Consider the following 288358-nt stretch of genomic DNA (forward strand, 5'->3'; position numbering starts at 1 on the left):
GTATTTGAGGGAGGGGCTACGGAGAGATGAGTAGTGCTGGAGGAGGGTGGTAGTGAAGGAGTCTGAGGAGGAGGTCATGAGGGGGAGGGGCTACGGAGAGATGAGGGGCACTGGAGGAGGGTGGTAGTGAAGGAGTCTGAGGAGGAGGTCATGAGGGGGAGGGGCTACGGAGAGATGAGGGGCTTTGTTGGAGGGTGGCAGTGAGGGAGTTTGAGAAGGAGGTTAATGGGGGGCTACGGAGAGATGAGGGGCACTGTTGGAAGGTGGTTGTAAAGGTATTTATGGAGAAAGAGGTAATTGGTGTGGCACTAAAAAAGACTTTTGCATCAGCACTAAAGCCAGCCCTGTCATGGCCTTTCTGTTGTTGTTTTTTTATTTAGCAGTCGGGTCATAATGGCTACTGTGGAACATACTTTCAAGTGCGTACTAATTATATTTACTGCTACGTTCAATATTTTAAGTTTGAAGGTGATTTTACTAGTGTTTTTACCCGAGAAAATGAAAGTGGAGCCCAATGGTGCCTGATATGGGGTTGGGGCCCAAGGTCAGCTGTGAGATAAGGTGCACTGGAGAGGAGTAGTGGATAATCAAACCTGTAAGGGAGTGCGTGGCAGAGTCCGGGGTCAGGTTGAGGTAGTAATGAAGAGGGATTCTCTGTGAAGGCTTGCACAGAGGGAGCCCGAGAAGTGTCACTTGCCTGATACTCCCACCTTAGAAACCTCCTCTTCCCATTAAAGGAACATTACATGGAAAAAACACTTTTTGAAAGTGATCATATATAGAAAGAGATTTGGAAAAGAGTGCGTCTTACTGGGCCTTGTAAGACTAAGAAGTGATAAAGGCGGACTCCGAAGCAGGTCTGCCCAGACATATATGGGACAAATTGAGCCCGCAGTGGCCCACCCAAATGCACCCTTGGCCCACCCAAATAAAAATTCCTGGAGCCGGGCCTGCTGCCACACATAATACAAGGGGGGGCCAATAGGCCCCCACGCAAGCATGGCGGGGCCCGGCCCCTCCCACACCCCGTCCCTTTCGGGGCCGCTTGCCCCGCGCCCTCGCCCCGGAAGTACTGGTGTGCTTCCGGGGCGAGGGGGCGGGGTCGCGGCGGCGAAAGGGTTAAAAGCCTGGGGAGCGCGGGAAGCGGCCTCTTTGTGCCCGCGCTCCCAGGCTCGCTCCTCGCCCCACCGTGGGGCCGTGTAATTTTCTCCTTTTCTTTTTTCAGGGTCTCGGATCATCGTGAGAAGCGGCGGCGCTGGGTGAATTTTCCCTTTGTCTTTACAGATTATCGCCGTGTCGCAGGGACCCTACATCGAGGCGGCGCAAGTCTGTGGGAGCAGCTGTCGTGCGGTGGACAGAGAACATCGAGGCGGCGCAAGTCTGTGGGAGCAGCTGTCGTGTGGTGGACAGAGAAGCGAAAGCCGTGAGAGGCTGCAGCGTGTGTGCGGGGAACAAGCTTGCACGAGCAGGACGCGAAGGTGCGAATCGCGCTCAGAAGAGGCCGGTGGGACCAGAGGTATTGTGAGGGCAGCGGCGGATCATAGAGCCACCAAACGGAGCGCCAACGGGCAACGAGGTATCGTAAAGGGCAGGTGGGGGCGCTGCAGCGGCTCAGGAGCGGCCGTTCGCGTGTGAGGCTGCAGCGGTGTGCAAGCCGGTGCTTGGGACATTGGAAGCTAAGCAGGGACAGCTAGGGCAGGAACTGGATGGGAGACAAAAAACGGTTTTCAGGGAAATTGAGCACTGAGCCGAATTTTGACTGGGGGATATTATCGTGGGTTTAAACAATACGCATAATTTTGTCTGTGGTTGCATTTGGGGTCACTCACTGTGATTATATGTGGTCCTTTTGAAAGAAATTAAGCGCTGTGCCGAATTTTGCTGTGGGATATTATCAAGGGGTTTGAAAAAAACGCATAATTTGGTTTGTGGGGGCATTTGGGGTCAGTTACTGTGCTTATATGTGTAGTAAACTCGCGATTTGTATGTTTTAAACAAGGATTACTGCACGATTCATAGCGCTTTCGTTTTGGGAGATACAGTTGTGTATTACATGGGTATAATCCTGCAAGTATATGTTTAGACTTTACCACGTACCACACACACAGGGAGGATAGGCATTTGATGCAAGTATCAGTGTTCGCTATTAACTTAATCGTGCTGAGTGGGATTTAGCAGTGCATCTTTAGGCTGTGATAATTTCTATATGCTGACAGTTTAGACAAGTTCTTGCAAGTTAAGTATTGACGATCAAGCAGTTAAATATTCTGGGGGGGAAGGGCCTTCAAGGCACCAAGGGAATTTGCATTACTGCCTGTTAAGGAATTGTGTATCTATGCAAATTGGTGGGTAAGCAAAGTGGAATTTGCTAATATTGTTTTACCGGTATAAGGTCTTACCTAGTTCATTGTCACTAGTTGGAAAGGTAACTCTCTTTGTTTTTCAGGACTGCGAGACTAGATTGTGGTCTTCATACACCAGCACAGGCGCCTTCGATTGGGTCAGGTATTGCAGGTCGTGCACCGCCAACTGGGTCAGGTACAGAGCACGGTGTGCTCATAAATATGTCTCAAAGAAGGGGGCGTGGCAATCCGAATGTGGGTTTAATGTTACAAAAAATGATGCGCAGAATCTCTGCAATGGATAAGAGACTGGGGAAGTTTGATAAATTGGATAGGACTTTAGCGGAACTGGGGGCCAAAGTAGATGCCCAGGCTGGTCCATCTGGAAGACCCAAGCGGACGATAGTACCGCCCAAGCCAAGGGGCGTCTTTGTGACACCACCCAGGCGGGCAAGAAATAAGAGGGTGGGGGGGCAGCCACAGAGTATTACTCCCATTCTACCTCCTGCTGCACCAATTCCGCCACCCCAGGTACCCCCTCCTGCCCCACTCCCGCCACCCCAGGTCCCGGTGCCCGTTCCAGCCCCGGTGCCCCAGTTGCCAGTGGCAGTACCAACTGTGCCAGTAATGCCGGCGGCGGCACCGGTGCCACCCGTCGCGCTACCACAGGCTCCGGTGCCCCTAGGTGCGGCCCCTACTCCCATTCCCGCGTCGGGGCCAGTGCCAATAGACCTGGCAGCTCAGGTGGCGGCTATTCTCCCATGGTTAGGGGGGGGTGCGTTGCCGGTCAATACGGCTCTTACAACGGAGCAACAAACATTAGTGACTCAGATATTGTTGGCCAGTGGTAGGGGCGCCACGCCGCCTGCACCAGTTTCTTCCCAAACAGGTCCAGCAAATGATGGAGGCGGTGCCAAGGCCGCGGAAGCAACGTTACCCGACAACAATGGTAAGGAGATTGCACAGCCGCTGCTGGGCGAGGGAACATTGCCCTCTAGGGGAGAGTGCTTAGCACAGCATGTGTCACAAAGTGTGAAGGAAATGATATGGGCTGACAAGTATGTGAATATTTTTTCATTGCTGGTTGATAACAGGGAATGGGAATATGCTAAGTCACAGAAGGATATGTTGTTGCCCAGTGAATGGAGAGCGAAGTTGTACAAATTCAGGGTGGAAGAAAACATCATCAACTGGGTGAGGGCTTTTGCAGTGTACGGCGCGGTAATGGGCGAACGCTTTAAGGGAATGCAACCTGCCATGAACTGCTATCAGAGTAGAATAACAATGTACCATGAGAATCATGCAGGGGATGTATGGAAGGAATATGATATCGCTTTCAGAAAATCCAAGGAATTTGATAAAACTTTGTCGTGGGACAAGGTGGATTCTATCTCATGGCACAACCAATTCGAGAAGGGTCAAGGTGCAAGCACTAGCGCTACTGCGAATAAAGGTTATTCCCCCAGGCCGCAGCAGCCGTTCCAACAGCCCTTTCGATCAGCACCAGGTGGGGAGACGGCACAAAAACAGAGAACAAATGGAGGGGCGAAGGGGGTATGTTGGGATTTCAACAGGCGGACATGTCACAGGGCACCAGGTACCTGTAAGTTCAGGCACGTGTGCAACATATGTGGGCACCCTTCCCACCCAGAAACAACATGCCGCAATAAGAACAGTGGTTCAGGAAACAGGGGTAGGAAGAAACCTGAATAGTAAGATCCACCCCATAATAGCGCATTCACCCATTCAGTTGTCAGCTTTGATCCCCTGGCTGAACAGGTACCCCAATCACACTTCTGCCAGGCTACTGCAAGAGGGTTTCACACATGGTTTTAGAATTCCTGCTGGGGGGTATGTCGGGAGACCACAGTGTAGAAATCAGCTATCAGTCCTTGCCAATCCAACCCTGGTGTCAACAAAAATAGGTAAAGAAGTGCGTTTGGGTAGGGTAGCGGGACCATTTCACGTCATTCCCACGCAGAATTTTGTGTGCTCTCCTCTGGGGGTGGTGCCTAAGAAAGAACAAGGGGAATTTAGGCTCATCCACAACTTGTCCGCACCGAGGGGGACATCATTGAATGATGCTATTGATGATACAATTTGCTCTGTGAAGTATGCGTCCTTCGATCAGGCAGCGGACATGCTGAGGAGTTTGGGCGCGGGAACACTGATGGCTAAGTCAGACATTGAGTCAGCCTTTAGACTACTCCCGGTTCACCCAGAGGACCAGCACCTGCTGGGTTTCTCCTTCAAGGGGAAGTACTACATGGATAAGTGTATGCCCATGGGTTGTTCAATTTCATGTGCATATTTTGAACAGTTTAGCTCCTTTTTGGAATGGGCATTAAGACAGCGTACGGGTCACCAGTGGGTTATGCACTACCTGGATGACTTTCTTTTTCTGGGCCCGGCGGGTTCACGGGAGTGTGCGTCAGCATTGCAGGAATTTTGCGTGCTCATGCGCTCTTTCGGGGTCCCGTTGGCGCAGGGGAAGACAGTTGGACCAGTAACATGCCTCGAATTTTTAGGCATTGAACTGGATTCTGTTGAGGGTTGTTTTAGATTACCAGTAGAAAAGATCCAGAAATTCAAACAGACTCTAGGTCTGTGCTTGCAAGCGAAGAAAGTGAATTTAGGACTGTTGCAGCAGACAGTGGGGCAGTTGAATTTTGCGTTGAGAGTAATTCCTATGGCTCGCCCCTTTTCACGCTCAATTGCACAGGCCATGAGGGGTCTTCGTGAAAAACATCACCGGACACGGCTGTCTGCTGAGGTGCGCCAGGACATGCGGATATGGATTGCATTCCTGGCGGATTTCAATGGCAGAGTGCTGTGGGGTGCACCCACGGTGTCCTCGGAGGACATTGGTTTATGGACCGATGCGGCAGGCAGTGTTGGGTTTGGTGCCATCCTTGGCAAGAAATGGGTGGCACAGAAGTGGCCCGCCTGGTGGGAGGAGAGCGGGCTGACGGTGAACATTGGTTTCCTCGAGCTCTTCCCAATCTGGGTGGCACTGAAAGTCTGGCCCGAGGAGTTGGCCAACAGATCGGTAATATTCTGGTCAGACAATATGTCAGTGGTTGAATGCATCAACCAGCAAGCTGCAAGGTGTCCATTCATTTTACGCTTGATCAAAGAGATTGTGCTGTGTTGCATGACAAGGAATGTACTTTTCAGAGCAAAACATGTCCCAGGGGTGTTAAACAATGCAGCTGATGCCCTTTCTCGCTTTAAGATGCAGGTGTTCAGGGATCACTTGCCGGAGGCGGAGACAACGCCAGCTCAATTCCCGGCGATTCTTTGGCAAATTGGTGCCCCCAACTACATGACCTCGTGGCAGCCAGCCTAGCACCCAAGACCAGGACGGCATACGAAGGGGCGTTCAGGTCTTACTGTCACTTTCTGGGACAGGGCTGGGAGAGTAGTTGGACTATGGAGGCTAGCTTCAATGGGTACTTAGGCAACTTACACAGGGAAGGGCGCACGGTGGCGACAGCCAACAGGCACAAGGCCGCTATCTCCTTTTTCACACGGGCAAAAGGGGGCAGGGACCCTACGAACAGCTTCCAGGCCCAGAAGGCATTAAAAGGATGGCGGCGCATGCAGCCCCCCTCCATAGATTCTAGGAAACCCATAGGTTTTGAACGTCTATCAGCTGTTCTCCTCGCGCTACCGGACACATGTAGCTCTACGTCTGAGGTGGGCCTCTTTAAAGCTGCTTTCTCTTTAGCCTTCTATGGGGCATTCAGGGTAGGTGAACTCGTGGCGGCCAACAAAGGTGATAGGATAGGCGGCCTTCAGCTGCGGGATATCAGCATAAGGGGCGACACTATGTGGATCAGCATCAGGAAATCTAAAACTGATCAGGATGCTAGGGGCCAAAGCCTGGCGTTACATCGGGCAAGGAACAATCCCTGCTGCCCGGTGACACATGTGGAGGAACTGATAAGACAGCGGGCACAGGAGTGTGTGGGGTCACTGCTAATGCATGGGGATGGGACTCCTTTGACCAGATTTCAGTTCCAGAGGGTACTAGCCATGAGCATGGCAAAAGCTGGTTATAACCACAAAGAGTTTGGGACACACTCCTTTCGGATAGGGGCAGCCACGGAAGCAACAGCCAGGGGTTTGACCACAACTAGTGTGCAAAGAATTGGGAGATGGTCCTCAAGCGCTTATAAACGCTACGTGCGGTTGCACATGTTGTGAGAGCTGCCGCCATGTTGAGTATTGCTAATACCTGCTGTTTTTCTGGTTATTTACAGTTTCACGGGCCTGTGACGCAGGACGGAAACTACCCATGGATCATCAAGGCAACTTAACTACATCATGGAGGAACCAGGAGGACAGACAGAAGACAGTGGTCATTTGGGTAGTGGGGCATTCATATGTCAAGCGTGCTAACCAAATTTTTCTTGCAGGATCAGGCAAACAGAGGGTGGAAAGTAGGGGGTGCACGGTCTCCTTCCATGGCAGGGGGGGGCTCCGCCTCAATCAGTTCAGGGACTATATGTCGGACTTACTAGCACGACATACTACACCTCCCTCGGCGGTAATCCTTCATTTAGGGGGGAATGATCTGGCAGGTCTGGGTAGAAGGGTCCTCCTGGAAGAAATTATATCAGCAGCGGGTTGGCTAGCGAAGCGGTTACCAGGTAGTGTTGTAGTATGGTCACAACTGATACCTAGAATGCAATGGAGAGGGGGAAACTCAGTCAGCGCGTTGAATAGCTCGTTAAAGAGGGTCAACAACAAGCTGGACAAGTTATTTAGGACTCCGGTCTTACAGACCATCCCTCATGGTTGCATTTGGGGGGAGCACTTCTACCTGCGGGACGGGGTTCACTTGACAGAGGAGGGGAATGCCCTTTTTATAAGAAACATCCTGGCATGGGTGGAAGTTTTTGCAGGGAGAGTATGACCTTTCTAGAAGGGGTGTGTTCTGGGGGGGGGCCAGATAGTCGGTTAACTACCTGGCCTGTGGCGGTAAGGTCATTAATCGGTGAGCAGCATTTTAAGGTCCTTACGGGGGGGCGGACCCATTCACGAAAGGGGCCGCCCGCGGGAGGGGCCATTGGTCTCTCTCAGAACTTCAGGGGCAGGATATGATCTCCAGTAATTTAAAGGGTGCGGGGGAGGGAGTCTACGCTTTCCTCAGGCTGGTAGCCACCCCTCACAACACTATGACGTCACTAAGGTGCGCGAGTGTCTGGGCCCTCCTGTTATGGTTAAATGGAGTTCAGGGAGCGCACGTGGGTGTAACGTGCCCTGGGTTGCGCATGCGCATCTTCAACGTGAGAGCGCAGCTGTAAAAGGATCTGACACCGGTTGGCGACCTTGCCGTAGGACTTTATTAAAAAATTATTAGAATGCAGTTTAATTTTCAGGATGATTAGATTACGTTAGGAAACATGCTGTACTAGCTATTTGTTAAGGTTAGCCCATCATACCATGTCGAAACGGATGTCAATCTAATTTTCTGAAAAGTGTGCATTTTAATAATTGTCAGAAATGTTTATTTGATTAAAATTTTTGAATTGTTTTTATATTTTAATAAATACGGCCAGGGGGGGGGGCCCGTACCCCCCCTTGACTTCCAAAGACCCCCATTGTGTTGACTGGTTGAATTGGGTAATTCAGTCGGTGTTCAAGGGGGGAGGTGGCCGGCAGTCCAAGACCATGATACAAGGGGGGGCCAATAGGCCCCCACGCAAGCATGGCGGGGCCCGGCCCCTCCCACACCCCGTCCCTTTCGGGGCCGCTTGCCCCGCGCCCTCGCCCCGGAAGTACTGGTGTGCTTCCGGGGCGAGGGGGCGGGGTCGCGGCGGCGAAAGGGTTAAAAGCCTGGGGAGCGCGGGAAGCGGCCTCTTTGTGCCCGCGCTCCCAGGCTCGCTCCTCGCCCCACCGTGGGGCCGTGTAATTTTCCCCACCCTCCATCCCTAATTAGCAGACCTTGGGGCTTGGCAAATGGTAAGTATCAGGTTTGTCAATGTGCCGGAATACAGGTGTAGGGGGGCTTGATTCAGTAGGCCTGGAATTTCCCGTTTACTGGAAGGTAGAACAGTTTTTAAACATTTTGTGCAGTGCCGTGATATTTAACTAATTCTTTCCTTAGGCCCTTTTTTCCCGCTTACAGGAGTATCTGTATATGTAGATGTGTTGTGCTTTGCTGTGTATTAACAATTTTATCCTTAGGCCTTTTTTCCTTTAGAATAGCAATGTCGTATTTATTATGTGTGTCTGGCGGTAAGGTCATTAATCGGTGAGCAGCATTTTAAGGTCCTTACGGGGGGGCGGACCCATTCACGAAAGGGGCCGCCCGCGGGAGGGGCCATTGGTCTCTCTCAGAACTTCAGGGGCAGGATATGATCTCCAGTAATTTAAAGGGTGCGGGGGAGGGAGTCTACGCTTTCCTCAGGCTGGTAGCCACCCCTCACAACACTATGACGTCACTAAGGTGCGCGAGTGTCTGGGCCCTCCTGTTATGGTTAAATGGAGTTCAGGGAGCGCACGTGGGTGTAACGTGCCCTGGGTTGCGCATGCGCATCTTCAACGTGAGAGCGCAGCTGTAAAAGGATCTGACACCGGTTGGCGACCTTGCCGTAGGACTTTATTAAAAAATTATTAGAATGCAGTTTAATTTTCAGGATGATTAGATTACGTTAGGAAACACGCTGTACTAGCTATTTGTTAAGGTTAGCCCATCATACCATGTCGAAACGGATGTCAATCTAATTTTCTGAAAAGTGTGCATTTTAATAATTGTCAGAAATGTTTATTTGATTAAAATGTTTGATTTGTTTTTATATTTTAATAAATACGGCCAGGGGGGGGGGGCCCGTACCCCCCCTTGACTTCCAGAGACCCCCATTGTGTTGACTGGTTGAATTGGGTAATTCAGTCGGTGTTCAAGGGGGGAGGTGGCCGGCAGTCCAAGACCATGATAAAATGGTATTTATTACCATTGTATTCATGTGTATGCCTGCTACACTGAGCAGGCGCAGCGTTGCACCTCCGCCATAACGGAGGAGCAAGCAGCCTACTAGTCTCGTGGTTGGGGAGAGCTCGTGGTCGGGCTATGTGGAAGGTCTGTGTTTATGCTATTTCAGCTGAAGAGACGGTCCTATAAGAGCGGGAACTGCAGAGTCTGCATTCACATTAAAATAACCTTGACTTTACAGGCAAGTCTCATTCTTCAAACCAGCAGTCGAACACTGCAGTGTGTGTCATAGCAAACTACTCGAACTCTGGCGCATTGTTTTTGAGGGTATTTATTTGTAGTAACAACAATGTAATGTTTCCTTTGCAAAGACTTAAACTAGTGCAGCTACATCTTCATTTAAAAGAAGTTAAAGTGAAATCTTGAAATAAATACACGGATATACAAAAGGACAGTTTAGGTTACGTTTTTATGTCGCTGCAACATGCACAGAAAAGATGCTCCCTTCGTGAGTGTATCCACCCGCCGCATGTCTGCCGGCTGACCCAAGGCCACCTGCCTGAATGGATGCCAGCGTTCTCTGCGCGAAGACATCCCTCATCCTCGTTCCATTGTGGAGCCCGGGTGCCAGAGTGACATCTGAAAGAAGATCGCAGAAACCAAGTCCGGCAGAGCATCACACGTGACCTGCAGCCAGTTGTCGGCCTGGCACCCACAAGCAATTTCTGCTCTGTTGGAAGCCGCCGAGTACGCGCAATGTGAAAACAAATGCCACTGAAAACATCATTCACGCCTCGCTCACTCGCCGCCATATTTGTTTCCCATTAGGCAGCGGTGAGTGTGTGTGTATTGGCGGACAGGGAAAGAGCTTGTTAAAATAAAACAAACCAACTATTTGAAGGAGTAATGCAAATGAGCAATGCAAATCGTGAAAGCTCAAGCAGGAGAGCATGCGCTTAATTAATCACTACGCCACGGGGCAGTTTTTACAACAACAAAAAAAGAATGGCTGGTTGTTGACTGCAATAGCAGACAAACATTTTCACTCCTGACAAATGCGCAAATGTGATTTGCATCCAACTGTTGGTGCAAATATTGGTGTAATCCTTTGTAATCTGGAAAAGATGCAAAATTGAACTCGAACCAGTGCACTCTATGTAATATGGCACTTGCGAGGTTATTTATTGGTCATGGGAGGGAGTTGCGGTGCGCAGAATGATGCAAAGCTCTGGGTCGATTTACTTCCTATTGTTAAAATCTCACAACTACAGCGTAAACGTGGGCAGTGCTCTGTGAGCCCGGCGCGGCCCTTAGTAATTCTAGTCCCTGGTGTTTAGCAATAAACATACAAAATCCTCAAATATGTCTGTTGCTGGTAAATCTCTCATGTGACGTTGCTCAAGAAGAAATGTATGGGAGTGATCGAGCGTGCAACTCATGTTGTAGGGCTTACACTCCTGGAATAACAACGACCAGGCCTAAATAACTCTGACTACAATAAGGCAATTTCCAACTTGCTGCACAAGAGTGAAAATGGTGCAGAGAGTGTGGGAATTCATTACTAATAATCATAGAACATGCAAGTGAGTACAGGCACCTTAGGTAAAACACCACAGTAGTGGTTTAAGTAGTGCGCTACACATCTAGTGATAGTAGAGACATGATGTCTCACTTAATGGATATCAGAATACAAATGATTGTTCATTTAAAATAATGCTTCGATTTCGCATCATCAAGCACACTAAGCGAAAGGAAAAAAGCCAGGTTAACAAGTTGCATGCAGTAAAACGTGGGCAGAGTCTACTCCTGAGGACATGGTGTAATCTGTACTTCTTTGCATAGTGAAGGTTCAACTACTCAGTATTTAAGAAACATACAACTCTTTTCCCTGTAATTGTTCCCTAGAGACAAGTTAATAGAAGGCCTTTCCTCAGCAGAAGGCCTACAGTAGAACATGGAGAAATGAGGGTACATGTCCAGAAAGCCCTTCGGTTCTCAGATACCTTCCACGCTCCTCCAGTTGTCTACTCTCCAGGGACAGTCCAGGTACTGTATGACCTTACTGACGGGGCTCCTCTCCGAGGGATTTAGGGCCAGTAGCTTGCTCATCATGTCCATGGCATCTGAGGTCAGCTTCTTCCAGTGTCTTGAAAGCTCCTCACTGTTGCCTGTCTCCTGCCAGACTACAAAGTCATCGAAGAATGGATCCGAGATCATGGTCTTCTCCCAGGGGAAGTATCCAGTTATCAGACAAAAGAGGAGGACCCCAAAAGCCCAGGCGTCGAGGGTGGCATCAATGGGCAGTCCATCGGTGTTCATGGGGTTTGTGAGCTCTGGCGCGGTGTAAGGGATGACTCCAGACACAAGCTTGAGGATAGTGCCTTTGGGTCTGGTGAGGCCAAAGTCTGTCAGCTTGATACGTTGGCAGTCGCGGCCAAAGAGCAGCACATTCTCGGGTTTGACATCACGGTAGACTAGGCCGCGACTGTGAATGAACTCCAAAGCGCTGACTACCTGCTTGGCACAATGCTTGGCAGCGGATTCTGGGACCCCTTCCTAAAGGCGATAAAGTTGGGAAAGAGAAAGATTAGACAGTATGGTCAGAAGCAGCACGCATTTCTTCCTTTCTGGCAGTATTGTACACAAACGCTATCAGCATATGTACCTGAAGTACATTTGGTAGTAAATTTTTTAATACATTCATCACAAAGATTTGTTTGCTTATTTAAATGCAAACATATTCTTATTTTTTAATTCAAATAGAGCTTTCAGCAGCAGGACGCAGGCTCAGTGCAGAGTAATGGGACACATGAGAACTTTGTGGGTTATTCTTTTATTAACCCCACACACGTGACGCCACGCCTATTTATCCCCTGTCCCACGTCACTGGCTAACCCACTAAATATCATGAGCACAGGGGTGCATACTCCCTGGCACACCCCCCTGCCCAAACGTACCAAAAACAAAGGCTACACTTCCCCCAAGGGGTTTAAAGTCCTGTTAAACTAAAATAATTGTTTACATCTGTTTTGGTTTTCATTTCATTCCTTTTTTTCAGTTTATAGGACACTTTACATATGTAACCCACAGTACAATCAATGTGGAAAACAATGAACGCTACATCAAAGAACGAACGGAACAGATAACAGGATGTACTTCTAAATGTGGCTCAAGGAACTCAAAGAACACATTATTTGATTTAATTCTAGTTTAGTCCCTTAAGACTTTTTGCTACAGCACTATACAAACATAAACAACGGTCCAATCAATATGTCAGCATAACTTGGAATAATCAGTAGTAGTGAACAGGTCATTTTTACCCCTTCGCCCCTGGAGCGAGGCCTACAGTTTTACTCAGGTTCATAAAAGTGCTGCTGCTGTTTGCTTAACTCACCCTTGGCCTACATCAAGTCTGTGTGGAAGTGCATGCGTGGTGGAAACATGTGCTGAGTGCATGTGTGCTTGCAAAAAATACACTACACAAAGGGAGAAGTGTGGTGCAGTTCGCACATAAAAAATGTGTGTGTGCTTTAATACAACACATTGTGGTACAGTACAGAAAGTCTTTAGAACTGAACAGTGTGACCAGACTGAATGCGTGTGCTGCATGTGGGTATGCTTGTGATGGCATAATACACACGGATAACAGTGCTATGCAGTAAGTGTGCAGAAGTGCCTGCACTGGTACATTACATTGAGGACCTTGGGTTCCATCTTGGTAAGCCCAGGCCTGCCTGGTGAAAGCATGAGGAGTAGAGGAATCCCCCCAGATAGATTTGTGTATTGCTGCATTTCTGTAAGCTGGGTGGGACATGCATTAGAGGATGGAAGAGCCAGGCTATTTCTGTGCATTTCAAAGGTCTGAATCAGCAAACTGTGGAATATCATGGAGGCCATGGGAGTGGAGGCTGCAATAACCAATTTTATTAGAGAGTCTTATTCGGATGATTCTGCTATGGTCTGATTTGGAAGACCAGAGGAATGCACAAAACCTTTTAACATCGAAAGGGGGGTCAAAACGGGCTGCATTCTGGCCCCCTCCTATTTGCCCTTTATACAAATAACCTGTGTGAAACTCTAGTTAAAACATCAAAAGACTCCCCGCAAGCACAAACCACCCCATTCCGATTCTGCTGTATGCAGATCATGCAGTTCTTTTAGGAAGAACTCCCATCACACTTAAACATCTTATTTCTGATTATATGGCCTTCATGTCTGTTCTGGACCTCACAGTAAATAACCTTTATTTTAGCTATGAGTGGCGCCAAGAAGAAACCACCAAGTTTTTATCACAATGGGAATAAATAGAACAAGTCTCAAGCTTTAACTGCCTAGGGATGGAATTCGATTCAAAACAGTCCTGGAAGCCGATGGTACAGAATAGGGCAGATCGCTTGGGCAAGAGAGTATAGCTAAAATGTTCCACTTCTCAAAAAAAATAGGCAGTAGGCCCGGACCAGAAATGATTAAAATCTACCTGGCTGAATCGAGATCAGTTGCTACTTACAGGGCAGCGATCTGGGGGATGGCGGACATCGCTCCCTTGCAAGTAATAGAAGACAATTTCATTCGGCTGCTGCTAGCAGTTCCACCTGCCTGCAGTAACATTTTTGCCCACTAGGAAGTCGATCTGCCTTATATCAGTGATACTATCAAATTAGCCCACTCTCCCTGTGGTTGTCATTGTGGAAAAGGAACAGTGTTGATCTAAATTAAAGGATTCTGAAAGATATTTTGTCCTTAGATCACAATCAATCTATCAACCAAAACATTTGTAGAGCACACTACTCACCTGTGAGGGTCTCAAGGCGCTGAAGGGGGAGGGGGAGGTTGCTACTGTTCGAATAGCCATGTTTTGAGAAGTCTCCCGAAGGTCAGCAGGTCCTAGGTCTGTCGCAGGTGGATGGGGAGGGTGTTCCATGTCTTGGCGGCGAGGTGGGAGAAGGATCTGCCATCGGTGGTCATTCGGTGGATGCATGGAATGGTGGTGAAGGCAAGGTGAGCGGAGCGAAGCTGGTGATTGGGTGTGTAGAAGGTGAGTCATTTGTTGAGGTATGCTGGTCCGACATCGTGGAGTGCTTTGTGAGCGTGGGTGAGGAGCTTGAAGGGCATCCTGTTGTTGACGGGGAGCCAGTGTAGGTCCGTCAGGTGGGCAGTGATGTGGCTTTGGCGGGAGATATCGAGGATGAGGCATGCGGAGGCGTTCTGTTTGCATTGGAGTCTCTTCTGGAGTTTTGCAGTGGTTCCTGCGTAGAGGGCATTGCCGTAGTCCAGCCTGCTGGTGACGAGGGCCTGGGTGACCGTCCTTCTGGTTCCGGTGGGGATCCATCTGTAGATCTTGCAAAGCAAAAGGGGGGTGTTGAAGCAGGAGGAGGAGACGGCATTGACTTGCTGGGTCATTGACAGTAATGAGTCCAGGATGAACCCCAGGTTGCGTGCATGGTCGGTGGTTGTCGGCGCAGCTCCCAGCGAGGTCGGCCACCAGGAGTCGTCCCAGGCGCAGGGAGTGGAGCCGAGGATGTGGAAATCCGTCTTGTCTGAGTTCAGGCGACTGTTCTTCATCCATTCGGCGACGACCTTTATTCCTTCGTCGAAGTTGGTTTTGGTGGTGGCGGGGTCTTTGGTGAGGGAGAGGATCAGCTGAGTACCTTCGGCATATGAGATGATGTTGAGGTTGTGCGTTCGGACGATGTTAGCGAGCGGTGTCATGTAGACGTTGAAGAGGGTCGGGCTGAGGGATGATCCTTGGGGTACGCCGCAGGTGAGCCCTGGTGGCTTCGGATCGGAATGGAGAGAGGCAGATTCTATGGGTTCTGTCAGTGAGGAAGGAGGTGATCCCGTCCAGGGCTTTGTCATGGATCCCTGCGATGTGGAGGTGTGTGCATAGGGCTTGGTGGCAGATGGTGTTGAAGGTGTTGAAGGCGGCTCAGAGGTCTACGAGGGTGAGGGCCACCGTTTTGCCGTTGTCCAGCACGGTCCTGATGTCGTCAGTGGCGGCGATGAGGGCGGTTTCGGTGCTGTGGTTGCTGCGGAATCTGGATTGGGATGAGTCGAGGGTGTTGTTTTATTTGAGGAAGTGGGTCAGTTGTCTGTTGACGATCTTCCTGATGACTTTCGCCGGGAACGGGAACATGGCGATGGGCCGAAAGTTCTTGAGGTCCTTTGGATCTGCCTTGGGTTTCTTGCGTAGGGCATTGATTTCTGCATGTTTCCAGCTTTCCAGGAAGGTGGCGGTCACGAATGAGCTGTTGAAGATCTTTCGGAGGTGGGGTGCGATGATGAAGCTCGCTTTGTTGAAGATGTGGTGGGGGCAGGGGTCTGACGGTGAGCCAAACTGGATGCTGTTCATGGTTTTGATGGTGTCTTCGTTGTTGACATGGTTCCAGGAGGTCAGGATGCCGGTGTGACTGGGGGGCGGTGAGTCTAAGGTGTTGAAGCCTATCGGGGGGTCTGAGTGTTAAAGCTGTCATGGATGTCTATGATCTTGCGGTGGAAGAAGGTGGCTAGGGAGTCGCAGACGTCTTGTGACAGCGGGATATTGTTGAAGCTGGAGCTGGGGTTGGTGAGTTCGTTCATGATGTTGAAGAGCTCTATGCTGTTGTGCGCGTCGTTGTTAATGCATTCCTTGCAGAAGGTCCTTTTGGCGGTTTGAATGAGTTGATGGTGCCTGCGGCTGGCATTCTTGAGGGCTGCGTGGGTGTCCGGTGTTTGTTCGTGCCACCATTTCTTCTCGAGTCTTCGACAGGCACAATCATAAAATCCTTTGGTTATCCTACGTAAAACATACTTTCACATTACTGGGGCTATAAGAACATTTTGACACTCCAAACCTTTGTGAAGGTTTTCCTAAATTGAAGCTAAAGGAACTTTTTTGTAAGAAAACTGCATCCGACAGGTGAGATAGAGGCAGGGGAAAAAATTCTGTTTTGCTTTGTTATGGTTTAACACACCCACAGCAAGGGGCTTCATTGTATCTTTCTTCTACTGAGAACATTCAGCACTGACAATCCTAACCAGATTTCGATTGAACTATATACCTCCCAACTCTCCCCTTGTCCGTGTATTAATAAGTCACCTCAATCAACTTTGCATGTTCTGCTATTTTGCACTTTTTATGTTAAAGATAGGAAAACAATATATTATTCCTCTGCTGAAGAAATTTAGCTATCGCCCCCCAACATTGGCTTTTGCTCTTGCTATGTTACAGGAATTAGAACCCCTATTTGTTTGTCTTACTATGATCTCCTTCCTACAAGCTGGGTTAGGAAGTCGAAAGGCTGCTAATGGACATGACATTTTATCTGAATGAAGCTACACTAGAGGTAGATCATTAGGCTAATTGTTTTTCATGGCTAGCTTTTAATCTCAACTAGATTTTCACACTTAGCATATGTATATATGAGCAAAGCAATTGTTTACTGCCTTTTGTGCCTAGCTTTCCATTTCCGGCCAAATTTGTACAGCCATTTTTTCAGTATGTATTAGATAATGGTTTATCGTTAGATATGAATTTTGTTTAAACTTTGCTTTTATCCTTGTGTATGATATTTATACATGTTTTAATCTTATTGATTTAGTACATAGAGTATTGGCTAATAGTTTTACATACTTCAAAAAATTTCACCTTGTACTTTTGCCTGATTTTCTTTGTAATTGCACCTGCACTTTGTGATATGCAATACTTAATATATGTACTGTTTTATTCATGTACATTTATGCATTTAACTAAATGTAAAATAAAGATTGATTTGATTCAATGGTGGATCACAAGGAAGGGGCCTGGACACATCTCAGTATGAGAGAGATGGGACTGAAAAGAGAATCATAAATAGTAAGGCTGAAGGCCCAATATTTAACCTTTTGATACTCATATCACTGTGGCTGACATTCAGTTGTGAACTTTGATAATGCCCATAAATCTTGTTGTGGGTAAATCAGCTTCAGAGTCCTGCCTGCTGTGACAGACATCCTTCAGAAGTATGAAAAAGAGGAAAGGTGTTGATTTCAAAGAAGTAACATCCCAACATAAAACTTCAAAGATTTAGGCATTAAATTATATTTTGTGCCTGGAAAAGTAATATGAGTATGAGTCTTCCAGAGCCCAAACGTTGTCATTTGCCGAGCAGCCAGGCGGGCTGTGTGAGGCGGGGAATCTCTGCAAAACTTTTGCCTGTGACCAGAACTGGGGGCCTAAGCTTGCTAGTCTCCCTGCTGGGTGAGGGGACATCACCCAGGGAACCAAGACCACCTGCCCTGGAGCCTGGAGCACCTGCGCCGGCCTGTTCGCCAAGACCAGTTTGCCCTGTATTGGAGAGGAAAGCGTTCGTAGGAACAAACTCTAGAGGGGTGCCAAGATATGTGGACTCCCTGTGTGATGTGTGAGGAATCCACTCCTGCATCGATCAGGCTGTAGTCTATGTGCCAGATGGTTTCAGAGACCCCTTATGCCAGGAGGGGCTGCAGTGGCTAGAGCCAAGTAGCGAGGTGTGGTGAACCCGCTCCTCTAATGATAGGGCCATACTCGGTGTGCCCAATTGTTTCGGCAACCCCATATGCCAGGAGGGGCTGCTGTGGACACCAACGCCAGGTCAGCGTGACCGGACTTGTGAGTGCTGTGGCAGCGACCCCATATGCCATGAGGGGCCACCGGAGATGATGAGGCCAATGGTCCAGTTTGTTGGCTGAGACCCAGAAACTGTTGCTGTATCCAAGGCGGACCCTCCCACATTCTGTAAACTGCATCAAAGGAGGCCAGAGGATCAACAAGACAATGCTGGAACCCCGGCAGAGCAAGGAGACCACCCTTGCTGAGGAAAAAGAGCCTTACCGCAAAATTGCCCGAGCAGGAGCTCCCCAGTTTGCCAGAACCAGCCAGTACTGTGGCTCTAGGAAGAGAGCCTGTGCCTGCCGAGTGCTGCTGCGTATGATCAAGCACAGCCAGACTTTGCCGATCCAGTGCAGGACTGTACTGCACCACCGAAGCGTTCCATACCACTGGAGTGGGTAACCCAAGAACTGGGCCTATGTAGACTGCTGAGCAAACATGTCTTATATGAGGCAAACTGGCTGACAGACCAAAGGTTGGCAGTCTCTTAGTCTTGATAAAGCTTCAGCCATTTAACTAATTCAAGTAGGAACATAAACCTCAAAGCAACAGAGGTCTACGAGAAATTAACAAAATGACATGTCCCATTTCCATTTAAGTGGTTGTGGGTGAGGATTAGAACTAGGTTAGGGGAGTAATGTCTTGGTGAGCATGAGAGCCAGAGCTGAGGTCGCTTGGCACAGTTTTGTTGTTTGTCTCATTGTGAAGAATCAGGAAGCTTAAACGAGTAGCAACAAAGTGCTCTCTTAAAGACAACAGGGTGTGATGAAGGTCAGTTGATGTGTGAATGCATGAGGAGCAAAGACAAGGATTGAGGTGCCTTGGCAGAGCTGTATGGTCTGTTCTGGTATATGAAAGGAGGGTTGAGTGTAGTCTCAAGGTTAGGATTAGATGCAAAATATTTGTTTCACCGTGATTTATTTACGGATTTTATAATGCTTGGACCAGGTCTCATGGACATTGCCACAAACATTTGACAGTCTTCATTGAGATACAAACAAATAGAACTTGACAAGTGGGATTTTGGAGGAAAAAAAACATAGTTAAGGCATCACACGTGGGGTCTATTAGTCAGCAGAGTGACTTTGAGGCAAAAGTAAAACAACACCAAGAGAAACAAATGACTGGTCCTGTAGTACTATCAGAGGAAGTGAGTCATTAGGATGTACAAGGATCAGAGATGACGGTGCTGTGTAAGGCATAGCTTACTACCTTCTTAGCTATGACATTTTTTAATTCAGTCTTGAATATCTTCAGAGTAAGAATTGTCCATGTAGTGAGTTTGAGGAGGTTTCAGAATGTGGGGCTGCTACATAGATAAATAGTATTTATTTTAGAGGTTGTAAAGTGTTTTGCTTGTGGAAGTGCCAGATCTAGATCTGCCATGTCACATACTTAAGAATGTTTGAATAGACCGTGTTGTAAGTTATAATCAAGAGTTTAAATTAACATCATGCTTCCAGGTGGAGTTACTGGAGATCACTTAACACTGGGACTATAGGGAATATTTGTAAATGTATGTTTGATTAGGTCTAGATAATTTGAAGAAAATGATTACTCTTCTCAGGAGCTGATTTCGATATATAGCTTTGTATCCTCAATCTACTGGTGATAATCCACACTAAAATTGTTCAGGATGTCTTCATAATAAGGTTGGAATGCCAGGATAGAACCCTGTGCTGCTCCATACTGTGTAGGGTAGGAGGGGGTGTGATGCTTGTCTAGATGGATTTTATTTTACTGATAGAAATATAATGCAAACCATTTCATTACCAAGTCCCCAGCTCCTAGTCTCTTCTGCATAGTGTCAAGTAAACTGTGATGGCCAATGGTATTTATTGATTGTCACAGAGAGAGCCAGAAGGGCAAGACCAGACTTTACAAGTCTATGATGTTGAAGGCATCAACCACATCTAGATGGTAACAGTTTCTGTAGTGTGGCCTGATCGCAAACCCGATTGGAAATCGGCTACTAGGATATTTTCGGCTATTGCAGTGTTTCAGTTGGTTTGCCAGGAGTTTGGCCAGGAATGGAAGATGGGTGATGGGTCTAGACCTGTTTGAAGATTAAAGTACTGTCAGTGTGTTCGAAGTTCAACCATCTTTCTTTGATGTAGTGTGTTGTTTTTGGGCACCCGGGGCTTGTGAAAATCATTTTGTGCAAAGAATTTAACTGCATTATAGCAGTTATTCTTTGACACTTTGGATTTTTCAATAAGTTGCACCACATTTCTATATACTGAAATGTTTTGTGGTCTGTTTTATGCTTGATTGATTTTAGACCAGAAGAAAGCCGGCTTTGCTTGGCAAATGCTATTTTTGTTTGATGTCCTTCATTGTTGGGGGAGGAATTCTTTGCATTTCCATCAAGGCAACTGACTTATTTTCTCTGGTTATTGAACTCCTCAGAATACCCTTTTGCTGAATGATCAGTGAAAGTTTTTTCTTCTTGAGAAGGTCTATAGAGTCTTGCAGAGGCAAGGGTCTCCCCGTATTTTGCAAGCAAGAATGACACACCAATTGTTGCACTTAATGGGATAGTGTTTGAGAGGTTTACAGATGCAATCTTTTTTGGGTCGGTTTGCTTTATTGCGCAGGTCCACATTTCTTCACTTCTGGATTGACCATTTGTTTCTCATGATTTAAAGTTTATAAAGAAAAGGAAAGAATTGTGATAAGGCTAACCAATGGGTACTGGTTTAGAAAATAGAAACTTATTTTGTCTGCTTTCAAGAGTAGAAAGCAGGGATAGTTGTGCAATGTGACCATAGATTCTTTTGGAAATACTAGCTGTCACTGGAGTTTCCATTGCAGATGGATTAAAGTCAACCAAGAAGATGTTTGGTATTTTTGGACATAATAAGGCTAGGCAGAGAGAACTAGTCATTTTTACCTGGAGTTTGGTACATTAGATATGTCCACACTTAAAATGAGGAAGCAAGTCGATTAGAAAGTGTTCAGGCATTAACAAGTAGATTATGCCTGTGTGGTTTCTGGGGTGCAGGTGAAGCTATCCTTGTGAACATAGGCCACAACTCCCCTTTTTCCGCCTACTCTATACATTGCATTTCATTGAGAAGTTATCAGGTAATGTTCATTTGATAATAGGTTGTGAAGTTTCGTCGAACCAAGATTTTGTCAGAAATAGCAGGTCTAGGTAGTGATTGAAGATCAGATCACAAATCTCAGTAATATAGGCAAGGGTAAGCAGAAGTTCATCGAAGCTGCTGTTTGGTAGTCTTTCGGTGAAGTCGTTTCTGCTGGTGGTCATCAGGTTAGGCCTCAGGAGACATTTAATTTGAACTAGATTATATTTGGAACATTTATACATTTCCAGGGACCTGTTGAGCGCCTTTGTGGATTAAATGGGATATTGTGGCAGAAATGACATGCCTTGTTGAGTGAGGCTTTTTGAGATCAAACCTATTGATATTTATTGGGAGAAAAATGGTCAGTATTTACCAAAAACGTATAGTTTTTGGAGCGGTACGTTCCAACATTCATCTATGTTATGCCCTGAAAACTCACGACAGACGATAATTATTACACCTGAGAAATACAGAACATGCATGTGCCACTCATTCTTAACCTAAAAATCCCTTTCTATACCTAAACCCCACCCTGCGACCTTTATTAGACCTCTTCACCCGTAAACTCCAACGATCCCTTAACTCTAAATAAAGCCTTACCGCCCCTAAACACCACCCATTACTGACCGCAAAAACCTTTCAGACCCCTGTCTTTCCTTATCTTCACCCATTCCCTAAAACCTATAAATTATTCACCACTCACCAAAATGAGTTTTTTTACAAGGCAGATGAATCTCTTCCTGGGAAGACAGAGGACTGTAAGCAAATATAGGATATATTTAATACCAGGCACCCAGAGCTCTCCAAGGCAGAGTCAGTACAAGGCTAACAAACAGTGATAATCTAGATACCTATCTTTATTTCTACGCTGTTGTTAATTTAAATGTGTTTATTTCATCAAATTTGGAGAGAGCGAATTTAAACTAACTACAATAAAAACATCCTTTATGTTTTGATAAGACTGATGATGTTTGATCGAATATCTTAAAAATGTTGCTACAGGAAGTCGCGTATCATCAATTGGTGGAGGGAGAGAGAGTCGAGATTCTTTCAATCTCCTTTCAATAATTATAAATCAATGTGGAAAGGATCACTGGTCCTGCATAACCAAGGTCTGCAGGTGGATCGGTAGGTGTCTCCCAAATAAAAGACCCTCATACACATGTTTTTTCAGAGTCGTGTAGCGGTATATGATGTGTCCCCGCTTCTTGTAACACGTGTCCGTGCGTAATCCTTGGGTCAGTTTTTGTTTGCCCCCTCCGCCAGGAGGTTGTACCATTGGTTAAAACAGTAGTGATGGTGAATAAGTGAAATAGTGCTATGAAGGTGTTCTAAAATACCCGGACAGCCAGAGGTTCAACTTTAATATTTCTGGATTCGGGTAGAAGGTTAAGGCGTGTCGCTATGGAATTATTTAGGAATTCTAGCACACTAATCTTGTGAGGTTAAAAGTGGTTGACATGTTTCAGCCTTATCTGCCTGTTGGTCAGTCGGCTTTCCTCAGGACCATAAAGTGATTACGTGAAAAAAAAAAGAAAAAGGTAAATTTGTAACCTGATTCGTTTTGTGGTAGTAGGTCACATTGTACCTGTAGTAAGAGAAAAGGGAGATAGTGCAACCACATTTGTAGCGAATAAGTGGGAAAAGACACTTCAGAAATGTACAATGACATAGAGACACAGTTGTGAATTATGAAGCATATTATTAAAAAAAACATATAATTAAAAGCGAGTTGTGCAATACTAGACTCAGAGTCACATTCATATTAAGCGTCAACTAACTCATTCTCAAAATTCTATGCGGAATATTGTGATGTATAAATCCCAAAGTCGTATTTAGGCGTCATGAGATCATTTCTTTACAGTGCCCTGATATTAAAAGCGCTATTTACTTTAAGGCGCAATTTCATTGTTACATTACCATGACGTCAAAGGCGCTTATCAATTTTACTGTGTCATCACGATTATCTTAGACATTGGTATAACAATGTAATACCTGTTCGAGTATGGACTCTTGCTATTATTTCAAAGTACATGCATTCGTTATTAGACGGTACCAAGCACTCGTTCTACATGTATTCTAAAAATCGAACATGTGCATACTGCCGCTATAGTATCTTTAAATGCGCACTCTGGAAGCTTATTCAGAAAGAGATTCTATTCGAAAAGTAGGCACTACTAACAAAAGTCTAGAACTAAGCAAAACTCAGTACAGAGCAGGGTCTTCACATGCGCTTATGCGTAACTGGACCTTATGGAATGTACCTCTACATTATGTAAGACTTGTCTCCTCGGCAACCACGGCAGTTAGGGGGAGGCTTCACTGTTTTGGAGTGAGGAAAAAAGAGTTTAGTGAAGGGGTTTTAATACTTGCGGTTTACTCCATAACGAAAAGGACAATGCTCCTCGATACCTCTAGCCTTCAAACACCCGTCTAGCAGCTTGTGCTGTCTCTGCCCTTGGTGACCCGGAATCAATCGCCAGTGTGTAACCTGTCTTCTTTTATTGCATAGTGATGGAAACTGAAGAGTTACTCGAGTGTTTGTACTTATTAGTTGTACTAAATTGTTATACCTAATTTTCAGATGAGAATTGTAATCATTTCTAGCTTGGAAAAAGATGACAAATGGAGTTTATGAGAATGTACTCTTTAGGCGCTCATTCTGAATTTTCTCATAGTTAAAGAACGTTAGAAAATTCGTAATTCAGGCAAAATATCAATTATTTGTTAAGACATAACCACGGAACGGCATCATTCAGGCCCTCACTGTCTGTCTTAAGTCTGTGCACCCAACGTTGCTCTTTTTCAATTAAAATTTTAGCTGCATTCCTGTCCACAGTTTCAAGGGTTTCCAGGATGACCCACTGTAGGTCATTCACAGAGTGCCCAGATTCTTTGTAGTGAGTTGACATTTTTGTGGTTGTTTTTTTACAGTTCACATTGCTGCGGTGTTCGCAAAGTCTTTGTTTTGCTTTACGACAGGTCATGCCAATATATCTCATTTGACACGGGCAAGTTATCATGTAAATGACATGGCTTGTGTTGCAGTTCGTATGTCTTTTTAATTTCCAATTGAAGTTGGGGGTTTTGTAGTGTCACAAACTGTGCAGTTTCCACATGGGTAATGGCCTGTAACTGGGCTGTTATTCCACAGTCCAGGTGTGTCTTTCTTTTTCTTAGGTGGGGGTCTCGTGTGCACCAGCAAGTCCTTGAGGTTGCGGCTTCTCTTGTTGGCAAACATCGGTTTTTGCCAATTCAGATTGTGAGATGTTACTATTCTCCAGTTTCTGTTGATTATTTTCTTCACTTGGTTGGTGACTGGGCTATAAGTAGTTACACATGTGATCCTATCTTCCTTCAATTTAGCACACGTCTCTAGGAGTGCTTCTCTTGGTTGGTTGCGGGCACGTTTCTTGCATGTGTTGATCACCTTCTTTGGATATTGACGAACCAGTAGTTTGTCACATAGGTCATTCGCTTGACTTTTGTAGTCAGTAATTAAGCTGCAATTTCTCCTCAAGCGAAGGAATTGGCTGTACGGGAGATTTTCCCGTAAGGGTCTTGGATGAAAGCTTTGAAAAGATAGCAGGCTATTCTTGGCCGTCGGTTTAAAGAAAGTACGGGTGTGCAAAGTATTGTCTTTAGAAAAGATGGTAATGTCTAAAAAATCTAAAGTACTTTCATTGGCAGTGTATGTAAATTTCAAGCATTCATCTTGGGTATTAAGCCAGCGATGAAAGTCCGTCAAAGTTTCCTTATCACCCTTCCAAATTAAAAAGATATCATCTATATATCTCTTCCAAAAGAGAATATGATGAAGAAAGGGATTGTTCTCATTCTGAACGAAGGTGCGTTCAAAGGTGCTAACGTACAACCCCGCCACACTTGGGGCAAATGTACTGCCCATTGATACTCCATGGCGTTGAAGGAAGAGGGTGTCTTTGTACTTGAAGAAGTTTTCCATTAGAGCTAATCTACAGCACTCCAAAACAAAATGTTTGGGGGTTTTGTTTGGCCAGTCAATGTTAAAGAGAATTGTTTCAAGAGTGTCTAGTGTTTTTTGTTGTGGCAAACTAGTGTAGAGACTCTCTACATCTAAGCCCACTAAGAGCATTGTTCCTTCCGAGTACTCAAAGTTTTGTAACATGTTTAGGAGGTCTCTTGTATCCTTCAGATAGGTGGGTGTCTTTTGGACCAATGGTCTTAAATATTGGTCTGCAAATTCTGACAGTGGTTCCAAAATTGAATTGATTCCGGACACAATTGGTCTCCCTGGTGGTGGCATTTTGCCTTTATGCGTTTTTGGTAAGGAGTAGAAGTATGGTGTTACTGGTGTTTTTACTTCCAGATATTCTGCCTCCTTTTTGGACACCCAATTGTTGGCTTCCGCTTCTTCCACCATCATGGATATTGTTCTTTGTAAACGGGCAGTTGGGTCTCTTGTTAGAACCTCATAAAATTTTGTATCTGCAAGGAGGTCCATACATTGTTTGTCATATCCAGCTGTTGTTAATAAGACTACTCCTCCTCCTTTGTCCGCCGGTTTGATTCTGATTTCTCTATCGTTCTTGAGTTCAGTGAGAGCCAGTTGTTCCGCCTTGGTGATATTTTGAAAAGGTTTCTGTGGTTGATTATGCAATAGGTCAATTTCCTTCATAATTGCCTGTTCAAAGGTGCATATTTCAATTGGGACCTGTGAGTTGAGGGGGCAGAATGTCGATTTATTCCTCAGTGTTGTATCTCCTTCTTGTGTCAATTGTTGGTTGTCTTTAAAAAAGGCTTTTAGTTTCAGGGTACGGCAAAAGGCTGCGAGCTCGCATTTTGTTTTGAAGATGTCAGTTCTTGGAGTGGGGACATACCCAAGTCCTTTATTCAGGACGCTGAGTTGATCCTTAGTTAGGATTCTGTCAGTCAAGTTGACGACGAGGTTGTTGCGCCCGATCCCGTCTTGGCCTTCGTTACACTCCAGGTTTCGACTTGTCTTGTTTGGTCGGACCAGGTTATCCCTTTTTGTCGGGACCGGCGGTTGGACTGGCCATTCCCTAAAAAAGGACGTCCTTGTTGGTAGTTATGGCCCCCTTGTTGCATTTGATGGTTCATGGGTACTTCAAAATAAGGATTAGGCCATCCTTGGAATTGTGGGTTAAAAGGGAGGAAAGGCATATTTGGGCCTCCATTTTGAAAGTATGGTGGTCTCCAGAAGTTATTCTGTCCTCTCCTATTCCCCCTCCTATGGCGGTAGTTTCCTCTCCCACGCTTTGTGGCAGTATGCACATGTTCGATTTTTAGAATACATGTAGAACGAGTGCTTGGTACCGTCTAATAACGAATGCATGTACTTTGAAATAATAGCAAGAGTCCATACTCGAACAGGTATTACATCGTTATACCAATGTCTAAGATAATCGTGATGACACAGTAAAATTGATAAGCGCCTTTGACGTCATGGTAATGTAACAATGAAATTGCGCCTTAAAGTAAATAGCGCTTTTAATATCAGGGCACTGTAAAGAAATGATCTCATGACGCCTAAATACGACTTTGGGATTTATACATCACAATATTCCGCATAGAATTTTGAGAATGAGTTAGTTGACGCTTAATGTGAATGTGACTCTGAGTCTAGTATTGCACAACTCGCTTTTAATTATATGTTTTTTTTAATAATATGCTTCATAATTCACAACTGTGTCTCTATGTCATTGTACATTGCTGAAGTGTCTTTTCCCACTTATTCGCTACAAATGTGGTTGCACTATCTCCCTTTTCTCTTACTACAGGTACAATGTGACCTACTACCACAAAACGAATCAGGTTACAAATTTACCTTTTTATTTTTTTTATTTTTCACTTAATCACTTTATGGTCCTGAGGAAAGCCGACTGACCAACAGGCAGATAAGGCTGAAACATGTCGACCACTTTTAACCTCACAAGATTAGTGCGCTAGAATTCCTAAATAATTCCATAGCGACACGCCTTAACCTTCTACCCGAATCCAGAAATATTAAAGTTGAACCTCTGGCTGTCCGGATATTTTAGAACACCTTCATAGCACTATTTCACTTATTCACCATCACTACTGTTTTAACCAATGGTACAACCTCCTGGCGGAGGGTGCAAACAAAAACTGACCCAAGGATTACGCACGACACGTGTTACAAGAAGCGGGGACACATCATATACCGCTACACGACTCTGAAAAAACACGTGTATGAGGGGCTTTTATTTGGGAGACACCTACCGATCCACCTGCAGACCTTGGTTATGCAGGACCAGTGATCCTTTCCACATTGATTTATAGCTACAGGAAGTCGATCATACCAAAGTAGGGAGAGGGGACTTGGTCATTGGGTAAAACCAATATTGAGGCAACTCTAGCCTACATTCCACTTTTACTGACTTTCGATTATAGGGATTAATGGAAGAGCCAAGCTGTGATTCACTGAAGTACTGGCAGGACTCCAAGTTAAAGCACCAAGGTGACTAAGAAAAGGCTATTATTCTAAACAAAACCAGTTTCGCCATTTGGAGAAAATTGAGATTAGAGGCACCAAAGACCACCTCAGCGAGGAGCTAATTTCCTTGGCCGGAAGTAGAACAACCAAACACTGGAAGGCCTGATTAGCTTTTCATCCTTCTGAGTAGGATCTGAAGTCTATAATACAACACATCCGTTAACCTAGAAAAGCAAATGTGTGGAATGCTTACATGTATTACCTCAGCCACAGGTACTTTCTCAGGTCACATTTCAGTCCACCTTTCTTTGCAACTACAGACCAGTTTCGGCCTTGTTTGTTGGTTGCAACATATACCCTAACTGTAAGGGGTATTCCCAAATGTGGATCCAATGCTCTTTGGGCCATAGTACTCAAACTGCACCTCACTGATGAAAACACTCTGGGGTTGGCTGTGTTACCACAAGGAAGCAATCTTTCCTGGCCATTAAGCCTGGACAGTTCCTATTGGAGCAGGACTAAGCCTAATTTTGATATGACTTGTCTCTGCTGAGTGTGGCATGCTGGGTGAAACAAAATGGACTGGAGTGCGGCCCGGGGGATCACCAGTGACTGAGAATAACTCACATACTCCCTCGATCACTTTGTTGTTTGTTGCAGTATGTGCTCTAAACCACTGTTAATAAGCACTATATGAAAGCAACAGCTGTGGAAATGTAATCCAAAAAACACAGTTCTTCAGGAAATACATAATGAGTTATTTTCTACAGCAAAAATATCCCCTCAGATGCTATGTGAACAATGACCCTGAGAGGAGTAAGTACTCCGAGACCCTTCCATCCCCAACCCCCAGCCATTCACTTTTACAGTTCTCTGCTTCTTCACTGCTAAGTGTTCACTTTCTTACCCTTACTGACAATATTCCATAGCATCATGGTTAGGTTTGCAGAAAACCTCTCTCTGAAAATTTCCAGCTTTAGCGTTCTCCCCATTGTCCAGCTGTTGCAGTGTTTTCCTCATGTTAGCAATTTCATAGGATAATCAAAGTACTCTGGTTCCCATTTCCCTAAAGAAACAGCTCTAACTTCCTGATCCTTAAAACATGACATGTGTTTCCATCACCACTAATAGACTAAGTGGGCTATAATTTATATATTTGACATCAGGCTGAAAACTGGGCCCAATATTTTAAATTGGCCAAGCCCCAGTTCCTGTTTTGTGTTGGGATTGGTCTACTGAGCACACAAATGCCACTGAGCTGGCCTCTTGTCTGCTTGTCTATGCTTCATGAAGCTGCCAGACTAACACATTTCCTTCTAGCAGTCTCAGTGTGAAGAGGTGGGGGTAGGCAGTGGTCATAAGTGATCAGGACTGTGTCATGTACAACCTAGGACAAAGAGAGGCAGAAATCCAAGAGATTGCATTGGACCTATAACTGCATTGGCTGCGCTCCTGGCAGCAAGTGTAAGCCAATCAGTGATTGGATGCTGCCTCTTCTGCTTGTTATAGATAGCACCGGCATTACCATGTAATTCCTAAATACAGGCTATTGCTATTATCGAGTCAAGAGGTGTAGTTAATAATAAAGGACTGTGAAGATAGACGAAACTCTTTCTATTGAGAATTGCTTCTAACACCTGGTGGTCAGTCCACAACTGCTCAGCTCAAAACCTTTTCACAACCACTCAGTTAGAGCGTCCAGTCTTCAGAGTTCTGAAACAAGGATACCTCATGTGCGACTTTACTGCATATTATGCCTGCTAGTGTACTGCATCAGACCTCACCCTGGGTTTGATGATGGAGATCAGGTCGCGCTGGAGGGCTGCTTCATACAGGAAACCATAATGATCAATGGACTCAAAGGCAATACCAAACATGCTGATGATGTTGGGGTGTGTAGAGAGGTAGAGCGCCACGCAGTACTCGTACAGGAAGTTGTAGCGCTTGGTGCTGGTCTTTGAAAGAAGCTTCAGTGCCATGGGCGTACCTTGAAAATCAGAGAGACAGAGATAGTTACTTGTGCAGAAGTCTAAAAGGTATAGTTTGGCAAACAAGAAACGAAAAGTTCTTAGTACAGGTATCGTTAACATCATGTCTTGGTGTCCACCAAACAGAAGGGTACCTCTGATAAATACTGTAGGATTTACAAATGGCTAAAGCCCACCTCCAATGTATGTATGTGCATCGTGACCTACATTTTCTACTGGTAGTTGCAATGCACGTGCGTGCCATTTGAGTCACAAAGCAAAGAGGAAGTCAGAGGTGACTTCACCTCCTTGAACAAAGGCATTTTTGACTGTCAATTTATTGCCAAAAATAACTCATTTATCACTGACAGGAATTCACAAAAAGATTCATTGTAGGAGTAAGTTCATCTACTACTCCAGATTTCTCCAACACAAGTGCACAGCAATCCAAAACAGTAAAATTTGCTAAAGAGGTATTCTAAGACATAGTTTGTGGAATACCTACAAACATATATGTTTGTGGGCATTTGCATCCTGCAAATGGTTGGATATGTATTTCAACTACGGGCTGGAGTGACTCCCTTCATACGATGGAGAGGGAAAGCAATCAGCCATATATTTGGTTAGGATGTAGGGTGAGAGCTTTTTCCACAGAGAAAAATGTTTTCGGCATAGAATAAAAAATGCACATTTGCACATTGAGTCCACTGCTTCGGTGCTAAATTCTGTGCAATGTAGAATTCCATACACAGGGAAAAAGTCTCTCCAAGAGATGACATGTGGCATTATCAGTGTACACCTTTGATTCCTGCTCCTGACTTAAGTAACTTTCTAGTCATACATCTGTGAATGTTAGCGGACAGAAAAAAAACACAGATGTACACTCCGGCAAAGATGTAAATCTCTCAAAGTACATATACGAGTTTTTATTTGTGAATACGGTCATTATGTGTGTTTTGGGGTCGATAGACAAATTGCGGGAGGATTATTTGACTCTGTCTCCCATACCTATGACCTTCTATGGTATGAAATCAATCAATCAGAAGATTTGTAGAGTGCTTCTTGTCACCCGTGAGGGTATCCAGGTGCTAGCAGGGTCCAGTTGATTAGCCGAATAGCTATATCTTCAGGGACCATTGGAACTCTGGAAGAGATGGGGAGAAGGAGTGGTCACAAATTCCTCTCCATCCGCGGAGTTCATGGAGTTTTGCCACTCCGCATTATGCTTGAAACGTGGAGTATCGGCAATACACTGCCAACCGCAGAGTGGTGGAATTTTTTTTCATGCATGGCTCGCCAACATTAAGTTGGCGAACTCGAGCAGGAATTGGTGTTCTCTTGCATGATCTTCGGGTGCTAGGAGGGCACCCAGTGAGATATTCTCAAAGCGGGTGGTCACAAATGGTTGCGAGCGGTCGTGATCATTCACAGTCAGAAAGCTTCCAATTGAGTAGAAAATCTACTGGAGAAGTAGCAAAAAAGCAGCGCCATCTGGCATGCTGTATGGTACAGTTCGCAATGATTTTACGGCATGGAACAAGCTCCTCGTGCTAAAAATCAGTGCTAGCAGTGAGTTTTTATGTAACTCCACAGTATACCACAGAGTGAACATGGCAAATTCCGCCCACCCCTAATGGAGAGGTCCGTAGGTGAATGGGGATCTCATTGCATGTCTTTACTGCTAGGTAGGAGGAGAAGGAACAACCTCCATATCTGCTACGTCGGATGCAGGGGCTGAGAGTTAGAGAAAGGGACACAGAGCGGAGGTGTCTGGTGGGCTGATGGAGGTTCAGGAGGTGGTTCAAGTTGGTGGGTCCACAGTTGTGTAGGGACTTGTATGCATGAGTCAGGAGCTTGAACTGACATCTTTTCTGTACAGGTAGCCAGTGGAGTTCCCAGAGGTAGGGGCGATGTGGGTTCATCTAGGGAGATCCTGGACGAGACTGGTTGCGACGTTCTGTATGGTCTGTATTTATTGGAGGAGGTGAGCTGTGATCCCTGTGCAGAGATTGTTGCCGTAGTCCAATCGGCTAGAGATGAGGGCCTCAGTGATGGTACGTCTTGAGCTTTGGGGTAGCCATTTGAACATCTTACAAAGCATACAGAGGATAAAGAAGCAGGCGGAGGAGACGCCGTTGATCTGAGTCATCATGGTTAGCCTTTTTGTCCAGAATGATGTCTAGGTTCCCAGTATGGTGAGTGGGGGTAGGAGAAGGTCTGAATTCTGAGAGCCATCAGGATGCATCTCATGAGGAAATTTTCTTTCTGAAAATCAGTACCTCTGTCTTGTCTGTGCTTCAAGCAGTTGTCCTCCTCCAGGGATTTATCCAGTTGGCAACATCTATTTTGCAGTTATGGAAGTTTGTCTTGGTGGTGTCTTCGGAGAGGGAAAGGATGAGTTGTGTGTCATCAGTGTCACATAAAATGTTGAGTCTGTGGGTTTTGATGATGCTATATTCATATAAGTATTGAAGAGGATGGGACTGAGCAAGGATCCTTTTTGTTCTCCACAGACAACTTCCTTGGGTTAGAAGGTGAAGGGGGAAAGGCAGACTTCTTGCATTGTTCTGTTGAGGAAAACTGTGATCCATCTGAGAGCGGGTCCTTGGATACCTATATTGTGCAGCCTTGTGATAAGTGTATGGTGGGAGACCATATTGAAAGTTGTTGAGAGGTCTAATAGGATCACAGCAACAGGTCTCCTCAGCCAAGTAAGACTTGTGTTTTGTCAGTAGCTGTAATGAGGGCTGTCTCAGTTTTGTGGCTGCTGCATAATCCAGATTGGGCTGAGTTGAGTAGGAAGTTCCATTCCAGATGTGAGGAGAGATGTTGGTTGATGGATTTTTCTAATACTTTGGCTGGGAACGGGAGTAGGGAAATCGGTCTGCCTAGGTTGTTGGAGGAGATGGGGTGGGTGTTGTTGAGGGCATTGATCCATGCGTCATTTGTGACTTTGCTCTAGCTGTGGTGGGGGGCATTTGGCAGACTAGGGGCGGAGGTCCGTGAGCTGGTGATATTCAAGTGGACTGTGGACTGATCAGTCCAGGTAAGTTTCATGGTGTGGTTGCACCTGATGTGGTCACTGGAGGTGAAGATAGGATCTAGTGTGACCTGAGGTGTGCTTGGGGTATAATGCTGTTCATGCTGTTGAGGAGGATTGGTAGTGTTGGTGTCATTGTGGGCGTCAAGCTAAAAGTTGAAGTCACCAAGGAAAATGCAGTTGTTGGAGTCTATGGTGAGGGGGGTGATGAAGTCGGCAATGAGGTTGCAGAAGGTTGGACGTGCTCCTGGAGGACAGTAGGTAAGAATGCCCCGGATGGTGCTTTTGCTCTCTGTTTGGAATCTGAAGCTGAGGTGTTCCATGGATGGCATTATGTCATAATTTGTGGTAGTGCATTGTTTGAAGTCATTGTGTATGATGGCGATTCCTCCACTAGGTTTCTTGAGGATGTCACAGTGGGTGAACTTGTATCCTGTGAGTATTGTGGTGGTGATGTCGGGTGCAGAAGTGGGGTTGAGCTAGGTCTCATGGAGGAAGAGGATGATGGGTTTGAGAGTTGAGATGAGGTCCCAAATCTCTATGTTGTGATTGCACAGCGTTGAGAAGGGTGCATGCAAGTTGGTGTTTTTGTTCATGTGGTGTCTGTGATGTGTTCGGGGTGGTGCTGGTTGGTGGGAGGGTGTGTGCTGTGGCAGTTGGTGCTTGTGAAAGGTCCTACTGTGGAGTGTGATTTTGCTCAGTGGCACTGTTTGTTGCGGCATCCGGGGTTGAGCTCAGTGATGGTGTATCTGCGGTGAGCGGGAAAGCAAGGAGGCATGGCACTAGGTGTGGTCCAGGTGCGGTGGGCACAGATGTGCTTACCTTTGGTGTGCCAGAGAAACATCCACTGCAAGGGTTTGCGGCGCGGTTACCATGCGGCCTGAATTAGGTAGGTCCTGTAGTGGGTGGGACCTCTGTTGGCAGGAAGAACAGCAAGCAGGAAAACAGAGGCTGGAAAACCCGGACAGTGGCGGTGTCACTGGAACAGGCTAGAACAAGAAGGAACTAGAGGCCAAAGTCAAATGGCAGGCTAAGTGCCCATGTGCCAACTGTTGTATTTTTCATAGCCTTACATACAAAGAGTACTGGGTTGTAAGCAGTTTATAATGAGTGGAGGTCACTTGCTCATTATTAATCCACAGCATGGAGAGTCATTATGCTGAAGGTTTTTCATTACCCATTATCAGTGTTTCGTATGTGATCTCTATGCTATAAAGTATCTAGTATTAGTTTAAATGTTATCTTACTTATGTCTGCACTGTGTGACCCAGTTTTGCTCCATATTATAGGGGTTTCCCAATAGGCAGCTGACAGAAAACACTAAGGTGCATTGTCAGTATGAGGAATTCCAACTTTTTGTAGTATTCCTCATGCTTCATTTGCTCTGAAATAACTAATGATGAACTTATATTTTCTTTATGACTACTGTTTATATCAGTAAATACATATTTTGCCTGAATTTAGATAGTGGCATTCACATTTCTGGCCCAAAGCATCCTTACTTTAAATATTTCCAAGCTGAAAGTATGCCTCACATATTCTTTGTGTGGAGTAGAGGGACCCTTAGTCCACATTCCTTGAAAACCCTCATTATGAGAGGAACTGGCTTCAAGAAGCCTCAGTGCTGCTTCACTCAAAAGAGAGTGCTTGCTGGATGTGCTGCCTTGTGTAGCAGGCCCATGTCCTGAGGATAATGAGTGTTGAGGGAACTAAGAATAGCCTGAGTCCATAATCTGTTTCTAAGAGAGACTGCTAAATGGAGCTAGGGACGGATGGTAGAGCTGTGAAGAAATCAAAAATTGGATCATGATAAAGATATGAAACTTCGAGTCAATGGTGTAACATAAAATGATGGGGCCCCCTGCAGAATACACTGAGGGGACCCTGAATCCCTCAGATATCTATTCACCCAACTGGGTCCCCCTGAAAATTAAAGCCCCCCTGAAGTGTTGTGGGGCCCCTGTGCCACAGGGGCCTTTATTACAACCTCGCTTCGAGCCTTGGCAAACCTCCATGTTTAATGTTTACCCGTTATTCAAGCAGAGTCTGCCACATCAAAATTGAGTCGCAATTGCAAGAGAGGGTTAAACTACAAACTGAGACATCTGTGCAGCATTAGTTGGAACCTGAGACTTTGAGCCCCTGCACCCAGCACTGATCCTTCCTCAATCAGCCTCACTATGCTCCAGTAAAACTACTTGCTTTGAAGTCCTTCCTCATTGGGATTTCATCACATTTAAATAGCTTCAAGCTTTAGATTCAGCAACTCCCAAATCATCTTTTTAAAAAAAAGAATCCTGACAAGTAATGTATAACTTTTGAACTAGTCTGGATTGGTAAACATCCTTCACAATGCGGTCAAAACACCGCGGTGCCATTACGACACGTCTTCTACAAAGCAAGTCGCCGGAGGGCGCTCTAGACTAAGGAATAGTAGATTTACTATTCCAACACCTTCCCTACTGTACGTAGGCTGGAGTTGGAATAGTAAATCTTACTATTCCTAAGTCCAGCACCCAACAGCGCAAGTCGTGGAAAAGATGCGTTGTGATGTACCGCGATCATTTTGATCGCGTTGTAACATCATACATCCGTCTGGATTACGCGTCTCACACAATTATGCATATTTGCAAGTAATTTTGAGGTAATTATAAATATTTACACTAGAGAAAATGATGCCTATCCCTTGCTATGTTAGGGTTTGTGATAGGGTTAGGACTGAGTTCATTTGGGGAGAGGGAAATGGTTAGGGATAGGCTAGGGTCATGGACATGTATTAGGAGTCGCCAGCCTCTACGACTCCTGACGGAGTCTCCGCGAACCCTGGCTCATTGGTAATGTCAACAGGTAACAGTAAACAGGACTCGCTGGAAGAAACATGCACTTTGAATGCAAAGGTGCGTTTAAAACACTGCCTCTCTGTGGAAGGCGTGGGCCCCTCCGAATGAAGGCCCAGTGGTGAGGGGCCCATTTGAGGTGAGGCCCACTATCACATTTCCACAAACGGAGTTGCTTTCCAGATACCCTTTTCTGAGGGTTGCAAACTAAATGTCACCATAGCAGCATTTTCTTCATAATGGGTTCTCCAGATCTCACTTTTACATAGCAGTATTCTTCTTTGTCACTTAAATAAATTGTTGTACTTATTCCTGCTGCTCAGCCTAGAATGTTTGGTGTGAGAGCTTGTTAGAATGTTGTGTGTGTAAGACTGTCAATGGATGAAGGGCTGAGTGGCAGGAGGCTGCTCCTGGTGGGGTTTTATCCTCTTACTCTAATCTTACCACCTTACCTGAGTAAACCACTTACAAGGAACTACAGGACTACTCTACATTATATCCAACATTTTTGGTGACGTTTTGGGCCTATAAGTACCATTTTAAAAGGAACTGCAATTTACATGGAAAGAACATTCAAGAAAACAGAACAGAAACAGAGGACTTAAAGACACAAGGTAAAATACTCTACAATTTGAAGTTTTGTTTAATCTTTATGGCACCACAAGACCCCACCAGTGACCCCGAAATCAGTCGCCCTAAACCTTAAGAGTGCCAGATAAAACTTACACGATCAAGGTCTAAAGCCACTCTAACAGTCACACAGTGAAGTCATCATTACTGGCATTGTGAGCTGAGTTTTGACCTTTAAAGTAGTGATTGATACCAATTATGCGAAGCTGCGTGATATCTATTTTTGGAGGAAGCTATTACCCATCTGGGGAAGCCCTGGTGTCTGCTAATCTTTAGGTCAAGTCTGACAGTTTTTCCTACACCAAGCCCCTACACTTGAGTGGATGCAATCCTTTAAGGGCAATTTGGACGGGGTATTCGTGGGCAGGTGTCGAGCCCCGGCGTTAGTGCACTAGAGAAGTTGCGGTGATGCTTTTGGGCTTTTGGGCCCTGCTGCCATTTCCTTTGGCATCGTACCCTGACTTCAGCTGATTGAGCCATCTTCGACATTCACCTTTTAGAAAGGGAATGAGAGAGCACAAATCTGAAAAAAATGTATAAGTGCACCATATTTACAAGCACGTAGTTAGTTTAAACATGTTTTTGCACACGAGTGTTTTATTTCTAGAAGTGAAATATACAGAGTGTCTTATATTTAGTAATGAAACGTATAGAGTGTTTAAGTAGAGTAACAATAGTCATAACAGTGTGAGATTAATGTAGAAATGTTGGAATGAATATGAAAACCTCACGTTCTCATGTTAAAGGAATCATGTCAGAGTTGAACGGAACTTTGAAATCCAGTTACTTTGTGTAGGCCTCAGGGCAATTCACAGCAAATCTAAACGTGCTGCTAAAATAATGTGAGATGGGGTTAACGTGGTTCTTCCAAAAATGTATTATCGAATTTAGTATTGAAATATATGGTTTATAGATGTGTTGCTTTTAGAAATATGTGTTAGTTAAGAATACTGTTTAAATGCAAGTTAAATGTTTAGAGTGCAGGGACTCGTTTCATGTAAATCAAGTAGGCAGAACTGATAATGTCATCTCTTTTGATCTGCCATATGCTCGTTAGAGAAGGAGTCGAGAGGTGCCAAGTACTGAGAGCTACGTATGCTTTATAGCCTATAGATATGGTAAAGTCTGGAATTTGAGGCCCACTGCAGGACGAACTGTATGCAGGTGCGAGGGTCCTAATCAGTTAGAATGAAAGGGGCCTTGTTCAGTGGCGCTTGGCGCAGGCCTGTAGGAGTCTCCAGGAATTTCAGGAGGTACCGGCGCTCTGGAGAAGAAGTCTGGGAACCAAGGTCAACTTTAACGAGGGTCTTGAAGAGTACCATCATGGAGTTTACCGCGCAAAGATGTACCACGTGAGGGGCGTCCCAAGGGGCGTTCCTATCAGAAATGTGATTTGGTATTAGGGAAAGCGACCCGGGAGGAGAGCAGAGCAGATGATTTTGGGAGCCTAAGGAAGCAGACGGGTAGGCAGATAGGCTGATCAGGAGAGACCCATTATCAGAGAAGAGACAAAGAGAAGTGCGTGATCTTCTTAGGAAGTCACCACGGCTGACACCTAGATGGGTAAAGATCTTGTTAAGTAGGGATGTCATTTAGTCTAGTGTAGGGACAGACTAACCTGAATTTCTTTTCTGTAATGACTTTGAGGTTGCAACTTGTATCCATTTTGGCAACGCTTATGATATTCGAGCTTGTACTCATTATTCTGTTCTGTAGACTTAGACTATTCAAAGAATTCATGTTCATAGTGATACCAGTTTATCTTTTGAATCTCATCTTGAGAAGTTTGTATCTTCAGTTATCTTTGACTTTATATTAAATCTTTTAAACTTAATCCTGGTCAGTGGTCATTTAGAGTGGTGTAAGTTCTTAATAGATTGACCTATTGTTAGATTGCCTTTTACTCAATGACAGGTACCAACGATCCAGTCGACTTGGTTTGGGAGCTGGTAAGGTAACTAGTAACCAGTAATCCCGCGTTAACAGTTGGTAGCAGAGGATGGTTATCTTCTTGAGGAAGGTAATCTAGAGAGGTTAGTTTATCCCAAGGCCCCTAGACATCGAGAGACGAGCAGCGGAAGAATCGTGAGCCGAAGGTGCAGACGGTGCGAGAAAAGCAGCAGTATCGGAGGAGAGTGAGTATAACAAGGGTCATGCGTGAACAGATTGCGGTGTTTTGTGTTGTATAATGTCTTGCGGAGTTGAATGCCTGTAGTGTGAATGAGAGAAGGTTGTGAGCGCGCGCAACCTGGTGAACCGGTAAACCTGGTAAACGGGTGAACTGGCAAATCTTAAGTTCAGGCCAGAGCTTAAGTGGTTTTGGGTGTATCGAACATCCAGGGTAGTTGTCAACCATAGTACGGAGGTCACGAGGTACCATTGACCGCCGTGGAACCGAGATAGGGGGAGTGTAAGAGTGAGCGTATGAGTAACGGACGCTGGTCGAAAGTTACTGTGTGTGAGAAACCTATCAGTGAAGGCGATTGTCTGGAAGTAATCGGAAAGACACTTCGTCAAGTTAAGGTGACAACTACAGAAAAGACTGTGGGCGTACAGTCAAGAAAGGTGATCGCTTGGACGGAAGTAATCATTTTTCAGAGTATGAATGGGACGCGAGCATGACCGAGGAGACGAGCTGAGAAAGGAGGGGAACTGCTGCAAAGGGGGACGGGTGACGTCGGCTAGAGCCGCGCTGTGATTGAGCGGTTGGTGTGACGTTAGCTAGAGCCGCGCTCTGGTTGGGCGGTTAAAGTGACGTCGGAGGGAAGCCGCGTACGGATAGGCCAGTTAGTGAGAACCACGCTGAGATTGGTGGATTGTCATCAGGAAGTAAACAAACGCGGAGAAAAGAGAAATCATGAAGTGTTTTAAGTGTTTGAAAGGGATTTTTAAAAGAAAAAGAAGTGAACATTATTACGGGGAAGAGGCTCCGCCGGAGGGTACACCAGCTCATTATATGGGAACGAATGTGGGGCTGCATACCATATTATGGATTGGGGCTTGGAATAAGCTTACGGAAGGGAATGAGGAAATGCAGTTCCCGAAGTACGGGACGTTTAAGTTAGAGGTGTTACATCGGCTAAAAGCAACTATGTCCTCATTGAAACCCTCACCTAGACCTACACAGTTTGAGGCCCTTAATGCATGGATTAGGGCGGCACACGACAGGAATTTGAACAGGTGTCAACAAAGATTGACGCGATCGGTAAGAGCAGCGCGAGATTCTAAATGGGATGAGGAAGCAAAGCGGTGGAGGGTACAGGCTATTGAGGTGGAAAAAATGTATCCGATGAGGGAGGTGGCAGGAGGAGGAAACCTCATGGAGGAAGACGAGGAAAGCGAGTCGGAAGACAATCTGATAAACAGATTGTTAATGGATAGACCACCTCCGAGAGTGGGGGTGATAGAAGATAGGGGGCTCGCAAGGGAAGATGGGAATGCCATAGAGGGGTATACACCACTCCCTATATCGGAATGGACACCTATTAAAGGCGGAGAAATACCTCAAAACAACACTGTACAGAGTGTAGTGGGAAGGTTTGTGGTGCAGAAAACGCCAACCACCGAAAGGGTTGAGTCTGCTGGATTGCCAGATGCTCTCCAAGTGCCTGTTACCATAGGACCCATAGTATCGATCTATAACCCTGAGAGAGATAGAGAGGAAGAACAGAGGCGATCAGATAGAGAAAGGATTGAGATGGAAAGGAGGAATAATGTGACAAATGCATGGAAACAATTGCCAGGATCGGTAACGTGGAATACCCCATTAGACACGACTGTCGGTCCCAATGTAGGACAGGGAGGTCCGAGAGGACCAATGGATCTAAGGGGACCGCGGCCTAGGCCCTATTCAGAATTAAGAGCTGATCCGAGGGAATGGGATGGGTCCGCAGTAACCCAGAGTAACAGGACAAGAACAGAACCAGAGTGGGAAACCAGGGGTAACGGGACTGTATCTCATTGTGGGGCCAGCGAAAGTAGTCAGGGTCGGGAAGGCCAAAGTCAGGAGAACAGGGGGGTTACACGTCCTACGGATGAGAGGGAACAGCAGGAGAAAAATAGTAGGAGTGTAGAGTGTGAGGAGATGTCCCGTCTCTGGGAGAAAGGGGGAGATCAGATGGTACAGGCTTTCCAGAATAGGTTTAGGTGCCTTCATCATGTACTCGGGGAAGACGTCCAACATTGGAGGAAAGAGAACAGTGATAGGTCCCGCCATGCTTCGAGTAATCAAGAATCGCAGGGAAATAGTGAGGAAAAGGGGAGCAGTGGAATGCCTTACTATGTACCCAGAGAAAACAGGCAGAACGGGGAAGGCGGGAAAATGAGAAACAAGGAAGTATTTCACCATCCACCCCGAGAGGATGGAAAGGCATGGGATCTAGAGAGATGGGAACAGGGGAGGACTCCCGCTAACTCACCGGTGCCTAGGCGCAGGACTAGGAGCTGGGACGGGAGGGATGTGGAAGGAGCATCTGGAGCGGAGGTACTAAAGGCTGCGATAAAGGTTAAAAGGCTTGATGTCTCCAGTCTGAAATCCGATCTAGATGAGATTATAGAAGGGACGGTGCCTTTAGAAAGGATCGATTTGTACGAACAAGATGAGCTGCTGTTCATAGCGAAGGATATTACTAGAAGAGCTAGAGCGTTTCATGAGAAACTGACTAATTTGGCAGACAGGTATGCTGTAGATTTATCTAGGACGAGGGCATTGCAGAGTAACCACAGATTACAATACTCAGACCAAGACCTAGATGAGAAGAGGACTACCGGATTGAAAACACACATAAGAGAATTGGTATCAGGAATAAGAGTGTGGAGAGAACTGGACAAATGGGAAGAAAGGTGGTCAAAAAAGGGCACAGTTAGACGAAGTACAAATGTGATGACCCCTGAGGGAAGGGTAATGCAGATGGAGGCATTCCCTTTGCGAGAAATATCAAACGGAAATTATGTACATGTGCCCTGGAGTAGAGGAGACTTAGCTGCATTTACCAACTCATTTCCGAAGTTAAGGGACAATCCAGTAGAGTGGTATAAGCAGGTAGAAAGGTTTGTAAAGAACTCGAAAGTATTGTGGATTGATTTGAACACGTTGTTTGACATTGTGGTCCCATCTGATTTGTGGACCCCGTGCAAGACTAGTGTTGAATGGCCAAATACTGAACCAGTGAGGGATGCTCGAACTAATGGACCGTCTGAGATTGTCATGCAAAAGTATGAAAGGGTAATAGCTTGGTTGAAAGATAAGGTACCACCACAGGATATAGATTGGGTGAAAATAGACCGAACGAGACAAGAACCGAAAGAGACCGTTCATGAGTTTTATGAAAGGTTGTTGAAAACATTCAAGCAATACAGTGGACTCGATGTAATGGATCCCAAAGATATAGGACAGTTTGTGTCTAAGTTTGTTTTGGGGTTGAGACCTGATATTTGTTTGATGATTCAGCAACATTTAATTTGTTGGCAAAACAAACCACTAGACGAGATCCTACGTTATGCGAGATACTGTAGTGACGAAATAGATTCTAAAGCCAAGAATCTAAAGGAGAAATTGATGGTGGTGCAAATGCAGTCAGCCGGGAAGGGCGGACAGCAGAAACAGGGAATGAGGACAATGGGACGGAAGTCAAATGGTCAGAGCAAGGATAATGAAGAAGGTCAGAGACCTAGGGTAGACTTTGCCACTTTAAAGAAAACGACAAAGTGCCACCAGTGTCACCAGGTGGGACATTGGCGACGCGAGTGATCCTTTAACCCTGAAAATGGAGAGTTAGAAGTTGAAGAACAGGTTCAGGAAGTTCCAGCTCCAAAGGTATCAGTTACAGGAAGCAAGGGGGTCAAAGGGGGGACTTCGGCTCCACGAGCCCAGTTCCCACAGCCACCGAAAATATCGACAGGGGGAAGGGTCTTCAAACAAATGCCTCTCTTTATCGAGGAAGAAAAGTGTTATTACATTGATCCATTGACAGGACAACGTGTGAGCAGTGAAGGGGACTGTACCCTCGGGGCAGTCCTAGAGGTGGATCAGAGAGGGCCATTTGTTGAGGCAGAGGTGGCAGGGTGTCCTACAACGTTCTTAGTGGATACTGGAGCTACTCGATCAACTCTGAGATCAGCGGTGGTTCCAGACTTGCCGATGTCAGGGGAAACAATTCAGGTGGTAGGAGTCGCAAATAAAAGAATGACTAGTCCCTTGACAGAACCAGTGTCTGTGAAGATAGGAAACCATATGAACGAGCATCAGTTTGTGGTTTGTGACTCGAGTCCGGTATGTCTGTTAGGAAGGGATTTGTTGTGCAAATTGAATTGCACAATATACTGCACCCCGCAAGGAGTGGAGGTACAGACTACAGACGATGATGCTACTTTCAAGGTAGCCAATTCAAAATCCTGTGTAGAACTATATCCTACTCTGACAGTAGAAGATCTTCCCCAAGACTTACGAGATACAGTAGCGTCAGAGGTATGGGATTTCACAGGAGAAGAAATAGGATTGATTAAAGGGGTAGAACCGGTAAAAATACTGGTAAAACCAAATGCCGAGTTTCCAAGAACGCCTCAATACAAATTGTCCCAGGAAACGATTGCAGGAATAAAACCTGTGATCGAGTCAATGATACAACAGGGAATACTGAAAGAAATCGTGGGTAGTCCTTGTAACTCCCCGATTATGGGTTTACAGAAACCTAGTGGGAAGTTCAGGATAGTGCAGGATTTACGAAAAATTAACAACATAGTCGTTTCATGTTGTCCCGTGGTACCGAATCCATCAGTGATACTGTTTCAAATACCATGTCAAGCAGAATGGTTCACAGTGATAGACCTTTGCCAGGCTTTCTTTTCAATCCCATTGGATGAAGAGAGCAGGTATCTTTTCGCTTTTAAAATGGAAGATCGCGTTTTAACATGGTGTCGAATCCCACAAGGGTTCACAGATAGCCCATCTATCTTCAACCAGTTGTTGAAAAAGAATCTCGAAAATCTAGTACTGCCCCAGAACTCGGTTCTGGTCCAGTACTTAGATGACCTACTTGTTGCGTCAGAGACAGAGGAAGCCTGTAAAGCAGATTCAATTGCCTTACTGAACCATTTAGCTGAAAATGGACATAAGGTATCTCCGAGCAAGTTACAGTATTGTCTGACTGAAGTGCAGTATCTGGGACACCGGTTAGAAAAGGGAAAACGCAAGGTGTCCCCAGAGAGGATTGAGGCGATAATGAAGATGAATGCGCCTACAACACAGAGAGAAGTTAGAATGTTCTTAGGAATGGTGGGGTACTGCCGACAGTGGATAGTTAACTTTTCACTGAAAGCAAAGCCCTTACAGAAACTGACGCACAAGGAGGTGAGTGATCCGGTACCATGGGAAGAATGTCTGGTGGCGTTCCTGCAGCTGAGAGACGATTTATGTCGTGCTCCGGCTCTGGGAATGCCCGATTACGAGAAATCATTTTCACTCTATTGCTGTGAGAGAGAGGGATGTGCTTTGTCAGTCTTGGCACAGACCCACGGAAATGCCCGTAGACCAGTTGCATATTTTTCGGCTACATTAGATCCAGTAGCCGCAGCGTTGCCCGGATGTCTCAAATCCGTTGCTGCAACGGGTGTCAGCATTGAAAGGAGCGAGAGTATTGTGATGGGACATCCAGTAGTGGTGTATGTACCACATTCAGTTGAATTGTTAATGACCAGGACTAAGACGCAGCATCTGACCAATAGTAGGCTCACGCGCTACGAGCAAGTTATCCTTGCTGCGGAGAACGTGACTCTTAGGAGATGCTCTGTCTTGAATCCTGCTACCTTGATGCCATTACCTACTGTAATAGAAGGCGAAGGATGTGAAGACCACGATTGCCTTGATGTGACTGAACTATGCACGAAACCCAGACCAGATATTGTGGATGAGCCATTGTCTGACCCTGATGAGATTTATTTTGTTGATGGCTCATGTTTAAGAGACGATACTGGTCGGTTGAGAGCAGCTTATGCTGTTTGTACCATTACTGGAGTCGTGGAAGCCGCTTGCCTGGAAGGAGTACATTCCGCACAGGTAGCAGAAATTATTGCCCTAACTCGTGCCTGCATAGCAGGAAACGGAAAGAGAGTCACCATCTACACGGACAGCCAATATGGGTTCGGTGTGGTTCACGATTTCGGGCAGTTGTGGTCTCAGAGAGGTTACATGACCTCCTCTGGTTCGCCCATTCGAAATGGAGAATTTGTGCGATTGTTGTTCGAAGCATTACAAGGTCCAGTTGCCATTGCCATAGTAAAATGTGTAGCTCATACTAAGAATACAGATTTTGTGTCACAAGGCAACAGGTACGCTGATGAGGTCGCACGCTATTGTGCAGAACAGAATTATTCTTTCTCAAAAGTGGAAATTGATGGTGTTGAGGAAAAAACAGAATTGAGCATGATGTTAGAGACCGTGGATACCTGGGAAGATTTAAGGGTAATGCAGGAGAACGCACCAGAAACTGAGAAAAAGGCATGGGAAACAGCAGGTTGTGTGCGAAGTGAAATGGATTTTTGGGTTTCAGCAGATGGGAGGGCTGTGTTACCTGAAGAATTAGCTAATCCCATGGCGAGAGAAATACATGGTCCAGTACACCTAGGAAGAGATGCTATGATGAGAGTGTTTAGGCAAACTTGGTATTGCCCTAAATTTAGAATAGCAGCAGAATCAGTATGCAAACGATGTGTTACCTGCCAACAGCTGAACGTAGGCAAACGGACACCAGTCACACTGAGTCACATTGGGAGGTCGGGGGGGCCTTTCAATAGAATGCAACTAGACTTTATTGAAATGCCAAGAGTCAATCGCCTTAGGTATGTGTTGGTGATTGTATGCGTATTTTCCAGATGAGTTGAAGCATACCCTACACGTAGGTGCGATACACTCACAGTGGCTAAATTGTTACTCAGGGAGTTGATACCGCGCTTCGGGGTGCCTGCCTCTCTGGAATCGGACAGAGGAACAGAGGAAAGCATTTTAACAGCGAAATAGTGAAGATGTTGTGCTCCACACTAAAGATTGATCAGAAACTGCATTGTAGTTATCGACCAGAAGCTTCAGGAATTGTGGAACAAGTGAACGGCACTCTGAAGAATAGATTGGCTAAAGTAGTGGCATCCACATCTTTGAGTTGGCCAGATGCTCTTCCTTTAGTGCTCATGAGCATGCGCAGCACCCCTGACAGGAGGACAGGTCTCTCCCCACACGAGATTCTGATGGGGAGGGCCATGAGACTTCCCACAGTTCCAACTGCTGCCCTATTGAATATTACAGATGATCTGATCTTGGATTATTGTAAGGGACTGTCTGACGCCATCCATTCTGTGTCCCTTCAGGTGCATGCGGTTGAAGTTCCAGCATCAAGGAATCTGTGTCACGACCTGAACCCAGGGGATTGGGTGCTGGTCAAGAAGCACGTCCGGAAGAACTGCCTAGATGTTCGCTGGCGTGGGCCCTTTCAGGTAATCCTGATCACGAACACCGCGGTGAAGTGCGGGGGGCTGCCAAATTGGATCCATGCATCCCATACTCGAAGAGTTCCAGCACCTCTAGAAGAAACAGCTCCCATCCCTGACGAAAGTCCTGAAGTGGAAGAAGAGTCACAAGAGGGGATCGGATCGGCTGAGGGGGTGTCCGAAGAAGTTGGGAACGCATCGGATCCGGACGAAGAGCGAAGACAGAACGGCAGTGAGACTGAGGACGCAACTGAAGGAGAGAGCAGTAGTGAATACGACTCAGACACAGATCCGTATCAGAGCGATCAAGAACCAAGTGAGAGGACGAGGAATAGGAGAATAAAGTTTGGAGCTGCCACTTGGCCGGAAAGGAGGAGGAGGCTAAGCTTAAGGTCAGCTCAGGAAGAAACGCTTGCTCCTATATCCGAAGACTCAGATCCAGAAGAAGATACCCAGGATAGAGCCGAGGAAGGTCTTAGAAGATCAAGGAGGGTGCGAGTGCCTAGCAGAAGATACTCTACTCCCGATTGGACCTACCTCGTTGCAGATGTCCGGGGGACACAGAACCGGGAGGATCAGGGAAGTGGACCTGGTCAGAACTGACCCGATCATCACAGTGCAAATAAGGTTTCTACTGCCAGGAGCGGAGACCGAAAGGTTGCTGACACTCAACATCGTTCATCCTCCTCTCCTGAGCGGAATAAGAAAATTGATTTTAGAGACAGTTGAGTTTCCAGTTTGCTGTTCACGATATCCAATATTGGAGGGAACTCTTCTTCGTTTGGAAATGCTTGAGCGAGTAGTAGAAGTTCTTGGAATGCTCATTGTTGTGGATTAATACCTTATTGTAAATGTCTTCAAAGGGGCGCAGAACTGGGAAAGTGAAGAAAGTGATCTTGGTTAGAACGGACCCCTTTGTAACTGTGGATGTAGAACTGATAGTACCAGGAGTGGAAATTGAAAAAACGTTAACTCTCAATTTCGTCCGTCCACTCGTCCAGAGCGAAATAAGGAGAATAATCCTAGAAACAGTTGACTTTCCATGTTGTTGTAAGAACTGCCCAGAACTTGAAGGAATGTTTCTTCGGATGGACATTTATGAAGACGTAGTGTCACTCCTTACAACATTCATAGATTCAGATCGATAAAAGCCTTTTGAAAAGAACTCTGAAAAATTGATGCGAAGATAACCTAGCGCCGAGTGGAAGAAGAAAACTGGTAGGGTCTTCCTTTTAGAGGACGGAGAAGGGCTAGGGTTGTCTATATTTTACAGGACTTTAAACTGTTTTTGCGGAGTAAATTGTCAGCTTCCAAGAGTTCAAAAGAGAGACATTGTGTGAAAGAAAGACTTTGTTCGAAAAGAAGAAGAAGTTAATGCTGGAAGAACATCCAAAGCTACACTGTTTGAGGACATGGAGGCCGGCAACCCGAACCGCAGGGCAAAATGTATCGTTGGCACACTTTTAGGAGTAGTGATTTCTCTTATAATTTTAGTGGTTACTGTCTCATACATAGTGGGACACGAGAGGGATGCAACTGTAGACAAAGAAGTCAAGGGAGTGTCAACACAGAGAACCACTACTGTAAATTATAAGGGAAACATCAATGATAAAGACAAAGCGTTGTTAGATGCAGAAATAAAAAAGTTACACACAGACGAGTCACAGGGCAATTTCAGGTCAAATGCTTATGCCAAATTGCTTTATGAGTACATTGATGTCATGGAGGCGAAGAATTGCTATGTTTGTATGCAATTACCAGCCTCTGTGGATGAGGGTATCAGATATCATCATCTTCCATTGACATATGGAATCACTTGCAGTTTGTTGTTGAGCATATTCTATGGACGAGAAGGATTCGAGTATTATTTCTCGAACTTCGACTCGACATTGCCAGAGGTTCCAAATTACAAGCATTTAAACAAGTGGGACTATTACAAGAGTGAAGACAGATTACAGAAATGGTTTCTTCCATGGAGAACCATAGACACATCACATGCCCGAAGAAATAATCTGACTTGTCAAGTATCAGAAATTGAGAAGAAATTTATAGGGCAGGTGGATACTCGATACAGAAGGCAGAATATTCAGAAAGCTTCAGGACATTGGGAGACAGATTGGACCAAAGAGGAAAGGGAACACCAAAGGAAGGGTAGCAAGGGTCCAATTGCTCTAGACAAAGAGAAAAGGGGGAAATTATGTATTCACAGAAGTTCTTCCTATTATGAAAATTTGTTTGTAGGGGAAGTCAGTTGTGAACATGCTTTCCAATTAGAGTATTACTCAAAAGATTTTCTGAAAGAGATGCAAGCCATACCAAATGTATATTTTGTGTGTGGAAGAAATGCCTATGTGAGGTTACCAGACAATTGGTACGGTTCATGCTATTTAGCGATTGTCTTTCCCAAAATATACCATGCTGAGGATTTAGAGACAACAAAGAGAGGAAAACAATCTAGGGGGAGAAGAGACCTTGCCGCTGAAGAAGTGGTTGGAGATGTATTTGGGGTGGTATTTCCATTTTTGGGATTGATACTGAATGACATTAAGATCAGAAGATTAGCTACAGTTGTAGATAGGCTATCTGCCAGTACTGCTAGATCATTAATGCTGGTGGAAGGTGAGATGCAATCGATTAGGGCAATGGTTCTTCAGAACCGACTTGCTTTAGACGTTCTGTTAGCCAAAGAGGGAGGAGTCTGTAAGGCCTTGAAGGTCCAGGAATGTTGCACTTACATTCCGGACAATTCAAAACCTCTAGAGAAGTACATACGAAATATCACTGCAATTCACTATGAAATTGAGGATCTGGCAAAGGTGAATGTGTGGGAAAAGGTAGGTCAGGGAATGGGTAAAGTTGGAGGTTGGTTTGCCAACTTAGGAAAGGGTATCGTTTGGTACATATTGAAGCCCATCATCATAATTGTGATTTGTGTAATCACTTTGTGGGGACTGGTGCGTTTGTATCAATGGTATAGAGCAAACAGGTTGCAGAGATCTATGAGAAAACAGGAGAGAAAGTTAACAGCGATGCAGGATACTCAATATAGGAGTCTGAAGGCATTAGAGACAATGAAAAGAGGTGGTACTGCAACGACTTCACTTTGAAGGGTTCTACATTTTTGTGATGGTGTTTTGATGGTGATGACTCCTGAAAGTCATCAAAGGGGGGACTGAGAGAGCACAAATCTGAAAAAAATGTATAAGTGCACCATATTTACAAGCACGTAGTTAGTTTAAACATGTTTTTGCACACAAGTGTTTTATTTCTAGAAGTGAAATATACAGAGTGTCTTATATTTAGTAATGAAACGTATAGAGTGTTTAAGTAGAGTAACAATAGTCATAACAGTGTGAGATTAATGTAGAAATGTTGGAATGAATATGAAAACCTCACGTTCTCATGTTAAAGGAATCATGTCAGAGTTGAACGGAACTTTGAAATCCAGTTACTTTGTGTAGGCCTCAGGGCAATTCACAGCAAATCTAAACGTGCTGCTAAAATAATGTGAGATGGGGTTAACGTGGTTCTTCCAAAAATGTATTATCGAATTTAGTATTGAAATATATGGGTTATAGATGTGTTGCTTTTAGAAATATGTGTTAGTTAAGAATACTGTTTAAATGCAAGTTAAATGTTTAGAGTGCAGGGACTCGTTTCATGTAAATCAAGTAGGCAGAACTGATAATGTCATCTCTTTTGATCTGCCATATGCTCGTTAGAGAAGGAGTCGAGAGGTGCCAAGTACTGAGAGCTACGTATGCTTTATAGCCTATAGATATGGTAAAGTCTGGAATTTGAGGCCCACTGCAGGACGAACTGTATGCAGGTGCGAGGGTCCTAATCAGTTAGAATGAAAGGGGCCTTGTTCAGTGGCGCTTGGCGCAGGCCTGTAGGAGTCTCCAGGAATTTCAGGAGGTACCGGCGCTCTGGAGAAGAAGTCTGGGAACCAAGGTCAACTTTAACGAGGGTCTTGAAGAGTACCATCATGGAGTTTACCGCGCAAAGATGTACCACGTGAGGGGCGTCCCAAGGGGCGTTCCTATCAGAAATGTGATTTGGTATTAGGGAAAGCGACCCGGGAGGAGAGCAGAGCAGATGATTTTGGGAGCCTAAGGAAGCGGACGGGTAGGCAGATAGGCTGATCAGGAGAGACCCATTATCAGAGAAGAGACAAAGAGAAGTGCGTGATCTTCTTAGGAAGTCACCACGGCTGACACCTAGATGGGTAAAGATCTTGTTAAGTAGGGATGTCATTTAGTCTAGTGTAGGGACAGACTAACCTGAATTTCTTTTCTGTAATGACTTTGAGGTTGCAACTTGTATCCATTTTGGCAACGCTTATGATATTCCAGCTTGTACTCATTATTCTGTTCTGTAGACTTAGACTATTCAAAGAATTCATGTTCATAGTGATACCAGTTTATCTTTTGAATCTCATCTTGAGAAGTTTGTATCTTCAGTTATCTTTGACTTTATATTAAATCTTTTAAACTTAATCCTGGTCAGTGGTCATTTAGAGTGGTGTGAGTTCTTAATAGATTGACCTATTGTTAGATTGCCTTTTACTCAATGACAGGTACCAACGATCCAGTCGACTTGGTTTGGGAGCTGGTAAGGTAACTAGTAACCAGTAATCCCGCGTTAACAGGAACTCCGCATTACTTTATTTTGGGCGGCATTTGGTTCAGTGTGAAGGGGCTCTGGCAGATGCCTAATGGCGAGGTGTGACCTCTGAGGGACTGCTGCAGGGGGAGCAACGTGTTGTGATAGAATTGACACTCCATGTGCATTTCCGTGAGTCTGCTTGCGGCGCAATATTTAACTTACAGCAAAATACTGCCCTCCGCTGCAATGTTGCACTTTTGACAGTTTAACTGTAGTGCTTACTTTTAAACTACGCGCGAGCTAAGTAATGTGCATTTTACATACTTGCTGTGTCTCCCGCGCGAGATAATTCCAAAGCCATTCTGACGTAGTTGGAGGGTGGCCACTTCTATGCCGCTGACTGAGACTCTTCCAGCCCTGGCGTGCCGAGAGCCACCTGGTGCAGCGTGCACTGCATGCTGCGATGTTGAGATTGACGGACGGTTTAGCCAACCAAGCATTGTTTCAATATTCCAACATGAATTGGGTGCTGCGCTCGTTTGCCTTGGAATGGGATTAGAGCTTTGTTCACAGCACGGGGTGATCGACTGCCAGTGACAAGGGATCACTGAAACAATATCGATGACACAAATATAAAACTACCTAAATATCGAGTAAAAAATATAGAATACAAAAATATCGACTTCCTATCTCCAAACAGGTAAGTACAAAAATATCGAATCAAAAATATCGCTGTAAAAAATATAGATAGTCAAAATATCGATTTTTTAAAATGCTTTAAAGTAATTAAAAATTAATGAAATAATAAATATAATTAACTTAAACATACTTAAAATAACCTTAAAATTAATAAATAATTAATGTAAGTAAAAAAAAAACATACAAATTGATTTATTTATACATATATGAACGTAATATTAATAAAAAATATAAAATATTATCACCGTAGGATAGCGGAAAGGGTAAAATTTACTATTACCACTCCAGTGAGTGCAACAGTAGAGAAAGCGCTGGATAGTGTAGGGGTAAAAATTACAATTTCCACTCCAGAGAGTGCAACAGTAGGGAAAGCGTTGGTTAGCGTAGGGGTAAGAAATACTATTCCCACTCCAGAGAGTGCAACAGTAGGGAAAGGGTTGGATAGCGGCAGGGTAAAAATTAACATTCCCACTCCAAAGAGTGCAACAGTAGGGAAAGCGTTGGTTAGCGTAGGGGTAAGAATTACTATTCCCACTCCAGAGAGTGCAACAGTAGTGAAAGCGTTGGATAGCGGCAGGGTAAAAATTACTATTCCCACTCCAAAGAGTGCAACAGTAGGGAAAGCGTCGGATAGCGTAGGGGTAAAAATTACTATTCCCACTCCAGAGAGTGCAACAGTCGGGAAAGCTTTGGATAGCGGGAGGGTAAAAAGTTACTATTCCCACTCCAGTGAGTGCAACAGTAGGGAAAGCGTTGGATAGCGTATAGGTAAATATTACTATTCCCACTCCAGAGAGTGCAACAGTAGGGAAAGCGGATTGCGTAGGGGTAAAAATTACTATTCCCACTCCAGAGAGTGCAACAGTAGGGAATGCATTGGATAGCGGGAGGTAATAATTACTATTCCCACTCCAGTGGGTACAACAGTAGGGAAAGTGTTGGATAGCGTAGGGGTAAAAATTACTATTCCCACTCCAGAGAGTGCAATAGTAGGGAAAGCGTTGGATAGCGTAGGGGTAAAAATGACTATTCCCACTTCAGAGAGTGCAACAGTAGGAAAAGCGTTGGATAGCATAGGGGTCAAAATTACTATTTCCACTCCAGAGAGTGCAACAGTAGGGATAGCATTGGATAGCGGGAGGGTATAAATTACTATTCCCACTCCAGAGAGTGCAACAGTAGGGAAAACGTTGGATAGCGGAGGGGTCAAAATTACTATTCCCACTCCAGAGAGTGCAACAGTAGGGAAAGCGTTGGATAGCGGGAGGGTAAAAATTACTATTCCCACTCCAGTGAGTGCAACAGTAGGGAAACGTTGGATAGCGTAGGGGTAAAAATTACGATTCCCACTCGAGAGAGTGCAACAATAGGGAAAGCGTTGGATAGCGTAGGGGTAAAAATTACTATTCCCACTCCAGAGAGGGCAACAGTAGGAAAAGTGGTGGATAGCGTAGGGGTAAAAATTACTATTCCCACTCCAGAGAGTGCAACAGTAGGGAAAGCGTTGGATAGCATAGGGGTCAAAATTACTATTCCCACTCCTGAAAGTGCAACAGTAGGGAAGGCGTTGGATAGTGGGAGGATAAAAATTATTATTCCCACTCCAGTGAGTGCAACAGTAGGGAAAGCGTTGGATAGCGTAGGAGTAAAAATGACTATTCCCACTCCAGAGAGTGCAACAGTAGGGAAGGCTTTGGATAGCGGGAGGGTAAAAATTACTAATCCCACTCCAGTGAGTTGCAACAGTAGAGAAAGCATTGGATAGCGTAGGGGTAAAAATTACTATTCCCACTCCAGAGAGTGCAATAATAGGGAAAGCGTTGGATAGCGTAGGGGTAAAAATTACTATTCCCACTCCAGTGAGTGCAACAGTAGGGAAAGCGTTGGATAGCGTAGGGGTAGAAATGACTATTCCCACTCAAGAGAGTGCAACAGTAGGGACAGCGTTGGATAGCGTAGGGGTCAAAACTACTATTCCCACTCCAGAGAGTGCAACAGTTGGGAAAGCAATGGATAGCGGGAGGGTAAAAATTTCCTATTCCCACTCCAGAGAGTGCAACAGTAGGGAAAACATTGGCTAGCGGAGGGGTCAAAATTACTATTCCCACTCCAGAGAGTGCAACAGTAGGGAAAGCATTGGATAGCGGGAGGGTAAAATCACTATTCACACTCCAGTGAGTGCAGCAGTAGGGAAACATGGGATAGCATAGGGGTAAAAATTACTATTCCCACTCCAGAGAGGGCAACAGTAGGGAAAGCGTTGGATAGCGTAGGGGTCAAAATTACTATTCCCACTCCAGAGATTGCAATTGTAGGGAAACCGTTGGATAGCGTAGGAGTAAAAATTACTATTCCCACTCCAGAGAGTTCAACAGTAGGGAAAGCGTTGGATAGCATAGGGGGTCAAAATTACTATTCCCACTTCAGAAAGTGCAACAGTAGGGAAGGCGTTGGATAGTGGGAGGGTAAAAATTACAATTCCCACTCCAGTGAGTGCAACAGTAGGGAAAGCATTGGATAGCGTAGGGGTAAAAATTACTATTCCCACTCCAGAGAGTGCAACAGTAGGGAAGGCGTTGGATAGTGGGAGGGTAAAAATTACTATTCCCACTCCAGTGAGTGCAACAGTAGGGAAAGCGTTGGATAGCGTAGGGAAAAAAATTACTATTCCCACTCCAGAGAGTGCAACAGTAGAGAAAGTGTAAGATAGCGTAGGGGTAAAAATTACTATTCCCACTACAGTGAGTGCAACAGTAGGGAAAGTAAATACTTCATATATTAATAAAAAATAATACAAATAATACCAATTAAAAATTATTTAACAATAATTACAAATGTAATACAATATAATAATTAATCAAATAAAAATAAAAATATTTTTTTTTATTAATAATCATTACCTATTAATACAAATTAATTACCAATTTACAATTAATTAATTAGCAAATGAAAAATAATTACAAATTAATTACAAATAAATACCAATAAATAAATCTAAAAATTTAATTAATAACAATTAAATTACTTCCCACCCTATTACCCAATAAACCCACAACCCGCTACAGTAAATAAATTAATAAAATTAACATAATTATCAATTAATGAATTAATAAAAATTAATTACCAATTATAATTTATGTAATTACCAATTAAAAATGATTTGTTAAATGTCGTATACTTGTAATTAATATTTAACAATTAATTCAAGATAAATACCAATAAATAAATTAAAACATTTAATCAATTATAATTAAATTACTTCCCACCCTATTCCCCTATAAACCCACAACCCGCTACAGAAAATAAATTATTAAAATTAACATAATTATCAATTAATCAATTAATAAACATTAATTACCAATTATAATGTTATTAATTGCCAATTAAAAATTAATTGACAATTAATTCAAGATCAATACCAATAAATAAATTAAAACATTTAATCATTTATAATTAAATTACTTCCCACCCTATTCCCCTATAAACCCACAACCCGCTACAGAATTAAATTACGCAAAAATTAAATACCATAAAATTCATTACTTAAAATAAATTATTAAATAAATATACACTTTTCACACATATACTAACATAAAAAACACTAAAAAATTTGATATTATTAAAAAATCGATATATTTAACATCTATATTATATACTTCGATATTTTGACTTTCTATATTTATGTAAATCGATATTAACTTACTTACCTCAAATTCTATATTTTTGTTGTCTATATTCTGTCCATTCGATATTATGTCCATTACATTCGATATTTTTGTTGTCTATATTCTGTCCATTCGATATTCTGTCCATTCTATATTTTTAACTCGATAATAATGTAATTCTATATTTTTTACTCGATATTTTGACTATATACCAGTGACAAGAGTCTCAAGTCAGCTGGAACTTTAGGAGATCGTATTATCGTCATTTAAGACCTTGGACATTGAACTTTACTGAAGCATCAGGATGCCATTAACAAGAGCTTCAACTTACATGGGAACCCGGGACACTCCATTAGAAGGTACTGTTTGTTTAGACTTGCTCCATTTCGCTGCGTGTACCTCAGCATCATTGTGAGATTATATTACTCTGGGGCAAAGATCGAGCCCCGCTGCTTAAAATAAAGGGAAAGTACAAGGGCCAGTGAGGCCAGGACTGGGACAATGAGCAGGGAGCCCAAAATTGGGAAAATACCGCAATGAGATGATCTTATGATTTTGAACCAAGTTCTTCGGATGTTTGTTAATAAGTAAGTCTTTCAGTCGTTTGTGAAATATGACAAGACTACCAAGTCATAATTTTTTGTTTGTGTATGGGATGACACTAAGGGGGTCATTAGGATGACGGGCGGACTTAGCCCGCCCGCCATCCTATTGGAATTTGGGACCGCCCACCATAAGTGCGGGGGTCCCGTGGGGGGTATTAGGATACGCCCACCACAGTGTCGGGCACATCCTGCATTTATAACATTGTGGCGGGCGGTGCTCTCTTCACCGCCCGCCACAATGCTATAAATGCATGTATGCATTTGTATACACAAAGCGGCAGGCACCGTGCGGTGCCTACCGCATTGTATATGCAAATGCAGGGGGGTACCACAGGTACCCCCCTGTTTGCACCCCCCACCCCTCCTTCACTTTGGGGGCCCACAGGGGGCCCCCAACGTGAAGACCGCATGCCTTTCCGTGCCGGCATTGCCGCCGCGGAAAGGCATCTGTCCTGGCCCATCGTAATATGGCTGGCGGTGTCTAATAGAGGCGACCGGGGCGGAAAAGCAGCGGACGGTCTTTCCGTCCGCCCGGTCCCCCCGCCATACTAATATGGCGGGTGGGATTCAGGTGAGGATGGCGGGCGGATTGCCCCCGCCAGGCTGGCGGTGGCTACCGCCAGCCTAATAGGCCCCTACGTTTTTTTTTAGTCACTCATTGTTTTGTGGTTTGCATGAAATGACTGTAAAATGTAGTTAAATTACTTAATTCACTTGTTGGTTGTGGTACATGAGATGACTACTAGGTTCTAAGTCACTCATTGCTTTATTTGGTTGTGCACGCGATGCCTGTTAAGTGTTAAGTCACTCATTCTTCCTACTGTTCATGAGATGACTAAGAAATAGGTTTAAATCGCTCATTGCATGTATGGGACTTTTATGTTGCACATAAGATGGTTGTTAAATTTAAGCCACTCGTTACTACATTGTTTTACGTTTTTGGAATGACTGCTTTGGTATGGCACTGTGTGAAGGTTTTTTATTTTGTCAATATGACATTGTGAGCCTGTGACCTGAGCGCGTCAGCGCGTGAGTTAAGTGACGTGACTGTTGTCACATTTGTAAGTTTTGTATAATGTGCCTATAATTTGTTGATGTTTTCCTGTCACGCCGTGAGTTGGGACCCTTTTACCTCTTTCTGACCTGGCCAGTCGGTTTGTTTGGTTTTTGGGTTTTGTATGCTATGTGTTGGCATGGCGGTGTGTTGGTTATTTTGATTTGGGTGTAATGTCTCTGGGAGGTTTGTTTTTTTGTTTGAGAAAGGGAGAAGGTGGTGGTGAATGTAATTTGCTGGTTTGCGTGAGTGAATGTTATTTGCTGATGTTGCCTGATTTAATGTTAATTGCTGATATTGTGGATTTGATTTGTTCTCCGCAATTATTTTCTATTTTTTGTTTTTCTATTAAAGAAGGGAGATGTGTTGTTCTTATTCCTGCTGCTCTGCCTAGAATGTTTGGTGTGAGAGCTTGTTAGAATGTTGAGTGGGTAAGACGTCAGTTGGATGAAAGGCTGAGCGGCAGGAGGCTGCTCCTGGTGGCGTTTTATCCTCTTATTCTAATCTTACCATCTTACCTGAATAAACTACTTACAAGGAACTACAAGGACTACGCTACATTATTTACAACATAAATGTTCACAGACTCCTACCTGAGTCGCTGTAAATTTGTGGCTGACAATGGGTGACTGAGTCCCTAATTAGTCTTTTCTTTACCCAGACCTCTTGTTACATCACAGATCATGAATGTTTAGAATTCTTAATCCACATTTGCCACTCCCCAGCTTACCTAACTGTAAGGTGTGACACTTTAGCTTTCCCTCAAGCCTGGAGTTACCCCGATAACAATGTGGGACAAGAGTAGCAGCGCATATTTGACCTTTCCGAGGCCAGCTGTTACCTCTCTTACGATGGGTGACAAGAGTCACCAATCCATATTTGCCCTTCCCCAGCTCCTTGATGACCTTGTAGTGGTCAGTCACTTCCATTCGGACCAGATTCTGAGCCGTCAACTGCATCATCTCCTCTAGCATTGAGGCTACCTCCAGACCTGTGTTGAGATTCATAGCTAGAAGTGAGAAGAAAACAGCAGACAGTTTGTAAATAGCTCAACACGGATTTGTGCAATTAATATTTCATAAATGACAAAGCCTTACTTTCAGTCTTACTTAAAGCTATAAGAGTGTGCCCTATCTTAGATAACCATTGTTCAACAAACATTTTGGAGGGCTTTGTTGGGATATGCATCCTATTTATTGATACATTTTCCTGCAACAACATCATCTGATTTAAGAGTTGGGTCATGCATTATGTCTATTGGAAACTATGATTTGGTAAAAGAAAAGGGCAAAATTAAAATGAAAAGTATATAAAACTCAGAACAAAACACTTAAGCCGAGACTTCATGTGCACAGTGAGATTTGGCTGCAGGTGCTGGCCTGCAGCCATGCCCTGTGCCCAACCTTTCACAGTGACTCAGTCCCTGGGGTTTTCTGCCTTCGGGCCTGTGCACCAGTGGAAGGACTAAGGGCTTGGCCTGTGCCCAATTCACCATCATTGGACCACCCAACTGTGGATTTCTCATATTTTTTTTTTTGTGTTTTGTATATAAAGTTCTTATAGTGGAACCCATTTCAGTTTTTTTTAAACATTGATGTAGGACTTGGCCCTTTTTGGCTAAAGTCCCTAAACGTTTTGCTTTCCCCCATAACTTTTTTCTGACATAGTGTTGCCAACTTAGATGATTTGGACACTTTGCCACTGCTAGCATTCCCTGTATAAAGTGTAATGGTAATTGGTTGTCCATGATTGGTATGTTTACCTTCCTAAGTAAAGTCCCTAGTAAAGTGCACCATGTGTGCCAGGGCTGGTAATGCAACTGCTACTAGTGGGCCTGCAGCACTGATTTTGCCACCCATACAAGTAACCCTAAAAAGGGAACTCAGACCTGCCTTTGCAGGGCCTGTGCGCATTTTGTTAAACTACCATGTTCCGTCAAGTGCACTCACTTGCCAGACCTTACCCTTTTATATGCACATCAGACCCTATGGTAGAACCATGGTACCTCCCTGGGCAGGGTGCAGTGCATGTGAAAGGTAGGACATGTACTAAGGTCCATGTCCTGACCGTGAAATAATCTTCATTTTCATTTTTCACTGTTCAAACGCAATCTTGCCCTTGGGATAGAATGTGAAGGCTGTTTAATATGTTTTCCGGCCTATCTTCCCAAAGGCTTAAGATGGAAAGGTGAAGTTTAGTATGCCTGAACTCACAATGTAATAACACATATGTAGGTGGTTTTAGCATTGTGTGTTCAGAAGCCACTGTTTTAAGAAGTACAATATAGAGTGGTCCTGGTAATGTTAGGACTAACTAAACTGTTATACAATCTAACACAATTCTACAAAAATAGCAATAGTCCATAGAACTTGAGTGGCAAATGTTATTTAATCACAATGACGCATAAGGAACTTATATTATACACTTGTCAAAAATAATTCAATACGCAATGGTGGAAATTATGTTATACACTTGTCAAAAAAAATTCAATACACAATGGTGCCCAATAGGACAGGGAAAAAGGAACGGGTAAATGAATCTGGTGAGGATATGTGACTGTGAAAAAACATGGAAATTCAGTGACAGTAAGAAAAAGTGCCAATTTTGAAGAAACTCAGGCTCAATTTGTAAGCTAAAAAACACATGAGTTATACATTAATTCAGATCGCAAGACCCTATTGTTAAAACACAATTGATTCAGTCTCTGTTGTTTTTTAGGGCTGGCATGAAGCAGAGGGTATGTCAATGTTTCGACCACAAAATATGTCGTAGGTTGAATAACACCTTACACCGGGGTCTTCATCAGGACTCTGATAGAGGGAGGGCACCTAAGGCTTAAGATGTAAAACACAATAGGTACTAGGGCAGATAAAATTATTTTAGCAGCTACTTGAAAAAAACAAAATGGTCCACACATAAATACCATTCAGGGTCCTACAATAAGGCCTCCAATATGGGTTAAGGGCCAATTGGCTCCTAGGCAGAGAGTGCAACAGCAAAACCTAAAAGATACATATAACGTCTGTTTGTAAGGGGCCGTCATGAATTGTGGCTCAAACAACACCAAAGTATCTAACAATTTTAATGTAGTGACAAAAATGGCTACACTTACGTAAAACGCGAAAGAATCCTGTGTGTCTCTTCCAAAAATGCATTCAACAATGAATGTAATTTCTGCCACATAATTCACGGCTAAATAAAGTTCAGTGGATAATATCTGAAAATAAAAAGTACATACACATAGAGGAGTCACTCATCAGACATATAACACTGATGACCAGAAATCAGATGTGAGGTCTAATCCACAATATCAATACCTGATCACTGTCAGAAAACTTCAAAAGTGCGCGTAGCACCGTATTTGTGAAAAAGATAAAGAAATAATTGGCACTGTCATATGCGAAATGAGCCCAAATAGTTTACTATTTGACATTAGGATCCCTTTGGCCACTTGTGTAGACATATAGTAGTAGCTTGCTCCCATAATTTAAATTAGTGAGCTTTCATTCTTTTAAACTAGGTGTAGAATGTTTTCCCTTTTTTGATGGTGATACGCTGGTAGTAGTCTATTGTCCCTGCCTATACGGGAGTGATGACACGATGCAGGCAGCATCTAGCGTCTGTTGCCTACTACGTCACGGAATGACTCGGGAGTTCGGGCAACACTATTTAATGGCCTCCGGCTCGTTTCCCACGTTTATGCATTGTTTCTTCAGCAATCAGCGAGTAGCGGTAAGTGTTTGTATGTTCCTATTGAGCTAACAATCCACTGCAGTTACGTCCTTTCTTTCCCTGTACTGACGCGAGGCATTTTGTGTTGTTTTATCCTGACAAAGCACCGCTTGGTTAGTAAGGCGTTTCCTTCACCGAAGATCGTGAGTATATTAAGACTCTGACTATTTCTCTACAGAATAGTATTGTGAGAAACCCGGCTTATGATGGTGCTAATTATTTCTTTATCTTTTTCACATATACGGTGCTACGCGCACTTTTGAAGTTTTCTAACAGTGATCAGGTTTGTGATATTGTGGATTAGACCGCACATCTGATTTCTGGTCATCAGTGTTATATGTCTGATTAGTGACTCCTCTATGTGTATGTACTTTTTAATTTTCAGATATTATCCACTGAACTTTTATCTAGCCGTGAATTATGTGGCAGGAATTACATCAATTGTTGAATGCATTTTTTTCGCGTTTTACATAAGTGTGGCCATTTTTGTCACTACATTAAAATTGTTAGATACTTTGGTGTTGTTTGAGCCACAATTCATGACGGCCCCTTACAAATAGACGTTATATGTATCTTTTAGGTTTTGCTGTTGCACTCTCTGCCTAGGAGCCAATTGACCCTTAACCCATATTGGAGGCCTCATTGTAGGACCCTGGATGGTAATTATGTGTGGACCATTTAGTTTTTTTCAAGTAGCTGCTAAAATCATTTTAACTGCCCCAGTACCTATTATGTTTTATACCTTAACCCTCAGGTGCCCTCCCTCTGTCAGAGTCCTGATGAAGACCCCGGTGTAAGGTGTTAATCAACCTACAACATATTTTGGGCTCGAAACGTTGACATTCCCTCTGCTTCACGCCAGCCATAAAAAAACACAGAGACTGAATCAATTGTGTTTTAACAATAGGGTCTTGCGATCTGATGTAATGTATAACTCATGTGTTTTTGGGCTTACAAATTGAGCCTGAGTTTCTTCGAAATTTGCACTTTTTCTTGCTGTCACTGAATTTCCATGTTTTTTCACAATCAAATATCCTCACCAGATTCACTTACCCCTTTCCTTTTTCCCTGTCCTCTTGGGCACCATTGCGTATTGAATTATTTTTGACAAGTGTATAACATAATTTCCTTATGCAGCACTGTGATTAAATAACATTTGGCACTCAAATTCTATGGACTATTGCTATTTTTGTACAATTGTGTTAGATTGCCTAACAGTTTAGTTAGTCTTAACATTACTGGGACCACTCTATATTGTACTACATGTCACCCAGGTCCCAGTACCATTGGGTTTACCCTTTTTATGTATAACTCTTTTAGAAGTGGCTGAGTATTTATGCTCTAACATTTCTGTGTCTCTGCCTGGCTGTGGATTGACTGTCTGGATTTGGAAGCAATAGGATCTGGGGAATGCCTAGACTCCGGGGAGGAGGTGAGACAGCAACAGGCTGACATGCATCTGGAGTGTAGGGGGAGGAGAAGCCATAGAGGTGAAGGGGCCTGGGTTGACTCATCTCCTGCTGAGTGATTGAGAATCCAGACCCCCACTAATCGAAGGAAAAAAAGTTGTCACTGGCAGGGAGGCACCCAGAACTGGTTTGAACAGGGGTCAGTGCCACCTGAAACACAAAGGGGTCCATTATGATGACGGGCGAACTTAGTCCGCCCGCCATCACATCGGGACTCGGGACCGCCCGCCTTAAGGGCGGGGGTCCCGATCAGGGCATTAGGATGCGCCCGCCACACAGGCGGGCGCATCCTGTATGGGTGCAATTGCGGCGGGCGGAGCAGAAATCTCCGCCCGCTGCCATGTGTAAAGTGCACATTTTGCGTTTCAAAGTGCAACATGACAGGTACCCCCCATGTGCAACCCCCCAAGCCACGGACTCCCAGGGGGCCCGCTAAGGGCCCCTGCAGGGAGTCTCCGCATGCCCTTCCGTGGCGTCATTGCCGCCACGGAAATGCAGTGGTGAAAGCCAACTGTAATATGGCGGGCAGTGTCTAACAGACACCGCCACCATGTTACAGGTTTTACGCCCCGGCCGCTAGGCGACCGGGGCGGACAACAGGCGGGCGGTGTTTCGCACCGCCACGGTCCCCTCCGCCATCCTAATATGGCGGAGGGGAATTGTGCTGATGATGTCGGGCGGATATCCTCCGCCAGGCTGGCGGTAGCCACCGCCGCCCTGGCGGAGGAAATCCGCCCGTCATCATAATGGACCCCAAAGACTTCAAAGCCATTGAGCGGTATAACTCCTGTTCAGAGAAGCACTGATTACCGTCTAACTGCTTTACCACTGTGGGGCCTCTTTTTGATCTGCCCATGACCTCTGGCCTCGCCTCCAAAAGGGCTTAGAGACCTGCCGGTGATTAGCGCTATATAAATACAAATACAAACTACAAATAGAAAAATAACTATGAGAGCTGAAGTCCCTGAACTTTGGAGAATGGCTTGATCAAGTGTGAACAAGACTGGAGCTACTTCGTGGTCAAGCGGACCTTTGCCAAGGAAGAAACAACTGAAGAGACTGAAGAATAGGACTGATCCTCGCTGTGTGTTCTGGGGCTGGCCTGGAGCTTGCTGTTTTTTAAGTAAGGAAAGGCTAAAGGGATTTTGTTGTGTGCTGTGTCCCCCTGCCTGAAGGACTTTGCTGTGTGCTGTGTCCTGAAGTAACTTATCCCCAAGGGCCTGAGGTGAGCTGGCTCCCTGTTCGGAAACACAGGAACACAAACGTTTCCAGAAGCGTCTCAGCGGCACAGTGTGAGCGTGCCTGTTGTGGTCTGAGACCCTCGTAAGATCTGCCTTGTGATCGTGGCCGCCTGGAGTCCAAGTGAGTCTCATCTACACTGTGAGAGTGTGCCTTGTGCACTGTGGGACCTTCAGGATGATTGGCCTGTGATCGGGGGCACCTGGAATCGAGGAATGGATCAGCGACGCTGTGTGTGTGTGTTGTGTGCAGTCTGAACCCTGTTGTAAGGATTGTCCAGTGACCGTGTGCAGTTGAATCCAAGTGAGTCTCATCGACGCTGTTTGTGTTGTGCACCGGGAGACTTTTGGGAGGATTTGCCGTGTTATCGTGTGCGCTGGAGTTAAGTGAGTCTCAGCGACGCTGTGCACGTGATTTTCGTGCAGCCTGAGACCTGTGTGTGGGGTACCCAGTGGTCATGCACCCGGAGTGAAGGAAGACTCAGCAATGCTGTGTGCGTGTGCTTTGTGGCAGCTCGACATCTTCGTAAGTGAAGCGGCGAGGACTGGCAGTCCCGGAGGAGCTAAGTTGCCGGCCCGGGCCACCATTTCCATTTCACAAAGCTGCATTGGAGGATCAGCCACTGGACGGGGAGAGGAGAGTGGGTTCCCGCCCCCCAGGTAATGTGTGTCGACTCCTGGGTGGGGCACGGGCTCGGAGGGAGACGCTCTTGGCCTCTCTCTCATGTTGGCAGCACTAGCCTCTGCTTTGCCTCGTATCGCAGCCCGTATTGCCAACGGAGTGGTGGTACAGGGGCCGAAGTGTGAAGCTGCATTTTGGGATTACATTGGACTGTGTTGGGGCAACTGTGAGAGGCCGACTGCAGGTCAGAAGGAGCGGCGGAGAGACCGCCTGTGGCCCGGTGATCGGGGCCTGAGTGTATTACGTAGTATTCAATTTCTGAAGAACAGAGTACCTGACTGACGTATTACACATTGCATCATTTCTATGTAACGAAGTACCTGATTGTCGTATGACGCATTGCCTTGTTTCTTTATAACGGACTACCTGATTAGTGTAGACGCATTGCCTTATTTTTGCAGAACAACATATCTGGTGGTTGTATTACACATTGCATTATTTTACCTTGCAAAGTGCATGATTGTTGCATTACGCATTGCATTCTTTTCATTGCTGAGTGTCTGATTGCTATGTTATGCATCACAGTATTTTTACATTGCAAAGGTGCCTGAATCTAGCATTACGAACTGTATGACATGATATTAGGAGTACAGGAGAATGTTTAGAAGTGATCATTGACATCGCCAGAACTTGCAAAGGCTGGCTGGCCTAACAACCGGCCAGGAGAAATATTACAAAACCTAATATGTTGGTTTTATATCATGTGGTCTTATCGTATATCTTTTTACAGAAAGTTTTTACTCGTTTTTATAAAACTTGTTTGGAGTCTATTTGTGGTATCATCATTGGATTATTGTGAGCTTGATTGCAAATTTGCCTTGAAGATAAGTCTGGCTGCTAATGCCAAGCTACAGAGGGGGTGAGCGGGGCTATTTAAGGGCTATTTAAGAAGGTGACCTTCCATTCCCTGACGTTGGAACGCGGGTCCCTACTTGGCCTAAGGTATGTACCTCAGTCAACCAGGGATCCTGGGTCTAACATTTGGTGGTCAGCGTTGTGAGATTTGAATGTGTATTTGCAAATTCACTCACAGTGATTGGTGAACATCATGAATAGCGTAACCACGACGCAACCACATATTGTGTTCTTGATTTGTTGGTTCTAATTGGTTTTGTTTTTGAGCAACCTTTAAGCCACACATCATGTCTCAGATGAGTCAAGGAGCCAGTGAGGCTACCGAATTAGAATTCATCATTAAGGCATTGCTTACCTACAGACTTGATCAGTTGAGGCAATTCAGCAGAGTTTTGGGGTGTTCCATGAAAAATAGCGCCAAGAAGGAGGAGCTGCAGGTGGCCTTGAGGGCCTGGTGGGAAGCTAAAGGGACTCAGGAGGCGGGTGATGTTGAGGTGGATGAGGATGATTCAGGGAATGGATTTGGTCCACAGGATTTGCCCGTGGAGGAACCAGCTTCAGGGGCTGGTAGTAGCCATTCAGGGAGGAGTTTTTCACCAGAGGAGTTGGAGGAAAACCAAAGGGTCAGAGAGCATGAGTTGGAGGTGTTGAAACTTAATACTCAGGCAGAGGAGAAGAAGCTGCTCATTGAAAGTGAAAAGTGAGCAGAGGAGAGCAGGAATGCTCTCGTCTTGGAAGAGAAAAACAGTCTCTTAGCTCGTGAGTTAAGCATGAGGAAAAGGCAGAGACCAGTTTGAATGGTGGCAGCTTACAGCCAGTGCCCAGTGTGAATGAGTACAAGTGTGCACTGGATGACTGGGTTTTGGTGAGCATGGCAAATGATTTGAAGGGGGTGCTCAACCTTAGCCCTAGGAAGCCTAGGCTAAGTAATTGTTTTCCAGGATTGCGCTAACCCATGTTAGGGTGTTAGCTCTTTGATTCCCGGGAGATGGCATAAGAGCCAGACCCCTGGTCATGGGTCCAAGGGCCTGAAAGATCCCTAGAGAGAGAAGAGAGGCAAAATAGAACGGTTAAGTCCCAGAGTAGTCTGGGGCATGCGGGCTAGTGCCCTGTCTCAAAGAAGAGGGAGGGAGTGTGAGCAGCATCCCTCGGGGTTCATCACCCCACCCCAGAGACTGGAGGGTTCCTTATAGGAGCACCCAGTGGGAGGCCTGGTGCCTACTTGCCAGCTGTGTGAGGAAGAACACCTTGGGGCCCATTTTGATGTCGGGCGGATTGCCTCCGCCAGGCTGGAGGTAGCCACCGCCGGACTGGCAGAGGCAATCCGCCCGACACCTATGCCCGAAATCCCCCCTGCCGTATTAGGATGGCGGGGGGGGGCACGGCAGACGCCGCGGTCGCGGAAAGGGAATAATATGGTGGCGGTGTCCAATGGACACCGCCAGCCATATTACAATGGTGTATGTAAGGGGCCTTTCCGCGGCGGCAATGCCGCCACAAAAAGGCAGGCGGTGTGTGCTGTGGGGGCCCCCTGCGGGGCCCCCTGGTGATGGCAGAGGTGGGAGATCAGTACCCCCCCACATTTGCATATGCAAAGCGGCAGGCACCTCGCGGTGCCTGCCGTTTTGCGTATGCAAATGCGTTCAGTAATGTTTAGCATTGTGGCGGGCGGTGCAGAGTGCAGAGGTGGGACAGCAACAGGCTGACCTGCATCTGGCGTGTAAGGGGAGAAGAAGCTCCTAGAGGTGAAGAGGCCTCGGTTGCCGCTATAAAACAATTGGCTAATGTTGGACCTGGCCCTTTTTGGCAGGTTCACCCCGAAACTTTTTGCTTTTTCCTAGTCTGTTTCTGGAAGCTGGTGTTGGTGATTTTAGGCCTCTGCACACTTTTTCACTGTATAACAGTGTAAAGTGCGTGAGCTCTCTGTGTATGTGTGGTGAGTGACCTGCCCTCCCATAGGAATGCATGGGGAATATGTGTGACCATGGTAGTTCCTGATGTGTGGGGAGTGCAGGGTCGAGTTTGGTATGTGCGAACTCGTGAGATTGAATGCTGCGTAATGAGGTATGTGGCATGAATGTGTCTAGTGTGGAAGTGCCACTTCTAGACATGGGTGTGCGTGTGTAGTGAGTCTGCTGTGACGTGATTGGCTGGCGCCTGGCTCCAGGAGTGTGCCTGGGCGTGTTTGTGGATTGACTGTCTGGTTTGAGGGTGACAGGGGCTGGGGAGCCCCACAGGAGGTTGTCTGAGTCCGCCCTTGGTTGAATGACTGCATCTGCAACTAGAGTGGTGGGAGGAGATAGCACCTGGGAGTGAATAGGGCTGTGCCTGCCTGCCACAAGGCTGGCTCCACCTCCTGCTGGGCGGCTGTCGCCTCTGCCCCTCACACTGAAATGAGTTCCCTATAACCAGTTGTAGCTGGTTCTCACACTGCCTGCACCCTGCTAGACAAAGGATTTTATGGTATAAAAAGGGGCTGTGTCCCCTTACAAAATGTTCTTGTTTCTCACTTGAATCCTGCTAGGGGCGTGCTGCTGCTTGGGCTCAGGGGAAGGCTTGCCTCCCTGGGCCCTGCCCAGCCCCTGGATACCTGATTGACCCTGTGCTGGGACCCCTCTGCTTTGCCTGGGGGGATGGAGGACTTTTCTTTGCTGATGGGCTGGTTTCTCCAACTCTTGGTTCCAGGACTTTGCTGCATCCTTTTTAGCACCCTGGGAGTGCTTTCCTTTTTATTTCAGGACCCCTGGGTACATCTAGCACTGGGAGCGCTTTTGGTTGTGTCTCTAGCGCTGAAAGTGCTTTATCTTGACCTCTAGCCCTGAGAGCGATGTGATTGCCTTCAGGCGCCTGGAGCGCCTTATTTGTTTTGGCCGGTGCCCACCCGGCATTTACCTCATCTTATTATTGATTAAGAGAGGGAGCCCACCCCTCGGTTGAGTCCTCACCTGCCCGCTTGCCTGAGAACCTCGTAAGAATTTCCTTGTGATCGTGGACGCCTGGAGTCCAAGTGAGTCTCTTCAACGCTGTGAGCATGTGCGTTGTGCACTCTGAGACCTTCTGGAGGATCAGCCTGTGATCGGGGGCACCTGAAAATCAAGCAAGGATCAGCGATGCTGTGTGTGTTGTGCTTTGTGCAGCCTGAACTCCGTTGTGAGGATTGTCCAGTGATCGTGTGCACCGGAATCCAAGTGAGGCTCATCGAAGCTGTGCACGTGTGCGTTGTGCACCGTGAGACCTTGGTAAGGATTTGCCTTGTTATCATGTGTACCGGAATCCAAGTGAGTCTCATCGACACTTTGGGCTTGTGTGTTGTGCATAGTGAGACCTTCGTGAGGATTTACCTTGATATCTTGTGCACCGGAATCCAAGTGAGTCTCATCGCCGCTGTGTGTGGGTGCGTTGTGCACCGGGAGACTTTCTGGAGGATTTGCCGTGTTATTGTGTGCACCGCAGTAAAGTGAATCTCAGTGCTGCTGTGCGTGTGATCTTCCTGCAGCCTGAGACCTGTGTGTGGAGTGCTCAGTGATCGTGGAGTGAAGGAAGACTCAGCGACGCTGTGTGCGTGTGCTTTGTGGCAGCCTGAGATCTTCATAAGTGAAGTGGCCCGGATCGGCAGCCCCGGAGGAGCTGAGTTGCCGGCCCAAGATGCTGTTGCCATTTCACACACCTGCATTGGAGGCCCAGCCGCAGGGCTGGGAAATGAGAGTGGGTTTGCGCCCCCAGTTAACGTATGTCGACTCCTGGGGCGAGGCGCGGGTTCGGAAGGAGACGCTCTCTGCCTCTCTCCCGTGTTGGCAGCATGAGCCTGTGCTTCGGCTCGTATCGCGGGCTGTATTGCCAAGGGAGTGGCGGTACAAGGCCCGGAGTGTGAAGCTGCACTTTGGGATTACATCGTACTGTGTTGGGGGCAACTGTGATAGGATGACTGGAGGAGAGGCGGAGAGCAGTGCTCAATTTGTAAAATACTTAGATCCGGGGCCTCGACAGGAGGGCACTAGAGCTTGCACCATCCATTGCCCCTGGCAGCACTGCCATTGACAGCACCAACACACTACTAATCATCACACCCTTAAAAGTGTGACAGTTCCTACTATTACAGGCCCACAAAGCAATAAGAATGGCTTTGAAGGCAAACACTAATAATTGGAAATTTTAATTGAAATAATAAACAGAAGTTGTTGTGCTTGTACCTAAATTGGCAGACACCACTACCATGTGGCACACAGTCATAAGCCCCAGTGCTGGCAATTAAGTGGAAAGCACCGACACAATTGAAGCACTGGCAGAGAGACCGCCTGAGGCCCAGTGATCGGGGTCTGAGTGTACTACGTAGTATTTCATTTCTGCAGAATGGAGTACCTGACTGACGTATTGCACATTGCATAATTTCTGTATAACAAACTACCTGATTGTCAAATGACACATTTCCTTGTTTCTGTATTACGAACTACCTGATTAGCGTATTGCGCTTTGCATTATTCCTGTATAACGAATTACCTGATTAGAGTATACGCATTGCCTTATTTTTGCAGCACAACATATCTGGTGGTTGTATTACACATTGCATTATTTTACCTTGCAAAGTGCCTGATTGTTGTGTTATGCATTGCATTCTTTTCATTGCAGAGTGTCTAATTGCTACGTTATGCATTACAGTATTTTTACATTGGAAAGTGCCTGATTCTAACATTACGAACTGCATGACATGATATACGGAGTACAGGAGAATGTTTAGAAGGGCTAATTGACATCGCCAGAATTTACAAGGGCTGGCTGGCCTAACAAGCGGCCAGGAAAAAGATTACACAACCTCATATGTTGGTTTTATATAGTGTGGTCTTATCGTATATCTTTTAACATAACGTTTATACTTGTTTTATAAAATTTGTGTGCAGTCTATTTGTGGTGTCATCATTGGATTATTGTGAGCGTGGTTGCAAATACTTTACACATTTGCCTTCAAAATAAGCCTGGCTGCTCGTGCCAAACTACTGAGGGGGTTAGCGGGGCTATCTAAGAAGGTGACTTTCCTTTCCCTGACGTTGGAAAGGGGTTGCCTACTTGGCCTAAGGTACCTACCTCAGCCAACCAGGGATCCTGGGCCTAACAATTGACTTCTATGGTTTAATTTTTTTTTAACTCTTTTGATTCTCCTTTGCTTCCTCAAACTTGCAAAGAAGGCTTTCTGGTGTTCTTTTAGGAGGCGGTTCATAGCACAAGCAATGACTATTTTGTTCATCTATCTGGACCAAATTTTTTTTATATATTTATTTCAGTATGTTGAGAAAATCTGTAATCTTGAGTATTCTTCTTTCTCCACATTTGAAAGTATTGGAGTGGTACTGTTTCTTCCTCCTCTTTCAGATTTTCCTTGTTTTAAGCCTTGCTGGTTCTACTGTACTGGAAACCTGAACCGTGCTTTCCCAGCATTCCAAATACCTATTTCCGTGCTGTGGGAGAGTTCTGCAGGCAGAAAGATTTTTTTTTTTGCTTCACTAATAACATTTGATGAATCTTCTCGAAACTACAAAACTCCCCCCGCCCCCCAATAACAAACAAATCCATTTGTCACACAGGCGCATGAAAAAAGGGAAGAGGGGACCAAAGCCCTTTTTTCACATGCAATTAAACAGCTGATTAGATTTACACCAATATTGGCAGAAAGCTAGATCTTCACCCAGACAGCGTGCTTTTTTCTGATTTGATATAAATCTGTTTAGCTATTTTAGAGAAGTTAAGGTTCAAAATGTATAGAAATCTGTTACAGAGGATGTACCGCTGGAAAAACTGACAAAATACTCCATTTTATTGGCTGCAACATGAAAGAAAATGTTGGGGCTGCCACTACAGGACTCGGAGACTAAGGGCTAGATGTAGGTAAATCTTATTTACTGATTCTTAAATACAGAATTTTACCGATTCGGTATTTATGAATCGGTAAACAAGATGTAGGTAAATATTCGGTATTTTTTACCGAATCGGTAAGATTCGGTATTTACCGATTCTGTAAATACCGAATCGGTATTTGCTATTGAATCCTATGGGCCTTGAAGCCCATAGGTGTCAATAGCAAATACCGATTCGGTATTTACCGAATCGGTAAAAATACCGAATTGCAAAGGGGGACAGGGTGTCACTTTGACACCCTGTTGCACCCCTGTAAGTGGCTTGTGCGCCATGTGGCACAATTACATGCCCTTAGGGCATGTCTGTGAGCCACATGGCACAGGTGTAGATGCACAGATGTGAATGTACACAAGAATTCGTAATTTACCATGCAATTGTATTGCATGGTAAATACTGAATTCTAAAGGCCCTGTAGCACTGTTAGAAATGCTACCTACATCTCAAAATACATATTCGGTAATTTTATTTACCGATTCGGTAAAATTACCGATTCGGTAAAATTACCGAATATGTCCATTTTTTGTGCCCCTACATCTCCATAGCCCTTTACCGGTCGGAAACGGCCAAAAATCGGTATTTTCGGCCGATTCCGACCGGTAAAGGGCTACCTACATCTGGCCCAAGGTCCCCAACCCTGAAAAGTAATAAAAAAAGGATGTCGGCAGCAGGTTAGAGATCCCCTGATCCCCTTGCCTTTGTGGGGGGTCCCATAGGCCATTTCTTTAAAAATAAAAGTAAATGTAAACTCTCAATACACCATGAAGGTCTATTGTGTGGCAGGACCCTACTGCACACAGTCTGCACAAAGTACACACAGTCAGAGAGCTAAGCTCCATTAGGTGGGCAACCCCCTACTACGCACAGGGAGCACTGAGAGTGTAAACTGTGCGCAGAGTCTACTCCCAACAGAGTCACAAGCCCCGATTTGATTGGCAAGCTCCTACTATGCACAGTATGTGTTCAGTGCACAGACTATGCGTACAGCCCATTCCCTCCAGAGACCCAAGCTCCATCAGGTGAAGAAGCCCTTACTATACACAGTTTGTGCTCAGTGCACAGACTGTGTAGAGCCCACTTACTCTACAGATCTAAGCTCCATCAAGAGAGAAGCCTTTACAAAGCAAAGTCTGTGCTCAGTGTGGCGACTGTATGTAACCACACTCCCTCCATGCACCTAAGCCATCTTCAACAAACAACTGACCCGCTTGCTCAAGGAGAACAGCACCCTAAACCCGTCCCAGTCCGGGTTCTGCAGCAACCACAGCACCGAAACCGCCCTCATCGCCACCACCGATGACATCAGGACCCTGCTTGACAACGGAAAAACAGCAGCCCTCATCCTCCTGGACCTGTCAGCCGCCTTCAACACGGTCTGCCATTGCACACTATGAACACGCCTACATGACGCCCGGATCCAAGAGAAGGCCCTGGACTGGACCACATCCTTCCTCACCGGCAGAACTCAGAGTGTCTGCCTCCCTCCCTTACACTCCACTGCCACCAAAATCATCTGCGGCACACCCCAGGGCTCTTACCTCAGCCCAACGCTGTTCAACATCTACATGGCACCCCTCACCCATGTCGCCCGACAGCATGACCTCAACATCATCTCCTACGCCGACGACGATCATCTCCCTCACCAAAGACCCTCACACCGCCAAAACTAACCTCCACGAAGGAATGAAGGCTGTCGCCGATTGGATGAGGAACAGCCGACTGAAGCTGAACTCGGACAAGACGGAGGATCTCATCCTCGGCTCCACCCCTTCAGCCTAGGACGACTCCTGGTGACTGACAACACTAGGAACAGCCACGGCGCCCACCGACCACGCACACAACCTAGGCGTCATCCTCGACTTCACCCTCTCCATGACTAAGCTGGTCAACGCTGCTTCCTCATCCTGCTTCAACACCAATGGAATGCTACGCAGGATCTGCAAGTGGATCCCCACTGAGAGGAGAACAACAGTCACCCAGGCCCTCGTCACCAGCTGGCTGGACTACGGAACCGCCCTCTATGCCAAATGTTGGCCAAGCTCCTGAGATGATTGTAATGCATTCAGAACGCGTCGACACGTCAGATCCTCGACATCCCCCGCCGCAGCCACGTCACACCTCACCTGAAAGACCTGCACTGGCTTCCGGTCTACAAGAGGATAACCTTCAAACTCCTCATCCACGCACACAAAGCTCTCCACAAGACCAGCCCAGCATACCTCAACAGACGACTCAACTTGTACACCCCCACCCGCCAGCTCCGCTCCGCCAGCTTCGCCCTCGCCACAGTCCCCCGCATCCGAAGAACGACCGCCGGCGGCAGATCCTTCTCCCACCTCGCTGCCAAGACCTGGAACACCTGCCCCACCAGCCTACGGCAGACCAAAGACCTACTGGCCTTCAGAAGACTCCTCAAGACCTAGCTCTTCGATCACTAGCAGCACCACTCTCACCATACCCCCCAGCGCCTTGAGACCCTCACGGGTATGTAATGCGCTTTATAAGTGTCATGATTGATTGATTGATTCATTGATTAGCCTGCCACGGCCCTACTACGCACATAATTCTCTCTCTTGGCTGCTCTTCATGGAGTGCCCACTCTCTCCTGAATTTTACTTTATGTTTACAAAAAAACTTCGAAATTCACTGAAAAGAAGCAAAGATTGAAGTAAGGTTATAGGTAGATGAAAATGTCAGTAAAAAATACAATGTTGAACTAAAAATAACACTGGAATTCGCCAGGTAGAGTGTACTGAGCTAACTATAACTTGCACCCCCGCCATGCACTGCTTATGACCTCACATATTACATCACTCATGACAAGTTCAATGACATCACTGATGACATCATCCAATAAGTGTGACATTTTGGCATATGCTCTTACACGGAAGCTATTAAGTGAGCTATGTCTATAGCAATTTTTTAATAGCTTTTGTACTGCTAATATGTGCAGCTATTACTCCTATTAGCTTTGTCAGTGCTTGCTTATACAACATCTGCTTATGTTGTGGTGTGATGGGCAGTGGAACATTCCACAAAGCCAGTAACTGTATTTAAGAGAGCTAGAAATCTAGGATAAACAGCACAATCACATATTGTGACGTGATGATTAAAAACAATACAGGCCTTGTCAACAATTCTACATGCTCCCTTCTCATACAATTTCATCTCGTATAATTTTCTAACTCACAATCTATCAAGTGATTGGATAGCCTCTGGGAAATTTGGAAAACATACTGATTTATTTTTGGTAATTGTTTTTAAACTAATTACTAATTGGTTGATTGACATGGTCTTTGACCAAAGGTAGTAAAGGGAATATTTACTCGTCTGTTTCGGTTATTAAGAGAGCTATGACGAGAACACCATTAACTTTTTTTTTAAACCTATCTTGCTTAGTATTTCTTTAAATTATTACATCAAATATTAAGATTGTTAAACTACCTTTTTTAAGTTCTCATAGGTTTTTCAAATGCATCATACTATAGAAACTTTGCATGACGAAAAGCAGATATTTTCCCCTACTTCTTTTTCTTTCCTGTTTTCCTTCTTTAACTTTTTTAAAGCTTTAACATGGTAATGCTACTTAATAGTATTCTCACTTTATCAGTAATGGTTTCTCAGCACTTCTAACATAATTGTGTTAATTAATTTATTCATAACCTCCCCTACACATACCAGAAATTATTGATGCTAACAAGTTGTTTGTCGTATGATATTGTTAATAAAGCTATTTCACTGGAACCGGGCAAGGTGTTAGTGGTCCGCCATACTTAAACACCAACATTTATTTTCTGAATGGTGATGGTAGGTAGGACTTTGACAAGATGTCAGCCAGCACGGTAGTCTTTGAGTTTATATGGTAAGGTATCTCATTTTGTGCCTCTGGGATTGGATGCTCTCAATGGATTAGGTAACAGGACAGAAAGTCAAAATAGTGCCCTTCATGATTCATCACCATTTCAATATGAAGCGGCTGGCTCATAAAAATAACTTATGTTCGGTTTAGAGATGGCAAAATACATCATGTCCACCCACAGCATTGATGCAAAAGTGTGATCGAGTCAACCGGTGTGGGTGCCAAAGACATCACATCTCTGATTGGTGGAAACAAAGCAGAAAACATTGTGCTTGAAATACTAGATGAAGAAGGAAAGGAAATATGAGTGTCTGATTTAACAAGATTTTTTATAGGGAAGCGGTGGGGAAATGTTTATAGCAGCACGAACAGGGATTGAATTGCCATCAGGTTTCATGAGCACGATGATTACCCTACCCATGGAGGTTATGACTCATGAGCCCCTAAAAGGATTAGAATCCCAAGTTGCTCCCTAGAAGAATGAACGCTGTCCCTGAAAGTTAGGTTCCCTGTCTGGACCTGAATGCTTCAACACTCGCTTCATCTATTATACGTCATCTCATGCAAGGATCAAGTGAGTACATCATTTAGATTGAATGAGTGTTTAGCTATGTTCCAGGCTCATTTCTTCAGACACTGAGGGCCATGTTATCAAGAACGGCGAAAACATTATTGCTGATTTAGCGGCAGGAAACTGCAGATAAAGCGGCGATATGGGGCTTGATAATGTGATCTTGAGAATTCCAATAGAAGCCCAAGTTCTGGTGTGAAGGACATCAAACCGGGGCTTCTATTGGAATTCTCAACGGCATATTATCAAGCCCCTTATCGCCGCTTTAGCGGTAGTTTCCTGCCGCTAAATCAGCGATAATGTTATCGCCGTTCTTGATAATATGACCATGAGTTTTATAAATCAAAGCTAAGGCTCCAGATAAAATTCTACCTGCGCTCTAAAGGAGCACCTCTCCCCATTGTTATTGAAGGGGTTACAGCATAATGGATCAATTTTCCTCCTTCCATACCTTCAGGCAGTTTCTACTCAAAAGCTTGTTCATTAGACAAAGGCGGCCAACAAGTATGTAAAATGCATACAACAAATCGTAAAATATTTACAAGAAACCTGTTTAACATATTATAATTGCTCTCCAGAGCCTGTAAAAAGTTGTGCGATCCCTTCCTAGGCATTAGGCCAATGTTTGTTAGATCATTCTTTTTTTTTTCATATATTTTTATTGAGTATATACCGACGGAGAAATAACAGTCCAATCAGTAGTATCATGTTAGCATAAATATACGTAATAGTAACAGAATCTCCCACTCCCCATAGGTTAGAACCCAACAGTATCAGAAGTCTACATCACTACATTCAGCTGCGGCTACACTCCCGCCAATGGTAATCACCAAGGACCTACTCCCTGAACCAGAACATAGCCCGCCCCTGTATTGTTAGTTCATTCTTAATTTCCAGCATAGTATGTTATGTTATGGGGTTTTATAGAGTGCGTGAATACCAAAAAGGCATCTTGGCACATGGTTGTGTATTCGTTTCCTTATTAAAAAAACTGTATGAACAACTTGTCATGCATGTGACAAATTAAAAGAGAATTACTAGATGACTTATAGTCTTTTTACTATCAGAATATGTGGAGAATTTCTCTGTAGTTATTACAATTATGATTTGTTGTTTAAATAAATATCTTTTTGCATTGCATTATCTTATTTCTTGACTTGCATACTAGCATCTACCACAGCAGAGTATGCAAGAAATAGAGATACTGACATACTCAACGTGCCTTTTTCATGTATAGCAGGGCCGCTTTTGTACCTATTACAGACTTAACTCATAAGGCAGATACCTGTCATCAACCTTTGTCATACTTGATGAGAGCAATGCATGAATCAAATTGAGATGGAAAAGGAAGTCAAGATTTCAATTCACTATACCCAAACTTCCACAGTATCCAAAATAAGCTATTAACAGACACAGGTGCGACTACGTCTCTTGCTTTGCTAGCTTGGCCAAGCATAAGATATAACTGCAAAAGCTGCTGCCACAATACACGAAAAAACTGTCAAGAGATAAGTACATTAATGCTCAGTCAGGGCTTGTCCTAAATTAAAACACATAGTAAAACCACTACCAAATTAAAATAAGCAAATGAAATCTAATTGCATGGAAAAATATTTGGGTAAATGACAAAGTGCTGCTATTAGCCTAGTTGGTGAGCATGATTCTTGCCCCAGACAAGTCTAAGGTGATTAAGCATGGACACGACAAAGGTTTAGCCAGCTGAACAAACTAACTTCGGATTTAGTCTTTAATAAAAGTTCTCTCAAGTCAGTGTTAGTGCAGGTTGAAGCAAATCAGAGGGTACTCAAATTACTGACATCAGGACAGTCAGTGGTCATGCTGAAGACGTCTTGAAGTGAATAAAATGACAACGCTGCAGTGCCCTCCAAAAGCTGCCACTGCCTTTCTTGGTTTGTTCTTCTTTTGACACTAAAGTGGCCGGAGCTTCTGAGTGACAGGAGTTCAAGTCACCCAGTGCTTGATATGCTCAGCAAGATGAGCTTGGATTAGACTTGGTTTAGACTTTTTTCAAGATAAACAAACTCTTCGGAGTTGGAGTAGGATCAATGGCCAGTGTAAGTGAATATTAGAACCTTAGACTGGTACTGCAGCCATTTTTAGTTGACCCAGTGGGTGTACTGAAGCATCTCAGCGCTGTGAGTAGTGTAATGTAATTCTAATGAGCTTTAAGCTTCGCTATCTGAAGGCAACAGCAGTGGTTCATTCATAGGGGTGCCAGAGTGTTGACCCCCCACTGCTGCAAGCCACTACCTCCCAGGCTCATTCTTTTGACTATTTAAATTCCTTATGATGTGGGGCTATGGAGTAGTCCATGGGTGGGATGAGCAGCTGAGGCTGTTAGCTGAGCTGCGCATGTCAGACTGGCTGATTTTTTTTTGTGGCAAGGCTGACGTGCGCAGTTCAGGCTTCTACATTGAAGGCTACCATGGAGTTGTTTGAGCAAAGACAGCTCATTCGGTGTTTAATGGAGTGTTGTGCTTGCATGCCCCAACCAATTCTAGCACTGCTCTTATGCTGCATAGTATTATTTGCAGTATAAGAGCAGTACTTGGATTGGCTGGAAACACAGCTGTACATCCAGGCAGCTCGAGGTGGGACGATTTAACCTCAGTACTCAAAGTGGGGGAACATCCTTTACAATGCAACTTTTACAATGCACTACCATTACGACGCAACTTTTACAACGCAAGTTATTACAACTTATTGCGCTGGGGGGCGCTCTAGGATAGGGAATAGTTTAATTACTATCCAACACCTTACCTACTATCCACGGGGACTGGAGTTGGAATAGTAAATTAAACTATTCACTATCCAGCGCCCACCAACGCAAGTTGTTGTAACGACTTGCGTTGTAAAACCTGCATCGTAATGGCATGCGTTGTAAAAGCATGCGTTGAAACGTCATACATCCCTCAAAGTGTAATGGCTTACAGTATAAGAAAATCATCAAGGTAAGATTCTATAACAGTCTCTCAATTTATGGTTCACATGATTATGGTAACTGAGTTAAGGAACAGGTTGGTCCTATTCAGAAAGCTCTGTTTAACCACTCAATTGGCAAGATATCTTTTGAGTGGCAAAAGCTTTTCTTTACCCTCTAGACACCCAATTGAATAGTTTTTAAGGGAATCCCAGCTCACTGATTAATATGTTCCTCGGGCCTCTTAATGCACAAATTGGGAATTTACTAAAAATAGACACAGCAAACAATGGCACATGCAAAGCTAATGAAGTGTTAATAAAATTGTTTTCCACAAACTAAGAATGTAATCTTATTACTCCTAGGCTATTAGAGTTCTGGTGACAGAAATGTAGTATCCTTCAAATAGCAAACTTAACTGTGCAGTTTTAACATAAGCTCTCACACTGTTAAACGATATCTTGTTTCCGTTGTGGCATGTTAGTTTAGCTGCCAGGTTGGAGTTCATTATGTTTGATTAAACATTGGTCAAAGGAAATCTTACTCAGCAAATAGGCATTCTGATCTCTGCTGTAGTGAAGAACAAGGCCTGTGCTACCCCAGTTAATTACTCTGGGAGACAATTCGTCTGCCATTCTCTTTAACCCATATTCAGACAGATTTTTAGAGTGTACTATCACCCAGGATGGTACCCTAGAGCAGATCAGATAGCAACACCTAGGACCTAGTAGCCAGATCTTTAGCTTCTTGTGGAATTCAAGAAGTGAGGTGGAGGCTTTTAACTGCAGCAGAACATAATTCCACACTTTAGGAGTGGTGTAGGTGAAGGCTCAACCCCCTTATCTGGTTTCTGTATGTGTGAAATATATGAGAGCACCATATTTCTGTTTTTGGCATAGTAGTAAAATGACAAATTGAATTGGGTACTAAGGGCCAGATGTACAAAGCTTCTTTTCATTCGCAACCAGCCCGATTTTCAGGATTGGGCCATTTGTGAACCAACAAAATGCATTTTTCATTGTACAGACGGCCATGTTCAATAAGGTAAACTAATACCAAATTGCAAATTGGGTTTGCGATTTAGTATAAGGAAGGGGCGTCCCTTCCTAATACCGCATCACAGTGGCATGTGTGAATGTTCTGCAAACTGAGTGTGGTTGTAAGACATTTGCATTTTACCACCAACTTCAAGTAGGTGGCAATGTTTGTAAAAACATTTTTTAGAGCAGGCAGAGGTCCAATTTGACACACATCCTGTTTTCCTTTAAGGAAAATGGGCTGCATTTCTAAAAAGAATTGCTTTTTTGAAAAGCAATCACCGATATGGTGGCCCCCAGCAGGTCACCATCGCTGTGATTTTTGTGATTCCCAATAGGTTGCATACTGAGACCTACCTCATGATTATTAATGAAGTAGGTCTATTTGCAACCCACTGGGAATTGCAAAATGTGTCAAAGACACAGTTGTACATTGTTTTTTGCGTTTACCAAATAGCGTATCTCAAAAATTAGCTTTTTGGTAATCACAAACTGTTACCTACAGACATCTGGCCCTCGGCTACTTATTATTCTGTCTCCTGTTGGTCACCTTTCGTTTTTATGGAACAAATTTGCAGGTTTTTATGATAGTCCCGCAAGAGTTAGGAGTCCATGAGTCAGTTCTATTCTTCCAGCAGGGACTTCTTCAGGTGTAGTCTTTGCAGGTCCAGGGATATTCTGAGGAGGTGGTGGTTGAGGTGCCAGATAAATCATCTCCACCAGCAAGCGATTGGAGAATGTTTCCAACCCAATCTTGGCTATTGTATGACCCTCTGCCCATCTATTGAAGTACTTCCTCTTTGGGGATAAACAGACAAGACCTTTTTGGCAAGTATGGGAAATATCTTTGAATTATTGCTTAGCATTTTGTTTTCCAGGCAAAGGTGTGGAATAATCAAAATTGCAGCCTGTACTGTGAAACTAACTTTTAGGTTTTCTTTCACCATGAGAGCACATTAAGCTCAATGTGTAGAGTACCCTATCTTTATATATTAGCACCCAGTGCTTTTGGTTAACAATGTACAATTTAGGGGTGACTTAATTATGTATAAAAACAGGCCTTTCTACATGGCAGCTAAGTCATTTTGTGTCACCTATGTGGTGTAAGATCACACTGCAGCCCATGTATGCCATTTAGCTTACTGTCTTTTAGGCACTATTTGCATTAGACATATACGGAAGATATCTGTGCTAAATAAGGAATTGTAATGTACAGCACCTGTTTAAGGAAAAACACATGTGCTTTCTGACTGTTCAGTAGTTCTGAGGCCATTAAAATCAGTAAGGAAAACATGGAGGGACCACAACCAATATAATCCTATTTCTCGCACAATGAAAGCAATGTTTTCTGCTTAATTTTTCCAATGTGAGGTTCTCAGTATGTCCCCGCCTGCTTCACTTTGTTCGCCATAAGTTGGCAGGGTATGCTCAGACGTCAGTCCCTTGCTCACTTTGCCACTGGATTCAAGCAAGCCGGGCTGAAGACGGCTGAAATGCCAGAAATCGGTCCTCGGAAGCGTGTTTCTGGTCCAGGGAAGGCATGGCTTGGTAGTTCGGGCTGGACTGTTCCCATGAGGCACAGGGTCAGACTGATTTGCATATGGCCATGTCTGAACTGGGGTGGCAGAGTGGGCTAAAGAACGGTGATGGATTAAACCCAGATCTGGTGACTGGGTGTGAGTGTTTGATTGATTCAGATGCTCCGTCCATCACCACCCCCTTTTGTACCACTCATAGAAAGACTAAGGCATGAAAGGGATATAAACCAACCCTCATTTGGGAGGTATAGAGAGTGACTAGGAGACAGACAGTTTGAAGGGGCACTGAATATAAAACCCTCTGGTCCATAGATATGTGTGAATACTGCAAGACTAAACCAAACTAATCAGGAAAAATGTCATTGTACAAGACATATATGGGGGTTTAAACTCACTGATTAGGGATCTGTGATGAGCTCCACTTGTGGTGTATCTCCCATCCAGCCTGATACTATTTATCATTATTATGATGATTTTCAAAAAAATATCCTATAATAAATACTAATTATTATAAGTGACCAAGGTTTGTATCTGCACTGACTCTGGGGTTTGGGGCGGGGCGCTGAAGTATTTCTCTTGCAAGAGCAAGAGTTTCTCTGCAGATTTGTTCAATCCAAAGTACTCTTGACTCCTGTAAATTTTGTAAGAGTTAGAGGTGGGACATGACTATCCAGGCTCCTTTTCTCTGCAAAGGTTGGAGTTTCTTTTGTATCCTAAGGAAATCTATCTGAAAGTGATGCCAAAACACTGGTGGGTATATTGACAAGAACTTCTGATAACTACAGCAAGAGTAGTGTAATGCAAATTTCAACATTGCAGCCTATCGCAGGAAAATAACCCCGTGTCAACGTGGAATTCACAACGCAGTGGTAGCATGCAATAGACACCAGATAATGAGTCACATGCCTGCTTGAAAATGAAAGCCACGCTGCAAAAATGCGATACGCGAACGCTGACTCTGGTGGTTGTTGGTTGGGGTGTGCCAGGGCCAACAGGTGCAGCACAGCCAGATGCTTGGTGTGGGGTGGGATCCTGGTTGTCTGCTGTGTTGGTGCCGTTGGCCTGTTAGGTGAGGATGGTCAGGATGCGTAGGATGGTTGTCCCTTTCAGCCTGTAGTGGACAGTGACATTGTCAGATGGTGGGCCTGTGAGGCAGGTGCGTTTCCTGGGGGCCTGGGGGGCCACTGTCTTTGTCTGTGCTGCCTCTGTGGTGGTCTGGGGGGGTGCCGGGTGGGTGTTGTGGCCCTCTTAGTGGTGCGGACTGCATGATGAGTAGCTCCATGGCATCTGTTGCCCTTCCAATGACGCCCTGGGCTGGGCTCCCTTTTGTGGTGCAGGCTGCCATCCAACTTTACACCAGGTCAGAACAGGTGTTAATTTCCTCCTGCTAAAATGCCTTATCGCGTGTTTTGTGTTCTTATCGCAGATCTGGCTGGTCGTTGTGAATGTTGAGGTGTCGTGTTTTGTGGCTTTTTGAACGGAAACGCCTACTCTGCATCTCATTAGCGATAGTTGTTGAGGTCCTCTGTGGCGATGTTTCTTGCAACTGCTAACGCGGGTTAACTGGCGCTGTGAGCTGTTAACACCAGCTTGTGAATGGGGAGGTAAGTTTGTCACGACTTTGGCTGCGATAAAGTGCCATTAATTAAGCGATAGCTCCTTGTGAATATGCTCCTGGAATTCTTATGGCAACGCACGTCACAGATCATTCAGCGTGCAGTGCAGACTGATTTGTCACTGTATAAGCAGGGGGATTCACTATGCTATCATTTTTAATTACATTAAAAGCAGGTACAGCCCGTGTTAGAGAGTAATCCGTTGCCCTTTGTGCATCAGACTGACACTGCCCCATGGTAAATTTCTCAAACACTTGCCATGACTTTTCAGATTGAAATTTGTTTGACAAGGGTGGGTTTATCTTTCTACAATGAGTGTTTTCTCCCTCCACATCAAATGCACACAATCCTTTATTAATTGGGGTTTGAGCAATCATTTGAATAGATGAGCTGTCTGTGCCCCCAGTGTGTTGTTGTTTGGAGGTGGCATGTCAGGAGATGGACATTGAGACTCAAGGGTATCATTTCCCTGAAGCTTTCCAAATGTGTTTGCTTTATTGCATGACACTTCCCTGGCTCCTTGTTTAAAGTGCTGTCTCTCACTCTGTCTGGGAACCTAGCCATCCCTGCAGGGGGCACCAGGCCCAGCGAGAATGTAATGCTCAAACAACATGAGAACTCCTTTCCAGAGATACTTGACTCAGTGTGGAGCAGTAGCAAGGTGGAACTATGGTGGGGAAGACATTGAAGTGGGGGACACAGAGGTTGGAACTTACAGTCATACTTTTTTATTAAAAACATTTTTGTTGTGGTTGTTAATAAATGGAGTTCATGTCCCGTGATATTTTTTCTTGCAGTCGCCATGCCATCGGTTATTCTTTGCCAGTGAAGAAGTGCATTTATGTTGAGTACTGACTTTGGACTGGCTTTGACACTCAATTCCTGGTTGGCCCACGACCGGACCATTACTTGCTTCATGGCAGGCTGTATGACTGGTTCATGGCTGACTGTATTAGCTCATGACTGTATGCATTACAGACCTGTGATTGGCTAAATGACTGGCTCATTACTGGTTCATGACTGGCTCCTCATTGGGTCATGATTAGCTTTGCTTCTGGTCGTATTTCTGTCTCCAGGAGCATCTGCTTACTGGCTTCATCACTGGCTCTATAACTAGCTGTCAATTTCCATGTCTGCCTCATGGCGTGCTCCACAGGTGGCTTTATGACTTTCTCTGAATGACTGTATCACTAGCTCATTACTAGATAATGTGAGAAATTGGGTTAGTGGTTGACTGGGGTGTGAGCCCTGGTCAAGCAGCAACCGCAATCCTTGTAAGTGTAAGGCACAAGCAAACCCCAAATTAACCTATGCTCACCCCCTGGGAGCTTGGCACCAAACAGTCAGGCTTAACTTAGAGGAAATGTATAGAGTATTTGTGCAACACTTCAAACAGTAAAACAGTGAAAACACAGCACAAAAAAGATCCTGCACCAAGTTAGAAAAATAGAGCATTGTTTGAATGAATAAAACAACCAAAATAACAACAACAAAAAATCAGTAGAACATGAATTATGAATTTTTAAAGAATAAACTGTAAAAAAGTGCCTAAGAGCATAAAGTGCCAACCGCAGCTATCTGGTCACGCTAGACCAGGTCAAAGTCAAAAGTTCAGGTCAACCGCGAAGGAGTGAGGGTCAGATACAGTCCCATATTAGTCCTGCTGAAGGTTTATCTTCCCACGTTTTGTGGCAAGAGTCCCGTTCAAGTTGGAGGCGATCATGGCGAGCAAGGAGAGCATTCCGGGTGGCGTGAAGAGCAGGCTGGACATCGGGTGGGAGAGAAGGGTGTTTCGCGTTGGCGGTCTTCCGTAGGCAATCAATATTTGCTTTGCGAAGAGATGGGCTGGTGGTGAAATTAGTGAGAGCGACATGGTCTCTCTGAAAAAGGGTCTGTTTGCTGTCGCGAAGAGCCCAAAAGCATCAAATTAATACACACCAAGGGTCCATGGCCTGAGAGGCACCACTTGGGGTCGGGAAATTCCTTCAGCTGGGTCCAGGAGTTTTTTGGCAAGCCTTTCATGTATCTGAGGCTCAGATCAGGAGGCCAGCAAACTAGCTCTTGGAAACACTCTGGGGTCTTCGAGATGAAGCTGCAGGTCCAGTTCTTCCCCCATAGGCATGAGGTGAGCAGGCAGCAAGTCAGCACAGCAGGGAAGTAGCTCCCTCAGAGTAGCAGTCCAGCAGAGTGGGAGTCCTTGTAGCATCCCAGTAGTCCTTCTTCCTGGCAGAGTACCCAGCAGTCCAGATGTGTACTGAAGTAGTGGTGTCTGAGGTCCAGTATGTATGCACAGTTGTAACTTTGAAGTTGGCAGAAGCTTCAAAAGGCATGACGTTGAAGTGCACAGATGCCCTGCCTTCCTGGCCCTGGCTCCAGACTAACTACAGGAGGTAAGCAGCCCTTTGTGCGGAGGCAGGGCACAGCCTATACAAGTGTAACTGGAGCTGTGCCCAGCTCCTCCCTCCCATCCTGCCATTGATGACCCATCCAATCACACCTAAGCTCCCCTTTGTGTGTGACTGTCTAGGAGGAATACACAAAGCCCAAATGTCACCCACACCCAGTCATGTGACCCAGAGACAAGTTGGAGGCACCAAATTGCTAAGGCAAGAAAATGTCAACTTTTAAAAGTGGTCTTGTTAGAATTGCTATTTAAAATCTGCCTTAACAATAGGTTAGGATTTTAAATTGTGATTCCAGAGACACCCTTTAAAAACTACACTTATAAAATCTAATAAGGTAACTCCACTTTTATCCTATGGGAGAGATAGTGAAAAAGAAATGCAAGAGATTTTCACTGGCATGTCCTGCATTTACATTATGCCCTGCCCTCTGGGCTGTTGAGTGCCTATCCTAGAGGAGACATATGTATTAAAAAGGAAGGTTTGGGCCTGGCAAATGGTTTATTTTACAGTAAAAATAGCAGTTTTAAACTGTCCACACAGGCTGTGTAATAGCAGACCTGCAACATGTTTTAATGTGCTTCTTTGGGGAGTGGCACAATCAGCGCTGCAGGCCCACTAGTAGCATTTAATTTACAGGCCATGGGACCATGTAGTGCCACTTTACATGGGGCTTACCAGTAAAATATGCCATTTGGGTACAAGCCAATGTTATCATGTTTTAGGGAAACAGTACAGGCCCTTTAGCACTGTTTAGCAGTAGGGAGTGTGCAGAGTCCTAAGGCCAGCAAAAACAGGAGGTCTGAAGGCAAAAAAGTTAGGGGGAACCACGGATGCCAGGTCTAACAGGTACATGACTGGGTCATGAATGGTTCATGACTGGCCACTCAAAGGGTCGTTACATCTTTGTGGCTGGCCCTTCTACTGCCTCTTTGACTATCTCCATGTCCGTCTCTATTACTGGCTGTCTGTCAAGCTTCAGGACATTGTGCTGTCGGCTCCATGAATGGCTCGATACTTTTTCACTTATTAACTCTTGCCTGGCTCTCTAATCAGCCAATTCTTCCTACTAATGGCTCCAGTGAGACATAATGTAGTATACTGTAAGACAGATGTTCATAATGGGTGGAGATTGTAACAAATGCTCAGCAAGAGTCAGAGGAGGGAGGGGGCGACATTTTGCTGCTGGCGTCCATGAAAGCGATTACAAAGTTATATTTTCTGCTGGAACTGTCTAAAGTGCTAAATCACCCGAGAATCGAGGCTGACTGGGCAACAGACATTAGCCTGTCTTGAAAATGTCCTCGACAGGCCGTCTCCTATCTAAGGTCATACGGATGCAGCAGAATCAGCGTTTACCTAATATATGACTGACTGTTCCCCAGCCCTGTAACTTTTCTAAGACACCAGTTTGTTATGGAATGCGATTTACTAAGGACAGTTCAATTCTGCCTGAGGTGGTTTGCCTTGTAGTGCTCCAGCAGCGATTTTTGATTATTATTTTTTGTCAAATTAAACAAGTTTTGGCATAATCAGTGGCTTACAATCACCTTTTAAAAGTGCTGTCTGTTGGCTTTGCTAATTCTCATTATTTTATTTCCTTGAAAATGTTCTAGAGTCCATTAGCCTGATAACAACATCTTTGGCTATTTGAGCGTGTTCTCAACTATCTTAAGGTTGAAGTCTCGGATATCCACCTCAATGGACCAAACGTGTAGTCAGGGATAAAAGTGGCACACTGGTTTTATGAGCACAGGCGTGTACGTGTGTGTGGCACATGCTGACATTGCCTTATGGTGAGTAATGAATCATTAAGATTTGCCCTGGAAGCATATCCAGATCAAGAGAATCAATCTCGTAGAGCGTCCACTTTATAGATCTATGGTTTTGTACACTTTATGGCCCAATCCACAAGAAAATTGAAATTCTACCATTACAGATTTACACCTATGTCAGAGAGTAAATTTTTGACTTCCTGAAATTTACAAACATTCACAGCAATACGTATGGAAAGTTGCACCAGCTCAGTTCATTGTGTATTCCTCGGCCATATGACAGTCCGAATGGGATCCTATTCTTTCTATTTGGAGTTCCCATAGCGGAGAACTCTGCACAGGGGGTAAAAGGGTGTCATATGGAGAAGCCCTTAGTCTTATACGCCCTCAAACTTGGGAATACTCCTTTTCCTTTCTTAATTTGAAAGAGGATTTATGCCAGCCCTTTGCTGGAGAAAAACTACAACCTTCTTCAGAGTGGAAAGAAGAAGGAGTGGAGTTTGTAAATGCTGACAATTTACCTTTGTAAATGGGTCTATCAATGTTTAGATACATCCTGTTTGTCTTATGTTCTTTGACTGGCTAAAAGTAAGAACAGTTCTTTCACTCTGCTCCTTTCTTATTGACGAGCAGAGGCTCCTGTAATTTTTTACTTATTTTATTAGGCAGGTGCCTGGTAGGTGGTCAGCTTCTTTTTCTTTACGTTCTTTAGACGTAGTCAACCAATTGAATGCAGCATTACATTTTTTGTACTTTTTCTAAGATCTTATTCTGAACTTGATAAGTCTGTAAGCCAAGCCTCTTTCTTGCTTAGAATAACTAAAGTAGTCTACTGATAGACTTATGTATGCTTTATTGTGGGTCATCACACTTCCTTTTTGGTTGTATACTGTTTTGTATCAGGATGATGACATTGACTTTGCAACTGGTAATTATTATTTTGATTTTGTTATGGCACTCTCTTAAAAGCGTTTTGATTTGATATGGTTATGCAATGATTTTTGCCCTTGATATTTTTCTCACGAACTACAGGACGGATTGCTCAACGTGCACTTGCTGCTGGCTGTGCACGATTCTTATGCCAGGATCTTTTATCCCATCTCGCTTCTCCCATGTAATTAAATAGAGCTACCATGCCTTAAAAAAAGTGGTAGGTTTTGAGGTTGGAAGTAAATTATGCAGTGGCGAAATTCAAACGGACATAAATTCACGAAAATGCCAGGAGTAGTGGAAGTGACTTCACATGCCCCTTGACCTTACCTTTCCCTCTCACATTCACACATGCACACACATTCATACACACACACACATACATACTCTGCCTACACATTCACAAACGTTCACACAGACACACACTCCCTCTTACATAAACACACTCAAAACTGCAAGCACGCACACAACATACATACATTTAAAAGCATTTTGTTTTACTTACCTCAGCTGCCAGTGAAAGTCATTCCAGCTTTTTGTCCTCTTTTTTTTTTACTAAACTAATAGCGAATAATGTAATATGTAATTTTCACTAGTAGTATAATAAAAACAATTGACAAAAAAACAAAGAGACTGACGTTCATAAGGATGAGTTGCTTCTGTTCCTGGCACTGGTTTTGCTACTACTGACGCTAGGGGTCGTGAAGGCACTGCCAGGGGTTGCAAGGGGCATGGCAGGGGTCACAGCAGCGACCTCTGGTGACCCCTAAATGACGTCAATGAGTGCACTGCTTTAATTAATTTCATCCAAGTTAAGAGACATTCTACTTTATGTCTCTTTGCCGTGGTGCTCTTCTGATCATGTGCTTAACTATTGAGAACGTGGGTGAGCTACAGTCCTGCTTGCCACCATGTTCGTCCTGATGGGGGGATTATTTTCAAAATAAGCATACCTATCTTTTCAGACGAAATTAAGCTTCTCGGTAAAAATAATGGGGCATATTATCAAGTAAGGGCGTTACATTATCGCCGCTTTTATCGGCAGGAAATTCCAATCGAAGCCCATGTTAGATGTCTTCACATATAACATGGGCTTCGATTGGAATTCATAGAGCATATTATCAAGCCTATTATCGCCGCTTTATCGGCAGTTTCCTGCCGATAAAAGCGGCGATAATGTAACGCCCTTACTTGATAATATGCCCCAATGTTTCTTGCGTTGACTTAAGCAGAGCATAAGCTTTAACATTCATAACATATGTGCGTTCTTCTGTTATTAAAGTCTGCTGGTGTGTTTGATAACATTCGTGACCCCACTGTATTATTTAAGCTTAGTTTGAATGTTTTTACTACTCGAATGGTTCTTAAAAATTACGAGACATGTTTAATTCTTGTTCTATAGATAATGTAAGGACTTATTGTCCTGATGACAGTAGCATGTAAGGACTGGGAATTTAAAAATCAATGATTGGAATTGCCTAACACATGGGCAAACCTACTGTGTAGTTTCACTTGTGATTTTTAACTACAATTTAAATTAGACACGCAGTATTTTCTATGTGACATTACAATTATTGACATGACTGAAGTTCTATAATTCCTTTGTGATTAATATAACAACACAGACAAATGTCTGTTTATTACTCATTTATCTTTGTACTAGCAACCCTTCCCGACGTTGTCCGGGGATGAAAAGTTATGTGTGTAATGTTTATAATGTTAAATTTTAATTTATTTTATGATTTCACGGTATACAATTTTTTTTGTTTCATTTGAATGTGGCCGTAGAATAAATTGATTTAGCACATTGGCGGACCTAGAGAGTGCTACATATAACTGCCCATGAGTGAAGCAGTCTTCTCGTAAGTCTATGCCTAGGACTTTGTATGTTTGACCTCCCAGCGTTACACTTTATTCACAGTGATCGTTTATATAAAAATCATTTCTACTAATTCTATCAAAGGTAAGTGCTATTTATGCTGCATGACGTCAGTATGCCCCCTTACTTTGTATTTATTTTTTTAGGTGTTTGTCTGGTTCTGCGTGCACTGTTAGTAAGTGTGTTCTTTATATGTGTATTGTTAGGTTGGCCTTATTTGCAGGTACTTCGTTGTGTGTGCGTCCTCAGTTGTAAGCAGTGTCCGGGGTGAATGTGCGCTTGGGAGTGCTGTTTTGAGTGCCTGCGCGTTGTCTTTCACGTTACCGTGTGGACGCTGAGAGTTCCCTGCGTGATCCCGTGCTTGTGAGGGCTGCCCCGTCTGAGCCCTGTAGGGCAAGCAAATTGGATGTTTTTGTACACTGCCTGGCTTCAGTGCGCGCTGTAGGCATCGGAGCGAGAAAGTCGCGGTCATTGAATGTGGCGCTTGTGCGGGCCTTTATTGAAAGTTTATGTTGTGTCTGTAAATTGTAGTCAGTATGTGAGAGATCCGTGAATGCGTTGCAGCTTGTTGTTTTGAGAGGTACGGATAATTGATCCAAACGGCAAGGTGGAGCGTGAATCTTTCCGGAAGCCGCCCCCTTCTTTTTACTTCATTGTAGTGCAACCCCCTGTGACAACGCTGACACGTAGAAAGTGAGCGGCGCACTATATATGAGTAATGTCGCGTTATGAGAAGGGCAAGGTGGAGCGTGAACGTGCGCACTCATTGCTGGCTCAAGCCGCGCCCCTTTTTATGATAATTTCTATTTTTCCCCGTGTGACAACGTTAACGATTATGCCTACAAAGTTTGTTTGTCACATATATGAATAACGGCGCATGATGCGGCGGCGCAGCTTGTTTTTACCTTGTAGCGTGAATGGGCTTGCACATTGATGAACTACGCTGATATTTACGGCCCCCTGACACTGGATTTTGACATGCTACCACCACGCCCACGACACACACGCGGTCATTTACGGCTTTCTGACAGTGGAGTTTGAGACGCCATGACCACGCCCAGGACACGCCCCACGACCACGCCCACGACAAGCTCACGCCCAAGTGTAGTTTAATACGCCCACGACAACGCCCACAAGGGACGACTTTACCCCTAAGGTTATTTTACCTTTCTAATGTATATGGTGGGCTGCTGTATAGCCTATGTCCATCTGCTGAAACTACCCTTTAAAATTGTGTATTGGGTGTTGTGATTGGTGCTGTACTTCTTGAGTTTACCCGCCTCAAAGGTTCCAGCTCTCTCTTTATAATAGTAGTATAGATTACATGTAGCATTATGTGTTCTTCTGAAGAGGAAATGGTGCCACAAAATACAGAACAGCACTGCTAACTTAAATTGTTTGTATCACAAATTGTCACGATTTGATAGTTCCCCTAGTGCATGTTGCAATGAGGAATGTGTTGATAAATCATAGGGAGGGCAAAAATGTTAAATACACTAGTAATTATGTGCACATGTATTACCATAGACCATATATTAAATATAAGCTAGACTATTTACCTACATTATTCTTTATTGCTACTGTATTGTGGCTTTAGAACATTTGAAAGCACTATCAGTTATGTGAGCACAGAAGTGAAGGTGTTTTTATTAATTCTTTTGTAGTCACACTAATGAACAATAGGCACAACATTATTACTTGTTTCTTTTTTACTTCCTATTTTATTTAATCAGGCGAGTGCCCATTGCACCACCTAATTTATTTATTTTATAAAAATCGAAGACGTTGAAAGCGTAATATCTTTGTTCCAGTGGTAGCTGCAGTAAGTAACCAGTGCCCAAGACACTATTTGCCATCTATTCCTGGAGTGACAGCAGGTGATTTATGAAGGTGGTGGGCCTTAACACTTGCCCTGAATTGTAGTAAGAGTGCCAAGCAAGCTAGTCTGACCTTTTTTTAAGGACATGCTAGAGCGGTTGGGGGGGGGGGCGGAGGAAGCGAGCAGGGGGGCCTAAGAATATGTTGAAAACAATGGGGTCAGATAGTTCATTTTTAAAGCAATGTTTTTTCACATACGTTTGCTAAAAAGCCACAGGTTCTGAAAGGGCACTCAACATTCAAGTCCTTACATGGTGTGCAAGGCCACTGAAACTTGATGCTCCAGAGGAGTTTGCCCCATTTTTTCTAATATGTGCCATTGGTGCCCCAGTATATCAACAATGATTTCCAATGTGCCAGCCCCAGCATTGCCATGAGTGTTCCACTTATGTCAAATGTGTCCCTTTAAGCCAAAAATTACTTTTAGAATACCATGCCAGAATGTTGCAATTAGTTCCATCCATATAGCATGCAAGTATGTCACAAATTACCTATAGCATGTCAGGGCCAGCATTTCGCCATGGTTTTCTCTCCCGCATGCCAAGGATGTCCTCCCTTATGGCAAGAATTACCTACAGTGCACCAGTGCCAACAGTTTTTTAGGTGCCCCATGCCAAGAATTACATCCAGTATGCCAGTGCCATACTTTAGCCATCATTGTCTCCATAAGGCAAGAAGAATTTCTGGTGTACCCTAGTTTTCCAGTATTTTGTTAAAGGTGCCTGTCAGGCAAACAGTTGCTTCCAGTATGCCAGCATCAACATTTTGCAATGGGTGGCTAATGTCACTAGTGGACTGCAGCACACATTGTGCAACCACTAGAGTGCCAGTGCAGACTGCAGACCTACTGCTGTAGCCTGTCTGTGTAGCTTTAATACTGCAAATTCGACCTGCCAAATAGCCCCGTTTGACTGGCCTAAACCTTCCTTTTGAATATTAACTAACCATGGGCGGAGAACTCTGCTTCGCCCGCGAAGTGTGCAGACATTTGCCTATTGCACGTTTCGCAGATAATGCGGAGAGGACAAAACTCTGCACACTCCACAGCGAAGCGGAGTGGGCTGCCACCTGCCTCCCACCGCCCTTTTAACAATAAGTGAAAAGTTTTTAAAAAACGATTTAAGTAATGAAAAACGTCTTACCTTAGCTGCGGCGTCCCTGGACAGCCCTTTTCCTCTTCATCGCGTTCTTGGTCAAAACTGCGCATGCGCGGTCGCCCATGCATGCACGGACGAAAGTGCATGTGCCGTTTTGACCAAGAACGCAATGAAGAGGAAGAGGGCAGCCCGGGGACGCCGCGGCTAAGGTAAGGCATTTTTCTTTACTTTTAAATTGTTTTTTAAAAGTTTTTACTTATTGTTAAAAGGGCGGGTAGGAGGCGGGTGGCATGGCGGAGCTAAGCGGAGTTTCACAGAGTTTGTTTTCTACTCTGTGTTGCTCTGCTAAAAGTAGGATATTTGAAACTTTAATTGTTTAATATAAAACACGTCCTTAAAGTCACAAAGAGCCAAAAGCAATTATCACTGTATCAGGGGTTACCTCTTCTGTAGGGAAGCTTTGAGATACAATCTTACATTTAAATAATGTTTTCTCCACCTCAGAGCCAACTAAAAAGATTCTTGGACTTTTCAGAATATTTATTGCAAACCCAATTCATTGGTAAAGTAGGATATGTATTAAACATTTTTAAAATGTACTTTTTAAAAGTCCCCTTTTTTTCTGCCTAAGGCCTCTAGCAGCCAATATAAATGAGCTTTCAGCTTTCACCCAGGAACTGACTAGCTCTCTGATGAGGTTTGAACTTTCACTCATGACTGATACAAAGGTATTGGATGTGCCCAGGAAATTAATTACCTTCAATGAGGCCTAGCCTGGCACAGGCAGATGTAGCTAACATCTGGGCCTGACCTATTTATTGTCTCTCTAGCCAGCCAGGGATCAATCCTAGCGGGAGAGGAGCTGTCCAGCACCAGTTTTGAGTGACCAAAAAGGAGGGGTTGCTCATTTCGCTGGCCACACCTCATAGGGTCGGCACAAAAGCTCTGCACTGGCAAGAAATATGCTCTACCATGTTGGATTTAGGTCAAGAGGGCCACTGTGTGATTAGTTCGCTGTAGGGCATACAGGAACTGCAGCAAATGTGGGAATGGTTACCTCTAGAACTTTTTCCCAATTGTTGAGGGAGGAGCCAGGAGACCCCCCTCCCAGAGGCACGTAAATGTGTCAAGTATGTGCACCCTCTGCCCTGGGTTGCCACATTTATGCTTCTTCTTCAGAAGACTACTGCACCGGTGGAAGACAGAGAGAGGACTGCACCTGCACTTGGGACCTGTGAGGAGAATGCCATGGGTGAGACCTGCATTCACTTGTACCAAGAACAATGAAGAGTACTACATTAAGCTGACCTCCTAGTGAGCTACAGGGACACACATTCTGAAAGAAGCTCACTTTTCTGGAAGATCCCTGTTGACTGATTTCCACTGGACGTGCCCTGGACTCTGCTGGTGGCTTCTACTGGAGCGAGTCTTGACTGCCAAGTGCTGTTCTGGATGTCCTGGGACCTTTGAGAACTTTCTACAAACCTTTTACCTGAAAAATTGTGGGTAGACCGTAATCAACCTGTCCAACTGATCCAACATGGGTGCATCGCTATTGGCCCTGACTTTGCTGTAGTTCCTATGACATTCTTCCATTGATGCGGGAATCCATCGATATTGAGCACTTTCTGTTTTCAACCCACAGTTTAATCCATGCAGACATTGAAGGAGAGACGATAGATGCCATAAACCTGTGGGGCATTAAATCCTGAACCTCTCCCGCTGGTGCTTTTGCCCCATAACCAACAGTTTTACTGAGGTTTCATCTTGGGGCTGGAATCCATCAACTTCAGGCCCCTTATCTCAGCCCCAGCCCACTGCCTGCTTTCTCTGATGGCTGTCAATGGCGAGGAAGTAATATTTCTATTGTAACAAACCCAGTCCATGTATCAAACCCACACTCCATCATCGTCAACCTTAAATCTTACCCATGGTCTGGTCAAGTTCAACCAGATGACTATCATTGGCATTTAACTCTTTATGGTGATGTTTTCATTTAAAACTTTTAAAATTCATATCTCTGATTCCCTTTATTGGATTTATTTTTGTATTGTTCTGTTCATTACATTATTCTCTATTTTTATAAATTGAAGTGGGGCTGTTTTGGTACTTCTAAGTGCTTTACACATTTTCTTAAGTTCAACCTGTCTGCTGGGTGCCATAGCTACATAGGGGTTGAGCTCAGGTTTAAATTACTGAAACCTTTACTGGACCCAAAAATAAAAGGCTGGTATTACTTGTGGTGAACTGCATCCATACCCAACCAATAATCCACTTCCTCACGCCTTCATTCTCACTGTCTTGCACTTACTATCACTCAATCTAATTCACTCATTCATTCTCTGTCATCCCCACTGATTTTCACTCTTACATTCACATTCACTTTTAGTGTCACTCATACTTTCTCAATGATACTCAATCTTGCTTTCACTCATTCCTACTTATTTTCACTCAGTTATACTTTCTCACTGGCACTCACTCTCGCTCATCATTACTCACACTTCCCCACACTCATTCTTACTCCTACTCACTTACTCACTCACTCTCACTTGCAGTCACTCTTTCTCTCACTCCATTCTCACTCATACTCACTGACACTCATCAGCCCATTTACTAAAGAATCCACAATGTAGCACAGCAACCAGTGTTATTAGGCTGGGTTGCCCTAGGGGGGGAGAACATTGAAGAGCTATTCTATTATCTATTAAGATATAGCATTCCTGCTCTATTTCCCAGGACTGGAGCACAAACAGGCTGCCTGGTAAAAAAAACATACCTTTGCAATATGGTGCAAAAATATGTATGACATCTAGCATAGGTTTTATACTGGAAGTATACCCTTCTAGTAAAATATTCCAGGCCTAGACAAATATTAACACTTTTTACACACAGGATGTGTGCTGTATAGTGCAGCACTCAAACAAAGTGTGAAAAGTTAGCAGAAACTAAACCGTCAAGGATGTGTTATTTTTTAGTGCAAAGCCCTGTCTAATAATTTTACTAGATAGTACTTCTAATTAAAAAAACATTGGCTATAGCGTGGGAACGCCACAATAATGTCTATGAATAGCCCTTTGATGTAAGCACCACAAAGCAGTGCAAAACGCAATTTGCACTACTTTAAGGCTACTTTACATCGCAAACAACGTTTTGCGCTGGAAGGTAGAGTTTTCTAAATTTTGTACCAGTTTGTGTCACTTTGCGCCAGCACAGTCTTGATAAATCTGCCCCAAATTTCACACTTTTCCTCTCAATACTTCTTACTCACTCTCACATATATATATATATATATATATATATCCAACACACCGTCACCTTCCTCACGCTCTGGACCAACTCCAGCCAGGAAAAAAGCCAACGGACACGGACCATTTGAAGTGCTCCAATTTTAATTAAGGTGCAGAAAAAGCCTCATGACGTTTCGGCTCGCAAGAGCCTTGTTCACATGTTCAGATTCAAACAACGTGGATACAAATACGCAGATATCCAAATGGGTGAAACAAAGGCCAGAAACAAGGCAAGAGCAGAAATACTGCTAACAAAGGCAAAAGACACAAATCAAACCAGTGAAGCAAAGTCAACAGTTGATCCACCTAGGATGATCATCACATACAATAAGGAAAGTCACAAGATCCAAAAAATACTGAGCAAGTATTGGCACATAATCCAGAAAGATCCAGATATAGGTAGAAACATTGGTGAACGACCGTTAATAACTTACAGAAGAGCGCCGTACCTCTCGGATCACCTGGTACATAGCCATTTTGAATTAAAAAAAAAAAAAACTGGCTAACAGATAAGAAAATAGGATTTGTGAAATGCAATACCTGCAAGGCCTGCAATATAGGAAAAAATCTCAAGACGATAAAAGATCCAGCAGAAAAAACCTTCACAATAGGAGAACATATAACTTGTGAGACGAGCTACGTAGTGTACATGCTTCAATGTAACTGTGGCAAGAGATACATCGGTAGCACAACTTGTCCCCTGAAAAAGAGAATCTTAGAGCACATCCGTGCCATACAAAATGGGGACCTTGCTTATGCAATGGCAAAACATCTCACCAACCATCCCAATAAAACATGGAAGGACATTCAATTTTCTGGCCTAGCAACTATCCAGCAACATGAACAAGGCGGGAACAGAAAACTGAAACTACGTAGACTTGAATCCAAACTAATTATGCGATTTAAAACAAAACAACCCACAGGATTGAATGGGGATGAGGAACTTTATTTCCATCTCTAACCCGCTGGAGAATAATCTTGAATGAACGTAAATTGCTGCACAATGTACACAAACACACTAGAAAATAATGAGGACTACCATTGCAAAGCAGAATCAATAATTTGGGACTACTGCACCGTCTGGAGCTTGATCGTAGATGTTTTGATATGGGCAACCAAAGCGACTGATATATGGCAGTGGCAAGGGCACTCAGCCCTAGATATATAGACTGTCTGTTCACAGATATAACTTGCCAAAAGAAATAGCATAACAAAATGGTTAATATGCATTCCCGTGTGCACAGATTAACACTGCCCACTCGCCTCGGTACTGCTAACCTGGGACATTGTGCATACTTAGAAATTTAGTAAGTGGCAGCCGGGCACTCAGCTGTGAATATGAACATTTTGCTATACAATGTTTGATAAAAAATTTATAATTATCAACGTAATGTTTGAAATGCCGCATTGCATAACAACGCATTTAATACTACACGTACAAGAAAAAGTATGATGTTAATACAATATAGCATAAAACTGCATATCCCAGAATGCACTACCATGCCCAATGCACTACCATGCCCCAGATGTAGCATTCTTCACCGAAACCTGGACCAACACCACCTCAGGACCGGACATCGCCATCGCCATCCCCCAAGGATACAAGATCTCCAGGAAGGACCGCCCCATCCACCCAGGAGGAGGAATCGCCATCGTCCAAAAATCCAGCCTCCGCCTGAGCACACTCCCTGACGAGTCCACAGAACTGATGGAACACCTTCACTTCAAGATACTGGCCAGCCCCACCGCCGCCCTCCGAGGAACCCTCATCTACCGACCCCCTGTACCCCGCGGACCCTTCGCCAACTCCATTACGGACATTATCTCCCCGCAGGCCATCGCATCCACCAACTACACCCTGCTGGGAGACCTCAACTTCCACCTCGATAATCAACTGGACCCCAACACCACATCCCTCCTGGACAACCTCCACAACATTGGACTCCGCCAGATCGTGACCGAGCCCTAGCACTAAGCAGGACACACCCTCGACCCCCTCTTCACTACAGGAAACTCCATCACCTTCAGCCACACCACCGAACTCCCATGGACCGACCATCGTTGCGTCCACTTCACCTTCAGAACACCCACCATCCACAGACACCAGCACCTGCTTCCACAAAGAAACTGGACCAAAATCACCGATGACCAGCTCACCTCCTCACTCAACAACTCCACCCCAACCATCGCGGAAAACGACGACCCCAACACCGCAGCCCGAACCCTGCATAGATGGATCTCGGACAGCACCAACACCATAGCCCCCCTCAAGAAAAACAACAATACCCGTGCCAAGAAAGCCAGATGGTTTACCACCGAACTTTGAGAGTCCAGGCGCACATGCCGCCGCCTCGAAAAGGCCTGGAGAAACACCAAATCCACAGAAGCCCACAACAACTTCAGAGCCGCCACCAACGCCCACCATCAACTCATCAGAGAAACGAGGAAAAAAGCGATTGAAGACAGAATCTCCACCCACGCACACAACAGCAAGGAACTCTTCAGCATCATCAAGGAGTTCGCCCAACCCACCAGCGAGTCTACCGACATCCCTCCCTCACAACACCTCTGCGACAAACTCAGCATCTTTTTCCACCACAAAATCAAGAGCATCTACGACAACTTCGACGAAGACAACCAACACACTGAACCCTCACCAACCACCCCCGACACCCGGAAACCAGCGATTGATGACTGGACAGCCCTCACCACCGAAGACACACTGAAGACAATGAAGTCAATCCACTCAGGGGCCCCCACGGACCCCTGCCCCCACCACATCTTCAACAGAGCCGCCAACACCATCGCACCCATGCTCCGCCAAACCATCAACCGCTCCCTGGCGACCGCCTCATTCCCCGACGACTGGAAACACGCCGAGGTCAACCCCCTCCTAAAGAAACCCTCAGCGGACCCCACCGACCTCAAAAACTACAGACCCATCTCCCTGCTCCCGTTCCCAGCGAAAGTCATCGAGAAAGCCATCAACAGCCAACTCGCCACATTCATTGAAGAACACAACATCCTCGACTCCTCCCAATCCGGCTTCAGAAAAAACCACAGTACGGAAACCGCCCTCCTCGCCGCAACAGACGACATCCGCACCTTACTGGACAAAGGAGAAACAGTAGCCCTCATCCTCCTCGACCTATCAGCGGCGTTCGACACAGTCTCCCACCGCACCCTAATACGCAGACTCTACGATGCAGGAATCCAGGACAAGGCCCTCGACTGGATCTGCTCCTTCCTCTCCAGCAGGACGCAGCGGGTCAGACTCCCCCCTTTCCTCTCGGACCCCACACCTATCACCTGCGGAGTCCCCCAGGGCTCCTCCCTCAGCCCGACGCTCTTCAACGTCTACATGGCTCCACTTGCCCCCATCGTCAGAACCTACGGACTCAACATCGTGTCATATGCAGACGACACCCAGCTCATCCTCTCCCTATCCAACGAGCCCAACACCGCCAGACGCAACTTTCGAGAAGGCATGGAAGCCGTCGCCAGATGGATGAAAAACAGCTGCCTACAACTAAACACCAACAAAACAGAAGTACTCATCATGGGCCCAAACCCCGACGCCTGGAGTGACACCTGGTGGCCCACCGCCCTCGGAAACCCGCCAACCCCCACAGACCACGCACGCAACCTGGGAATCATCCTGGACTCCGAGCTCAAAATGGACCGCCAGATCAACTCTGTCTCATCTTTCTGCTTCCACACCCTCCGCCTCCTTCGTAAGACCTTCAAATGGATCCCCCTCGAACACCGAAAGACAGTCACTCACGCCCTGGTCACCAGCAGACTCGACTACGGCAACGCACTCTACGCCGGAATAAACAAAAACCTCATCCGCAAGCTACAGAACATCCAGAACGCCGCCGCAAGACTGGTCCTCAACCTGCCAAAACACTGCCACATCTCCCAGCACCTGCGCACACTCCACTGGCTCCCCGTCGAGGCGAGAATCACCTTTAAGATGCTCACCCACGCACACAAGGCCCTCCACGGCACCGGACCAGCATACCTGAACAGCCGACTCAAATTCCACGCACCCCAAAGGACCCTACGATCAGCCCAGCTTTCCTACGCTGTGGTCCCCCGCACCAGAAAGACCAGATCGGGAGGCCGCTCCTTCTCCTTCCTCGCGGCCAAAGCATGGAACGCCCTTCCGCTCCACCTCAGACAGACAACATCGCTCCCCATCTTCGCAAGAAACCTCAAAACCTGGCTCTTCGACAGACCCCCTCCTTGATGGAATGGAACCTGCATCCCCCCAACCCCCCCCACCCCTAGCGCCTTGAGACCCTTACGGGTGAGTAGTCGCGCTTTAACAAACTCCTGATTGATTGATTGAATGTATATAAATAATGAAAGTGAAGTAGGACAACTGTAAAATGCTGCCGTGAGAAGGAACCATCTGGTTCGAAACGCGTAGGCTATTACAGTGTGCTAAATAAATCTATTCTTCCTACCAAGCGGAGTGCCGAATTTTTCATCTTTCTGAACTAATTAAATTCGAGACCCTGTCCTGGTCTCGACTTCGGCACCAACTTGCGAAGCGCTCCCTCTGCGACAAGACAGCTCGTGGTTTGATATCTACGCATATATATGCATGTTATGTTCATGAAAGTCTGAAAAACACTAATAAAGCTAAAGCTAAAAAGCGACCTGATTACAAACAGAATTGCTTTATGTGCAATAAAGATGACACCTATGGCATTTTGTGCACTATTGCCTTTAGGCAAAGAGTAAAGGTTTGGAGTAAGGTTAGACTGTTTTTGCAGATTGAGTAGTAGAGAGAGAGTAGTACATAGTGAGTAGAGAGTACTAGGGAGTAATAGAGAGTGAGTACTAGAGAGTTAGTAGTGTGATTAGTAGAGTGAGTAGTAGAGTTAGTAGAGAGTGAGTAGTAGACTAATAGAGTGTAGAGTTGTAGAGAGTAGAGTAGTAGTGAGTAGTATAGATTAGTATAGAGTGAGTAGGAGATAGTGTGTAGGAGATAGCGAGTAGTAGAGAGTGAGTAGTAGAGATTAATGAAGACTACTAGATAGTAATAGAGGGTAGTAGAGTGAGTAGTAGATAGTAGAGTGAGTAGTAGATAGTAGATTTAGTAGAGCAGGTAGTAGAGAATGAGTATAAGCCATTTGCTTTGCTAATGGTATTGTATAGCAAAGCAAATGGCTTTAACTTAACCAAAGGCGAGACCTGTTGCATTTTCAATGCTTGTTTCAAGTGAATCTGGTGTGATACAAGATTAGGTGCCTTTAAACTTTTACTATGCGTGGAATGGTTGAAAAAAATAACGTATCCTAGCTTTTCTCCGTATTGCAGCACATAAGAACAGCTTTAGTAACATGTATATTAATAAAGAGGGAGCCTGCTCATTTTATTCATTTTCCCCATATTTTACGAGGACGCATAACAAGGGACAATATGTTTGTCTGCTAAAAATAATACATTCTCACATTTGGTAGTTACTGACCAATTTAGCAGTGTCCACAAATGTTCTGAGGACGGACCATGTACAGTGCACAGCACGTCATTACCGTACTTAGGGGCCGATTACGATTGCGGTTAATCCGAATCCTGCGGGCCGGCGGAAGCCACCGCCGGCCCGGAGGATACGGATTAACTGCTGCGGTCAGAGAAATGACCCCCCTGCCAAATTAGGATGGCGGGGGGGGTCATCTGTGGAAGGCAAGACCGTCCGCCGCTTTTCCGACGCAAGACCGCGGCGGAAAAGCTCTAATATGGGGGCAGTGTCTATCAGACACCGCCAGCCATATTAGGATGCATGGGGAAACATGCTTTTCCACGGCGGATTTTCTGCCGTGGAAAAGCGCGTGGTCTTTGGCATTTGGGGGACCATTGCGGGCCCCCAGGGTGTCGGGGGTGGGGGGTGCACATGGGCGGTACCTATGGTACCCCCCAACATTTACATGCACAAAGCGGCAGGCACCGTGCGGTGCCTACCGCTTTGTGCATGTAAATGTAACACAGCTTCTGTTTTAACATTGCGGCCAGTGCTGCTTCAAGCAGCACCCGCCGCAATGTTAAAACATACAGGATGTGACCGCCAAGGTGGCGGTCACATCCTAATTTGCACGGAGGAACCGCCGCTGCCCCTGCGGATGGTCCCTCCTCCCGCCATCCTAATTGGCCCCTAAGTACGGAAGCCCGCAATTGACATCGTCGTGCGAGTTTCATTTGCAAACTTCTGGAGTCCAGGAAGGCAGCCACTGTAATGTGTTAATAATAGACCCTGCAGAGAGGTCCTTTAAAGCAAGGGGTATTCTGGGCGCCATTTTGGTACCTAGCTGTTGACGTTTTTATTTTAATTAATGTACTGCTTACAGTTTATTGTTTATTTTCTAAATGTCCCTCTTTTTTGGGGGGGGGTACTAAGAGCGCTTTAGAAACGCAATTTTACAAGAAATGAAAAACACGGTAGAGTTATCTTGCGTGAAATGTACGTAGGTTTAAGCACACCTATATTTAAATAAATGAAACGTAAAGTTCTTCGAGGCGCCGGGAGCAGCGCTTTCAATAGTTATTGTAAAAGTATAAAACGTGGAGATTCACAGCCAAGAATCTGACAATTCGGGACGAGCTATGTTTAATGTTATATATACTCACTCCAAAAAGGGAAGAAGCAAAGCCCTCTCGTGGGCATTTTATGGGTACATATTATTCAATTAAGGTGCAAAGTGTAATGATGGCAACGGTCTAGTTGCCGTACGCACGCACGCACGCAACCCTACATCCGCAGGCCAGGCGTGGCCTGCGGGGAGCAATAAAAGGAGGACGTGCGCACGTACACGTCACTTCCGACTGGTACCACGGTGTCTGCCTGAGTTACTGCGCTGAGCGCTACACACCCCCGCGCTGCAGCGTCAGGCAGTCCTGAGGCCTAAGGCACCCACGGCCCCAGCACACAATATTGGCGACGAGCGGAGGGGGCCCAACCCTCGCCCGTGCACTGGTGACGGAATCGGAGCTGCCTGCTCCCTACGTGGTGCCTACCGCGCTGTGTGTCTGCTGTGACACTGGCCACCCTGAGCATACCTGCTCGCCCCTGCATCCCCCACGTGTGGGCCCTGGTGAATCCTGTGGCTGCCGGAGTACCGAGGTGCCGCGGTGCGTTGCATTGGGCGGAAGACGCGACCGCTTGCCGTTTCTCACGCATTGCGCGTGAGATGCGGGAAAAGGCCCTGCTGATGCTCACGCATCTCGCATGAGTTGTGGAAAAACGTCCGGAGACGTTTTTCTCCGCGTCCTGGAGGGAATGTACGCAGCCAGGCAGCTTTAAGAAGGACCCCTGCTAGAGCTCCACCGCCCCACGCTGACGGAGGACGATAGGGCGCTCGGCGGAGCTGAGGTGAGCCGCGCAGCTGCCACGTGGTGCCACAAGAACCGGTGCGACCGGGAGGAACTATCTGCCAGAGCGCGCAGAGCCAAATAACTCAGTGAGCAGGGAAGGAAAGTCGTCCCAACGAACCGCCACCATGGGGGACGAAGACGCGCCAGCCGCCACCATTAACATTCCATTCCAACATGCTGCCACTGGGGTGCTGCCACCTTTCAGCGTCACAGAAGACCCGTCCACAGCCTCACCAAGGTGGAAGATATGGCTCGAACGACTAGAAAATTACTTTGTAGTCACCAGGGAGACAGACAAAGCGGTGAAGAGGTCTCTCTTACTACACTACGCAGGGGATGAAATATTCAGACTATTAAAACACTTGCCCAACACGGGGGCGGCAGACAACTACGACGCGGCCGTTGCTGCACTAAATGGCCACTTCGACCCACAGCTGAACTTAGACTTTGAGGTTTTCAAATTGGGTCAGGCCCGCCAGAGGGAAGGTGAGACGATGGACCAATTCTACGCTGGCGTCAGGGAGCTAGCCAGCTCCTGTACCGACGAGGATCAACCAAAGGCCATAAGGAGACAAATTATTCAAGGGTGTCGAGACAAAGCCTTAAGAGGATCAATTCTTCGGAAACCAGGAATTTCATTGGAAGACATCCTGATCCTGGCCAGATCCCACGACCTTTCAAAAGTCAGAGCCACCGCCATGGAACAAGCACTACACAAACCTCAAGCCAAGGCAGAAACCGTCAAGACTGAACGGGCCGATGCGGTACGGTCCCAACCACGTGGACCACCACAGAAGAAATTCAGGAGAGACCCGCCCCGTGCGCGGTGTGGACACTGTGGGCATGAGCCCCACGCGGCAAAAGATTGCCCAGCGCAAGGAAAAACCTGTGCAAATTGTGGGATCCCAAACCATTTTGCAACAGTGTGCCGCAGAAGAAACACGTCAAAGACTTTCAAGAAGCCACGAATACCCACCAAAGCGATTCGACAACTATCGCTGGCTGAACCGCCACCATCTAGGGGAGAGAAATACCTACCCACGGTGAATGATGACTCGGAGTCGGAGGATGAAGAAGCATACATTGTCTCGTTCGCACGAGAGCTCAATCAGCGGCGGAGGCCGCAACCGACATGCATCGTGCAGATGGCGGGAAATGAAGTCAAGGCCATAATCGACACGGGCGCCACAGTGAACGTAATGGGTCTACAGCAATTCAAAAAGCTACCCCCGCGCCCCCAAGTATTACCGTCCAAAACGAGGATATTCGCCTACGGAGCCGACACACCATTACCCCTTCAAGGAAAGCTACCTATCCAGGCTGACGAGTCAGAGGTGATGGCGACAATCCACATAATCAACCGGGAAGCTGACACTCTGCTGAGCAGTCACACGGCGGAAGACCTAAAGCTAATAGCATTCGCCAATCGCATCAGAGCGCACCAAGTGGATGAACTATTGGGACGATTCCCCGAACTCTTCAGAGGCCTGGGCTGCATAAAATGTGAACCCATCAAGCTTCACATTGACAGATCGGTTGCTCCCACTGCACTGCGTCACCGTCGGATACCATTTCATCTACGCCCACTGGTGGAGAAAGAACTTGAAAAACTAGAAAACCTGGGTGTCATAGAAAAGGTCACGGGGCCCACCCCGTGGGTTTCGCCAATGGTCATAGTAGAGAAACCTAAGCAACCCGGCGAGATCCGCCTGTGTATCGACATGCGGCTACCGAATACGGCGATTAGGAGGGAAAGACACCTGACCCCCAAGATGGATGACATCGTTGCTGACTCGAAAATAGACCTAAATGCCGGCTACCATCAACTACCATTGGCGGAGGAAAGTCGTTTCATTACCACATTCAGCACCCATCTTGGCCTCCGATGCTACAAGCGATTAAACTTTGGCATCTCCCCAGCGGCGGAGGTGTTTCAGAACACCATCCGGGAACTCCTGTCTGGACTACCAGGGGTAATAAATGTCAGCGATGACATTCTGATACACTCTGCCACCGCGTCAGAACACCACAAATATCTCCGGGATGTTCTAAAGAGACTGAGTACCTTTGGGGCAACACTCCACAAAGACAAATGTCAGTTTTTCCAACCTTCCATCGAGTTCTTTGGATACATCTTCAACCAAGAGGGTATTCAGGTAGACCCGAGGAAGTCCAAGGCCATCAAGGATGCCCTAGCACCAAAATCCCCGACGGAGATAAGAAGCTTCCTTGGTATGGCCACCTACTGTGGCCGATTCATACCGGGCCTAGCCACTCGGAGCGAACCGCTACGAGCATTAACCAAAACGGATGCCACATGGCAGTGGGGCCCAAAGGAAGACGAAGCGTTCCAGGTGATCAAGGACGCCCTCCTGGAAAAGGCCACTCTCTCATACTTTGATCCTACGAAACGCACGGAGGTGATTGTTGATGCAAGCCCGGTGGGTCTTGGCACGGTTTTGACCCAGGAACACGAACCCGGTCAGTGGACGGCGCTAGCTTTTGCAAGCAAGGCCCTGACCCCAACCGAAACCAGGTACGCCCAGATTGAGAGGGAGGCTCTCTCTATTAAATGGGCCTGTGGCCATTTCCATCTGTATCTACGTGGACACTCGTTTATCATGGTCACCGACCATCAACCTTTGGTGCCCCTCTTCAAGGGAACTGCTCCACACCCGCCACCTCGCATCGAACGATGGGTCATTCAGTTACAACCATACGAGATGGAGGTGATATACCGCCCCGGGGCTAAGAACCCTGCTGACTACCTGTCATGCCACCCCTCCCAACCAGGACCCGAATCAGGGGACGACGACTGTGATGAATATGCCCAGTGGGTGGCCCTCACGTCATGCCCTCAAAACATGACAATAGAAGACATCAAGGAAGCGGCCGCTACTGATAACATATACATGAGGTCGCTGCAGGCCGTTCAGGAAGGCTCGTGGGCTGACTATCTACGCCCACCCAACTCCTGGTCCGCGGAAGATAAGGAATCCCTCATGAAAATGTGGCGAGTAAGGCACGAACTAAGTGCGACTGAAGAAGGAGTATTGTTGAGAGGCTCACGTCTAGTTATTCCCCAGAGCCTGAGACACCGGGCAGTGCAACTCGCCCATGGGGGTCACCAAGGCACCACCTAGATGAAGGCGCACATGAGGGAAAAGGTGTGGTTCCCGGAGCTGGAGAGCATGGTGGAGGAATACGTGAAGAGCTGCATGGCCTGTCAATTAACGAGTGAACCCGAGAGACCTGCACCAGTGATCACTGAGGAAGCGTGCACGTCTCCCTGGACCAAGGTCAGCGTGGATTTTGGGAGCTTCCCAGGAGAAGGACATACACTAGTGGCCATTGACGCCTACTCGAAATACCCATTGGTGGAGAGGGTAGTTTCCACGGCATTTACACATGTAGGGCCAGCGTTGGAAAAAATTATTCTCCATGTTCGGGTATCCGTCAGAGATAAGGAGTGACAATGGACCACCCTTCCAAGGGGCTGAGTTTGCCACGTTCCTTCGGCAAAGGGGAATCCAGCACCGTCGCATCACACCTCAATGGCCCCAGGCAAATGGGGACGTAGAGAGGTTTATGCGGACTCTCAACAAAGTGTTCCAAATAGCAATGGTGGAACAGGCTGACCCCGAGCAGAGACTGCATGAGTTCCTGAGGGAATACCGAGGCACCCCGCATTGCACCACCCAAAGCAGCCCATGGACCCTCATGTTCCAAGGACCACGAAGAGACCTCCTCCCCACTGCCCCTGGCTGGACACCCCCTCCGGCTGCCGATGAAGAAACCCAGGAGCGGAGACGACTAGGAAACCAACGAGCCAGCCGAAGTAGGAGGGCCACTCCCAGGAGCCTAAGCCCGGGGACCAGAGTAATCATAAGAAATAGACACCCTGGGGGAAAGTTCCAAACTCGATATGAACCGGGCACCTGGACTGTAACGGCCACCAAGGGCACCATGGTCACTGCTCAAAAAGGGGAAGAGGAGGTGTCAAGAAATGCCTCGTGGTTCAAGGCCATATCACCGGGATCCAGACAGTGTCTGGAGGCGGCCGAGAGAGCCAACGAGTTATACGGGGAAACGACTCCTGAAAGAGCGGATACCCCACCTCCGGAAGGCCAGGTGGAGGAGCCTGAGTCCACACCGGCATCTCAGACCCTGCCAGCCACGATCAGAGACACTCATCAAGGCACCGACAATGGTAGAGCCAACACCCGGCTGTACAACCTGAGACCCAACCCACCTCCGAGTCAGAAGCTAAAGGACTATGCCTGCCTGCTGAGACCCTGAATATGTCACCAAGGGGCACGCAAGTACCCAGGCATTCTGTTTGAACTGTTTTCTGCAATATAGGACTGCCGTTTATTTCAGTGTTGAAAAAATATAGTTGGATAGGGATGTAATGATGGCAACGGTCTAGTTGCCGTACGCACGCACGCATCCCTACATCCGCAGCCAGGCGTGGCCTGCGGGGAGCAATAAAAGGAGGACGTGCACACGTACACATCACTTCCGACTGGTACCACGGTGTCTGCCTGAGTTACTGCGCTGAGGGCTACACACCCCCGCGCTGCAGCGTCAGGCCGTCCTGAGGCCTAAGGCACCCACGGCCCTAGCACACAACACAAGGGTATATGGAGTTTAAACATACACACACCATAAATGTTGCGATGAAAAAAGTAATGTGATTCTATCAAATGACGATAGCGCTATCAATAAATCTATACTGATACTGCAGCCAATAGAAACATATATATTTATTAATACTGTCAATGCGACTACTGGCTTCTGACACTGGGGTAAGCAGTAGTACAGCGGCAGTCAGGTTTAGGTTAAGAATATGGACAAAAAGTTTTATGATGAGTATGGTAACATTATTAATATTATATTCACATTATATTCACATTTATTTAGTGTAATGATGATGATGACGATGAGAATAATTACAATAATTGTTATTATTAATATTATTATTTTTGTATTAATTTTATCAGCATCATCAGGAAACTGATTTGACAGTGACTGCCGTATTTGACAATAAACAGTGACACTGGCTGCGGGTAATGAATGTATTAAAAGAGACCACCAGTTCATTATTTCATTCACGGTGGATTCTCACAGACTGACTTACATACACTTCCCTCACTGTGGAAAATGACCAAAATTAGGTATATATAAGCGGCGTTCATTCATGTTCACCGCAGCCACTGTTGAAAGTAAAGTAAGAATCGTGAAACAGTGGCCACGCCATCCTGTCCCTTTTAGGCCCCATCATGCGCGTAAGTGGCAGCCATTTTGTGTGTCTTAGCCTCTCTGCCCACTGCCAATAGCCTGCGCGTCTCTCTCCCCCTCACTCCCTGGCCTTGCAAGCATTCCCCCGCGCCCCGACAGCCCCCGGTCTCTCCTGCTTGGGCCATAAGCACACCTCTAACGCGACCCTGTCTCCGAGCCACATCCCGTGCTGAACCCCCTCGCTCTTTCATCTCATTCAATGAACAGGCCCTTTTGATAACCTCTTCCTCCCTGCCCAATTGTCCGGCCTGATCCCAGGCCATCACCTAGCCCAACAGATGCAGTTTATTGCCCCCTACAGTAGGACCTCGCCTCACATCAAAGGAGCGGGGATTAATCAATGCTTTCGCCCCCCCGAAGATCCGACTGATCACACACATCCCCGTTCCCAGCGGAATGTCCAGCTGCGCGATAACCACCACATGCTGAGATCGGGGTGGGAACTCTACTGTAGACATGTGTGGGAACGGGCCTGGACCGGGGATTCCGAGGATGTCTTTTCTGTCCTTCAAAGAAACATTACGGATGCAGTGTATGTAATAAAACCATAAACCTGTGTATAAGAGGCCAGGCCTCAGAGATGCGGTTAGAGCACCTCGAGGAGATACCCTGTTGTCTGATTTGACGTGTTCTGCTCCGTCGGAATAAACTCCTGTTTCCTGCCTTCTGTCTCCAGCGCCTGCCTCTTTGTTTGGGTAATTTTGAATGGTATGAGAGGGGGCTAACGCCGGGCAAATACTGAAGGGTTCTTGGTCGAATTCGGCCCTACCTTTTCACATCGCCACACTTAATTTCAGTTTGGTGTGTTTGAAAATGTTTTACATTTGTGCGCAAAACAAGACACCATGTGAGGCCCCTGGAACAGTTTTAATTTGGTGTGGTCCCGGGGTCACTGGACACAGCGGTAACACAACTGCTTCACCGAAGGGATACTTGTTTAGATTCAACTCCATGTACCCGCTGCCCTGTGAAACGTACAAAAAAAGGCATGATCCACACGAAGGGAAAGGCGATGTTTCTTCTGCTTAAAACTACAACAATGGTACAGTGTTTTCATACAGTCCTCGCCCTACACTTCTAACAATAAGGGTTACTTTTGGCCAAGAAATGGCACTCAAATTATCGACCACAGATGGAAGCAAGGCTGGGCCAGTCTTTAAGGAATTTCAACTCCTAGCTTCAAGATGACGGTGTCAGCGGCGAGCGTTTAACACACTGTGCCGCCCTGGCGGCCAACTATGACCGCTTAATTTGGATAAAACGCTAAATTATTGATGTATATGTAGATATGTGTGGGAACGGGCCTGGACCGGGGATTCCGAGGATGTCTTTTCTGTCCTTCAAAGAAACATTACGGATGCAGTGTATGTAATAAAACCATAAACCTGTGTATAAGAGACCAGGCCTCAGAGATGCGGTTAGAGCACCTCGAGGAGATACCCTGTTGTCTGATTTGACGTGTTCTGCTCCGTCGGAATAAACTCCTGTTTCCTGCCTTCTGTCTCCAGCGCCTGCCTCTTTGTTTGGGTAATCTTGAATGGTATGAGAGGCGGCTAACGCCGGGCAAATACTGAAGGGTTCTTGGTCGAATTCGGCCCTACCTTTTCACAATTGGCGCCCAACGTTGGGCCCATCAGCGACACGTGGATCCAGTGGGAGAGGTCCCTACGACAGAGTGAACGACTGCAACGATCGGGAAGTGCCCCTGCCCGATAGACCCTCGTCTGGCAGCCGATCATCCGAACTTCACTGGTTCCGAGCAGACCTCTCTCGAGTGATCTACGGTCCTGACTGGGAACCATCAGGAGTGCCACAGCAATTACGGAGAATAGAGGACGATCAGGTGCTGGAAGCGGAAGACGAGAAACTGTCCATGCGGTCCGGGTAAGGTCGTGTAACACAACAAATTGCGAATTGATTGTTTGATTGTTTGAAAATACTAGTATTACTCATTTGATTGTTTCTGAGAGATTCTCTATTTGCAAACAAGCACAGAGTCGCAATACTCTGTTTAGTCTTTGCAGATAGTGAAGGGTAGGTAACGCAGGCCTTTGCCCCCATTGTAATCCGTCGTGCCTTCTTCCCTCTCCATTTGATTGATTGTTATCCAAGCATTTACTGTTTTGGAATTGGTTTTCTCTGGATCATTCTCTATTTGCAAACAAGCACAGAGTCGCAATACTCTGTTTAGTCTTTGCAGATAGTGAAGGATAGGTAACGCAGGCTTTTGCCCCCATTGTAATCCGTCGTGCCTATTTTTATCCCTCATTTGATTGATTGTTTATCCGAACACTGATCGTTTGGAATTGGTTCTCCTTGGATCATTCTCTATTTGCAAACAAGCACAGAGTCGCAATACTCTGTTTAGTCTTTGCAGATAGTGAAGGATAGGTAACGCAGGATTTTGCCCCCATTGTAATCCGTCGTGCCTATTTTTATCCCTCATTTGATTGATTGTTTATCCGAACACATTGATTGTTCGGAATTGGTTCTCTTTGGGTTATTTTCTATTCACAAATAAGCACAGAGTCGCAATACTCTGTTTAGTCTTTGCGGATAGTGAAGGATAGGTAGTGCAGACTTTTGTCCCCTTTGTAACCCGTCATGCCTATCTTCGCCCCGTTTGTTGGTAGTTGGTTCAGCCCGGACCGCTTATTAGAGGTAGATCATCCGGCTCCACCGGAGGACACCCCTAATAAAAAGGACATATATATAAAAATACGGATTAGCCGTTGTATCGTGCTAGCAAACTATAACATAAAAATCGTTAGGGAAAACAAAAGGAATCGAACAAAATCAGTAGGCCACTGATGGGATCTTTTTGACCCCGCTAAAATAGAAACATTAGGAACAACCCCTCATGAGAAATATGAAACTAGTGAGAAGAACCAAGCTCGACGCCATGATGGCTGCAAGACAGCTCGGCTCCACTGCCCACCCCGCCCAAATAACGACAAACCCTATAAATATATACAACACTCCAGCAAAGTAACATGTTAAAACTTTTTATTAAACAACTATTTACATGGCAGCCGGCTGCAACAACAAACCCAACGCATTCACCGTCTGCTTGACGCTGTAGCAATGTTGGGCTACTTTTTAGTAGGCTTTGGGCTATAAGAAAGTCTACAAAAGCCGTCAGCCGGCGAGGTAGCGTCGGTGGCGGCCTGGGGTGAAGGACCGTTGTGCGAATAGGCCGGAGGCTACCCAACGCGCCAAGGCCCGTCCCCGGATCATCCAGAGGTGATGTCCAGCAAGTTGTGTGCGGGGGATGCCTTGCTGATGGCTCCCCCCTTTGTTGCCTGGTCCAGCCATTTTTTGTACCTGCGCCAGGAGATGGCGCAGGGCGCCCGGAGATGGCGTGGGGCGCCCGCGGAGAGGCGGCACGGATGGCCCCCTCCCCCCCGCACCCCCCCCAGGTGGAGGTTCCTCTCCTGCACCAAGACTGCCATTAGCGATCCACTCGCAGACCCCCCCACGGCTGGCTGACCGGGAGGGGCCGCTCCGGTGGCCATGGTGAAGGGCAGCTGCTGGGAGGCTCTCAAGATGGCGGCCGACGCCCCGGATTTGGGCCTGGTCCATTAGGATGGCTCTGGGCTACCTTGGAACTCGGATGCTTGCCAGCTCGGGCATGAGTCCCACTCTTGAAGACGTCCTCTCAGTTTTAAAGATTCTACGAGAGTCGTTGGCCCTCGACTCCTGCGGGCTTCCGGTGGGGGCAACCGCCACCGTTGCTCGACTATCCCCCATGGATATGCCGCTGCCCCGGGTGACCACCGCCTTATCCACATCTGGTGCCGAAGGAAAGACTGATTCAACGCATCTGTGGAGGGATACGCCTGTTGTCCCGCTCTCCGGAGTGGCCACAACGTTGTCACAAGATGGTGGCGCTCTCATGCTGACACCAGCCTTTGTCCGAATTACTAAGATACACTGTAGACTGCCAACTTGATCAGCTCCGGTGGGACCTCAGCGTGACCCGGTAGGGAAGATTTTGCCTTCCTCGCCTTTAAGTGGCGGTTTATGCCGCCTGTCCTTTCTGCTGGCGTTTATGGAATTCTCTTGAACTGCCGAAAGGGATTCTGGTCCGGCCGCTAGTTATTGGAGGCATTCGAACTATACTCTGGACCCGCCTGGCCTCGACCAAAATTGCGCCAGTATGAGCGGGACTTGCAACTCCTTATGACGATTCTAGTTACTTAGCCGTGATGTTATGGGGGATGTATGCGATCCTTGTGCACATGGCGGGCGGGGAAGTGTACTGACCGGGCATGTGGACAACCCTACTAATGTTGGGTTTATTTACTATTGATTATTGTTTATTTAGGCTCCGAAGTAATGTTACTTATGATACTCGCCCATGGTATGCGTATGAATGATTTTATTGTAACTGATCCTCTTTTACTTTCAATTATAAAATCAACCTTCACTGATCCTGCAACCGTTTGTCACGTTTAGTTTTTTCAATTAAATGGCTCGCTTGTTACGTACTCCTATACTACAGTGTAATCCTACGCGCGGTCTGTACTACCGCCCTCGGGCGATCTATGTAATGAACAGACTACCATTGGTTATCTTTGCCGCACTACCAGTTCCTCTGGGCTTCAATGCCGAGACATAAGGGACTGCATCCCAGAGAGATAAGTCAAGTACGTGGTAGGTAAAAACATTTTCGTGTTTAATGCGTGCTGATGTGCTTTGAACGCTGCCCCACCCCCTCTTTTCCCTTTTTGCAGGTTACATCGGAATTTCGGCTGAAGTATGGAAAAGACCTAAAACCGCACCGTGTTCCACGCGAGTAAAATAGGCTAGCTCTGTGAGACGGTACATTATGTGTAGGAGCTATCTCTGGGAGCATGAAAAATTGTATGGTATGAATGTGCGCATGGGCCCTGATGTGTACGGTATGAATGTGTATGTGTGGCGGACGTCTGGGTCAATAAAAGAATGCTTTTTGTGTATGATTGAGGCGTTGATCGAAACAGTTAATGGGATAGGAAAATTAAGCCCGAACATGGTACCTACATGTAAAAGACGAATAAAAATATAGCACTTTCCTTACTTAGGAACGACTCTCTCTGGAGCTAAGCGAATGGGAGAGTGGCCTACACCAGAAACTTGAAAGCTTATTTCAGTACGACGAACCCAACCCCAACCGATACCCCAAATGTACACCCAAAATAATGCGCACCAGTGAGTCAATTTATGTGCTGACTAAATGAGAAAAGTTAAGAGTACCCCGGGTTGGGGTTCATCCAGAATCCCCCTCAGCCCAGATATTAGGGATATTGTTATTTTTTTAGATTTACCCCTTCTTCTTCCACCCTCATAGAAAAGTCAGAATTGTACCATCGCACACCCGACCAACACCCCTCCTTTACCTCAGCTTGGATCATCATTTGCTAGATGTTGGAAGACCCCACCGTGAGTATAAGCACGACTGGACTAGTGTCCGACCAATTAAAAAGGAGTACGTATTTTTGAAGCGAGGTTACCAACAAAAATTGTCTACTATTAGGAAGGAAGGAGAACAAAAAGCTCGAGCCCCAAAATGAATTAAAAAGAATACTGAGAATACGCAACATGCATGACAAAGTCCTTTTGCCCAAAATAGCTCTGTGTTCTGTCTTAGGTTTCCGTACTTGATGTATGTACTGTCGCACCCTATCTGGTATTTGTGTGTACGTAAACTATGAATTTATGTTTTCTCTCAGCTTGTGCTTTATACGTAAAACCGACCCGTACTGTTCTATATGTGTGTGCACTGAATAACCTATTATTATACACGTTTTTCTCTCTCTCTCTCTTTATGTTGTACGTGTACTAATAGCCTATTTGGTGCACACGACGCTCTCTCCCTCTGAGGGCTCCCTTGCTCCCTTTTGAATAAATGACAACACTGTACCTCACCGGTACAGGTATAATTGGCTTTAGACACGACAGTGTTTGAACAAATTGACAGAAACAAAACGATCGTACTTTGCCATTTTACTACCTCTCCTTTCTGTAAAATGATGTAACTTAATTGGCTGAGAAAGAAAGGACAGGTAAGACGACTAATGTCCCCTAATCTGACCCTTAAAAGGGAACTATATGTCAGTGGCTTTTGTTTTAGTGCTTTAGTAACACCACCCTCATCATTTGGATTACCACCGCCCATTGCACAAAAGTAGAATGTCCGAAACGTCCCTGTTTTTCCAGAATGGTCCCAGTTCTGTAACCAGCCGTCCCAGAAAATCTTAAGGCCTGTAGCTGATGACCTTGTTTTTAAAGATAAATTGTCCAAATACTGATAAAAGTTAGCCGTTGCTGTCAGAAAAGAAAAAAAATGCTTAACGTTTGTCCTTCCCTGGAAAGGGTAGCTGTAAGCCCATGATAATAAGCACTTCACACTTTTTATGAATTAGCAGACCTTGAAGAAAAATATAGCCCAACAGGATTTGTTTTAGAAAAACACGAGTCTCTACTGGAGGAGCCGGTTTAAATTCGATGAACCATGTAATTGTTGGATATCAGACTTCTTGCCACGCTCACGAATATAACAGGAATAGACACCAGACAGACATGATGTTTGAAAATAGAAAGATACTTGCAGACCTGCACCACAGCCATGATGCATGAGTTAACAGCATACACCGATGTAAGGGTTACTAAGCATCCACCCTATCGTGACCAATAAACGTTTCCCCAACTACTTGGGGTTGGGAGAGAAATTAAAGTGTGTAAACATTTCCCCCTGCCAGTTTTCTAAGACTTGTTTTTTTGTACTCATTTAAAGATAACGTGCGGTCGTCGGAGGAGAGGGGCCGGATGTGACGCACAGCCTGGCTGCAGATCGGGGAATATCTATGACCTCGACCAAGGTGGAGCCACAGAGCAAAGAGTTGCGGGACAAGGCACCATTCTCAATGTGGAAAGTGAAGGAAAGAAGGGCTGTGTCATGGTTCCACTCACCCCTAGTACACATATCCTAAGACATGTGCTAATTTCCCCTTGTGAAAACCCACCCCTGTCCCGTGCTCCGCGCACGCTTCTAGTCAGTGTGTTTTGGTGTTTACATATACTTCTTCTGCAAATGCTTGTTTACCACCTTGCCTTTACTTTTGCCTTTTTTGCTTGCCTTGTGTGGTTAATGAGGTTAAGAGCGCTTGTATTTGGAATTGTGACCTTCGCGTATGGCTTCTTGAGAGACAATGCCCCCGCGAAGGTCTCACTGATCTCTCCTCGCATCCCTACACGCTACCATTCGGTGCGCGCTAAAGCTGGGACTGCATTCAGCGTCCCCGCGCACGTTCACAGAGCGTGACTGGGAGCGGCTGGGTGTGGTCCGGTATTTAAACCACACCCAGCCTTCTGGAAGGCGCTTTGCCTCGGATTTCCCTCGGAGAAGGTCGCGTCTGATGGAGGTGCTCACCTGAAGGAGATTTCAATCCTGGCAGGACTCCACGGCGGTGCTTCTTATTTCCTGGAACTTGAAACCTCAACAACAGAGTTCAAAAGCTAAGTACATTTTCTTGATTTAAGGCGCCCTTCGCAAGAAAGGACTTCAGAATTTTTGGAACTATACTTTGTGAAAGCCTTCGCAAAGAAAGAGACTTTGGACATTTTGCCTATGTATATTTGAGAACTAATTGACATTATTGGCCTATGTATATTTGAGAACTGTATGACATTATTTGCCTATGTATATTTGAGACCTATTTGCCAATCATTTACGAGTGTTGAGTTGTGAAGAGATTTACCTAGAACTTTTAGATTTTATTTGAAAATAGTGTGTTTGAAGAAAGACGCATAGGATTTGGTGTGTTTTGTTTTATGCTTCTTTTCTGGCACTATAACAGATCTAGAAACCCGAGACCAAGAAGCAAAAGGTTAATGCCAAGTAAGTCTAGGAAGAGATAGAAAGAATGCAAAGGGCCTCTTAAAGAATAGTGAATTAATCCTTTCTTTCTTCTGTGAACTTCCAGATGAACAACTTGACATCACACCTGTAAAAAGAACTATCCTAAAGGACGTCTGACGACTTCATCACAACTACCCTACTTCCTTACAAGACATACTGGGCGAAGGCCGACAACTTGCTGATTGCAGGTAGGAGGACCTCAGAAAAGCATCACTTGATTTTGGGGGCTCTATTTAAAAATAGAGTTTGTAGTGGAGGGTCTAGGAATTGTTTAGGAACTTTGACTCTTAAAGACAGAATACTAAAGTCTTGGTGCTTGTTGCCTCGCAGGTCGACAGCAAGATCCACAGTCATCTCCTCAACGCCCAGTACCGGCCCTCCTCCCTGAATTCTAGTTTAAACCTTGCTGTGCATATTTAAGTCAGTAAGTTTTAGTTAGTGATTAGGGAAGTTGGCCCCTTGCGTCCCTGCGAAATCATCCACGTCTTCCAGGAGAACATCAGTCAAGACAAGGTAAGGGACGACGTGGTTAGCTTTGACAGAAGGCAAAGCCCACGAAGATAATTTCGCCCGGACGCAATGGATCACGTTAACATGCAGGATTTGGCAGCAGTTTTAGAAGCTATTAGGCAGGATAACGTAGCCTTACGTAGGGATCTATCCTCTCTTCAGAACTCTATTCAACAACAACCAACCCCTTCCCAGGGTTCCTTCTCCAGTGCGGATACCAAAACTCAGATTCAAGTGGTAACTCCGTTCCCCACCCCCTTAGCCCCACCAGAAAGATTTTATGGGGACTGTAATAAGTTTTCTGTATTTTTACAGCAATGTCACCTGCATTTTATCGCTAAGACTACAGCCTTCCCAGACGATTCTTCCAGAGTAGCATTTATGTTATCCTACATGGGGGGAGATGCAGCCCTTTGGTCAGTTCCTTTAGTAGAAAGAGATGATCGGATTTTGTACAATTTCAAGGATTTCGAGAAAGCTTTAAAGAAGATGTTTGCAAAACATCTTTTCGTTCAGTCTGCAGATAATGAGCTTTTAAGTTTAAAGCAAGGATCTTCGGATCTGATACATTACATATCCACCTTTAACCGTCTGGTGTTAGAGGCTGACTGGCCATACGACAAAAGAGTGTCCATCTTTTACAGAGGTCTAAGGGAGGAATTAAAGGACATGATAACTCAGATTCTTGAACCCCCAGAAGACATAAGTGAGTTTATTGATTTAGTGGTAAAACTTAATCATCGAATTTCAGAGAGAAAAGGAGAAAGAGGGAAGACAGAGCATAAAGTAGTGTTCTTTAAAGAAAAGTCGACCCTGAATCGTGAATCAGGTCCAAAGTCTGACTCTGTCGAACCCATGCAAATTGGTTCAATCCGTGGTCCTTTATCTAAAGAGGAGAAGGACAAAAGGCGACGTTTAAACCAGTGTTTATATTGCGGTAAGACAGGACATTTCGTAAAAGAATGCCCTACACGACCTAACAAGTTTAAAACCAAGACTTCTGATTTGGCCATCACGCAAGAAAGGTCGGAAAACTAGTACACTCGGTAAAGGGAGAGGTCAGTTTATCGGGTGGTCTTTCTAGTTTGGCCTCGACTCTTCCTCCTGCAGGAATTAGACACTTTTCAATCCTAGTAGAACTCCGAGATCTGCTTCCAGAATCCCACACAAGAAAAGTGGAAGCCATTATAGATTCCGGGGCTACAGGTAATTTTATTGACTCCCAATTTTTCTTACAGTTAGGCTTTCAGTCTGTGTTTAAGGATCACCCAGAAACCGTCAGAGCAGTTGATGGTAAAGAGTTGACTTCAGGGTTGGTAAACAAACAAACTGAACCTTTAGAGATGGAATGTTCACCCATACATCGAGAAAGAATACAATTTGATATAATTGATGCCCCTCAGTTTAAGATGATTTTGGGGATACCTTGGTTAATAAAACATAACCCAATCATAGATTGGGTAACCAGGTTAATTACCTTCAAGTCATCCTTTTGTACAGAGCAATGTTTTCTAATCAAGAAATCTGAAGACATAGTTCAAGGTTTTGATTTTGGAATTGAATCACCTAATGTCCTGCTTTTGGAAGGGGTCCCATCTGTTTATAACAGCTTATCTGATGTGTTTGACAAAAGAAAGGCCAATACTCTCCCTCCTCATAGAGATTTCGACTGTAGAATCGATCTCGTGCCCGGAGCAACCTTGCCCTGCAGTCGCATATATGCTCTTACTGAGGCAGAAAACACTCATCTCAGAGCATACCTTGACGAGTATCTTGCAAACGGCTTCATTAGGCACTCCAAATCTCCTGTATCTTCAGCTCTTTTTTTTATTCCAAAGAAGGGAGGGGAATTGCGCACGTGCATAGATTATAGGGCATTAAACAACGTCACCATTAAGAACAGGTACCCCTTACCTCTGATTCCTACACTTCTGGACCAAATTAAGAAGGCGAAGATATATACAAAACTGGACTTGCGTGGAGCTTACCATTTAGTCAGGGTAAGAAAAGGAGACGAATGGAAGACTGCCTTCCGCACTAAATTTGGTCTCTTTGAGTATCAAGTCATGCCATTCGGACTGTGTAACGCTCCCGCCGCCTTCCAGTTTTTCATAAATGAGGTATTGCATGAGTTTATTGACATCTGTTGCGTAGTTTATATAGATGATATCCTCATCTACTCTGATACCGAGGAAGAACATGTACAACAGGTCCGTGCCATTCTTCAAAAACTGCTCTCAAATTCCCTTTATGTTAAATTGGAAAAAAGTTTGTTTCATGTCTCCAAGGTAGACTTCCTGGGATACATAATCAGTCCCGAAGGTATCGAAATGGATCCTAAAAAGGTGGAAGCTGTAACAACCTGGCCCAGTCCAACTTCCGTGAAACAGATTCAAAGCTTCCTAGGCTTTGCAAACTTTTACCGTAGATTCATCCAGAACTTTTCTCAATTAATTACACCCATAACCAAGTTACTGAGAAAAGGAGTGAAATTCTTGTGGAACTCTGACGCTGAAGAAGCCTTTCTAAATTTAAAGAAGAGGTTCACCATGGCCCCAATCTTGTGTCATCCAGACCCCAATCAACCGTTTATTGTAGAAGCAGATGCATCTCAATATGCATTAGGAGGAATTCTTTCACAACGAAATACTGATACAGGCCAAATGCACCCTATAGCTTATTTTTCCAGGAAGTTGTCAGAAGCAGAACAAAACTATGCCATTGCTGATAAAGAATTATTAGCAATTAAGGCGGTTTTTGAAGAATGGCGCCACTACCTGTTAGGGGCTCGTCATCCTGTAACTATTTATACAGATCACCGAAATCTTCAAGCTCTAAGAGCTGTAAAAGCTCTAACTGCTAGACAGTTACGTTGGTCTATGTTCTTTAATGATTACACTTTTGTGATTACTTATCGTCCTGGTAAAGAGAACTTGAAAGCGGACGCTTTGTCTAGAATAGGTGAGAAAGGCCTAGAACAACCCGAAATTGTCCATCCTGTAATCCCGACTTCTTGTTTTCAGGGAAGTTTAACCACGAGTAACATTATTTCTGACATCAAGGAGGCCTTGAAAGATAGGGATGTTGAGGTTTTGAAAAAGGATCATCCTTATCTTCTAGAGAAGAATGATTTATTGATGGTACATGGTTTGATATATGTTCCTACCGAAAATATTCAAAGATCCATAATCCAGCTTCACCACGATACTATGTTATCGGCTCATCCTAGCATTTTGAAGACTATGGAACTTATAAGACGCACCTTTTGGTGGCCTTTGATGTTCAAGGACATTCAGTTATTTGTAGAAACTTGCAATGTTTGCATTCAACATAAGACTTCCCATCAAGCTCCTAGTGGATTGTTAATGCCACTGCCTATCCCACCTCAGCCCTGGCATACAATATCGCTAGACTTCATAGTTGAACTACCTGAAACCAAGAAGGGATTTAATACAATTCTAACAGTAGTAGATCAGTTCACTAGAATGGCCCATTTCATTCCTTTAAAGAAACTTCCCACTGCTTTAGAGCTTGCTCATCTAATTATGTCACACGTGATTAGATTACACGGTATTCCATCAGTGGTCATTTCGGACAGAGGCTCCCAGTTTATTTCTAAGGTTTGGCAAAAACTGGGTACTTTACTACAAATGGACGTTCGATTGTCTTCTAGCTACCATCCCCAAACAGATGGTTTAACTGAACGAACTAATCAAACAATCGAACAATATCTCCGATGTATGTTGCCCAATGTTCTAGAAGAATGGTCTGATCTCTTAAGCCCCTTAGAGTTCGCTTATAATAACTCCGAACATTCATCTATCAAGATGTCTCCGTTCTTTTGTAATTTTGGATTCCATCCCAAATGTATCCCTGAAAGTTCTTCTAACTATGATTCTGTACCTGCAATTTCCGATTATGTATCCAAAGTATTTTCCATCCAAGAAGAGGCTAAATTCAACTTGGCAAAGGCAAAAGAATCTCAGAAAGAAACCAAAGACAGACATCGATCTGAACAACCTCAATATAAAGTAGGTGATAAGGTATGGCTGAGTACGAAGAATCTGAAACTTAGGGGAAACAGGAAATTCAACCCAAGGTTTATTGGCCCCTTTCCTATTGAGAAGGTAATTAACCCGGTTTGTGTGAGGCTGAGTCTCCCTCAAAGGTACTTGATATACCCGGTATTCCATGTCTCTCTGGTTAAGCCTTTTCATCCCCAGACCCGTATCTCTAAATCTCCGCCTCCCATCATGATTGATGATCACCCTGAATTTGAGGTTAAAACTATCTTAGACTCCAAAAGAGTTCGAGGAAAATTATTTTACCTCATAGATTGGAAAGGATATGGCCCTGAAGAAAGGTCATGGGAACCTTTGGACCATCTAAAAAACTCTCCTAAATTGATCCGACTGTTCCATTTAAGACATCCTGAGAAACCGAAACCCATTTCCACTGTTCTTGGGGGGATCTTGAGGAGGGAGTACTGTCATGGTTCCACTCACCCCTAGTACACATATCCTAAGACATGTGCTAATTTCCCCTTGTGAAAACCCACCCCTGTCCCGTGCTCCGCGCACGCTTCTAGTCAGTGTGTTTTGGTGTTTACATATACTTCTTCTGCAAATGCTTGTTTACCACCTTGCCTTTACTTTTGCCTTTTTTGCTTGCCTTGTGTGGTTAATGAGGTTAAGAGTGCTTGTATTTGGAATTGTGACCTTCGCGTATGGCTTCTTGAGAGACAATGCCCCCGCGAAGGTCTCACTGATCTCTCCTCGCATCCCTACACGCTACCATTCGGTGCGCGCTAAAGCTGGGACTGCATTCAGCGTCCCCGCGCACGTTCACAGAGCGTGACTGGGAGCGGCTGGGTGTGGTCCGGTATTTAAACCACACCCAGCCTTCTGGAAGGCGCTTTGCCTCGGATTTCCCTCGGAGAAGGTCGCGTCTGATGGAGGTGCTCACCTGAAGGAGATTTCAATCCTGGCAGGACTCCACGGCGGTGCTTCTTATTTCCTGGAACTTGAAACCTCAACAACAGAGTTCAAAAGCTAAGTACATTTTCTTGATTTAAGGCGCCCTTCGCAAGAAAGGACTTCAGAATTTTTGGAACTATACTTTGTGAAAGCCTTCGCAAAGAAAGAGACTTTGGACATTTTGCCTATGTATATTTGAGAACTAATTGACATTATTGGCCTATGTATATTTGAGAACTGTATGACATTATTTGCCTATGTATATTTGAGACCTATTTGCCAATCATTTACGAGTGTTGAGTTGTGAAGAGATTTACCTAGAACTTTTAGATTTTATTTGAAAATAGTGTGTTTGAAGAAAGACGCATAGGATTTGGTGTGTTTTGTTTTATGCTTCTTTTCTGGCACTATAACAGATCTAGAAACCCGAGACCAAGAAGCAAAAGGTTAATGCCAAGTAAGTCTAGGAAGAGATAGAAAGAATGCAAAGGGCCTCTTAAAGAATAGTGAATTAATCCTTTCTTTCTTCTGTGAACTTCCAGATGAACAACTTGACATCACACCTGTAAAAAGAACTATCCTAAAGGACGTCTGACGACTTCATCACAACTACCCTACTTCCTTACAAGACATACTGGGCGAAGGCCGACAACTTGCTGATTGCAGGTAGGGGGACCTCAGAAAAGCATCACTTGATATTGGGGGCTCTATTTAAAAATAGAGTTTGTAGTGGAGGGTCTAGGAATTGTTTAGGAACTTTGACTCTTAAAGACAGAATACTAAAGTCTTGGTGCTTGTTGCCTCGCAGGTCGACAGCAAGATCCACAGTCATCTCCTCAACGCCCAGTACCGGCCCTCCTCCCTGAATTCTAGTTTAAACCTTGCTGTGCATATTTAAGTCAGTAAGTTTTAGTTAGTGATTAGAGAAGTTGGCCCCTTGCGTCCCTGCGAAATCATCCACGTCTTCCAGGAGAACATCAGTCAAGACAAGGTAAGGGACGACGTGGTTAGCTTTGACAGGCTGTCCAGAAGCCCCCACATGTTGATGAGCTCGTGCCGAAAGTCCCAGCCCATTGTGCCCGGTTGATGGGCCCACTTGCTTGAAATTTCTGCCCTCCTTGGTCCATTTCAGACCCGATCCCACTCCACCCTGTTTTCCCTCGGCCTCCCGAAGCACGCCCCCATCACCCCCTTTTTTCCATATGGAGTTTTTGAACGTGACTTAAAAAAGAAACACAGCACAAAAGATAGAATAGGGTTTGTCCTGAAAGAAGAACGGAATACGGGTACCCCGACTAATGTACCTATGGTAGATTAGTTAGGTAACAGGACAAACAGGACTGTGGTCCGAGAGCAAAGAGTGGCCACACCCTGCAACGCGAAATCTGAATCCGAGCTGGACGCATAGCTCCACCGCCGGTGCTCAACAGTGCCAACGAAAGAAGAAAAACAATGAGAGCCTACCAGTGATGGCTCGCTGTACTAAGACACTGGAAAGACGGACCCTTTTTTTTTACATTGCCACCCCTTGACTGCCCCTTGTATTAAGTTGAATTCCTCTCCCAACCGCTTTGTATTGATTATCACCCAATTGAGCTTTCGAAACCTTACATCGGTCACTTTCAACTGTACTTGGATAACTAAGAAGGCGTTAACTCTGTATCTTGATGATTGTAGAACATCAGTTATGCACATGAACATGCTGTCTAGTTTTGACCCCCATGGAGTCCAGACCTCAAGTGATAGTAACCCTTATCCTGCCAGGAATTTTTTTTTGTATGACATCATGTTTGTATTCGAACGAATCTCCTACATCGTCTAATGTAATGTCCCCGCCCCCAAGGTCTAACGTATGACGCAGCTAAATGTAATTTTGTATGCACTGTCTCCCCGCCCATCACATTGATTACATATGGTTATGTACGATTCTGTCTGCATTGATAGCAGAATTATTTCCATCTGCCTGTAATGCATATGGGCTACCAAAGCGAATTGTATAACTAATGTCAGCTTGTACATCCTCACCTATGACATGAACAGGAATGAACTAACTTATGATAAAAACTGGGGACTGTGGAAAATGACCAAAATTAGGTATATATAAGCGGCGTTCATTCATGTTCACCGCAGCCACTGTTGAAAGTAAAGTAAGAATCGTGAAACAGTGGCCACGCCATCCTGCCCCTTTTAGGCCTCATCATGCGCGTAAGTGGCAGCCATTTTGTGTGTCTTGGCCTCTCTGCCCACTGCCAATAGCCTGCGCGTCTCTCTCCCCCTCACTCCCCGGCCTTGCAAGCATTGCCCCGCGCCCCGACAGCCCCCGGTCTCTCCTGCTTGGGCCATAAGCACACCTCTAACGCGACCCTGTCTCCGAGCCACATCCCGTGCTGAACCCCCTCGCTCTTTCATCTCATTCAATGAACAGGCCCTTTTGATAACCTCTTCCTCCCTGCCCAATTGTCCGGCCTGATCCCAGGCCATCACCTAGCCCAACAGATGCAGTTTATTGCCCCCTACAGTAGGACCTCGCCTCACATCAAAGGAGCGGGGATTAATCAATGCTTTCGCCCCCCCGAAGATCCGACTGATCACACACATCCCCGTTCCCAGCGGAATGTCCAGCTGCGCGATAACCACCACATGCTGAGATCGGGGTGGGAACTCTACTGTAGATATGTGTGGGAACGGGCCTGGACCGGGGATTCCGAGGATGTCTTTTCTGTCCTTCAAAGAAACATTACGGATGCAGTGTATGTAATAAAACCATAAACCTGTGTATAAGAGGCCAGGCCTCAGAGATGCGGTTAGAGCACCTCGAGGAGATACCCTGTTGTCTGATTTGACGTGTTCTGCTCCGTCGGAATAAACTCCTGTTTCCTGCCTTCTGTCTCCAGCGCCTGCCTCTTTGTTTGGGTAATCTTGAATGGTATGAGAGGCGGCTAACGCCGGGCAAATACTGAAGGGTTCTTGGTCGAATTCGGCCCTACCTTTTCACATCGCCACACTTAATTTCAGTTTGGTGTGTTTGAAAATGTTTTACATTTGTGCGCAAAACAAGACGCCATGTGAGGCCCCTGGAACAGTTTTAATTTGGTGTGGTCCCGGGGTCACTGGACACAGCGGTAACACAACTGCTTCACCGAAGGGATACTTGTTTAGATTCAACTCCATGTACCCGCTGCCCTGTGAAACGTACAAAAAAAGGCATGATCCACACGAAGGGAAAGGCGATGTTTCTTCTGCTTAAAACTACAACAATGGTACAGTGTTTTCATACAGTCCTCGCCCTACACTTCTAACAATAAGGGTTACTTTTGGCCAAGAAATGGCACTCAAATTATCGACCACAGATGGAAGCAAGGCTGGGCCAGTCTTTAAGGAATTTCAACTCCTAGCTTCAAGATGACGGTGTCAGCGGCGAGCGTTTAACACACTGTGCCGCCCTGGCGGCCAACTATGACCGCTTAATTTGGATAAAACGCTAAATTATTGATGTATTATTGTCCTGGGCAAGCCCAATATCAATTGTCTTCGCTAATCCCTTCTGCCGAGCAACCATCCAGAGAGAATGCGGCTCACGGGGTGAGACTTCCCCGCCAGGTTAAGCGATTTCTCTCCCACTGAGCTCCATCTGACAGGGCGGGGCTTGTTTACAGTCTGGGGGAACAACACCCACTTATTTATGACCGTCTTGCCTCAGAAGCCGGGAATGTGGTACACTGAGTGAGGGCGTCCTGGGATGGACAGAGTGAGACTGCCCTGAGGTGGTTAAAGTGAGTGGGGTAGTGAGGCTGCTTGGGTGGTTACACATGGTGAGACAGTGAGCCTGCCAGGGGTGGTTACACAGGGTGAGACAGTGAGGCTGCCCAGGGGATGACACACAGGGTGAGACAGTGAGACTGCCTGGGGTCGTTACAACAAAGAGTGAGACAGTGTGGCTACCTAGGGTGTTACAACACAGAGTGAGACAGTGAGGCTACCTGGGGTGGTTACAGTGAGTGAGACAGTGAGGCTGCCCTGAGGAGGTTACAGTGAGTGAGACAGTGAGGCTACCTGGGATGGTTACAGTGAGTGAGACAGTGAGGCTGCCCTGGAGAGGTTACAGTGAGTGAGATAGCGAGGCTGCCCTTGTGTGGTTACAGTGAGTGAGACAGCGAGGCTGCCCTGGGGTGGTTACTGTGAGTGAGACAGCGAGCCTGCTCTGGGGTGGTTAAAGTGAGTAGGGCAGTGAGTTTGCCTGGGGTGGTTACACAGAGTGAGGCAGTGAGGCTGCCCTGGGGTGGTTACAGTGAGTAGGGCAGTGAGGCTGCCTGGGGTGGTTACACAGAGAGAGGTTGTGAGGCTGCCCTGGGGTGGTTACACAGAAAGAGGCTGCTGGGGTGGTTAAAGTGAGTGTAGCAAGGACTCTGTCTGCCCTGGGGTGGATAAAGTGAATGGTCCGGTGAAGTCCTGGGGACACACTACGCGGCCTGGTGTCAGTGACACACACTGACTAGTCTGTGACTACATTTAAATTATCTTTCGGTGACACTCTTGTATTTGATAAATTCAAACAAAATGAAGGTAACACTAGGCTATAGACGTGAGATTAGCCCCACACCCACCCCCACCCTGTGAGTCTGTTCTCCTTTTCCACACCATTATGAAAATTGCTTCCCAGGCTGCGCTCCAGCGGACCAGCTACAGGAGGGTTCTAAGTGGTCAGCGCATTTGCCTGAAATGGACTTTTGGAAAGAGATTTATAATCAGCTGCAAAGATGCGACGGCAGCTCTGCTGCTTAAATTAAAATGAAATCTGAAGCACAAACCAGCCATTAATACCACACAAAGGTAAGATGCAACTGTAACAGTCTGTCCGAAACCCACACTCCAGGAACTGAGTCCAAAGCAAACCATTTGTAAATGGCCAACTCGAATTTCCAAGACAGATAAAACACCCCCGTGTAAACTTCATTGCCACATCACTTTTCGTAAGAAGCTCGAGGCAACAGAAGAGAAATCACGCTTGGAACCCCTCGGGCTGCAGGGCAGAGTCCTTGGTTCTACAGGGTCATGTTTGGACAAATATGGTCAGGGCAATAAGCCGAAATGTGACTTGTCCCTCCCACAGGCCTGCTGCAGTCCAGACAGAATTACCTCTTCCAATAGATTGCTTTGGAAGAATGGCCAATTATCCCATTTCCTTTGGATAAAAGGCTGGCAGCTCAGATTGAAAGCACATCAAGGCAAAGAGTTTGGTCGTCCGCTCTGCTGCATGCTCTGCAGTTCTCTGCTTGTGCTCTCTGCCTCGCTCACCCCCCTGTCTCCATCACACACGGAGCGGAGTTTGAACCATGAGATGGGGGCAGACACAGGCACACACAACAGCAGCAGTGGCAACCGCGCTTTACTTATAACATTTTAAAAGTAATGCGCGGGTGCCTCGATTATACTAAAAGGAAAGAAATAGAAAAAACATCTATTTCTTTCATTATGTATACTCGCGGCACGCGCGCATTACTTTTAAAATGTTACAAGTAAAGCGGGGGTTCCGCGATTATACTAAAATGAAAGAAATAGATGTTTTTTCTATTTCTATCATTTTAGTATAATCGCGGCACCCGCGCTTTACTTGAAACATTTTAAATGTATAGCGCTGGTGCCACGATTATACTAAAATAAAAGAAATTTCTCTTTTAGAGCCGTCCCACTTGGACGGGCTCGGCATGACTTCCTGCTGTGGTAAAAGGTTCCTTATCTACTTTATGGGGCCATCTCTTTGTACCCATAAAGAAGATAAGAAACCTTTTACCACAGCAGTAAGTCAAGGAAGCCAGCCTGAAAAGGACGGGGCTTAAAGAGAAAGAAGTACATCACTGGGACCTCTTTTCCAATGGCTGGCCACCGTTTAGCATGAACGGTGATACCAGGCAATGAAAAAGAGGGGCGGGGTTAACTTCGCTAGTGAAACTCACTCTAAGTCATTAAGTATTGCCAGAAAGACTGTGCATGTCTGCGCAGCCATCGCAGGCCGAGACCTACAAACATGCTGAAAAGTAGGGTGGATGCAAAAGAAAGGCACTCCTGTGTTATTGGGACTGATTGTGACACCTCTGATCTCACGGGGTCACTAAAGCACTGCCAGGGGTCGCAAGGGGCAAGCGAGGGGTCACAGCTGCATCCCCTTGTAACCTCTAAATCACGGGTACTCACAGTACAGCCCACGGTCCGCCAGCGGCACTGCAAGCCTTCCTTGGCGGCCCGCGGACCTTGCAGACATCGTACCCGTGTTTTTGAAAAAAATGTTTGGAAGTGTCTGCAAACACTGAGGGTTTCAGCAACGCGACTCTGAGAGACTCTGCTGCTCTCTGGGGGCCGGGGCGATTCCAGTGATAGAGTGGAGCTGCAGGGTCCTAAGAAGAGGTGAAATGCTACAAAGCCTCATTAACATGCGAATGGGAGGGAAAGTGAAGGAGGGCGACAGAGGGTGGGAGACAGATAGAGGGAGACAGGCAGAGGGAGACAGGCAGAGGGAGACAGAGGGAGGGAGACAGAGGGAGGGAGACAGACAGAGGGAGACAGAGGGAGAGATACAGACAGACAGAGGGAGACAGACAGAGGGATACAGAGTGAGGGAGACAGAGTGAGCGAGAGGGAAGGAGGGAGAGGGAGACAGAGGGAGACAGGGAGAGAGAGGGAGAGAGAGGGAGCGAAAGGGAGTGAGAGTGAGTGAGACAGAGGGAGAGAGGGAGAGAGAGAGAGATAGAGAGATAGAGAGAGGGAGGGAGCGAGACAGAGAGAGAGGAGAGAGAGAGAGAGAGAGAGAGAGAGAGAGAGAGAGAGAGAGAGAGAGAGAGAGAGAGAGAAAGAAAGAGAGAAAGAGAAAGAGAGATGTGTGTATGCCGGGTCTGGTGGCTCAGTGGACAAAGGCGTCCGCTACAGGGACCTGTGTTCAACCTCATTGTCAGCCCCGGCAATCCCCCGGTGCGCCGCAAGGGTTGGGGCCGGTTTTGGGCCCCTGGGGGCCGTTTTTGTTACAGGGCTGTTTTTGCAGCGTTGCTGCAAAAACAGCCCTATAACAAAATCGGCCAAAAACCGGCCCTGGCAACGAGTGTGGTCGCATCCCCACCCCACCCCACCCCCGGGGGGATGAGTGGGGGGGCGGCCAAGCACTTTGCCAGTTTAAATATCATAGAAAAAAAACATAATACAGCTTGGGAGTTCAAAATAGTGTGTTTGCATTCATCAATTTCTTCTCCTTAGATTAACTCACAAGAAATACATAATGTTGTACCCGTTTGTGTGAATCAAACTACTTCTTTTCAAAAGCAAAAGCACTAAATGGAAGTCTTTTTTAAAGTGTTATTGTGTTCTATAACTTTCTAATGCACACCTGCTTCCTGACTAGACTTTGGCCTGCACTTCCTCACGACACTGAGGGTCGAATTGCTAAAGGAGTGTAGCAAGCACAAGGATATGATGGACGGAGCGCTGAAACTTTTCTGACACTCCAGATCAGACTCAGTCATATGCAAATCAGTCTTAACCCTGTTCCTCATGCGAACAGTCCAGCCCGAACTGCCAAGCCAGTCCTCCCTGCACCAGAAACATGCACCCTAGGACTGGTTTCGGGGTTTCACCCCTCATCAGCCAGGCTAGCTTGAATCCAGTGACAGAGTGAACCCGGGAACACTACAATGCAACAGAGCAAGTATCTCTTCTCAGAATGCAGTATATCCCACATAGATCAATCTCTGATCCTATGTCTGCTTTGACCCTGTAAAGCGCTTTCTCTGCTTCTTTAGGCTAGTCTTGTGCTATACAAATACCACAAAGCTATTGTAAGAAATGTGGTTCTTAGTTGAGAGGGGTGAGAGCCCTCCTCAAGTAAAATCCACAACCCTTGTAAGGATGGACCACAAACGTCACTAAATAAACCTCTGCTTAACTCTCTGGTAGCTTTGCCTAAAGTAGACAGAATGTACTTAGAGACAATGTGTAAAGTATTTATGAGGTACTCAAACAGTGATAAACTGAGAACACAACACAAGAACAATCACAAACCAATTTAGAAAAAAACAACAAAAATCCAATCAGTAGAAGCAGAGTTATGAGTTTGTAAAGTTTTAGGTAAAAATAATACCAAGAGGCATGAAGCACCAACTGCGGCTATTTGGTCTTGGTGGACCAAGACAAAGTCATAGCTTCAGGCTGGCCGTGATGGAGAGCCGCCAGGTACAGGATTAAGTCCAGCCTGCTGGAAATTTTACCTTCTGTCCTTGATGGGAGGTCTGCACAGCTTTGCTTTGTGGATCTCTGTGTTGCTCACTGTCAGAACCTGTGAAGCCTTCAGATAGGAGGTAAGGCATTGCAGGTCTTTGTGTCACTTGTCATCGAATCTAATGAAGCCTTTGGATAGAAGCTGTGTGGATCAGCCTCGCTCTACATTGAATCAGTGACTCTTCCAGATGTGATCTGCGCTGCGTCGCTCTTTGAGGCTTTACATTATTCCGAGTCGGATCTGGTGAAGCTTTCAGCTGTGTGGCGAGGCTTTGCATCTCCCGTCATCGTATCCAGTGAAACTTTTGAGTGGAAGGTGCAAGGCTCTGTGTTGCTTCATGTTGGATCTGATGGAGCCTTCACTTAGTCAGGGAGAAGTACACTCTGACTTCAGCCAAGGGTCTATGGCCTTGAAGATAGAACTTGGTGGTCAGGTCTCATTCCCACAGAGGCCATCCAAGTGAACGAGGTGAGGCCCAGTTTGGTCTGGTCTTCTGAAAATCAAAGACCTCCGGAAGCTTGTTGTGTCCCTGTAACTCACACAGGAGATCAGCCAACTGACCCTTACAGTCATGGGCTCAAAGAAAGCAGGTTGAGTCTTCTTTCTTCAGCCAGCACAGCAGTTATTCTTTTAAATCTTCTCAGTTCCAGAAGTGTTCTGTTTGGATATTGGATATTGGATATTGGAGGGGTATTTGTAAAGCGCAGACGTTCGCTCCGAAGGGAGCATCTTGGCGCTATGAAAACCTGGGACCAGATCAGAGGGAGGGCAGTGGGGGGTTTAGATGGCTGCTTTAGTCCAGTCGTCAGAGAGATTAAAAATCCATGTTTTAAGGTGTTTCCTAAAGGGTTTCTCTTGCGTCTGGGATCTAAGATGCTTTGGCATACTATTCCATGCTCTGATAGCTAGGGTGCTGAGAGTTTTTCCGCCTTTGGTTTTTAGGTTGAATTTGGGGAGGGTCATGAGATTTTCTTGAGAGGATCTAAGAATGCGACCCGGAATGTAATGAGGGAAACGTTTCGCAAGGTAAACTGGGCCAGATTTGTGGAAGGCTCGGAAGGCTACAACGAGAATTTTGAATAGGATTCTCTTGTGCAGGGGGAGCCAGTGGAGGGATCTGAGGGCAGTGGAAATAGAGGATTTACGTGGGAGTTTTAAGACCAGACGCGCGGCAGTGTGCAGGACACTTTGCAGTTTTAGTTGGGTGGATTTCTTGGTCCCTGCCAAGAGGCCGTTGCAGTAGTCCACCCGAGAGAGAATGAGGGCTACTGCAATGGTCTTTCTGGAGTCGAGCGGGAGAAAGTCGCAGAACTTTCTCATGGATTTTATAATGCCAAAGCATTTGCCCGCCACGGTAGTGGCATGGGAATCAAAGGACAGATCGGAATCGAAGATGACTCCGAGGTTTCTGGCCGATGAAACTGTCTGGGGTGGAGCAGCAGAGTTATCAGGCCACCACAGAGCGGGACAAAAGGATGCGTTCTTCCCAATGGGCAGGATTTCGGTTTTGCTGGAGTTACAGCGAAGGTGGTTGTTATCCATCCATTGAAAGACCGCTGTGAGGCAGCATTTAAGGTTGAGTTCGGCCAGGTTGGAGTTGTCTTCGAGAGGGATGACAAGCTGAGTATCGTCGGCATAAGACGTGACGATTATGCCGAACGATTCTATGAGTGAAAGCAGGGGGATGAGGTATATGCTGAATAGAAGGGGACTTAAAATGGAGCCCTGGGGTACTCCACACGAGATTTTTTTTTCTTTGGATTGGAAGGGGCCCAGTGAGATGGTCTGAGACCTGTCACTGAGGAAAGACCTGATCCAGGCTAAGGCTGAGTGGGTAATGCCGATACCCATAAGTCTGTTTAGCAGTATGGAGTGGGAAATAGTGTCGAAGGCCGCCGTGAGGTCAAGAAGGATCAGGATGGCCTTCTTCCTCTGATCTTGAAGGTTTTTAATGGTGTCGGTCAGCTCGATCAGGGCGGTCTCGGTGGAATGTCTAGACCGAAAACCGGATTGCTGGGGGTGAAGTAGGTTGTGGGCATCGAGGAAGGCCTTAAGCTCTTTATGGACTAATTGTTCCGTGATTTTGCCCAGTGCGGGTAGCAGGGTGATGGGACGAAGGTTAGTTAGATCAGAGGGGGGTTTGTTCGCCTTTTTCATCAGAGGTTTAACCGTACCTTTTTTCCAGGTAAGTGGGACAGAGCCCGATTTGAGGGAGAGGTTGATTATTTCGTTGATGATGGGGTTTATTTCATCAATGATGATATGAAGGATCTTGGGGGGACAAGGGTCAGAGGGAGAGCCTGATTTGCATGAGAGAATCACTTCTCTGGTTTGAGTTAGAGTTACCGGAGAGAAATGAGTGAGGCAATTTGTGGTTGGGCGAGATTTGTCAAGCTCTGAGAAAGAGAACACCGGGGGGGAAGGGGGAAAGTTGATGTGAATGGAGCTTATTTTTTCCTCGAAGTAGTCGGAGATCTTATCGCACAGCTCTTGTGACGGGGGGATCTCCGGTTGGAGGGCTTTTGGTTTGGTGAAAGACTTTACTATGGAGAAGAGGGTTTGTTGTTTCTGATTGGCGGCATTGATGGCGTTTACATAGTAGGTTTTTTTAGCTGATTTTATAGTTGAGAGATAATTTTTTCTCAGGAGTATGTAGTTGCTACGGTCGTCGTTGTCGTATGATCTACGCCACTTGCGTTCTGCTTTCCTGCAGAGGAGGTGGGCGGCGGTAAGGTCAGGAGTATACCAGGGTGCTTTGTTTTTCGTTATTTTTAGGGTGTTGACTTTTTTATTAGGTGGACATCGTTCGGAGATTTCTTGCGAAAGCCATTTGTTGAAAGAAACAGCATCTTTATCGATGTTTCCAGAGGAAGGGGGGGCGTTAGAAGGGGAGAGGGGGTGAGAGATAAGACTTGCCTGCACAGTTTTCCAATTAATGGAGTGAGTGTGTTGGCGGATTGGTTTTTTGCAGTTAGAAGGGAGGACATTGAGAATGTGGAAAGGGATCAGGCTGTGATCCGATACAGATTTGGGGAATGGGGGGTGAGGTGGAGATGGCTGGGAAATTAGAGCAGACACCGTCCAGGGTATGACCAAGGGAGTGTGTGGGCAGCTTGACACTTTGTTGAAGGTCGAAGATGTCCAATGTCTGCAGCAGGTTACTGGTGGAGGGGTCGATCGGTATTTCCAGGTGAAGATTAAAATCGCCCAGGAGGGTGAAGTGAGGGTAGCGGAGAAGGAAATGACCGAGTGCGTCGTTGAGGGAACCGAGGAATTTCGTCGCATTTCCCGGCGGGCGATAGATCAGCCCACCTGAAAAAGAGAGGGTGTGGCTAAGCTTGATGGAAAAACCTAGTCCCTCGGCATCGGTGAGGGGGTCGAGGCAGAATGTGTGGCAACTGAAGGAATTTCTTAAAATGACCGCGACACCTCCACCTCTCCCTTTCAGTTTGCAGGTTCTGAGAAGCCACTTTTATACTGAGTGCAAAATGTGGGTAGTGGACACCCCCTTCCTCTTACCCTAAAATGGTTCTGGTGAGTTCTTACCATTTGCCAGTGAGAGGATACGCATCTTTGGTAGTCAGGAAAGGCTGAGTACAACCGGTTACATGACGAAACAACGCAAGGAAATACTTTGTATGCCTGTACATTGCATTTTCTACCCCGTATTTTTTTTTAAACCATATGCTTTTACAACGTATGTCTTTACCACACATTGTTTATCTATATATGTATATGTATATATAAACAATGTATTTGTGGGGGAGACCCCCACACCCTTGAACTTACCTTAAATGTGTGGTAAAGCCATGGTGAAGGCATAAATGATGTAAAAGCATGCACGGTAAAAAATGCGAAGTAAAGGCACATGGTAAAAACCGTGTTGTAAAGGCTGTTTCCCAGTACAACCCCACTAGGCCATTCTGTTCAGGAGAAGAATAACCTTTATTACACCAAGGCCTTTTCATCCACTGTCTGGACCACAGGAGAGCTATTAACAGTCAGGTCACCCTGAACACTGGCAGAAATGCACATTTGGTTTAGCCCGGAAAATGCCAACTTTCAAAAACTTGTATTTTCAAAACAGTAAATTTAATTCTTAACTGTTAAAGAGGATTTCAAATTACAATTCAAATGAGTGAAAGAAGTATTTCTTTAGCTGTTCCCAAACTGAAATTATCACTTAATAAATGTAATAAGGCAACCCAGTGTCGGTCTCTGGGAGGCTAGCCTGGCCACAGTTAAAAACTACTTTGGGAGGCTTTTCACTGCCAGGACATATAAAACGTTAAATATACATGTCCTACTTTTTAAATACTATTAACTCTGCCCTATGAGCTGCTAAGCCCTACCTTGAGGGTGACTTATATGCATTGAAAATTATAGTTTAGGCCTAGCTAAAGGTGTATTTGCCAGCTTGAAATGGCAGTTTAAGAACTGCACACACCAGCTGTAATGGCAGGCCTGATACCAGGGCCGAGCTGGCCGTAGAGGGCACTGGGCGTTTTCCCGGGGTGGGGGGCCAGCTTTCAAGCAGTGGAGGGTGGTTTTTCAGCAGTGCTGCAATATCTGCCCCCTGTAACAAAATCGGCTGCAGTGCTAAAACTGCAGTAGTGCTGCCTCAAACTAGCCCCCCCCCAAAACCTCCCTCCACTAGAACCGGTCCAGCAGAATTGCCAAGGCTGGTTTGTGTTCCCAGACCTGCCTGACACATGTTTTACAGTGCTACTTCAGTGGGTAGCATAACCAGTGCTTCAGCCCACTAGTAGCATTTAATTTACAGGCCTTGTGCACGTGTAGTTAGTACCACCTACTAGGGACGTATAAATAAATTAATTGTACAAATCAATTGTACACCACTTTTACCATGTTTAGGAGGAGGCGTGCAAGCACGTTACCAACAGCTAGCCGGATTTAAGTGTGCAGATTCCTAATGCCAAAAAAATGGGTTCAGCAAAAACGGGGTATCGAAGGCAACAATCTGAGGAAATACCACACAAAAGATGGCCATTTCCAACAGCTAAATGTTAGATAATGACATCTAATTTAATTTTCACTACTGCAACTTGGTTTTTCTGTGGCTAAGTTTTCTTCCATGTTGAATTCAATTTGAGTATTTTTTCATTCATGATCCCCCTGTTCAGCGATAATTGACACCTCCAAGAGGCAGTGACGTGCTATAGCTCCCTGCTGCGGCTTAGCCATGACTTTATCCAAGGACCTCAGCAGGGCTTAGCAAACCTGGAGCCCGTTCAAAGCTCAAGACGTGCACAGCTTGGGGTAAGGCCGTCCTTAAGAGAGCGCCGCATGTGTGCAGAACCCGAGCCGCCGCCAAGAGCAAGTTGACTCTACATTGCTAAATAGCCCACTTGATAATCCTGTATCAGATTCAACTGCATCTAATTTATTAAAGTCGTCTGCATGCAACCTTTTTGGAGGGGTTTTCGCGACGCTGAGGCCGAAGCACATATTTAACACGCCTCTCGTTTCATTTTCCCTGCCCGCGTTTATGTTACATCCTTCGCTGGCAGGCTACTGTTTGAGACAAAAATTATGGCAGTGAAAGAATAACTTCTCTAAATTAGAACCTGTCTTTCTGACTAGAACAGGGTCCACTGATCTTAATTCTAGTCTTCCAAGAACTCATTTGCAAAATGATGCTGGTTCATGTTATGCAGAAGTTAATGGTTAAACAATATCTTCTTTTTAATGCCAGGTTAACAAATGATTTCATGGCAAAGTAATCCTGTCCTGCTCGCTCATGTAACAGCGTAATGCATTCTGCGACTTGTAGTTGTTGCTCACAGTCAACTAGCAAATAGTGGGTAAAGTTATCGAGTGAATTCACTCAACACACAAATGTCTGTCAGGCAAATACTTTTTGCCATATAGTTCCAAAATACTAGTTTAACAATTCCCCTGGAAGTTTGATTTCCATAAATACAGTTTTCACGCTACAACTAGTAGAGTATAGTGTTGTGAAACTTCAAAGTCTCTTTAACAATTTCTCCAAACTTGTGAAGTTCAGGAACATGGAAGACTTATTTAAAACACCTATTAACATAAGTGTAAAAAAAAACACGACAAACATATAGCAGGTGAATTTTCACAAAATGTTATTGCCTAAGTTAGAATCGTGGGCATCCCCGATTAAAACTATTTTACCACATTATTATATTTCTGACCTCTGGAAGCAATTATAATTTCATAAATGTATAACATTGCTTTGTAAAACACACACAAAGACACGTGATGAAGATTAGTGTTTGGACGGTAGTGACCGATTTCCATAGGCCCAGTGCGCTCTGTGGGAAGCAGTTCACTGTTACAACTCCGTCACACTATAAACCTGTTGTGTAGCATTGCCAGCACAACAGCACCACTTCGTAACAGGTTTCTCTCAGCCCAGCCCACTCTTTCCAAAGTAATCAGGCGGTTTGCAGCAGCACCCCCCTACAGCAGCATGGACACCAAAAGCATGCCAATTGCATCAATATTGCCACAAAACTCGAAAGACGTACCTTGTGCGCACAGCAACCACATGGTCCAGGGCTTGCGCGGTGCTCGGACTACGGTTCACCAGCAGCCCGTGCGGCGAGGAAGAAAGCTGAGCCCTTACATCATGCATCTCCTACTGGGGATTCAGAAACCTGAACACAGCAGCGCTTCAATAAATCACTGCGCACCGAAGGGAGCCAGCCCTTCTGAGCAGGACCGCCTGCCGTCATTCATACGAGATGATCGGATGAAAACACGGAGCGGGTCCCGCAGAGGCTCCAGTGGGCCCCACAGGTAAAAGCATCCTCAGCTGAGGAAGCAGGGCAGGTCCGAGTGCAGAGGAAATGGAGTTGTTCTTCCTCGTGGCCCACCTCGGCAGTGTTCCTCTTCACAACAGGACTCGCACTCTCTCCTGACCTGATTTGCAACACACAGGTGTCTTCGACTATCCTACACATTCAATATGTTGTCTTGAAAAATTGTCAGACTTAAGGCTAATTTATGCGTACATGTGGGAGCAGTTTTCTCTTGTGTGGGTTACACTGTGTTTGCAAAGTTCCTCAACTCGTGAGTGAGTTAGGAGTGTGCAACTTACATGGGCATAAATTGCACACATCTAAGTTTACTCTTAGATGATACTAGGGGGTGCTCCACACAGCAACACAAATTACAAATATAGTACATGACCAATCAGGAGTACCTTGTATGGGATTTACTTTTGTACGCTTTTTGGTTGACACATTTTTCTGCACATTTCCTATAATTTTCCTTTTAGCTGGTTATATTTTTCGGAAGTCTGATTGTTATACCTGACAGCTTTTGGTGTGGTCTTCTTCAAAACGTTTTCCTGTCTTCCTTCCTGTAAGCTAAAATTATTTTCTGTTGGACTTCATTGTGCACTTTGCCACTGCTAACCAGTGCTAAAGTGCTTGTGCACATTGTAAAATTGACCTACCCATGATTGGCACATTAAATTTACTTTCTTATAAGTCCCTGCAGCTAGTGGGCCAGCAGTACTTACTGTGCCATCGAATTAAGTAGCCCTGCAACACATCTCAGGCCTGCTGTTACCGCCTGGGTACAGTTTTAAACTGCTAATTCGGCCTGGCTAAATACATCTTTTGCCACGCCTAAGCCTACCTTTTTTGAAGTTGAAGCCTTTGCTAACGACTTCCTACGTGCGTTAAGAAAGCATCACTGGGAATGCATTTTGCTCTTTGCTTACTTTGTGTTGTCCCATTATTGGCTTTGCGGCTTGTAACTCACAGTTGTTTGCTTTCTATTTGCTCGATTTATTTATTTAAGGCTGTCCAGTTGGGCTCATCCCTCCCGTGGAACATCCCTTGTTTACTGTATCCTTCAGGGTATTGATTTCTGTAAACAGGTCTTTAAATCATGTTCTTACCTTGTCACATGTTCGGGGCATTCAGAGACAGAGGTCAAATGGCAGTCTGCGTTCTGAGGGAACTCGATGTATACTTTTCTGTTTCTTTATTCAAAGTGAGAGAATTTATGTGACAATCCTGCCAAGTACCCATGTAAGAGGGGAGGCTGTAGGATTTAATTTATTATGGCACTCAACAAGAATGAACAGTGCTGATATTTCTGACTTAGGAAAGTACAAATGAAGCAATTTTTTTTGTAATTCTGAAATGTGGTGAAAACAAATATCTGAATGTGATCAAAGCACATCAGTACAGTAGGTGATGATATTGCAACACGTTATCATTTGTGCACAGTAAAACAGTATGCCTGTGGAAATTTGATGGCCACTTTAATTGAAAATGTGTTGTATATAATGGCAGTGCGCTACTACACCATGCCTACTCTACACTATGTCACTCCACTTTTCATCACTCGACACTACAACACTGTACTCCACTCTCTGCCCTTCCACTCTACACTGCGCCACTCCATTTAACGACACTCCACTCTAAGACACTCTATTACATGCCTCTCTAGTCTATTCTACCCCACTACACGCTATGCCTCCTTCACACCATGCCCCTCCACTCTGCATCACATATCTCACTCCACTCACCCCAATCTACCCCACTCCACTCCATTCTATCACAATCCACTCCACTCCCATCTACCCCAATCCACTCCACTCCATTCTTCCCCAATCTACCTCCCTCTACTTCACTACAATCTACCCCGATCTACTCCACCCAATCTACCACACTAAACTCCAACTTACTCCACTCTACTTCAATCCATCCCACTCTGCTAAATCTGCCTCAATCTACCCCACCACACTCTAATCTACCCCACTCCACCTTACCCCTATCTATCCACTCCACTCCAGTCTACACCACTCCACTCCAATCTATCCCAGTCCATTCCACCCAATCTAACCCTATCCAATCCACCAAAACTATCCAACTCCAATACACCCAATCCACCCGCTCCACTCCAATCCACCCCACTTCACTTCACTCTACCCCACTCCAGTATACCACACTCCACTCAAATCTACCCCACTCAATTTCAATCTAACCAACTTCACCCCAATTCACCCCATTCCAATCTACCCAACACCACTCCACTCCACCCCAATCTATTCTACTCCAATCTACTGCACCCCAATCTAGCCCACTCCAATCTTCCCAGACCTACTCTACTCCAATCCGATCTACTCCACCCCGGTCTATCCCATGCTACATCGATCTACCCATGTCTAGTCATGAATTCAAAACTGATCTGAACAGGAGCCCCCAAAATACAATTGGGTCCTGGCCCCTTAAATTCTCAAGTTGTCCCTGTAATAGCACTGGAAATGGGTATTTTAAATATTGTTTTACCTGGACGTGAAACTTTTGATGCCAAGGTTATATAAAACAAATAGTACTCTAAATAAGATGTACGTGGGTCAACAAATCTTTTCATTCTAGTTTCTGAAGTTATCCCAGAAGCAACCCACAATCTGAAATGTATCTTTCTTTGCACACCTTTCAGAACAACATCCACAGATCTATTTCTAACAACTAATTGAAGATGTTTAACGTGGAGGTGGGAAATGATTGACTAGCTGAAGAAAAACCTAATTTAAAATCTGAGAACTTCATCTGCGCTGAAAGGGACCACCTCAGCTTCAGAAAAAAAGAAAACACAACTTTTATGAATTCTATGTGCGCTCACTATTTCAGACTGAATTTCAGACAGAGAAACACCTAGAGATGATCTGTCCTCAGAGGGACACTAAAAAGGTTTTATTTCACATTCACCACTTTTTTTGAGTGATATGCCACTGTATGGACTCAGACATGCAGCTACAGTAGCCCTGGAGCATGTTTTCTTCAATTATCTTTTTTTAACTATCACAATCACTATTGAGGAACAAGCCAGTACAATTATACTCTAAGCATACCTTGCTCATTGTATGCCAAGATGAGAAAAATGTCTGAGATGTTTTATCCAGTGTATGAACATTTAGAATGGACATTAATTCATCATCATTTTTGTTATTACTTATGCTACTGCTGGTACATTTTTTAACAAAAAAATTGCATTTGCACCGCTAATAGCTAAAAGTTTCACTATTGCAAGACCTATTACATTGCTAATGCTTTTTTTGTGTGTGCTAAAAAAAACACCCTACTTCCTCTCCTCTTACAAAAGGTACTCAGCAGGATTGTCATATAAATTCTCTCAGTTTGAAGTCAGAGGAAGAAGAGTAAACATCAAGCTACCTGGAAGACAGCTTAAAATATGATCTCTGTCTTTGAATGTACAGCATATGTGACAAGACAAGAACACGATTTAAAGGCCTGTTTCAGAACGAACATTTGTGAAAGAAGACAGTAAACAAGGTTCGGGCAATGAGAGGGACGCACGCAATCAGGACAGCCTAAAATGAATAAAGCCAGCAAATAGAAAAACAGATAATGTGAGTTACAAACCACAAAGCCAATAGTCCGCAAAGGATGGAATGCATCCCTAGGTCTGTTTTCTGAATGTCCCAAAAGGTCTTTAGCAAATAAGACAGCTGCGCTTGGAGGCTTCGACCTAAAAACAGATAGAACCTCAGATGCCCTGCCTTAAAACTACAATTAAAAAATTCAACCTAACTTGAATTATCTTCAGTCAAAACATTCTTTTTATTATTGGTTAAAACACCATGTGATGCCACCCACAAGACAGTGTAAAGTCCTTCAAGATTATTCTCTGCTCAATAAGGTTTTGACAATGTAATTCTCATTCTTGCGCTATTGTACCAGCGGCACAACCAGGCTCCCAATTCCTATTGTGAATGAAGTCCGTTTGGTGAGAGTTGTAATTTGAAAAGTGCAGGGATCGATTCTGCGCACTAAGCCGATGCGCGTTTCCGCTGTGACGGCCATGATGTTTTAGGCATACTCATGAGGGGTACATATATGTGTGTAGGCATTAAAGATCAATTTAGCGTGTAGTATTTGCTTTATTTTGAATGCAGGTTTTGTCCAGTAAGTAAAGGTGAGCAACGTCTTACCTCTTACGGGACAAATTACTTGTTAACCCTTTCCATGCTCATGACGGCTCCACGCCGTCATGAGCCCTGGGCGGCGTGTGCTCATTACGGCGTGGAGCCGTCCTCAACTGTCGCTCCGCCTGCGCGGTACTAATTCCCCGCCTGTGCGGGTGAATTAGTGAGTGGGCAGGGTCATGGCCGTTCCACGCCGTCATGAGCACACGCCGCCGGCCGTGACTCATGATGGCGTGGAGCCGTCATGAGTAAGAGAGCACCACGCCCACCCCCTAGCCTTGCCCGTCTGCGGCCGAATTCGCGCCGAGGTGAAGGGGTTAATGCGCAGGTCGATATCACATGCAACATATAGTACTCGCCAGTGATGTGCATTACAGAGTGGTGTGTATGCTGGGATAAGTACACTGGGTAATACAAACTCTGACAACCATTACTAATTATAGGGTAGGGCAATAAGAACTTTGACATGGACGACAAACCCTAGTGATCTAAAGTTCCATGTTATTTTCATAAGGGAGTTGTAAACAGCACATCATGCACTATATGCAATTTTAATAATAATAATATAGAGAGCCAGTTGGGAAGGCATTCAAAGCATTTTTTTGGCAAACGCACATTTATTTATTGATACATGCATGTGTTTCTTATTCTTCATGTTCAGCTTGTTTATTGCAATTTGGATAAAAAATAGATAAAGTAAACCCCCTGATGATGGATTTTAGTCCGAAATGCCTTGTGGACTGGGGATTGTTTGGAGAATTACAAATAAATTATGTTTTGGAAGTTCTCGTCAACAATGAAATAATCAGTTTATACCTGTGGTATCTCAATCAATCAATCAAACATGGATTATATAGTGCGGCTACTCACCAGTGAGGGTCTCAAGGCACTGATGAAGGTCTCAAGCTGTGGCTTGGAATCACAAGGTGTTTTAAGAAATAATTAAAGATAACATTCTGAAGTAAGATAAATCGGGTTGGGATTAATAGTATAGTAGTATTTCTGCTTTTAAGGCAGTGCATCTGTGGGATTATCCCTTTTCTTAACATGTTTACACCACCTTTAAAGCCATCCCGAATGGAATTTCTTTGGAAATAATGGTTTATTCGCTGTGTTGAATACTTTGCACAGTGTCACAATGTGCCCCTTTGATCTGCAGGGCAATTTTCTTCGGGCTGTACCGCAGATGAGGCAGGCACGTGTATGGAATTGCTCGTGCAAGGGGCCTGCGGCAAATACGAAGAGCAATAATTAGTTAGGCGAGAAGTGCCTCATCTTACAAGCTCTTGAGTTTTCTGTTATCGTTTTAAAAACTTGGATTTCCAAACTACTTAACCTCTGTTAAATTGAAATATATTAATACTAATTATTTATGTTCAGTTGAGGTGTGTCAAAGATTTAACTAATCCAAGAACACACGGTGAGTCAGTAAAGAGCTGGGGGTTCACGCTCTTCGCGTGAAACCAACGTTACAAGGACCATAGCAATCCTTCACCATTTAAAACAAAACAATGCACACATCCTATTTGGGGGGGCCCTTTTGGGGATTTCCAGCTCACCTCCATGACCGTTTCAGTCATAGTCGTGTGGTGAGCTAAGTGTGTCCAAGGGCTGAAACTTGATAGGCTGGAAAAATGGACCGCCTACACTGATTTGTCAAAGGCAGCCACATTTGGGTTATTTATAATTCCACGAAGTAAGACAAGTTCTCAGCTGTGGCCAACCCCCACAGTACATTCACTATTGTTGACAATATGCAGTGTGTGTTAGTTGCAGGGCCTGGCCTTTGGCAATTGAATACCCCTGGTATCCTTGAGCTTTCACCTATCCTAATTAACAATAGCCTAAATATTAGGTTAGGCTTGACACTACCGTGCCAAACATTTATAGTCACTCACAAACCCACTCAAACACACACACAGCTACTCACACACCCAATCACAAACCCATACAGCCACTCGCACACCCATTCAATGACTATAAAATTCACTAACACACCCACTCACACACCCTCAACTACCCACACACCCACTCATACACCCACACAGATACTCACCCATCCAATGACCAACCTATACAACCACTTACACACCCACTCACCGACCTATACAGCCACTCACACTCCCACTCTCAAAGGCTATATGTTACAGTTAGCAAATAAAATGAATACAGCCACTCTTACCGTTCACTGGCAGAATATAAACAACTAAAATATCCCCATACCACAATATCGAGTTTTAAATATAGATGTAAAAATATATTGACATGCTATATTTCGAATAGTAAGTACAAGGATATCCCCCAAAAATATAGTTGTACTATCTATCTATCTATCTATCTATCTATCTATCTATCTATCTATCTATCTATCTATCTATCTATCTATCTATCTATCTATCTATCTATCTATCTATCTATCTATCTATCTATCTATCTATCTATCTATCTATCTATCTATCTATCTATCTATCTATCTCTATATATATATATATATTAAAGTAATACATATTACATATATTAAAGGATAACATTAATTAAAATGTTTTGATTAAAAAAAATTAACAAATAAACTCAATTTAGAGAAGTTAATATCCCACATATATACTTACTTGGGAGGAATACTGCTATCTCAAGATAGACTATCCCATTCTCTCAACACACTACCTTCTCCCGAAGGTACATAAAGATCCCATGAAACCTCCTGGACACCCCATAGTGTCATCTAGAGGCAGTGCAGCTGAGCATGTCTCTAAATATATTGAACATTTCCTGAGGGACTTTGTGGTGACTCTTCCCAGTTACATCAGGGACACCAAGGACTTCCTCAAGAAGATCAATGTTCTTACTTGGGATGACGACTTACTGCTCATCACACTGGATGTCCATAGCCTCTATACCATCTTTAATCACCACAGGGGCTGGAGGCATGCAGTCACTACCTGAGTGCCAGACCAGTCAGAACACCCTCGAATGCAGGTCATGATGATAGAGTATTGCCTGACCAATAACATCTTTCTGTTTAATGGCAACCTGTTCCGACAGGTGACCGGCACGGCGATGGGATCTTGCTTTGCTCCCAGCTTCGCTAATCTTTTCAAGGGCCGCTGGGAGGAAGGTATAAGATCACAACCTGATCTACAATCTGACTGGGAGCATGTCCGGACGGATGTGGCTGCGTTACGCCGACGATCTGTTCATTGCCTGGAGAGGGTCGGAAGGTGAGGTATTGAGTTTTATCCAGAAACTCAACATGAATGACTACAATATCACATTGAGTGGCAAAATCAGCAGCACGGTGGCAGAATATCTTGATGTCAGACTTCAGATCCTCAATAACACAGTCTGCACATCCTTGTTTAGAAAATCCACCGCAGGCAACAGTATCCTACATGCCCTCAGCAGTCATCCCGACACCCTCAAGTGGAGTATTCCCTATGGGGAACTGCTGAGGGCGAAAAGGAACTGCAACACAGCCACAGCTTACGAATGTGAAAGTTCAATTATCATTGAGCATTTCACTGACCGTGGGTTACCCCAAGTAGGTGTTAAAGAAGGCCCTAGAGAGGGCCAGTATGATTGACAGATCAGTGACAATCTCAGACAAACCAGAGCAGGACATTGACATGGAGGACAATCAAACCAGGATGATCATGACTTTTAGTTCTGACGCTGACAACATCAGAAAGATAATGGCCAAGAACTGGGAAATACTCAAGAATGATAATGTCATAGATAACAGCATGCCTGATAGACCGAGCATCACTTACAGAAGAGGTAGAAACATTAGAGATATGCTAGTACGCAGTGATATCACCATCCATCCACAGAGAAACCAACAGGAGACTTTTTACCCTTGTGGTCATTGTAAAGCGTGAAACAACAGCACTTCTCGGAGACAGGTCACTTACAATGGTGTCAACAGGGACCTGGCGCAATTTCTGACATGCAGCACCACTTATGTCATATATGCCACTGAGTGCACTTGCAACCTGTGGTATATTGGCAGCACCACATGTATGGAGAAAAAGCGCATTTTAGAACATAGCAGAGCCATCACCAACTTTGATCATAAGCACCCTGTGGCAAGACACTTCAGGGACAAACATTTCTCAAATACCAATGAAATTATTTTTCTTATTCTAGAACACATTGATAAACATTGATAAACATCCTAGGGGCGGGAACAGGGCCCTCACTTTGAGACAGAGAGAATCCAGGTACATAATAGACTTCCAAACCAAGAACCCAGGGGGTCCGAACCAGAAGGAGGAACTCTCGATACACCTGAAAGAATAACAGTGTCTGGCGCCAGACTCCTTCCTTGCATTTCTGTTTTGTCCGATGATTACTGAATCTGCTGTCATTATCCTGTTCTCTTCTTCTCTTGATGACTCTCCTTGTACACGACTAATTTGCAGTCTCGCTTTACCTCATTTACTGTTTTTATATGTCCCCTTCTTCCATTTTGTGTGACAAACATCTCATTAACTTGGATTTTAGTTGTCTCATAGTTAATTGTATACTTCCACACGATCAGTTCATCCTGTTTTTAATCCCTTTTCTTGTCTTTTCTTATTTCATAGGAGGAAAGGAAGGGGCAAACTCACCAGTATCCACCAGCATGGGCCGCCTACCCTTACGAATTTCGTTGCGTGCACTGCATCACCAAACGCGATGCAGTGTGCGTAATGAAATTTGTTTTATTTATTTCTATGTTTACTTACCTGTTAAACTACGTAATCCATACATTACTACCCCCCGCCCTGCCTCTCCCCCTCCCCACATCACCGCCCTGCAGGAACTCCTACTGCCGACCGCAGCTGAGTGTAAGGACTGCATTTACCAGAATGCCTTGTTGTACACGCCCACAAGGAAGCGAGAACACGCCCACTGGGGCTGGAGCTTTTTAATAAAACCGCAGGTGATGTACACTCTTGTTGCTGTCTGTCTTTTAGCATTTGGCTGGTGATCAAGGATTTGCTTCTGAAACGCGTTGAGTCAGCATGTTGAGCAGCAGAATATCAATTGGGCTGCAGTCTTCATTGCAAGAAGCGTAATTTTTCGAGTGGTCATACTCACTGAGGGCAACCTTTTTACGTTGGAATATTAGCGGCGATGCCTAAGTCGCGAGTATTGACCCGCCGCATAAGTGTGGACCCGCTGTGTCAGGAGGACCGGGCACAGCGATAAAGAACGGAGAATGCTTAGAAATGAATGACTGTGTATGGCAGCACCCGTTACAATTCCTGCTTGCAACCACTGGGGTAAGACTGCGCAAAGGATTTAGAGACATGTGGCAACAACCACTGGGGTGTACGAGAGCGTAAGGACTGCATTTACCAGAATGCCTTGTTGTACATGCCCACAAGAAAGCGAGAACACGCCCACTGGGGCTGGAGCTTGTTAATAAAACCGCAGGTGATGTACACTATTGTTGCTGTCTGTCTTTTAGCATTTGGCTCGTTATCAAGGATTTGCTTCTAAAACGCGTTGAGCCAGCATGTTGAGCAGCGGAATATCAATGGGGCTGCAGTCTTCATTGCAAGAGGAGTAATTTTCCGAGTGGTCATACTCACTGAGGGCAACCTTTTTATGTTAGAAAATATATATATTTATATATATATATATATATATATATATATCAGCGCAAACTCCAAAAAACAGCCACTACTGGTTCCTGTAAACATCAGAACCCTCCGGGCAATAAGGAGACGGACCACAAACTGGATACACAGCTGTTTAATGTGCAGGGGGTTGAAAATAGCGAGGGCAAGACGCGTTTCGGGCTGCCAAAGCCCTTGTTCACATGCATAGATTCAACGTCTTTTTTTCTTTTTTATAATGCAGTGCTAGCCCGCCATTTCTCTTTCAGGTCACATGGTCATAGACATAAACAAGATAGTTTGTATATATTTGGTTTGCGATGTACTGGCATAATCACAATATAAAAACAATAAATTATTTTTAACATTGATTAATTACATCCTTATATTTTTATATATATATATACATATGCACATTACATCAATTAATTATAATTTTTTCTGGATAAATCCATAAAACCCTGGCTGTCATGTAAGATCACGCATGAATATCAAGTCATGATAATCATCATGTATAGAGCCCATTTGATAATGAGTTGGGATAAATCCCTGTGCAGATTATAGCTAATGCCTAAACAAACAATAGTAATTACCACATAAGGCTGGACATATGGGATAAATCCCCATGCAAATCTTAACCAAAGGCCTGTGCAAATATAGCAATAGTGCAAAATTACGCAATTTATGTAAAATATATAAAGTAATGCCAGTTTCTCCTATTTGTAACCATTATCAAAGTTTGTAAAAGATATCGCGACCTTTAAATGAAAGATAAACGGGACAAGTGGTGAAAGTGCACAATCTAATATAATATAACATTGAATCACAGTCTGCAAATCATATAGATTGTTAAAGTGCATGAATGCAAAAAATGAAGGAAGATTAAACCAGAAACAAAAAAGGAGGGATACAAAAATACTGAGAGTGTATGATGATAAAAAGCCTGTGTATATGGTGCCTATATGTATATCAAGACATATGGGGATTTTAAATATATCTCCATTTTCTTAGTCCTAATAAAAACCATATAAAAAAGCATATTAATACCAGTGTTAATATATCATCATAATAAAAAAGATATAGAAAAGGACACCACCTATATAAACGAGTGTTAAAACCAGTTCTCACATCTATGGTACATCAATAAATACCTAAAACCCAGTGAAAAAATATATATATTTATATATACATATGTACAAGGAAGAAGCAGTGCACTGTATGGAAAAGTGGCTGACAAGGAACTTGACCAGCCACTTTAATTTCATATATGAACATAGTATTTTATACCAGATGATACTTGAAAACCAGATGGCCTCCCTAGATCACAGGGAACCTGACGTATCTAGGGGGTAGTGAGGCGCTAACAAGAAGCCCAATTTGTTTTATCAATAAATGGTATAGGAGGCAGATTCTAAGATCGAGTGATTATAAAAAGTGACGTAGATCCTCAGTATTGTTAAGGCCATTCGGCCATTTGCTGTCGAATTCAAGGATCAAACTCGACTCTAATCGCCTCAACTTAAGCTCCCTGGTGCCACCTCTTCTAGATTTCGGAATAGAGGCTATCACATAATAAGAAAGACAGTTAAGATCCCTATCATGTGTGCTTTCGAAATGGCGGGCCACCGGATATGCCTGGTCGCTATGAAGGATAGCTCTGATATGCTGCAATATCCTGACGTGCACCTGCTGTTTTGTGCTGCCTATATAATTTAGGCCGCAGGTGCACGTCAGGACATATACAGCATATTCAGTTTTACAGGTGTGGCTACCCTTAATTGGAATATCAACAGCAGAGAATGGCGTTTTGTAATGGGTCTTGTTAATCCCAAATTTACACGCCCGACACGAAATACATTTTCGAAAGCCTGCTGCTATTAACCAATTGGGCTTTTGTTGCAATTCAGGGCTACTTTGATCAAGAATTGCACCCATGTTTTGTGCCCGTCTAAAAGTGACCAGGGGTTTATCAGGTAGTATACATCCCAAAATGGTATCAGTTTGGATAGTAGGCCAGTGTTTGTTTATGATTTGTCTGATTTTATTCTGCTGGCTGCTGTAGTCTGTGATGAACCTAGGGCATACTGTGTCATCAGTTTCAATTTCATTAGTAGACATACTATTTTTGTTAACCAGCAAACTAATTCTAGACAATTTCTCAGCTTTAACTAGGGCCTGGTTAAAAATCTGGTCAGAATAGCCACGCGCCCTCATCCGTCCTCTTAATTCTTCAGTACATCCTTTGAAATCCTCAGCAGTACTACAGATTCTTTTTAACCTGAGGATTTCTCCATAAGGTATACTATGGATCGTATGTTTTGGATGTAGGCTTGAGGCGTGAAGCGTGGTATTACCCGCCGTGGCTTTTCTGTGTAAAGTAGTCTGGATGTGGTCATTGTCATCTACATATATCTTGACATCTAAAAATTCTGCTTGCCTGGCACTAATGTTGGAAGTGAATCTTAGATTAAAGGGATTGTTATTGATCTCAGTTAAGAATAGATGTGCTTCTTCCTCATCCCCTTGCCAAACAATGAATATGTCATCGATATATCTGAGATATTTTACAATTTTCTCTCGCATCCAAGTCTGGTGTAAGACCCTGAGGACCTGCTCCTCCCACCAGCCCACGTGTAAACATGCGTAGCTGGGGGAGAAACAGGCCCCCATGGCCACACCCCTTAATTGTTTCCAGATTTCTTTTCCAAATGTGAAAAAGTTATTATGTAGACACCAATCAATTAAGCTTAATATCACCTTGTTGTGTCCATACATTTCAACAGGTCGTTGGCCAAGATAATAAGATGTTGCATTGAGGCCATCCGTATGCGAGATACTGGTGTATAATTGCTCGACATCAAGGGTAATGAGCAACATGTCATTCTGCCATTCCAGATCCTCTATTTTGGCCAAAAAGTCAGTAGTATCACGCACAAAACTCGGCAGTTGTTGAACCCAGTCCTGTAAAAAGAAGTCTATATACTGCCCCACATTTTCTCCACAGCTGTTGATAGCGGAGATAATGGGCCTTCCAGGGATCGGATTTGTTCCTTTATGGACCTTTGGAATTAGATACAAGGACGGCAGTACGGGATGCTCATTGTACATAAATTTACATTCATCTGCAGAGATGAGGCCTTCTCTGCGATATTTGAGAAGCAGTTTGTGCAAAATTTCATTGGCTTTCAAGTACTCTTTGTTGTTTGATTTTGTATAACAAACAGGGTCTTGTAATTGCCGTAATGCCTCCATAGAGTATTCAGATTTTGGCCATATAACAATGTTACCCCCTTTATCTGCAGTTTTTATTACAATATTGGGGTTGTCTTTCAATTTTTTCATGAGTTCAAAGTATTTGGCCCGTTGCACATTGTACTTCCTTCTTTTGTTATTGTTGACACTTTTGTATAAGTCCTTGATGTCAGCGACTATGCAGTCCTGAAAAACATCTACTGCATCTTTTACCATGATCGGTACAAAATTAGATTTTCTTTTGAATGGGGTGATTCCAGCACCTTTTTGAACTACATGAATTTTTTCTAATCTTTTTTGTGTGCTGGTGTCACCATCATTAATCAAAGATTGAGAGTTAGTTGCATTATCCAAATCATTTATATCAAGAAACAGCGGGACATCAGAGGCTGTAAGTTGTGCCATGCTTTCAATATATATATATAATATAGATATATAAAAATATCCACCAACAAGCTTACCAATTCCTGTAAGCACGAGCCACACCGATCCAAGTTTGGCAAAAGGTATTTTATTTATTTAAGGCAAAAAGACGTGTTTCGAGCTATCTAGCTCTTGGTGACATGACCTTGGTTCAAAGTTCAAAGTTTTTATACACTTCCATAAAACTAAAGAAAAGGCTTAGGGTTCCAATCATCCCAAACAAAAACGTAAGTATTCCAAAACATTTAATAGTTTATGTAATATACTATGCATTAAATTTGTTTCAACATAAGAGAAAACATAAATATAACAAAATACACAATGATAGTGAATTAGCTTGTTGTGCATGATATTAAGAAAAGTGGTGACAAAAATCTACGAAGTCGTATAATTATGCTATTCATAAATTGTATCGCTTGGTTATACAATCGTGTCTCCGGCGTAAGGATATAAGGAAGTTTTCCGTTTTCATGACAATTCAGTTATTTGGGTAAAGTACCCTCTATTTATGGTGGGGAACCTCATCGTTAAGGTGTGAGACAGGGTAAAGTACCATGAATACTATCAGAGAGACAGTAATCCCTCGTCAGCCAGGTTATGTTTCAGTTAAACTGTTTACCGCTGTGGATTGTCTGCCGCGGTGCAGGCGTTCTAAAGGGTGGGCGGGGTTGCGTTGGCCAATTAAAACATCAAAATATTTAAAAATCTTTAAACTTTAATTTCCCACTCCAGTCATTGCAAACATAGAGAAATTGTTGAATAGCGGAGGGGTAAAAATTACTATTCCCACTCCAATAGGTGCCACAGCAGGGAAAGTGTTGAATAGCGGAAAGGTAAAAAATTACTATTCACACTTCAGTCAGTGCAACAGTAGGGAAAGTGTTGGATAGCGAAGGGGTACAATTTACTATTTCCACTCTAGTCAGTGCAACACTAGGAAAATTGTTGGAGGGCGGAGGGGTAAAAAATACTATTCCGAATCCAGTGAGTGAAATAGTATGAAAAGTGTTTGATAGTGGAGGGGTAAAAATTACTATTCCCACTCCAGAGAGTGCAACAGTAGGGAAAGTGTTGGATAGCGGAGGGGTAAAAATTACTATTCCCACTCCAATAGGTGCAACAGCAGGGAAAGTGTTGAATAGCGGAAAGGTAAAAAATTACTATTCACACTTCAGTCAGTGCAACAGTAGGGAAAGTGTAGGATAGCGAAGGGGTACAATTTATTATTTCCACTCCAGTCAGTGCAACATTTGGAAAATTGTTGGAGGGCGGAGGGGTAAAAAATACTATTCCCACTCCAGTGAGTGAAATAGTATGAAAAGTGTTGGATAGTGGAGGGGTAAAAATTACTATTCCCATCCCAGAGAGTGCAATAGTAGGGAAAGTGTTGGATAGCGGAGGAGTAAAAATTACTATTCCCACTCCAATGAGTGCAACATTAGGGAAGGTGATGGATAGCAAATTGGTAAAAATTACTATTCCAACTCCAGTGAATGCAACAGTAGGGAAAATGTTGGATAGAGGAGGGGTAAAATGTACTATTCCCTCTTCAGGCAGAGCAACAGTAGGAAAAGTGTTGGATAGCGAAAGGGGAAAAATTACTATGCCCACTTCAATGAGTGCAACAGTAGGGAAAGTATTGGATAGCGGAGTGGTAACAATTACTATTTCTACTCCAGTGAGTGCAGCAGTAGGGAAAGTGTTGAATAGGGGAGGGATCATTAATCACTAAAACCACTGAAGCCAAAGCAAACATCCTTGCCTACGACGATGAAGAGACAGCGCGCATATACGCATTAATTAATGAAGATATAGCCCAAGAACCTTCAGGACTCACGTAAGACCAATGCATCAGACAACTCCTCTATTTATCTAAACGCCAAGTAAATCAGAAATTACACGCGAATACCCTTATTAAGTATCATAGAGCCTTACGGATCCCCCGTGGATTAAGGATAGCGTTGAAACCATCCTTGTGCAAGAACTCTAAAACATTCCAAGAAAAATGGAACACAATACTCAATAAATGCAGTTTGGACCTAATCCTACTTATTGTAGAAGAATTATCTCACATACTCGTTGACCTCAACAATGAAATCAAAGAGATCGAAAAAGAATTAGAAGATGCTGTTTCATCGGAAGAATTGTCTAAAATATTGGACGGCATTAAGATACAGTTTGAAAAACACACTCGAGAAATCAATGAGAGAAAAATACGAAAGTTCAGGAGAGATACCCTGGACTACAAGCTAGGGGAAGTTTACACCTGGGCAGAGGTGTACGCCCAGAGACGAAGAAACAAGCCGTACAGTCAGCAAACCAACACATCTTCATCCGGCAGTGAATCGTCTAGCCGTCCACCCAAAAAAACAGGTACATTTACACCCGCACCTAAAAAAAAGCTGATGCATCAACGAGTAATACGGATAAAACCACTCTACAAAATGACAGCCCATCAATCTCTGAATCTTTGTTAGAGGAAGGCCCAAACGACAGAGGAGACCCCGGAGGGGCAATAGAAAAAGAGAAGGGTCATCCAAATACAAGAAGCACGATCCAAAAGAAAAAAGAAGAACACCTAGTCATTAATATTTCTGACACCATCTTAAAGCCACATGAAATGAAATTGTTAGAGAAAGGTACATCATTTATTCCGACTTCTCAAATCAACTTACTTGAACTGGAAGTTAGCACCTTCAAGTTCACTCGTAAATTACGATTATGCCACTTTTTTTGACAACGTTTTACCACCTACCACCAATAAAAAAACAGATCAACTGATGGGTTTACATCCACCTAGTACGTACCAAGCGTCTTGTAGCCATAAATGCATTGATATGTTTGAAACCTTGGTTAAACAAGATTTGATGAAAATCAATTACAAAAGGAAATTACTAAAACCATCACCCAGAAAGACCAAGAAAAAAAATTGCTAACAACCAAAACATCATATGCATTAAAGCCGATAAAGGCGGAGCCCTGGTGATTTTAAACTCTCAAATGTATGAAAGAAAGATTCTTGAACATATTTCTTATTCAGAAACGTACATGAGAATAGATGTGAATCCCACCACACTATTTAAAGCCACACTAAATGATCTATTTGTGAAAGCTAACGATTCAGGAACCATTGATGAAGGGACAAAGAAGCATCTACTCCTAGAACATCCCAGAAGCCCATCTATCTACATGACACCCAAAATCCACAAATGTATTGAAGATCCACCGTGTAGACCGATCGTATCGACCAGGGGATCCCTACATGAACCGGTGGGGAAATTCCTGCATAGATACTTACAGTCATTGGTGAAACAAATGAGAAGCTATGTTAAAGACACCACGGATTTTTTAGTCAAACTTGCTGAAGTCACAACACAAGCTGGAGAACGCTTAGTCTTATGCAACGCTGACGTCAAATCTTTATATACGTCTATCCCTCACGCTGGGGGTATTGACGCTATTGAGAAAACTATTCTTCACAGTAAGATTGACACTTCCATGCAACAATTCCTAATGGAACTTATGATGTTTACCTTATATCACAGTTATTTTGAACATGAGAAGGTATGGTATCTGCAACTATCCGGCATGTCCATGGGCAACTGTGCAGCGCCCACATACGCGAATATATACACAAAAGAATTCGAAGATACCCATATTTATGGAAACTCAGACTGGTCAAAGAACTTGAAATTATTTGTCAGATATATTGACAATTTGTTTTTTATTTGGAAAGACACTAAGGAACACCTAGAACAGTCATTGAACACGTTGAATACTAAGGATGAAAGAATTCAAGTAACTTGGCAAATGAGTGAAGAATCCATCACATTCCTTGATGTACTTATTACCAGAACGACCAAAGGCTTTGAAACTGACTTATTTCGCAAAGAAACTGATTGCAATAATACGTTGCACTTTTCTAGCTTTCATCAGGGCTCATTGAAGCACCATTTACCTTACTCACAGATGTTACGAGCCAAACGCATTACATCTAATGTAAACATCGGAGAAAAGCGTATTAAAGAAATCGGCATGAGATTTCGTGAAAGGGGCTATCCCCAGAACATCATTGAACAAGCAGAAAATCAAGTATCAACGATCTCCCGAGAGGAGGCACTAACAAGATCCACTAAACCCAGTGAAACCAGAATGGTACTAGTATCAAAATTCTCCACACTCAGTACAACATATAAGAAAATCATTTTAAAACACTGGCCGATCCTCAAATCAGAACCAGAATTTAAAGACTTGTTTAAAGCCCCACCCATTTTTGCCTACATGCGAAACAGGAACATCAAAGAGATATTATCTAAGGAGTCACCAGTGTCAAGCATCACCAATGGCACTCGTCCTTGTATGAACTGTAACAACTGCAATAATGTAATCAAAGGCAATTCCATTACTCACCCTATGAAGGGCCATAATATCAAACTAAAGGTCAACGCCACGTGTGATTCATCAAACTTGATTTATCTATTAAAATGTCCATGTGGAAAAATATATATCGGAAAGACCGAAAGAAAAATTAAGGTTCGACTAAATGAACATAAATCCAACATAAGAACCAGGAATGAGAAATCGAACATTGCTGTACACTTCATGGAGCAAAAAAAACAGTATCGCCCAATTAAAATATTTGGTACTTGAGATTATTGAAAAACATGAGGGCAAGGACAATAACAAAACTTTATTGCAACGTGAAATATCTTGGATCTACCGCCTTCAAGCCACGAAGCCCTTCGGGCTTAATGACAGGACTGAATTTAGCTGTTTCATTTAACCACTGTTTCAGTGTCTTCCTGATGCTGTTTATACTTTTTTGTGTCGCCTGTATTGTAAATATGTCACATGACTTGTTCACTGATTTTTTGTTAGGTGGTATTTTTTGCTAGGTGGTGTTGTTCAATACCTTATTGCTGCACTCATTTATTCCGCATACGTTTCCAACATGGCCGTAATTTGTCCACCTTTTACTTCTATCACCCACGTGAGCCTCATTGAGCCACTCACATGAGCTTGCCAAATCCCAGATCACATGATTTAATGTCGCGGTAACTGGTTTACCATCCACCCGTTCGTACGAAGTCCCGCAACCGGTCACGATCGAGCATTCTTATCCAAGTAAGTCGGTTGGTTTAACCGCTGTGTTGCCGTTTTTCTAGCACTTGTGAGGCGCCACCACCGAGTGAGTGCCCTGCATTAACCCTCGTATTTCATTTTTATTTCAGCCCTTAAGCTGCACAATCTCCGAACATTCAGTTTGTGTAAGTCCGTTTACCTCTCTGATAGGTTTTTCACTGCACCGCGCACTCGTTGCACTTTTTGGTCACTTTTTTAATGAAAGCACCTGATCCGTATGCATGCGCTTACACCACAGTACGTTCTTTAAGTTGTTAACTTTGTGACATGTTTATTACTATATGTTAGTGATTGCTATATCTTATTTTGATTTATAGAGCTCCTAGATAAAGGGCTTTTGATGCCCGAAATGCATCGGAGTACTAAAGAAATGTCTTGGATACGTCATCATGTATATGTATAAAAACTCCAGAAACTAAAAGCTTCAATATGATATGATGGAAATATCGTAAAGTTTGAAATAAATCATACCATATATACATTTTTGTATGAGGAGTCTTCTTTGAAGAACCCACGGTGTGCCCAACTCAGGGATGCATTCATAATCTATGTGTGCACAAAATTTATACTATTTGGATGACGTAACTGGACGGATACGTTACCTGAAGGAGCACCCTACCTAAGAATAACGTTCTCATCAGATTTTTATTGACAAACCCAGTGTTGTGCACCTGCCTTATCTGCACATAAAGTTTACCTAGCCCACTCCAATGAGTGTAACGGTAGGGAAAGTTTTGGATAGTGGAGGGGTACAAATTATATTCCCACTCCAGTGAGTGCAACAGTAGGGAAAGTGTTGAATAGCGTTGGGATACAATTTACTATTCCCACTCCAGTGAGTGCAACTGTAGGGAAAGTGTTGAATAGGGGAGGGATGCATTTACAATTCCCACTCGAGTCAGTGCATCAATAAGGAAAGTGTTGGATTGCGGAGGGGTAAAATTTACTTAGCCCATGCCAATCAGTATACCAGTAGGTAAAATGTTGGATAGTGGAGGGGTAAAAATTACTATTCCAACTCCAGTTAGTGCAACAGTAGGGAAAGTGTTGAATTGCACAGGGAACACATTTACTATTCCCACTCCAGTCAGTGCAACAGTAGGTAAAGTGTTGGATAGCAGAGGGATACAATTTACTATTCCCACTCCAGTGAGCGCAACAGTAGGGAAAGTGTTGGATTGCGGAGGGGTAACATTTTCTATTGCCCACTCCAATGAGTGTAACAGTAGCAAAAGTTCTGGATAGTGGAGGGGTAAAAATAACTATTCCCACTCCAGTGAGTGCAACAGTAGGAATTGTGTTGAACAGCGTAGGGATGAAACGTACTATTCCCACTCCAGTGGGTGTCATTTGAGATGTCATCAGTGATGTCACTGACCATGTCATGAATGATGTAATATGTGACATCATCACCAGTGGATTGTGAACGCTCGAGTTACAGTTAGTACAACTAACTAAAATGGAGGAATTTCAATGGTTTTCTACGAGTGAAATGTCCAGCTAACTATAACTCCCCCGAAACCTATGGTTTTTTCAGTGAATTTCTAAGGATTTTTAAATGCTAATTCCTAACTATAACCTGCCTGAAACTATGGTTTTGTCAGTGAATTTCAAAGGTTTTTTAAATGCTAATTTCTAACTATAATGTTCGTTAAGCATATCTGTTTTTTTCTTTCTTTTTGAATTATCATCCCAATCTCAACCTAGTAAAAACTGCAAATATCTTCAATTGATTCCTTCCGCCAACAAAACCGCCACAAACCACAAAAAAAACAGGTGATAGCTCCACTTACTAGTAACAAATTAACATAAACATTTAACTGGTGTAAGAAGGTCGACTATCTACTGCAGGAATTACACCCAACTCACACCCATATTTAAAGACAAATATGTGATAGAGGTACTAATCATGCACCTTCGACACCCAACAAAATCACAACACCCAGCGCCTCTCCCCCCTACTACCTCAGAGGCAGCGCAAAACAAGACAACGGACCTTCGCAAGTTAACATATCCTCTGTACCGCACAATAGCTGAATGTTCAGAGATGTAGCAACCAACTATGTATAAGGGAGTAAATTTGCACATCAACAATAATTTACAGAATCCCAAGTGTACCGGTTATATGCTATACACAACTCATTATAGAAACAAAAAACGTTTCTATGTAGAAATATAGTATTGATACCTACAGTGTACTGCACAGTGGACGCAACCATATTATCTCAGACTCTGGGGAATATCTTGGTCATGTAGCTCTGTTGTCTCCCCCCCTTAAAGGCAGAAGCGGAGTGGGCTGGTCCAATGTACACAACTCCAGCGTAAGAGTATAAATTATTAGCCTAGGCCTTGGGCGTGGTTCACTTCTGCAAAGAGAAAAGACTGCCGCAGCGAAGGTCCTCACTCTGCCACGTGGCTGCCGCCATGACCACGTGCCTCCTCGATACAGGCCATTCCAAACTTAACGCCCCAGCACCACAGACTTAAGTCTGTATCGACTACTGCCTTCGATCTACACTGCGGATAGCAGGGTTCACAACTTGAATACAGCTTTGGATCTACACTACGGACAGCATTGAAGCTAGCCTTGATTTATGTAAGGCAGAGACAATTGTACTCTATGTCCTCAGACTTTGTTAAAATAAGTGACAAAAATTCTTCGTCAATATCTGTGCTGACTCCTGCCTTCGATATACAGTGCTGTCAGTAGAGTTTACAACTTGATACCAGTTTCGCATCAGCACTACAGACAACATTGAATTCAGTTTTGATTTATTTAAGGCAGAGACAATTGTACTCAGTCCTCAGATTTTGTGAAAGGATGCAACAAAAAATATTCCTCAATGTCTGTACTGACTACTGCCGTCGAACTACACTGTGGACAGCAGGGTTCACAACTTGAATTCAGCTTTGGATCTACACTACGGGCAACATTGAATCAAGCCTTGCTTTACTTAATGCAGAGACAATTGTACTATATGTCTTCCGATTTTGTAAAAGGATGTCACAAAAAGCATTTGTTTATAACTGTGCTGACTACTGACTTCGATCTACAGTGCGGACAGCAGGGTTCACAACTTGAATTCAGTTTTGGATCCACACTACAGACAGCATTGAAGCAAGCCTTGCTTTATTTAAGGTAGAGACAATTGTTCTCTATGTCTTCCGATTTTGTAAAAATATGTGACAAAAAGCATTCGTCTATAACTGTACTGACTACTGCCTTTGATCTACACTGTGGACAGCAGGGTTCACAACTTGAATTCAGCTTTGCATCTACACTACGAACAGCATTGAATTAAGCCTTTCTTTATTTAATGCAGAGACAATTGTACTATATGTCTTCAGATTTTGTTAAAGGATGTGACAAAAAGCATTCCTCGACTACTGCCTTCGATCTACAGTGCGGACAGCAGGGTTCACAACTTCAATTCTTCTTTGGATCTACACTACGGAAAGCATGAAATTCAGCCTTTATTTATTTAAGGCTCAGATAGATAATTGTACTCTACGTCCTCAGATTTTTTGAAAGGATACAACAGAAAGAATTTCTTGAGCTCTGTGCCAACTACTGCCTTTGATCAACAGTGAGGACAGCAGGGTTCACAACTTTAATTCAGCAATGGATCTACACTACGGACAGCATTGAATTTAGCCTTGTTTTATTTTAGGCAGAGACAATTGCACTCTATGTCCTCAGATTTTGTTAAAGGATTTGACAAAAAACATTCCTCAATGTCTGTGCGGACTACTGCCTTCGATCTACATTCTGAGGGCTCACAATTCAGGTGGAATGGCGATTGCACATGACGCATTCCAGTAGGCAAGAGACATTGTACCAGTGCGACCCTCCTGAACCACAAATCATTGCAGGGTGAGCACACACTGAGTTGTTCAGGTACCACTAACTCACTGCACCACAAATCATCTACCCGTGGCCTTATTAAGGCAGAATTCACTAGGCAAAAAACATTGCTCCCAGTGCGTCCGCCCTGGACCACGCATATTCGCAGGCTATGTACAAGCTCAGCGCCAAAAGATACTACCTCCTAAGTGCACCATAAATCATCGCAAAGAAGAGTGAACAGTTTTATGTCACAGTCAGGCACACTATCACTTTTAAATAGAATTTATGCAGAATTCAATCGACAAAAGGCATTACTCCAATTACTGTCTCTTCCCTCCCCCGACCATGCATCATCGCAGGGTACGTACACGCTAAACACCAAACGTACCACTAACTCAGTACACCATAAATAATCACCACAAGGCTTCATTAAGGCACAATTCAGTAGTCAAAAAACATTACCCCCAGTGAGGCCTGCCCGGACCCCGCATCATCGCAGGTTACGTACACGCTCAGCCCCAAAGGTACTACTAACTCAGTGTACCATAAATCATCACCACGTGGCCGTATTCAGGCAGAATTCAACTGACTTTCATTCATTATTTGCAGAGTGCAGTACCAAACAAAGAAAAATGTCTATCAAACCTATACAATATCCCTTTAGTAGCCTTCCTTCAAAAACTTCTTTTATATCAGTTCTAGGTTTAGTTGAAAAAACAAATTCACGCTGCAAATGCAAAGGCTCACTCAATGGCAGTCTACACTGCAGAGCACAGGTCACAACTTGAACTATAATGTCTCTGAAACATACACATTTTGACAATGTATTCCCTACATGTTTCATCTTTTATTTAAATCGTGAGTACAGATAATGCAGTCCAGCCTAAGATCTACACTGCGGACATCAGGGTTTCCAACTTGAATTCAGCTTTGTATCTACACTACAGACAGTAGGGAATTCAGCCTTGATTTATTTAAGGCAGAAACAAAAAAACCTCTTTTGGCACTGCTAGTATGAGAAAGCACCTTTAATCCTTGCATCTTGTGAACTATGCTCACAAAGAATGTGGAACACAGCGCCAAAATGTACCTCCACCACCGGCAATACCAAGTACCTCTGGGGCATCACCTTTAACATCGCCACCAGACATACGTCTCCATTTTGAAAAAGTTAGAATGCACTGCGTGAAATGCAATTGTTTAATTTGTTATGGGGAGTAATCAGTAGCCCTAGTTTGCAGAACAATTGATATTCATCGATGGTAGTTTTTTTTTTCCCCTACAAGTTCATGCAGTCCAGTATGCAACAGTCAATGCTTTGAGTACAGACCGCTCGAACCACGCATCATCGCAGGGTGAGCACATGCTGAGCACCAGACATACCACTAACTCAGTGCACCATAAATAATCGCCATGTGGCCTTATTAAGGCAAAATTCAGTTGCCTAAAGACATTCTTACCAGTGCGCTCTGCCTGAACCACGAATCATCGCAGGCTCCACACAAACCGACCCTACCTTAGTGCACCACAACTCATGAACCCTTTATGATAGAATCTTCTGTGTATTATTTCACATATAGTGCTCCTACCTTTGTACAGCAGGTCATAAACCGTTTATGAATCAATATCTGTGTATGATATCATGACTACTATTCTACTTGTTACCAACAGCAACGTAATAAAATGCAGTCGAGCACACGTGCCCATACCCACTTCAACTATCTATCTGTGTCTGTGTACTCATTATGTTTGTAAAATGCTGCTCCTGCACCCTACCACATTATATCGTGCTGTAAACAGCGTATGCAACAATCTTACCTCTACCAGTAACAAAAACTTCGATTATATAACTTTCTCTCGCTCATTCTACAAATACGCACGTACAAAGTGGATCATTACAATACTGCAAATAAGGCGTATATTCAATGTGTGCTATTTCTTTTTTTTTTTAGCATATGTATATATAGCGCAAAGTCGACCCAAAACTATATCAGCAATTTACATGAGCACCGTCTTTACAGTACATTTTCAGGCACAAGTAAATGACGTAATTTCTCTACAATAACAGGATGTGGACGCGCCTTAAACACTGATTTCCAGCACCAAGTTCGACAGTATACCTGAATGACCACATACGTATATATATTAACTGCCCTTCATGTGCCAAAAACTGCAACCTACACCTTTCACAGCCCTGTATTATTACAGCTACAACACTCCACTGAATGTACAACAAATATTCATATTCGCAGAAATGCGTCGTGTCCACCATCTTTTATGTGTGCATCTATGGATGAATATAAGGTCAGTGATACCCCGTACCCTCCATGTTGACCATGTTGTGGGACTTTACAGACATAATGACACATTTGCATGTAAGACCCGGGTGACGGCAGCACTACAAAACGGACAGCCGAATCAGTTGATTTCTCATATAGCTCACGACGGAACAACGCCCATAGCTCCGGAGTCATCGTTCACAGCCTCGCGCAGCACTGGCATACGTCATGCCAGCCCACTCCGCTTACGCTACCAGGAAAACAACATTTCTACATGGCCCAGATTTCCATTGTAGTGATTTTTTACTTCCAGGTCTAGTTATCAGAACGGCACACACACACTCCCTCATGGCTGGCATACACCCACACCACACCCATCCCGCACATACGTCACTACCCATGTGACCCTACCAATAAAAAAAACGGGACGCACATGCTCTATGCCATTTTAGAGTTGCTCCCATCGCAAGAGGTGTGATAACCCGTCCTAGTGGTTTGGACGCCTCATGTAGGCCTGAACTACCGAATAAGGGGGCCCACTACCACGTGCGTGGCCTCTTTGGTCACTGAGTTAGTGGTACCGCAAGGACTGAGCGGGTGAGGAATCTGCGCTGAAGATGGGTGCATGAGTATGTCCTTTGCCATAGCGATAACAAGACTCAGCACCAAATATGAGACTTCTTGGTTGCACATCGGGACTGCATGATATAGAACGTACCCGTCCGCGAAAAGGTGAGCAGTGAGGCCTGGGTGGGCACCGGAAGGAGTAGATGGGGTGCAGCAGACTGGATACAAAAAGGCGACGCAGCGATTTAGGCATACGCAGTCCTATATATTGTATCTTATTGCATTTGTATTTTTATTTCCAGTAGCACGAAAGTTTTTATAGTTGGTCAAATGTCTGTCGCTCATGATGATTGAAACCACGTGTATCACTGCACACCATTTGCTTTCACAACCGTATGGAAAACATTACTACTCTACTAATTGCTCATAAATCGAAGCCTATTAAACAAGTTGTAACTGTACAAATAGTTGTAATTTTAATGCGGGAGGGAAGGTGTGTGAAAGGGCGATGTTATTCTACTCCACATTAAGATAGTGACAATTACCAATCATAACATCTTTCTTTTACTATCTTTTAGATGTAGAGCTTCAGGGTGCACTATGTTCCAGCACGTGGTGAAAGACACACCAGAGACAGGAAGGTGAGCTGGGAATATTCTTTTTAGTCACTCTCACTTCCTCTCTCCTTTGGTAAAGAAATGACGCACAATGGTATCTTCCTTTTTATCTAACAGGTTGTGTTTCACAAATTAGCGTTCCCCATAACACCTCCGAAGCTCAACGTTTGAGGATTCTGCAATGCTGCGTGGCCATCGTAACAATGCCTGAGAAGGCTGCTTCGACAAGTGGTGCACCCTCTTTGAATCACGCCAATGAAACAAGGTGAGCAAAGCAGCTTGTTTCCGAAGCAACCAGAAGTCACCTGTGCGGAGAGAGTGGGTTCTGTGCAGCAGCTTGACTGTGTAGGAATGTACAATTACCTCCGGGCGGTGAGAATGGATAGGTTGGAGCAGTCTGAGTGTGCAAGAAAAGGCACTTACCTCCAGACTCTGAGAGTCAATGGGGTGCAACAGTCTGGGTACGCAGTAATGAGAACTCACCGCTATGCAGTGGGAGTGCATGGGGTATAGTACTCTGGGAGAAAAAGAGGGCACAGACATCACCTTGCAGTGAAAGTTGATATAATACAGTATCCTGAGTGTCCAAAGGCATAAAGCAGAAATATACCTGTGCAGTTGTATGTAATCTGCTATTACTAACTCTATACTATCTTTCGGATCACTAAACTTGAGGGTGTACTATGACCTGGCATGTGCTTGGACACACAACAGAGGCAAAAAGGTGAGCTGCTAAGATTTTCTCCAGTATTACCACTACCTCTCCTGCTTCATCTATTACTTTCTCTCTCTCACACTTTCAATGTCATTTTTTCTATCTTTCTCTCTCTCCCTCTCTCTCACATTGTTTCTCTTTCTCTTTTCAAACTATGGACGCTGCTGTCCACTCTGCCGATAAATAAATCAAGTCTGAATTTAATACAGTCTGCAGTGTAGAACCAAAGCAGAACTCATGTTGTTAACTATTTTCGCCACACTGTTTACATAAGGTAAGCAGAGCGGCCTAGATACACAATGCCTCCAATTAAATGCGTTGGAAATAAACGATATTGTCCTGCATAATGACGTGATCTCTCACCTAATTCTGCCTCATTTCTGAATCATTTTAAAGACCTGTTGGTCCATATTGTAAATCTGACGCAGGATGCACTTCCCTAAAGACACCTCTTCAACACGGGCCTATAAGAGGGGTGGGATGTATCAGGCACACTGCAGATGTGCAAATAACCAAATATTGCCAAGTGTTACCTTAATTTGTGATCTTTGACCTCATTCAGTCACATCGATCTAATTTTCAACACTTATTTTCATTTATGTTTTGCAGGTTACCTACATTCCTTCCATTAAAGTCCATCTCACATTTTGTTTATTATATTGTTATGTTAAAGTTACGCTTCTAGTTATTTATTATAGTGTTATCTTAAAGTTATGTTTCTAGTTATTTATTGTTGTTTTAAAAAAAGTTAATAAAATAAGGTATACGTCTTCTTTTTCTGACAACATTTCACTATTATTTAGTGTGATAATCATATGCTTAGAGAAGATTTAACAATTAAAATAGAAATTATGTTTATAACTAGAAGTATAATACTGAGGCTACATCTTCACCAGCTCTTTACCAGAGTCTGTAGCTGTGATTAACTGTTCCTATGGAAAATTTTAAACACTCCAGCACAGTACCTGTTTGGATTAGCAACATTGTGTGGTGTACTTGTAACCTGTGTGCTCACTTAAGTGTTCCATGAGCTGTTACTACGGTAACAGGCTGTAAGCAGTTTGGGGGTAGGGTTGAAAGGTCCTGGCTGTACAGAAACCGTTATATTTACCCAGAATCCTCTACATGACAGAGAGGAAAGCAAACTAAGACCGAACACTGTGTAGCAGATTTACAAGCCCCTTGTGCCACTTTCGCATCACTGCCTGTGGGGCCTGTGGTGATTTGTGAGACATCTACCTCTCCCGTGCTGAATGATTGAAACTTTTTAAAAAAAAGGAATGTAAACTAAATGTGACAAATAGTCTTTTTTAATTACCTGTCCTTTACGCTGCAAGTCTAATTTGGTTGGAACTTCGGGGAATTGGGGGGTACAAGTCAGCAGTCTAGTTGCACATCCTGACTCACGCTGACTCACGTCATTCCCGCCACTATAAATCGGCCGATGACGCGAACGCACGCGCGCGTTGATGCCTGGGGTGATTTGTGAGACATCTACCTCTCCCACGTTGAATGATTGAAACTTTTTTTTAAAACAAATGTAAACTAAATGTGACAAATAGTCTTTTTTAATTACCTCTCGTCTAGGCTGCATGTCTGATTTAGTTGGAACCCCAACGAATGGGGGGTACAAGTCAGCAGTCTAGTTGCTCACGCTGACTCAGGTAATTCCGGCCACTATAAATTAGCCGATGACGCGACCGCGCGCAGCTGGTGCGCCGCTGGTGCGCCGAAGGCACGCCAAAGGCAAACCCGTCTGCACCCATCTGCGCCCAGACGGGGCCAGGGGCAGGAACCTATGTCGGATCTGAGAGAGAAAAGGTTACTTTTGATGCGGCACAGCTTCATGCCATGAGGAATAAGGTATCAATGAAGTGTGCACATGTCCTGCTGTCGGACATTAATTCGCATTGTACTAACTGTAGATTTCATTTCCAAAAATCCCTCCCCATTGCATCCACCTCCTACAATGGCAGAACGTTCATTATGAGCCTACTCAATTGTTGCTGGCTCCCTAAGTATTCAACTGAAATCCATCTGCTTCTTGAAGAGAAGAATTTGGATGTTTTGTTTTTAACGGAAACGTGGTTGCGTAGGGACAACGACTTTGATGTTGTACAATCGCTCCCACCTATTTGTGCCATTTATAGGTTGGATCCTAGATCAGGCAGGGGAGGAGGCCTGCCCATAATCTACAAGACCGATTTTGCCTGTAGAATAAATGAGAATCCAGTTCCTGATTGCGAAAGCTTTTCTTTTGTGATTGACTTAACATCTACGTTCACCTTTTCGGGCATTTTGATATATCGTCCTCCAGGTCCTCTTGGTCGGTTCAAGAAAGACCTGACGGAGGTGGCAGCTAATTTAGGTAGCTCCTCCCCTAATTTTACAATCCAGGGAGATTTTAATTTGAATTTAGAGGATGAGTCACTAGCCTCCACACAAGGATTGGTGGATGAATTGCCTATGTTCCAGCTCATATTGAAAGTGAACAGCGCTACTCATTTTAAAGGTCACCTGTTGCATCCGATATTTTCCAACATTAGTCATCTTTTAGTTGGAGATGCTGATCCTATTATATGGTCAGATCACTTTATACTCCCCTTTGTGCTGATGCTAACAGAGGTGCATATATGTACGGCCAGAGCCACGAAAATTGCTCGTCGGTGGTCGAAACTCCCATGAGGCACTTTCATTGATAACTTGACCGACACTGTTCCCATAGGCCATCCTAACCCGATCGTAGCTCATGATAATTTTAATAATTGGATTGATCAGGCTCTTAACTCTGTCCTCCCTAAATTAGAAATCTCAGAAAAACTGGGAGAGAAAAATAATCCTTGGTACTCCCCTCACCTACGTCAGCTTAAACAGATACTTAAAAAATGTGAGAGACAATGGAGGAAAGATTTTTCTGCATTGAGCAGAATTAAATATAGAGAAGCCATTAAAATATATAAAAAGGAAATTAAAAATGCACAAGTTCTCTACTACCAGGGAAAGATTCTCACGGCGAGATCTTCGCGTGAGATATTTAAAATTGCTAACAATCTTCTCTCTCCAGCCATTTCTTCTGTGATTACAGAGAATGTCCAACTGCGATGTGACCAAATTGCTGATCTTTTCAATTAGAAGAGACAAACTATTTATAATTCATTTCCCCTGCTACTGTCTCTCAAAGGCTGGTACCAAGTAGTGGAGCTGACTCGCCCCTCCCCAGCCCGCAACTTGAATTTTTTCCCCTCTTGGATCTTGAAACCTTGGAAGGGCTGCTTAAAGAACTTAAATACGGCTCTCCTTTAGACGTTGCGCCCCCCCCAGTGTTCTTCAAAAAGTCTCTGAAGTATTGTCACCTGTTATACGTGATTGTACAAATTGTTCATTTGAAACTGGGATTCTGCTATCGCAATAGAAACATGCCAGAGTTAAAGCTCTTCTTAAAAAACCTAACCTTGATCCCGAGAACTGGGGAAACTACCGTCCAATTTCCTTGCTTCCAGGGGTTAGCAAACTTGCAGAAAAAAATACCAACTCAATTTTATCCGCATTCCTGGAAAATAATAAACAATTACATGCCACACAGACCGGATTAGACCCCAACAAGGAACAGAAACAGCCATGCTGGTGACAGTAGAAGAAATCAGGAAGACCCTTGACGTTGGAGGCTGTGCTGTCCTCATCCTGTTAGACCTCAGTGCAGCCTTCATTACCGTCAATCATCACCTCTTGATAAAAAGATTGTGGGCTGCTGGAGTGACTGGGCTGGCACTTAGGTGGCTACAGTCTTTCCTTCTGGAGAGGGTATATTCGGTTTTTGAAGGAGATTGCTCTTCGAAAGATATCTCATTGACTGGTGGGGTTCCCCAGGGATCTTCCCTGAGCCCCTTGATGTTCAATGTTTATGAGTTCGTTGGCAGAAACAGTACTTCCATTTGGGGTACAGGTCGTTTCCTATGCCGACGATACTCAATTGATAGTCTCCTTAAAGCAGTCTAACTGATCTGACTCGGACCTGGCTACCTGTCTTCAGAAAGTCTAGGGATGGATGAGCAGCTCCTTCTTGAAGCTTAACGGAGCCAAGACCGAGCTCATGCTCTTTGGAAATCGTCTCCTGTAAAGATTGACCATCTGTGGCCTCATTGCTTGGGCTCCCCCCAGTCTCAAAAAATTGTGTCAAGAGTTTAGGAGTATGAATTGACTCCAATCTAGATTTTGGAGATCAATCCTGTACAGTGGCAGCACACTGCTATGGATTGCTTAGAAGGTTTAGAAAGATACTTCCTATGCTCCCGGTTGCAGCAAGACGATTATTGGTTAAGGCCATTGTATTGTCTTGGCTCGATTACGCTAATTCGTTATATTTGGGGGCCCCCTTGGCTACCATTAACAGATTACAAATTGTACAGAATTGTGCAGCACGTATGCTAATCAACGTCACCAAACGCACGTCTGCTAGGCCCGCTCTGTCCTCTCTTCATTGGCTTCCTGTCGAGCAAAGAGTAAACTTTAAAGCTCTCTGTATTATTCATAAATCTCTAGCAGGTAAGGGCTCGCCCCTGATTTGTACTTGGCATCAACTGTATGTACCTAATAGGACCCTTAGGTCAGGTGAAAAAGGCCTTCTGTGTGTGCCAAAAATCAAACATGCGCGAAGTGGAGGGCGATTGTTTTCATATAATGGTCCGATGCTCTGGAATAGTATTCCACTGTAAATACGCTCTGAACCTGACCATTTTAAGTTTACAAAACTTGTGAAAACTTGTGAAAACTTTCCTCTTTCAATAGTTGCCTCATGGATCACAGAGTGTCTTAGCGCTGGGATGTCCCTGGGTAACCCCGCACTTAGACAGTGTTGCTTCACGATTCACAATGCACTTCACTAAATACTTTGTGCCTATTTAATTGGGAGACGGGATTGTCGACATTACAAATCTAAGGGGAATATTTACAAGGACAGCGTTAAAATTGTCACCGCTTTAACGACAGCAAACTACAACTAAAACGGCGATAATGGACTTCAAAATCCTTTGTTATCTTACCGGAAGATGTTTTTAACATTGCTGTTTGCTATGCAAGTGTGAGAGCAGAGGCTCTTGCCCTGCCATAGCAAACTTGGGGGCATATTGTCAAGATACAGAGTTAAAATTATTGCCGCTTTTAGGGCGTTAGGTAAGAAGATCTGGAAACCGTTGATGCTGTGGAAAGGGGACATAGTGGAGGAATAGCGGAGCGGTGTTAGGAACGATATACGGGTAGATCCCGCTCAGTCCTATTGGAATAGGTGTATGTACGAAAGGCCTATGGTAACTCATCTTTTCTCTTATAATTGGGAACAATGTACTTTGAATGGAAATGTAAATAACATGTGTAATTTTGTTTTTGGATTAAATGTTGTGCTGTGCTATATGTGCAAACATTTTTCAATAAAAATATTTTAAAAAAAAGAAAAATGTATTGCCGCTTTAGTGGCAGGAAACCTCCGCTAGAGCGGCAATAATGGGCTTGATAATATGCCATAGAGAATTCAAATAGAAGCCCATGTTAAGACCCGAACATGGGCTTCTATTGGAATTCTCAAGGACATATTATGAAGCCCATTATCGCCTCTTTAGCGGCAGTTTTCTGCTGCTAAAGCTGTGATAATTTTAACGCCGTTCCTTGATAATATACCCCTTGGTTTGAATTTTGTAAGAGAGAACACGAAAACCTCGTCTTTCTTTTAAAATGCAAATTAGAATGCTTTTCCCCACGGGGAGCTGCATATTAGCAGGTCCACATGTGCAAAAGTAATGGCGGCTTCCGAAGGACGCAGGGAGCTAACTGAGACCATAGGGAGATTAGGCATTCACCCACAGTCCCCATTGTTGTATCCCATGGGATGGGATCCCGAGGAAGAATAAAAATTAATAGTGGGTGATATTTTTTTACGGTAAAATTAGGAGTCTGTAATGGGCATATTTACAGCGTTAAAATGTTCTGCTGTGAACCTGGGATTCTATTGCATTTCTCACAAATTCTCAAAAGCCTATTATTAAGCCCATTATGGCCGCTTTAACAGCACTTTCCTAACGCTAAAGCAATAATAATGTTAACGCTATCCTTGTAAATATGCCCCCAATATCGCGAGAAATACACAGATAATTCATGTTCGCAAGTGAAAATCTTGTTAATATAAGACTGTGGACTTAACATATCAATCCACATTGCATATTAAACATGCTTAAGTCTACTTCAGAACAGATGTTAGCATCCAACATAAACCGCAATTAGCGAGAGTTTTTCTATCGGTCCTCAAATCCAGGGCCGCCTTGTAAATACAACGCTGTTGTCATACCTCCCTCTTCCTTTTTATATCCTCATAGAAACACCTACCTTGCCACTGAGAACACCTACATTGAAACTCATTGGAGATACGAAGCGAGCCCTTAGCATACCGGCTGCTAACATGCATTAATGCATCTTAGCGTCACCTAGTAAATACGGCGATAACATTTTCACTGCATTTTTTTTTTTTTTTTTAAATGCGGGGAAATGGCACTTGTTAATATGCCCTCAAGTTTACTATGACACAGGGGGAACCTCGGCTCCCGCCCTGCCAGAGCAAACAGCAATGTCCCGGGGGTAGACACCCCGAGATACAGCAGGAGCTGCTACTAGGATATGGTGTTCCCCAAGGCTTTCGACTGCTCCAGAATGGACACCACGCGGCCCCCTCCCAAAATATAAAAACCCCGGAGGGAGGAAATCCCCGGGGCTTAGACGGACCTTTGACCTCCCTCACCCATTTATTTTGTAGCACCCAGGAATGGCGATCCCCACTCTACAGGGCCCCTCTGGACCCCCATCAAATGTAATATTTTAGACCCTAGGATTTGGCCTCCCAGGTAGCTAATTTTTAAACAAGCACAGGAGCCCCCGCTTCGTTTTTTTTTTACTACGGCAGATCCATGCACCCAACGCACATTGCTCAGTTTCCCCCCCCCCAAAAAAAAATTGGGGGGGCCCTAGGGGTCTTTGTGGACCCCTAAGCAGGTCTAGGTGATCAAAACATTTCTTACATGCCCCCTTTATACGTTTTGAACACTTGTCCTACTATTTCTAGATCCTCGCTTCTACCGAGGCACAAAATGGCTGCCAACACTGCCTGGTTTAGAAAGTTGACAACCACTTGACAGTCAATTAGCGCGTGATTGGGACGGTGCGCTTAAAGTGCGTGAAAGATGCGCGGATCCACCGAGGCCATAGATATATATGAAATTTTCATTGTACTTTTCTCAAAAACTACTGAAGGGATTTACACCATTTAAGCAAAAGGCACAAATCTGAACCAAGGACTACCACTTTGCCAAATTTGGTGTAATTCCATTCACCCGTTCAGCTGTAGCTGCGATGAACGGTTCCTATGGAAAATTGCATGGGGAAAACACGTTTTGGGACCCCCCTTTTTTCTCGGCCCCCGCTTCAAATGCAATATTTTAGACCCCGGGATTTCTCCTTCCCATGTAGCTAATTTTTAAACAAACACAGGCGGATCCATGCACCCAGCGCACATTTAACAGTTTAAAAAGAGAAAAAACAAGGAATAAAACAATTATATCTACTATGCTGCAGAGATAATCGAAACATATCAAACAATACGCGTCTTGCACACAATTCTTAGATATCACGCTTTCAAAACAAACTTTCCAATTTGCGCGCTCATCCTAATAAATCACAATTTAGCTCAAGTGAGCTTGCATGTTATTGACTGTTCCATTTCCCTGCACAGAAATTTAACGATTAAAACATTTTTGCCCAAGTGGGCTTACATATTCGATCAGTTGCGATTTCATTCTTTGATTTTTTGGATAATGTCGTGTCTAACACCTTTTCCTTATTCTCTAAGTCTGCTCAAAAAATATTTCTATTCTTACATAAAATTCATCCTGTTGTTCCTAGGTTTAGGCTCAGCAGGATGGGGGGTCGCTCTTTCAGGGTGAAAGCAGCGTCAGTCTGGAATACCCTTCCAGTCGAAATCCGGCTGCTCGAGGACCTGTTGTCCTTCCGTAGAGCCATCAAGACTTTCTTGTTTTAGCCTCTTCTACCGTAGTACTGTTTCCCTGTTATGTTATGTTGCTCCGTTGTCTCTGCGCCGGGATGCTCCTTCGCTGGGGTCGCTGTGCGCATAATAAATTGTTATAACATAACATAACATAACATAACATTACTGCACAATTCTCTCATGTGGCGGTTCATCCCTTCTTGATTAATCTAAAAAATGTGTGTGCAAGTCTTCCTCCATATTTAATCCTCCTGGCTGTTTGGAGTCCAGCTCTATTATATAGCAGGACTCTAATCGTATTAGCTTTTTCTCTCGGTTTCCACCTCTCGTGCTTTGTTCTACTGCATCTATTACATAAAATGTTAGGCCCTTCATCTCTTTCCCATGCACTGTCTCAAAATGTCTGGCTACTGGGTATGTTCTCTCCCCATTCTTGATAGCCCTCAAGTGCTGTAGGATTCTTTTATGTGCTTCCAGAATTGTGCTGCCCACGTACCGCAGGCCACAAGGGCACTGCAGCACGTAGACAGCAAAACTCGTCTTGCACGTATACTTCCCTTTGATCCTATGCATTCTGTTGGAAAGGCCTAGTCTGTATTGTTCGGTGTTTATGCCGTGCGCACAAGCCTTACATTTTACGCACTTTATAAACCCTTGTTTTGTAGTCAACCATGTTGTCTTTGGTTGCGGTTTCTTAAAATTATTACTGACTAGAGCATGTTTGAACGACCTGGCCTATCTAAATGTAATTTGTGGTCTGCTAGATACATTCTTGCCCAATATTGGGTCATTTTTTATTAAGTGCCAGTGTTTATTTAAAATAGTTCTTACTTCATCATGTTGCTGGCTGTATGTTGTAATGAATCTACATTGTGATTCACTTTTTTTGTAATGTGTTTTACTCGCATTAAAAAGCAAATCCTCTCTCCCTCTATTTGTTGCTTTTCTTATTCCAGTATCAATCCAAATATCGGGATACCCTCTGCTTTTAAATCTTCGTTTCAGAATGTTGAGCTCTTTCTTGGTCTCCTCAACCTCACTACAATTGCGCCTTACTCTAAAGATTTCCCCATAGGAGATACTTCGCTTGAGGTTTACCAGATGGAAAACTTTTAGCGGGTAGAAGTATATATATATATATATATATATATATATATATATATATATATATATATATATATATATATATATATTCACTGAAAAAACCATAGGTTATAGACCATATATAGTTAGGAATTAGCATTTACAAAACCTTATTTTACTCACACAAAACCATTGAAATTCCATATATAGTTAGTTGCACTAACTATATATCGCGCACCCGCAATCCACTGCTGATGATGTCACATATTACATCATTCATGACATGGTCAGTGACATCACTGATGACATCACTGATGACATCTCAAATGACATCACTGATGACATCATCTAGTGTCTGTGTGTTTTTGTAAAGTTTAAATACGTTTTACCTATTGAAGAATGACTGGATGTATGGAAGACTGAGTGTGTGTGTGGCTGGCTGGGAGGTGTGTGACTCTGTGCATATCAATGTGTACTTGTATCAGTGATTGTATAAGAGAGTAAGTATGTGTTAGTATATGTGTGAAAAGTATGGTGTTCTGTGTTTAACTATAGATGAGGAAATCGAAGTGTGATTGATTCTTCACAGGACTGACTAGGTGTATGAGTGCATATGATAGTGTTCTAATAATAACTGACTGTATGTATGAGTAATTGTATGGGTGAATGAGTGAATGTGTGTGTAGACGTACGAATCAGTGAGTGCGTATGTAGTAACTGGTATTGGTGTGTCATGATGTCATCAGTGATGTCATTTGAGATGTCATCAGTGATGTCATTTCAGATGTCATTAGTGATGTCATCAGTGATGTCACTGAAGTATGGTGTTCTGTGTTTAACTGTATAGATGAAGAAATGGAAGTGTGATTGATTCTTTACAGGACTGACTTGGTGTGTGAGTAACTCCATGGATGAGTGGCAGTGTGTGACTGTCTCCATAGGTGTATGAGTGCATATGATAGTGTTGTAATAATAAGTGACTGTATGTATGAGTCATTGTATGGGTGAATGAGTGAATGTGTGTGTAGACGTAGGAATCAGTGAGTGCGTATGTAGTAACTGGTATTGGTGTGTCATGATGTCATCAGTGATGTCATTTGAGATGTCATCAGTGATGTCATCAGTGATGTCATTTGAGATGTCATCAGTGATGTCATCAGTGATGTCACTGACCATGTCATGAATGATGTAATATGTGACATCATCAGCAGTGGATTGCGGGTGCGCGATATATAGTTAGTGCAACTAACTATATATGGAATTTCAATGGTTTTGTGTGAGTAAAATAAGGTTTTGTAAATGCTAATTCCTAACTATATATGGTCTATAACCTATGGTTTTTTCAGTGAATTTTCAAGGTTTTGTAAATGCTAATTCCTAACTATATATGGTCTATAACCTATGGTTTTTTCAGTGAATTTCATTGGTTTTTTAACAGCTAATATCTGTAGCTGTAAAATGTATTCTTCTTTAAATCCAAAAATATATTTTATATGTTTATGAATAATTTTTTTTTAAAATATTTTTTTTTCTTCGTTCCCGCTTCGCGAATCGGGAAGCTTCCCGTTAGCTGACCTTGATGCCGCGAAATAGACCGCGAGCCGGTAAACGTTTCTTTACCGCAAGTGCCGCGTTAGAAAACAACATCGTGACGCCTCCCGTCCGCATGACGTTTCACGTTGTCGCGTGATACGTCATATGACGTGCTACGTTAGCGAACTGGTACGCGAAGCGAGTCGCAAAGCGCAGGTTTCTGGAAGCAAACCGGGAGGCCCTGCAAAGCGCTTAACGTAAACACAGCAAGTCATGTGACTTGGTAATAACACTTTTCATTGGTTCAATACACTTTTGGTTTCCTAATGATGTAAGACTAGGTCATATAATCTAAAATGAACACTTTTGATTGGTTGAGAACTCTTGTTTTTCCCAAATGATGAAAATCCCTCCTTCTTTCCTCACTCTGACTTTCATCATTGTGAGAGAAAGACCCTTTTTGATCACTGAGCAATGGCTTCTTTAGTAGCTTCAGCTGGTGCTTCCCCACCACCTCCACCACATCCAAGGAAGAGTGGACCACCTGCTCAAGTTATAATTCAGCAAGAAGAGGAAGAAGAGGAACAGGAGGAAGAGCACGAAGAGAGGCAGTTTTTGCCTGAGGAACCCAGGACGTCTCACCGGAAAGAAAACTTCATTTGGCAATTTTTTAAAATTCCCAAAGGTCAGAAAAAAGTAAATGCAAGATACGTAACTTGCCTTATATGTCAAGATAGACTGTCCAGAGGAACCGAGAAAAAATACAGTTTCGGAAACTACACAATGCATCGCCATATGACTAGGTGGCATCCTAACAACTACAGTGCTGCACAGTTTCGGAACGACCTAGATAATCTCCCTATTATGGCCAGAAGATCTGTTGTACCGGAAGTAACGGGACCAGAGGGCAGGGAGATGGTGCCAAATATACAAATGAGATTTGGTGAAGTAAAACACATCTGCGTATTTTGCGATGGATTCATTTGCTACGGAGAAAGAAGCATCACTCTGATCAACAGAGCTATTGACTATCATATGCAAGTTTGTACGAAACGCCCAAAATAATAAATACTTTTTTTTTGTTTTGTTGCTCCTGTTGAGCCCTTTACAATGAATCGTTTTCATTGCCCCCTCCAAGAAAAACCCCAAAAAATATAAAACTGTTCAGAAAAATTCAAAAAAAGTAAAAAAATGTTCTGAAAAATAATAAAAAAAATATAAAACAACAAAAACAATAAAAAAAAAGTTCTTTTCAGAACTACCTCCCCGTTATTAAAAAATTGGTACAATATTTGGAACTGTGCCAACCTCTATTTCTCTTAGTTCGCTTCCCAGTTCGCTCGCCGGTACGCGAACCGGCAGCGAACCAAAAACAGTAAGTATAAGGGAAGGAAACAGAGACTTATGTTAAAAGAAAGACAGCTATAGGGGAGTAAACTAGAGATACTATTACCCGTAATCCACTGCTGATGATGTCACATATTACATCATTCATGACATGCTCAGTGACATCATCAGCAGAGGATTGCGGGTTTTTTGACAACGTGCCTTATCCACGGTTTAATAACGCTGCCTTTTGCTTTATATAAGTTTTCAAATTGTATGAAATATATACCAATAGGTCGTTATGAACCTTTAGGTAGTGCTTTTCTTCATGAGGTCTGGTCGCTTCCATACACATACAGATGTTTCAAAGATGATCAAGAAGTTTATCTGAATGGAGAGGAATGCACTGAGATGCCAGATCATTCACTAATGTGTAGGCACATACAGTTACACGGTTCATGCAACAAACACCGACCAAATATGGCTTGCGTGTTGCAAGGCACGCCAGTTCCTGCTATCATCCCCACGTTCAAGTTGTTGGAAAATGGTAGTTATTTGATGCTCAATAATGAAGATTGTTCTGAGTTAATTAAAAGTATTCCTTTTATGGTAACAGTAAGTGAACGGGTTATTTGCTGCAGAAATGTTCTATTTCCTCCCACACATGAACATAGGGAGTTTTCAATCTGGCCACAAATACCAACCTTGGGAGAGATTTCAACGGCATGGCAAGAATAAGAGCTCTTTTGTCTCAGAGAGAGGTGGCCTTGAGTTCGGCCCGTGAAACTTTCGTGCTTCACATAGCGAACACCCGTACAGAGGTGCAGACCCTTCTCAATTCAGATTTGCCTTTCAATTTCAGCAAGATGGTTCGGACTATCTTTAACGCATCCTCCACAAAGGCCCTGGCGCACTTTTTAAAAGTTGTTACCAGTGGTCTCGTGACTTCATTTGAGAAAATCTTTGGAGTCATCCCTGCTTTCTTTCATTCTATTTTCTCCACTCTGCTTCGTGGATTGGCATTTTTACTTGCATTACCAGCGGACGCTCTTGTGCTTTTTTACATTTTTAAATATGGATGTCCCTCCTATGCAACCTCCCACCCTGCAGCTGCTGACACTGTTCCGCAATCGCATGCTAGAATATTATGGCACAATGCCGTTGGCGATATTAAGCACGGCATATGGATTATCTTTTCGATTCTCCTACTTCACCTGTGTCCAGCCTGTATTTCACTGCCTGACCTGTGATTTCGATTGGGCCATTGATTTGTGTCTCTGCGGACCGGTTTCTCCTGACGTCGACTTTAATCAGCTGATGACTCCTATCATTACTCACGAGTTGGTTTGTCCTGGCGAAAGGATTATGGCTGTGGCATTGATGCATGGGCTACTTGGTCCCTGGAATTTACTGGCGGCAGCACAGTCTTTCTTGGAACAGAGCTTTCTTGAAAACCCACCGAGCTGTCCTCTGATGGTGATAGAGGATCCGGTGCTGGGAGAGCACGTATGTTCTTTTCCGCTTTTAAATTGGATGGCTGAACTGTTTTCGGATGAAGACGGTGACTTCCTATTGGAGGCTGTTGCAGCTTATTTTGCATACACAGTTATGTCATAGACCTTTTTCATGTTTGATATGCTGAGTACTAGCATTTCATTGACAATTCATTGACTTATTTGTCAAGTTTTTATTATTTACCTTGCCTATTGGCTTAAGACTCGATAAAGTACTTGGCTGTTTTATTTTTCTTTAGCATTACATTTTCCTAGTTTTTAATGCTTTACCTTGCGGACCGTCCACATATAAACTTGCAATCTGCTCTCATGAGATGGCACTTCTATTATCTTATTCAGTTCGTTTCCGGATCATGGGGAGGTGTCATCTAGGTCCTGGATATCTTTACACCGTGTTAAGTTAGCATGGGCTCATTACCGGTTTAAACGCCATTTTTCCTTTTTTGCAACTTCTGCACACGAGACTTAGTTGTTGCTTTAGCTTTCCACCTAGTAGTTCATCGTGGTTTACATGAGAATAATATGTTATTGCTCTACTATCTGCTTTGCTTGTTAAACTATATCTGTACAGCGAGTGCTAAAGTTTGAAGAACAACACGATACAGAATTGTTATGAGGTCTGATCTCCACGACTTCATACTCATAACATAAGTGCAACTTCTGCCAATTCTGGGCATGAGGCGGGTTTTATATTGCTTTGCCGAACACACATACACAACAGTTGATGCGGTTCACATGAAGAGAGAGCTGGTGTATGCTGATGTGATTCCTTCAAATCTAAGACACTAAAGTATGGGCACGCCCTAAACCAACACAAAGAGACCTTCTTAGCAAATAATATAATATGTGTATTAGGGAGGGTGAGATATAAGCAGCCGCGGGCCGTGGAGGGAGTTACGGTGAGGCAGGGAGGCGGGGAGGGGGAGAAGCAGGGTGGAGCCCTCTCTACCCTGCCCCTCCCCCTCCCCGCCTCCCTGCCCCACCGTAACTCCCTCCACGGCCCGCGGCTGCTTATAAGTGTTGCTAACTCTTATTCATTTACAGCATGTTAACATACTGTCACCATTCGCTTTTTATGTACTAGTAACTATGCTGGTAATTTTGCTACTGATAATATGTGTACTTGTATTCTCCACCCTGCTTCTCCCCCTCCCCGCCTCCCTGCCTCACCGTAACTCCCTCCACGGCCCGCGGCTGCTTATAAGTGTTGCTAACTCTTATTCATTTACAGCATGTTAACATACTATCACCATTCGCTTTTTATGTACTAGTAACTATGCTGGTAATTTTGCTACTGATAATATGTGTACTTGTATTATCTAAGATACTACGCCTGAGAAGACGGCATTAGTAAATAAACATTTCAAATACACATGTGTTCTTCTTAACTCCATGTTCTGGTTTCTAAGAAATATATAACGACCGACTGTTCATGAGTTCCACGTATCCTGAGGTACTATAAGTTCATATTCTGGATTGTCTAAACATTGAGAGTTTGTTATATCCAATGTGACACTGTACCTAGCTTGCTAAGGGGTTTTTGATTACTAACGTGAGTTTTGGGACACCCTAATTCGCCGAGGTTCCAATCCTCTGTCCACAGTTCTGTGTGAGAACAGAAACCCTGCGACAGGGGCACCCCCGACCCTTGCTGGAGCTTCATCACACTTGCGATACAACTCCAGCAATGCGCCACCTTTACGGCACAGATACATCACGCATCTGTGCTGTTTTTGCCCCATGATGCGCCGCATTGTAAATGCAGCACACCATAGATGACGGAACAGCGGCACAGAATGACTAACACATCCCTGGTGATGCGCCAGTCATCATAAATGTATCCCTATGCTTCTTATCTTGTTAGAGATGAACCGCCATATGTATCATCAAAGTTTTTTGCATTTCCTAAATAGCGAACTTTAAGGAATAAATAGCGATTCTTTACCATTCCTAGTTTGCGATTAGCTATTTGCTAATTACAAATTACCCATTCATTTCCTTCATTTCCATAGGGCGGTTGGACTCACTTTTAGCTCGAACGGCTGAATGGATTTCCACGAAACTTGGCAAAATTGTAGGGACTGGTAGCCCGATGTGCCTTTGCTATGTCTCAAGATATATGCTCCAGTGGTTTTTACGAAAATTAACTTTGAAAAATATATATTGGGCTACATTGGCCTATATATATGTTGGAGCCCAAATGTAGCCCAATGTAGCCCAATGAAACCCAATGTAGCCCAATGTAGCCCAAAGATGGCCGCCAGACACACAAAAAAACAAATGTAGCCCAAATATCAGCCAGATGTAGCCCAACTATAGCCCAGTGACAGAATGACCAATCAGCTTCGCAAACCTCCGTTACGCGAAGCGGAGCGCTGTTACAGATATATATCTTTTTTTGAACGTTAATTTCTCAAAATCCACTGGAGCACATATATTGAGACCTAGCAAAGGCACATCGGGCTACCAGTCCCTAATATTTTGCCAAGTTTCGTGCAAATCCATTCAGCCGTTCGATTATTATTATTATTATTTTTTTTGCCCCGCGGGGCCCTTTTAAAACCTCCACATCAAACCTAGGGGGTCAGCGAGGATCTACTATGCCCCCTTATGGTCATTTCCCCCTTCGTTTTGGCCTCCTCTTGTCTCTCGATCCTACCGAGAGACAAGATGGCGGCCGCTACGGACTTTTTGGAATGTTGACAGACGCCAGAGAACCAATCAGCTTCGCTTCACAAAGCTCCGTTGCGCGCAAAGTACGCGTCCTGGGACGCTGCCCGGTCCGCTGTTACAGATATATATCTTTTTTTAAACGTTAATTTCTCAAAATCCACTGGAGCACATATATTGAGACCTACAAAAGGCACATCGGGCTACCAGTCCCTACAATTTTGCCAAGTTTCGTGCAAATCCATTCAGCCGTTCGGGCTAAAAGTGAGGCCAACCGCCCTATGGAAAACTCAATGTTAAAAACACGTTTTGGGACCCCCCTTTTTTCTCGGCCCCCCCTTGACGAACCCCCCCCAAATTTTCAAGGGCTGCTCAGAAACAAAATGTGCCATTTTCCTGAAAATTTCAGCCAATTCCGTCCACAAACGCCAAAGTTATTAGACATAGAATTTTCAAAAATCCCATAGAGAAAAAATCCTAACTATATATACCTACTGGCGACCGCCAGTAGGTAATATATATATATATATATATATATATATATACATATATATATATATATATATAATATAATATATTATATATATAATATATATATATATATATATATATATATCACACATTTAAAAGTCTACATTGACATAACATTACCTATTGCAGGACCTCCAAAAATTAAGAAATTCTTCAGGATCCCGCGATAGACCTCTGAAAATTGGGACTGTCCTGGGAAATCCGGGATGTCTGGTCACCCTACACATGGTGCTTTGGGAGCAGGCCCTGGCCACAGTGTCCAACTCGAATGCTGGGTGCTGCAGGGGGTGGAATCATGGACTTTGGGTGCATGGCTTGGCCGTGGGCAAGGCCCTGTGCTCAACCTTTTCTGTGCTTTTCTGTGCTTGCAGAAATGCAAATCTTGTTTGATCCCATGTTCGATTGGGTACAGACCCTGAAGCCAACCCTCAATCTGATAGTAGTTGGCTGCACATAAAACTGATCCGAGGGCATGGTCAATGGCTAGGCTATGTGTCCAAGCCCCTGTGCACACACATCAATTCAGTGCAGTTGCTGGACACAGCATAAGCATAAATAACAAAAAAAGGACAAATTGGCTGTATAATCTTAGTTAAAGATAAGTTAGGGGTTCACTTACTCATAATACATTAATAAATGTTCATAAATACCACCGTGAATTATCTTAAATATACAGTTCAAGAAACATCGTTATAAATCAAAATTTAAAAAAAACACTGAAATTCAAAGGTTGTGATAATCTATGCTGACCATAACTCACATTCTCATCATGGCTGCTCCTAACCTCACACGACTTCACTGATCTCAAATGACAGCATTGGTTACATTAATGTAGCAGAATGTCAACAACATGTTTTCACATGTGATAGAAGTGGTGAGAGGTGAGAGAGAAAAAAAATCTCTCAATCTGTGCCTTCAAAAAATGTTTATTGAGTATGTGTTGATGTCATCCTGAAACCACTCATTCATGTCATGAGTCCACAGGGATCCTTTTGTGGATATATCTACGAGGCTTCATTGGTAAATTTTCTGGGTAGCCATATAAATTCTATTCTGATTTTCAGTATAGTTTCGGTAAAATTGTATTGCCTTCTCATGTGATTTGCTGCTGGGTAATATGGAATATTATTATAAAAGAGCGTTAAATGTGATTTTGTTTGTTTAAGAATTCCTTTCTTGTAAGTAGGTTAGTTCATGCATTGAAAATATTAGAATGTTGCTACCAAGGTATTAGTTATGGGTATTTCCAGTGGTTACAATTACCTCATTCCTGACATTCTACTCAGAAACATGCTCCCACTTCTAAACTACACTGGCTACTGCTGAAGATGATGCCACTCTGAGGCCTTCCCTGCCTCACATGCACTTGCAGATTTATGTAGATCCGGTTGTTCGAATCAGGATCTTTCCTTGTTGCTGTCGATGTCGTCTGTTGCACTCCAAGGTTAGGACACAGCTCCAGGGGCAGTTTTGTGAACCAGTCTGTGTACAGGAGCTGTGCACAGCCAGTGGAGTTCTGAGTTTGGGATCTGCGGCTCTCAGTTCACAAACTTTGACACCCTATTCTAAAGCTTGTCAGAATTATCAGATTGCTATTAGCTTCACCGCCTCTGATAGCTATTTTATCCAATTATACCGAAGAGGGGAATTAATCTGAGAGCTCTTGAGTGTGGCTATTTCGATGCAGGACTCTTTGCCGCAGTATTATTTTTTGCAGCTGGGGCTCTTCATCTGTGAGTGTGGAAAAATATGATTTCCCGGTCTTCCAGGGTGTTTATTTTATGACATTCCTTCTCTTCTGCTGTGAAATGGACCCAGGGCTCTAAGATATTTCAAACAGAGAGTTCAAAGCTGTATCGAATCAAATTGGCTCTGAAAAAGAGAGGTCCGCAGTCATGACATGAGTTTTGATTGATTCCCAAAGTTTCTGGAAGTTGACCATGGCTCACTTTGTCGCTTGGTATATGCAGCAAGGCATCTTTGTAGAGCAGATAGTCAGATAACAACCTACATATTTTATACCAAATATGTTATAATAAAAAAGTGCTAAGAAATTAGATCAGTGACACACTGGAGGGGAAATAAATACACATTCTCAAAAAGCTGGAGTCAAACTGCAAAGTCACAGGAGATTTTAATAGGATGAAAATTGTCGTCAATCATTCAATAAGAGCAGTTTGGAACAACTCGGAGGGTCTAAATAACACGAGTGCTGTCACATCACAGCAACCGAGCTAGAAGGCAGTACACACAGGCGTGGGATCGCCAGCTTGAAGGACTAAAGCGGTTTGTAGATGCCCAAAAACGTGACAGGAAATGAAGAATTAAGATGGTTTCATGTATATAGAATCTCTGAAGCAGCTGGACAGCATTGGAGCTTTGGTGATGAATTTCTGAATGGTGGGTTGAACTGCTGGGAGCTGCTGGTGAGGGGACTGCATGTTTGGATGCTTGTGGCTTGAAGGCAAGGAGCTTCGGGTAACCCCATGTGGCACTCTAGAACCACTTGCAGACAACTCGTGCAAGCAGCAAGGCGTCTTGGACGTGTGGAGGCGGCCGGTTCTTCCCAAGAGAGGGTTCTGAAATCTGAAGCAGGTAACTGATGTTTCCTGGGACACGTGCTAGAGAGAGTTGTTCTGGGCGGAGGAGGGGTCTGGACCCTTCTCAGGAAAACTGGCAGGAAGAAAGGAAAGTTGGGATATTGGCATCTTCAGCTCTAAACTCGTCACTCATATCAGTGATTGTAAGATGGATTTTTAAAGAGTAAATCTAGTTAACTGTTGATTCCTGAAGCAATCCTACATTTCCCAATCTCTACTGTGATGACAGGGCGGTGTGCTTGACGTTTTCGGACGGCACCTAGCCTCTTGCCCTGTGAAATCAAGATCGCAGGATCCTGCCATTGTCTAGCAGAGCCTCATCCTACCTGCTACTTGTATCCAGGGTCCTCCCACTGTTGCTGCCTCAGCTATAAAGGAACCCCGCTGCCCCGCTAGCACGTGGCCTAGACCTCTCATAGGACAGGTGCCCCATGAAGGCTTCTTCGGCCTGCTTTCTGGGAGTGGAAGAGTTCTCTGGTCCTATTCAGAAGCAGGTGAGTAAACAGATAACACCTTGACAAAAACGCATTTTATTGTTTTATGCATAGCTGGGATGCTATAGGGTCGATGTTTAGGACCAGGTGTGCTCTTACGAGGGAAGGTGGATGCTGGAGGCTCAAGGTGACCACAGATACATCCATTCTTCTGGACATGGTGTCCTGTGGGGAGGCTCTTCAGATGCACGCGTGCCAAACTAGATACTGAATGGGTCAAATAAATGTGAATTGTATTTTGATTGCTGAAATGTGTTTATCAGCTGCCTTATTATATTGTAAGTAGGTGGTGTGATGTCAAATTGTAAATATGGGCTATATTATTGTAAATATGTTTTTTCTGTGAGTAATTAATATATAAAACATAGACAACCTGGATGGGGATCCAGCTGGCACTTAAATATCCAATTTCTCACAAACTATGTACAGTTGCAGGTCTTTGGTCAAAGCTTGGCACTTTAACTCAATTGACAGTAACTGCCTTTCGCATGTTGTAACATGGATTACATAGCCTACTCTGATTTCTTTATTTATTGGTGTACACGCACTTAGTATCCCACTGGCTTGACTGATGCTGAGTATCTGCTCATGTTTTAGTCCTGATTACAGTTATAATTTGGGCTTCTATCTAGTACCTGCACTTACTCATTACACACTACCAGGCAATCCGTCCCACAACAAGACAACCACACCTCGGTGGTCATCGCCCACATTATAAAAACATTTCAAACAAAAACAGTACCAATCCAACCACACACCCTACATTGCACAGGCTTCAGCACCCTACATAGGCGCAATAAGCACTATACAAATGCTACAATACAGTATGAAAAATAAACTTTAAACATATCATCTTTTCCAACACCAGGCACAGCAAGCACGTTCCTCCAGGGCATTGCTCTCTTAAGTTCATAAGGTGCGGAGGCATGGGGGTTGTCAGCACCTCAATTGTAGCTTTCTTTTACTACCCCACCATGCACCAGAACGTTCATTTCCCTTGCCACACTACACCATAACCTTATTAACAAAGTCACTTCTTTGATCCTTATAAATACTCTCATTTATCTTTTTCCTTTAAACAACAGTGGTCCCCTTAAAATCAAAAGCCTGGTTGTGCGTCATGTCCCCACAAGAACTTTACGATCATCCCAAGAACGCTTTCTCAAAAAGACAAGATTTAATAGAGCAAGATGGGGTGGCAGATCCTTCTTACATCAGGTACTTAGGCTTTGGAATGCCTTGCCTCACGAATGAAGACTGCTATTAGTGGAATCCAGATTTAGGAAAGATGTGAAAGGGCATGTGTAAGGGAAACATGTGCTGAGTGCATGGGTGCTCGCAAGTTGTACACTACACAAAGGGTGACGTGCAGTACAGTGCGCGCACAATAAATGTGCGTATGCTGGCACTGTGTCCTTTCAAAATAACGCACTCTGGTACATTACGGAAAGGTTGCAGTACTGAACAGTGTGTGCAGACCTAATGTGCTTCCTGCATGTAGTTATGCTTGTGGAGCAGGGCTTGACTGGCCGTAGCGGGCACCAGGCATATCCCCTGTGGGCCGCCACCGTGGGGGCTGGTTTTGGTCCCTCGGGGGCCCTTGTTGTTACTGGGGACCGGCAGTATCAGCCCCCTGTAACCAAATCGGCCAAAACCGGCAGTAGCAAACAGCTCCGACCTCAAGGAGCCGGCCGAGCAGTTTTCGAAGACCGGTTTCGGTTCCCGGTCTCCCCCTTTTGTGGTGGCATAATGCATGACAATAAGTGTGCTGTGGATGTACACTGAATGCTACTGTGCCTGCAGTGGTACATTACATGGAGAGCCTTGGGTTCCATTTTAGGAAGCATGAGGAGTAGACGAATCCCCAGATAATGTGTTCATTTTTCCATTCCGCTAAGCTTGGAGGGATATGCACTGGAGGACGGGAGAGCCAGAATCTTTCTGTGCATTTCAGAGCATTCCTTGATTCAATGATAGATTACAGGGAAGGGCCATGGAGACATCTCAGGAGGAGAGAGATGGGGCTGAAAACAGAATCATAAAGTGTAGGGTTGGGAGCCCAGGATTAACCTTTTGGTGCATATATCACTGTGGCTAACATCCAGGTGTGATCGCTGGTCACTCCCACACATCTTGTTATGGGTTAATTAGCTTAAGAGTCCTACCTGTTATTACTGACATCCTACAGACAGAAGAAGAAAGGGATAAGATGTCTATTTCAATGACTCAGACACTGAATTACATTTTACGTCATGAAAATGACTATGAGTAGAGAAGTTTCAGCCCCTAAACTTTGTCATCTGCTGAGCAGCCAGATAGGCTGCATGAAGAGGTGAAGCTCAGCAAGACTCCTGCCTCTGACCAGGACTGGGGGCCCAAACCTGCTAGTCTTCCTTTTGGGTGAGGGGATATCACCCAGGGAAACCAAAACCACCTGCCTTGGAGCCTGGAGCACCAGCACCTGCCTGCTTGCCAATACTAGTGTGCTCTGTGAGGAAGAGGAGAGAGTGTTGGAAGGAGCAAGGTCCAGGGGGGAACCCTTTGGTGAGTACCCCTTGTGCGAGGCGAGGTGTGAGGAATCTGTTCTTTCACCAATTGGACTGTAGCCCATCTGCTGCATTGATTTGGAGACTCTCATGTGCCAGGAGTGGCTGCTGTGGACTGAGCCGTGGGCCTAGGATTGTGTGGAGGATGCCACACCTGCGTGACCTCAAGGGGGGTGACCCAGTGTGCCAAAAAATGGGCCACTTTGAACATTAATGCCAGGTCAGTGTGACTGGACTTGTGAGTGCCATGGCAGCGACCTCATATGCCAGTTAGGGTTGCCGGACACATAGGGCAAGGGTTTGGACCATTAAACAGGACCGAAAAACTGCTCCTGTGACAACAGCAGATCCAGCCCTCATACTGCAAACTACACTGAAGGAAGCCCTAGGATCAAAGAACATCGCCAGAGCAAGGATAGCAACCCCTCACCCCCATGATGGGAAGTGTACCCTTATGCATGATCACCGAAGCTGGAACAACCCTGGTCGCTATAACCAGCCAGTACTGTGGCTCAAAAGGGAGTACTGCCATTTGTGACCATGCGCAGCCTGACTTTGCTGATCCAGAGTAGGACTTTGCTGCACAACTGCTGTTTCAGTTAATTTCTCATCTAACGGACATAACATCAGCAGATATTTTGGCAACCAAATTCCCAGAACCGCAATGAGCTCAAGATCCAGAGGCTACCCAGGTCTCCTTCCTCTGGTCCGTATGGGTAGAAAAAATCATGACCAATCAACTAGTCTTTGAAAGGTGGGGTATAAAAATCGATGAGCAGGGCTCAAGGGTTACTCAATAGCCTTCCTGCACCAGCTTCCCCAGCCAACCTACTAAATCTAAAAAGCGCTCAATGCTCTCAAAGCCCAAAAATTACCACTGATTTCACCCACACTGTTCATCTAGGAATCCGAATATTGAGAAACTAAACCTGGTCTGGAGGTCAAGACCACAGCAGGATAATGTCACCCCATGCCAATTGGGGTTGGCTCTTAACCACCCTACAAATCAGAATGGGCACCTTGTAAACCGCTACAACGATAGACCGGAAACAGCCACACAAGGCAAATTCTACCCTAATCTCTTGGAACATCAAGGGGCTCCAACAAAAAATCGATAACAATGAACCTTTGACACCTTGGAAAGACTTGGACCTGTTACTACTGCAAGTACCGTGGGTCCAATAAGCAGTCCCCTTAACAAGATTCATGGAGTATCAACAAATGGTAATAAAAACCAGCATGTACAGCTAATCTATGAGTGGTTTCCAACAATATACAGCAGACGAAATAGAACTCAAAGACCCATGGGCCCGAGCATAAACATTCTTGACCATGGTAAAGCCCTTTTGCTCCTAATCATCAACGTCTACATCAACCCCTGCAATTTAAGGAAGAAGGAGACATTGAAAGACCTCACACTAATACTAGCTTATCTCAAACTAGACCATCTATCCGCAAACATTACACTATCTGGCGACTTCAATACAAATCTCTACGGGGGCGATTGGCCGCAAGATCAACACCCTGGACTCTGAGTACGACCTTCCAATGTAAAATCTTCTCCTAAATCCACGGCGGAACACCACTGCAGAATGCTTCCTAAATGAATATTACTCTCAGGGCCTGAGGCTTATTAATGGTCGCTTTCATGATGGCTCTCCACCCGGGTGGTCAAGAACAGCGGGCAATTCCATCTCTTATATAGACTTCAGTCTGTGCTCAGTTCACGTTTTTAAGTACATCAGAGACTTTTTCCTAAGTGATCCCTTAGATAGTGATCACTGGCCAGAAAATATCAATTTCCATATAACTCCACAAAAGCTGAAAGCAACCCCACACACTAGTGTCGGTGTGGTGACAGAAAATCTAAAATGGCTGAAATGAGATAACGAAGTTGGCCAAGAAATGTCGATACAGATAGAAGACTGACTAATGAAGGCATTAACAGAAGACAGCACATCCACCTCACTGTAGACCGATCTCATAGAACAAATCCTGCGTGACTTTCAAGGCAAACCACCGTCACGCTCCAAAGCTTGTGCCTAATCCTCTAACTAAACTTATACTGACAGAAAATCTTAGGTGGCTGAAAAGAAACGATCACCGCAAATGATGAGCCCTTGTAAAGCAACCATCCTCAATCTCAGCCAGACACAGCCTAAGCAAAGCAAGATCACAGTTTAGGGAAGCCATCTGGTGAGTCAGAAGGGAAAAACAAGGACTTCTGGATGAAAATGCTAACAGCCAGCAAGGGAAAATACACAAAATTCTGGTCACTAATAAACCGCGTCACAATTGGTCCCAGACGAATCCTAAGTGCAAACATCTCGGGGTCCATGTGGGTCTCACTCCTTATGGCTCACTTCTCCACACACCTGACATGTCCATTGCTTTCCTGCATACTGCTGAGCAAACCACCGTGAGATAGATGGGGCTCCTGGCCCCAATAGGCTTCACACTGCTCTGTTTGCCTCCGAGCCTGTATTATGGCCCGAGATACTAACTCCATTCCAGACTCATGGAGATGCTACATTATTCAACCAATTTTTAAGGCGCCAAATCAGATCCTCATAACTACCAGTTGATTGCACTAATTGACAATGACGCCAAGATATAAGCAACTCTGCTCCTCGATGACCTCAGAACATGGATGAAAGAATTGGGCATCGTCCCCATGAATCAATGCAGCTTTAGAGACAGCTGCAGCACCACTATGAATCTAATAGCCCTTGCCCTAATGTGTGACACAGCTATTAGATGGAAAGGAACAGTCTTCACCTGCTTCGTGGATTTCAAGGCCGGTTTTGATAGCATCTCTAGAAGTCGGCTCTGGTGCAAGCTATGATACTGGGGTCTACCGGACATTATCCTGAGGGCAAAAATAGAACTACCCTTGAACACCTGGGTGCAGGTTAAGCTGGCGGATGGTCGCTGCGTGTCAAGGATTACACACTAATTCTGGCCTAAAGCAAGGCTGTGTGCTGGCACCCTTGCTCTTCAACCTTTATATAGCAGACATGTACAACCACCTCAATGAAGCAAATTTGCCACCTCCTAAGCTTGGAGGGCAAAGAATGACTCACCTACTAAATGCAGACGACTTAGTACTCCTCAGCCAGACAAAGATAGGTCTACAACGACTATTATCAATGCTTCAGGACTACACAACAGCAAACATGCTTGGCATTTACCAATCGATTACCAAAATAGTAGCCTTTAGCCTAAGATCCAGCTTGACGAATAGATGGTATCTCAATGGCGAAGTCCTAGCACAGAGCAAAGATTACAAGTATTTGGTAGTCGTCTTAGGCAACAGGTGGTCTTTCACCGACCATGTTCACTCGACCAACACTAATGGCTCCAGCTTACTGTTTGCCTACACGTCCATTGCCCAGAAGCTATAATGCCCTAGCCTCGACCCGCTGCTTAAGGTAATGATGGCAAAAATGGGCTCTACTCTAACTTACAGTAGTGAAGTTACTCAATGGAAGGAAATCGGAACTGTGGACAAACTACTCACAAGAACATATGAATCAGCCCTGCGCCTGCCAAAAAGTGCATCTCCTGCCCAAGTGAGACTAGAATTCCCATTTCCAAGCAGTGCTGGGCATCCGGCAGTTGCTTTCTCAACTTCTGCCACCGGCTCAGATCGGCGCCGCCGGATTGAATGCATGCTGTAATCTGGTCCAGTCTGGAGCACTCAGGCCAACAATCGCATTATAAGACACAGCTAGACATCCTACTGAGGGATTTCTCATTAAGAAAAACCTGGAGCAAACACCTTTCCCAGCAAGTATGTAAAAAACTGACCTCTGCCACGGCCCCAAAAATGTTGATATTAGAGGACAAGGCAGCTTTGTGTAAACGTGTGCATGCATGCATGGTCAGTGATGAACTCGGACTCCACAAAAAAACAACAGAGCCACATAACCAAAGTAAACCCACTATGGATTAAATCCAGGCTGATGGCATTAAGAATGGGGGAGTGGGATTTTTTGGACCACCTTAGGTCCTGGCGCCACTCTTTCAATCATGATACTAGCAGTCACCTATGTGGACTCAGAAAAGAAACCCTAATTCATGTCCTATGTATCTGTCTTCAGCTCTTACCGCAAAGGAAATTGGTACTTTGTGCTGACTTTAACAGCCTAGGTGTATGCACATGCCGGCAGGCAGTAATCTCCAGCCTTAATCCATAGATTTGTCAACTCAACATAAAAAGCATCAAGTATCTTAAAATAGTAGCTACCAAACTAGGCACAGAAGTATAACAAGCAGTACGTGGAACACAATACCTGGATCAAAAGCATTTGGAACACACAGGCTGGGGAGGAGCAACATTACTCATGACCCACACCCATAAGACTCTAAGCACTGCTTGCACCTTAAAGTTTGAGCACATCAGATTTGCAATTTCAAAATATTTTTAACTGAATGCCCAGGGGAAGGCCGGAGCAGCAGCAGCAGGCCTCATAACCTACTTTCTGGACCTGGACTGCTAGAATCTTCCTACCAGATGTTCAGACTAAATTGTCCAATTTTGTACAGGGCTGCGACACTTCAGGACGCCAATCGATGCAAAGAAGGCTGATTGCAACAAGCCTTATCATGGACTTAGTACAACATTTTTAGCAGCTCTTAGCACTCTACCACCACTTGCACTTGAAAAGGTTCTTTTTAACAGTACTCAGTATTTTAAACAACTGTTCTTTTGTAAAGGTTTTTATTATCTGTACAATAAATACAACTATGACGACTAAATAAAGGGTTCCATACCACTGGAGTTGATAGGCAATGAACTGGGCCATTGGTACCCAAGGAGACATACTGCGTTCAGTACTGCGTGCCCGTAAACTTTTGTGACTGAACTTCTGAATGGAGTCAGCGGGGAGAACTCTTGATTATGGCTTAATAGTTTACATTCCCTATGTGGCGAGCAGTGAATAGCGAGTAACATCAAACCCATTGCAATAACGTTAATGGGACAGGGAGTGGCCTGACACCTACAAGACCTGATCCTCCTCAACCTTTCTGCAGCCTTCGACATCATATCCCACTACACACTCATCCAGAGTCTGCACCAGATAGGGATCAAGGGAGACGCATGCAAGCGGATTGCATCACTCCTCACAGGATGAATGCAGAGAAGCTGCCTACCTCCCAACACCTTAGAACCCAAAAGCACTATCTGCGTCCTCCCTCAAGGTTCATCCCTCAGCCCCAACCTCTTCAACACCTACATGATGCCTCTAGCCGACATCATTAGAACCCATGATCTCACCATCATATCCTAGGCCGAGGATACTCAGCACATCCTCTCGCTCTCAGCAGACCTCACCACCACTAAGCCCAACTTCCACAACTGCATGAAGAATGTCACAGACTGTATAAAGGACAACTGTCTGAAGCTCAACACTGACAAGACCTAAGTGCGGATCTTTGGCAACCACACCTTCTTTTAGAAGGACACCAGATGGCTCGCTGAACTTAGACCCACTCCTGCACCAAAAGACCAGGCCTGCAACCCCTGCATGATCCTGGACAGCAAACTCACCATGAAAAGACAGAACAACCCTGTCTCCTCTTTCTGCTTTCACACTCTATGCTTGCTCTTAAGAATCTTTAAATGCCTCCCCATCAGCACAAGAAAAACAGTCACACAAGCCTTAATCACCAACAAGCTGGACCACAGCAATGCACTGTACACGAAACCTCCACCGAACTCATGAGAAGCCTCCAGACAATACAGAAGGCAGCACCCAGAATGATCCTCAACTGGCCCAAGCAGACCCACATCGCCTAACACCTGAGAAACTTCAACTGGCTGCGGGTCCAGGAAAGATGACAATTTAAGTTACTGACACACCTACAAAGCCCTCCATGACCAAGGATGAGATACATGAACCACCGCCTGAACTTCCACCAAACATCCAGAAACCTTCACTCCACCTCCCTCGCACAAACACGGTGCATCCATCGTAGCCACAGCGGAGTACGCTCCTTCTCCCACCTCACTTCCAAGTAATGAAACACCCTCCACCTTTGAACATCACCCTTGCTGACGGACTTCAGGAAGGACTCAAGATCTGGCTCTTTGACTAAGTCCAGCAACACAGTGCCTGGATGCCCTCACAAGGTGATAACCCACGCTTTACAAGTTCTACGTGATTGATTGATTGATTAACTAGAGCCCTGACCTCAAGGTGGATTGTGTTATTGCTTTTGAAAGTCGTTTGCCTTTGCATGTGTAAAATAATAATTACAATTCTTTTAATTTAAAAACATGTATGTTACTGGACAGTGATTTATTGTTTGCACTTCTTGCACATTGAGCTATGAGTTGTGTATCTGTGCTTCACCCTGAAGAAGCCTTGACTGCTCATCCGACGCTACCTAACTGAAAGTCAGGTGCTGAAGGGGTGCTTGCCCCAGTTGAGCAGAATCCTTAGTAGGCCAGACTCGGGGACATTGGGAGTAAAAGGTCTAAACCACGGGTGGGCCTAGTAACTCCTGCTTGGCCTGTGGCCCACTGAAAGGGGTTCTAACTTCTAACAATATCACTTACACAATCAGTCTAGTGTACTGAATATTTAAGTGAATTCAGATTACTTTCAAACAATTCAGACAACTTACATTATTTTAGTGTCAAAATTTGGCATCTCCAGAATCAGATCTTGCTTATTTGAGGACATTTGATTGTTCATGGGACAGATGTTTGTCAATAGTCACTATGAACACACTGTGGACACTGCATTTCATTTTCAGAAATTCAGCATTGCAAGAGTCAGTCACTACAGACATTTTCCTCCCTGAAATTGCTTCTACAAATGTGGATTGTTTAAGTATTATCCTGCTCTGGCCTGCTCCTGCCTGCTCCTCTGGCCTTAGGACTTTGCGTCCTTTACCACTGCTAAGCAGTGCTAAAGTGCACATGCTCACTCCAAAAAAACATGGTAACATCAGCATAGACCCAATTGGCATATTTAATTTATGTACAAGTCCCTAATAAAGTGGCACTACATGTACCCAGGGCCTATTAATGAAATGCTACTAGTGGGCCTGCAGCACGGCCTGTGCCATCTACTTAAATAGCACTTTAAACATGTCTCAGGCCTGTCATTGTAGTTCCTGTATGCTGTTGAAGCTACCATCCCGTCCTGGCAAATGAAACCTTTTGCAAGGCGTGAAGCCTTTCAGTTTAATACATATAAATCCCCACTAGAGTAGGTCCTGGACAGCCCAGCACGGTGCAGTGTATTTAAACAGTTAGAAGTGTGCTTTTAAGTTTTACATGTCCTTGTAGCGAAAGAAAACTCTAAAATGTGCTATTCAGTACTGCCAGACCTACCTCTCCTATAGACTAACATTGAAGTTACCTTATTACAATTAATATGTTGTAATTTCCAAATGGGAACAGGTAACCAGTTCATGTGTGTTGCCTCTGCAATTGTAATGAAAAATACTAACTTATGTAATGTCGGATTTTTTATTAACATTTTGAGTATGCCACTTTTAGAAAGTTCTGCAGCAAAAAGCAAGTTGGTATTTTCCTGCCTTAGCCCTTTAGTGTTTGCAGCCTGTACCTGAGTCACTTGACTGGGTGTAGCTGACAGTTGAGCTTTATGTATTTCCCCTAGAGTGCAACAAATAATAGATAGCTTAGGTTTGCCTGGATGGGCCATCACTGCCAGGATGGGAGGTGGGAGCTGGGCTCAGCCCCACTTACACATGAATAGGCTGTGTCCTGCCTCCACATAAAGGGCTGCATACCCCCTGTTGTTAGTCTGGAGGCAGGATGCCAGGGGCACCTGCAGAAGCTTCTCCTCCACTTCAAAGGCACAACTGAGTACACATACTGACCCGCAGACACCACCACTTCAGTACACTTCTGTACCTCTGGATACACTGCCAGGAAGAGGTACTGCTGAGCTGATGAAGGGCTGCCACTCTGATAGACTGCTGCCCTGCTTGACTACTGCCTTGCTATGCGCTGCCTTGCTGTGCTGACCTGCTGCCTGCTGCTCTTTTGCCTGGGTGAGAAGGACTGGACCTGATTCTCTTAAACCCAGAACCCTAGAGTGACTGAAAAGGCTAGTTGGCTGGCCTCCCAATTTTAGCCTCGCACAGACCTTGACCTAGAACGTGGACTGTGCAATCTGTGAATCTGCCTTGCCTAGTGGTGTAAGTCTACCCTGTCAAGTATCGCCACCCCAGTACTGGACCCTTGGAAGTGGGCCGAAGGTGCTCTGCCAGCCCCTGTGGATCCAGGGCATCCGGTGCATCTCCTCTGCATTGCAACCCTGAAGAGAACCAAGGCATTGCTGTTACTACATGGATCAGAACTGCTACGAAGACGGACATCACATTGCAGCCCATCATCACATCAGAACCACCTCTGTGCAGCTGCGGCCCGTGGAGGGAGTTACGGTGGGTCAGGGAGGCGGGGAGGGGGAGGGACAGGATGGAGGGTGCTGAAAACCAGCATATGGATAATTGCAGGTAAGTAAACAATGTAATTATTAAAACGAATTTCGTAGCGCGTACTGCATCACAATGCGATGCAGTACTTCCTGAAATTTGTAACAGCCATAAGCTCTTCTATTTACGTACCGGTTTGTACATCGTTAAAACTAAACATGCATTGGCAAAGCTAATATGTCTTGCCTTTGTGACATATTACCTTTGCCAATGGTTTTAGCCATCCCAGATCCTGTGCAGCATGGCTAAAGTTAAAAATAAGAAAGAAAAAAAGGACAAAAACAAAAGCCTTTGCTGCATCCATCCATGTCATTTTGTGAGTGCGCATGTTTACAAAATGATGCAGGTGGGTTTAAAAGAAATTATTTTTAGCTACAGATCCGAGTTGGACAGGTAACTAATGAAAAACTGCATAAAATAAATATATTTTTTACATGGATGTGCTGCTGTAGCAGAAGTAATGCAGGGATGGGGAAATGCAGACGCAATAAGTGGCATGTTGGGAACAATAAGCAGAAAGGGTGGAGAGGTAACGTGAAAGCAATCGGAGGGAGGACTGGAAGGGATGTAATAGCAACAAGGAAAAGCCTCAGGAATGCAGCAGCAACAAAAGGATTGAAAGCAACACTGACAACATGTGTGGGGGAAGCAATGGGCAACCGCTGGGCGACTCAAGGGGGTCGTGCTACCGCTATCTTGTCTGGGTCTCTGGAAACCTGCTAGCCACAAGTCAGAGTGCGCTGCCAGGTGTTGACTTTCCATCACAGAGCCTGCAACAGTGACTTGAACAGCCTCCAGCTCTGGGAGGGGGAAGCCTTGGGAAGCTGGCATCTCCCTGCCCCAGAGGTCTCGAAGGGTGGACAGGGCTGGAAGTTTGCAGCGCGATCAAAATAGAGGTGCCTTAGGTGAATGCTGTGACTGTGACGTGTGCATCATTGCTGAAGTTAAAAATAAGAAAGAAAAAAAGACAAAAACAAAAGCCTTTACTGCATCCATCAGTGTCATTTTGTGAGTACGCATGTTTACAAAATGATGCAGGTGCGTTTTAAAAAATTGTTTTTAGCTACAGATCCGAATTGGACAGGTAACTGAAGAAAAAGTGCATAATATATATATATATATTTTTTTACATGGACATGCTGGGGTAGCACAAGAAATGCAGGACTGGGGGAAATGCAGATGCAATAAATGGGATGTTGAGAACAAAAAGCGGAAAGGGTGGGGTGGTAACGTGAAAGCAATCGGGGGGGACTGGAAGGGATGAAAAATCAATAAGGAAAAGCCTGAGGAACGCAGAAGCAACAAAGGGATTGAAAGCAACACTGACGACATGTGTGGGGGAAGCAATGGGGAACCGCTGGACGACTCAAGTGGGGGTCGTGCTACCGCTATCTTGTCTGGGTCTCTAGAAGCTCACTAGCCACAAGTCAGAGTGTGTTGCCAGGTGTTGACTTTCCATCACAGAGTGTGCAACAGTGACTTGAACGACCTCCAGCTCTGGGAGGAGGAAGCCTTGGGAAGCTGGCATATCCCTGCCCCAAGGTCTCAATGGGTGGACAGGGCTAGAAGTTTGCAGCGCGATCACAATAGATGTGCCTTAGGTGAATGCTGTGACTGTGTCTTATTGAAGTAAGCCTGATGCAAATAAGGCGTGATCTAGTTAGTAGCGCCACAGCGCTGGTTTTAGGGTTTGTGTCTAGGTATAGTCTCCACCGTCCGTCAGAAAGATACCTTTGACGGCCGGTGGAGACAAGCTCTGTGGTGGGGGAGGGTCAGGGGTGCCAGAAATCCAGATGGCAGCTGTGCATGTCGGGCGTGCTTGTGCGCGTAACAGCAAGCTGGTGGCTGGCAAAAGCCTGTGGGTAGCACTTTTAAAACTCAGCTACTAAATTTCTCGCAAGACAGCGCATGCGCTGGCTTTAGCGAGATCTAAAAAAGGGTTTCCACTAAACGGAGCCTTTAGTCAAGAGAGTTTTCAGCCTACTGATGAAGGCTAAGGCAGTGACATACAAATGTATTTATTTATTTATTCAAAGTTTTATATAGCGCAAACAAGATCTTTACAGATATCAGAGCGCTTCACAGAAACAGGGGGGGAGTGGGCAACAGGAAGGTGACTAAACATATTATTGGGGACAGTATAGTAAACGATAGCATAATCGGATAGCAGTCATGTGCTGATAAGATACCAGTAAACACTGAGATAGACAATAATATAAGGCGGTGCAGAGTCTTTGATCCAGCTACAATAGAGATCAGGAGATAACAATAAACACTCAAAATAGACCTTAATGTAAGACGGTGCAGAGTCTTTGGTCCAACTGTAAAAGAGATCAGGAGAGCTCAGGCTATAAGGATATCCATATCACTACTTAGAGTTACAGAGAACAAGGGGTAGGGGCAGCAAGGGGGAGATTCAACAAACTACTGTGCACAGTGTAGTAATAGGTAGTAAGTGAATAGCATAATAGGATCGCAATCATGTATGAATAGGAAATCATTGGACCATCAAGTAACCCATGTTACAAAGGCGGTGCAAAGTCTCTGATCAACAGCAATAAAGTTCGGGCCAACTTAGCCATAAGGATGGCTTTCACTTCTTTCTTGAAGAATGCAGTGGAGGAGATGAGCCTTGTTTCAGGAGGGAGTGCATTCCAGATCCTGGGTGCCATTCCTGAGAAGGAGCGTTTGTACGTTTTTTCCTTACGGAATCTGCGAGGTTTCAGGAGCAGACTTTTTGTACTTCTATTGGATCTCGAGCCTCCTGATATAGACAACTTTTGAGTGAGGTAGTTGGGTGCCTTGTGGTGTATGGCCGAATGTGTCATAACGGCAATTTTCAGCTGAATTCTGGCTTCAAAGGGAAGCCAATTCAGGGATTTCAGGTCAGGGGTTATATGAGAGTGTTTTCTTGAGCCAGTAATGAGTCTCGCGGCAGCATTCAAGGAGGCTCTTAGGGGTGCGGTTTTTGATAGAGGGAGTCCGCTGAGGGCCACAATTCCATAGTCTATGCGGGGGATGACTAGGGCTTGTACAGTAGTTAGGAAATCTTTGACTGGGAGGAAGGGTTTAAGTTTCCTCAAAGTGTTGATTTGGAGATTAGCTCCTTTCGTTGCTTTGCTAATGTGCTGTTGCATATTGAGCTTTGCGTCAAGTGTGATACCTAAGGATTTCGCAGAGTCCACGATGGTGGGTCGGACATTGAGTGCTGTTAGGTGATTGAGCTAGATTTGGGTGGTGGTAATTTTCGCAGGGGGTGATATCAGGAGGAACTCAGTTTTCAGAGCATTTAGTTTGAGGTGGTTGTTGGCCAACCACGATTGGGTGTTTCTAAGTGTGTAGTTCAGAAGTTTGATATCTTCCGGGGATTGTACCTTTAGGTAGAGTTGAGTGTCATCGGCATACATATGGAAGTGTACATTGGATGCTTGGAGCAAGGTGGCGAGTGGTTCCATGACGAGGTTGAACAGCGTGGGTGAGAGGGAAGATCCTTGTGGGACGCCCAAATCTACTGGCACAGGTGAGGACAGCACATTGTTGATCTTGATCTTTTGAGACCGGCTGTGTAGGAAGGAAGTGAACCACTTGAGCACAGTCCCGGATATACCCATTCTAGTATTAAGGAGCTCCAATAGGTTCTCATGTTTGACTGTGTCAAATGCTGAGGAGAGGTCCAGGAGGATGAGGAGGCAGGAATCATTGCGATCAAGGATTTGGAGGGCGTCATCAATTATGTGTGTCATGGCCGTTTCCGTGCTGTGTTTCGCTCGGAAGCCTGATTGATGAGGGTTGAGGAGGTCGAACTGGTCAATGTGTTTTGTTAGTTGGAGTTGCACACATTTTTCCAGCAGTTTGGCCAGTGTGGGGATATTGGTGATAGGGCGGTAATTGTTTAAGTCCGCCGGGTCAGCTGTAGGTTTCTTGAGTATGGGCGTGACTTGCCCCACCTTGAGGGAGTCTGGGATGAGACCTTGTTGAAGGGAGCTGTTAATGATTTTAGTCCAGAGTGGGAGGAGTACGGGGGTGAAGTCTTTTACAGCATTAGCAGGTAGGGGGTCTGTGAGGTGATTAGAGGGCTTCAAGGTGCGAGCAGTTTGTGTATTGCTTCTTCAGAGTAGGTGTCGAAGGACGTCCAAGATGCGTTATTTTTAGGTTGGGTGTTGGACATTTTGATGTGGCTAGGGTATCAGCTTACATCATTGAGGAGGTCACATCTTATGTTGTCGGTCTTTAGCTTAAAGAAAGCAGAAAAGTCTTCACATAGTGGGATGTCGTTTGGTGTGTCGTTTGATAGTAAGGGTTGCGTCTTGGTTTGAGTTTTGACTAGTTCGAACAGTTTTCTTGGTCTGTTTTTTGCTTGGTCCATTTGGAGGCTGAAGAAGTCAGATTTCGCACGCTTGATTTTCCTAAAGTAGGCATTTCTTTTGTTCTTCAGCGTTTTGCGTTGCAGTGATGAGGGGTCAGATCTCCATGTGCGCTCGGCCATTCGCATGGCATGCCTGTCTTCATTGAGTCTGCCGTCATACCAAGGGTTCAAGATCTTGGTGGAGACTCTCTTTAGTTGCAATGGGGCGGCTTCATTGATTATTGAATTCATAGAGTCGTGGAAGTGGTCAGTCAGTGATTGGACATCGGAGGCGCCAGGAGGGGGAAGGAGGCAAATGGAGAGGTGGGGAGGCATGGAGTTGGGGTTAAGATTCTTCATGTCCCTTTTCCAGATCTTAGATTTGGTGGGTTGAGCCGTGGCAGGTTTGACTTTTTCATTGATGAAGAAGGTGATAATGTGGTGGTCTGACCAATCACAAGGTTGGGTTGCCCCCAGTTGGGTAGAGTCCTCGTTAGCGATGATGAGATCAAGTATGGAGCCTTTGTCGTGTGTTGGGCTGTTGCATATTTGGGTGAGTTTAAGCGCGTTAAGGAAAGTTTTGAGACTATTCACCACTGCGTCTTTCTGATCATTCCAGTGGAGGTTGAAGTCACCCAGGTAGATTTGCGTGATCTGTCGGCCAGCGTTGGATGAGATCGTGTCCATGAGTTGTTGGGTGAAGATGAGATTGTCCCCAGGCGGGTGATAGATGAGATGTAAAGCACATACTGGTTTGCCCTCGCTGGAGATATCAAGACAGAAGAGTTCACAGGACGTGAGGGAGGGGGAAGTGACTTTAGTAACGGAGAGGTTGCTCCTGAAGATGCATGCGAATGGTGAACATTGGTTAAAAGACTGAAAGTATTTTAGGCACTGTTTTATAAAGTCTTGTGTGACAATTTATTGAGACATACTTGCCAAAAACATGCCGTTAATTCATTTCTCTGAAATGTATGCGTACCTGACAAGTGAATACTTTGTTAATTAAAAGAGGTTATATGTAACATTGTCATGGTGCACCCTTTAATTTCTATGTGTGGGGGGGGGTGGCGTTATGATATTTTAGAAACAGATCTAATTCACCCATTTCAGCATTCCTCCTAAGGTATGAAATGTAAGTACTTTTTGCACTGGAATTCTGTATGAAATGAATTTGAACAAACGAGACATACAGGAGGCACGTTGTAGTGTCACTTCCTCCCTGTGCTTCGAAGCACTAGTACGGTAGACAAAGAGCTACGTCACAGAACATGTGTACTAGTACAAACAAGCATTTGCAATGCAATAGGTCTCGCATTAGGAAAGTGTGAGCTATTCGAATTGTTAATCGAATTTTTTTTATTTATGTGTTGTTTTAGAAAATAGATAAATTAATAGCAAAGGCATTTATAATGCCAATAGCTTAAACTTTAGCAAATGTGACAGGTATGTGGAGCGTATGTATGTTTTATAGAGTACAGTAAATGTGTGATGTGTAATTATGTGTACAGAGTGGCTTTATGTTGAGTGCATGTATGTTGCATTGAGTAGAGTGTAAATATGTGGAGTGTAATTTTGTGGTACCGAGTGGTATTTTTGTGGTAGTATTTATGTTGTATTGAGTAGAGTTTGTGGCACTGAGTGGTATTAGGAGTGTATTTAAGTTTTATTGAGTAGAGTGTAAATATGTGGTATGTAATTATGTGGCACTGAGTGTTAATATGTGGAGTGCATTTCTGTTGCATTGATTGAAGTGTAATTATGTAGCATATAATTATGTGGCACTGGGTGGTATTGTGTGGAGTGTGTGTTGGATTCAGTAGAGTGTAATTACGTGGCATGTAATAATGTGGCATTGAGTGGTATTATTTGGAGTCTATGTTGCATTGAGTGTAGTGTAATTATGTAGCATATAAATATGTTGCACTGAGTGGTATTGTGTGGAGTGTGTGTTGTATTTAGTAGTATATAATAATGTGGTGTTTAATTTAGTTCAAATCAAAAAAATCAAAACATTCAGTATAGTAAATATGTGGTTTGTAATTATGTGGTACTGAGTGGTATTTGGAGTGCATGTTGCATTGAGATCACTGTAATTATGTAGCATATAATTATGTGGAACTGTATGTGATTATATGTTGTGTATTTATGTTGCATTGAGTAGAGTGTAAGTATGAGGCGTGTAATTGTATGGCACTGACTGTTATGGGTTTTCAAACCGTTATGTACATAAGATGCATATGTCTGCATATATGTATGCATGCATGTATATTTGTATTTATAGTGTTATGCAGATGTATGTATATATGTATGTACACAGCAGTGTGTGACTGCGCAGTGTGAGACATTGCTGTGTGTGTGTGTGACATTGCTGTGTGTGTGTGACAGCGTAGTGTGTGTGTGACAGCGCAGTGTGAGTGTGAGGCAGCGCAGTGTGTGTGTGAGAGCGCAGTGTGTGTGTGAGACAGCGCAGTATGTGTGTAAGACAGCGCAGTGTGTGTGAGGCAGCGCAGTGTGTGTGTGAGGCAGCGCAGTGTGTGTGAGGCAGCGCAGTGTGTGTGAGGTAGCGCAGTGTATGTGAGGCAGCGCAGTGTGTGTGAGGCAGCGCAGTGTGTGTGTGTGTGAGGCAGCGCAGTGTGTGTGTGAGGCAGCGCAGTGTGTGTGAGGCAGCGCAGTGTGTGTGAGGCAGCGCAGTGTGTGTGAGGCAGCGCAGTGTGTGTCTCACAGTGCAGTTTGTGTGTGATAGGACAGTGTGAGTGACACACAGCAGTGTGTGACTGCGTAGTGTGAGACATTGCTGTGTGTGTGTAACAGCGCAGTGTGTGTGTGAGGCAGCACAGTGTGTGTGTGAGGCAGCGCAGTGTGTGTGTGAGGCAGCACAGTGTGTGTGTGTGTGTGTGAGACATTGCTGTGTATGTGAGACATTGCTGTGTGTGTGAGGCAGCGCAGTGTGTGTGTGAGGCAGTGCAGTGTGTGTGTGAGGCAGCGCAGTGTGTGTGAGGCAGCGCAGTGTGTGTGTGTGAGGCAGCGCAGTGTGTGTGTGTGAGGCAGCGCAGTGTGTGTGTGTGTGAGGCAGCGCAGTGTGTGTGTGTGTGTGAGGCAGCGCAGTGTATGTGTCTGAGGCAGCGCAGTGTGTGTGTCTGAGGCAGAGCAGTGTGTGTATGTGTGTGAGGCAGCGTAGTGAGTGTGTGAGGCAGCGTAGTGTGTGTGAGGCAGCGTAGTGTGTGTGAGGCAGCGCAGTGTGTGTGTGAGGCAGTGCAGTGTGTGTCTGAGGCAGTGCAGTGTGTGTGAGGCAGCCCAGTCTATGTGAGGCAGCGCAGTGTGTGTGAGGCAGCACAATGTGTGTATGTGTGTGAGGCAGCACAGTGTGTGTGCGGCAGCGCAGTGTGTGTGAGGCAGCGCAGTGTGTGTGAGGCAGCGCAGTGTGTGTGAGGCAGCGCAGTGTGTGTGAGGCAGCGCAGTGTGTGTGAGGCAGTGTAGTGTGTGTCTCACAGTGCAGTTTGTGTGTGATAGGACAGTGTGAGTGACACACAGCAGTGTGTGACTGCGTAGTGTGAGACATTGCTGTGTGTGTGTGTAACAGCGCAGTGTGTGTGTGAGGCAGTGCAGTGTGTGTGTGAGGCAGCGCAGTAGGTGTGTGAGGCAGCACAGTGTGTGTGTGTGTGTGAGACATTGCTGTGTGTGTGAGACATTGCTGTGTGTGTGAGACATTGCAGTGTGTGTGTGAGGCAGCGCAGTGTGTGTGTGAGGCAGCGCAGTGTGTGTGTGAGGCAGCGCAGTGTGTGTGTGTGAGGCAGCGCAGTGTGTGTGTGTGAGGCAGCGCAGTGTGTGTGTGAGGCAGCGCAGTGTGTGTGTGTGAGGCAGCGCAGTGTGTGTGTGTGAGGCAGCGCAGTGTGTGTGTCTGAGGCAGCGCAGTGTGTATGTCTGAGGCAGCGCAGTGTGTGTGTCTGAGGCAGCGTAGTGTGTGTGTCTGAGGCAGCGCAGTGTGTGTGTCTGAGGCAGCGCAGTGTGTGTGTCTGAGGCAGCGCAGTGTGTGTATGTGTGTGAGGCAGCGTAGTGTGTGTGTGAGGCAGCGTAGTGTGTGAGGCAGCGCAGTGTGTGTGTGTGAGGCAGCGCAGTGTGTGTGTGTGAGGCAGTGCAGTGTGTGGGTGATGCAGGGCAGTGTGTGGGTGATGCAGGGCAGTGTGTGTGAGATGCAACGCAGTGTGTGTGTGAGGAAGTGCAGTGTGTGTCTCAGTGCAGTTTGTAACAGCGCAGTGCGTGTGTGAGGCAGTACAGTGTGTGTCTCCCAGTGCAGTTTGTGTGTGAGGCAGCGCAGTGTTTGTGTGACAGCGCAGTAGGAAACCTTTGAAATTGCATTGGAAAGGCTCTGTGTGAACGTAAAAGGTTTTTTAGCGTAATGCGTGCGAGCCAGGAAGTCTGTGGCTGAGATGCAAACACTTTGTGAGGCTCAGCAGGAGCAAGTGGGAGGAGGGAGTGGGAGAGGGGAGTGATATAGATCAAAGCACTTTTCTGCTGTCAGTGGCCGCAGGCTGCCAAACGGAGAGCGCGCCCGTCACACTTGAACTGTGTGTGATCAGAGACCTAAAAATAAGTCATGGAGTGGCAGGGAACTACTTTTACTTTATGGGGCCACGGTCCTTTTGGGCCCCTACTCACAATTTATGCCACTTTTTAGCCCGCATCAAAGGGGGTACTTTGAAAAACAACACATTTTTTAATTAAATGCGTCTTGATAAAGTGGTTTCCGTATAAACTCTAACCTGGAAAACTTTAAGTGCTTAATTTGTAAAAGAGGAGGCCAAGAGTGGCGCTTTAAGTCTGATGAGGAAATATAAGTACCGGTCCCCAAAGTGAGTGCCGATGGCCCCACATGGAATCACCGCCTCAAATTAAGCACTGGCTATCTCTTACTTTACAGCGGGCGAAAATACTGTGCTCAACCTTTCAGTCGCTGTTTGTGCCTTTATTTGCTCTAAAACAATGCGCTCAGTGATAAAAAACGAACTGCTCAGTGACTTTCACTGTGGTTTTTTAAAAATATTTTTGTGTGCTGCTGATTTTGATTGTATGCCTAGCCCTAGCCGTAAATTAATTAATTTGAAAGCACTCTTCGAGTAAGCCTAAAACAAGCAATGGGGGAAGAGGAGGCAGCTGAGAAATGAAGCAAAGGGCAGCTGACAAAGAGTGCCTTGGTGGAATTCAAGCGCACCCTAAAGACGTACACGAAGGCAGACTTTGGCACTAGGATGGGATGAACACATACATTTGTGCGCGTTAATGGAGGGATAATTAAGGAGAGTAAAGCATGTGAAACCTCAACGCACTCACACCGGCCGGCAGTGCAAGAATCCAACGCTGATACATGGAAAGTCAAGCGTGATGGTCACTAATTTTCACTTAAGAATGTCTGCTGCTTCCAGCCTTTCCAGTCAGTCTTGTGAATTCTGTCATGTACTTAGCAGCCTTTGATGTGCAAGCGAGTGGGAGGGAACAGCAGGGGGCGGAGAAGCAGATTGCCTTCAAGGCAGGAGGCAGGCAGAAGGCTCGGGCAAGCTCGTGCACGAGAGCACATGCACTCGTGAAAAACCTCTTTTTTGGGCTCATGGTGAAACTCTTGGTTTCACTGCTATAGACTCGTCCTATTCCATTCCTGCGGAATGGAAATAGTCCGAGACCTAAAAAGAATTGTGAAAATCCATGGAATCCATGTGCACAGCTTGTGTTGCTTGTGTAATGTCTGCCTAATTTATCAATTCGTATTTGAATCAGAGTAAGTAAACTTTATTTGTTCTTCTAATTAAAATCATTACAAAGTTGTACCAAGTCAAAAGAACACATTGTGTAGGTCTTGGTGACACATAAGACAGTAGGTTCCCTATAAAGCATAACACCCGAGTGCAGATATAGTATATAAAAGAAAGAAAACAAGCCTTATATTCTACTGCTCGGAAACTGAAAGGGAGATTACAGAAGGGATTTGTCAGCATACCAGTTTGCCTATACAACCCCACGCAAAATACACAGCACTTGTGCAACTCATGTTCGGAAAGGCTATTCCCCATAGATGATGCTTTTCCGGAGAAAGACAGCACATTTAATCGATGCGATAGACATAAAAACGACCTATTAAAATTGCATACACCATACATACATGGATGCCTAACAGAACAGCTGTTATACAAGTGTTAAAATGATTAATCCCCCAAAAAGTTCGAATAAAACCTTAGAGTCATTTTTGGAAACTAATTAATGTACTTATTAAAAGAAAAAAAACTGACTGTGAGCTTCTGCGAAATCTGGAAATAAAGTGGACATGCTTTGACTAATAGTTACATTGTCCATATTATTATAATAACGTATAACCTGAAATATATACCTGGAGCTGTAAGTGGACTTTGTGGCATTAATCCTGATCAGAAATATACGGGTACCCACGATGTTTTGTGTACACTTGTTCCTGAAAAGCCACTAGTCACTTTATTTACCTGTAGTACGAAACAAAGAATCTAAAACCAGCTGTCAGTAGTTAATGCAAAAATGTCAGCTAGTAATCCACAAAGGGCGTTTTAAAGCTTTCCTCTCTTAACTACACCAAAGAAAGTCCACCCGACAATTCACTGAGTGCACCCGACTTTCGATTTTATCTAGCTCTCTGACTGCCAAGCCCAGATATTTGTTCAACCGACAAATAGGTTGGAAGCCTGCACCTTGCAGACACTTCAAGCAATGCTGATCTGATGTTCGTACAGCGGGTATGAGGAAGCAAGAGTGTAGAGATATTCTGCACAGCTTTGAGCAGGTAGGGACATAAACATATCTGGGCTTAGTTATGAGCCCTTTGTGCCACCGTTGCGTCACTTGTTGTGACGCAGCGGTGGTGTAAAAAATGTGCCACGTTGAGCCTAATTTACAAAGTGACGCACCTAAGCAAATGTGTCACTTTGTGAAGCCCTGCGTTACAATATACCTGCATCAGGTGTAATGTATGCAGGGTGGGCGTCCCCCCAACAAAAAGGGTCATAGCAGTGGCGCAGTGAAATCTACCAGATTTCACTGCACCACTTCTAGGACGCAACTGTGTGAAAATCTTACACCTGCCTCACAGCAGACGTAAGACTGACGCAGGCCTTTTCACATGGGCTTGCTCCATGTGAAAGGACACATTGCTGGAGTAGCGTTTGTTTCAGACACACCCCAGCAATGCGTCAATTTTGCACCTACAGGTACTTCAGGAATACTGACGCATCTGTAAATTCTTGCGACGACATGAAGTGCCATACAGTAAATACGGCGCATCCATGGTTTTGCAAGGAGGGTGCAATGATAGGTGTTGCTTCACTGTTGTCACGCAGCGATGCAACACTTTTCATAAACGATGCCCATCATGTGTTCTAATGACTCGCCGAGATAGCAGCATCTTCTGCAGCGTTTTCACTTCTGAGACATGTCCTGCATGGCCCATGGTTCAGCGATGCCAGTGGGACCGATAGAAATCTCAGCCTTATGAATGTGTTCTAGTCTCATGTTTCAGGCTCAGTCCCAGGAACCAGAGTAAAACGTGGAGCAGGCAGACTTCAGATCATTTTTAGTATTTATGCAATATGACGTTCATAAAATGACTGCTCTTCCCATTTCAAATGTGAAATAGTTGTCTGCACTTAAAGAAAAAACACTGCCTTCTCTTTTAATAAAATTAGAAAAAAGAATGGTCCAAAACTACTTTGTTTTTTCTTTTTAAAGGCCCTTAATGAATTAGCCTCTTTTTGTTAAAATCTAGGTGACTCACTAATAATAATCAAACATGTGTGCTGCAGTTGATTTATAATCTGTTTTTCCTTTTTTGTATGGTACACAATTATTAAAGTGACATAAACAGGGCCAAAAGGTGTTTGGTCCCCTCCATACAACACAAGTAGCAAAAAAACGTGTATATGGATTTGAACTATTTTTTTCTGCTCTAGTGCAAATTTTCCGTGACATAGTGCCCGCTTTTTTCTGAATTCTCATATTATATTCTGACAAGCATGCAACACTACCTTTTCATTCCCGTCCCTTTACGAAAAAAAAACATGCAAATAAATAAAATGAGAGAACGAAACAAGTAGCCACATAAATATGGAGCTAGAGAAACAGGTATATACATTCAAAGTACTAGAAATAGACATATTCAGTGAAAAAGAGACATACATAAATAAGCAGTAAGAGGAAGAGTTGGAAAGGGCATAGAGAAATAAGAATCTATGTGTATGCGTGTGTGGATAAAGAGAGAGAGAGAGCAAAAAAAGGAAGCAAACATTGATGGAGACTGGGTCAAGGACAAACAAGGAATGAAAATGCAACATGATGAAAAGTTAAAGGTATATAGAAAAAGAACCACACACATTTAGAGAGGGGAGAAAGGGTGAGATAATGAGGGAAACAAATCAAAGTTATATAATATGAAGAGAGACTGCAATAAAAGGGACAAATGCAAAATGAAAGCGGCAAAGAGAATGGAAGAGAGGGTGAGAAAGAAAGATAGAATGAAAATGAAAGCTATAAAGTTCTTCTGTCAGGGTATTTTTGTTGGGAGTTTAGGAATATGTGTAATATTTATGTCAGTAATTACATTTGTGTGTGTTTGTATGTGGTTAAGTTTGTCTGGAGGTTTATAAAAGGGTTTCTAGCTTTGTGCTTCTGTCCTTGGTCTGAGTATGTGTCTGGAATTACGAATATGTGCTTGTCCGTGTCAGTATTTCCGTGTCTGTGCTTCTTTCCATACACGTGCTGGTATCTTTGTTGAGGGGATTAGTCGGATGGGAGCTGAATGTTGCTTGTTTTGGTGAAAGTCATATACACAATGATACCCAGACATCAACAAATCCCTATTAAAGCAACAAACCTGTTGAAGGAATTAGAGAGTTCCGCACGGATCGAAACTTATACCATGCTTCAAAGCCCAGACTTCAAGAAAAGCTGGTTAATGCATGATTTAATTCCACCATGAGAATTTCAGTTCTTGTACAGCCTCAGCTGTTACTGCAGCACCAGTAAGATTTAGCTCAATCCCAGAAAATAATATGTGCGGCAGGGCACCCTCACAAAGAGATTTCTTTCTCCTAATATGTAAGATTATCAGAGTAGGATCAGTATTCCCTCTTTGACTATACAGTTATTAATACTTACAAAAACCGGTCGGTCCTAGCAGCAATCAGCCACAATTATAAGTAAATTAAAAATAAAATAGCATATAGTCTTGAAAAGACCACATGAGGGTCTCAGACTGTGGAACGTTGCGCCCGAAGAGTTTCCATTCTTTAAAAGAAACGTCTCCTTGGTGTGAATGGTTTTTCTTCCCCGAACTTTCCCCGCTAGTGTCTCACGTGGAAGACAGAATTCTCAAAGTTGTTACCGATCAGTTTTCCAATTAAATTAAATTTTATGTGCCACGTATTGTTCCACTGATAAAAAAAAGTCACAGGCATCAAAAAGTGAGGAAGAAATACAAACTATGACACCATTTATTGATTGCTTTCGTACAAGGTAGTGCAGGCCAGAGGGTCGCAACATAGCGCTTCGGGGAGGAGATCGAGAAGGCAGTAAGAAGCCGATGTGACAATCTCGATAACGCAAGAGGGTCTCCTGGACACTGCTAACAGGAGGGCGCAGAAGAAAGTCTGATGGCAGATCTGAGTTTGAAATGATTTCCCAGCTTCTAGTAAATATTAATCCGTCCGCCGGAGTAAATCGTTGATGGCTCTGAGGCGAGACAAAGAAGGCTGTGTAATTGAATTACTTCCCAGATACGATTTGGGGCAGTTGCTTTTTTTTTTGCTAACTGTAAAGCAAGTTTTTCTGACAACCATCTCAGCAGAAATATACAATGTGTTATCCTAAACCGAGCCTGGCTTCCATCCTAAAAGGCGCATTACTTTGACCAGGCGTGCACATATAAAGAGTAGCCGGTAAAGTTGGAAGCCAGGGCCCACACCAGCCGGCTTCTTTCTTTTTTCAGTAGAAAAATAAACAAAAAATGTTGATACAATTTTATCTTGTATTAACGTTTATTTGAATATGTAAGTTAAGCATACAATATAAATGTTGCTTTGTTCATGACATTAGAATAATTCATTCTGATCTGTTTAATTTTCTGAAATATCTCTCTCTGTTTAGATTTGAATTCAGAGCATTTTCCCTTTTGCCTTTTAAACTAAGTATCTCCCGCATCTTCTTTGATAATCTAAGATTGGGCCTTATGGAAGTTTGTGCTGGATGTCAGGTTGATTTTGAAACTTACTTCATAGTATTTCAATTTTACAAATCTGTAATTTTCCCATAGTGCCCTTGAACCTTTGCAGAAAATGTTCAGACAATAACACAATAATGAGGAGAGCACCAGCATGCACATATTGTGTTTTTAAAACGCATTGCTGAAACTAATAGTAAATCAGCCCAGTGAGTTAATCCCCTGCTTCAGAGATGTACACCATCTGCAGCTCACAGTTTGTGAATATCCGTCCTGCCAACTCTGCCATTTTTCCGGTGGAGATTTATCGAATCAGTACCCAGTAGTTGTGAAAACAATAAGATATCATTCACAATCGTCCCAAACACTGGGCTGTGACAATAAGTGAGGATTTATCCTGGTACATCATTTGAAAACAAACACAAATCGGACTGCTTTTGTATTTCGGGACATTAGGGCATTCCTCATTAGTTTCCAGACAGGTGGCTCCTGATTTCTAAAAAGTACTCGACTCTTTGAAATGTTTTTGGGCACATTCGGGAAGTCTTGAATAGTCTCCAGACAAGTGGCTCCTGATTTCGGAACCAAAAATAGTCAGCTTCTTTTGTATTTTCGTCACATCACAAGGCTCTCTTGTCTCCAGACAAGCTTCTTCTGATTTCGAACCACACAAATTGTGACCGTGTATTTTCCGGTAGATGCGGAAGCGCCTGGCGAGTCTCCAGATCTCTGTTCCATCAGACGCCTAGGCATGGAGACTCGAGAGGTCTCGCGCTGTAAACCTGGTGATTTGGTACCATTTCTTCGGGTTCGGGACCCGCGCCTCTGTTTGCACCCCACACGTTGTGGGCGCGATCACAACCGGTTTCCCCTCTGTAAGTGTGTCTGACTTCTGGAAATTCAAGAGAGGGTTTCAATCAAGTCAAGCTTCAGATATCGACGCGCAAGAAAGATGCGTGAACCCGACTCTTTGTGAATCCGCTCACATCCTGCCATCTCCACGCGCCTCGTTTCCTTCATTGACAAAAGGAGCGGGACATCAGAAGGAGTATACATTGGAAACCGCGTGCCTAAAATGGAAACTCTATTTATTTGCTTCATTCCTCGGGGTCCGGGATACTTACAATTGTACATACAGGGCAGTGGTAAAATGCATGCCTACTAAAGTCTTGACACAGCTAAAATAATACTTTAACAACTTTGTAATAAGCTAGTTTGGTTCAGTAACATCGAAATCCAGGCTGTGACAGCAAGGCTGCCTGGGTGTGCCTTAGGGTGGAAGCCCTGCAGCCACCCTCTGCATTCATACATGTGTGGACTGAGACAACCTGGCCTACAGGGAGGCGGCGAGAGTACTGAAGAAGATGGAGTGACATACACCAGGCTCTGCCTAGCATGTTATCCCACTGCCCCATCCTTAAGGGCACCTCGAGGCTCAGGGAAGATATCCCTTTTTGTGATATCTTCGTGGCAGCTATGTCAGCTGCAGTTAAGCACATCAATGTCTTTGGAGAGGGAGGTCTGTCACTCCATTCTAACACTGTCATTCTGTTCTAGCACTGAGCCACTCCATTCTAGCCGTGTGTCACTCCATTCTAGGCACGTGTCACTACATTCTAGCCACGTGTCACTCCATTCTTACCCTGTCACACAATTCTAGCACTGCACAACTCCATGCTAGCACTGCACCACTCCATTCTAGCCATGTGTCACTCCATCTTACCCTGTGTCACCCTGCTCTAGCTGTGTCTGTCACTTCCTTCTAGCACCTTGCCACTCCATTGTAGCCATTGGTTGCTCCATTCTAGCCCTGTGTCACACCATTCTAGCAATGTGTCACTCCATTCTAGCCCTATGTCACTCTACTGTAGCCATGTGTCATCCCATTCTAGCACTGTACCATTCCATTCTAACACTGTCAGTCCATTATAGCACTGTGCCCCTCCATTCTGGCCATGTGTCACTCCATTCTAGCACAGTGCCACTCCATCCTAACACTGTCACTCAATTCTAGCACTATGCCGATCCATTCTAGCACATTGCCATTCCATTTTAGTTGTGTGTCACTCCATTCTAGCCCTATGTCACTCTATTCTAGATGTGCGTCACTCAATTCAAGCTCGGTGTCACTTTAGTGAAGCCAGGTGTCTGTCACTCCCATTCTTGCACTGTGCAACTCCATTCTAGCCGCTCCACTCCATTTTAGCCCTGCATCACTGTATTCTAGCCAAGTATCTGTCAGTCCATTCTAGCTCCATATAACTCGATTCTAGCTGTGTGTCTATCACTCCATTCTAGCACTGTGACACTCCGTTCTAGTCATGTGTCGCTCCCTTCTAGCCTCGTGTCACTCAATTCTAGCGGTGTGTCTGTCACTCCACTCCATTCTAGCACTATACTACTCCATTCTAGCCATGTTACTTCCTTCTAGCCTCGTGTCACTCAATTCTAGCGGTGTGTCTGTCACTCCACTCCATTCTAGCACTATACTACTCCATTCTAGCCATGTTACTTCCTTCTAGCATTGTGTCACTCAATTCTAGCTGTGTGTCTGTCACTCCACTCCATTCGAGCACTATACTACTCCATTCTAGCCATGTGTTACTTCCTTCTAGCCCTGTGCCACTCGATTCTATCCATGTGTCTCTCCATTCTATCCCTGTGTCATTCTATTTCTAGCCATCTGTCACCCCTTTCTAGCAAGGTCACTGCTTTCTAACACTGTAACTCCTTTCTAGCCCTGTGCCCCTCAATTCTAGACATGACACTCCATTCTAGCACTGTATCACTTCAATCTAGTCACGTGTCACTCTATTCAGGCCCTGTGACAATCTATTTAGCAGTGACTGTCACTTCATTCTAGCACTGTGACACTCCAATCTAGCCCTGTGTGAATCTATTCTAACACTGCCACTCCCTTCTATCCCTGTGCTCTGGCATTCAAGACATGTGCCATTCCATTCTAGCTGTTTGTCACTCCATTCTTGCCCTGTGTCAGGTGTGTCTCTCCATTTTAGCCAGTACGAATTTGTAAAAAAATATAAGTACCAGGGCTCTCTTCAAGGGGCAAATGCAGCTTGCACCAAGCATTGCCCCTGACAGTGCTGCCAATAGCAGTATAAAAACAACTAATAACCATCACACTTCTCCTACAAGTGTGACACTTCAGACTATTCCAGGCCCCTAAAGCTTTAAGAATGACTTGGGCAGCAGGTAATAGTAATTTTTAATGTATATTGAATTAATAATTGACTGTTGTAGTGGCCATGTCAGACAGCATCACCTTATGGCAGACTGTCACAAGCGCCGGAGTTGACAATTAAGTGCCCGTGCCTAGCACCAGAAAAAACAGGCTCAAATTAAGCACTGATTCTAGCCATGTCACTTTGAGGCACATACTGCACAGACAGTGCAAGCTGCTGGAGGCACATGCTGCACAGTAGGCCTGGGCGGTAAATTCCGTTCCGTTCGCAGAATTTGTGGAATTTGGGTAATTTCACGTTCCGCTGAGAACGCGAAATTGCCTAAAATTCTGCATTCCGCCACTTCGCGAATTTTTTTGCTTGTTCACGTTCTCAAATGCGTGTCCGTGAGATATTTCCCCCCGAGCATTCAAACAGCGATTGCGAACAGTAAAAAAGCATCGCGAACAAGCAATTCCACTTCTTCGCGGAGATTTTTACTGTTTTGTGGAGATTTGCGTAATGCGATTCCGCAAATTCCGCCCACCCCTACTGCACAGACAGTGCAGACACCTTGAGGCACATGCACAGACAGTGCAAGCAGCTTGAGGCATATGCTGTATACACAGTGCGTACACCTTGAGGCACATGCAGAGACAGTGTGCGCAGATTGAGACATCTGCACGAATATCAAGAGCAGTTGAAGCACAACTACAGAAAGTGCACGTAGATGGGAGCACTTGCACATTTAGTAGAGCAGCTTGACGCAGATCTACAGTGTGAGCAATTTGAGCCATATGTACAGAGAATGTAATCATTCTGGGGCACATGGACTGCTTATAACTCATACACAAAGACTTTGAGCAGCTTATGGAATGTATGCAGATAGGGTGAGCATCGTGGGGCACATGAGGAGACTGTGCGAGCAGCTTGAGGCACATGTACAGGCAGTACGAGCAGCTTGAGGCACATGTACAGGCAGTGTGAGCAGCTTGAGGTACGGCATAGAGCGTGCGAGCAGCTTGAGGTACAGCACAGACAGTGCGAGCAGCCTGAGGCACATGCACAGACAGTGCGAGCAGCTTGAGGTACGGCACAGAGAGTGCAAGCAGCTTGATGCACATACTGCACAGACCGTGCAAGCAGCTAGAGGCACATTCTGCACAGACTCTGCAAGCAGCTTGAGGTGCAGCACAGACAGTGTGAGCAGGTTGGGGTACAGCACAGACAGTGCAAGCAGCTTGAGGTACATGCTGTACAGACAGTGCGAGCAGCTTGAGGTACAGCACAGACACTGCAAGCAGCTTGAGGTACATGCTGCACAGACAGTGCAAGCAGCTTGAGGTACAGCACAGACAGTGCGAGCAGCTTGAGGTACAGCACAGACAGAGCGAGCAGCTTGAGGTACAGCACACACAGTCCGAGCAGCTTGAAGAACAGCACAGACAGTGCGAGCAGCTTGAGGTACAGCACAGAGAGTGTGAGCAGCTTGATGCACATACTGCACAGACCGTGCAAGCAGCTTGAGGTGCAGCACAGACAGTGCGAGCAGCTTGAGGTACAGCACAGACAGTGCGAGCAGCTTGAGGTACGGCACAGAGAGTGCGAGCAGCTTGATGCACATACTGCACAGACCGTGCAAGCAGCTTGAGGTGCAGCACAGACAGTGCGAGCAGCTTGAGGTACAGCACAGACAGTGCGAGCAGCTTGAGGTACGGCACAGAGAGTGCGAGCAGCTTGATGCACATACTGCACAGACCGTGCAAGCAGCTTGAGGCACATTCTGCACAGACTCTGCAAGCAGCTTCAGGTGCAGCACAGACAGTGTGAGCAGGTTGAGGTACAGCACAGACAGTGCAAGCAGCTTGAGGTACATGCTGCACAGATAGTGCGAGCAGCTTGAGGTACATGCTGCACAGATAGTGCAAGCAGCTTGAGGTACATGCTGCACAGACAGTGCGAGCAGCTTGAGGTACACCACAGACAGTGCAAGCAGCCTGAGGTACATGCTGCACAGACAGTGCAAGCAGCATGAGGTACAGCACAGACAGTGCGAGCAGCTTGAGGTACAGCACAGACAGAGCGAGCAGCTTGAGGTACAGCACAGAGAGTGCGAGCAGCTTGATGCACATACTGCACAGACCATGCAAGCAGCTTGAGGCACATACTGCACAGACAGTGTGAGCATCTTGAGGCACTTGCACAGACTGTGCGAGTAGATTGAGGCACATGCAGTACAGACAGTGCGAGCACCTTGAGGCACATGCACAGACGGTGCAAGCAGCTGGAGGCACATGTTGCACACACAGTGTGAGCACCTGGAGGCACATTCACAGACAGTGTGAGTACCTTCAGACACATGTACAGACAGTATGAGCACCTTGAGGCACATGTTGCACAGACAGTGTGAGCAGCTTGAGGCACTTGCACAGACAGTGTGAGAACCTTGAAGCACATGTTGCACAGACAGTGTGAACAGCTTGAGGCGCATGTTGCACAGACAGTGTGAGCACCTTGAAGCACATGTTGCACAGACAGTGTGAGCACCTTGAAGCACATGTTGCACAGACAGTGGGAGCAGCTTGAGGCACTTGCACAGACAGTGTGAGAACCTTGAAGCACATGTTGCACAGACAGTGTGAACAGCTTGAGGCGCATGTTGCACAGACAGTGTGAGCACCTTGAAGCACATGTTGCACAGACAGTGTGAGCACCTTGAAGCACATGTTGCACAGACAGTGGGAGCAGCTTGAGGCACTTGCACAGACAGTGTGAGAACCTTGAAGCACATGTTGCACAGACAGTGTGAGCACCTTGAAGCACATGTTGCACAGACAGTGTGAGCAGCTTGAGGCACTTGCACAGACAGTGTGAGTACCTTCAGACACATGTACAGACAGTATGAGCACCTTGAGGCACATGTTGCACAGACAGTGTGAGCACCTTGAAGCACATGTTGCACAGACAGTGTGAGCACCTTGAAGCACATGTTGCACAGACAGTGGGAGCAGCTTGAGGCACTTGCACAGACAGTGTGAGAACCTTGAAGCACATGTTGCACAGACAGTGTGAACAGCTTGAGGCGCATGTTGCACAGACAGTGTGAGCACCTTGAGGCACATGTTGCACAGACAGTGTGAGCACTTTGAAGCACATGTTGCACAGACAGTGTGAGCAGCTTGAGGCACTTGCACAGACAGTGTGAGTACCTTCAGACACATGTACAGACAGTATGAGCACCTTGAGGCACATGTTGCACAGACAGTGTGAGAACCTTGAAGCACATGTTGCACAGACAGTGTGAACAGCTTGAGGCGCAAGCTGCACACACAGTGCAATCACCTTGAGGCACATGCACAGACAGTGTGAACCTGCAATTGCCCTGGGATATCGTTTTGTTCAGCACAGTCTAAATATTCTTCATATATGAGCTCGTGGCAATGATTTTCTGAAGAACAATTCAGAAAATTCACCGTGACGGGGCCGGCTGCACATTCCTGGACAGAACTCCTGCCCTGGAAAATTGGATCAATTATCTGAAACATTTTAATATCCCAAAAATGACGGCGATTTAGACGAAAAATATGCATTTCCAGAAATGAACTAGGTACAAATTCAATCTTTATCTAGATATGTTTGAGAAAGCGCCAATGTTATCATTTATGCAATGCTGTTTTTTTAAATATATTTTAAATAATAATGTCCCTTAACTTTTCTTATCTATCAGGCTGTACCATCTTTCCAAAGATTGCGGGACATGGAGTGCATGTGAAGAGATTGCTGCAATCACGTGTGCAGTGCATCACAAGAAGAGCACAGCACACACATGCACATTTTTTTGTTACCGTTACTTTGTGAAGACAGCTTACAACCTCTGGATCTATACAATTGCCAGATTCGGTACTTGTATGCTCTTTCCCTTGACGAAAATTCTGCCGACTTTAATTCTTGGGATCAGCCCCTTGCATCTCATTCTCTCATTTTAAAAGACTGCACAGGGCAGACGCACAGCAGCAGAGCTCAGCTGCTCATGTAATAACATAGTAGGCAAATGTCACCTTCCGAAAAATGAGTTCCACATTTTTTGGACAGCCCTGTGATTTGTGTACATGTTCAATGCAAGAGAACGCCCTGAGGCAAAGCTGCTGAAAACACGGCTGCTGTTGTCATTGCTGGCTAGTTTGGAAACCCTATCTGAATCAGAGGTTTTACAAGGCAGGAATGTGGCCGAACCCCCCAGATTTACCCGCGCTTTCGCCTGCTCTCCTCCCGATAGTTTCTCTAGGAATCCCTGACACGCTGGCTGCTCACCTGTTGTCTGGTATCTCAGCGAGACTCGAATGCCTTCTCTGCTGCCCGCCCCGAGCTTCACTGGCACCTCTGCAGGGTGAAGAGTGTGGGCACCTGCCAGCCGCAGCCAGGGATTTAGGTTTGCAGCAGGGACCGCCCACTCCGCGCCAACAGGCAATGAGATTGGGTCTGGGACCACCTTTTCCACCACCTCCTCAAAAATCTCAAAAGGGGGTGGGTGGGAGAAAGGAGGCAGAAGGGCCGGGGAGGGGGTACTGACTGCCACAGAAGGAAGAGAATATTTAGAAATAATATGACGCATGGTGTTCTGTTTTTTTGGTTGTTGCGTGGCAGTGCTGATAGCCTAAAGTGCCCACTTCATCTTCGACCTCTCTCAGCCAGGCGGCGGCCAAGGTCAGCATTATTTGTATTCCTGTTGCTGTCAGGTTGGGGGTGTCTTTCTCTTTCATAGTATGACTCTATCTGCAGCCTTATATGCACAAAATCCATCCAGAAAGAAGGCACTTGGCACTGAGTCACAACGCTTGGCTTGTGAGCCCTTCAGTGTTGCATCTGGGAAGGCAACATAGAAATTTAACTTTTCACTTTTCTGCCTGGAATCTACTTTGCAAACATTGAAGAGTTTTACTTGGAAGTGCTTGGATTACGTTTTTTTATTTTTTTTTGTTTACAAAGTTTTATAGCGTGCACAGCCGACCCCAGGCACATTCAAAGTGCCAACCGACATTGCAGGACTAACCAATATATTGTTTCATACTATATAGACAATTTTGGACCAAAAAGTGACAACGTCAGAAACTGTTAAAAAACACAGACTATAATCAGCTCTACAAATATCTACACAGTTATGGTTAAGGACACAGAAGGCAAAAACATTTGTTAAAATACAAAAATGTCTTTAAAACGTAAAAGCTCCAGTTGAAGGGACAATATGATGAGACTTTAAGCCCTAAAACCACTGAAGTTGCCAATGAACAATGCAACCATAACTCACCCCAATGCACCACTACTGATCTCACACATCATGTCCCAAATCATATCACAAGTTACAACATAAATGGCACCACCAGTGACACTCAAGTCCTCTAGTTTTTGTGCAAAGCATGACTATATGCGAGCCACTGTGTTTCCACTGAGCTTCGCTTGGCCATCGCGGTTTAGGTGCAGGACCGGGCAAATACTGCGAGTTGCCTTAATAACGTGTGCGCCTTAAGACAGCATAAACTGTATTGCCAGCTCAATGTTTTGCAAAAAGTATCATACAAAAATACATCCATATTGGAAGGCTCCCAAACAACACTTTTTCATCATTGGTATCTTGACATCTAGCTCAAATTACACTTTTCTCACCCTAACAGAAGATAAAGATCTACAGAGCAGGCCACTGAAGCTATTGGATGATTTCACTTTGAGTGACGGCATTTCGCTCTTGTACATATAGACATGCACCTATAAAATAGTTCCCCAAGAATAGAGATTGCTAAGCCCTTGCACTTCATATTGATTGATAGTCCCTAAGTTTAGTAGGGTTTCTTCAACTATTTCCGTAACTCTTAAGAAAAGTATTTTAAATTACAATGTTGTACTCATTGTTAACCAATTTTTCTATATTTATTTGTCCTACAGAAAATAAACACAAGTAAGTATGGTACCTAGAGTGTATACGCAGTTTGAAACCACACACCACTCAGTTTTGTGATTGACATTTCAACCACTCATGTCAGACAGAGACCACTAATAACTACTTGTAGAACTCCACCTTTTCAAATGATTTTTTTTTACCATGTTGAAGTGTTGTATCATGCCATTTGGGGAGGTTGCTACTCAGCTACTCAGAGAAAAGTCAATTGCCTGACTGCTGATACGGCTTGGATAAAGTGGGGTGCAATCACTTTAATAAAAAGCAAGCAATGCCTTGAAATCTTTAATTTTGATTAATTATTATGAAGCAGCTTTGTCAAATAATGAATCCTATGGTAAACAAGCACAGTGTTAAAAATAGCAGAAATGTGTATGCAAATGTAAATATTAAAGCCACGCCCCCTCTGCTTGATACAGGTCATTTGAAGAAATTGCATCTGACTTGAGCAGAACCTTTATTAACAACCAGTGAAACTGCAGCTTCAAGAAAGAATATCCGCGCTTTTGCATTTGAATTGAGAGTGCCACCTAGTAATAACTACTGGAACTGCAGCTTCATGTAAGAATTTCAATGCTTTTGCATTTGAATTGAGGGCGCCACCTAGAAACGACTACTGGAACTGCAGCTTCATGTAAGAATTTCAATGCTTTTTCATCTGATTTGAGAGGGACAACTAGTAACGACTTGTGGAACTGTATCTTCATTTAAGAATTTCAGGGCTCTTGCATCTGACTCGAGAGGTACCTCTAGTAACGATGAGCAAAATTGCACCTTTACAAAAGAATATCAATGCTTTTGCATTTGACTTGAGAGAGACACCTAGCAATTACTAGATGAACTGCAGTTTCATTAAAGAATTTCAATGCTCTTGCATCTGACTCAAGGCTCAAGTGTGAACTCTGGTAACGCCTTGAGAAACTGCAGAACTGGGAAAGAACTATGAAGAGATACCATCTGACTCGAGTGGGACCTCTACTAATGACTCGAGGAATTACAAGTTAGTGAATATATAAATATTTAGTGACCCATGACCAAATATCTTCATCTGTGGACTTGCATCAACCCATAGCATAAGGCAGTGCACATTTTACTGGGATATATATATATATATATATAGTTATATATCCCAGTAAAATGTGCACTGCCTTATGCCATATGTATATATATTTCCTACTGGCGGTCGCCAGTAGGCATTTATAGTTAGGACCTTGTTTCTATTCAAAAAGCATTTTTTCTTTTGTCAATATTTTTGGCGCCGTGTGACGAATCTTTGCAAAATTTTCAAAACTAATGGCCTGCTCTGGTTAGCTCCTGTCTCAGTAATTTTGGGGTGATTCGTCAAGTGGGGGCAGAGAAAAAAGGGGGTCCCAAAACACGTTTTCCCCATGCTCATTTCTATAGGAAAAATTGAAACAGGTTACTGCCCAAACTGCTGAATGGAATTGCACCCAATTTGGCAAAAAGGTAGCTCTTGGTTCAGAAAGAGAGCTTTTTTTTAAAATCAGTTCAGTAGTTGCTGAGAAATTCAAGAAATAAAAGTATCGATATCTGAGCACCGAGGAGAGTTCGCGAACCCTGCCAGGCACGAGCTTCACTCTGTTTGGCTGCCAACAATCCAAACCAGGAAGTGTTGGTAGCCATCTTGTGACTCGGGAGAAAAAAACATGAAAAACAAGAAAAGGGGGCAGGGTAGAAACACCCTGACCCCCTTGGCCTGCTCAGGGGGTCCCACAGATAACCCCAAGGCCCAAAAACGTATATAAAAAAAAAATCTGCAGAATTCGCACTGGGTGCATGAAACCGGCAGAGAAAAAAATGAACTGAAGGGCGGACTCCTGTGCTTTATTTTAATGTGCTCCTGGGTGGGCCAGGTCCCCGGGGCTATGCTAATTATATGCAGGGGCACGCAGCCCCTCTGCCGCCCCCCCAGAGCCCCGGGGACCGTAACCTTCTTTAATTGGATGTGTGGGGGGCTCCCAGGCCCCCGGTAACTGCCACCTCCCCGGGGTTTTATTTAATTATGTTTGGGGGGGCACGTGGCCCCTCCGCAGCCCTGGGGACCACCACCTCCATGGGACTTATATTAATATAAAATAGGTGTGGGGGAGCACACTGCCATGGGGACCACCGCGAGATTCAGGCCCTTGATGTTAGGATTTAGAAGCAGGCACTATATCTGTTAGGGCAGACGTAACTGCACAGAGGCATGTTGGCACCTAGTCTACCACCCAGGTGTGTAAACATAGAGAGACTGGAATGGTTTAACAGCATGCTGGCAGCTGACCAAATAATGAAGAAAAAGGAGATGCAGTGAAGAAGTAACAAAAACGATATAATGCCTGTATGACAGAGAAGCAAAGTACGGTACATGTTTCAGGTGTAAAATAGTCCCTCATGTACAGAAATGCAAGTACTACATGGGAGAAGAATGATACACCGAACAGTGGGCGAGTAATACTCCTCTGGGAGGACCCAAAGTCCACCCTATACATATTACGAAGAATTGGTAAAAATTGGAAGCTGTGCTGTCAAGGTAGATCTAAAAATTCAGCATTAGAGGAAAATAAAGAAATAACTTCTAAAATGCACAGCAAAAGGGCAAACATGAATCAAACGTGCTCAAAAAGTTAGAAGAGGTATAGCAGCAGGAAGTGATAGAAACATTGGAGGGCCACAGGGGAAGAGAAGGGTACTGGAGTAGTTAGAAGGAAGGGTGTGGAAGGTAGCTGAAGTGATGGGACAGGAGGGACAAAGTTTAAAAAAGGGTAAGAGGTGGAAAGCAAGGAAAAATAAATAAAGTGCGGGTAGTTGTTGAGAGAAGTGACTGGTGGAACTGGTGTTGGAAAAAGTGACAACAAAGGGAAGGGTGGGCGTTGTATTTGAAAGAATGAGAGAGAAGGGAATAAGTATTAAGGGTTAAGGCAGAAGATAGGGGTGGGATGTGGGTTGTAAGTACTGAGAAACAAATGTGGGGGTCCATTATGGACCCCCGGCCGCGGGGACCACCCACCCCCTCCCCTGGACTTTACAAATGGAGGGAAGGGGGCCATGCGGCCCCCCTCCTGGAGCCCTTGATCACCCTGGGGACTGCCACCCCCCAGGGCCGTCTCCGGGAAAAGCCGGGAAGTGAAGATCAGATGCTAGGAGAGGAGAGGTACAGGAAATCATCACAGGACCCTGGTAGGAAGGGCAAGTATTGGTAGGTTGGTTGTAGTGAGTGATGAGGGAAGGTGGTTGAGGATTGTGAACGAGAGGAAGAACAGAAGTTGAGACGAGAATTTGGAGGTGTGAAAAAGGTGAACAGGAATGTGAGGGGAAGAGAGGAATGGAGAATTGGGAGGAGTTAGATAGGGGAGAATGGTGGTGACAGTGATTGGCAGGGTGGAGAGCAGGGACAAGATTGGTAAAGGCGAGAGGAGAAATGGGTATGATGAGGGAGTAACAAGTTGAGATTTCAGCGATGTTGACACATGGAGTAAGAGGAGCATGGAGGAAAGGCAATAAAATAAAATGCAATGAGGTAAAGATTCAAGTGCATGAACAGAGGACGCGGGAAGGGAAACCAAAAGATAAAGGTATTTTGAAGGAAAAGGAAGCTTCACCTCTCGGATGTAGAACAAAGGAGCAGGTTGTGTAGGTGGAGAGTGTCTCTGCCGCAGCTGTCTTTGGATTCACGTGTGAGATGTCAGACTGCTCCCCTCGTTGTGCAGGTAGTTATACTTTTTGATCAGTGAAGGTAATGCTTCTAACAATGACGTGTCTACAGAGTGAGAGGCTCCTAAACTATTTCATCCTAGGCCGCTCCTGGGAAGTAGTGTCATTGGTTAGGGCGAGGCCAGTCTATAATATTTAGGCGTCCTTTTGACCCTGACCCTTCCAGCAAAGCAGCACTGATTGTGAGAGGGTTTTTGTGCATTCACCCATTTAACCACTTTCTTTTTGGGAAGTTCTGTCTCTTGTACCAGAGAGTAGTTTCTCAGACAGAGCACCTTTCTGCACTGGACAGGATGCCTAGTATACGTTTCATTTGGTGTTAACTATAAAGAGCAGGCTTCCACTCAAGTCAATGCTAAATTGAAAAGCAATCCTGTAAACGGGAGAGTCAACTACTGCTCCCTTTTGCACAACACCTGCATATTCATTATCAGCATTAGAAGGCATATCTAAGCCTTACGCTATGAACAGCAGACAAAGGGAAAGAAGAGAGCATGGGGAGAGGCGGGGCAATAGTGGTACGCAGGACTAAATCATGAAAAAAACATTGGAACCGTATGACTCCGCAAGCCAACAGCAGGCACGGTTCTACAACCCAATATCAAGGATGATTCGACCCACACAAATATGATAAAATATCACCTACATCACCTCCGCTACATCCTCATTATAAATATGTTTTTGTTATTCTTAACTCCAGGTTTGTTTACTTACACTTACCTTGCAACGTAGGGGTTAGGTCGAAGTAGTAGATGCAATATTTTTGTCATGTGACGTAACATATGTGATATAGTGAGGGTCTACAGTGGGCGCAAGTAACAATATAGCAAATAAAAATGTCAGCCTAGTACTAGAAGGGCCCAGAGTGGGCAACATTGATTATATTGACCTATTGTCCAAAGACAGCAGCCAATTCTCAAAAATAAGTGTGATTACGAGGCGTCAGCTCACCATGTGTTTTTTGTAGACTTTTTAATTTTTTTAATTCAGAAAAATGTGTTGGTGTGCGCTCAGAAATCCATAAAAATTGTAGAATAGCAGAGACTTCATCACCGTGTGGCAATGCGTGACTTGCCATGGGTCCTCATGGTGTGTCTCATATCTTACTTGCCGGACTGTTTCACTCTTGCAGCGATAGGCCTCTACACAAAGGGCCTTCACCTTCGATTTGGTTCCTTTTAGGCTGCCATCAAATGCTAAATCCATGCTGCAAGCACAACCCAAAAGACCACCGTGGAAACATCCAGAAATCCTCTTGCCGCTAGCCAGCTCTTTTATCACAAACTAGTTATAAGTCAACAAGACAAGATGATCATGAAAAATCTCAAAACAGCAGAGTTACAGAAGCAGCACTCCTCATATCAAGGAAGTTGTGTTGATTGTTTAGGTGTTTCTGGGTCCACAAAGGCCCCTTCCATAGTCCTAGTAAATGCTTCTAGGTGCCGGTGGACCTGCTGGCAGTGCCCAGCAGGAAGCTGCGTTGCCCACACTTGCTTCCACTGGCTCTCAATGGCTTTGTGTTTCAGGAGCTGGTGTCCGACATTCCTTCATGCAGCCCTGAAGCCAGATGCCCGTCTCCAGATGGGCGCATTTATCTGTCATCAGGGGTGCATGAAGGGGGGCCCATCTGTATGGGAGGATGCCTCCTCTGGGAGACAGAACACTGCCTGTGGCGTTTCGAAGGGTTTTATGGCCTAATTAAGGACATAATGGTCTGCACATACAAGCGCCGTGCCCCTCTGGAGAGTGCAGTACAAGAGTTTCTAGTTGAGTGATAAGGGATTGTGTTTCCAAATTTCAAAGGAGCAGAGTTTTTAACAAGAGCTGCAAAACATCCTTCCAATCAGCGTAAAATCTGCATGTGTGGAGTACATTTCATCTGGATAGTCTTGTGAAACATTAGAAAATACAATAATATAATAGAGAAATTCGGGCAATATTACGTTACGTGTAAACATCCATTATTATAAATCATTTAAAAATCATAGCATGTAATAGGTAAATACAATACATAGAAAGGATCTTCGTTATCACTAGATCAGGACTCTTGTGCCAAGTAAAAATAAATATATGTAGGTTTTGTCTTTGCTTATTTGTATTATTTTGCTGCTTTGGTAACAAGAAGTGATGTAAATATGATCAGCTCCTGTAAATAGTAAATACAGATTTTTTTCTACCAGGGTAAACAAGCATTAACAAAGCCACCACGTGTATGTTTAATGTTCATGCAAGGCAAGCACATTGAAAACAGACAGAGAAAGCAAAGGCAATCTGTAGATAAGGCTCCCGTTCCTTTGATACAATTCTGCTTTCGTTTCCATTTCAAATATATATCGTCTGACAAGGAAGCTTTTATTATAGACTCTCTTTCGTTTCTGTGGCACGGTGCACTAGCCAGTGTAAATATGCACCCTAATAGCCAATTGCATCAAGTGGTAAGTGGGAGCAAAATACTCCTCTGGGCTAAGGACAAATTTGACTGACAAGTGTCAAGCCAATGGATGAGAGAGGCTGACCAAAAACACAAGTAGCTAAGTAATCGTAAGTAAAAGGGGAGTTTGACAGATGAGGTGTTTCTTAAACCTAAAAATGGAGCAAAATGTTGTCCTATGTTTGTCACTCGCTCACTAAACTCTGGCCTAGACACAGGTTAAAAGCTCACCTTGCAATGCTTACTTCCGCAGTTTTCAAATAGAACCTCCAGTTGAAGTTTAGACAGTCTGGATGAGGAAATTAGAAAAGTGACAGCCCTATTACAGTTTGCTACTAACCATTGCCAAAGTCTCCCCGCAGAGTTTAAACGTTTTGCTCAATCAAATCCAATATAACCTTGGAAAAATATTCTTTAATTAGTATTAAACCATTTAGCACATAATGTGCCAGGTCTCATAGTCTCTTCGAAATCAAATATGAAGGCATTTAAAAATGGTTTTGTGCATTGAAACTGTCTAATATGTCTTGATTGAATTTCGTGAAATAATGTGATACAAGTAACAGGGTGGCATTAGATACTAAAGTATATAAATACATGTAATACATAATTTAAATCATTTGTAATGGAAAGTAATTTTAGAGTTCACGGGTGGGTAGTGGTCAGGGCCGGACTGGGAACCCAAAGCAGCCTTGGCAATTTTATCAGATCAGCCACCATACAGTGTGTAGCGAGCAAGAGCTCCAAGCAAGCCTCACCACTACCACAAGGGTTTGGGTGTTTTTCACCCAAGTTAACTTGGGGATAAATGGCAAAAATGGTGCATTCTATAAAACACCTTTTTCATTATTTATTCAATTGTGTTAGCTTTTAAAGCATAGTAATCAACGCACCACGATACCCAGTCATACCCAGAAAGATTCTTACAGAGAACAAAAATAAGATGTTGAGCACTAAACATAAATGTAAATATAACATAGGTGTACACATTCACAGTTAAGAACAGCTAAGAAGCTGAGAACACAATGAAAGACCATTTTTAGGTCTTGCGCCTAGCGATGCACTGCGCAGCTGTGCTCGCGCAGCGAGAGTTCTTTTGTCCGGAGTTCTGAGCTGGTCCCTGGAATTGTACACGCTTGTGCGTGTGATTTTTGTTATTGGTCTTCTGCTATTGGGCTTTCAGTGCTTGTATTTTTTAAACAGAGCACACAATAGGCCAAAGGCGGGCGCATTGCTCCACCCATTGGTGTCTTTTACGCGCACCAAAGCCCATATGTTTTCAATTATCATGCCCAGACACGGGCGCGATAATTGTAAACATATGGTTCGCAGTGGGGCGCGCACCACTCGCGGGAGTGTTTTTTTTTTTGCAATACCGATCGCTTTTGCGATCACTTTCAGTGCCGCTTGTTGGACTTATGTTTGAAACCTGGCAGGGCCAACTCAGTCCTTCATCCTGCCCTGGTGAGACAAATTGAGAACATTAACTTGGGTAATTGTCACATCTTCTATTACAGGTTTGCCTACCCCACCCCACTTCATGCTATCCAACCACATGTGGCTGGCTTTGGAGTCATGTCTGAGATAAGAGCTCTCTATTTATGTATTTATATCAAGGAGCTGGCATGCACCCCCGTGAATGCCCCTGCAGACTGCTTGGCACCAGAGTGCTGATTACGCGGCTAATGTCCCTGTCTTCCAGTGGCTCCTCGAGAGGGATTGAGGCTCATTCTCCTTGTGTTTCGAAAGCTTTCCATTAAGGCAGCGTGAAAGAAGAGTACGCTTGTCCAGTTCTTTCACATCTGTGGTACCAAGTGCGTTGTGCTCAAACTGAGGCCCCGGAGGGAGGGGAGGTGGGAGATGCCAGATTACAGCTCGTGTTTGTGCTGCATTCAGCACTCCCGGGCTCTAGAAGGCGTCTGGAAACGAAACGCTCTCTGCTCGACACCCTAATGAGATCTCAGGTGGACTGCCTGCTGAAGGGCCTTCTAGTGCTGGCCATGCCAGCAGCCTGGCTCGCCTGAGGAATGAGCCCTAGTGGCGCAGCTGGCCGCAGCCATCTTGTCAATTGGTGTATTTTCCACTTCTGCCTGTGGTCGGAAACGCATGCGCGTGCGTTACGTGGCTGATCTTCAAACCTACTATGGGCTCGTCGCCAGCATACCTGCTATGGCCACGGCACCAGGACGCAAATGGAGATGGAGAAATCATCATTACCTGTTATTGTCTTTCTTCTTCAGTACCATACTCGTTCTTGAGGTCCTGCTGGACCCCAGTGCTTAATTTGAGCCAGTGGTTTCAGATGCTCTTCACCGACATACAATTGTCAGCGCCAGCGCCTCGGACAGCAGCCTGCCACAAGGTAGCACTGTCTATAGAAATGATCACAGCAACAGTTAATTATTAATGCTATATTAATTAAAAATGACTATTATTTGTCGCCCGAGCCCTTTTTAAAGCTTTGGGGTCCTGAAATATTCAGAATTGTCAGACTTGTAGGAGTATGATGGTTAATATTTGTGTTGTTAAGATCATTAGCAGCACAGCTCGGGCAATGTGTGGTAGAAGCTGTAGTGGCTTCCTGACGACAGCCTTGGCACTTTTCTTTTTTTTTTTTACAAATTAAGCACTGGATAGACCGATAGCCAGCAGGATGGCTCAGTGAGTTAAGCACTCACTGCTAAGCAAGCTGGTGAATTTGAATCCCGGCAAAGCCATCTCAGTCTTCCGTCCGTCCGAGGTAGGTAAATTGAGTACCTGTGATAAGTTGGGTAATAGAAACATCTTTTTTTGCAGTGCAGCATACACAGTTACTGTTCTCCCTCAGTTATTTTTTTTGCTTTTCTCCCCCCAGCCCCTCTCAAGTTCTGGGCCTGTGTAGGCAAGGGGAAGGTGGGAGGATTTTGGAACAGCGATCCCCAGTCTGTTTTTCATAATATACTTTCCTATGTTTAAGAAAAGCATTCCCAAGCAGTTCATCCTGGTATTGATATGGCTAGCCTGAGGTAGGGGGGCTATTGTGCATCAAAGGAGTGGAGAGACAACTGAAGGAGAAAGGAATCCTATTCAACCCAACTGCACATGGTACCTAATAAGTGAAAGAGCACGCAGGGTGGCAAATAAGGTGATTTTCAAACCTATAGGCCTGTTAGGCTGATATCTATTTATGTTTGGTGTCACCCCCTCCCTCTTTTGTGAGCAATTACAGCATCAAAGCAATGTTACTTAAAACATACGTGCAAAAACTTCGATTTCCTCATCAACACTAGTCCTTTAAACATATCTGCCAATCGTGAATCCACTTTACGTTAAAATGTGATCATTTTGATTAATTTAAATGCACAATTACGTATTTATACAATGAAAAAGTTAATTTGACAGAAAATTTCTTTACATGGTAATATCGGGTTTATTTCTTACTTTGCTATACTGTCCACATAAAGATATCACATGATACCAAAACTCTGAGAGAACTAAATGTACCACTGCACTCATATCATATGGCACACTTTGCGTGATAATTACAAATGAATACATCTGATGTGATGAGTGATCACTGATATTTACTTAAAACATTTCAAATATAAAAATATTGTGTCCTAAAGCAATTTATACAAGCCTCTTCATAAATGAAGTCCAAAGTGTGAAAGCAATATATTTAATTTAAAGTAGCACACATGCAATACACCAGGTCCAAGCAGAAGACTACCGATTTTTTAAAGCCAAAAATGTATTTCTTTTTGCTGTCTCCTGCCTGAAATTGCCTCTGTTTCAATAGAAGTCAATGGGGGAAATACATTCTTCCAATTATATATTTTAGTAATTCTCACTTTCCTCTCCTTAAATGTTGGCATGCATGAAATAGGTGAACATGGGTGTGTGGGGGGGGGGATCAGGGGAGAGGGGTTCAGGGTGTGGCATATATTGCATTTTAGTCGGGAACAAAAACTCCAAGGCCGACCCTCCTCACACGTAGCACTGAAATCCCTTATTGCCGGAGCAGGCAGCAACATCCTACTGTGCAGTTTGTTAGATCCTTTGTTTGGTAAATAGTCAGCTCAGGCTAGACAGTGAGCAGCTCTTAGGATATTTGCAGGCCTAAGGAGGCTTAGCCTCAAACAGCTTCTGAGGTTGAAGGATTGGATTGGTCTAAATCTCATTAGAACTTTGGACCGTACCTGACGTCTCCATGCTGTGTGCCTAGGTACCTCCTGGACAGTAGGTGGCAGCAGAGGACAGACTGGCTGGACAGCTCCAGATGGAGAGGTCACATCCTTCCAGGAACCTGGATGTAGATCTTTAGAAGGTGGAAACCAAAGAGTGAAAGCAAGGCGGTCTTTTTCAATTCATATTTTGTTTGAAAAGAACCTAATGAAACAGCATATGAGCCATTCAAAAATACTTCTTTAAGATTTCTGCGGTTCACATCTCAGATAAATATGTAATTAGCGCAGCACAGTTAAGTGAAGAAAAGTTTCTTGTGTATAGACACTGTAAAACACCTTATACACAAGAAACTTTTGTTCACTTAACTGTAAAGATGTATTATGCGATTTGTTCTTGTTGTCACTGTTTATTCCCTGTGTGCAACAAACCGAAAAGCTTTGCAGGAGCCCCCTGCGTGTCCCATTTCCCCCCCCCCCTGTTTTCTATTCTATTGGTTAAGTAGGGCACAGGATTGTGCCCCATTTTATGTATTGTTTTGTAAAATTTCTTCATTGCCTATTAAGTAAATATCAGACCTCTCTCGGGCTGAACATGTCCACTTTATATAGTAACGATTGAGTCTATATTTATTGTTTGCATATTTCCCTTTCCCGGGTACCACTGTTGTTTACAATCAATCAATCAATCAATCAGAGTACTTGTAAAGCGCACTACTTACCCGTGAGGGTCTCAAGGCGCCGAGGGAAGGTTGGGTGCTGCTATTGTTCGAAGAGCCAGCCAATTGCAGATACATAATCAGAGCATCGATTACCCTCATGTGTTCATTATTCTGATCATTTTTTTCTTTTTAGAACCAATAGCACATTCTGTCCAAAAGCATGGGGCCTCAACGAATAACAATTCACAATGAGTACAGTGAACTTGTGCATTTTAATCTAATTTATCCGGATGGATGAGCAAGAAAGTTATGTTTTAAAAGATTGCTGAATCTAAATACAGCTCAGTTAAAATCCAATATTTCATTGTGTGCCACACTGCCCAGAAGAATTAGCCCTTTGCATTATCACATACATGTTGTATATCAGGAAAAAGGTGTGACTGCCATGAGCACCAGAGACACAGCAGAAATATGTTTATGGAACAGAAGAAAGAATGCTGCCTGTCTGATACATTGTGCATTAGCAGAAGATAGGAGACGCTCGTCTTCTTGTACCAAGAGACAAGATACCGGTTTTAAACAATGTTGCAGGACATATAGTGCCCACTAAAGCGTAGGCTCCACGTCTACTAAGAATTCTAGTGCTGGAAGATAAAATGCTACTAATCTCAGTCATCAAGTGTAGGGTGCTGGCAAACTGTGTTAATGAGCTGCTCAAATATTACAGGGAGATATCATTATTGCTAGTGTGTCCATTGTTCATGGTGTTCCTCTTACATATTTGTTTTTTTTGTTACTTTGTTTGCAATGACAAATTGTTTACTCCCCCCAAAAAATCTAATTTTCAAAATAATTTTGGTGTAAAGCAATTTTTGGGATGTGGACAGAAGATTGACAGATACTGTAAAGTGAAAGCGCAATGCAAATATAAACATGCGGCTGCCTTTGTGCAATGGCGACAGCTTGTTATCTTCACTCGCTTTTACCTTCATTTTGTTAGTCTCGAGACTGCTGCAGACATGGGCACTGGTCTAGGGGGCACTGGGCAGGGCCCTCCTTCAGTCATTGGCTGACAACTCTGGGCTACTCCCGCTTCTGGCGGAGCGGACTGCAGGCCATCCAGCAACACTTCCTAGTTTTCCGCCGTCACCAGTGCTTGTTTTATTCTCAGCGCGCACTTTGATTTTTTTAAGCAGCCCTGCATCCCCGTGCTATGGCAGTAGCCGCCGCATACACCGTGACATGTGCAGGGCCGGCGACCAAGTCCATGCTCACGAAACTCCTCTCTGCAGTGGGTATCATGTTTATCATCTGCCCGCTGGAGCTGTTCTAGAGACATGAAGGTAGGATTAATGATTTAATGCCCACAGGCCGCCTTCTGTCTCAAAGGAATGCCATACATGGCAAATAAAAGTGCAATTTCTTCCCAGTCCGCACGCCAAAGTGAGCAATGGGCACAGACAGGTGTGTTAGGTGAACGTGGTTATTTGGAAACTGCTGAAGCAGTTAACAATGTAGGACCTTTCAGCTTTTATTTATTCACCTATCTCCTGTTTCTTTTTCAGTGGCTGGCAGGTGGGACCGTTGGTTGATCTGATTATATAATACAATTCATGTGTGTAACGTGTACTGTGCAGGACAATATTTGGAGAAAGATAAGAGAGAGGGGAGTTTAGAAAACATCCAGGGAAGGTATTGTGTCTGTTGGGTTTGTATTGAAGAGGGGACTCGTTTTAGCAGGTGAAATGTAAACTGTGGGATTGTTCGGTTTAACAGAATGTCCCACCTCCGCCACTATCGTGGGTGCTGGGACTAACGGGGATTAGGTAATTTTACTCTGTGCCTTTATTGTCAACATGTTGCAATATCCAAGTTTATTCGGTGAAGTATGCTTCCAAAAACATCAACTTTATGCCTTAAAAACCGTTAAGGTTGTTAAGGTTGTCGAAAGCAACCCAGCATTTGCAATGCAAGAGGTCTCGCATTTACTCAAGTTTAACCTGTTGACATTGACACTGCCTTTTATTTATGTTATAAAAACGAAAACAAAAATAAAAGGCATTGTTATTTGCAATGTCAATAGCTCAAACTTGCGTAAATGCGAGACCTATTGCATTGCAAATGCTTGTTAGGGATGTTAGCATCCCCTACACCCACTAAGCAGCACAGAAGGGATGTCTCTAGCGCTGGTGACCTCCAATGTGAAAAGTATTTTTGGTTGCTCCACACCTCCAATGATGTCCTCCTCCACAGATTCCATCACTAACACTATCTAACAGTGCCCCTCATCACTTCATACCCTCTCCTACATGTATTTCATTTTTTTAGTGTCTCTCATACCAGTATAGGGTGTCAAAGCACTTTAAGCCACACACATAGAAAGCATTTTTTAAGAGCACAAACTGATGACTCAAAATATAACTCTATGGTTAAGACTGTCTTTACTACTCATAATTTCTACTTAAATAAATGCTTTTCAGCAACATTAGGCTAAAGAAAGACTAGGAAACCATAACTTTCTAATCTGTATCATGCAGTTTGCATGCAGATCTGTGATGGCAGTACATTTCTCCCTATGCTATATTACGATTGTAACTTATGAACTGCAAGTAACAAAAGCATCTCTATGACAAAGGCATTGGCCCAATGAGCTCCCCACATAAAATATGGGGGTATATTAGCAAGAACCTCATTAAAATTATCGCCGTTTTAGCGGCAGGAAACTGCCGCTAAAACGGCGATAATGGGCTTGCTAATATGCGTTATAGAATTCCAATAGAAGTCCAGGTTAGATGTCCCCCCCCACTCTTGCCCCATTGCAGAGTGGGGGACGCTGGCTCCCATGATATATGTACAGTGGGGGGGGGATTGCCGGCCCCCGAAATGGCGGGTAGGAGCGGAAGGGGGCCGCTGACCCCAAACTCATGCAGCCCGGACCGCTTACCCTGCCCTCCTTAGTTACACCACTGCACATTGCCTCTACGTAAAACCTGACTGCTCTGCACCAAGATACCAGAGGGTAGAGTAAAGGTTCATTTGGGGTTTACTTCTACTTCACCCTGGCAAGAATTGTGAGTGCTGCATGAGTAGGGCTTTACCATCCTATACCAGTAACCTAATTTCTCACCGTTGGGTAGTGGTAAAAAGCTGTAAGGGTAAATTTAGGGTTTAGGCTGGATAGTGGTAAAGTGAGTTTTGGGTATTTTTAGGGATATAAAACCTACTGGTGGTCACCAGGAGGTAGTTATAGTTAGAACCTAATTTGAACAGCTGAAGCCACCACCCATAGTCCTAAATATAAAGACTTATTTCAGCTGACTGCTGCAATTGAAGAATCAGGGTCGCATATACATTGTTTTATCGAATACAGCTATTAAAAGATTTCTGCAGACCCAATATACGATGTACATGCTGCATGATACCGGAGGGGTCATTTTTTAGAGATGATTGCCACAATCTTTTTTAATGTCCTATAAGAAAAAAGAGACACTCAACTATTTTGGTCTTGATAAAGGTGGTGCGTAACAAGCAATACACCGAAACGCGTCAACGTTTCTACTGTATTAAATTCAAGGGACTATCTTTTGGGATTGATGACATTTACCCAATAGGGTTTTATAGATCCTGATGAATTAATAACTTAGTGTGTTTTTGCAACTGAATCACCAGAAAATGTCTCTTTTGTGAGGATTTTAATGTTTCTTTAGTGTTGGGGGATTGTCTATGTGATTATATTTTTGCTTATGTTTTAAATCTCTGATATCAAATTGTGATAATAAAATTGCGCATTTTCTTAATATTGGTAGCCTTAATTTTGTGCTTGTATCCACAGCTAGTAAGGGAACGTACTTTTGGGTTGTAGATGAATTTATGGTAGATGATGACTATGATTGAGGTATAATCCAAGGGAATTATTTATATTACATCTGTTCTCCTTGTGCAAGCGGCTCTGAGTCCAGTGCAAACCAGTTCTGGGGGGCACTCTGCAAGTGCACAACAACATCCACTGTCAGTGTGAGCCTTGGCTCCAGACACACCACAGGGGGGGGCGGAGCCAGCATTGTGGAAGGCAGGCACAGCCCTATTCAGGTACAGGTGTTACTCCTCCTGAGTGGCTGTCTGAGAGAATGCACCTTCCCAGCCCCTGTCACTCCAAAGCAAGACAGTTAATACACAAACAGGCAGAGGCACACAGAATGGTTAAACAAGAAACAGCCTACTTTCTAAAAGTTTATGAAAAAGAGAATGCCTGGCCACCAGTTTTGGAGGCTGCTATTTATTTCAGCAGACTGAGGAACAATGCGTTTAGTCACTGTACGTTACTTCACTACATTGTATTGTTTAAGACAGATTTTACAACCATTTTAATATTCAATGGGGCATTCAAAAGATACAATCTTTATTTTACAGACAACATTTTAAACATACAAGTGAACAATAATGAGAAAATAATTTTTTTTTGAAAATTGCATACATAATTTTGCAAACAATTACACCAGTTTATTTTGGTTGAACATAAGGTCTCTATCAAAGGGGCCTTGTACTTGGCTTCTATTTAGAGACTGCTGCCTATGGGGAAGGAAATTATTTATGTGCTAACGAAACTGTTTCTAGAGTCCGAGTGTGATTTTTGTCCCTCATAGGAGAAAAGGAAAATGCCAAAGCATTTCCTAACCCCATATAATTTTAGGGATTATCGTCAGGGCTGAACCACGATGTAATCTGTGAAAATTAAAAGTAAAAAACAATATTTAGCATGATATTGGCCTTCTCTTCTACAATGCTATAGCCTTATAAAGAGGTTATGGTATACCTGTACTTTTGGGTGAACGTGTAAGGTTGTCTGGTTGCCTAGCCGTGTCTTCAGAGCAACCTTCTTTTCTAATATTCTAAGCTAAATAATAAGAATTATTGGTGAGAGTTATCTCATTTTCCATTCTCCACTTTCAAGTATATTGAAATCTCTTGTGTGCTTAATTTGCTTACTTGTAAGCTAGACTGTTTCCAGTTCTTATCTCAGCAGGTCGTGAAGCTCTGTCGGGTTATAAAATGTAAACGTCTATGCTTGTGTTTCAGTAATGGTGGGGTCTTTAATTAGAAACAAAAGCTTGAAACAAAGTTAAGTCTGCCCCTCTGGAAGCCATTAACACTATATGCGTGCGACTAATCTTTCAAAATACTACTGTAAAACAATTTTACTTCTTTGCCTTTGCAGAAATGGAATAAATGAATCTACCGCACGTACAGGGGTGCTGGGCACCTCACCAGATATCAACCAAAAGCAGACGCTGATCTGGCTAAGACAACCCGGGGCTAAAATATCAACAGACCAACTAAGCAAACTCATTATACAACCATGAGGCCTTAACAAATAAGTATTTGGTCTCCATACAAGCAACTAAAATGTACACCTGCTCACTTTTTCAGGCTCAAGAGAACATTTTGTGCTTGTGCTGATGCTTCCACTTTTTGAAATTTTTGTAAGCAGGAAGTCTCTTGTGGATGTGAATGGATTTATGGGCATTGTAGTCTTTGAGATTTCACTTATTGTTTGTGGACTTTAAGAATTTGAAATCTTGGATTCTTTTATGAGGTTGCCTAAATATTGCTTGAATTTCCATTCAAATAGTGTGATCAGACTTAAAAGAGTTTGAGAGAATATACTTAAGATGCTCTAACTCTCGTATATTAGTTCATTGCTTGATTTAGTTCTGACATTTCGTTGAGGCCTTTTTGAGTACAGTTTAATTTCAGAATTAAATACGCTTCCTTTTTTAATAGTAGATTTTCAACATTGCCTCCACGTGGCGGTTGCTTTATTCCTGATAGCACTGTCCATACAAAGTGTTCCTCTGAATGGTTGTTTTCCACAAAGTGTGAACCCATCGGCGCTGTTAACACCTGATTTTTGATTCGAGAACGATGCTGCACTATTCTTTGATTGATGTGCTGGTTTGTCTTCCCAATGTTCAATTTGGGACACGGGCACTGAATGGCGTAGACTGTGTTTTTGGTCTTACAATTGGTGAATTCTTTATGGGTCCATTTGATGGAGTCATATATGAACTCATGACCTTCGATGGTAGTACTGCATGCGGAACAATTGCCACGGTTGTGGTGTCCTGCAATGGGTTGCATGTTCCATTGGGCCCTTAGTTCTGTCTTCTTGATGGTATGAGCGATATCTGCTCTAATGATTCTTTGGCCAATGCTTTTGTTCTTTTCCATTGCAAACAAGGGTCTCTCCATTGGACAATCCAGTTGGGTTAACAGAAGCCAATTTTTTAAAACAATCTGACGGAATTTATTACTGTGTGGGCCAAACGTGGACACGCACACTAGTTTCTCCATAGGTCTTTTTTCTTTCTTTGAAAGCAATACCTCTCGCGGTGTATACCATGCCCTCTTAATGGCATGTTTGAGCATTTTTCTTGAGTAACCCCTTTCTTTGAGTTGACCACAAAAGGCCTCAGCATTTATCATGAAATCTTCCTTCCATGCGCAATTCCTCCGAATCCTTAATAATTGCCCATAAGGAAGGTTATCCTTTAAACTCGACGGGTGAAAACCTTGATAATGGAGTATTGTATTTCTGTCCATAGGTTTACTTGTAAAGTTGTTGTCGACTTGTGATCATGCACAAATACTTCTACATTAAAGAAATGTAATATGAGTCCTGCTCTTTGTGATGGTAAATTTGATGTCTTGGTGCCTTACGTTCAGCCATTCATGAAATTGTTCCAGGTGTTCTTCTGTGCCACTCCAGAGGCACCTGACATCGTCTATGTACCTGTACCATTGCAAAATAAATTTGCTAAACTGATTATTGCTGGTGATAAACTTGTCTTCGACAGTGCCATAAACAATACGGCCATCTCTGGGGCAAAGGGACATCCCACTGCGGTCCCCTTGACGTGCATGAAGAATGTATTCTCAAATTTAAAGTAATTCTTCTTGAGGGAAAAGTTTGAAAAATACACCAAATCTTTCAGTATCGAAACAGTGTATCCCTATCTCAAGAGAAATTACTAACACACTCAAATGGGGATTAGAGCAAGGGATTTTAGGACCAGAATAATTTGAGTTCCTAAACAAATTACATCCAGGGATCCCTGTAATTGATTTACTCCCCGAAATTCATAAAAATCTGAGACAAACATTTGACCCCCTGAACCAATGGCTTGTCTTGTTTGATGTAACTTCGCTATATACTCAGATCCCACAGGAAGAAGCATTGGAAACCATGGAATATTACTTGGAGACACGTGCACAACTCCACAGAGTCCGTACTGATTTCATATTGGACTTGGCCAGAATTGCCCTCAAGAAGAAGACTAGGGCCTGGCAAGTGGGTGCACTTGCCAAGTCGGCATGACAGGAAATAACTGCTCACAGACACTGCAGTGGCAGTTCTGAGTTACCGTTTTAGAACTACTCATGTGAGTGGCACAATCAGTGCTGCAGGCCCACTAATAGTATTTGATTTACCTGCCCCGACACACTCAGTGCACTTTACTAGGGACTGACCAGTAAATCAAATATGCCAATCAGAGAGAAACAATCATAATAACAATTTACACAGAGAGCATATGCACTTTAGCACTGATCAGCAGTCCTAAAACAACAGGTCAGGAAAACAATAGGAGGAAGAAGAAGACATTTTGGGGATAACCCTGCAAAAAGGACCAAGTCCAACGTACCAGCACTAGATCTGCGACTCCCAACAAAAAGTTAAAAAAAAGAAGCATTGCCTTCCGCGCTTCTTAAGTTATCGGCTCCCAGGTGGGCCAGGTCCTGGGGGTATTTGTAAATAAACGAGGGGGTAGCACAGAACGCCCTGCGGACCACCAACTTCCCGGGGCTTCTGCACTGTTATTGGGGGGCCTTTTTGACCCCCCTGGGGCCCAGGAACCACCACTTTCTTGGGGCCATATTCATTTGTAATGGGGGCCTCAGGGACCCACTGGTCCCCAAAGACAACCACGTCCCTGAGGGCCAACTTCCTTTTTTTTTAAAATGTGAAGGTGCCAAACTATCAGCCCTCTTTTTAGCCCTGAGCATGGTCACCTCCCCGAGGCAGGCACTACAAACAACCTAAAGCCATAGATGGCCCTGGGGACCCTCACTCCCCCCAAGGCCAGCTCCTTCTATGTCCCAGGGTGCCCACCCCTGGGACATATCTGTTTGCTTTGGCGGGAGCTTTACAGCTCCAACTAAGTCACTGCAAATGCTCCGTTTCCAGCAAGTGAGAGCTGACAAAATGCTCACACTTGTTGAAAGCAGAGTAGAATTGCTTTCAGGAGCTGTATGTTTAACAGCCTCTCTATGTCTGAAAGCAGGGGGCGTCCAGCCGTGGGGGAAGAGGCCGTGCAGCCCCCTTTCCCTATTACATTTTTTTTTTAAAAAGGGAGGGCCCAGGGAAGTTGCTGGAGGCCACGCCCCTTTATCAACCCCTCTTCAAAAGGGCCACCTGGTGCACAATTAGTTAGGGAATGAAAGCCTCTTGGCTGCTGATGGTCCTTCGGGGTCAACAACCCCTCCTGTTACCTCTAGTAAGTTACACGCAGTTGGATTATTGAGTGGTATTCGGAGGCCATGCCCCCTTTCTCCACCACTCTGCAAACACACCTCCTGGTGCACTAATGGTTGGGGTATGAAGACCCCTTGGATGCGGAGGCTCTTTGGGGACCAAGAACCCTTCCTGTTACCTCCTGTAAGTCCCACATAGCAAGATTGCTGAGAACTGGTCGGAGCCCCCCCCTTTCTCCATCACACTGTAAACGTGGCTACTAATTAAAAAACATAGAAATTCACTTAAAAAAACAAAGGTTACAGGGACTTTATAGTTAGGAAATAGAATTTAAAAAATCTTAGAAATTCATTAAAAAAAACTAAGGTTACAGGGATGTTATAGTTAGGAAATATAATTTAAAAAAACCTTAGAAATTCACAGTAAAAACAAAAGACTACTGGGACGTTATAGATAGGCTCAGATTTCACTTGTACAAAACCATAGAAATTCAGCAGTGATAGTTACCTGCGCTAACTATAACTTACACCCTGCAATGCACTGCTTATGACCTCACATATTACATCACTCATGACGTAATAAGTGACATCACAGATGACAGCTCTAATGACATCACTGATGAAAGCACGTATGACATCATCCACAGAACCATTTCCACACCCACTCACATGCCCATACAACCTCTTGTATTCCCATTCACACACCCACACAAATGACACCTACTCACACAGTGTAGCACGGTTACAACGAATTTTTTACAACGCACTACCATTACATCGCAACTTTTACCACGCAAACCATTACAACGCAATGCGCTGGGGGGCGCTCTAGGATAGGGAATGTATTTAATATACTATCCAACACCTTCCCTGCTATCCACGGGGACTGGAGTTGGAATAGTAAATTAAATAATTCACTATCCAGCGCCTAAAAGCATTATGCGTTGTAATGGACTGCGTGGTAAAAACCGCGTTGTAAAGGCATGCGTGGTAAAAGCATGCGTTGTAGTGACACCAATCCACTCACACACCTACTCATTCACCCATAGTCCATCACACACGTCAACTCATTTGCTTATACATACACTAATACATATAATCACTCATCTATACAGTGACTGAGAGAACCACATATTTACCATACAACCTCTCTCACACTCACTTACTCACCCATACAACCAATCAAACACTCATTCACATCCACATACAGCTACTCGTATACCCACTCCCTCACCCATACACCCACTTACACACTCATTGATGCACTGAAACAGCCACTCATGTAACCTGTCACTTGCTCATACAGACAATCATGAATCTGCTCAAACTCCAATTCAGCAACTCATGCATCCTCTCATTCACCATTTACAACTACTGATACACCAACTCAGCCAATTATACAGATACTCACATAGCCACTCATTTACACATACATGCATTGACACACCCACACACTCACATATACAAAAACTCAAACACCCACTATCTGATATATGCAGTCTCTCTTCTACACATCACTTACACGCCCACTCACTTACCCACACAGGCACTTTGACAGCAAATTACCTTAGAATATATTTTTAACACTCAGTAACTTTTAGAAAACCCTCACAATCACTGGATGATGTCATCAGTGATGTTCAGATATCATCAGTGATGTCATTTGAGATGTCATCAGTGATGTAACCAGTGATCCGTGACATCACTGACCATGTCAGAAGAGTGATTTTAATATGTGAGGTCATAAGGAGTGCATTGTGGGGGAGTGAGTTATAGTTAGCTCAGGTAATGTACACCCCAATGGGAATGTTCTGATTGTCTGGATGTAACCTGAACATAAAGTTGCAGCTGCCAGTTTTATTGTCCGGGAATGGTTTCAGGGGCTGAACATGTGTGTGAAAGCCCACATAAGGGGTCAGGGTGGATATACTTTAACCCCATGTTTGTGAAATAGGCGTGTTAGTTACAAAAGTTATGTGTAAAAAATTAATTTTTTTAATCATGCACGATATTTGCAATGAAGTTGTGAGCGCCAATATGGCCCCCTTGTGTTTTTGCGGGGATATTATGATTATCAAGACGTCATCGTGAATATTGGTGAAAATATATTTGTACACACTCACCGGTCACGGTCACACACTCATGTATGCACTCACAAACACACTCAGACACTTATACACCCATTCACTTGCCCACTCACATACTTATGCATTCAGTCCCACCGAGATACCCATGCACCCACTCACAGACTCACTCAGAGAGTAATGCGCCTATGTACAGACTCACTCAGAGACTCGTGCACCTACTAGAGACCCACTCAGAGACTCATGCGTACAGTCTCATACTCACTTAGAGACTCTTACACTCACTCAGAGGTCCACCTGGGCTCTTATGCACCAACTCACAGACCCACTCAATTAGTCAAGCACCCACTTGCAGACTCAATCAGAGCATCATGCACCCATGCACAGACCTACTCAGACTCATGCATTCACTTGCAGACCCACTCATACACTTACGTATGTTCTCACAAACCCACTGAGACACTCATACACCCATTCACCGATATACTCAGGCACTCACACATCCATTCACAAACCCACACAATCACTCATACACTCAGTCACATACCCTCTCAGAAAGGTATGGACTCAGTCACTCAGTCACTCACTCACTCATATACTCAGAAACCCACCCACCCACTCATGAACTCACTCAGATATACACGCACCCACTCACTCACCCAGTCATGGTTTATGAGTCTACTCTCAGACCCACCAAGACACTCGCCCTCCCAGTCACAGACCCACCCAGGCACTTATTCATGCACCCCTTCGCTCACCCACTCAAAGCATTGTTGGACAAGATTAGCAGTGGGCAGTGAATATTATAGTATCCAATTTTGAAACATTCCTCAAGGGGCAGCAGCTCTGGGGCTGAGCTGAGAGCTAATACTATACATTCTGCAAAGAGCTGCAGTTCAACTAGTCGTTGATAGGTGTCCCTCATGAGTCAAATGCTTTTGCATTTGACTCATGAGGGACACATAGTAACGACTAGTGGAACTGCAGCTTCATGAAAGGGTTTCAATGCTTTTGCATTTGACTCGTGAGGGACACCTAGTAACAACTATTGGAACTGCAGCTTGATGTAATAATTTCAATGCTTTTGCATCTGACTCATGAGGGACACCTAATAATGACTAGTGGAACTGCAGCTTGATGTAATAATTTCAATGCTTTTTCATTTGATTCGTGAGGGACACCTAGTAACGACTAGTTGAACTGCAGCTCTTTGTAGAATTCTTTTGCTATTGGATACTATAAAATTCACTGCCCACTGCTAATCTCGTCCCATAATGCTTTTCAGGGCCTTTTGTTGGGATTCTATTTTTGCCCATAACTGTGCTTGGGGCGGTCCTACGAGGATGGGACCACCACCAAATCGTTCAGCAAGATGTACTCTTTGTTTTCAAGGCATCTGCTTGGTTCCCTCCCTAGGTTAGGGAGGATCCCAAAATCTTCACCTCTCTTACTGCTTGCTAAATTTTCATTTTCACTTTTGTGAAATGACTATCTGGCAGATGCATCAAAGTTATGTTTTGCGAGTCCTTAATAGCAATTTTTAAGGAATCGCTATTAAAGACTCGCAAAACGGGATGCATGTAAGAATCGCAATGTTATTAGCGATTCCTACAGATTCCTTATTTGCGATTCGGTAATAGCTAATCGCTAATAAGGAATGGAATTCCCATTCATTCCTATGGGCCTAAAGGCCCATAGGAATGAATGGGAAAGCCATTCCTTTTTAGCGATTAGCTATTACGGTAATAGCTAATCGCTAATAAGGAATGGCATTCCCATTCATTCCTATGGGCCTAAAGGCCCATAGGAATGAATGGGAAAGCCATTCCTTTTTAGCGATTAGCTATTACCGAATCGCTAATGTTCCGCTATTTCAAGGGTGCCAGGGTGTCCAAGGGACACCCTGTTGCACCCTTGAAATGGACCTGTGCACAAATGTTACACACACACATGCCCTAAGGGCATGTGTGTGCGCAACATGTAACTTTGAAAAATGCACAAAAGTGCATTTTTCAAAGTTTTAGCAAATTACCACGCAGTTCAACTTCATGGTAATTTGCTCCCCCTATTAGCGAATTCGCTATTTTTTTGGGTTTCATGCATTGCATTTAAGGAATCTCATTTTGGGATTCCTTAAATGCAAGAGCAATTTAAGGAATCGCTATTTAGAGATTCCTTAAATTGCGATTTCTGCAGTTGGGATGATGCATCCCAAATGCAAAAATACCGGGAGCAAACGGCCAGATTCTGAGAATCTGCCCGTTTACTCACGGTATTTTCTTTGATGCATCTGCCTGTATATGCTTTTTTTAGCATGTAAAGACAGAGATACTTGCTATTTTACCAAAAGTATATGAGGTCTCTGTTTTATTAATTGGGAGTCAGATGAAGCGAAGTTGCGGAATTCATGGAGTGTTTCTTCAATTTTGTGGAATTCAGCGGAGTAGTACTCCGCCAACTACGCCCACCCTTAGTTTCTAAAAGACCTCTCATCGCTTTCAGATGAGCTAGATCTGTGAGGGATAATCTGGTAAAAAGTGATGTGAGTACTACTAAAAGCCCTATCACATGGCTGCCATCATGTGAAGGCTTTATCAAGTGTAATAATTGTAAGGCCTGTAAAAATGGTCAGAATTTGAAGTTATTTATACATGTGAAAATGTTAAAACTCGTGTATGGGGTAAAATAACTGGCAGGCATGATTATGTGGGATATATACTCGCGTGCCAGCTGAAAAAAATAGGTAGCAATATCTTACCACTGCATAAACGTATTTTACAACAACTGAGAACTATTCATAATATTGGCCTGTCCTATCCAATAGCAAAACATTATAGAACCATGCTTTAAAGTTAGGGGAGAGGATGTAGACTTACGGCTAGAGTTGTCGACCTTGAAGCTGGGGAACCGGGTTCGAGTCTCAGCAGGGACACTCAACATCCTGTGATTCTGGGCAAATCACTTAATCTCCCCACGCCTAACAAAAATGAATGTGTCCATCAGTAACGAAACTGGTGCTCATGTAAAGCGCTCTGATACCTGATATCTTCGGATCGAGTTCGCGCTCAATAAAACACAAAAAGAAAACCTGATGTACCACAAATAAAATAGTGGGAGAAGTGTGGCTCACTGGTTAGAGGAGGCAGACCCTGAAGCGGAGGTCAGACCCGGGACCAGGGTTCAATCCCGACGCGGCAGGGTCTTGAGCCCAAATGTCCACAGACTCGATAATTCTCGCTTTGGTGCCTACTCGAATCACGGGTTCACACTCTGCAACTCTGGGCAATAGCTTGCTTAATCTCCACTACTGCCACCCCCCGTGGCGGGATGCCTGGCTTTCACCTTGGGGACGCCCAGTAGGGGTTATCTCACAGGGAAAAAGCCAGGACGGGTTCCCAAAGCAAGCGCCTTGAGACCTTGCGGTGATAAGGCGCTATATAAGAACCTTTGAAACTTTGACACTTGACAAAAAAAAACCTGATGTACCACAATTAAAATACAGTGGCGTTGTGCACATTCCAAAGTGACTGAGAGGGGGTAATAGGGAGAAGGAATTAAGGAGATTAGAAGCAAATATGATACTTGACTTTCATACTATGGAATTATTGATGAGGAGTGATTCACCTTTCTCTGAATTTCATCATGTTCAATCAATTCTGAATGTTTGTGATCAATTGTGATATGTGGTCAAAAACATCCCATAAACGGTAACCTGTGGCACATCGGGAGGGTTTGTATGATGTGGAATTCAGTTTTCTTTGCATAACATCTTTCAGAATGTCTGTTAAGCACAGCAATTATTCTTAGCTACCAGTTTGTAATTTTACAGTACATGTTAATTGCCCTTTAGTGGGCAACGAGTAGTTCCACAGTAATTAGGCAATTGAAAATGTACCCACTTGAGCTTGAATGCACATTTAAAATAGTGACCATCTCAGGATTTAATTCCTTATGTTTGTCACGTAAGTAAAGAAGTAAGTGGATTGCACGGTATAATGTGCTTTTATATGTCTATAAAATGTTAATAAGCATATAAGTATTTTAGTAGAATACACGAGAGAATAGCGGCTGTGGTTGACATGTAAGGTGATCCGCAAGTATCTAGCATAACGTACAAATCTTATGTTTTATTTCAATACATGTGTCTCAGAGTATATGGCTAGTGATAAGGAACTTATCTGAAACAGATACATAATTCGTGTTTGGCAATCATTCTACAAGCTCAGAAAGGTTTTACAGACTTTAATAACCTGATACACTCTGTGCGCTAGCATGCAACCTTTCTGAGGCAGTTACTCTCCTTCGAGTATAACAATTGTTACACTCAGATAGGTTACATAAAAAGGAGGTGACTAAATTAGGTATTTGTGTTTAAGAAACATAATCAAGTACTTGAAATGAGGCTCACATTCCTAGGTTAGGAAGGTGCTCTAAATTATATTTACAGATAAATATCTCCACAAATATTTTGAGAGAACATTCTTTCACTTACAATCCAGAGACAAAGGCTGTAATACGATATTCATCAATAGATAAAGTTGTATTTTTCTTTCCTGGAGCAAATTAGCCTGGTTTTCACATTTACAGTTCTACTTTCAATAAATGTATCTTAAATTAGTCAACAATGTTTTGATAAAGGTACAATACATTAAGATCTTTTTATTTGACATTTTTTCACATAGTATTAAATGGTGTACACTAGCTAAACCATAGTTCAAGAAGAACTATTTAAATATATGAGACTGCAGTTTTAGCAAACCACATTCAGAACTGCACTTATGAAGAAGGACGTGACAAATGTGTGAGAAAAGTATCTTATTCTGCTATATACCTCCCGAAAACACATACAGGATGTATCAAAACATAGGTGTAGGAAGTGACCATTGTTTGCATGGTATACCCCCGATTTTAACCCTATATATCTTTGCTGTCTGTAGATTTCTGTGCATTTTGACCCTGCAACCCAGTGGCAATGTGCCTGGGCTCATCTTTTCAAAATGATGGAATTGGCAAAACCCTGATCAGTATATTCTCCCTACTTTATAGTACAACGTGTACTGAGGGTATGTAAGTTAAATGTCAATTGTGTACTGATGCACCCATTGTTTCTCCACTAAAATGGCACTGGAAGCATGACTGAAGGGCTACCTTCTGCAGACTGACTGTGGCAGTTTTAAACTGCAAATCTGACCTGACTAAATAACCTCTTTTGACAGGCCTAAACCTTTTAACGGTTGATAAGTCACCTCTAAGTAAACCTTATTGCCCATAAGACAGGGTGAATGATATTAATTGTAGGACATTCAAAAGTTTAATGTTTAACATGTTCTTTTTTTTTTTTTTTTTAAGTTTCAAAAAGAATTTTATTAATCATAAAATAAGGCATCAATACAGAATAAAGGAAGAAAAACAAGGGAAATAAAGGAAGGGGAAAACAAAGAAAAAATAAACAGGATATACTTTACAAGGAAATTAAATATTGAAAAGACTTATCATGGACAATAGGATCAAACGGGATACAATAATTGTACATCAGAAGCAAATGTGAATAATGACATAGTAGGTAATAGTGCAGAAAAAATAAAGGAATTGAAAAGGGCATCAGGGGGGTTTGGGAACCTCCTGCTGAGCAGGTCTTGGGCGTAATGAACGGGTCACGCAATTATCCAAATACATTGTAACAGGAAACCATAAATCTGCACGTTTGGCTGCCAATTGGGCAGGAAACACAAAAGCAGTATCAAGTCTGTGATTATGACAAACATTGTACCACCATGCTTTAAATGAAATGTTAGAAGAAGTCTTCCAATTGATGGTGATCTGTTGGAACGCAACAGCCAATAACAAATCAACAATGCGAACAGGTAGGTCAGTCCCCTCCCAGCAGGAAGAGAGGCTTCCTAAAAAGAGATGAACGTGGGATAGGGGAATACAGGTATGAAAAATGACATTGATTTGAGCCCAAACCTGCAACCAAAAGTCATGCACATGTTTACAGAGAAATAACATATGAAACAGAGTAGCGGGTGCTAAAGAGCAGGACCAACAAGCGTCTGAAACGGTAGAGAACCGCTTGTTAAGGGTAAAAGGAGTAAGAAGCAGCCTGTTGTAGATGAAAAACAAGGATTGCGTCAAGGCCGCCGCTCTAGACGATTTACGAACCTTTGTCCATATTCTGTCCCACAAGGATACTGGCCATGATGTAGCAAGGTCCCGTTCCCACTGCTCTTCTACCCCCTCCATTTCAGATACCATTTCCCTCTGTTTGAATAAGTGCTCTCAGAAAATATCTGACCTTACAACTAGGTGGCATCCTCTCTATTTGTCTTGGTGGGGTCGTCTCGACACCATTAAGATGATGTTGTTCCCTATAATTCTCTACACAATCTCTAATATCCCTATTTCCATCCCAGCCAAATTCTTTAGGAAAATTAATTCGGTCCTGTCTTCTTTTTTGTGGCATAACAAGCAACCCAGAATGTCCCTTGCCAGATTAATCCGCCCTGCTTCTGAAGGTGGAGTCAATTTTCCGGACTTTCCTGCCTATCAAAAGGCCTTTTTGTTACGTCAAGCCTCTTTTTGGTTTCAGGATCCCACCTTCCCCTGCCCTTTATGGACTAAGGTTGAGCGCCTTTTCCTTTCCCCATTCTCCTTTGCTGAGTATATCTCTTTCTCACGTAAACCCTCTTCAATTCCCACTCCCATTTACAAATAACTGTCAAGCTCCTTTTATCCTCCAATCCTCCTCCCCCTGTGACTATTGCTGACTTTCTCTTGTCCGCCATTTGGCATAACAAGTATCTTTTAATTCATAACAAACCCTTTTACTGGAAATCCTGGAGGACCAAAGGATTGATATGAATTTCGCAGTTATTCTCCAATTCAACCTTTCTGCCTTTTCACACTCTATGTTCCTCCTTTGATATACCCTCGTCCTTTGCTCCCAAATATCTCTTACTTAAAGCAGCGGTCATGGAGATTTACACACGACTTATGCAGACAGCACCTCCCTCCATTTCTCCTGACCCAGCTCTCCAGCTTCATTCTCTCCTACACACTACTCCTAAGGCTTCCATTATCTACAAACACCTTCATACCCATACATCTACTAGACCTAAGTCTAATGTTTAACATGTTCTTACACTAAAAAAGTCCCAAAAGCTATTTTCAATTTAGTGAGGGTAGTTCTTTAGGAAATTATTGGGCTGCAACATTAAATCATCTATTGTTATTCTCCAGCTAGGAAACAGCTAGGAATTTCATTGTTGGACTTTTTGAAATATTTATTAAAAACACAATTCATTGGTGAGTTCAGATTTTTAATAAATATTTTAGAAAATGTACTATTATCAAGTTACCTTTAACCTGCCCTAAGCCTATGCGGTTTCATTCCATGAGCTCCAGCTGTCATCTGGCAGCAATAACGCCTTGATGAGGCGTGAAAACTGCTCACAAAAGTTTGGGTGTGATGAGGTGTTTCTATTCCTTTAGCAGGAGGATGATCTGGGCTGTGCCCAGGAACTTGATTATCTTCAAAGAGGCCTTCCCTGTCAAATGAAAATGTTAGCTAACACTTGGGCAGGCCATTATTTTGTCTCTCCACCAGGCAAGCCCCGATCATAGTCAAAGAGAAGCTGTCCTCAGAACTGATGCAGAGTGACCACAGAGGAGGGGTCGCTCGTTTCCCTGGCCACTCCTCTGTGGTGACACACAGGCTTTGAACAAGAGAGAAAGATTTCACATGTTTGAATTTAGTGAAGGGGCACTGTGGAAGTGAATGCAGTAGGGCACACAGAAGTGCTGTAAAAATAAGTAGGGTAGCAACAGGAAACTTTTGTCCTGTTGGTTAGGAAGGAGGCACAAATTGCTCCCACCCATGGGCATGAATGTGGCACCCACGATACCGGCCTCAGGACATTTTCTAAACCTGTAGAATATCAAAAGAGGACTGAACCTTCTGTCTAGAAGACTAGACCGTCTCGCTCTCCTGTACACAGGACAAATAAGTAGACCCGAAGGCTCATAAAGCTAAACTCCTGTTCAAGCAACATGGTCACAACAAGCTAAAAGAGGCCTTTTCTACAACTGCTCAACAGGTCAGTACCAATTAGACCTCCCCTGGACACTGTTTCTCGCCTCTGCCGGAGTGAGTCTTGACACCCAAGTGTTGTCCCTAAGGTCCTGAGACCCTCAGCAGTGTCAACGTGAACTTTTCCTGAAACTTGGGACTTCAAATTATTTTGCCTCTAAAGAACTCTGAAGATCAGGGACAACCTGCTAAGCTGAACTGTTTAAAGTGCATTCAAATGGTTGTCCGTAGATCTACAAATAGCCAAACTCGAACTCCAATGTGCTGAACGTAAATGGTGGAATAATTACTCACCTGACAAAGAGGCAGCCTATTCACTGCAACTCAAAGAATATAAACAACCGATTATGCAAGCTAAACGCACCTTCTTCTTCAATTAAATCTTAAATTTCATGAACAATCAAAGGAAATCTTTGGCATTTTTACTGAACCATCAAATCCTGACAGAGTGACAGCGCGCATCTAACCTTCTCGGAACCTATGGGGCACCCTGCATTCCTTCTTTATTAATAAGATCAAGATGATGAAAGACAGCATACCTCATAGCCCTACCCCCAATGCAACACCCATTGAAGACAGAAACCAGATCACATTATCTGAATTTCCTGCTCTCAGCAAGGATTGCCTTGTGTACCTGCTGACTAAAGTCGTCAGGATACCCAAGTGACCCCTGCCCTCTGAGGGTCTTAAACATTGTTTCATCACTCTTTCCCAACTCAGTCATCTCCCATTTTAACCAGTCCCTTAGTCAATGAAATGTACCTTGTCCCTTTAAGGAGGCTAAAGCGGTCCTGCTCCAAAAGAAATCCAGTGAAGACCCACTTGCCCTAAAAAATACCGCCCTATTTCTTTGCTACCTTACTTGGTGGAGGTACAAGAGGCACATGTCACTAGATATCCTTGTTCCTTTCTAGACACATCTAACTTCAAAGACTCCCATCAGGCAGGCTTTCGGTCAGCCCACTCCACTGAAGTGATCAACCTTTCAGTTGTGAATGATTTGTGAGCGGAAGCCAACAGGGGCATCACTACGGCGCTGGTCACCCTTGCGCTATCAGCTGTCTTTGACACTGTCAACCATGAGCTCCTAGTGGACTGTGTCAGGGCAGCAGTCTTACAGGACACAGTGCTCAACTGGATTACCTTCTTCAAATACCTCTCTCAATCAGTCTGGCTGTCTCCCTTCAGCACACCCAAGGTCTGACTAACCTGTGGAGTACCTCATGGATACTCTCAGTCTCCCATCTTTTTAGCTTGTATATGCATCCCCTAGTGCATTTCCTAAAAAGAAAATTGAATGTCAGAGTCTACATTTATGCAGACAATATGCAACTTCTCTTTACTATTGATAACTCTATTGGATCTAAGGAAGCCTTACAAAATATGATGTTGTTCACTCGTGACGGTATAAACAGCAAGCAACTAAAATTAAATTCTGACAAGACAGAAATTGTTATAGCCAAAGAGATATGATCTGTGGAATTCCTCATTCAGGCACTCCGCGATGGGTGCTCCCTCCAGCCCAAGAACTTAGAAAGGAGTCTCAGAGCCCTTATTGACACAAATTTGTCCATGAAACCTCAATTAAGAGTGGTTATATCTTCCTGCGTATTGCAATTGCGCAAAATCGGGAAAATGAGAAAATTCCTCACCTTCAAAGCCCTTGTTCGGGTCATCATCTCCCTAATCATCTCAAGGATAGACTACACAAACGCTCTCTACCTAGATGCCGGTGGATCAATGAACCATCTTTCTGACTGGATTATGTTTAAATCTCTCTATGGCAGAAGCCCAGCCTTTATTTCAGCCCAAATCCAAAAATATATGTAACTTATGATCCACCCATTTGAATCGCCTCACAATCCCCACTTTCCAGTGGTGGCCGGTAAGCCTAGGAGGGAGGGGTGCAGGTGGGACACACATGCATACACACACACATACACATTCGCAGCCATGCATCTACACACGCTCACATACATTTACAACAGTTGTTACCAAACATTCATACATGCATGCACCAAATATTAATAAAAAAAACACACACTGTCCTGCAGCTCTGCCTCAGAGGTCCCAGAAAGCTTCGGACTGCTGCCTTCCCTAGGTCAGCCAATGAGGTAAGGCAGCAGTCCCAACATCATCACAGAGTGAGCTGGAGTCAGTGAGATTGCTGACCCCACCCCACTCTGTAATGAAGTGTCACTGATTGACACTCAGCCCTGCGCACTTCAGGGCTTAAAACTGAAGCGCCCAGGTGCAAGACAATCAGTGACGCTACCACTCACCACTGAGGGGAGGGCCTCAAGGACCTTGCGGTGCCGGGGAGGTCCCGCCAACAAGAGCTGTGACTTCCTCAGCCTTGCAAAGTTCAGCTCAGTCAGCCAGGAGCATGCACATTTAGCTCATGTCTGGCTCCAGGCTGCCTGACCTGAAAATGAACAGCGTCTGTCATGCTGACCTTTGTTCAGCCTGACAGACACTGTTCATGAGGGGCAAAAGGTGGGGGGCGAACCCTTCAGCCCCCAATATACTGGCCGCGGCTGCCACTTTCAAAAAGAAGAAGCTGAATGGTTCCAGAATCTCTGTACTCACTCCCCTCATTTGGAACTCCTTTCTCTCGAGATTAGATCTACCCTCAGCGATGTGAGATTCAGGCAACTCTTAAAAATGTGTCTGATCAGACAAGCGTATGACTAAAGGCATGAGCAGCGTGTTGTGCTTCTGTTACCTAAGCGCTAAGTTGATATGGCTGCAGGTGGGTACCGACTTCCCTCAACTACTACCCCAATTTCAAACAGTGCGCATCATAAATAGCTTAATAAAATGTTATTCTGCATACATAGTGTAATAACAGATATTATTTAGAGCATCGCAAAACTGAATAAATTGAGGATTTATGCAAACATTCTGGAGGTTTTTCTAGAGCATATATTTTTGTGAAAAACCTGTCCCACTGTAAAATATTTACATCTTATTCAACATACTAGTTCTTACATAGGTACCCTGTAACTGTGAACATACTCAATATGTATATTACTGTGCCATGCAAGATTCATAGTTTGTGATCTTGAGAGGCGTTGAAATCTAGTAGAATGAATTTGAAACAAAAAGATTGCTAAAAGAAGCACTTTGTGTTTTTGGTCCTGCTCAACAAAGTTTCTTTTTTTTTCAGAAACAAACTCCCAAATCAGGAGTTTGTTTTTGAAAAACACAAAATCAATAATCCTGATGTGCAGACTTTTATCCCTTCGTTTTATGTAATTTCCATGTTTAGAACTACCATGTTGTGCATGGATATCCCAGGCGTGAATATCCATTGATTGTCCCTATGTAAAAAGGGCGAGATGACTGCTATTACAACTTGCTGGCCCAGTAGCCAACAGACTGTCAGGTACGGGTCCGGTTTTCCCCTCCTAACTGTGGCGGGGAGCCATGACATAAGCTGTGCAGGTGGCCCAGCAATATGAGGTGGTTCACCATTCCGGCAGACTCAAAATGAGCCTCCGAGTATAATGTTTTAGTTATATGTAACATACTTCAGATTCAAAACTACGTGTAAAACGTCATTGTATCTGTGACATTATTCTGAGATATGAATTTGTCCTTAAAACATTTTGGGGTCGGTCCACAAAAGCATTCTTGGCATTTGAAATATATTTATGGCAAAAAATGCCTGGACTTAGGCATGTCAAGTATCCACAAAAGGATAACTCGAGAGTGTAAGTGCATTTACGATTTCATAGTTGTACACCACTTAGTAAACCTATCCAAGGGGTAGACACATGGGAGGATGTAGGCTTGGATTGTCTTGTGAGTTTGTGGGTATTAAGAAATCTCTCCGATCCTTTCGTACCGTGGAAATGGTTGTAGATTTGCCACAGCAAAGAACTAAGGGCCATATTATCAAGAACAGCGAAAACATTATCGCCGCTTTAGTGGCAGGAAACTCCTGCTAAAGCGGCGATAAGGGGATTGATAATATGTCCTTGAGAATTCCCGTAGAAGCCCAGGGGGCATATTATCAAGCCTGGGCAATAAAATTATCGCCGCTTTATCGGCCGAAAACTGCCGATAAAGCGACGATAATGGGCTTGATAATATGCTCTATGAATTCCAATCGAAGCCCATGTTAGATGTCCTCACATCTAACATGGGCTTCGATTGGAATTCCATAGAGCATGTTCTCAAGCCCATTATCGCTGCTTTATTGACCGTTTTCGGCCGATAAAGCGGCGATAATTTTATCGCCCAGGCTTGATAATATGCCCCCAGGTTTGTTGTCTTGCACACCAGAACCTGGGCTTCTATGGGAATTCAGAAGGGCATATTATCAAGCCCTTTAGCTGCAGTTTCCTGCCGCTAAAACGGCAATAATGTTATCGCTGTTCTTGATAATATGGCCCACTATGCCCTTCCAGGGTGGAAAGGTGAAATAAACATCCCCAATGTTCGTCAGCGTATAAAAAAAAAAGAAAAAGAAAACAATTTACAACAGGGCTGTTTTCCACAGTCCGGAATTGTCCTATACATACACTTCTTCATTAGTAAAAGAGCAATCTGTAAAAATGTCACATACCATTGCCAGCAATACACATGGAAACCTGTGACTGGTGCAGCTTTCGGAGCAAAGAACCTGCCATATATGTGAACTGCAAAAAGTATTACAGCTACATCAGGCTGCACAATTACTTATACGAGTGAAAAGTTACTAGGTTTTTGTGAACCAGTTGCGTTGTTTTCTGGTACATTATGGTGCATTTATGGCACTTTATACAAAGTGAACTATCTCTGGAGTCTGTTAGCAGGAGTTATTAACAACGTCGTTGTGATTTATTCATCCTGGCTATTGTAAATACTTCTACTCCTCCTTTTAACCGACATGCACCGTGTTTCTATGTTGGCATGCACCGTGTTTCTATGTTGGCATGCAGTGTGTTTCTATGTTGGCATGCACCGTGCTTCTATGTTGGCATGCACCGTGTTTCTATGTTGGCATGCAGTGTGTTTCTATGTTGGCATGCACCGTGCTTCTATGTTGGCATGCACCGTGTTTCTATGTTGGCATGCAGTGTAATCTGTAACTGATATACATACATATATACATATACACATACCCAGGAGATTCTCTGCTGAGCACTTCCCATCCTGCAAGCTGATGTCCATTTGTGCTTGGAGCCTGGTGTCTGCGACAAGCGTCTTCTTCCTGGTGCCCCTCCCAGCAGACTGCCGTCTCGCCTACACAGAGCCGGCAGGAGATTCCATTCTATCCAGAGCTGTAGCACAATATCCTGGCACAGCACTGCAAGCTTCCAGACAGACAGCGGCCCCTTCGAGCATTCCTGGCTGCGGTAACATCAGAAACAGCATTGGCCTGTCCCACAGTGGGCTCCAAGGGACCTCTGGTGGTTGGAAGAGGTCTGTCTGCACCTGTAACGGGGTGAGAAAAGTACAGCAACATGGACACTACAAAGAAGGGAAAAAACGTGTGCAGGTAGACAGGGCGCAGTCCGCTGATTGTGGACAACACTCGGTCTCTGCGGCTCTGTACGCAGCATAAAGTTATAACTAAAGGTGTGGAAATTCTCACTGACCAACGCTGGCTTTTAGCTTTAGAGTCTCCAAGGCAAAACTGGGTGAAATATAATCTAAAGGTGGTGCCACCCTAAAGATAGACATCTCTCAGGGACGCTACAAATTCACAGTTGTGTTTTGTCTCTACTTTGGGGCATATTTACAAGGACATTGCACCACAGGAATGTCACTTTTTCCAATGTTTCGATGATGCTGTGCCCTGATCTATATTTACAAAGCAGCGTTAAGCCACTTTGCGTGGCTGAGCACCTCTTTCTAAAATCGTCCCCTTTCACGGGGGTATCTACGTGAAAGGGGCGGGCAATGGGAGTTGCTGTGGGCATACCACTGCACCACCCATTGCTTTTTGACACTGTGTAAATCTGAGGCAGCATCAAAAAACGAATGCCACTGAATATCAGGTGTTAGATTGGCGCAACCAGAACAAATGCTTTTATTTCTCCTCGTTTTGCTCTTTCTATGGGGTATTGGCACAAAGAAATGACGCAGCACAGCACTGCAAGCGATTCAGATGGACCGCACTGCATCATTTAAAAAATGCAGGGTTGTGTCGTATTTGCAAAATATGGGGCATCCCTGTGTTTTCCCTTGCACTGGCACTGAAAAAGCTGCCTGGCACTAGCACATGCACCCTTGGGCTATAGTGCACCGGTGCCTGCGTTGAAGGGATGATTGCTTATGTGCAGGAAGGTGTCCTTTGTTTATGTGCAGGAAGGGGACACGTTCCTGCACATTAACAATCTTTTATGGCGATTAGCTCCTTCTATGTGTGCTGCAGAATGCAAATAGAAATACAAGTATTTCTCCTTGTTGCGTCATTCTAATGCCACCCTTTCACTGGTATCAATTGTTGGCGTTCTTCAACCTTACCATTTCTTGTAACTGTGGGGCAGTCTAGTCTCAAAAAGCAATGGGTGTTGTGTGTGCACGACCACAGAAACACCCATTGCATGCCTCTTTCTCTCAGAAAACTGCATCATAGAGTACGATATTTGCAAGGCAGCGTTAAGCCATGCAAAGTGGAGTAGCACCACCTTGTAAATATGGAGAAGGGCATTGGGCCAATGGAGCATTGTAATAATTGATGCCCTGGTGGTGCAATCCCTTTGTAAATATGCCTCTATGTATGCTGCAATCAGCAGCACACATAGAAAGAGCAACTCGCCATTAACTCGTTAACCACGGCCATTTTTTCGCGGCAGTGCGGCCGTTTTAAAGAGCGGGCGGGGCTGCGTCGGCCGTTGAACGTGCGTAGCACCAGCCAGGTAGTGCTCCGAACGTTCAACGGCCGACGGCAGCACTGATAGGGTTAAAGATTGTTTATGTGCAGGAAGGGGTCGCTTGCTGCCCATAAACAATCATCCCTACAACACAGACACCCTTGCACCATGGCGCATGGGAGTCTGTGTTGGCGCTAGGCAGCTTTTACAGTAACAGAACAAGGGAAAACACAGGGGTGAGCCGTATTCTTGTAAATACCGCCCATCGCGTGTTTTGTGAATGCCGCAGTGTTACATTGCCTGCTGCGCCTCCATGTGTATGTGGACGGAACACGTTTTCCTGAGTCCTTTGTAAAAGAAAAAAGAACACAGATTGATGTAGGTGTTCTGGTCATTAAATCGTTTCTGGGATCCAAATCTGCATCCACACTGAAAACAGTGGGTGCTGTCCCACTGTGAGGTAAAGAACACCGCTGTGTTCCTGAAGATCCTGTGCCCGCTGCTCTTGGGTGTGGCAACCCCAAAAGAGACCAGGCTCAACAAATTCAAACCATCTCTGACTTTCTCACTCAGTGAGTGGGGTGAAGGCGAGTTACACCTCTCCAACAGATACTAGAAAATAAGATCAAAAAGTGCACTCAGCACTTTGTCAAATAAATGCTGACAGATAACTATTAGGTTACTGTGCCTAGATTATATCACAAGCTCAGTAGGAAAAGTGTACAATGCCATGCCAGTTTCAACATTTAATGTGTAATGTAAGGCAACACTGCCACTCCAGTGGTAAAGAAGACATTGGGGAGACATGTTATGCACCACACTCAGACCAACGTTCATATTCACCTGTATATAAAGCAACACGGTCAGGCCAGAATGCACATAACTCCATATAGCACAATTGCTGTGCAAGAATTGTTTTGGACTGAAAAGTAGAATCAGAAAATAACACCCAAGGGCCGTATCATGTTCACGTCAACGTTTGCTGTTTGTTCCATGGTGTACCTTTCAAAAGGCGTGCCAGGTGCAAACACTGACAGTGTGCCGAGTTAGAAAGAATGCATTGCACCCAGGGCACCCGCAAACGTGTGCTTCCCCTTGGGGCAGCGCATTCAAGTGAAATATGGAGCAACTTCTGTAAAGCTGCTCCGTGTTTCACAGTGAAGGAGGCATGCCATCTGCACTCTGAAGAGGGGAGAGAGATCTCCTTGCAGACAGGTGCGGTAAGTAACTGCACCCGCTTGCACGGGCAGCTCTGGGGGTGGTCCATAGGAGCCTCTTTCTCCCCTCCAGAGAATAGGCCATTCAGGAGCACTTTCAGTGCGCCTTGTGAGGGCATATCTACCTCTGCGTTTGCATCCATAATATAGTGTGGGCACAAAAGTAAAGTGATTCCCTCCTTTGCATTGGCCCACACTCCCACGCAAATAAGGGAGCGGCCTCTCATGACAGTGAGAGGGCGTATATCTCATAAACGAGTTGGATATAAAGGAATTGACATGTCACCTCAGCTAAACTAACTTAAACATGACCTTTCTGCACAGACACCTCACATGCCCACAACTCCACATTGAGCTCCTTCACTAATTTTATTATGAATCCAAAATCCTCTGTCATATCACAAAACTTCAGACTGTTTCCCATCATAATTTAGCACATATAAAATAATATATACAGCATTCCCTGTAGTATCCTAGATAAATCGGTGTTCCTCCCCTCATTCACAGAAATTTGAAAACACTTGAATGAAAAACACAAAAAAGTGCTGGATGGAATGCTTGAATTAATTTCAGCCACTGGTATTATGTGAGCAACATCTCATCCATCATATTTTCACCAACCATCACACATCGGATTAGACCCAGCCATAGGCAAATCAACCTTGGTCCTGCTGCTAAAGATACAGTCCAGCCCAAACTGCCTTGCTAGATCCACTCCGTACTGGAACAGGAGCACCCCAAGATTGGCTCCGGCCTTATTGGGCCTCCCCGCTCGGGGGCAGCTTGTTTTCAATTACACAGTGAGCACAGGACCCACATTTGGGCAACCCTTCACATTTAGAGCATTAGTATGAAAAATAAAAGTACGTGATGGATGGAGTGCTTGAATGAATTTCAGCCACTAGTAACTACTCAGGGCCGTAGCCCCGTCCATCATTTTTTTTTGCCAAACTTGCCACCTCAAATTAGATACAGCCATTGGCAAATCAGCCTTGGTACTGTTCCAATAGGAACTGTCCAGCCTGAACTAGAAAAATGTTGGACTCAAATCCAATTGAAATGCCTCCCGAGGATTGCAGGTGGCTTTTCAATATTCCTTCCAACAACCTGTGTTTTGCAGTAAACACCATAAGTGCAACAAGTATGCACAGACATGGATCCTCGACTCACTGTGCTATAGAACTCAACCTATATCTCACCAATTGGTCTTGATTAAGTGGATACTGCTACATAGTTGGTTGTGGTTCCATCTGACGGGAACCTGGCTTACACTTCGTGCTTTATTTTCTCTTCTGGAGTAGGGCCAAGACTGGTTTACATAAGGCGAGTCTCTGTCTAGAATGGCACATTTGGTGAGAAACAATGGTCTGGAATATGAACGGGAGAGATTGCCGGTTACATTAATGTTATGTTAATATTTTTGTACTGTGCGCGAATACCAAACAGATTGGCATCTTGGCTCTAGTGTCTGTACAATGTACTGGAGAGAAGGACATCTAAGACATGCTTAGCGGCAGAGGAAAAACCCACGTTTTTTGTTGATTTCTGAATTTCAACATTTTGGGCTGCAACCTGCGACGGTCAGGCAGTGCTTTCCACCATTTACATGTGGTATGGGAGAAACGTCTTCCTCCCCGGTATGTCTTTTTTATTCTGGGGACAACTACATTGCTTGCAATGTAAGATCAAAGATTACGCTTAGGTGCATACTATTTAAAAGTATTTTGGAAATAGAGGGGACCAACATTGTGTAGGGCCTTGAGTAAATCTGGCCCTCATTCAGGCCCGGACTGGCCGTTGCGGGCACCGGGCAATCCCCCCGTGCACCGCAAGAGTGGGGGCCGGTTTTGGGGCCTGGGGGCCGTTTTTGTTGCAGGGCTGCATAGCTGCAAAATTGGCCCTGTAACAAAATCGGCCGAAGACCGGCCCGGCAAAGAGCTCGGTTGCACCCCCAGGGTGCTGGCCGAGCACTTTGCCAGGGCCTGTTTTGGTTCTCAGTCCGGCCCTGCCCTCATTGTACACAGATGGCAGTCTGGGCTTCCTCTCTTACAGTGTTATGTGCATGGTGGTGGAGAGTGCTCAAGCTTAGGGCTCTTGTTTGTTAAACTCATAGATGACATCAGCTATACACATGTGCATGAGCACACTCTGTAACACTGTTAGAAATGGGGGTCTCTAGTTGGCAATGGTTTGCACCTTTGCACATTTGTCCAAGTAAGGACCCTTGCTTCTAGTCAGGGTAAAGGAGTTACACCCTTAGACAACCCCTGCTCACCCCATGACAGCTTGGCAAAAGCAGGCAGGCTTATCTCAGAGGCAGTGCGTAACGTATTTGTGAACACATACAGTAACACAGTGAAAACACTACAAATGGACACCACACTAGTTTAGAAAAATAGGAAACCTTTATATTAACAAAACAAGACCAAAATGACAAATATTCGCCATACATTTACCAAGGTACCACCAAAGATAGGTTATTCATAATAATAAAGCTTGTAGCAACAAACAGCTCCACCTAGGGCTATTAGGACGTCATGATAGATGAAAATACTAAAGTACGGTGCCAACTGTAGGAGAGTAGGATCTGCTTACTATGGTTACCCGCACTTTTTGCTAGTGTTTCACTGTTTCTCGACTTAGTCTGGCTGGGTTCCTGCTAACCAGGACCCCAGCCTAGCTGCTTCCTCTCTAAAATGATGGCATGTACTTAAGGTACACTCCAGATTGGTTACTGGGTTACCCTTGTGAGTCCCTGGTATATGGTACCTTAGGTACTAAGGGCATAGGTACCCCAGAGGCCTACCAGGGGCTGAAGCATGTATTATGCCACCCCTGGGAAGCCTTTGAAAATGGCACCACAGGTCTGCTACTGCAGCCTGGGTAAGGTGGTGCATGCACCCCTTACTAAGATATAGGTTACCTATATCTACCTTTAATCACTGACACAAATAAACCTATGAGTCACTCCTATGGCAGGCCTTATCAATCCTGAAGGCAGAGTGCTTGGTTTTGTGTGAGAGGGTGCCCATGCATGAGCAGGACCCCTCTGCAGCTTTCGGAATCTATTCTCTGAGGCTGTTCTGTGATGCAGCCAGACCATATACTCTTAAGTGCATTACAACCTCGTGGTAAATGCTAACTTTGGAATGGCTGCCTTCAACATGTCGCGTTTGGTGTCAAACACTTTGGAATCCTACCCCACCCGACAGCGGGGGTAGAATTTCACCCTTCTAGAGGGAGAGACATGTACACACTGGTCGAATCGGTAATGGTTTAAAAGAGCCCTGGCATCACAAAATGAATGCTGCAGCCACAGACATGGGTCTGACCTCCTGCTTCAGGATGAAACTCCAGCAGGGGAGGTCTGGACAATAGGTTCCATCTCACAGGGAGGTGTAAACACCTCCCAGACAGGCTTTAGTGTATTGGGGCTGGTTGGGTGCATTCAGAGAATGCTTTTCAGACAGTGCTGGGGCACACTTGGTTTCCCTGTACATATCCCAGTTCAAACCAGTTGAAGGGGCACTCAATCCCTACTCTGGCACGAAACTGGACAAAGGGAATGGGTGTAACCACCCTTCCTCCCAGACCCTCCCATAGGTGGGTCCCCAGAGTATATCCAACCCCCTTTCTTAGTATAAGTATGGGAACTAGGGGCATATTATGAAGAAACAGCCTTAACATTATGGCCGCTTTAGCCACAGAAAACTACCGCTAAAGTGGCGATAATGGGCTTGATAATACACCCTTGTGAATTCCCATAGAAGCCCATGTTCTGGTGTGAACATGGGCTTCTATGGGCATTCTCTACGGCATATTATCAAGCCCATTATCGCCGCTTTAGCAGCAATTTTCTGCCGTTAGTGCGGCGATAATGTTAACGCCGTGCTTGATAATATGCCCCTCAGTCCTTAGGACTTCAGATTACACCTGGACGAAACTCTGCAACATATATTCTGGAACTTTGACATTCTACACGACTAGAAGACGGAAGAATCTCCCTTGGGGTCAAGGAGTGACTCCCCTGTTCAAACAGGCACCAAAGAAGCATCTTGCCTGTCTGCATTTCCAAGGCTCTTGCCGGACCCTGAAGTATTTGCGACTCAAGACATGGACTTCCAGACTTCCAAGGGGCCGACACGAGATCCCAGCAATGCTGAGACCAGGAGCCCTCACAAGTGACATGGGAATGGAACTTGTGGACACCGTGCACATTTGCTAATGCATCCACTTCCTGAGCTTTCCTGAAGTTGTGCATTGGGCTACTTGCAGTCCAAGCCCTGAGCACCATCTGCACTGAAGATTGTGGGCCTACACTCCACGGGTATTCCGTAAACCCGCTTCTAGCATTTCTGCTTGAGGCCCCTTCGTGTTCCCTGGTCTGTCGACTGGTGGGTCCCCACGAAGGTAACTCTACTTTCCTTTGGACTCCCCTGGTTGCTCCAGATGTGCCCCAACTCTCCACCAAGGGGTGAGTCCATCAGACCTTGCTGGTCTGCATCGAAGCCAATCTCAGCTTTCTGCATAGGTTGCTGTTGCCAAGGCTTGTTGGGTCCAATACGGAAACCGACAACACAGCAACAGCACTTGACATCCTTTGTGGGACAGCCTAAATCCAGCACCTGGTTGCTGTCGATGCCTCCTGGTCCTCGTGGCTGAAGAGTCAAGCTTCACCTTCTTCACCTGAAATCACCCGACATCAGTGGGCATCCGCTCATCACCTTCCTGGTCACTGGCAAGTGACCCAGACTCTGTGCCTCTGCTTTCAGATTCTTCACATCTCGGATCCACCCTTGGATCCACCGTACACTTTCCACTTGTTCGCTAGCAGCACCTTGCAGCAGATCGCCATTGAAATCGATGTTGAAACCCGACCCGAAATGACACCTATGCACCCGGCTTCCCTAGGTGAGGTGACTCGAGTACTCTGGTGCTCCCATGGGTGTTGACTTTAGAGCCTCCTATTTCTAAATGGGTTTGCTTCAAGTCCTCTTATAAGTGTCCTTAATCTTTAAAATTCCAACCGTGACTTTTTCCCATAGAAGTTAATGGTTATTCGCAGCTGTGTTTAAACTCTGCACGTGTCCCCCGTGGGTTCCCTGTGTCACTACCTTGGGTGGTTCCTGGTGGCCCCAGAGTTTCTGAAGGCTCTAGGCCTTGTATCTATGTCAGTTGGGGTTCTTATACCACTTTCCTAATATATGGTTTGGCACGCCCCTAGGGCTCAATGTATATTGTGCTAATTTACTGTGTGCTAATTAAGTTTACTGAATGTACTTTTGCCTCAAGCCTCATAAAGGCACTAGAGGGATGTGTTTAGAATAAATACATACATAGATACATATATTGTATATATATACCTGGTGGGGTTCTCCTTTCATTTGGTCATTCATGAGATCATAGACTGGTAAAACAAGCTGCTTTACATTCCTTCAAGACTTAGCCTGAAGGCTGCTTTCCACAGTTACCACTAGGATAGCTTTCTATGTAGGTTGTCTTTACACCTACCAAGGGTTGTTTGGACTGGTGCAAGGTGCCCACTAGAATAGTGGACAGCATATGCCAGGCCAACTTCTCACACTGACCTCGAGGTGCGCGTCGTCGGTCCCTGGAGTTACATGGACTCCAAAGAACAGTACCTAAAAAAAAGATGAAAACAAAGACGGTGGAAGGGATTGGGGAGGTGATGTTATGGTGGTGCCAGTGTGACGTTGTTTCCTTACGACCACAGGGGAAGTGAGGCGTTGGTTTCTGTAGTGTATGAAATGATGAATGGTTAGTAGGTTCTTGAAGCTCTTTATTTCAAGTAAGTTGAACAGGAATAAAACCCCACCAGGAACAGGATGGTCACTGCTCAGCCCTCTCTCGTCAACTGTCATTCCACATCCACACCAGGCACACCAACGTTCTATTCACTCTGTCATCCATCATTCAACATTCCATACTGACATCACATACATACTGGCTGAGCAGGAAGCAAGGAGATAATATAAAGCACAACATATCTCCTTTTCTTCAACGAAAAATAAACACAATAATATAATACATAGCGAAAGATAAAATTTGCAATATATGTGCATATTTAAATTAAGACTAGAATGAAATAGACTAAGTAAATATAGTTAAACACAACCTAAGCAAATAATATATATGTTCATTTAAATTAAAACTAGAATGAAATAGACTAAGTAAATATGGCTAAATATATCTTAAGCAAATATAGCTAAACACATCCCCTTCCCTTGGGAACATTATAATTGTAAAAATGCAACAATACCAATGTATGTATAGAATAACCACTGCAAAGAAGGCATAGCTGAAGCTAAGTAAAAAGATTATGTAGGATATAAACAGTAGGAAGGGCGTGCTGCCATCCAACAAGGAGAAGCGCGTTAGAAGAACGTGATCTGTGTCTTGAGTAATACCAAGGCGGGCAGAGAGTCAGAAGAACGCGCTTCACAAGATGGGTGGCGCAGCATTGTTTTCTGTCACTATGGAGACGAACATCAAGATGGCTGGCAAGGATCGTCATGACGTTTCACGTACCCCTCACGACCTCTTGTTCGACACACAGCAACAGCTAGACGCAGGCAAAATTCTCATACGTCATCATAAGTAGGATGGCTTCACTGTGGAAGGAGCTCTCCGTGTGCACAGAGCAAGGCAGTTGGCAGTTGGAGTAAAGTAAGATCGTTCACCAGAGATTAACTATAAGTGACTCTACTGTTACCAAAATTATTTCAGACTTCCTCATAACTGAATTTTCAATGGAAATGACTCGTTTTTCTTTTCCCTTTGCAGCAAACTGTATTTCTCTTATAAATTACTCGTTTTATTTTCTTTTCTTGGTAGCAAGTAAGCGAGTGTCATAACAGTACTTGACTTTAGTAATGCATAACAAGTCAATTTAAGAAGGTTAAATTAGTCAGTTTCATTGTATACGGAGTCTTCTTTTTATCAGTACTTCTTTCAACATAAGACCTGTAACTGCAGTTAATTTAAAGGTCAAACATCTCTCAGTGGGTTTGTGATCTTGAGTTTGATCTGGCACTTATGTAGAGTTTAGGGCGACCGATAACGGGGTCACTGGTGGGGTTTTGAAGTGCCAGGTTGCTTGGGGAAAACTTTAGTAATATAAAAGTCCTTTACCTTAATTGAATTCTTCTCTTTAGGGTAGTACTGCTTGAAGGTACCTTGTAAATAGGATGTAGCACGCTGTGAGTTCTCCAAACGTCGCCAAAATGTAGTGTATGAAATGATGAATGGTTAGTAGGTTCTTGAAGCTCTTTATTTCAAGTAAGTTGAACAGGAATAAAACCCCACCAGGAACAGGATGGTCACTGCTCAGCCCTCTCTCGTCAACTGTCATTCCACATCCACACCAGGCACACCAACGTTCTATTCACTCTGTCATCCATCATTCAACATTCCATACTGACATCACATACATACTGGCTGAGCAGGAAGCAAGGAGATAATATAAAGCACAACAGTTTCTTACTGCGATGCAGGGGAGGTAAGGCTTCAGTTCCTTACTTTTGCCGGGGAGGTGACATCACGGTGGCACTGAGGCACCAGTTCCTTACGACAATGCAGAATTGGTAGATTTAGGAGGTCACCCACGTCAGGTATCAGCTACACGATGATGAAGCACTGGTGTCGGTTAGGTCGTTATTCGCATATGCCCGTGTTGCAATTTCCCTCTGTGGTAGCTCAAAAAGTAGTTAAAGGTGCAGGAGGACAGAGGAAATGAAGTCTTTGCATTCATGAGACTTCAAAAAAAGAGGTACGCTCTACACCAAGCCCTTGGAGATATTCTTCAAGCAGGATACACAGCACACAGCTAAGTCTTGGTCCTCTCCTTGGCAGAAACAGCCACTGCAGGCCAACCCCACAAAGTACACAGTAAAGGGGCAGTACTTCTCCTTCAGCTTTCCCAGCTCTTCTTCTTGGCAGACGTTACTCTTGAGTCCAGAAGTAATCTAAAGTTCTGGGGTCTGGGCCCCAATATTTATAGTCCATTTCTCTTTGTTCTCTTGTGGCAGAGAGGCTCCTGTGCTCAGTCAAAACTAGTTCTGTCCTCTCTGGCCCAGCTTTCCGGCAGAAGGTGAAGACAGCATTGTATAGGGCAGACAGCACCTATTCAAGTACAGAGAAATGTCCTTCTATTACTTTAAATGCAGCCCAGGTCTATTAAGCTCAGCCCTGACTCATCTAGGAGATGCAGTACACACCTCTGTGGCTGTCTACAGTGGATGCACATCCCCAGCCCCTGTCAATCTAAAACCAGACAGTCAATCCACAAACCAGTAGAGGCAGTCAGAATGGCTAAACAAGAAAATAGCCACTTTCTAAAAGTGGTATTTTCAAACACACAATATAAAAATCACCTATACAAAAAGATGTATTTTTATTCTCTTAGTTCAGGCATAATAAACTCCATCTTTCTATCATGTCCCAATGGGAGTTATACTAGTAAACTGTTACAAAATATCTCACATTCTATCCTATAGGACTGAAATCCTTTCAAGGACATGTGGCACACACCAGTACATGTTCTACCTCTCACATACACTGCACCCTGCCATAGGGGTACCTTGGGCCTACCTGAGGAGTTTCTGACATGTAGGAAAAGCAAGTACTTGCCAGGTCGACATGGTAGTAAAAACTGCCTGCAGACAATGCAGTGGCAGGTCTGAGAACCCTTTGAAAGGATGCTTGTGTGGGTGGCACAATCAGTGCTGGAGGCCCACTAGCAGCATTTGATTTACAGGCCCTGGGGACACACAGTGCACTGTACTAGGGACTGAGTAGTAAATCAAATCATCCAATCATGGAAACACCAATACATAAACACAAATTACATGGAGAAAATAAGCACTTTAGCTCTGATCAGTATTCGTAAAATGCCCAAAGTCATAACATCAACAAAAAGCAGTCAGAAACAGGAGGCCAACAAGTCTGGGGATAAACCAGCTGAAAAAGCCAAGTCTAACAAACACTGGTATATGTGTTACATGTTCTTCTGTCTCAAAATAACAAGCTACATATAATGAATGCTGCTCTTAGTAAAAAAAAGCAGGCAGGTCACACGGGTTGGGGGAAAACACTGGCAGACAGTAGTGGCTAAATAAGGGCCAGGGGTGCATTGAGGGGTGGTCTATAGAAAGTATTTATTCCTAAAACGATTCTCTCGCTGCCTTGTGTGAGGTGTTGGTTAACTGCTTGGCATCCATTCAGAATGCCCTAAACATGTACAACGTTGTTTCAGCCATTTAGCATGCAGCATTTATACCAATTAGAATTAGCCCCTCAGTTGAGGGAATTCTTATTAGCTGATTTTAATGACTGAGGCTCCCCAAACATTTATGAACTATTGGTCTACAGATCTGTGTGATTCATGGTATAGCCCTGGTCTCCTTGGCAATGGTAATTATTTTTGGAGGTGCATCGTAAGTATGTCTGAGTAGGAAGGATAGAACTCTGTTGGTAGCCCAATCCCTTCCCGGACCTTTTCTCATTAACTTAATTGCTACCTTACCTCAGGTTAATATATAGTGATACCCAACTGTGCCCTAGATTTTTCTGAGAATTTGCAAGGTGCACTGGCATAGGCAGTCCCTGATCACTGACTCATGTGCGTCCGGATGCTGCCCATATTGTGTCCTGTACTTTTCAAGGAAAAGTATATTTATCTCAGCTTTAGAGCTTTGTTTGTTTCCATTTGAGTCTATGAATTTGAGTAATAATAGTATTTCTCATTTTCTGCTTTGTGAGCCAGGCCAAGAGTTTCTCCACCTTGTGCCTCTCTATGCAGTATTTTACACCTTCGCCTTGGTGGAACAATGGGTCATCTGCAATGATCAAAATCAGCCCCTCAGTCTATTGACTAATTCTGCATGACATTCTGGTTGAGATGCCAGTGTGCCCCTTTAGATGGGGTCAGGTATTACAGTTTTTTCTAATGGTCTCAATGACACATCCACCCTCTATTTTTTATTTTTCTAGTGATTTGCAGCTTTTTATTGACTCTCCTATCCACCATCTCTACAACTGTCTTCAAAGCCTCCCATTCCACTGGTGATGAGTATGTGTCTTGATTATCTTTGAAATAATTACTAATAACCTTCCCTATTCTGCCATGAACTATCGAGTACTCCATCATTACGCCTTGCAGCCCCCAACTAGTTATGGGAGGCACTAGTGTTAATGAATGTATGTGTATCAGGAAGGGATTACAATCTGACATGGGGTGACATACGAAGTCTGACTGCATAATCACAAATAGAAAGGAAGCTTCCTGCGATACTATAACTATATTCAGGTGGACATGTATATAATTTGGCAAAGAGTAGAAGAATAATCTCTCTCCTGTGTGAATATTCTGCCATATATCTATGACTCTCCAGTCCAGTGTCCATCTCGTAAATGCTTGGGCTATTCCAGCATCTGAAGTATTTTGTAACAGTGGATGGGAATGATCAAAAACAATGTCTAGTATGCAGTTGGTGTCCTACCCAGCAAATTGCTACGCAACTAAATGATGAACGGAATGCTGAATAAATCATAAATGCACCCCCAGTCAAGGGATCTGGGTTAAAACCATTGGTCTTTTTCTCACCATGCCACCCCAGTTGAGACCCAGCCATATGGAAATCAGTCTTGACCCTGTGCCTCATGGGAACAGTCCAGACCGAACTGTCAAGCAGGCCCTCCCTGGACCGGAAACAAGCATCCTGGGACCAGCTTCTGGGCACTACCCTTCATCAGCAAGGCTAGCTTGAATCCAGTGGCACAGTGAGCAAGGGACTCACGTCTGGGCATACCCATCCCACTTAGGGTGAAAATTGCTACGTACAGGTCCTAGGATGCTTGTCTCCAGTCCAGGGAGGACCTGGCCTGGCAGTTCGATCTGGGCAGTTCCTATTGGGCGCATGTTCAAGACGGATTTGCATATGGCTGAGTCCAAACTGGAATGTCATGGTGAGCAAAAAAACTATGGATTTAGACCCAGATATCTGTACTGAGGCGAATGGCTGACATTGTTATGCATTCTGTCCATCAATTGTTCTTTTTGCACTTGTCACCCCGAATGGTACGGGTATGCCCAGACGTGGGTCCCGTGCTCTCCATGCCACTGGAGTCAAGCTATCCTGGCTGATAAGGGCTGAAAGCCCAAAACCGGTCAAAGGATCTTGTTTCCAGTCCAGGAAGGACCTGGCCTGGCAGTTTGAGCTGACTGTTCCCATTGGTCGAAGTGTCAAGACTGATTTGCATATGGCTGGGTCCAGTCTGGAATGACATGGTGAGCAATAAAAACGATGGATTTAGGTCCAGGTCTCTGTACTGGGGTGAATATCTGACATTGTTCTGCATTCTGTCCATCAATTGTTCTTTTTGCATTTGTCACCCCGAGTGGGACGGGTATGCCCAGATGTGGGTCTCGTGCTCTCCATGCCACTGGACTCAAGCTATCCTGTCTGATGAGGCATGAAAGCCTGAAACTGGTCCTAGGATGCTTGTTTCCAGTCCAGGGAGGACCTGGCCTGGCAGTTCGGGCTGGCCTGTTCCCCCTGGGCGCAGGATCAGGACTGATTTGCATATGGCTGGGTCCAAACTGGAATTGCATGGTGAGCAAAAAAACGATGGATTTAGGCCCAGATCTCTGTACTGGAGTGAATGTCTGACATTGTTCTGCATTCTGTCCATCAATTGTTCTTTTTGCATTTGCTACCCATCAAATTGGCATATGTGTTTTAGTAGTTAATCTCAGTGGGGTAGTGTCGAACAACTCAATTTGGTTAATATTCGGAGAATTTACCCCTCAATTGTAACTTCTCTTGGCATGCCTCATCATCGACCACCTCCCACATCAAGGTAGATCAATGCCAGCTTTGGGTATACTCTTAGATATCTTTAAACCCAAAATTGACCCCTGCATTTTGTCCTGTATAACATAATATTTAACAACTCCCTTTATGGGTGATTGCACCAAAGCGGCACTGACCTACCTCGGTGTGGGTGGCTGACGATGATGAAGCATGCCATGAGTAATTGTGGGAGAGACAACCCCTCAAATTTCTTCTTTGATTCTTAGATAGGACACCTTTGGGGCCTTGCATGTGAGCTTTGGCATTGGTTTGTGAGTCTTACCCAAGCATTTGTGAGTGATTCATATGTAGAACTAGGAGGACATTTTGGGGCATTGTCTTCAACTTCTCGTGTGTTTGGACCAATGGAGTAGGGACATCAGACCCCCTACACTATATGGAGCAGATGGTTAGACTATTGTTTTTCTGTCAGTCACTGCCTGTAAAAAATCTGGAAGCCACAACCAGAAGAAAAAGAACCCCCAGGGTGTGAGGGTCATTTAATTTTTTAATAACCAGTGCCCACTTTGGGAATTTAATTCTGTAAAACAAAAAATCTGGTGCACAGCTGCCATCTTTCATGCGGCAGCACACCAAACTTGCAGTGACTTCTGAGGAAGTGCTTTGGTGGCTGTTCACCTCAAGGAATAGAGATCAGTTCCGAATCCGTGCTGATTTCTAAATATGGCAGTCTTCTTTCCAGCAGGGTCGAACTGAGTAAAGATAGCCATACTTTAAATCACACCCTAAGTCAGAAAGTAGAACTCTTGACCCGGTGAAGGTGTAAAAGTATAAGACTGACAAGAGGACTTCCACAGTTGCAAAATTCGAATTTCCCTGATCAGAGCTGTTCCTGCAAACCCGCTGCTTCATAAGAGCTTTGTCTAGTGACTATCCAACTTCGAGGAGACTTCGTTGGATGCAGCCTTGAACACAGCTTTTAATGTTGCATTACAGCATTTTGAATTCCAATGAAAAGATTTAGTCAAATGGTAAACCCTTGACTCGGATGACTTACTTGGTGTATTTGACCTTCGCTCCATTGCACTCAACCTGATTTAGCACTTACCTCTGCTTAACCGCGTCCGTTACTTTTTTTATCGATTCACTTTTTCTTTGTGCTTTTTTTACTTAAAACTTTAAAAACTCATGTCTCTGGTTCCAGTGACTGGATTTTTGTCATTATGCTAGCAGTACATTTTTTGTAATTGGTTGTGGGATGTTGCTTGTTTTGGTTTGAATGTTTGACTGTTTTAGTGTGGCTGAATACGTCACGCTTTTTCCTAAGTTAAGCCTGTCTGCTCTGTGTCATAGCTATGAGGGTTTGAGCCCAGGTTTAATTGATTGAAACTGAGTGTTTGACCTGCCAGGATTGTGGGATTTATTACTGGCCAAGCACCTCTCCATAATACATTTCATTTAAACCAGAACGACTCCTCCTGTTAGAAATCTCATGCATCAGTATATCCCCTCACAATGGTAGGTATCCAACTTGGCCTCCATTTTCCCCATGAACCCATCCTATTTATTATATATCCTTTCTCCTCTGCAGTGTCTCCATGTTCCCACTCTTACTGATATTTCAGCCTTTGACCATTTCAGTAGGTTTGATTTCCATGTTGTTAGTGCAGGGGCTGCTGCCGACTTCATAGCCATGATGATCCTGCGCTTGGCCAAAACCAGGGCCAGATTTGGAAATCTATAAATGTGTTTGCATTATATGGATACAGGTAGTACATCTAAGAGACTCTGAACGTGGTTAATTGGGAAGAGGCCACAGCGAATTTCCACCAGGTGTCTGAGCACGTCTTCCCAATACTGGGTTATCACAGAACTCTGTCATACTAGTAAAAGAAGTTTGCGGATGACTTTGCACAGTACGGACATGTGGAAGAAGCTCCAAGAAACATCTGCTCTACCCTTTCTGGTGGGAAACGTTATATTGAATTGCATGAAATGTAACCTGGCGTCCATTGATACCTCTTTCACTGACCCTAGACATTACCTCCACATGGTTGGTGTGAATTTCAGCACCAGTGTGTGTTCCCACCATACCTTGAGTAGCTAAGCTGTATGTTTCAGGTGTTGCCAAAGGAAAGCATGCAACCACTTTTATCTGGTGTCCATGAGTCAGTAATGTGGTTAGACCTGGGTCTGAGTCGAGTACATTCTGTGCAGTCCCCAGGCTTGTCTCGCCCCTATACAACAAGAATTGTCCAGGGGTCAACCCACATATATCTCTCATATTATGGAATTGTCCTCATTAGCCCCTGATCCGCTATGTCTCCCCACATGCCCACGCCTGCTTTAGTCCAGTTATTGGTCTGGTGGGAGACTTTCAAACGTCTGGTCTGAGGCAAGGCCCATATGGGAAGCTCTGGGGAGTATGCGAGTGCCCCTCCGTGGGTAAGGATATATTTTCTCCAGCATTTCTTGCCAATTTTCATTAGCATGTTGTCGGTTTTGACCTCTGGTATTGCACCCATCAGGTACTCCAGGAAACTGTATACTCCCAGGTCTGCCAATATATCTTCCAAGTCTTTTATGTTAATGTCCACCAGCCAACCAGTGCTACCCCTTGCAACTGGGCTGCAGCGCAGTACAACAGATAATTAGGGGCCCCTGGTCCTCCCTACTCTAGTGAAACATATAGGGCCATATTATCAAGAAAGGGCTATACATTATCGCCGCTTTTATTGGCAGGAAACTGCCGCAAAAGCGGCGATAAGGGGCTTGATAATATGCCCTTGTGAATTCCCATAGAAGCCCACGTTCTGGTGTTAACCTGGGCTTCTATGGGAATTCACAAGGGCATATTATTAAGCCCATTATCGCTGCTTTAGCGGCAGTTTTCTGCAGATAAAAGCGGTGATAATGTATCGCCCTTTATCGATAATATGGCCCATAGTTTCCTCAGTGCCACTATTTGTCTTCCAGCTCCCCAGATCAGGGTTGTAAGTAACTCCTATAGCTCTTAAAAGACAAGGAGCTGAGTGTTACTGGTATGGCGGCAAAGATATTTTTTCATGTCTAAGATCCCGGAGATCATGCCTATTCTAGTGTATAGCCTGTGGATGCCAGAATAATGTATATATTCCCTCAAATGAGTGTTAGACCTGGCATCCTTGGTGCGGTTTCCTCTCTCTTTTTCCCTCTACCTCCTGCATTAAAAAAAAATATATATTTTTTTTAATTTCACAGTGATAAAAGTCACATACATTTTTTGATCATCATTGCGGCGAATTATATACAGTATTTTGAAACGATTAGGGAAGGTAAACCAGGTACATTCATAGTACTTCCATATAGCGCTCTGCAATGCATTGCAGTTCCATTTCAACCAATGGGAAAACACATAGGTTATCTCTGTATACATTCCATTTGCCATTTTGTCCCATTTCTTCAGACACCCGCTTCTTTTCACCCTTGACTAGAGTGTAGCCCAATGTGGTTAGTTGGTGTTCTACTTCTGTGAGGTTAGTCTGCTCACCACATATTGAGAAGGCCCATTCATGATGTAAGAGTGTTCCCTTTTCCCAGTGCATCCTGGATGTGACTCATGGTCCCCTACCATATGGGTCGAACGACTGGGCAGTCCCAAATCATATGGTAAAAAGTTGCATCTTGCTGGCAGCCCCAAAGGCAGAACGCATCTGACCTCGAGCCTATCTTCGCCAATATGACCCCCGTAAGATAAGACCTATGCAGAATTTTGAGTTGGATTAGTCGGAAACGTTGGGATAGCTGCCTCCCTCAGGGACATTATTGCTGCTTGCCAGTCTTCGTTGTCAATGGGCCCGAGATTTATCTGCCATTTTTCTCTGAGTTTTTGAAACATGTCTGGTACGTTTTTGTACAGTTTTCTGTAAGTTAATGATATGGCTTTGTTAAGCAGCAGCCCGTCAAGTAGCCAATCCACCAAGGGGGACGACTCTGGTATGTCGCTCATGTCAGGAAGAGCTGTGGTAAGGGAATGCCGGTTTTGCAGGTATCGAAATACCTCCCCTGGGGCCATGTCATATTTCTCTCTCAATTCCCCGAACTTAAGGATTGTGCCCTTCCTCACCAAATCCCCTATAGTGGAATTCCGATGGTGTCCCACTTGTCAAACCCGGGCTGTTTCCACAGTAGTCCAAGTCTTTGGGTAGACCACAGTGGTGTGGATTTGGTGAGTCCATTCGACCAACCTAACCGGGAATTTTCCTGGTGCCAAATTGCAACTGTGTAGGCTGTAGACCCAAAAACTTGCTTTCCGAACCTTCGAGTACAGCGCCCTGATGAACTCCCCACTACCCACTCCCCATTTGATATCTGTCCAAGAGATAGGCCGGATCAATAGGAGAGCGGTATACCCAGTGATTCACCACCATTAGCTGTGATGATCAGTAAGAGAGTCTTATGTCGGGGAGGGAGAAGCCCCTGTTGCACCACCTCTTAATTAACTTATTCATCGCTATACGGGGGGATCCACCGTCTCATAGTAACGTCCTGACTTCACTCTCCACCCCCAAGAAATACGCATCTGGGACCCTATGAGGACTATTCTGAGGGATATAGAGGAAGCGTGGAAGGGCCAGCATTTTATAGAGAGCGGCTCGGCCGACTAGAGAGAGGGGTAGGGACCTCCAATGCTTAACATCCGTGCGCAGCCGATCCAAAGGAGCGGCGACATTATGCTTGTAGAAGAGTTGGGGATCTGGCGTTATGAAGACTCCCAAGTATTGAAAGCCCTCAATGGCCACCTCCACTTTGCAACCTATGGGGAGTCGGGGAACCGGGCCCCGAAGGACAAACAGTACCGACTTGTTCCAATTAATCGCATACCCTGAGTATTTCCCAAAGTTTGTAAATATGTTTAATACTCCGTTTATGGACTGATATGGGATGTCGAGATACAGCAGGATATCATCGGCATATAACCATCCACCTTCGGCTGACCCAGGACCATCTCGCCTTCAGGAAACAACTCAAGACCTGGCTGTTCGAGCAGTAGCATATCCCTCCCCCCAAGTGCCTTGAGACCCTCCCGGGTGAGTATTGCGCTATACAAATGGCATGATTGATTGATTGATTGATATAACGATATTCGGTCATCATGCCCTTCTGCCCATTTCAACCCTCTCAGCATAGCATCATGTCTCACCCAGGCGGTCAGCGCTTCCAACATTAAGGAAAAGATTAGGGGTGATAGGGGACAGCCCTGCCGAGTGCACCTTTTTATTGAGAATATTCTAGACGTGTGGTTGTTTACCCGCACTTGGCCCCGTAGGCCCATATATAGCAGCTTCACCCAGCCCAGAAATTTCGAGCCAAAGCCCAGATGCTTCAAGACTTCAAATAGATATGGCCATTCGATCGAGTCGAACACCATTGAGGCGTCAAGGGCTAGTTCCACTGCATCTTTCTCTATAAACTCCCGTCTGGCGAGCACGTTGTGAAGACGCCGGATATTTAGCGCCGTATTTCTCCCTGGCATGAAACCCGATTGGTCTGGATGGACTAGTAAAGGAATGACCGTGACCAAGCGTAAGGCTAGTAATTTGGCCGATAGGAGCCATAGTCGTCATCGGGTTTCCCCGGCTCACGAATATCTAATATCAATGTCAGTCGCTGGTCGTCCGGCAGAATCCCCTTTTCGTAACTCTCATCATACATAGCCCGCAAATGAGGCACCGCCTGGGAGACAACTGTTTTCAGAAATTCTATGGGTATCCCATTGGGCCCCATCGCCTTTCCCGACTGGATTTTGCTATGGCCTTTTGGATTTTTTCGTCCGTCAGGTCTTCGTCCAGAGCGTCCCTGTCAGTATCAGAGAGTGTTGGCAGGTTACTATTTAATAGGAGCAGGTGGGAGTCTTCCGCCGTGTATGTGGTGGAAGGGGTGTAGGTTTGTTCCAGGTGGTGAGCGAATGCTTCCTCTATGTCTTTAGGGTTTGTGACCTGCATTCTATCTTTACGAATCAGCCTGGACACCCATCTCTCTCCCTGTTCTCTCTTCTCCAACCATGCCAGTAATTTGCCCGCTCTATCACCGAATTCATACAGCTTATGTTGTGTGTGTAAGAGTTTGGCCTTCATCTGGTCTCTCACCAAAATCCTATATTCCTTTTGTTTGAGTGTCAGGCGATGCGTAGCTGTCTCTGAGGGAGTGTTGATACTTTCGTCCTCCAGCTGCTGGAGTTCACTTTCTAGTTGTACTATCTGTTGTTGCCTTTTTTTGGTATACCCCACTTTTAGTGCCAGGGCCTGTCCCTTCAATACAGCCTTAAAGGCTTCCCATATGGTCTGCTCTGAGTCCACTGACCCCACTTTCTCCTTGAAGTAGTTAACAGTCTGTGTGAGTAGCTCCTCTTTGATATCAGGGATTTTAAGCGACCATGGACTTAGGACTATGATGGTTCGTGGTTGGTAACTAAAATATGTTAGTTCCAACCCCACTGGGGAGTAATCAGAGATACCCCTCAGAAGGGTGCAGGGTTTCCGGAAGTGGCCCATGGATGCAGAGTATGTTAAGAAATAATCAATGCGGGATGAGCTCTTGTGTGCATTGGAATAGTCAGTATAGTGGGTTTCATCTGGCTGTAACGTTCGCCACACATTCGCTAGTCCCATAGCTGTTGTGAACTCCTCCATAGGTGTATGGGGTCGTGACTAACCCTGGGCGAAGCACTACGCTACGCTCGCGGAGTTTGCGAAGTTTTCGCAACTTTGCACTACGCGAGCTGCACGTAGCACAGTGCGAACATGCGTAGTGCAGCGTAGCGTAGTGCAGCGGTCATTTTTTGCTTGTTCGCGGTCCTGAACGTCATGTTCGCGACCGCGAGCAAGCAAAATGACATCCCGGTGAGATTCTCAACGCGAGGAGGTCAGGTTTCTCATTGTGAGTGGTTGCGCATGCTCGCGACCGCTCTCAATGAGAAACTACCTGTTCGCGTTGAGAAAGCTGCCGCTCGAGTAATAATCTACTCGAGCAGCAGAATACTACAGCTCGCACTGTGCAAGATGCCGTTTTCAATGCTTGCACAGTGCCGGATGCTTGTCCGCACTGTGCAATCATTGAAAACGCATCTTGCACAGTGCGAACATGCTACTACGCAGCTCGCGTAGTGCTACGTGAAGTTCGCGTAGTGCGAAGTGCACTTCGCGTAGCTTCGTGTAGCTTCGCGTAGCGCTACTTCGCGAACTACACCCACCCTTAGTCGTGACAGTGGTCGTTGTGGATGTCTATCCCTTTGGTCATGCATTGTCATATTAAAAACACCTCCCAATATCAGGGTACCCATAGGAAGGTTGTAGAAACTAAATTGGGGGGCACTACCAACCAGAATATAAGATCCTTAAGTATTTGCCCGGCGGTGTCGCCTCTTGAACCCACAAAGAAGTTAAACTATTGAAGAGGCAGGCGCTGGAGACTGGAAGGCAGGAAACAAGGTTTTTATTCTCTCCGGAGGAGAACACAACGAAACGGACAGAAGGTATCGTTCTGAGGTGCTCTAACTGCATCCCTGAGGCCTGGCCTCTTATACACACGTTTATCTGTTTATTGCATGTAACACATTCTCGTCGATACTTTGAAGTACGGAAAGACATCCTCAGAATCCCCCCCTTCCCAGCCCGTTCCCACGCAAGGTTACAGTGGAAGTCCCCGCCCCGTTCACAACAGGTGATGATCATCGCGCAGCTGGATATTCCGCCGATTCACGGAGTGTGTGGGGTTCGATCGGATCTCGTGGGATGGGGGGGGGCTTTGATCATCTCGGGGGTCCTTTGAGGAGGGAAGCTTTCTATTGTACGGGGAGGGGCAAGGGATTGGTATCGGCAGAGCTGGGTGCCGTCCTGGGAACGGGGAAGACAAACGGGCACACAGGGAAAAGGGGTTTGCATCAAAGGGCCGGAGATCATGAGAGGGAAGCAGGGAGGTGTCGCGCTGGGAACAGGATGAGGGCCTGGGGCAGAGCAGCGCCGAAGAGGGGTTTATGATTCAAGGCAGGTGCAAGCAGGGGGTTGCCAGCGAAGCCAGGAGGGAGAGAGAGGCGCGCTGGCTCTCGGCGAGAGCAGGGAAGCCATGGTGCCCAAAATGGCGGCTGTTTTACGCGCACAAAAGGTTTAAGGAGAGCAAGAGGGCGCCGATAATGTTGACGGTCTCAGTCCAACTTTCAACAGTCCCCCCTTTTCAACATATCTAGCCACCTTGCTTTACTCAATGTCAATTTTCATCAAATTCCTAACTTCGGTATCATACAATGCTCTCATATGTTCGCTTCCAATGTCCACAGTTTTGGGAAAAATACAACTCGCACATAAAGAACACATAGGTGGCAAACATTGAATTCCTAAGCATAGGCCACATATTATAACTACGGGAATCAGGATGATGGTGAGCAGTCTCCAGCCCCAGCTTTTGACGGTGTCCCAGAACCAACCACCAAGCGACCATTCTTCTTGCTCTTGGTGAACTTCCGAAGAGAGTCTATGAAGATGTTCGATGGCTTTGTACACTGAGGGTGAGTTGTCCGGTATGTATGTACAACAGCTGGACCCAATAATGCGGCATGCTCCTCCACGGTCCGCCAGAACCACATCTAGAACGAGGCGGTTCTGCAGAGCCACCAAACGGACCGCTTGGAGCTCGGCAGTGTTGTTGGCAAAGATGCCCGCTGTGATGTTCATGGTTGTCTCGACTGCCTGGGTCAAATGTCGGATGGCACGGCTGTTTGCCATCGGGCCCCAGAGGGGGACGAGTCCTTTCATAGCATCGAGGAACTGCGCCCCTGTTGAGTCGGCTTGTTCAATGTCTTTAGCTCGTTTTTGCCGGTGGTGATTCGCTGGGGCTACATAAGTCGGGGGAAGGACGAAGGAGATGTAGCAAGTGCCCCCCCAGCCTTTGGGGAGCCAGGTGTAGGCCTTCGTGCCGCAGATGAAATACATGTTTGGGGATGACACAAAGGAAGGTGGATCCGTGGAATCCAGAGTTCTGGTAAAGCGGCAAGCGCTGCGACCCACCAGCTGTGTCCCAAGTCCTTCTACACACATGTGGCCTGTGACGTTGATGACCGTCAGGGCCACAGTCAGAGTGGCAGCCGTTCGTTTCCGCAGATAGGAGAAGGTGGGTCTGGTTGGATTGTTGAACACCTGCATTTCGATTCGTTCTTTAGCCGGGATGTCCATTTGGTTCGAGTCGTTGGGGGTCAGCGGGCAGAAGTGTGTCTTTGTCTTGTTTCGCCCGGCCCCGTGAGAAGAATGTGCTGCAGTTCTGCTGGAGGTGGCATTGCCCGTATAGCTTTCTTGCAGGAGGATCAGCCAAGCAAGGCAGGAGCCGTGGACAGAGAAGGGTGAAGGGATGAATGGTATTGAATGTCCAGTGGCATGGGGTAGCAACCCACAGATCCAGCAGTTGGTGGTATTGGTGGCAAGATTGTGCTGGTGAAGTAGCTGCACGAAAGAGTTGTTCCAAAACTCCTTTCGTCTCTCTCTTAGTTGAGGAGAGAGCGAAATTAGATAATGTTCCTTCATGGTGGTAGGCTGAGCAGTGGTTAGGAATGTTTCGTGAGCAGGTGCATGTTCTTCCATAATCCAGAGCGTAGTCATGAGGAGAAAACAGAGGAGGATTACGATGAAGAGTGCGATTGTCTTTGAGCTATGGAGTCTGTCTATTCTCGGATTTCTGAAGTGGGTATTTCCTGCTGTCTCCGTCGGCTTCTCATTTGGCGCTTCCATCATCTTCTTATCTGGCGCTTCCATCATCTTCGTCTTCAAGGTGCTCGGTAGTGGGCAGGACCACAGACTTAGTTTTAGCTTCTCTCCAGGTAACCCTTGGTAGTTTGGGTCACCGTTCTGAGATCCCTTAACCTAGTCCGTGGCCTACTTAGCCGAAGCTCCCTCCTTTCGACGCAGGAAATACCCTTCTCGAGATGGCACAGTGGGGTCAGGATGTTTTGAAAGTTCAAGTGTCTCAGTATCAGGGTAGCAGTTCAACGATGGTCGGTCCTGGTTCAGGAGCTCTTCTTGGGTGTTGACGGTGTCTGTCGTGGCCAGGGTTGGAGAGACCTTTTTGCAGTGGTGAGCGTGCAGCCAGTGTTTCTTCCCCTCCACTCGAAGTGCGGTCCGAGTGGTGATCAGCACTTGCCAGGGGCCCGTCCACCGGGGTTCCAAACTCTTTGATCGCTGAAAATTTCGGATCAGCACGAAGTCCCCCGGCTGGATGGCGTGACCCGGACCCCTGGAAGCATCGGGGATGGCCTGCTGCACCTGCTGATGAAGGACAGACAAAGTTTCAGTCAATTTGTACAGATAATCAGACATTAGGACATCCGGAACGTCATGAATGGAAGTTGGTTTCGGGGCAGACCAGACGCTCATGGGTCGACCGAAGACAACTTCATAAGGGGTTAAGTGATGTCGGGTGGGGGTAGAGCGCATCGATAGCAATGCCAATGGGAGGGCGTCTGGCCATTTCAGGCCCGTCGTAGCCACTATTTTGGCCAGTTTAAGCTTTAGTGTGGCATTGTGTCGTTCGACAAGCCCAGCAGATTGAGGGTGGAAGACTGCGTGGAATTTCTGTTTAATACCCAGCCCATTTAGGATGAGCTGGATAATGTTGGCTACAAAGTGGGGGCCATTATCACTCCATAAAACACGGCAGAGGCCATAACGGGGGAAAAACTCCTTTAACAGAACCTTTGCAGTGGCCATAGCGGTGTTGTCACGGGTTGGATATGCTTCCACCCACTTGCTAAATGCGCACACCACGACTAGTACATATTTCAGGCCTTGGCATCTGTCTAGCTGGATGTAGTCCATCTGCAGGACTTCAAATGGGTGGTTTGGGACCCCAAATCCTCCCCGGGGTACTACAGTTCCTTTCCCGGGGTTGTGTTGCAGGCATATTAAGCATTGTTGGACCAGGCGTTTGGCGGAATCTGGGATCTTGTCATTGTGCCAAACCCTGGAGACAAGTTCGATCATGGGGGCTGATCCTATGTGGGCAGGGGAGTGTGCCATGGTTAATATGGGAATCAAGTACGAATCAGGTAGCAACCATCTGTTCGTGTCTTTTGTCCGCCAGCAGCCTTCATCGTCTTTCAATCCCACCCGTGTCCACTCAGTCAATTCGTGTTGTGTGCTAGTCGTTTGTATGTCTCTAATTGTGTCCTTGGCGTCAGTCCAGTTTTCTGCTTGTGACCTGGTCACGTACATATGTGTTGTCGTTCTATTTTCAGCTGTCGTTCGGGCGGTGATGTCGGCTAGTGCATTTCCCTGTCCAATAATGTCTGTCACTTTCTTGTGTGCCTGGCATTTGATAACGGCAAGTTTGTTGGGGAGGAGGACAGCTTCGATTAAGGCGGAGACTAAATCCCCGTGCAAAATGGGTGTGCCGTGTGAGGTCAAGTATCCTCTCTCCCTCCAGAGGAGCCCAAAATGGTGAACCACCCCGAAGGCATACTGGCTGTCAGTGTAAATGTTCGCTGTGGTTCCTGTTGCCAGGATGCAGGCTCGCGTCAAAGCAATCAGTTCCGCTGCCTGGGCAGATCGCTGGGTGATGCGGGCTGTTTCTACTACAGTTCGAGCCGTGGTGACTGCATAGGCAGCGGAAGTGGTACCATCGGAGAGTTTGATGCAAGAACCGTCCACCCACAACTCCCCGTCGGGGTCAGGGAAAGCTGTGTCTCTGAGATCGACCCTACTCCTGGTCTGTTCGTCCGTAAGAGTCACGCAGTCATGTACGGGGTGCACATTGGGATCGTTCTCTGGCAAGGGTAACAGAGTTGCTGGGTTCAGTGTGGTGCATCTTTTCAGGGTGATATGGGGGGCAAGCAAGGTCAGTTCGTATCCAGTCAGTCGTGCACTCGTCAGATGTTGTGTCTTGGTTTGGTTCAGGAGGGTGTCGACTGCATGGGGTACCAGTACCGTGAGGGAATTCGAGAGTACAATCCCCTCACTCTGTCGGATAGAGACTGCAGCAGCAGCTACAGCGCGAAGGCAGGCAGGCAAGGCTCTGGCGACAGGGTCAAGAGTGGCAGAGAAGTAAGCGCACGGTCGTTGCTTAGGGCCGATGGCCTGGGTCAGGACAGATAAAGCGCATCCCTCCCTTTCGTGAGTGTAAAGGGAGAAGGGCTTTCTGTAATCAGGGGTACCCAGGACAGGGGCTGAGCAAAGAGCATCTCGCAGTTCTGTGAAGGAAGTTTGACACTCAGGAGTCCAAGGGAGTGGGAAAGGGACGTCTTTGTTTAGCAGAGAAAGCAGTGGTTTTACAACGAGGCTGAAGTTTGGTAACCATTGTCGGCAGAAGGAGGTGAGGCCTAATAGGGAGCGAACCTGCTTCTGGGTTTTTGGGACAGGGGTATCTAGAATGGTTTGGATTCGATCAGGGGTGAGTTTTCTTCCATCTTTGGACAAAAGGTGGCCTAGGTAAGTGACCTGGGGTAGGCAGAATTGCAACTTCTTCTTGGAGACCTTGTGGCCATTTTCCGCAAGGAAGTGCAAGAGTTGAATGGTGGCGGTAACCGCTAGAGGGGTGGTGTCGGCTGCCAAAAGGATGTCATCGACATATTGTACCAACACCACCCCGTCGGGTAACTGGACTTGGTCTAGTTGTCTTTTGAGGGCCTGGCTGTAGATGCTAGGGCTTTCCGTGTAGCCTTGAGGAGCTCGGCAGAACCTATATGAGCGGGCTTTTAGGGTAAAGCCGAAGAGATATCGGCTGTCCGGGTGGATGGGGATGGAGAAGAATGCGTTCTTGAGGTCGATGACGGAAAAGGTGGTGGCAGTGGATGGAATCAAGGTCAGGATGGTGGTGATGTCTGAGACCACAGGGTACTGGGGTACCACCACTTTGTTGATCTCTCGGAGGTCGATGATGAAACGGTATGCTTTCTCATCTCCCTCTCCCTGCTTCTTGATAATGGGCAAGATAGGGCTGTTGCAAACGTTGCTAACCACTTCCTCTACCACTCCTGCGTCTATCAGTGACTGGATAATCATTACCAATGCCTTCTCGCCCTCTGGCGATATCCGATATTGTGGGAGTTTTGGGAGTGTTGCGTCTGGTCGGACAGTAATGTGCACTGGGTCAATTAACATACGCCCTACGTCCGAATCCGCTTTGGCCCACAGATACGGAGGTAGAGTGTCAAGCAGGGACGCGTCAACGTCGGTGATGGAAAACATGTGTCGGGGGGAACAATGTCTAAGCAGAACGGGGTTGTCGTAAAGAAACACTCGAACTCCATCTTGAGAACACCTAATCGTCGCTCGGAAGTGTTTCAGTAAGTCAAGTCCCATAATGGCGTCAGGGCTATTGGAGGAAAGCAAGAACGTGGTGTCGGTGGTGTTGTTTTCTACGTCAAAGAGAATCGGGGCAGACAAAGGGTTGGTGGAGGGCGTTCCATCGAAACCTGTCGATGTTATGAGTGAGCCAGACAAGGGTGCCCTTGGAATCAGTCGTTTAGATAACGCACTACGTGTTGCGCCAGTGTCTACCAGAAATGGAGACTTGGTACCCAGGACCTTAGCAGTGACATAAGGGCCCTGCTGGTCAACATAGAGCTCGACTGGATCCCTCCCTCGCCCTTGGCTGTCCTATGCGAAGGTGTGAGTGTCGTCATAGTCAGATTGTTGATATTGGTTCTGCCTGGGTCGATCGAACGTATTTGGTCTGCTTGATCTGTCATTAGTCGCGTCATTTGGGGGCCCTCGTTGTTGTCCCTTAGGTCTCGGTCCGTTTGCTACATCCCTGGGGTCTCTGTTTCTGATCATTTCCAGAAGAACTGGGCACTGGGATTTCCAATGGCCAGTCCCTTTGCAGAAAGCGCACTGGTCTTCTCTAAGGTCTGTGCGTCCACTGTAGGAAGTCAGAGTGCGGTCCTGGGGAAATGTAGTCTTAGGGACGTTTGTCTGGTAGTTTCCTCGGTATTGGTCTCGTCCTATAGTCACCCCTTGCAGTTTGGCAATCATCACCCTCTCTTTTAAGTCCTTCTTCTTTTTCTCTGTCGCCCTATCGTTTTCATTTTTCTGATGCTCATAATATTGGGCCATTTGGAGAATCGCTGTAGGTTTGGAGGCTGCCCAACTACTCTCGCTGGCCTGTAGTTTCTGGGAGATTTCCGATGATAGGCCCTTAACATAATTCTGGACAAACAGATGGTGTCCGGTTGCAGTGGTCATGTCCTGGCCGCTGTAATCGGAGAACACCGTTTCAAACCGGGAGAAGTATTCCGATACATCCTCCTGGGGTTTTTGGCGACAGGCTGTTACTATCGACCAGTCCACTTTCTTTTCTGGGATTAGGGTTTTTAATTTCTCTACGATTTTATCTGGGAGGTCTAGAATGGATTTCAACGGCTTTTGTCCTGGTCCCCGTTGTTTGTCCAGGTCATCGAGTTGTGACCAGGTATGTCCAAACAGCTCAAGGTGGTCGACTTTCCGGATTTGCTTCCACACATCAGCTGGTAGACATAACCCGAAGAACAAGTCGATGTCAGCCAGGGTCATGATCGTTGAACCCAGGGCTGTACCCAATTCAGTATAGAAGGCAGTGGGGTTTTTACGTAGGTCGGGTAGAGATTTCCGGAATGTCAGTATCTCTTGCCGGTCCCACGGCTGGTAGACCCAGTTGTACACTACCCTTCCCTTCGCATCTTGGTTGTTTGCATCATCGTGAGTCCCTGTACCCCTAGGAGGAACCCAGTAAGGGGCAGCCTCACGTATTGGCATCATGGTGTTAGATTGCTCGGTTGGTGGTTCGGTCACTACAGAGGCTGCGGATTTTGCTCCCGGCTTTCGTTCAGTGAGGTGGCGGAAAACCTCAAGCGTACGCGTAAGGAGGTCCGACACATCACACTCGCCCTCATCCCCGATATCGACCTTCCGGTACAGAGTCCTTAGGCTCTCGGGACCTTTGTCTCGATATCGGTCCTCGTATGCATTCAAGACATGATAACACAGTCGTACGGTAAAATGTCGTCTGTGACTCCCTGTATACGAGCTGAACATATCTGTGATGTACTCTTCATCATCCTTCCTTTCTACCAGTGTCCTTGCTATTTTGTCGATCCCCGCTCGCTCATCTTTGTCTAGTCTGTTTGTTCTTGCAAGGCCAGCCCCTCGAGTCTCATGGTCGTCTAACGTTGTTGTTGATGCGGGTTTTAATACAAGGGGTTCGGCTGGCACAGAGGCCATTGGGGCCGATGCTGTGGCGGTACCTTCGTTTGTACCTGGGGGTGGCGCGTGCTGCGCCAAGGGTTGAGAAGGGGCATATGGAGGGGGCATGTAGATGATAGGAGGACCTAACAGCAAGTCCTCGTTGGCTTGTCGTTTCGAGGGTAAATCAGGGTAGAGCATGGAGGGGGTTCTAACCGGACACTGGCTTGGTGTTTCCATTTCTAGTTTCTGTTTAGCTTTCTCTCTTTCCTTTATCTCTTTTTCTAGTTTCTGAGCAGCTAGGTGGGCTGCTTTTCGCAGCTCTTTTTCCAACCTACTCTCAGTTTTCTTTTTACGTTGTTCAGTTTCTTTTCGCCACATGCCGAAGCTGTCAAGCATAGTAGGTGTTGTCTTGTTTTTACCCAGGGCAGTTTCTAGCGTTTTTATTTTATCATCATCGAAGGATCCTATCAGGGGCCATTGACTTTCTTGACCCTTTTTTGTATATTTATGCCATAGTTTACTATAGGCTATAGCGGTCAATCCATGCTTCATGAACATGTCCTTATTAGGGGTGCCTTCCAGTGGGGCTGGATGGTCCATCTCTAATAAGCGGTCCGGGCTAAACAGGCTACTAATCAGTGGGGAGAAGACAGACATGACGGCTCGTAACGAGGGACTAAGAAGTCAGCACTGCCTATCTTATCACTAGGTGCAAAGACGGGACAGAATATTTCTATTCTACGTTGTTTGCAGGCAGTGAATACCTCATGGATCAAAATAACAAAAGACCAATAAATAACAATGGGGAGAATGAGTAGGTCCGCAAAGATCTGCGTTACCTACCCTTTTCACTATCTGCAAAAAGGGTGGTCTCTTCCCTGTTTGCAGACAGGGAATCTCCAGGAAACAATAGTTTGCGAACAACAGTTCAGTTTCAAGTGATTATTGAGTGGGGGAGAAAAAATAAGCACGGCTGCTGCCCTACCTATCCTCCACTGTTTGCAAAGAGAGAGCCCGTTGTTTCTCCGTTTGCAGACAGTGAATCTCCAAATAGATCAAGATAACAAAAAGACCGATAAATAACAATGGGGAGAATGAGTAGGTCCGCAAAGATCTGCGTTACCTACCCTTTTCACTATCTGCAAAAAGGGTGGTCTCTTCCCTGTTTGCAGACAGGGAATCTCCAGGAAACAATAGTTTTGCGAACAACAGTTCAGTTTCAAGTGATTATTGAGTGGGGGAGAAAAAAATAAGCACGGCTGCTGCCCTACCTATCCTCCACTGCTTGCAAAGAGAGAGACCGTTGTTTCTCCGTTTGCAGACAGTGAATCTCCAAATAAATAAAAAGAGCAATACTAGTATTTTTTAAACAAACAAGCAATCAAACAATTATTTCGTGACTTGTCGTGGTTACACGACCTTACCCGGACCGCATGGACAGTTTCCTGTCTTCCGAGTCCAGCGCCCGATCGTCCTCTCTTCTTCGTTATCCTCGCGGCACTCCTGATGGTTCCCAGTCAGGACCGTAGATCACTCGAGAGAGGTCTGTTCGGAACCAGTGAAGTTCGGATGATCGGCTGTCAGACGAGGGTTTATCGGACAGACGCGTTCCCGATCGTTGCAGTCGTTCACTTTGTCGTCAGGACCTCTCCCACTGGATCCATGGGTCGCTGATGGGCCCCACGCTTGGGACGCCAATTGTAGAAACTAAATTGGGGGGCACTACCAACCAGAATATAAGATCCTTAAGTATTTGCCCGGCGGTGTCGCCTCTTGAACCCACAAAGAAGTTAAACTATTGAAGAGGCAGGCGCTGGAGACTGGAAGGCAGGAAACAAGGTTTTTATTCTCTCCGGAGGAGAACACAACGAAACGGACAGAAGGTATCGTTCTGAGGTGCTCTAACTGCATCCCTGAGGCCTGGCCTCTTATACACACGTTTATCTGTTTATTGCATGTAACACATTCTCGTCGATACTTTGAAGTACGGAAAGACATCCTCAGAATCCCCCCCTTCCCAGCCCGTTCCCACGCAAGGTTACAGTGGAAGTCCCCGCCCCGTTCACAACAGGTGATGATCATCGCGCAGCTGGATATTCCGCCGATTCACGGAGTGTGTGGGGTTCGATCGGATCTCGTGGGATGGGGGGGGGCTTTGATCATCTCGGGGGTCCTTTGAGGAGGGAAGCTTTCTATTGTACGGGGAGGGGCAAGGGATTGGTATCGGCAGAGCTGGGTGCCGGCCTGGGAACGGGGAAGACAAACGGGCACACAGGGAAAAGGGGTTTGCATCAAAGGGCCGGAGATCATGAGAGGGAAGCAGGGAGGTGTCGCGCTGGGAACAGGATGAGGGCCTGGGGCAGAGCAGCGCCGAAGAGGGGTTTATGATTCAAGGCAGGTGCAAGCAGGGGGTTGCCAGCGAAGCCAGGAGGGAGAGAGAGGCGCGCTGGCTCTCGGCGAGAGCAGGGAAGCCATGGTGCCCAAAATGGCGGCTGTTTTACGCGCACAAAAGGTTTAAGGAGAGCAAGAGGGCGCCGATAATGTTGACGGTCTCAGTCCAACTTTCAACAAGGTTTGCTAATATCTTTCCCAGGTCTACCAATGCCTTCCTACCAAGTGCCGGCGGGATGTATACCGAGACCACTTGCGCATCTAAAACCGCAAATGTCCCCTGTGGATCCACCTATGCGCATGTCGATGTGAGTGCCATATTTTCTTTTAACCAGGATACCTGCCCCACGGGACCCAAAGGTGTATTCAGCGTGTATCAGTAACTCATATCCCCACCGTGTGAGGGCTTTGCATTTGTTACCCACCATATGTGTCTCTTGTAACAGCACCAAATCAGGGGCCTGATGTTTTAGATACTGCTTCACTATACCCCGTTTAATTTTGTCCCCATCCCATTCACATTCCAAGTGAGCACAGAGAGCGGCGTTTCTATATTAACCTCCGTCGTCAATGTATTGGATAAAAGGAACGGAGCACCCAACATCTCCCCCAGGCTCGAGTCTGATATCTCGTGTGCTGGGCCACCCATACCCTCCCGCTCCCAATCAGGTTTGCATATACAACAGCCCGGTTCAAAATTGTCTTCTCTCTGAGGCAATTATCAATGGCTGAGATCAGATTTGATGCTATATGGTCTGTGACTTGTAAACTCAAACAACTGTGCGTCCCCAAACCCCCTCCCACAACTCCCACACATCCCCCCTTCCTGCCCCCCTGCCAGTGGATTTTGAACTACCCACACCCCAACCAGGCAGAGTGCCTGTGCCCCCCGAAATACTTTTTTTAAAATTATTTTAGACATAGCAAACAGTACAAAACCATTATCAAAATCTGTGGTACAGTTAAGTGGTACATTGGTGATTCAATTACTCTCTGGTTATATGGTAGTAGATTCCTCTCATGTCATGTCAACGCAAGCACTGAATACATGCGACGATATCGGCCCTCTGATCATCCTGCAGCACATCCTGAAATAGGCATATCATCAAGTTTACAGTGACAACCCCATTTTTCCGAATATAGTGTCCTCCTCTACTCTCCGCAACCCCCCAAAATACTTGCAGGTGCTGGCTGGCAGCCCTCGTTCCCTCGCTTTAAGCAAACTTTACATTGTTAGTAAAAAATATCTAAGGACTGGCATCCGGCCCCCACCCGCGTCAGTGTTCGTCTCCGTGGCACACAACTATACTCATGCAAACGGTTCAAACCCCACCCCACAGCCTGCCATTATCCCTTAGTTAAGGGAAAACTCCCGAAAGTCCCCCTTGCCCCCCTCAACCAGGACACCCACCTGCGACCAGTTCGTGTCTGTCTCAATTCCAAGGATCATTTTGCTCAACTGTGTGTCGTCTCTCCCATCTCCGCCTGGGATGGATCATCGCTCAGCTCCGTCCACTGGGTGGATTTGTTCGACCTGTGTCCACCATTCCGGTCTTTACGCAAGCGTCCAACTCTGCGCCATCCTTCCAACCAGTCCCAGGCGTCATTCGGTGAGGAAAAGAACCATGTCTTACCCTCCAATTCTACACAAAGCTTCGCTGGAAAAAGCATGGCATATATCACTTCCCGGTCTCAAAGCTCCTTCTTCGCCCTCAGAAAGCTGCGACGTTGGGCCTGTACCTTGGCAGTAAAGTCAGAAGAGATTGTGACCACACTATTTTCCAGTTTGAGCGGGAGATTAGCCCGTGCCATATAGAGTATCGTGTCTCGGTCCCTGTAGTTGAAGTGACGGGCGATGAGTGGTCGTGAGGGGGCTCCTGGCCGTAGTCGCTCCCCGGGGACACGGTGAGCCCTCTCAATAGACAAATAACTTGATAGCATTTTAGGCTGTAGGTGTTTCAGGATCAGATCCTCCACATAGAGGTCATTCCGGCACACCTAGGATGCGTATATTGTTCCTACGCGCTCTCCCTTCATATTCGTCCAGTTGTTTTGCCATCACAGCTTGTTGGTCTTGAAGTTGGCTTACTTGTTGTTGGAGCTTGGAAATATCTTTCTGTAGTGCAGCTGTTGTGTCCCCCAGATCCTTTACTGTGATGTCCATTTATGGAAATCCGCGCAAAGAAGGGTCACTTCTATATATACTGAGTCAATGTGGACTTCCAAGGTGGTACCTACCCCAGTGATGGCTTCCATTATGTCATGGAGCGTAAGGTCCTGTCGATGTTGCGGTTTACATGGTTTATCCGGGGCTTCCATCTGTATTTTGTCCTGCTCCTTCCCAGCTTTATTCAAGGCGAATTTGGCCAGCTTGTTTTGGGCCAACGCTTTGGGCCCTTTGCTGCTCGCTATTATCAGTCCGTGATACGGTAAATCCTGTATGCTCGCCTAGACCAGCCCCAGTAGTCTCCGCCACCTGCCAAGGGGGGATGTCAGTCCCACTAGCGGCCTGTCAGGTTTCCCAGAGACTGGTCCCCGCTATCCTCACCACCTCCAGCCTCCCTCCTTGTGTGTTGGGCTCCTGATTCGTGAAGACACTCCTTCATAGGCCTAAATCCTTAGTGACTCCTCCGGTGACTGGTAGGGCTCCTTTACTGAGGGGGAAGGCTGGTATTCCCGGGGAGAACAGGGTCTGCCGAGCAAGCACCCCTCCCAGGTATGAGGGTCACTGGCCAGACTCCACCATCTTAAGTTAGAGATATGAAGAGTGGAGGAGCACACCTACATTTAACAGTGCTTACTGCTTGCAGGTTATGAATACTGTTAAATTGCAAAGCACCACTGTCCCCAGAACACTGATCCTTGCCACGGGCTCCACTTGACTCTGACACGTGGGCTGTCAGTCCTGTGATGGTTGCTGGGGTGCCGCAGGCTGTTCCAACACCCTCGGGTGGGATCCCGACCAGGATTTGTAGTCTTTATGCCTCTACGGTGCCGCCTGCCCCCCGGCATGTGCCGGTGTTGCCGCCGAGTGCGAGCCAGGCCAACGCCGCAGTTTCCAGAATCTACCTGTGCTAGTCCGTTGGGCCCCGCTCTCCCCTACGTCTCCGCCCACTCATCGCTGGATTTGCAGGGAGTCCGCAAGGCTAGCTCTGGTCGCTCTCTGTCCCCGTCTCTCCGCATTTGCTTCCCAGGAGGGCTGGAGAGTTGGGGGCTGCCGCAGGGGTCCCAGAGACTCCGCTGCTGCTCACAATGACGCCGCTCTGTTGACCGCCTCTCAGCTGCGGCCAATCATTTCTTACGTTTCTCTTCGTGCCATGGAGCTTTTCCTCGCAGCTCTCGCCGCCGATGTGTTCAGAGATCAGTAGACCTCCCCAATTTAAGGTCTGGACTCAGTAGATGTCTGGTTATGTGCAGGATTAATGGCGAGGGCTCGGGAGTCTCAATAGTGAGCCGCAATTCCTCTCAGCTGCTAGCCATGCCCCTACCTTCTGCATTTTTTAAGGTGTGCTGGACGCAGTTTTTTGCTGGTTTATACACTGTGGGCACTTTGCCACTGCTAATCAGTGTTAAAGTGCAAGTTATTCCTGTGTAAATTGTGATTATGATTGGTTATCCATGATTAACATAGTTTATTTACTGGTAAGTCCCTAATGAAGTTCACCCAGGGCCTGTAAATCAAATGCTACTAGTGGACATTCAGCACGGGCTATGCCACCCACATGTCTAGACCTGTAAACTGTTCTCAGGCCTGCCATTGCAGTGTTTGTGAGTGCAGTTTTAAACTGCCATGTCGACCTGGTAATTGCACCCACTTTTAAGGCCCTAACCTTCCTATTTTTGTGCATAAAAGGCACCCCTGAGAAAGGCCCAATGTAACCCCATGGGCAGAGTGCAGTGTATGTGAAAGGTAGGACATGTGCTGATGCGTTCTACATGTCCATGTTGAATACAGCCAATTTTGTTTCTAACTATGGCTAGGCCTGCCTCTCGCATAGGTTATCATTGGATATGCCTTGAAACATCTTACACATGTAACTTTCAATTGGGAAGGGATAGACATTTGGAGTTTAGGCTCTCTGAGCTCAAAATTGTGTGTTTGAAAATGCCATTTTAAGAAAGTGGGAATTTTCTTGTTTAAGCATCCTGTGCCTCTGCTTGCCTGTGAAACCCATGTCTGGTTTAGACTCACAAGGTCTGTCTGTGCATTTACTCTAGACAATCACACACGGGAGCTGAGGTGTGCCCTGCATATCCTGATGACCCATCACCAGGCTGATGGGTCTTCC

General features: G+C 44.8%; 1 protein-coding gene across 3 annotated transcripts; it reads right to left on the reverse strand.

Annotated features, from left to right (window-relative positions):
- Positions 1-9597: 9597 nt before the first annotated feature.
- LOC144770371 (serine/threonine-protein kinase SBK2-like) lies at positions 9598-215482 on the reverse strand. Of its 3 annotated transcripts, none has more exons than XM_078654840.1 (4): positions 215326-215482; positions 56857-57024; positions 29218-29420; positions 9598-11838 (listed from the first exon to the last, which is right to left on the reverse strand). In XM_078654840.1, exons 2-4 carry the CDS (start codon positions 57020-57022, stop codon positions 11278-11280), a joined length of 930 nt encoding a protein of 309 aa, XP_078510966.1. In that variant the 5' UTR covers positions 57023-57024; positions 215326-215482; the 3' UTR covers positions 9598-11277. The 3 variants fall into 3 exon arrangements, with proteins under 3 accessions (XP_078510966.1, XP_078510965.1, XP_078510964.1); XM_078654839.1 differs by lacking the exon at positions 215326-215482 and adding an exon at positions 135557-135593; XM_078654838.1 differs by lacking the exon at positions 215326-215482 and adding an exon at positions 59128-59185.
- Between the last annotated feature and the right edge of the window lie 72876 nt (positions 215483-288358).

The sequence above is a fragment of the Lissotriton helveticus genome, chromosome 7, assembly GCF_964261635.1.
Source record: "Lissotriton helveticus chromosome 7, aLisHel1.1, whole genome shotgun sequence".
Taxonomy (NCBI): Eukaryota; Metazoa; Chordata; class Amphibia; order Caudata; family Salamandridae; genus Lissotriton; species Lissotriton helveticus.

Coding starts and splice junctions, on each gene's coding strand:
- LOC144770371 (XM_078654838.1), bottom strand. CDS start 59,170: ATGCATTTTTGGAAGAGACACACAGGATTCTTTCGCGTTTTAC. Junction 57,025..59,127: donor AGGATTCTTTCGCGTTTTAC/GTAAGTGTAGCC, acceptor TCTCACTTCTAG/CTATGAATCTCAACACAGGT. Junction 29,421..56,856: donor TGTCACCCATCGTAAGAGAG/GTAACAGCTGGC, acceptor CTGATTTTCAAG/GTACGCCCATGGCACTGAAG.